At 34.9% G+C, this 226144-nt stretch overlaps 5 protein-coding genes across 6 annotated transcripts; 2 read left to right on the top strand and 3 right to left on the bottom strand.

The window, feature by feature from the left end:
* Positions 1–548: 548 nt before the first annotated feature.
* On the bottom strand, positions 549–104627 carry LOC137923276 (uncharacterized). Of its 2 annotated transcripts, XM_068766475.1 has the most exons (12): positions 104452–104627; positions 54356–54377; positions 23757–23834; positions 21580–23565; positions 20038–21401; positions 6801–6965; positions 6179–6415; positions 4989–5126; positions 4090–4375; positions 3586–3768; positions 2781–2965; positions 549–1949 (listed from the first exon to the last, which is right to left on the bottom strand). In XM_068766475.1, exons 3-12 carry the CDS (start codon positions 23782–23784, stop codon positions 1896–1898), a joined length of 4626 nt encoding a protein of 1541 aa, XP_068622576.1. In that variant the 5' UTR covers positions 23785–23834; positions 54356–54377; positions 104452–104627; the 3' UTR covers positions 549–1895. The 2 variants fall into 2 exon arrangements, with proteins under 2 accessions (XP_068622576.1, XP_068622577.1); XM_068766476.1 differs by lacking the exon at positions 54356–54377.
* A 10872-nt stretch (positions 104628–115499) lies between these two features.
* Ncc69 (sodium chloride cotransporter 69) lies at positions 115500–184585 on the bottom strand. The gene is made up of 24 exons (XM_068766691.1): positions 183914–184585; positions 144058–144167; positions 142149–142263; positions 136684–136843; positions 135196–135291; positions 134597–134766; positions 133452–133644; positions 132703–132842; positions 131748–131930; positions 130621–130728; positions 129922–130045; positions 129240–129361; positions 128219–128354; positions 127008–127107; positions 126245–126356; positions 124887–125021; positions 124398–124504; positions 122753–122886; positions 121180–121242; positions 120100–120181; positions 118813–118946; positions 117796–117910; positions 117333–117481; positions 115500–115971 (listed from the first exon to the last, which is right to left on the bottom strand). The coding sequence occupies exons 1-24, from the start codon at positions 184301–184303 to the stop codon at positions 115724–115726; spliced, it is 3426 nt and encodes a 1141-aa protein (XP_068622792.1). The 5' UTR covers positions 184304–184585; the 3' UTR covers positions 115500–115723.
* Positions 184586–185333: 748 nt separating this feature from the next.
* Positions 185334–193625, top strand: LOC137923281 (arrestin domain-containing protein 17-like). The gene is made up of 8 exons (XM_068766482.1): positions 185334–185548; positions 185684–185836; positions 186814–187022; positions 188368–188550; positions 188815–189000; positions 190314–190874; positions 191904–191964; positions 193186–193625. The coding sequence occupies exons 1-8, from the start codon at positions 185434–185436 to the stop codon at positions 193278–193280; spliced, it is 1563 nt and encodes a 520-aa protein (XP_068622583.1). The 5' UTR covers positions 185334–185433; the 3' UTR covers positions 193281–193625.
* A 7717-nt stretch (positions 193626–201342) lies between these two features.
* Positions 201343–208385, bottom strand: LOC137923320 (arrestin domain-containing protein 2-like). The gene is made up of 7 exons (XM_068766539.1): positions 208294–208385; positions 208002–208194; positions 206906–207055; positions 204977–205191; positions 204162–204341; positions 203429–203617; positions 201343–202629 (listed from the first exon to the last, which is right to left on the bottom strand). Exons 2-7 carry the CDS (start codon positions 208129–208131, stop codon positions 202237–202239), a joined length of 1257 nt encoding a protein of 418 aa, XP_068622640.1. The 5' UTR covers positions 208132–208194; positions 208294–208385; the 3' UTR covers positions 201343–202236.
* Positions 208386–208840: 455 nt separating this feature from the next.
* On the top strand, positions 208841–217707 carry RIOK2 (RIO kinase 2). Its single transcript, XM_068766459.1, has 8 exons — positions 208841–208985; positions 209055–209196; positions 210456–210624; positions 211542–211751; positions 212851–213042; positions 214003–214174; positions 215483–215608; positions 217260–217707. The coding sequence occupies exons 1-8, from the start codon at positions 208920–208922 to the stop codon at positions 217677–217679; spliced, it is 1497 nt and encodes a 498-aa protein (XP_068622560.1). The 5' UTR covers positions 208841–208919; the 3' UTR covers positions 217680–217707.
* Positions 217708–226144: the final 8437 nt, after the last annotated feature.

The following is a 226144-nucleotide window of genomic DNA, read 5'->3' as shown; positions in this document are numbered from 1 at the left end:
CATTTCTATTGCTTACATAGGTGCATACCTAAGAGCGCTGTGCTAACTTTATCCGGCGAATATAACATAATTCGATAGAATTAAATAGTTTTCCGTTTGATAAAGTATCTAATATCAAGCGTACACACTGGACAAATATAACTGAAATATAAGAGCTTAATTAAAAACTAATCCTATGTCCATTAAATCTATATTTATTGTGCAATAAAGCCGAAAGTATTAGGATTATTACGCCTGCAAATTACGAATGCATCGTCCGCCATCTTGACGACGTCATACAAACAATTGATTGTTTTATATCGAATATTTAAATATTGTTTTTAGATTATATAAGTAGAAAAAAAATTGAGAACAAGAAAAAATGTTTGGGAACAAATATGTATTGTTAAAGTATTTAAATTTAAAATATTTTTTAATTTTTAAAATCAATTCTATCAATTTTATGTAAATACAAATTTTAATTGCATTATTTTAGTAATAAAATTTGTTATTGTTATTACAAAACTATTTTATTGATTCATAAACAATATATTTTATTTTAATTTTTTTTAATATTTTATTTTTAATCTTTAATAAGGCGGAAGTAAAAATGTCAAACGTCCGACGCATAAGCAATTGCATGCGTAATACTTCGAGCTACCATAATCAGAGATCCCATTAACTTTGGTATGTCTAAAATAATTTTAATCCTCATAAATATATTTAATCGCATAACGTATATAGTTGTGCTGTTCCACTAAAATGTAAGCAAAATTTTTGATACATACATCTTCCAATATAAAAACTACTTTCTTTATGTAGCACCAAGTATTTATGATTTTTACTTTGCATGAATATATCTTTCTGTACTATATATAAAAAAGCAGTTGTCAATTTTATGATAGTTATATAATTATTAAACTCTGACATATGTCATAGTGTATGAACCCGTGAGCCAATAGGCTATATTAATGTCACGATGACTTTGACAGGTAAAAGGTACCACAGATCTGGTTAGAAGTTAGAACTCTCACGTATGGTTACTAATGTAAAATCTTCTAAAAGTAACAAATATTTAGTGTTTGTTTCAGTATAAGTACAAAAATACTTGGTTAAAATTTATGAGTGTCTGATAGAAAGATAGATAGTACCAGATAATTCCAAATTTAGGTCGAATTAGGAATGAGAAGGATTAACGTATGAGAGTGATCGACATTTGGGCGGATCGGCAAGTTGCAGTGGCATTGGCCACAGATAATGGAAAGTCCGCCCACATGGTGGACAGACAACCTTTTTGAGGTTTTAGATTTTTTAGATGCTGAATGCTGGCAGCTTGCAAACGGTCCTATTGAAAAGCTATGGAGAGGCTCATGTCTATACGACTGTGAAGAAAATATCTAAATAAATAATCTAATATAAAATTACAAATACAAAAGATATATCGATAAAAGTAAGTTGTTAGTTATTACCCGTTTGGTAGTTTTTACCTACCAAAGCTACCAAGATTCTAACTTCATAGTCGTCACTTGTCATGCAGGTAACATGCTTTCGCTATGAACTTTAAATCTTTATGGACTAATAGTATAAATCAAAAATCTATGCGTTTATAAAAAGAAAGCTACCGTGTTTTTACAAGAAAGAAAGATTTCGCGTGAAATGTATTCAATGATTTTTTATCTCCTATCTTATTATGTCAAAGCTATTATGCGAATAAACTATATTTAATATTAACGACATAAATTTGTTATAAATTTAATTTATATTCAAAAATAATATCAGACTTTCGAATCTAATCTCAAAGAACGGATAAATTTTAAATACTAAAACGAAAATGTAATAGTTTTACAATTTTTTCCAAATCAACTTTTTGAATCATGTCATGGATTGGTTGAATAATTATCGATATGTACTTGTGATCAGATGGTATCTACACCGCCTCCCATCAGCTTGTTGCCGTATTCACTCAAGACCTGGAAGCAAACAAAATATATCAAAAAATGTAAAGAAATTCTACTACATTGTAACATAGTTTGATAATGATTCTCTATAAATACTTTTTACGGTAATCTGTGAAAATCACAGAAAAAACATTACTTTGTTTTCTATATCTTCTCTTTTTAAATACAGAACGCGTTCTGAACACTCGTAGCTCCACTATAATTTGAAAGATGACACAGAAGACTCGTTTTAATTATTTTCTATCAAATTAGACGTTTTTATTAAAATTCAAGAGGTCCTTTTAATTAAAGTCATACACAAAATGTTGAGGACAACGCCATTTAGTTGCGTCATTTGCAAGTATATGCAGTTTATCTATACTAATTTTGTAAATGCGCCATCTAGTGAATTTTCTGTAATATACGTTGTGCGGAATTCAAAAGCCATTCCCTCAAATATTGTATTAGACGAGATTAATGTAAATAAAGAGATATGAAATGAATTTTGTATGAAGAGCAAATAAAACATCAATTCAAGATGGCAACCTACCACTAATACAAACTAAAAGTCGCGGTTTGACCAAAATTTGACAGTATCCTAGTAGTATCCTTAGTAGATTGTAAGTAACGGCCACAGTGTTGCATTTAAAGTTTTATTTTTAATTTGTGAAGGAAGTTTAATGAGTAATGGACTTATTAAACAGCCCTCATAAGTATGATTATGATTTCTATTCTTAAAAATGCAAGACTTTTATCAAACTGATTTTTATGTGACAGCTCTCAAATTAAAATGAATCTACGAAGGTTTTAAATAACTTAGCAAATAACAGACGGTAGTAACAACAGGATCTGTTAGGTACTGACCTTGTATAAGAAGATGTAGTGGTGTCGGTTGGCGAGAGCGTGAGGGCGCTGTGAACGCAGCTCTCGCACGACGCGCGGCACGTCGACCGTGCCCGCCGCCAGCGCGCGCGCACACGTATCCAGCGCCACTAGCGCCGCAGACCGCCCCGCGCCCGACGCGCACACGCACACACACGCCCGCACACCTATAGACACACAATCTACTTTTATTACAATCAATCCCACGTTGTTTTACTGTTAAATATAGGCCTTCCCCAATGCTGTGCACCCAATGTATTGTTGGACATTATCCTTTCCCAACAAGAACTACCCATCCTATGCATTGTAAAACATTCGCCTTTCCAAATGCTCTTTATCCACCCTATACATGAACCTTCTGGATGCTGTCCATTCAAGTTATGCACAGTTGAACACGGGTTTCTACCAATAAAGTCCAACAAGCCTAGGTGCTTCTGGACAAAGGTCTTCCCCAAAGCAATCTACCCATCCAGCACAGTATTGGATATATATTGTTCTCAATGCTGCCGCCATATGCATGGCTGGACTATGAGGTTCATTCACCTTATATACTGCAGTACATGGATCTTCCTCGATGGCATTTGTTTATCAACCCTGGAAAAAAAATCTATCTTTCTTCAAAAAGAAGCTGTATCTCTATATGACATGCGCCTTTATTCTAAGTCAATTGCTTTCCCAAGTCTTTCACACTCTCTGAAATCAAGGTGACTTAGGCAGCCAGTACTACAAAAAATGATTAAATAACCTCAGTTTGACCAGAGGTTTTTTATGTGTACCGATCACATACCGTCAATTTCTGAAGCAGCTTTCATCCTTCCCAATGTACCGTTGGTGGTTCTCCTCATCAGCTCCTCGGCCTTTGCTGGTGAGTACACGTTTACCCCATTGCCAGAGCTACTGTCGTCGCTACGGAGCTTCGAGAGGTTGTTGAAGGAAGATCTCTGTTGATCCCCGTAAATTACTTCTACATCTGGAAATTATAAAAATAAAGTAACTACCGGCACAATATTCTATACGTCACTTCTGCGTTGATCACTTTAAGATAGTGTATATGATATTCCTTGGCTACCTTGGCTTGACTTGATATGATATTCATTGGCTAATTAGATGATAAAAGGAATATCAATTTTATGCTAGCCCAGAAGGAATAAGAAAAGTCTAATTTATCGTTGGAGATGTGTCTTAGTAGTAGTAAAGGGTACCATCTCGGTCCAAAGGAGGTCCTGGTACCTTTTCCTAGCGGACATATCCTGTAATCAAGGAAACAGCAGAAAAAAAGAAAAAAGCTTACCATCCTCATCGTATTCTTTGGATGTCTGCGATATTTTCATATAGCTTCTCATTTCTGAGATGAAATCAATAACCGAGTCGTAGTCGTCTGGTACGCCCTTGGCGGGCCAGAAGTACCAGAGATGGGTGATCTCTCTCCAGCTCCTTGTGTTGCGGTTGATGAGTTGGATGGTGGAGATGGCGTATTTGTCGCGCTGCTCGCGTTTCTTCAGGACGATCTGGTACTCGCCGAATATCCGTCTGTTGTCCGACACTTCGGACGGTGGTAGGTATTCGTAGCATTTTTCCTGGTGAGGAAAATATTATTATGTTTTGTATGAGTTAAGGGTCTCCAACGTTTTTAAGTTTCTCGATACTATGCCTGACGTCTAGAGGAATTACATGGAATATTGTCTTCAGCAACAGGAAAAGAAGACAATTTAGTCAACGGTGCGAAAATGCAAATTTTCGTACTGATTAACGTCAAAGACGATTCTCGAACATTCCTATATTTTATTCTAGCTAATATGGAATTCTCACATCCTTAAATAAGACAAAAGGACAAATGACTAAAGTGGGCGTCAACAATGGATATGAAATATAAAGATTGATTTACATGTAGTTACTTTTTGAAAATCCTTACGAATAACAAATTTTGTATTTATTTTTTTATCATCGTCTTCTCGCTTGAGGGATGGGTTTTCCACTGTACTTGCCATCTTTATCAAAAGCACGAATTGGAAGTACTTATATGCCTGTCTCAAACAGTGATCAGACCAGACTCGCAGGAGTTGAAGACACTAATTAGTGCTGCCAACACTTTAAGCAAATGAAACCGAAGGACTACTACTTGACGGATGCACCAGCCTCGGTTTACAGGAGTTGGGGAATAGACCAGAGGAAGAAGAATGATGGTCTTACCACTCCATTCTCCATGTACTCCGTAAGCATGACGATGACGCGGGAGTTTTGTTCCCAGATCATCCTCCAGAAGTCGACCACAGTGTTTGCAAGCGGAGCCTGGCAGAGAATGTAGTAGTTTCGGATATTACCTGGTCCCTGGAACAAAATAATTACAACTATTTTTAGTAATCTAACGTTTGTAAGAGTCAAAGGAATGCCACTAACAATCTTCAATCGATGTTGTATGATTATTGATATATCGATTATTTATCTGCAGAAAAATATAACAGTAGTTATTAGTTTTTATTTTATTTTATTCTGTTTCAGTGCAGTTCTTTAGTGTAAGTAATTATGTGTATGTTATTATAGTGAGAAATAAATCTTAATCATTCTTTCGCTGTGAAATAGCTAAAACAAGAAAACTGTATACATAAAACGGAACGCAAAAGAGCTTCAACGTCATCATTTCAGCCCTGAGATGTATGGACATCATCATCATTTTTTTTGTTTTTTTCGGGGGGGGGGGATCTTCCGGACGTTCAAGATGCCCCGCCTCTGGGAGAAGGACAGGATTATGTGGGATTCCTACCCACTAAAATCCCACCGGTGATCGCCCTCTGCGCTATACGGTGGACCGCGGTATCTCCTGGTCATGGATCGCCACGCGGTCTTCCCCCGCGCTGTGCTATATTTGATAGCCCGTCCCAAGGTATGCCGTGTATGGTTCACGCTGCCCCCGAAACCTTCGTGGTGCTATCACGCTGGATCGAGACCACGTGGAACCATCGTCCGCCTCAGAGTCGCAGAAGCTAGTGAGAGTTTAGGGCCCCCACCCTAAATTCCCGCGACTCCGAAGGCTCCGTTTATGGTAGGCTCTACAAAACCCACCCCAAACCTAGAGATTCCCAATATGATCTGTTGAAAGCGACGTACATTCAGAGTCTTCTAGTGATCTTATCAGGGTCAAGTACTTTTTATTTATTTTTCAGGAAAATAATTTACTTTATATCACTCGTCAATTGCGTTATTACGTTTAGAATTTTAAAATGTATTCTGTGGATTTAGAACTGGCCTGTAAGAGAATGTTATGCTTATATAAATATATATCGTCTTTAATTTAAACTTCGTTTTGCTGGAACCTGTCTTTACCAAGTAGAAATTGATGTAGAGGAGAAAAAATGAGAAATAGAAGTAGATATTAAACAAACCGTAACGTAGTTGGCGTTAATGTACTCAGTGGTCGGATCGTTGCCGATCCTAGTCAATGGCACCCTGGTTTCCGGCAGCGGGAGGACATTGGAGTAGCGGTTCTTGTCCTCGCAGCCGGGGGGCACACGCTCCGGGGAGACAGAGACGGATGGGATCTCGTGGAACTCCGCTGACATTGACTCCGTGTCCAGTGCGAAGTTTGCCAGCGCTGCGTATTGCATCGGGTGCGATGTGACCTGAAAGAAGAACAAGACTTAATTTGAACATCAGAAAGCCATCTTTGTGATTGTTGACTCTCACTACAATCAACCGTACTTTTAGCTTGCTTAAATAAGTATGTAAATGTTATATGCTCTTACATTCAAAGGCTGTTGTGGCAGGAAAGGTTTTAAGTGACGGCCACGAACCAGTGAATGTGGCGTTGGTAGACCAACCACCAGGTATACCGGTAACATGTTTAAGGAAGTTGCTTGGTGCGGGAAGAACAAGGGGTTCATTGCGGTCATCTTGCGAGGAAACTTATGCCTTACAATGAGTGTCTATCGTTTGTAACGATGATAAAGTAAAAGGTTAGTTATTAGAAGGTAGTCTTAAATTTAATATTGATGTCCGGGGATTCACCTCGTCGTCGTACGCCGGATTGCCGTAGCTTCGCTTGCTGGCGCGCAGCCGGTGGTTCCCCTTTCGGTGGCCGACGCTCACGCTGTCCAGGCTGTAGGCGTCCAATGATACCGGTGTGCAGCGCTGGGCGTACACGCCACGCCGTCCACGACGCCGCACCACCAACTGCAAACAGACAAAATTATTTAATCATCATGTTAAAAAGATAATGATCATCTATATATATATATATATATATATATATATATATATATATATATATAAAAAATTCTTTTACCATGTACCTATGTTTATTAACCCTTAACAAAATTCATGTATTCATTCATATCTCTCGTAAACATCGCCACGATGATCATTCTTGTTACAAATCATATTCATTTTATTTATTTTTATTAGTTAAAGTATATACATGTGACTGTCAGACATTTTGTTTTAGTCAACCTTAAAAAAACTTAACTAAATCTTGTGTCAGAAAAATAAACTGAATAAATAGATATGGTACATAGAAATAAACATACTTAGGTACATATGTAATTATATATAGATAATTATATATACATGTAAGGACACTCTTCTCTTCTCTTACTAAACCTTCGGTTCTAAGACTGCTATTGAGATCTCGCGTTGCAAACAATAACAATTCAAGATAAATCACTAACGGTTTCCGGCGGGCGATTCCATTTAACTCCGTTATCGCGCAGACCTCATCAAAAACTAATCGTTCAGTTAAATAAACATAATTCGCGACGTAAGCGATACCTGCTCGTTGAACATCGAATATTCTAGAATGGTTTCTTTGTAAACTATTTATATAGTAATTTTTATCACGCTTTTAATTTTTTATTAGGCTTTTAAAAAGATGTATACAATTCATCTGAAGAAAAATAGTTATTAGATTGGTTTAAAATGAATCATATTTATCATCATTTTAGCTGATAATCCACTGCACTGCCTTGCGCTGCCATCCTCACATCATCTTTCGCGAACATAAGATTTCGACGGTTCACTTAGTGATCGGTCTACCCACGCCGCAAATCTAGGCAACATATTAAAAAAGTTACAATCTAAATCAGCTCTGGTAAGAAGGCGCTAAAAATGAGATGATGAATGAAGTTTTGTAGGATAAAGAATGAATGAATAAATGAAATTAAGACAATAGCGCAAATAATAAAATTGTTGAAAAAAAAAATTGTGTAACAATTGTCTCTGTACCCCTGACAGAGGAAGTACACGAGGCGCCCAAATACAAGGACCCTGAAAACGTTAATTACGTTCTGCAGTACAGCTTAAGCCTTTTTTATAGCCCACGCTGTTAGGGCTACCCTAATTAGTTGGGATCAAGGTCTTTGTTTACAAATAAGTTTTTCAGATTTTTCATCTTTATTCTTCACTCACTGTCATACTTCTCAATTCCTTTTATTCTTACCTTATTTCCATCACAATATCTTTCGTTTTGTTCTTTCATTCCTTTTTGCTTTCACCGCCTTGCTACCATCATCTTATTACTCTTAGGTGGCTAGGTATATTTTTTTATTATTTATTTTATTATTTATATATTCTATTTTTTATCACAGTTTTCTTTGGGCTGTGCTTTCTTAATACATTACTACACTTTTCTTATTCTATTTTTCCTATTATTAATTGACTAGTTATTTTATGTGCAGTTTATTAGGTACCTACTTATCTATACTTTTTTGTTTCTATTAACAGTGTCTCTCACCACCCTACGAGCAAACGATAGGAATGATGGGCGAAAGTTTACACTTACAGCTTAAGCCTTACAGATTAGACAAAACCACTCGGTGTCACAAATGTACGAATCAAATTTATAGTATTTACTTTTGTAAATCATTGCAACATCTTATCATGGAAGATTAATATAACTAATTTTATATGAATCCACAACGACATCTGACTGATTTTTGTCATGAGAACTTATACTGGTTGATTGGTTATAAATATAAATGCTTTACAAGTATACCCAATTACTACATATTAAAACAAATTATTGTTTACTATCCCTGTAGACTTTTTACTGTAACAAGTTATTGTCATGTCGTAATTCAAAAGAAAAAAAAATGTTAAAGGAACATAATTCAGAGTGATCTAATGAGTTATACATTCACTTATTTATAGTTTTTAAACATATAACCAGTCACCCTGTATATATTTAATAAAATAGTTAGAGAGATATTATAATTAGTAGTAGTTAGTAACTGTAGATATCGGAATTCCTTTTGTATGTTTTACGAATAATTTGTGCGTATTTTAGTGTATATTATACCATATCTCTTAATACAATAATAATTAATTTGCGATAGTTTTATGTCAACTGTGTTATTTTAAGTGTTGATGTATAATCAGGTGTGATTTAAGTCGAATAAACCTCACGTAAGCCCTCAGAGTAAAGACGAGGTGACGTGAGAAAAAACCGCGGCATTCCATTTTCAAGCATCGGGTCGCAATTCACCACTTGAAACCTTAATTTATGAGACGCTCTCGCGGCTGGCAACGCTAACATTACGTGTCGATGACTACAGTGCCGAAAGAAACCCGTCATGTTAATTCAGAATAGTTTATTTAACCTTTTATTACCTTTGAAGTTTGTTACTACATTCGGCATTGTGGCATTTTTTTATAAATTCTATATGTCAGCCGAAAAAACGCAAGGAATAGAACAGGTCCAAAGATCGCTACGATGAACAGTTTTGCGCAGTCTGACTTTGACTATATTGTCAGTTCACCCAGTGGTTGCCACTTGAGACCTTTCGGCTTTACTGCAGTCGTCTGCACTTTGCAAGAAAGGGATGGGAATGTGAGGTGGTGATGGACGAAAGGGAAAGTGGCACTCCCTAATGTGAAATAAATTACGTCGCCACAATCCCACATACCCTTGTCCTCCCCCCAGAGGCAGGGCATCTTGAATACCAGAAGATTTCCCCCACCGAAAAAAAAAAAGGATGGAGTGCCCTGGTTCGAATTGATAAGAAGACCCGATCCCAAATAAAGGGAAAAGGGAAGGAAGATATAAAAATAAAAATAGTAATTTTAAATTGTAAGTAAATGTGATATTAAAGAATGTGGCGACATAGTTAACGGCGCGAGAAGCCACTGATCTTTGAGGACGGCTTATGGAGGCTTTGCAGTTGGTGTCGATCTGCTGAAAAGGAAATAGAACATCCACTGCTGGTCTCCGTACATTTCCAGTGGTACTGGGTGAAAACAACCTGTTTTCAGTGTCATCCAACGACCTCAACAATGTCGACCGTTCACCATGTGGCTGACTTCAACAAATAGCCCTGGTATCATTCGGCCGCGCTTTAATCAAATGCGAATTTATATATAAGTTTTTTATCGTGAAATATTACTTTGTAATTGGACTGCCTATGCGTATTTATGATGAGTTGTGCAACATATTCTAAACTAATTTGTAAATTTTATATTGTTATCGTAAATTATTACATATGTAACTTATTAATGTATTTTTATTTAATATTTTCTATTGTACGCGTTAGGATACATTTAATGAGTTTCTCATTAATATAAAAAGAAGTACAATGGGCGGTCTTATCACACAAGGCAATCTCTTACAGACAACCATAGTATGGAAAAGGTAAAAGTACTAATAATGGGTAGTTTACGTGTACAAAAAAAATACATAAACAAACGAACATAAACATATGTATATAACACATATATTTATATGTTATAAATATAATACAATAACAAATTAAAACATCCAACTGATTTCGATCGCACTTGCCTTAGAAAGAAACAGAGGAAGAAAAGGAAGTGAATTAACAGATAGATAATCATAGGTCTAGTAAATAGTTCTTAACCATTTTCTTGAAAATAGGTTTAGTTTTTGCTAGAACTGCAAAGTGCCATTCCAACTGACACGTGCCAAATTTCTTGTCGAACTTTGAACCGTGTTTGGAGAGCGCACCAAAAGTCCATCATCGGCGAAGCTTTGTTTATAATTCGCGATTTAAAAACATCCTCCGGGCCGCGATATGAGCGACATCTATGCTGAGGGGCCAGATTAGGTGACGGTATAGTCACCTGAAAGTACAGGATCCATAAATTATTTAACGTTTGAGTTTTGACTTTTAAAATAAAAAGTTATTTAGTATCCTGCTTCTTCTTTTAGATTAACGCCCACTGCAAGGCAGATATCTTTCTTAAGATTGCCAATATGACCGGTCATGCACAGTCCAACTAGAAGAGGGTCTACCCACGTCTCCCTGCTCGTTGTCGCCATTCGAGCAACTTTCAGCCAAAACGGTCATCGGTTTCACGAGAGATGTTCCCTGCCCACCGCCACTTCAGATAATCAATTCATCAAGCTACCTCGGTTTTCTTGGTTCTTCAGCGGATCTCCTCATTTCTGGTTCGATCTCGTAGCGAAACTCCGAACATAGTCCTCGAGTTATTTATTTATGTTTAACATAATCGATGTATTAATCAGTCCATCAACTATAAAGAATGAACTACTTCCATAAAGTCTTTAATGGAATCAGGCGTTACCTCGCGGAAGTCCATGCTAAGTAAGAAAAGGACCAATATTTAACCACTTCCGCACGTACAGAGGTAGTCGTGCAATGAAATGCACCGCCCGCCAGCCCGCTGATAAATGCGTATGTGGCAAACAACGCGAATCACACAACCGCCACCGCCAAATCACTCAACTCGTATTTCACCCCTCCGAGACAGAGCAGAGACTCTGTGTTTGGCACTAATCGGCGTAACATAACTCCTGAAGATGCCCCGTGGAGGGGTGAAAAACGTGTTGAGTGATTTGGCTTACTTCCATAAAGTCATCTGAAGTCGCAAAATGCAGGCCGCTTCCAACTGTTTTTATTGGTAATCCATGTTGGTTGAATAGAACTTAACCAATGTTTTAACTCATGGCCATTGGGGGTGAAAGTTCTCTAGTAACACCCAAGAGCTGTTAGATGCGGCGTGGGCTACCTTCCTATCAGGTTGATCGACCACATAGTCAAGGATGCGGGAAGTAATTGAATGCGGCAGCACAAGATTAGTCAAGGTGGCGATATTTGGAAGAAGTTTATGCCTTGCATTGACCGTCTATCGACTAATATGACGATGATGATATTGTATGTTTTACACGCGAAGAAAGGTATGAAATGATAAAACAAATCGGATAATATTATTACTTATTATAATTATAACTTAGATTAAGATAAAATTATTGGCGCCAAAAGTTGTAAGTAACTTTCGTGCGTCTGTGCATCAAGTATCCACTATTTCCCTTCTTATCCCTAAGCACTTGCCCAGCGTCCTAAGTTCGTGTCACTTCTCGCTGCGCCGCCACGTACGTCGCAGGGCGTACCGGGCAAAGGATTTCCTAATTAATTATTAATTAGAACTAAATATAATAATTAATTATGAATTAATTTTTAAATTTTAATCCGTGAAAGAAAAAATGTTCGGTAAGTGAAAATTATTTTATGAATAAATTATAATTATTTTTTCAGAGGCGTCATTTTTTTTTTTAATTTAAATGTCTTGATGATTTGTAGTAAAAACAATATCTTTGATATTCTTTGCTAGAATTACGAGTACGCTTTATGCAATTCTCTATTTTAATTTTTTTTTGGATTTAACGAAAAACCAATTAGGGTATTCGATAAACAAGAACAACCGTGTAAGTAAATACATTACCATTAAACAAATATTTTAAAAAAATCATGCAAATTAAAGTTAAATAAATGATAATTTGTAGTATGAATATACTTTTGATATACAGGCTGATTCTTTATGGGTGCAAAACCTATAGAGGTATATCTCATTTGATATGGTACACCTAAGCGTCTACACCAGGGCTTCTTAAACTATGGGTCGCGATCCCGAATTAAAAATTCTGGGGTCGAGAGATTTTAATGTCAAATGTTTATATATGCCATTTTATAACATCACTAGAGTTGGTGGAATACAGTGGACATGCAGCGTCTAGACACGCGCATTTGTTGAAGGTTTTAAACTAATATAAATACAATATTATAATTTTTTGTGCAATTTTTAATTTTAGAATTTTGTATGTTTCAAAACTAATTCTTTAACTATATATTTTCATATGTATATGTATATTGTTACCTAATAAATAAATCAAGGAAAAATATTAATTTATTTTTTTTATATTTGTATGGGGTCGTCAAGAAACTAGCAATCATAAATGGGGTCGTGAATGACAAAAGTTTAAGAAGCCCTGATCTACACCAGTAACTAGTAATATATATATAACACACACTAACATCTATATATACATATTAAATATCACCTTGATTGATATATGAGTAATTATTTTTTTTAAACTTTTTTTATACATTGTATGTATAACATCGAACTTAATGCATATTTATGTTATATCTTTTCCCTGTAAAATGTTACTACTGTGATCAGAAAGTAAAGTGAAATTGTAATTTATAACTCCCGGGTTATTAGGAAGGCATATAATTTTTTTTGTCCTAAGTTGGTAGGATTGTCTATAACATTCGCCAAGCGTCTGTTTGTCAAAATTCGGAATTTCATTTGTCACAGCTCAAACCACGTTGAAGGATGTTTTATGTTTCAAGCGACTCAAGTCTAAAATGGTCGATGTTATACTGAATTAGTTATATGCGACGTTTTTTTCCAAAAGTTCGACTTAACAAAGACTATATTCTGACTTCTGGCTATTCAGCAAATTTATAACTGCTGGGGGAAATGCGGGGACCCCGTTTTGACACGATTCGAAGGCTATACCGGAAAGACTTTTTCAACTGTGTCGGGAATAAAAAAAAGTTTACCAAAGTGCGTTTTACCGGACGGGGATAACTTTGAAGGGGATGAAATTAATTTATAAGAATAATACAGAATTTACATTTTATAAACAAATTCACCTTACTTTATGATCACATTATATATATATATATATATATATATATATATATATATACACACAGACATATATATATATGTGTGTGTGTCTGTGTGCGTGAGTTTAGTAATCTATATTTCCATGTATATGTTTAGGCGCTAATATGTGCAAATGTACATTTTTAGGCTTGGCTTTATTACGTACACCCTGAACTGCCCTTCCCTTCACGCCTCTAATCTCCAACCAAAGGTTGTCTAGTAGAGATCACTCTAACGATAAGACCGCTTGTTGTACCTTTACATAATTTTTTTTAATTTTTAGTAACTAGTTATTTTTTTATTTTCTTTTAAAGTATTTTTATTGTTTTTTGTACAATAAAGTGCTAAATAAATATATAAGAAATCTGAGTTGAAAAAGATTAAAAAAAACATAAACACTATAAAGGGAGATTGGACAAAATCGTTATGGACAACTTTATGTATATGGTCAAAAGTTTTTGTGTTGCCTTACTATACTATATGTTATTTAATAATTATTACAGTCTAGTAAACAAACTTGTTATATATTTACAAAATATTTTAATATTATACCATATCTACCCTGCCCGCTTTATAAAATTGACTAATGCTTTCTTGATTACTTATACCGCTGGAATTTCTTAAAATCCGTCAAGACCGCTATATGATATATCTTATATTTCTACTGAGTATCTTAGCCTATGACATAAAATATTTAGTTACGGAGGTATCGTGATGGGGCGGTATATTAGTGGGAATGTCTAGCACACACTCATATATATATATATATATATATATATATATATACTAATATACCGCTTCATCACGATACCTCTTATATATATATATATATATATATATATATATATATATATTTATATGTACTGTTTATGAAGGTTTTTTTGTGTTACCTGATATATAGCAAAGAGTAAACTATTGTTAACGGACGCCTCTCATCTTTTATACTTTTAATTTGATTTCGCGTCGAATTTGGAATCCAATTCCGAAACTAAATGAATAATTTATTTCGACAAAAATTAGTGTCCGCTTCGATTGGACACAATTTTAAAGTTAGAATTCATGACACGACAATAAATATATAACCTATTTCAAAATAAAATATGTTTAGTTTAATTTGAAATTACTTTAAATTTAGAATTAGGATTCAAAAATAAACGAATAACATATTTCGAAATCGAAATGCGAATTGTATAATTTTGAATATGGAATTCATGATTCGTAAGCAAATGAATAACGAAGCGATTTAATTTGAAATAAATTTATGTCTGTGAGTCGCCAGTATTAAGAATATGCAATTTCACAGATAAGGGTATAGTATATAGTATACATATATGAACTATGCACATCCTGTAAGTTTATCCGTATAATAATTGACCGATATAAAAGCGCTGCGGGCGATTTCTCGCAACAGCGATAGCGGGCGGTGTCGGGTGGCAGAGCTAGTGTTCAAGTTGCGAATCGCGGAATTTTTATCACGTCATTAGGTCCGCGATGGGAAGGCGATGCCGGTTGTTACGCGCTCACCTTGACTGTATGGGAGCTATGCCGTAACACTTCACATGATAACATTCTTTTATTTAAAAAAGGCTATAATATAGTTTCAGAAACAATAAATAACGCATTGATACCCTGATAGTAAGAAAAATTGTTTACAAAATTCAAATTTCTATATATAATAAATACATTTAAAAAAAATTTAAGTTAAACGGTTTTTTGATACCTATGTTGTGGTGGTTGTGGAAAAATATGTACCTAGTCCGCCATATTGAAACGGCGTTCATCTTGAATTTTAATTTTTGACATAATCATCGTGTTTCACTAGTGTAGCCCTTTCATTTGATACCCATATTGGGGGGGTTAAGGAAAAATATGTAATCCGCCATCTTAGATTTATAATGTTGACCCATATAAACAATTTCCGTAGGGGTCTAACTAAATAAAACCGTTTAAAGATTAATTACTTTTCACCATCTGTTCCTCTGCAACAGTGTTTACCAACGCAAGGCCCACGCCCTACGGGGGGCAATTCGATTATTGGGCATTACTACAGTAGACTCGACACAAGTTTAACCCTTCCGCTTTAATATGAAAAATATATACGATACATAGGGTGGCGTAATAATTTTAGAAAGGCTTAGAAGTCATTGACCTTCCATATTCCAATAATAAAAAATAACATTAAGGTTCTGTAGTGGGGGCCATGGACCGACAAGGGGAGCGTAGAAAATCTGACAACAAGTTAAATAAATGATCTTGTTAAAGTCCATGGAAGGTGCTGAATATAAGGCGCTTCACTCCAGTCCTGCTTGAAGTACTTGGAGAAGGCATATCCAGCTGTAGATATCTTATGATTTATATAGTTAATGACACTGAATCAAACTTCATAAGGTGTGCTTGCAGGTCTGTGCTCTCAACTCCAGGACTGTTCAGCGCGTCATGTGATCATTTACGTTTTTTGCAATATTTACTTGAAATGTTTATTGTGAACAAACTGCGAAAACTCATTGAGTATTCTAAATTGTATTGTTAATATATATAAATTTTAGCTGTATTTACCCATAAGAGAAAATTGTGTAAAAAAATTTGTAAAAAATTATAAAACGCTGTCGTGCCTCGCAGCTGGGAAAAGAAAGATCCGTATCAAAAAGCGGCAACCCTCTACCAACTGTCTGCGTTTAGTTAAAGCAAAAAATTAATATTTTAAAAAAACACTAGCGATACAAATTAGAATTAATAAAAAAATGTTTATTGTGGGCTCTTCACAGATATGCGATCGTTTGGATTTCCGTGTCTTCAAATTAAAGAATAACATGGAGAGACTCTGTGTTTGGCACTAATCGGTGTAACATAACTCCTGAAGATGCCTCGTGGAGGGGTGAAACATGTGTTGAGTGATTTGGCGGTGGCAGTTGTGTGAATCGCATTGTTTGCCGTTTACGCATTTATCAGCGGGCTGGCGGGCGGTGCACTTTGTTGCACGACTACTGCTGCTTGTGCAGGTGTGGCTAAATATTGGTCCTTTTCTTGCTTATATATACACTCTCCGTGTACGCAGTGGTAACCTGACGGTATGGGTTGAGACATGCGATCATTCGTCGAGGATTCGAATCCCGGGAGATATTTATATAAGATTGACACTACTCATAAACAAGACTCCAGAGGATGCTGCAGCGTCATCTGCCATACCTCACCATACCTCACTGTGTTCGTCAACCCTTCTGAAAAGCGTAACGATTATGGTATATCTTCCCATAGATATCTTTGGGGAAAGCCAATGCCTTAGGTGGGTCTTTACAAAAGTAAAGATGATAATGTTGAATTTTCATTAAAATACTGTTATTCTAACTAATCAAAATTTTTCTTTTTACGTATACGCATTTAAAGTTATCAATCTAATATAGACGGTAAAAGTAGTTTTATTCATACAATCTTCTATTAATTGAGACATATGCCTCTTAGAGAAAAGATTAGTGCAGAATACACACCAGTTTCTAGAATTTTCCTTCATCTACTACTGTTCCACCATACTTTTACTTCTTTATTTACACTTTGTTGTACAACAAAACTGTATGAAAATCATAATGGAAATGTTAATAAATAACATATATAGTAGCTAAAAAAAGAAACAATTTATATATCTCTATCAGACAACTTTTGGGTGGAGATAAGACATGAAGGAGAGAGCAGAGGGCTACCATATTCTCAAAGCTGGACAAAAATACAACACTTTGCCCGAATACTGAATATTCAAGTAAATCGATTAATTGATCTATTTCCAGACGGCTGCGCCTGCGCACTAATCTGCAACGTTCTCCAAAGTAGTGAACGTAATTTATCGTGAGTCATGTCTATAGATATTATGCTCATTACTTTGGATATGTTGTATGAACATTCATCACGTCGGAAGAGATACAGAAAGAAGATCCACTCACACCTCCGTGCACACTTGTTAACTATATGAAACATATATTTTTCCCTTCTTAAATTTCAGACAGTTCCAGAAGTTTTAATTATTGAAATCGTATTACAATTATGACATGCACTTCTAGTAAATACTATGTACTATATTCGCGAGATTTACGTATTATTATGTGTATATAATTGAATATATATGCTAATATGGATATAATAGGGTACAGAATATTTAAAAAATAACTTAGTAAGCTCAAAGTTATTACTTTTTTTATTATGCAGTGATTAAATCAGGTGACTCTGTGGTAGAAAAAGCTATCTTCTATAATTCACAGTAAATGCATTAATAATATATTTTGGGAGGATTGCCCCTACTCTCAAAGAAGTTTCCAGAGGATGTGCAGCAGCATCTTCTGCCTACCATAATAACACACTGCGATCGCCAATCCGCTTACCAAATGTGGCGATAATAGTATATCCCTCGATAGATATCTATTCTAGTCTATTTATAATTGAGAGAAGAGTAATTTAATAATCTAGCAGTGGCGACCTCTAGCATTACTATATATAAAAACGGTTAGGACAAAGCGCCATCTGTCTGCCTTTTGAATCTGATCTGCAAATGCAACTTAGCAGTGTAACATAATCCAATAACTACTTTTATGTTTGTTTTAACTTTTCCAGAAATTATATATTAATAGGTTTTAAGTTTAGGTGTCAGCAAGTTTAGAAAGTCCGACATTGCTGTAGAATTGGGGATGACCAATACAAAATCTGCCAAATATACAGGTATACATTTTTCTAACATCTAATTCTATACAAATAAGTTATACTCCAATACCTCGCTTTGCGTCGTGGTTACGTTCCCAAAAAATACGACGCAAATTGAAACGCCGCAAAGTGAATTAAGATTTTCTATAGCAAACCATGTAAAGGTCGAAGAAAAAATTGAACAAAGTAAACATTTAAGAAACAAAAATAATATATAAATTAGAAAAATATTTACCTTTTTTGTAACCAGAAACAACACGTAAAAATTTATTATTCTCTTTTAAGAAAAAGCACAACACACTACATTACAATAAACTACGTAATTGAAACTGAACTCTAAAATTAGCAAAACAAAGTGAAAATAAAATATAACTGTGTTCAAATTGCGTTGTTTTTAGTTAGAAAGGAAATCTCCGAGTTTTATGTCATGACGCAATTATAAACAAGTGTTGCCATCTTTTAGAAAAAAAAGAAAATTTCAAAAAAAATTAAAGAGTTGAATCCAAAACAACGCTATCTTGAAAATCTAACGTCGCACAGTGTTAATTAGTACTAATTAAGCAGCGACGCAATTTCAACAAAAAACGCAAAACGAAACGACGCAAAACGAGGTATTGGTGAATATAAGTTAACCTATAAAGTAAGTACCTAAATGGGTAATGTAAATGGTAAATGTATCTCGGGATATTTTATAAGATCAATTGAAATAGAGAAGCACTTATACAGCAAAATCCATGAAATATAGTATAAATTAACTAGTACAACATTTCGCTGTTTCAGATTTTCTTCAAGTGCGACAAATTCAGAGAAAAACAGCACCATGGCAAGCAAAAAGTGTATTATTTGTAAAACGGACGACATATCTATAGATGAAAAAGCTATGTGGAGGGTAAGATGCAATATATTTTGTACGTTTATAATTTTTTTTTACTTTGTACTAATGGAATGTATAAATTGTATATAACATAGCTTGGACAGGGAAATTAGTAACAAAAGAGCAGTATCTTTCTAGATTTATGATGAACTCAAATCCTTTCAATTATTATTTCATACTTACAGTATAAAAAAATAACATACGTTCGAGAAAAGAAATGTAATGATTGCTGTACATTATTAAAATAATATAAATCTTTGAAACTAGTAGTACTGAGCTTATGAACTATATTGTTAACTGATATAGTTTTGATACTGTTAGGAATTAAGAGTTTTTATTTTCCTGGCGAATCCAGGGTTTAATATCACATATATATCTAATTATTTATCTTGAGAAATATAAGTAACCATAAACTGGTATGGAAATTTCTTCCTATCTCCGTTGTAAGAAGTTATAGAAATCTCTCTTGAATTCTCGTTAAATCTTGAACAATTCTTACATATACAGACGTAAGAATTGTTGCCACTTCATATAGCATATGTACGTTCTTTTATACATGAACTTGAGATCTGAAATCTGGAGGGAAGTGGCCTCAGTGGCCGAATATTTACATTAAGACTGCGAAGATACCATCCCTAACGTCTTCTACAAAGAGAGACCTATGTTAGTCAGTATAATGATGATCACAGCAATGAGTATCACTAAAGTGAAAAAAATCACATTTATGCCTAAAATTTTTAAGATAATAATAATTCAACTTACCAACAACCCCACCAGCAGAACCAAGGCAATGACTCCTATCGTGCTCACAGCTATTGCAATCGCCGCACCTGATCCCGCTTCTTCTGTAAGCACTCTAGAAGATGATTCCGTGGTCACGTCTGTATAGCTTGTCAAGTCTTCTAACTCATTAATGGACTTTGTAGTAATTTCTGTGGTATATGCTGTCGTATCTTCCATCTTCTCGGTCGTGACTACTTTTGCAAATGGTCGAGCGCTAGTAGTTGTTGCAGTTTGTGACGTTGTAGTCGGAAGAACTGTTGTTTCTGGAGGAGCTGTCGTTGTTGATGTTGTAGCCGCAGTAGTTGTTGAAATTATAGTAGTCGGTGATTTAGTTGAGTCTTGTGATATAACTTCATTGCTGCCACTGTTCTCTTCCGATCTACTGTCAGTTTGTGTTTCTGTTGATGTTATCTCAGTAGTTACCGATTCTACTGTTGTTTCCTTAGCGTCCGTTGTCGTTTGGAAGACCGTTGCAGCTGTTGAAGTAATAGTAGTCTCTTCACAGTCTGTAGTTGATTCAATAGGTGTGACTGTTGTTGGAATATCTGTGGTAGGTGTAGTTTCTTCAGTAGTGATTTGTGTAACAGTTTCTGATTTTGATGAATTCTCTAATATTTGTGACGATATTTCTAATTGCGGTGTGGTATCTACGGTTACAGTAGTCGTTTCTTCAATCATTTCAGTCGTAGTTATAAACTTTGGTCTGTACGTTGTTATAGGAGTTTCATCGAACATCGGTTTGGGTCTGGTGGGTACAGATGGTTGCCAGTCATTATTTGTACTTGGTGTTTCGGTTGCGGCCTCAGTTGGAATGTAGGAGAACCTGATAGTTGTAATTTCATAGTCAGTCGTGGTAGGTATCACGCTAGCATGTTCAGTGTCGGTGGCATCGTCGATAGGGGTCGTTACGTCAGACGGAAGTTTCGTTATCGATTCGAAACCGGTTGACTTTTTAGCGTCAACTGGTTGAATGGTTCCTTCTTCTCTTTCCTCTGTTGCTTCTGTAGTTGTGGTATCCATGTCAACCATTGCAGGGATCCAGGAAGGTTTCACTTCATCATTTATTGCAATCTTCTCTGTCATTTCAGCCGTTTTCTGTGGAAGTTGTGCAGTATCAGAAGGCTTTAAGCTACTTTGCAAAGAGATGTTGCTTTCGGCGGGTAGTCGTTCGGATTTATTTATCGGTTCTTTGTCGTCACTTGCGTCGACAGTTGATGTAACTGGCTTCCACGGCAGTTTATTTTGGTCGATTTCAGTAATGTTCTTGGAGATGAGGTAATTACTGAGAGCACCAACCGTTGTAGTCATTGTGGTAGTCGAGGCTGTAGTTGTTTCCTTTTTATCTGAAAGTAACAAGTATTTTTTTCTTTAAAATGGTTTTGGTTAATTCTTAGTGATGATTTATATTTATAGAATCTTTATTAGTTCCTCAAAAAAAAATAATTTCCATAAAAAACTATCTCATGAGAGCTGTTATTTACTTAACGTACAAGCGAAAATTATTGATCGTATAAAACTTACCTACAAATTCGCCAACTTTTTGCAGTTCGTTTTCATCTATACTCTTGTGCGCTGATCCATTTCCGTTTACAACTGTACTAGACAACGGCGGCGGGCTGCGTAGACTCGCCAGAGCCCATGCGGTCATTGTCGGTGGTATTTCCATTTCACTTACATCAGTTTGACCTCCCGCCAATGGCTCGGAAGTCGTGGTATATTTCATCGAACCTCGTTTCCACAACGAAGGTATCGTATTATCAGATATTATCTGCGAATGTACCACTTTCTTAACACCACTAACATCGCTTTGAAGAACTGGATCTATATCTGAAGGTGACGTTGTCAAGACAGTTCTTTGCGGAATAATAGGGCGCATAGTAGTAGTAAACTTGTCTTTGATATTGAAATGTTCTGCATAAATTGTTGTAGGATAAGCAGTCTTGTGAGCTTTGGTAACATTTCGCCTAGGTGCCATCCAAATTGGTTTAATTTTCGGAGTAGTAAAGTGAAATTTCCGAGTCAACGGGCGTTGTCCTGGGTTCAGCGTAAGGTCAGTTTGCTGAGTAACGCTATTAGGAGAATCTTTGATCCCCGGTAAGTTTAACCTTTTTGAATAACTACGATCTCTTGTGAAACCACTGGAAACTCCTTTTAACGGACTAATTGAACTTTTCACGTTATTCTGAGTAGAAAATGGTATTCTAGTATCCATTGTTGGTATGACTATGTTGAATGAGTTTGGAATTGCAGTCGGAACCATTATTGGTGGTAAAGACGTTGAAAAGGTGTTAGGAAAATAGAATTCTGATAAAACATGAGAAGATGACAAAGATGCATCTTCTACCTTTGAAGGTGTGGCTACAGTTGTTTTTGTGTGCTCTCCGTCATTATCACAATCATCACCGTCAAAGTGGGTGATATTATACGTCTCTGTTGATAGCACCGACATCTCATAGTAAATACTTGTACCGTGTACATCGGATAGTTCTTTGTTAGCCGTGCCTGCTTGTTCATTATCTAAGAGTCTTATTTCTTTAGTATTTTTGATTATCACGGTAGATTTATTATTAGGTACACCATTACTTAATTTCTCTATACCCACATTCTCTTTGAAAATTTTCTGAGAATTTGTCGTATTTAACGGCGGAGACTTGGCTTTCATAGATGCTAAATTTTTCTGAATACTTGAAGATATATCATGAAACTTTTGATCAAAGAAATCGTTCTTAGGTGTAGTGAGATCGGTATCAAAATCAAAGAAACTTTGAGATTTGTACGGTCCGCTATTTTCATTTTCTTTTGATGTGTACGTATCTCTAGAAAAATAACTTGAAAATTTGTCGAAAGAGGGCGTACTGAAATCATCTTTTACTTTATTATCTTTCTTATCTTTGTAATGGTCATCGTCGTTGAAGCCCGGTATGGTGAAATAGCTATCGCCGTGAAACTTACTAGAGGAGTATTTATCATAATCATCTGCATCATCGTCATCTTCTTCCTCTTCGTCAATACTTTCTTCACTGTCTTTTTCTTCTGGATCTTTTACAGTTTTGGTAGAAGTGGTACTAAATATCGCAGAATTTTTCTCTACTGGTGGTACTTTATCGTTATTGTGAGTTTCTACACTCTCTAGTATTTGCGCTGGTTTTATGATTTCGTTAGTAGGAGTTACCTCTACTTTATTACTGTATTCTGTCGATAATTTAATCCTTCTCAAAGGACTTTCTGTGCTGGATTTGAGTTGAGTAAGGAACTTCACTCTTCCCCTGTCTTTATATTTGGCGTTCTTTTCGGAATGCTCCTCGGATGTGGAATCTTTTGGGTGAAGCTCGTTAAGCGCTACGTCTGGAGTTTTGGGTTTGTTCTTGGCAGTCCAAGTGGTATTAAGTCGACTGTACTTTGTGGTTTTCTCGTCTTTTGCTATCGTCTGGTTCGTTTCGTGAGGCAGAGGACTGCCGTTTACTGTTGTGCTTGTTAACAGTAGTAGATTTACTACAATTGCAGCACCTGAAAGTGATTGAAATATTGCTTTTATTATTATCATTCAGAACACTTTGTATACATATACATTATCAACAAAGAAGACTTTGAAATTAGGGATCAAATTTCTAAATTGGAAATTGACTTAAGCAATGAGATACATTATTAAAAAATAATTATATCGTTTTATTCTATAAATAATTATTGAAAATGCATACCTAAACATATTCTTACTGGCGACTCCATGATTTGTGGTCTGCAATATTAGGTCTCAGTGGCCGTATTCACCATGGCAACTGTAACAAATTAAATTTTCAATATTAAGAAGACGTATTTATAATTTTTAAAGTTTAATATTCCCACCATTGGTAAATCTACACTTGTTATATCTTCTTGTTTGAGTTCATATCCTTGCAAATATTTATTTCTACCCTTATTAGCAGTGACTGTGCTATTAAACGCACACGTTGTTGGTTCTTGTATCCGCTGGCGTATTTATTTCCTCCAACATATATTATATATATATATATATTATATATATATGTTATATATATATATATATATATATATATATATATATATATATATATATATATATGTTATGTATAGCCAAATATTCTTCAGATGGTTGACAAAATTATTGTTACTATTTGTACAATAAATTAATATGTGAAATGTATACTATATTTTAAAGTTTTTTTATTTTATATACCCTAAACTGCCATCTCCTTTATGTCTCTCATCTCTAACCAAAGATTGTCTGGTAGAGATCGCCTCAAGCGATAAGACCACCTATTATACCTGTATCACTTTTTTTAGTTTTTATCTGTTATTTTGTTACATTTCCATTTAATTTTTAAATAGAGTTTAGGTGTATAATAAAGTATACATAAATAAATAATGTTTCATGTTAAAAAAGGGTTTGTAGTTGTATTTTTCTTTACCAACTCTAATGTAAACCTAAAGGAAGTAAACCAAGCTTATCACAAGATGTCATTTAGACTTTTTAAATTAAATCCTAGATCTTATAAAATATTTCTTTAAGTACGGGTGCTATTATTAAACTTGGATGAAGTTGTAAAGTCCGAATTATCTAAAATAAAGAAGCCAGTACGTTTCCGAGTGAATGTATAGTTCATTTACTGTTTACGTATCCTTATTGTACATCCTATAGAAAAATCAATGGTTATAGAAATAATACATAACGTAAAGATGAAATAGTAATGAAAAGCCTAAGTTTTTTTTAATTATGTAAATAATAAATAAATACATTTAAAAAACTTTTAAGTTAAACGGTTTTTTGATACCCATATTGTGGGGGTTGTGGAAAAATATGCACCTAGTCCGCCATATTGGAACGGCGTCCATCTTGAATTTTAAATTTTGATATAATCATCGTGTTTTACTAGTGTAGCCCTTTCATTTGATACCCATATTGAGGGGGTTAAGGAAAAATATGTAACCCGCCATTTTGTATCGGCGGCCATCTTAGATTTATAATGTTATTGATTTTATTGTATTGTATTGTCGTCTAAATTAAATGTGTGTAACAAATTTCAGATCAATCTGACAACGGGAAGGTGCTTAAATTTCAATTTCTAATTTTGACCCAAATAAACAAATTCCGTACGGGTCGAACTAAATAAAACCGTTAAAAACAACTATTGTTAACTGTCTCTGCAGAATTTATACTGCCTGAAGCTATTGGCATGTACCTTTGACTGACCCATTGTAATAGAAAAACCACATTTAAGAGCAATAACCTTATACAAGATGTTTGAAAATTGATGTAAATTTTTTAAAGATTTTTTGCTGAGAAATTAGTTACATATGTAACATTTTAAAGCTTTTATGTCTACAATATCATCCTGTATACGCTATAGAATTTGCATACTTCTTTTTCTTTACAGGCACAATGTGTTGGACGGCGATGCCATTATAACCAGCTTATTGCGCAAATCTAGATTGCGCGTGGGAAAATTCAAGATTATGCAATGCGCTAGAGGAACATCGAGCATGGCGTGTCTAGAACCATCTAGTGATGCATGTATATTATCGATGCACTGAATAAAACTGAAAGCGGAGTTTTTATAGAAAGTATTCGATAATCAGCTTATAATGTGCCATCTTCATTATTTAGGACCATCATATATGCTTTTATTGTTCACTATGTTCCACTACCATGTTTGGACTTGAACTTTCCATTATCGGGTAAATATATTTTAATGTGTATATACAATATTTTAATTTTTTCTATCATTCTCCTTTCGTCCTTCCCACTTTCCTTGTGTCCTTCACAATCTCTTTCTTCTCTTATTCATATTTTATTTCACAAATCACTCTTCTTCCCTCGTTCACAATCCTACATCACAGATTACATTGTCACAGTTCGACCATAACGTTTATTTCCATTTCTAATTAGAATTTTCTTTCCGGTAAAAGTCTTTTTATATATAATCAAATCATAAACCTATTTAATACCTTATTATATTCGCTATTACATTATTACATGTTTTACTTGCAGGCATAACTAACTGTAGGTCTTGTCCGACCATATTGTGTTATTTCTGAGTTTTATTTTTATTTATAGAGAGGAAGACAGGGCGACATTTATTGTCGCCCGTGGGAGAGGCAACATATTCTTTCAGTGATGGTGGTAATTCGCAGCATGCCTGCAGCGTAGGACGGGTCATTGTGACTGACCTTTGCGAGAAGTCTGTCTTTCAGTTGGTGCCCATCGGCTGAAAAGAAGACTAATGGAGTCTGCATTTCTATTAAGATGAATAAGATAACACCAAAAATACAATAAATTACATTAATTTGTGACCGCGGTGTACATGAAAGTACAGTACTATCAATAAAAACGTGTTTTTATGAATATACTTCATATTTTTGGAACCGACTTAAAAAAAAATGATAATTTTATTGAGCTTTTTATCCATTACGGTACACCCTGTGTTATACTTTTCTCTGAGATTGTTTTTAGAACTATATATAAGTTGACATTTATCGAACATATTCAATTTTATAACGCTGGATAAAAATTATATTAATAGTTACATTATCATTTGCAGGTTCCTGTCTGGGTTAGAGAAGGATCATCAGAACTTCTCTTCTGCAATCGGAGATCTAGATGTCGGAAGTGGTTGCATCACTCCTGCTCCAACTCCCACAACCTTGGCGGTTGATTTGACGTGATGTGAGTTCCAGCCCCGTAATGATATGCAAGCTTACTTTACTCACGTCTTATAATTAGAGGGGGAGTGCAACTCTACCCAAAGACGGTAAGGTACTAAGCCAGTGTTTTACCAACACCTATGTGGTGTATCTATTTTTCATATTAAAACGGAAGAGTTAAACTCGTGTCGACTCTACTTTCTTATTGCCCTCTTTAATAATCAAAGCGCCCCCTGGTGGGGCGTGGGTTGCACGTTGAGAAACACTGCACTAAGCCAACACCGATGAAACTACTGCGGTTTTTCACACAAGGAGTCAAAGAAAATCTTTTAATGGAAGGCTTCTTGGCATTAAGGTTTACAGCGTTATCGTCTGACACCCCCCCCCCCCTCCCCATTTATAAAAATAGGCTCTGGCTACTTTAAAAACCTGTTTCAGAAATAAGCGGACGTTCGTTCGTAGCAGAACTAATTCTAGTAAAACAATGCATTTTAAAAGGTTTAATTCTCGATTAGAAAATGGGTCATATCTCTAGGTTTCTCATGCGTGTACTTCGCAAATTTTTAATCTGCTCAGCTCTTTCTTCTTCTTTTTCAGCCGATGGACACCCCTTGCAAGGACCTTCCTTAAAGATATATCCACTATAGTCACCAGTCCTGTGCTGCCCGCATCCTGCGACTAACCACTACCAGGTGGTGGTGGTAAGTTGCAGAAGGGGGTATCGCAAGGCCACTAGGTAGTGGAGGGCCTATCTACGCCGCGTCTTCCGGCTCGTGGTCACCACTCGAAAATCTTTCAGCTCCAGTGGTCATTCGCTACTACTTCAGACAAACAATGAAATTTGTTAAGCTTTAGCCTATTCTTAAAAAAGGATGAATAGATATACGTGTTAAATAATTTTTTGACAGTGTCTTTTTTTCTATTTTAGGCTACGAGTTCCGGTGAACATATCATAAATTCCCCGGATAGTAATTTTAAAGATTAACTGCAAATACATACATTTCCCTACTAAAAATTTCGATCATTAAGCATTATTCCTTAATTTACACAACTCATATTATGGTGCAACTGAAACTAAAATTACTGGCAAATGCCAAACGAGCGTGTGGCATGCCAGTCCGTTCGACTCTTGGCGCCTTAATAACCTGTTCTTATGTCCCGCGACCCAATTGTCGTACTAATCATCCGGCGTGTTTTCGTAACACATAACATACTTCAAAAGTACGTCGACGTTTTTAGTGTACCTGCATTGTACAATAGTGTACCACGGTTTTTAACCACTAATCTGTCTTAACGGATTCTTCTCTTTTTAACCCTTAAATGCATAATGATGAAAAATTGGAAAATAGAACTTTGAATATAATAGTGTACAGTAAATGCATAGTCTTGTATATATATCTGCAACATATGTTTTTAATAAATAAGTATATTTTTTTTATATAAACTACTCAAAACAAAATAGGGCCCACCGCAACTTTGTCTCTAATCGTGTTTATAAATAACTCATATACTAATCATTGACAAAATGAAGCACTACCACTTCTAGCACACATGTTTATTAGTTCATAATGATGTTTTAAAAGTTAACTTTTTTGTTGATTTCAAGCGGGTAGACAAAAAAGTAAAGTGCTTAAATTTATCCATTTTTTAAATTTTCAATCGTTTGTGTTCTCAGTCTTGCTTTAAGCGCAATACTTTGATCACAATTTGTTTATATATACAATGATATATTTTATAAATTCGAAAACGGAACTTTTCAGGAGAAACTAAAAACTAAATATTGGTTATATCTCCAAAAATAATACATTTTAATCTATTATTATCGTTGAATAGTTTGAGAGATAATTTTATACCGAAAAATATTTGAAACAAGGCTTTGAGTATAATTTTATTCTTGTTTGTACTTTACCTTGTTTATTTAGAGAAAATAAAAAAAAGTTGACAAAGTGTACTCGTAGATTGCAAATATTTAAAAACACGATAAAAATGTTAACTGCGATTGTTATTTTAATAAATATTGTTTGCTATCCGTGCCTTCAGATGTAATTCCAGAAGTTACTGGCCTGTCGCATTCCAATAGAAAAAAAAATATTACTGTAACATATTGGCTTTGACTTCCTGTACCTGACTTCCACCTGACTTCCTGTATACATAAATATATGATATCATTGATGTTAAAATGTTTAAAATTGACTTACGATCCGGAGTTCCGGGTTCGATTATCTGTAAAAGAATTTTTTATCTCACTGATTTAGTATAAACTGTCGCAAACGACTACTTCATTTATCAGAGTACTTCTGTTGTTTATTTTAGACATTTCTTTTTTATTCTGTGTTTAAATTTACAATAGAATTAAATAATAAAAGAATATATAATATGAAATTGTAAAATATAAATGTAATTAGATATATAAATGAAAGTAAGTAGACAAAGTATGAAATGGCAATATTTAATTTGACAATGAACGTGCGTTCGGTCACATGATCTCGTCGGGGACCCTCGCCGTCTTCGAGTAGGTCAATGAACATATTTGGTACAGTGACTAATTTCACGCTTGCTCTCTAAAAAAAGGTCACGGCCTATTAAGCCTATGTTTACAAGAAAGATATTTCATATTAATATACACTTTTTAAGTTATTTATATATATATGAGGAGGACCGGAAAGTATTTATATTATATTTAATATACATATCAATGCCGGAGCAGTATCAAATCAATCGGTTTTTGTGTAAAACATGTCGACAGAAATATATATATATATATATATATATATATATATATATTTCCCCTGTCGTTGGTAAGCAGGGACAGTATGTTGTTATATATTTTTTATTGAGTTTTATTTTGGAGAGCAAAGTCTGGACCTTGAATTGAGTTAAAAGTCCATAAAGGATAAATAAAGACCATCTCCTTTTCACGATTGCGCTCTTGCAGATCTTTTCTGTTAGTTCTTTGAATATATCTGTAAATACAGATATGTTGTTAAAACAATAACATGTAATTTTCTATCTTACATAAATTAAGTCATTTTATTATCACTTTGATCAATTTAAAATGACCAAATTAAATACGTAAGATCCAAAAGTGATATGATCTGAGAATATTGTAGATAATTCTTTAACATAATCTTATAAAACGACGCGGTAATAAAAACCAAATATCGCCAGGAATATAGATAAGGGAAAAAAGATGATGTGTTAAAAAAGATCAGAAAGCAATGAATGAAAATTTAAACGATATAATAAAAGAGAAAAAGAAATTGTGATGAAAGAAAGGAGAAAAATTAACAAATATACTAAAATGAAAAATTATTTAACACGAAATTATAAAAGCAGGCCCTTATAAAAAAGAAGTAATTATTTATAAAATGTTTATTAGATATTTCTATATTATTAAACAAAGGACACTATTACGCATCTCGTTATTTAGAGACACGTTCTAGAAGGTTCCTTAACAAAAGAATCCATTACTTGTCCCTTCAAAACATTCTGTACGTGAGTGACTTAAGCCCATAATGTCGTAATTTCAAAGGCAACCGACCATAAATATTCGTGTCTTGCCACTATTTCGTGATATATCAAACATTCTTATATCTCAAGAAATTAAAACAATGTACAACAAAAAAAACAGTATGCGATACATTGCTTTATATTACAGTATCAACTTAAACTCTTTCAATACATTGCGAGCAATGAAAACTCAGTTGTCGATAGTATGGAAGTGTGAAGAATAAAGTAGTAGGGGCCCATCAGAGATCGTGACAGAATGCGCTTGCGCACGGATAGGTGCATAAATAGAGACGTGAAAACTATCAACAATTTTGATTTACAACACAATGGATACCTTTATGATTTATTTAATTATCTGTTCTTTAATGCATTTTGCGAAATGGTATCGCAATAATTTATTAGGGGGACCGAAAAGTAATGTTGTTTCCGTCGACATATTTTACAAAAAAACCGATTAACTTTTATCCCTTCGGCATTTAAAATTTATATACTAGATGGCAAAAGGTTGTTGACAACGAAGGTGTATAAATTGTTTATTACTAATAAAAACTTAAAAATGTAGTCGTGTGGATTTAACTTAAGAAAGCGACATTACTTTCCGGTGCCCCTAATATATTAAAGGTCACAAGGTTTGAGGTGGTAAACATCCAAATGTAACTGGAAGTCGGTTATAAAAAATAATCTGTGGTAATTAATGTAAAAAACTGATCTAGGAATGTAGTTGAAGGTAAGATGCAAGAAAGAAGATCTGCAAGCGAAGAATGACAGACCATGGGAAGCGTAAAGGAAATGAATAGAAGATAATGTGAAGGACGAAAGAGAAAAGTAGAATTAAAACAAAATAAAAACTGAAAACTAATTTTATCCGAGTTTGTAACGTCCCTGGCCCACACATGGCAGGGGAATGAGTGGTCCCCAGAAAAGGGTCTCATTTAAAAAAAAACAACTAACTGAACTACAATGACCCCCAGGGATTGGGGTCCGAGTTCTCGTGGTAAATCCAGTCTGGTCAAGCTGATCTAAGTTGGCGTCATGTTCAATACAAACAAGACTGACTAAACCGACCCCCAAGGATACATTGGGTTATATGGCATTGGAAGACATTGAAACTTTCTGGTACCACGATCTGTATTACACGAACGAAACTCAAGATGCGATGGCAAGATTCATCGATGTGGCGAATACGGCAACCGCACAAATACTGGCGCACAACCTGAGGATGGCAGTAGGGAGCCTTCTCCCTGATGAGGAAGTGGTCGCACGAAATGTAATGTTAAATGATAATGTTTTTTATGACCTCCGTTATTGGGGACCTCTCGTACTCCCTACCTATTATACGACATGGTTTAATATTCTTTAATGATTTCTCACCTTTTTTCCTTTTATTTCTGTACTTTTCTATCATTCTTCGTATGATCTATCGTTCCTCTTCACTCATTCTACAGTTTTCAATCATTCTTTTTCATACTTATTTCCGTTCCTTCTCCGCTTCATTCGCCTTGTTCATCAAATATCACAGATGCGGGTTATATCATATTTATTTATTACTACTACTCCGCTAGCTCAGTGACCCAAAGTGGGTCTTGGCCTCCGAAGCGAGAGACTTCCACTTTCCTCTATCTTGCGCCATCATCATTGGTTGACATTCAATTCGCGCAAGTCTGCCTCAACGCGATCGATCCAGCGATACCTGGGTCTACCCACTGGTCTTCGACCCCTCGGTTTTTCTAGATACGCTACCTTCACGCTCCGATCCGATCCCATTCGCTCCAAGTGGCCAAGCCAGCGGATTCGTTGAGTTTTATATTCGCCAATGATATTTGGCTGTGCTACTAAAGTCTCAATTTCGGCATTCTTTCGGAGCCTCCAAGATCCGTCCTGATTTCTCGCTGGTCCCAAGATCTTCCGCATGATTTTGCGTTCCGTCACTAGCAGTTTTTGTTCTTCTTTTTATTTTTTATTTATCCTAATTTATATTTTTTGGTGTATTTTTACATTGCTTTTTTATATGCTAATTTATAACGTATTGTCAGTGTTTATCAGTTTTTATGTCACTTACAGGATCAGTATTATAATTAAAATTTAAATTTTCGAACCAATAAATAACCCTTATTTTGTCAAAAAGTATATATAGTAATAAAAAATCAAACACAATAACAGTATAGTAGACATAATGTTATAAACATATAAATGTTAAGTTGTAGTACAAGTAAAGGCTATTTTTATTGTATTTATTAATATATATTATTTAAAGATATTATGCAAGTAGTAATAAAACCAACAACCCGTCAGAGTCTGTTACGGGTTCTTCTCAAATTAAATAACAATTGGAATCTTCGTACCTTAGTTAAAGGTCACTATAGAAGAACTCGATCTGATTCAAATTCATATCAAATTGGTCGCTACTGACTTTCTCATAACATTCACATAACTAAAATCCTAGTAAAGATAACAAATATCGCTGAACCAATTGAGCTATGTATGAACCTCTTAAATACACACATATCGGAATATTAAATGCAATTCATGTGTCAGACCTAGTATGGGATAATTTCCATAGTCAAATGTGTCTGGTCACTCCTTGAAGCATCTAAAACTAAAACTTAGTTATTCAATTTAATAAAATAACTTATATAACGACCTGACTTGAGATTTTTGAGGAAACTTACAGGGTTTTTACTAAAGTGGCCCAGGACTGTACATACACGATGATTGATCACTATGCCTACAACCTATTAAAAAATCAATGGTTTCAAAAGTAATAAATAACGTAATAATATTAACATAGTAAGAAAATTCGTATTAATACATAATAAAATGAATTATTGTTTATCTAGCGCCACAGACTTTATACTGCTAGAAATTATTGACCCGTCGCATTTCTATAGATAAAATGAATTAATGAAAAACATTTCATAGTGATCACTTTATACAGGGTGATTGTGAATAGGTGCAGGGAACAAAGTTCAACAGCATTTTGTTATATTCACTCATTTTTTTACTCCTATAACTAATCCATCACCCGGTTTATCAACAGACCAAGAGCGTTAGTCAATGGCAATCTATATATAGGTGTAGTAGTCGCAATTACTACCACGTGATTATACAATATGTGTTTATTAGCACAACTTTTTTTGGATGATCACATAACATATTCATTACGGTCTGTGTCACATCACTAGTGAACATTACAACAACACAAGCCGCACGCAGCCGGAATGCTAACGACCCACTCACAGCAGTTCACATCACTATGTACAGTCGAAGCGAAAACTGTTACATATTTATTTAAATTTGTTAATGACTTTTTTCTTAAAAAATATAGCTTAATAATAAATGTTTATTAGTTCACCGTATAAACGCTGGTTCTTGGTCTAGTTTTATATATTAATAAATAATCTTCATATCAGACTACAAATTCCCAGTTCAAGACATAACTTGTCATGCGATATCCTCGTTCAAGGACTTCCCGTGACCTTGATCATGTCGGTTCGCCTTGTAGAGCGACAGCCCATGCTACGTTTGAGTCTCGTGGTCGTCAATAGAGAACTTTCGCCCCCAATTGCCATTGGTTAAATATTAGTTGTTTTCATTTTCTTTATATCATTACTTGAGGCGTAAGACGTCTAATTATAACATGTTTCCAATAGGGTCTATCTACGCCGAATCACAGGTGGTAGCGACCCAAGAACCTTCCGCGACCAGCTGTACGAGTAATATGCTCCGCCATCTGCCAATTCAGACTGGCAATTCTTCGAACTACGTCAATATCTTTGGTTCTGCTTTGTATAATAGTAATTTTTATTGTATTTTTTTATTTTGATTTTAATAATTTGTAAATGTAGTCACAATTTGTCATTGATGATATATATATACCAACCTAAGGAGGACATGTAGTCATTATAAATAGTATGTTAGTTTTTACGTTTCCGGCATGCTTTATAAATAAATAAATAAATGAAAGTATAAATTATTAAACAATAAAATGAACGATTTTTCTGAACTGATAAAAAATTATAGTCATTTATAAATCTAACAGTGAATGTATTGAAAATATTTTACAAGTATAAAGTTTATAAGATTGACCAACCGTTAAAATTTACTTATAACAATTCCCGAACAAAACACATATAACTTTAACACTTGTGTTTGCGACTGTCCCACGTCGGAAAACAAAACACGAACTCTATGGCTGTAGTGTGTACACGCCCTTCCACGCGGTCCATTCAACCTGACGCAACGATTCAAGGCTTTAGAAAACTTTAAAGTCACTTTTTATCTGCGGTGCCATAGTGGCCTTTGATTAACACGCCTTTTCGACACCTTGATTGGGGTCTATTTAGAAAATAATTAAAAATTTGAGAAATATTCATTTCTTAACAATTCTATATCACACAGGATGTTAATAAATTCTACAGTGTGAATTGATTTTGGTGTAAAAACCTTTAAAGGGGTGAATGTATAGCTTATCTAAAATTCAATGCTTTTTGAATAAATAGCGTAATGATAATATAGTAACAAAAAGCATTTTCAAAATGCATGTTATAATATATTAAAATATTTTATTGAATTATTGAAATAATGTATTGAATAATTATAGATAGTCAATATCTGTCTCTGCAGAGATTACACTGCCAGAAGTTTTGGGCCTGTCGGACTTTATACAAGGTGATTGGAAAGAGGTGCAAAAGTTTTTTTTTTTGCAGTCAATTAAGCTATACATGCAACTCTAAAAATTTTACACTTATTTGGTATCAACCTCTATGTCGGACAAATCTTTTTTCCCCTTACTTACAGGTATATAATGGAACGTTTGCTTATTAAGTCTTTTAAAATGAAAAACAATGCTTGTACAATAATAACATAAGATGAATATAAAGAAAAAAAGATATACTCCTGACGAACATTTCACCCGTGAGTCCCAATTAAATAAATGTTTTAAAACATTCATTTATGTACCTTTACCGTTTTCTTTTCGACATTTAATTAACATGTTTACATTAAATTCAACGTTTTGGTCAAAAAAGTCCCCTGTATACCCAGGTCACCAGATCTTATCCGCGAGGACTTTTGAGGGGGATATCTCAAGAATAAAGTCTTTAAAAGAAACCCAGTGACCAACCTCAATTCAAAATATCGTTCGCAAGGTAAATGCTATCCCATGATTATTTCTGTAGCTAGCGGCACGAAATACTGAAGCCAGATTCCAAATGTTTATCTGACGTGACGGTCAGCATTTAGGTGACATAATCTTTAATAAAATAAATCTGCATAATTTTTCTTTTTTATTTTTACATTTAAGATAAATGTTTATAACAAGTAAATTGTTTTTAATTTTAATTTAAAATGCAATTTTGCCACCTGACACACTGATGACTGATTGACTTAAATTTTTAAGTCCTACTATTATATCATAGCGAGCTATTATTGTGATTTATCATTAAGAACTGTATCTAATTATGTTTGAACAAATGAATTATTTATACATATTATTGAAAATATTTTTACAGTTATATATAACTGACATGCGATAGTGTATATTCATATTTTTTATTGATCAAAGCGTTTATCATACTTTCCAGTAATAAATAAATCTTTCAATAATTAATTACACGTATTGTTTCAGTAAGCAAGCGAAAAAAGGCGGTAAAAACGAAACCGCAGATAAAAAAGCGCGCGAATCGATATCCAACGCTAGCAATACCGATTGGTTTTTTCAACCGGTGTCAAAATCGAAATCACTAACGAAACTGTTCACCTTCGTGACGATGTCCCCACGCAAGATGATAACACCGCTGATGCAACGCGGTCATTAGATATTTCGCAGCGGGATGACTTGAAAGCCTAAACAATAATCGCGTAACAAAACACTGGGTTAATTTTGTAATCGATAATTTATTTCTCGATTAGAATTGCATTGTAAAATCAACGTATTTCATATTTACGACAAGAATACAATCGGGAAATATAAAAAAACAAACCTTCATACATTATTTTAATAAACATTTATACTTTATTTATTTTCTCCAATGAATAAAGTATATATAAAATAAAAAACTAAAACAACAAATAAATGGCGGTTAATCCAAAGAATTCTAATGAAATATTACTTATCCTTTATACACAATAGTTTGCAAGTAAATTCGTAAATCGATATATCGTATTGCAAAATATCTGCCAATTTAAAAAAATACTTTTTCACAATTTTTTATTTATTTCTATACGTACGAGGGTGAATCAAAAAGTTTTTAGAAGTGCATATATATGAAACCTTTTTGGATCAAGTTCGATATTCAAATTAAAGAGTGTCTATTACACTATATTTATGCAGACTGTCACTTGTTTTTGTCAGTTCGTTCACATGTAATAAATTTTTTTGTGCAACGAGTTGCTAAATAGTCAAAATTATGGATAAAAGTGAGTTACGTGCGGTGATAAAATATCTCAGTTTGAAAATAATGTCTACGAAGGAAATTTTTTTGGACATTCAGCAGACATTAGGGGGTGATGCTGTACCTTATTGTACGGGTGCGTTTGGGTGGCTGAATTTAAAAGAGGTAGATCAAGCTGTAAAGATGACCCGCGTTCTGGGCGGCCTTCAACCTCCGTTACAGAAGAAAATGTCAAAAAGGTTGAGAATCTGGTTTTGGAAGACAGAAGAATGACTATAAAACATATAGCCGAGATCCTAAAGATATCTTTTGGTAGCGTTCAATCCATTTTAATTGATTCACTGGGGTTCAAAAAAGTGTCTGCAAGATGGGTGCCACGAATGTTAACCGACGAAAACAAAAAGCGACGTTTGAAAATTTCCAAGCGTAATCTCGAAATGTTCCAGCGTGATTCGGATAATTTTTGCCGTCGTCTTGTCACCATGGATGAAACGTGGGTCCGCCATTTTGATCCTGAAACTAAAAGACAAAACATGTCTTGGAAACGACCATCCTCTCCATCCATTAAGAAATTTCGAGTTGCTCCTACCGCTGGCAAAGTTATGGCCTCTGTGTTCTGGGATAGTGAAGGTATCCTTTTTATTGATAACATGCCAAAAGGCCAGACGATTACTGGACCCTATTATGCAAATTTAATCCCGAAAGTGCGTGAAGCGATTAAAGAAAAATGTCGTGGAAAACTGTCGTTGGGCGTGTTGTTCCTTCAAGATAACGCTCCTGCTCATCGATCGGAAGTTGCGCTCAACGCAATCCGCTGTGCTGGCTTCAATCTCCTTGACCACCCACCATATTCTCCGGACTTAGCCCCAAGTGATTTTCACTTATTTCCAAAATTAAAAGAGGAAATTCGTGGAACAAAATTTCACGATAATGACGCGGTTATAGCTGCCGTAGAGGACTTTTTCGAGAGTCAAGAAAATAATTTTTTTTCACAAGGAATAAGGAAGTTAGAAACGCGTTATTCTAAATGCATTGCATTGGAGGGAGATTATGTAGAAAAATAAAATATTATTATTTAAATCTTTGCATTTTTTAATATTGATTCCAAGAATTTTTTGATTCACCCTCGTACTTATCTCTGTTAATTGAATCTTTTATTTATTATATACAAGTAAATGTATTTATATAAGACAATATATGTATGTATGTTTAATTGAGCAGTGGTTGCCCGGCAATAGGGGATTGAAACTTGTGTCTCACTCACACTTTGTGGATTAATTATGTATAATTGCCGCTGCTCACTTAGAAGTTTCAGAGGATGGGCAGCAGTCATCTGCGTACCATCACCATCATCGGCAACCCGTCTACCAAGCGTGGCGTTTATGGTATATACACACAAAGATATATCTGCCTCTGTCTTGCAGGGACGTCAATAGACTTGTACTCCTTCTATTTTCACAGTATACTTGTGTATACATATATATGTACATATAGTTGTCTGTAATTGCCTTGAATGGTACCACTGCCCATTATACTGTAGCCTATAGACGCCAATGCAAGGCAAAAGTCTCCCCCAAAGGTATCTATGGGAGAATATATTGTTATCGCGTCCCTTTGCAGGCGAATTGGCGATCGCAGTGTGATATTATAATACGCAAGACATTCTCTGAAAAATAATTTTGTAAGCTGTGGCAAATATATATAATTAACGCACAGTGTGATTTGTACAAGATTATACCCCGGGAATACCAGCTACCTAAGATCACAAATCTCTTCTCTGGAAGAAATTGATTTAATTGACAAAACCGCCCATTGTACTTTCTTTTAGTTATCATACATATATTTCTTTTCTAATATGCGCAATAAAAATATTACATATATTAATAAAAATGTATGAGTACTAATATAATCCACTGGTGGGAAATTTGAAAAAAAACAACATTATTACGTTGTCTATGGTTTATACTATACGTATCTAAATTTGTCTATATCTAAATTGGCGGTAAATTATAGTAATAAGTGAAAAAAGTAAACAATTTTTTTTAATAAAATAGAAGGAAATTCTTCTCCGTTTTACGATAGATATTATGTGAAATTAATTTGAAATTTTTGAATATATTAGTGTAAAGGTTTTAGTAGTTTTGTTGTAAATAAATACAAGGAATATCTGTAATGTTTTTCACTATTTCTGGCGTGTATATTTCTTGCCGCCGCGAAGATGGCTCAAGCCTGTACGGTCCGTTGCCTCCAAATCGCAACACCGTTTTCACTTTTATTTAAATAGTTAACTTTACGGTGGAAAGTGGTAAACGTAGCCGAATAAATTTGTTATTTTTATTAAACTTGTAATTATTTAGAAGCTCGTTAATTTCGGGTTATTCATTGTTACGTAAATATTTTTAATTGGATAACCGGAAGCGTGATTTTTAGTTGCCTAAACAACTACTATAGTGCAACCGGAACCGCTGTACCGTGCTTTTGGTACAGATAACTACTTTTTTTTTGTTTTTGGGATAGTATTATCTGAATATGCACAAGATATCTAGGCCATTGGTTAAAGAATAAGTTGTATGGGATTTTTACCCAGAAAAAAAATAAAAAATTGGGTCGATCGCTAGGTGGATCTACGACATAGATATAGGGGAAGTCACTAGATGCGGATAGCGCTAGAGCGGTCAGAGTGGCGGTCATTGGGACAGACTTATGCCTTGGGCGCTCATCAGCTGAAAAGAAGGAAAATAAAAAAAATATCAATGACAGTTCTTCGTAATTTAAGAGAGGCCTATGATGGCCTATGATATGATCGCGCGGGGTCATCGTGGCAATATTTGGGTGTGGCCTATGCCTTGTAATGGTCGCTCATCGGCTGAAATGAAAAAAAATATCAGTGGTAGTTCTTCGTAATATTAGAGAGGCCTATGATGGCCTATGATATGATAGCGCGGGGTCATTGTGGCAATATTTGGGTGTTGCTTATGCCTTGTAATGGTCGCTCATCGGTAGAAAGGAAAAAATATATCAGTAGTAGTTCTTCGTAATATTAGAGAGGCCTATGATGGCCAATATAAAAATGCGGGATCATCGTGGCAATATTTGGGTGTAGCCTATGCCTTGTAATGGTCGTTTATCGGCTGAAAAGAGGAATCTACTTTAAGATTATAAATATAACTTGATTATCCTGTCACAGGACATCAATGGGTCATTCTCGTTGATGCAAAACATTCGATAGAGCTATCAAAAAGTGGGCGATGCTGTATAGAGTTACATTATCTGGCAAATGATTTCGCGCCGACTGTACACGTCATACTAGTAAACACGGACTCATCATTACGTATTTCGGAGTATATTTTTGTTGTGAACGCGTCAAGTTTCGATTGGTTGCCAAAATCGTACAAACTTTTTTCGAAAAAAATAAATACATTTAAAAAACTTTTAAGTTAAACGGTTTTTTGATACCCATATTGTGGTGGTTGTGGAAAAATATGTACCTAGTCTGCCATATTGGAAAGGCGTCCATCTTGAATTTTAAATTTTGACGTAATCATCGTGTTTTACTAGTGTAGCCTTTTCATTTGATACCCATATTGAAGGGGTTAAGGAAAAATATGTAATCCGCCATTTTGTATCGGCGGCCATCTTAGATTTATAATGTTATTGATTTTATTATATTGTATTGTCATATAAATTAAATGTGTGTACCAAATTTCAGATCAATCTGACAACGGGAAGGTGCTTAAATTTCAATTTCTAATTTTGACCCAAATAAATTCCGTACGGGCCGAACTAAATAAAACCGTTTAAAAACCGTCAAAATTTCGACTAATATCATTCCGCAACCACCGTATTCGGGTCCGTACAACTTCTGGCTATTCGGCAAACCCAAAAGGCCAATACACCGTTTTCATACGATCTAGGATATAAAAACCGAATCGTCTTGAAGGCTGTACCGGAAAAGACTGCTCCAAATGTTTCGAAGACTGGAAAAGCGTTGGCAAAAGTGTGTTTTATTATACGTGGATTACTTTAAAAGAATTTACATTTTATAAATACATTCACATTACTTTTTGATGTTGTATATAGTATTGAGAAGCTTAGACAAACATTGGACCGTTACGCCGGCCATACACAAGGCTTTGCACTGATAATAGCAGCCTCTCACGCAAAACTCGCTCGTGCAGATATTAAGATAAGAAAATAAAACATTTACATGAACAATAGATTGCCAAACGCCGCATTTGTTCAAACAACGCCGTTCACTTAAAGAAACGATTTATTCATAATTATGTAACATACAAACATTTGTTTTTAGGTACTTTCGTGTACAGTATTAAGTAAAGAGAAAGGTTTTTTTTTCCTAATAAATTTAAGATATTACGTTAATATTTAATTTTTTAATATAGGATAGAGAGCTCCAATTTAACAAACAGAGATAAGGCTTCGCTTGAAATGTTGAGATCCGCAGAAGATTTAAAATCACGGATTTATTGTGGTACTTGTTAGGACCGAAAGCTTGTCGAGGGGCAACCACAAGGCTGTAGATATAGTATAGATAGAAGTCCTAGTAAATGAACCTATGACATATTTAAGATAAACGTAAAACGTAAAACGAGGTATAGTGCGATCTTCGACGGAGGCCTATGTCTTCCATTGGACTTTTATCGCCTATATGACGACCAAAAACTTGTCATAGTGTCATAGAAGACTTAGTTATAGGACCATGAAACTAAAAAAGATTGCCGACAAATTTAGAGAATTTTTTTTTATAAATGCCGGAAGGTTTAACAGTGAAATCAGTAAAAGTTAAAATATATATGATTAATAATAAGAGGAATGTAATTATAACTATTTACGTAAAAATTTAAAGTAAACATAGATTAAAAATGATTATGTAAAATTAAATATAAAGTCAGTATGTCCAAATCTACCTCCGATATAATAATGGATTACAGGTTAAAAATAGTAAAATTTAAAGAAAAAAAATATACCTTAAATATTTACTCTTTCCTTGACGCTAATATAAGAATGGCTAAGCTCAAAAAAACTATTATATACTCAACCCACGTTTTATTTTACATTCAATCTTACATATAATGCTTTGGAACAACTAACAACACTAACAATGTAAAGATCTCATATTATTTCGAGTACAGATCTAGAGAGAGCAGTCAATAAAAGTTATAATTTTCAAGTCCAAACATAAATAGAAACAAATTGCATGTAATGGTCTCTTCTGAATTATAGAAGATTGGATTTAGGGGCGGAAAAAAAAATGTCCCCAAGATGGGGCAGAGGGCGTCCATAGTACGTCGCCATCTCGAGCGGTCTTGAGCCTCGCGCTTTACTTCGCTTCACGTCATTCCAACTGCCTTCACTTCTACAGTGATCTACCGCTGCCAAGTTTGCTTTGGGCGGCTACGTCTTCGCTTTCCTTGAGGATTCCATTCTAGGGCTTGCCTCGGTATGTGACCAGGGTCCCTTCGGAGCGTGTGGCCTATTCAGTTCCACTTGCGGCGTTTGATCTGCTGGTCGATCGGCGTCTCACTGCAGTGTTTCTAAAGATCCACGTTAGAGACTTTCTCAAGCCAGTGTATACCGAGAATACGTTGAAAACAGTTGTCATCGAAGACTTGGAGCCGACGCGAGATATCTTAGGTGATCTTTCACGTCTCGCATCTATATAGCAACACGGTTTTCACATTGAACCGGAATATTTTGAGCTTAACTCTCCTAGACAATTTCGGTGATTGCCATACAGAACAGAGCTGTGCGAAGGCTGCCTTTTGTAGTACAAGCTTCTGAAGACTTTGTCTTTGTTTAAATGTCTTTCTACCTTTCAAAGTAAGCCGTCAGCCCCAGGCACTGTACTCGATCAACACGATAGACCCGGCTCAGCACAATGAATCCATAGAATGCAAAGTTATGTAAATTAAAAAAAAATCCATATAATTCCAAAGAAAGTTGATAACATTGTCGATAAAAATTTATTATTTCTAAACTATTACTTGTTGAGAACAAATTAAAATGAAAAAAGTAATATATATTCATTTTTATTTAATAGTTTTCGATTTCACTGAACAAACTCCGGTAGCGTCAATAAACAAATTACTCTGAAGGTGATGGCGGCGTCGTAATTGACGTTTTATGGGAAAGTTACAAATTGTATTAAAGCATAACATTTTATTGTTTTGTAATTTAGACGATTTATATTGTAAAATTATGTTTTATGCAAATTTTTTACCCAAATCGCTACATTTTTTCTCATTAGAATCTTGTACATTTTATCAGATAAAATGCTTTCCAATTCATGTCGTGACTAAGGGTCATTGTTATTTTTACATAAAAATGTAATATTTAGTATTAAAATATACGCAGAAATATGAATAGAGATAAAATAAATATGAAGTTGACACTCGTACGATTCAGGCAGTGTACATAAAGGGGATAGATCCTCGGAATTTATGTAAATAATTAATTATTAAATTTAATAATCCTTAGTAATATAAAATAAAAAATAATTTTACAAAGGATGGGCGGCAGCGTTTTGCGTACCGTAATATCACACTTTGATCGCCAGCCCGCCTGCCAAGCGTGGCGATAATGGTAAATCCTCTCATAGATATCTTTGGGGGAGGTTGTAGCCTTACAGTGGGCGCCTATACATAGGCGGTGTTATCACTCAAGCCAATTTCTTACAGACAACTATATACTTACAAACACACACACACACACATATATATATATATATATATATATATATATATACATACTAGCTGATCCCGCTAACGATGTTTTGCTATATATATTATTTCTGGGAAACATTATACAAATAATAAATAAGGGCTGATCGTAGATAAAAATTTAGGGTTGTATGTATTTTTGTATGCTATATCAAAAAAAATTAAAACAAAAAAATTTTGTCCAAAAAATAAAAATACAATTTAGCGGTGGACCACCCTTAACATTTAGGGAGATGAAAAAAAGATGTCCGATTCTAAACCCTGGCTGATATGCGAGCTAATATTCACTAAAATCGGTCGAGCCGTTTCGGAGTAGTTCAATCACGCACACCGTGACACGTTAATTTTATATATTAGATTTATATGCATATATATAAGAGTAGATAGACGTAGTTTGAGTAATTGCTCGTTAGAAATGGCAATGAGCAGGGTACATTGCTATTAAAGCCAATGTCTGTTGAGGCTGGAAGGAGAAAAATGGCGACCACGAGCTGGTGGACACGGCGTGGGTAACTTCCCCACTAGGTAGGGCTAGAAGTATCTAGATGCTGGCTGCACAACCTGCTAAAACCGTTCGGTCGTGGCGATCTTTGAAAAGGCCTAAGCCTTGGCGGTTTCTATCAAATGAAATAAGTAAAGATATTACAAGTAAAATTTAAGTGTTTGGTAATCTGTTTTTATTTTATGACGTGAAAGTTATTTATGGTTTTAATTAAATCACTAATAAAATAGCAATAGAAATATTTTTAAGGCTTTAATTAACATTCAGCGATGACTTTGAGTGCTATTAAAGATTTTTTTTTAATTTTACGATCGTATGTTTCTTCGAAGCAACGTAGGATATATATCTAAAAGGTGGATAGACGTGGTTATACTTTCTTATGGTCCCCATTACAGGAGTCTCTCTCTCTCGGGAGACATATAGAGAGACAAATACCCTGATGAATATATATATATATATATATATATATATATATATATATTTATCAGGTTATTTGTGTTCTCGTCTTTTTACTTCTCAATATCATGTATTCATTCATCGTTTATTCTTAACAAATTCTTTCATTGTGTTAATTTTTTCCTAATCCTTTTATTGCATTCCCACCAGAATACTATAGATTTACCTATCTTGTTCTGTTTTGCTTTATTTTCATTTTTTTTTGTTTCATTTCTTCTTACATTTTCATTCCTTTATAATTCAATTTTTACCTTTCTATTTTCTTTACATTTATCACATATTTAAGTACTTGGCTAGTCTTACACATTTTTGTTTTTTTTTTGCCAACTTGTTCTTTTAAAGGTCTCTCCTATGACCCTTCTGCGTGACTCTCCTCGTTGTCCATAAGTGATGCAAAGTTTCTTTTGTCGACCCCTTGCTGCAACCGAAACTGTAGACGAAGGTTGAAAGACACTGGATGCAGGCCTATTCCAACCATAGATTGGAGACTGATTTTCCATCATTGATGGAAATCATGGTTGCACAGACTTATTAAGACTAGGGGCCACTCGGGAAAATCATGAACTGATGGCGGGCCGGTTACCAGAAGTATAGGTAATTTAATTTTTTTGGTTTTATTCTAGAATAGAATTCAATATGTTTCGAATGTACGAGAGTATTATTTTTGCTGTCGGCGGGCCACCAGTATTCGACCGGTGGGCCGCGGTCTGTGCATCCATGGTTTAAAGTGATGATGACGATAAATTATAGGAAGTGATGGAACGTATATAGGTGGATTGAACCTTTTTACTTCAAGTCAGTGTTTTCTAACATATGACCCACTCACTACAAGGGGGTATTTTGTTAAATGGGGCAATTCGACAAAATGAACTCGACACGTGTTTAACCCCTACATGGGGGCGTAATAAGTTAGTTAACTTAGCTGGTGCATGGCACAAAAAAAGGTTAAAAACACTGCTTTAAATGGAATTTTAAATCATGAAATTTGAATATATGTATCGAAATAAAGTATGTAAACTTTTCGTACAGAGTGAGGTTTCACGGAAAGCTAAGTGTTGGTAAAAGACAATTATCCTGACTGAAAAACTTAAGTCAGTGGTTTTGAGAGAGCAGCCTTTCGATCTTCAGGACCGAAATGTCTAAAATTAATATACCCCTCATGTTAGATAACCTTTTAAAGATAAAGATAAAATTCCTTTATTCAACATTGGAACTTTTAAAAGAATTGTTATTGATCATCGACTTATTATCATTTTATTTTTTAAACTGTTTTATATTTAACTCTCCTCTGCTTCGCAAGGTTTTATAGTTATGGAGAAGAATCAGAAAGAAACTCAACAACACATCTTTTAAAGGTTTAATATAAATTTATACATATACACTTAATCAGATATAGCTTAAATAAAAGCAAAATAATCAGGCAACATCACTGTAAAGGATTTTAGTCATTTAAATATTCGTTTATAGAATAGTAAGCTGTTTCTGTCAATTTATATTTAAAATAGTTTTGAATTTTGATAATGGTTTGCGTTTTTATTAAAAAATCTGATTCCGTTTATTACAAAACAATTAGAGACTTAGATTTCACGATCATTTCGGCAGAGCAGAAGAACTGTAATGAAAAATTACAACGAACATTTTGCAATGTTTACTAGTTTGGGTAAAAATGCCCAGAAGTGCCCAGAAGTGGGCATCTTACGGTTAAATGATGGTCCTTATAATTGTTTAATAATTACTGAGATAACAATTATACCTACATCATTATTGTAATGATACTAATAGACTCTGTAAATAAATACTTTCACACACACAATATCTCCGCAGCGTCTGCGTGTGCGCATGCCGTTAAAACATTGCATGTTAAGCTAATTATTAATAATTAAAGTGGTCTTTCAACGAGAACTTTGTTTTTCAAATCACAATAAGACAAAGATTTTTTTTAATTATTAACATTGTGTTTTGTCGCTAAGTTTGACTATTAAAAAAAAATGAATTACTACTGTTATTATTAGGGAAGAATTTAGTCAGTGGCGTACCTAGAACTTTTGCCGCCCGGAGCGATCTCTAGTTTGCCGCCCTTTATATTATAAGTCAATCAAATAGTGGCTTTTATAAATAAATAAATAAATTGTGTTAATTACACATAAATAAATTATCTATAAGTAAATATAATATTAAGTATTAATCTATAAGTAAATATAATAAGTTATTTAATCAATATTAATTAATAAACAGAGTAAATTTTTTTAGACATATTTGTTTGCACTCGTAAATATATTTATATAATATTTACTCTTCTAGCTTTCATACTAGAAAAATTGTGTATAATGCTCTTAAAATTTATATTATTTGTAATTTCTTGTTCTATTGGCAATATTGCAAGATTTTGTAGTCTTAATTGACTCATTGTAGAACGAAGATAATTTTTTATCAACTTCAATTTTGAAAAACTTTTTTCGCAACTAGCGACACTGAACGAAATTGTTAAAAAATTCTTAACAGAATTAAAATGTTCGGAACCGAATTTTCCAACCTATACTGCTGAATAAATTTTAGCAGATCAAGAGGGCCCTTCTCCCCGTTTTTCTAATGTTTTGCCTCTTTTTTTAGTGTAGGTACAGCCATAAAAACCTGGATCCTTTTTCTTTTAATATGGAACTGTTCTTTATCAATATCAATCAAGTCATTTATTTGACTTGAATATTTTCTTACAAGGCCATGCAACTGATCGAAGCGTTCTTTTATTTCCTTTATAATTCTGTCCATAGATGAAAACATTTCTCTTCGTACTTCTTCTTCTAAGGATAGCCCCACGTCTCCACGTGGAATTTTCCACACTCATATTTTTTCTCCTTCTAACTCGACGCTCAGTCGATATCTCCAACTCTTCACAAATTATTTTGGCTGCTATAACAGCGTTTTGTACTAGCGTAACTCTTTGTTTCATAAAATGTGTTTGCAAAGAATTTAGTTTTATATGGCATTAGTGGACATTTAACCCTTTTACTTGCAGGTATTTTTGAGCGTCCTTAATTTCCAAAAGGACGGGTTCCCATAAATGAAGGTAACATAGAAAAGAAAAAGATTACATAGAATTGAGTAATATTCCAGCATCTGATCTTGTTTTACTATTTTCTTCTTCTAATAATCATAATAATAATTTATTATTCAAGAAAGAAAAAATATAAAATGAATAAGTTGCTTTTTACAACTATAAGTAAATTTAAAAAATGCCGCCCCAAGGTAAGTGCCGCCCGGTGTGGACCGCACCCACCGCCCCCCCCTAGGTACGCCACTGAATTTAGTGCTATTAGTCCTAAGAGCTTTCACAACTATATTGGAACAGAGTTTGCGGAACGAAAGGGTCCGTGAACTATTCAAGTTTTAGAATAGGCCATCGTATTTCAACTTGCACTATGTCGATCGCGCAAATGAAAAAAAAATAATTTCCGATTCTGTTTTGGGATTGATATATTACGCACATATAAATGTCGATGTATTGGTTATATTTTAAGGACATTTAATTGTTTAAAAATATAATTAAACATAAAATGAGTACCATCATATAATTATAAATCTAAGGCAATCAAAGGAGTTTATATTAAAATGTTACTTCACGATTGTTCATCGCTATAAATAAGAAAAACTAATTTACTTCGATAGATATCATAAAATATAATTTCAATTATAAATGTGATCGTCTATAACATTATCTTCAATTTAAACCTACGAATATAAAAATAGAAATAAAAGCTTTCAAGGCGAGAATTCCTAAAAACAATTTTTTTAATAACTCTGTACTTTTAAACCACGTTATGTCAGTTTCTTTACTTTCTTATGGTTTTTAATAATTTATTAAGAGTTGGCTATTATTTAACAATACAAAAATCATAAAACGATAAATTTTTTCATCAAAAACGCAAGTATTCATAAGAAAAAACTTGAGTTTTGAACCTTCTGAAACCATTGATTTTTGAACAGAGTGTAGCAAATGATCTGTATGTCTAACTCTTTAACCTTTACACTTATTTACAATCATCCTGTACTGTAAATATTCAATGTAGTGTCACCTATAAAGGTAGACATAACAGAACGATTATATTACATACAAGATAATTTGTACTTAACAGTCTTTACTCAAATAAACACCTACACGCACTATTATTACTTTTAACATTATAAACGAACAGTATATTCTATTCTTTACTACGCAACCACAGTCGCGAAATGCTGATATGTTGAAAAGAGCCAGGAATTAAAAAATTTTTTTAATAATATTTAACAACAGTCAACAAAACAAGTTTAATTACATTTCGATCAACCAAAAACTATTGAATGCTATTATAAAATTCAATAATATACTTCTAGTTTTATAGTATTAAAACTAAAAAAATAAAAGATGTAAGATATCTTGTGGATATGTGCTAGTGTACATAAATCAATTGTAGAATTTTATTCTTGTAACCACTTGTTCGTACCCATTACAAAGCACTCGATCTCCGCTGCAACCGGTTGACGAAACCAAAGACAAATGGAGAAGGGAAAGTATTAGTTCTACACAGCACGAGCGACCTGCTCGACACTAATAAGGAAGTGAACACTCGTTGCGATATGCTTGCGCAACTAGTGGACAATGGGTCACTTGTAGGACAGTCCGGAGGGACCTCTACAATCAAATTACGATCTTATTTCGCGAACTGCGGGCAAGGATTTATTCATTCATTCAATCATTCATTCATTCATTCATCTAAACATATGTGAAGTTGATTATAGACTAAATTACTGTTAGCCGTTCTGTCTTTTACAAGTTCTTCGTTAGATGCATCGCCTGACATATTGACTAATTGATATCTATTCGATTTTCTTAGACGCGTTATGGCCCTCTCTGGGTGGAGCAATAACATAGTTCCTTTTCTCCGAAGATATTTTATGTTTTTGTTTTTGACGATTCTACCGCGGAGTGCCCCATTTATGTTAACCAACAACCAGCGCCATCTATAGACGCTGGCCGCAACTACAGAGCTAGGAAATGTATAGCAAGCTTATCTTTATATCTTGTATTATATTTCGATTACGAGTAAACCTCGTTATCTCTCGTTATAAATTTGCAGTGACGTCACAAATAAGGAAACTTTAACAATTGCAATAGTTCTATATAAACTTGAGCGCCTTCAAAACTTTTGTATTTGGACTCCGAAAATATGATCATGCTCCTGAATTTCCCGCTAAGCTCAATTGGTTACTCATACGGAATGCTCTCATCCTTTATCTACTATATTATATTTATTTAAATCCGCTCACTCCCTCTATCTCTTTCTAAATCAAAGCTCCAATATCTTTATTATACACACGAGCGATCTTAGAAATCATCAGAGAATCTGAGATTAAAAATGCTGGCGCATTCTTCTTCATTGGTCAAATCATTACATGGTCAAAAAAAATTAAAAATTAAACCAGACAGGCTATTCGTGTTAAAATAGATAGTGATTTACTAGGCATTTTTAAGAATATTATTAAAAAATGTTTACTATTTAATTGATTGTTTATTCTTTAATTCACTTTTAAGTTTTTATTTGTTATTGTATTTATAATTATATATTATACCGTTTGTATTATGAGCATATGTGCTATATAAATCAATTAAAACATAAAAATAAAAAAACGTAAATGTAGGAACCTGTAAACAAGGCGATGGAAGTCATTCGATGTACAAAAGATAAGATAACTAATGCAAGATTTTCTAAAAGGAAAAAAATAAAAATAAATGAGAGACATTGATAAGGATGAGAGAGGAACATGACAATAATAATATTCAGTGACATATTATTAATTGTATAAATAGTACCTGCTATACCATGTAGTGGAGAACGAGAGGTCCACAAAATGGAGGTCAAAAAAACTGACCTTACTGGAAATTTAAGAGAGAGGCTTATATCGAGTAGTGTACGTCCCACAGTTAAAATGATGATAATGATTTTAATTATAGAGATAATTAAAACATTAATTTATAAGTTACTTTTTATTGTGTTGGAAATTATAAGATAGAATTGTTTTTATTATTGCAAACTCGTCGCTTGCCAGTCTGTGATATGATTAATAATATTTATATAAAATTCTAAATTTAAACTGTAATTTCATTTCGCAAAAAAAAAAGTAAATCGTATAACAAAGTAACTAATTATAGGTTATTTTACGGGTCAATTACATCGTCTTGAGCAATTGAAAACCGAGTTAGTATTGTTAATACGGAAACGCCGAACGCAATTAAATCAATCGATTATTTACGCGAGTGAAGGGACAGCGACGCAATGGAACATTGCTCAGTGGGTGATTAGAATCGCCGTTTCGAATTCCATAAAATTGCTCCATGGTTTAACAAAGTCAAAAAACCATAAATGACCGTAACTGTTATTTCTATATTGTTTTTTTTTAATATTTATTTTATGTCACAATCAGAATATACTCCAAGGGCATAAATAAAAACAGAGATATAAACACCTATCCCCCGATTTACACGGTAGATACGTTCCTGAGAAAAACGTGTAAATCGAAAATTAAAAATTTTCAAGTCAAAACCGTGTAAATCGAAAAACTTGCAAAAAATGCATGGTTTTGCTATTTAACAGTTTTTTTTCAATATTTTCAGATTTACACAGCAATAAAAAAATGCATTGACAAGTTAAAATATTTAATATATTACGGAAACACTGTTTTTTATTTGATTACAATACATTAAAGAGAAGAACAAAAAGATACTTACTGTCATTTTTTTTTTCGCAATCGAATCGAATTTCGAGGTTCGAATTCACTTTCATCACTCGAAGTTATCTGTGCCGATTCGATGTTTGAAGCAGAAATATTTACATTATGGCAGATAGACATCGGTTATTAAAAAAAAATCTTATCTGGAAAACCGTGTAAAAGCGAAAAAGTGTAAAACAAGTACCGTGTAAATCGGGGGATAGGTGTAATGATTTACCTCGAATAAGGTAAAAGCTTAACTATTAAGTTTCCAGCTAGAATTCTAGAACATTACGAACCTGGTACTAATCACTGTCGTCGTTATCGTTTCAACCCTTAAACATCACTTGCATAGATCTTCCACAAAGATATTTATGGAGAATATACCATTATCGCCACGCTTAGCAGATAGGTTTGCGATCGCAGTGTGTTATTATCGTACGCATAGACAGCTGTCTAACTTCCTAAAACTTGCTTCTAAGCAGTAGTATTCCTATATAATTAATGCACAAAGTGTAAAAATATATATGATAGTATCGGAATCAAACCAGCGATATATGATCGCAAATCTCAGTGCCCTAACACTGAGTTACCATTGCTCCGTAGTCTTTTCGAAAGAATAATAAATAAGCATTATATAAATTGATTCAATTGAAATTATCTTTATGTCAAATGATAGACGACCTCTATCAGGAATAGATATCTCCCAAAGACAGCTACGATAGCCGGTCTTTTATAATAAAACTGGTCTCGCGCCGCCCGCGCCTAACGACTTCCCAGGACCTGGATTATGACGTCGGTCCACCTAGTATTGCGCCTATCCAGGCCTCGTCTAGCGGCTCGTGGATACTACTAGAGAACTCGTCTCCAACGACCATTGGTTGCTGGAGCAATGTGTCATTTCAGACGAGCAGTTCTCCAAGCTACATCGGTTACCTTGGTTCTTCTTCAGATGTCATTTCTGATTCGATCTTTTGAATGGAGATTAGTAGGATTACTTTATTTTATTATTAGAATCTTGACTGAATCTAGAATCAATATGAACTTCTCTATAATGTTATTCTTCAATTCACTGTTTGAGATGGGCCTAAAATAAATTATGTCAAGTTTATTTTTGAGATTACTTTTTAAAAAAAATTCAAACTGCAGTGGGACTTTTAACAAGTTTTTGTTAAACTTTACAAGGGTGTGTACATATATGTGGGTTTAATATCAAAACGCATCTGTCGGTCCAAACAAAAAGAAGCTGCCCACCCATGCCTGCATGAGTAACAATACAGCATTGTTCTCGGTGCGGCGTCTGCAAGTCGCGGTCCAGCGGCCATCTCGCCGCTTTCTCTCATTCCTCGCCGTCACGACACCACGAGCGAACGATCAGACGCTCCCACCGCTTCGAACCACTACCATTGACGACAATTCAATACAACTACACTGTGATACCCCAAACATAGTAAAGACGCTTTTAAAGAATTTAATTTTTTTTTAGCTTCATAACAGATACTGAATCAGTCTAAAGACCTTATGCCTTTGGCTTAAAAACTCAAGCCAAGGTAACCAGGGAACTTCTTCCTATGTTAGATCTATTAACAAAACTAACTCGAAGGCTCTCTAAGTAACTACAGCTCCAACTGCTACATACTACATTGCCACTGAGAGAATCCTTCGCAGTGATGTCGAACAGATTATTTTGATTTAATTTAGGATATATCTGATAAAGTGTATGTGTTGTTGTGAAGTTTCTTCCTAGTTTTTCGCCATAACTATAGCACCTTGCGAAGCAGAGAAGGGTCCAAAATAAAATAGATAAAAAAATAATAATATATGTACTATCAATAAGAATTCTATTAAAAGTTCTAGTTTTTAATAAGCGAAAATTCGCTTTATTTATCGAATCACGTACAACGATGTTACCAACTGTTCCTGCAACGAAACATGACAATGCTATTGTTGTACGGCGGCAAATTTAACAGGCCTTAAGCAAGATAGACCTTCCGCCGATATATGTTTTGATGTGACCTTAGTCAATAACGATCTAGTCTAGTAATAGCCCAGTGACTCTTTCTTTAGGGTTCTTTCGTCGTAGTCTCGAATTGCAATAAAGTACACCGCCCGCCAGCCTCATCTTCCATCTTAAGGAGTTATGTTACACCGATTAGTGCCAAACGCAGAGTGATGAAAAGATGCGCCGTGGAGGGGTGAAACACGTGTTGAGTAATTTGGCGGTGGCGGTTGTGTGATTCCTATTGTTTGTCGCATACACATTTATCAGCGGGCTGGCGGGCGGTGCACTTTATTGCACGACTACCACTGCATGTGCGGAAGTGACTAAATATTGGTCCTTTTCTTACTTATTAATTAATTTTATTTATGATTATATTCTTTAAATAAAAATAATTGTAAAAACCTACATTTATTATTTGTAAATTTACTAATAAATAGATAAATTTTAAAACTAATATCGGAAACAATAAAATTTTTCCATTTCGTAACTCCGGAGAGTGAGTACTGTTTAGTTGAATTATCATGTACACGACAGCTGTTCCAACACTAGGTCATTACCAACATGAAGTCCTCAAACATATAAGGCGCGTTACATCAACACCGCCTATAGGTACTTAGACTAGATTTACATCAATACAACTATACTCGGCGATTGTACGTCAAATTATTATTTTTTTATCTTTTAACTAAAAAAGCAATATATTAGATCACTTTTAGCTGTAACACTGCGATAAATTCGTTACGTGCCTCTTAGGCAGTAATGTAAAGGAGGTCAATAAATAAATCCCTCCAACTTAGTTTGTGCAGGTCCAAGCTCAACAAATTTAGCACCTCAAGCCTCGTTAAGGTGTCATGCAAAAAGAAATTACAATTATTCAAAAAATTATCTTAGTCACCAACGTTCGTCTGTTCTATATTTAATGGAATCAGGCGTTACCTCGCGGAAGTCCACCCTAAGTAAGAAAAGAACCAATATTTAGCCACTTCCGCACATGCAGTGGTAGTCGTGCAATGAAACGCACCGCCCGCCAGCCCGCTGATAAATGCGTATGCGGCAAACAATGCGAATCCCACAACCGCCACCACCAAATTACTCAACACGTGTTTCACCCCTCCACGGGGCATCTTCAGGAGTTATGTTACACCGATTAGTGCCAAACACAGAGTCAAATACGTCTGTTCTTAAATATCTCATGTGCGTCTTTTCAATTGCGCCTCACCCCATCTCACCACTTACACAGTTCACACACAAATATTAAAAACGCGCTTTAAAAATTTTTTTAAAAATTATAATTTCTTACCAAATTTATGCTTCTAACACATCTGAAACAAACAATGAAATTTATTGTATATGTTATATATGTGCACAAATAAATAATTATCAAAAATTATTCTAATATAATAATATATTTAAAAACAGCGATAGATACAATGTAAATACAAGGAATAAAAATAAACTGTGTACTCCTAGTTTTCATATTCAAGGTATTTGTACGTATATAAAATTCCATGATCAATTCCAGAACTGCTTCTGGAGATATTGAAAACAATATTAAAAAAGTATACTATTGTATCCAAGAATACTATACTGATGTTAATGCGTGGAATTAAATGTTGTCAATGCTCACAAAGAAGCTAATTATTGTCGCTCGCTCTTTATAAAACAATATTTGTAAAGAGCAACTGTTGAGTTTCTCGCCGGCTCTCAGCAGAACTGCCTTCCCAGCAGGTGACAACTTCCTGTAGGTACAACAATAGCGACATATTGTGTTGATTGACGACCCAAAAATACTTATATAAAGCCGGCCTATATAAAGAACATTTCTAATTTAATTTTTGATTTTAAATAAATTTGTTGCCTTCATTTAGAGTAGTATAGTTTTTTTTTCGTCAAAAATTAGTGATCATTCTACGAATAGCGACCAGTTTGTTTTTAAGAGCAAATTCGAACCTAACACGTCTGTTATAGGACTACAGTTTAATCACCGTACCAGCAGTGCAAAACTATCATAACATATCGCTCGCGTGGACATAACTACAAGGCAATAAACCCATTTGTTACTTTATAGGCGCCTATAAAAAATTTATCAACAAACTATGAATTCCAAATACTATATGTATCCTTTACATTCAATTCTGATCTTTATTAATATTAACATTACAGCTCATTACTGTATCGTATAGCTTTGTTTGACCAAGGGTCTGTAGGGGTGAGTGACACTATGGAAAGTCGATATATATACAGGATGATTCACTAAAATTGCTTCGTTCTCACGCATGTCTAATTCGTATTGTACAATGTAGAACGTAATTATGTTTTATTGAACATGATGTAGATTATGTATGAATAATTTACAAAAAATACAATTGAATTTCTTCCTCATAGATATATAACTAGAAGTGATTTCGCTATCGGACATAGTTCTTCCCCATAGAGTTCCAACAGAACCAGTTTTTATTTAAAGGCCCTGTTTCTGATACCCTTTGTTTCCCTAGTAAAGACAGTGATTACATCGCATACTCATCACTTCTTCCACGATTTCTCCTATACTTCTTTTTCTTCTTCACACCAGAACCGGTTGGAAGCGGTAGTTATCCAGAGTTGTTCAAAAAGGTCCTTGGCAGCGCTTGCCGTGATCCGTGGTCTACACTCCTGAAAATTTAGGAACTCGCAGCCATCTGTTTTACTCACTGTATTGTCTATCGACTGTCCATTCTACTTGCCAATCCGCTGGACTATATGGGTTGCTTTCATTCATCTACCAATCTTTGATCTCGTAGATAAATCCAGACCACACTCCATGGTTCTTAAAGACCCGGACGGGAACAATTAAGTAGTAAACATAACTTATTACACCGATTAGTGCCAAAAACAAAGATTGTTTGCCTCACGCGCATTTATCAGCGGGCTGGCAGGCGGTGCACTTTGTTGCACGACTACCACTGCATGTGCGGAAGTGGCTAAATATTGGTACTTTTACACAATACAAACACTGGTACAATCAGGGAAACACAAAAAAGGCAGATTTTTTAAAATGTTTTCGTAAATCTTGAGAAGTAGTTTTATTAACGTGTAAGTACTCTCTTAAGAAATCACATACTTTAAAAATTTAACACTTTTCAAGTGTGGCGACATGTTTTATGGTTCTTTTAAGAATTTGCTGACATCGAGTGTTCTTATTGATTTCTGCCTTGCCCTCGCTATTATATCTGAAGATGTTTATGCTGTTAGCCCTAAGGCTTTAACAGCTTCATCGGTACCAAGTTCACAGAGAGGAAGGGTCCGTGAACTAAATTCTTACCCTCGCCTCTGCACGTAAGATCCAGTCGTCCTATAAGGTCGTACAACGTGATGAAACACCGATGCCGATAACCCTGTCACCGCACTTGAAAAGTATGAAATTTTTAAAGTATGTCATATATTAAGTGGGTACTTACACGTTAATAAAACTACTTCTCAAGATTTACAAAAACTTTTAGAAAAATCTACCTTTATTAGGTTCCTCTAAGTGTGCCGGTGTATGTAGAAGCATTAAATGTTCGATTTATAAAAACTAACTATCAATATCACATAAAATCATGACCTTTCAACACTTAATAAACGTGATTATAATATTAGACGTGTATAATTATATAGAACGATATAATACCTAATATATTAGTTAATTAATTTTAGCTAATCGTAAGCGATTTTTAATCTAATGTCTATGTAAATAAGAGCTATTATGGAGGTTGTATTATTTTACGTGGAGTCACGTGTTGCGTGGCCCAGTGTACTGGACGCCCGGTCGAGCGCGAGACGGCCATGCTCCACCGAACTTCACTCATTTCGATACAGCCCGTAGAGAACAATACGAAAATTGATTCATTTTTATTGTCACATGATATTGTACTTTAATTTAATAAGAATACAGTCGAAAGTCGCACGCTATTGTACATATATCAGTATTGCTAAAAGAAAAGATAGCTTGTATCTTATAATCGTTGATGACAGGTTCGGTTCCCAATCTAATATATAAAATTCTTGTGTCACAGTGTTCGAACTTGAACTCCTCTGAAACGGCTTGACTGATTTTTACCAAATTTAATATGCGTATTCAGTAGGTCTGAGAATCGGCTACTATCTATTTTCTATACCCCTTAGTGATAAAGGTTGTTCACACTTAAAAAAAAAATTATTTTTTTAACGAAATTTTTGGTTTTTATTTTTTTATGATACAGCATACAAGAATACATACAACCATAAATTTTCACCCCTCTACGATCAACCCTTATTTTTTATTTGTAAATTAAAATATCAATTTTTTTTTTGCAAAACAACGTTTGCGGGATCAGCTAGTATATTTATAAAGTAAATTATATCAGACGTCAAATTATAATAGAGTGCTTATGTACACAAGCCTTTTATATATTTTATACAGCATGATTGGCTAGAAGTTTAGCTTAAAAAGGTCAGCAAGAAGCTTCAAAGCTTATAGTACATCTATTTTAAATCATTCTGTATAAAGTATTCACTTCGAAATAGTTAAATTGATTTATTCTTTCGATTTGTATACCAAACAGAAATCAATTATTAATTTTAATATATAGTAGTGCGAAATTTAAAAAAGCTTTTCCTTACTTTGTTATCGTCATGTTGTTTATTATTTTTGAAACCATTGATTTTTGATAATGTGTACCATTCATGTGCGTGTACATTTACCCTTTAAATATTTTACACCTGTATCTAATCACCCTGTATAAATATTTTCAAACCGATATTCAATATGCAAGTCAGGTTATATTATAGATATACATATCATCAATACACGAACGCTTAATCTTTTTTTATGGCTCCATTATTATTAGAAATATTAACTTCATAAGTGAATATGGTCTTTATTTAAATTATAACTTTTTAAATAATTTGGATTCATTTCCATTCTCATCTTTCGTCCTTCGCAATATCTTTCATTCTTTTGTCTAATTACATTCACAATATTTTTATTTCTTTATTCTCTAGCTTTCATATATTTATATAACAATTTATTTATTCTTAATTCCTGTTGATTTTCTCACTATCTATATCGCATTTATATTTAGCAAAACTCCCACGGGAGTTTCGTCTCGGGCCTCTAGTTAGTATATTACCAAAATTGAGAGGTCACTAAGCTTTGTGACTTCTACAGCTAGGGTTACATTGTGTGAGCTGTCGCAAGGGCCCCGTTACAGGACCTGTGTTTGGGATATTACACGTTTAGCATTACAACTCAAAGGCCTTACGAAATGGCCGAACTTCGATGTAAGGATATAAGAATATGAAATGACCAAATTATTGACTACCGAAGTCTAGATCTGGTCTAGGTGGGTTTAGTAAGTTGAAGAGGTGGTAAGAATGTCACATAGCGCGCAAGACGGCTGCTGGGATCGGCAAGCACCGCGTTGGACAGTGTTATTCAACCTTTTTGTACTATATACTTTTTGTACTATATATGAACCATGGAGAGACCTATGCTCGAAGTTTCTGTACGCGCCTAAATGGAGAAGTATGAAGAGAATCTTAGACGAATAGAAGTAAGTGGCACAGCCTAGTGAGTTGGCAACTAAAAGTGTCGGTGGGCAGTCACACATCGCGCAGAACCGAAGACTGCTGGGGCCTTAAGGTTCCGCAGCGGAGTCCACCTTAGTGTTTCTGCAAATTCTTACGCCCCTCTATATAATATATAATTTAAGGTTTAACTAGTGTCGAGTTCACTTTTGATTCGCTCCCTAAATATTTAAATTGTCCCCTAGTGGGACGTGGACTCTGTGTTGAAAAACAATGGCGTAAGACGTTCAGTCACAAGATGGACAGACGATCTTGTGAAAACGCTGGATGCTGACCCTTCTTCGGTCCTGTTGGGCGTTGGTCCAGCAGTGGGCGTCTTATAGCTGATGAAGATGAAGTCTAGTCTATCTTTACACCGAATGGAGACGTTAGTTTAACAAGTTCTCGTGTTTATACCAGGTGACGCGAAGCCCGCTCCTAGATTTATCCAATAAATGCACTTTTAAATATTTCATAGAAGATCGCGCACGAGCGCTGGCGTGCAACGAGAGAAATCCGATGCATATTTATACTATATAGCTTTCTCTGTCCCAACACTACACGATGATGTCGATGAAATCGATTAAAATCGGTAAATTAAGGCCTAATCGATGATCGGACTATTGTTTACGATCGCGTACTTTTTTTTTAGTAAGACGTTTAACTTAAAATATCGCAGTTGTCAAAATGCTTTCGCTTATCTGTCAATCCATCGGTCTACGCATGCGCAAAACTTAAGAACAAACGGCGTAAGATCTGCAGGCGGTTGTCAAAACCGCGTCTCACGCCTCAAAATATAAAATTTATGTAGAATGTGGGACGGCTTCAAGTGAGGTATGTGTTGTTGTTTGTGAATTTGTATTAAATCTTTAGTGCTGTGATTGTATGAGGAATTGTAGACTATCTTATATCAATTCTGAAATGTTTAATACGTACATTAGAGTGGTGAGAGTTTTATGCAAAAATTATTTCATACGCATGACTAATATTTACAGCGTCGGAGTATCTGAAGTTGTAGGCGGATGACTTGTAAAATAAACTGTGTCTACCTTTCATCCAAGTTTTAATTTTATGCTCCAGCTCGATAAGTGTTATCTTACAATTGCCTAATAAACCTATTAAACTTCCCCACAAACTTTTCAATGTCTCGTTCTATAATAGAGAGATATGCTACTAATTCTGCTACTGCTACGTCTTATTATGTAATCAAATTATTTATTTGAACGACGTCATGAACTTAATGCTTCTATTGTACTCTTCTTCTCTCTTCTACGTTGTGCCAGTGAGAACTGTTGAACTTTTGGCCTTCTCTTTTTAAATTAGCATTCAGTGCCGGTGGTAGCTTACTACCTACAACCTTTATTTGACGTTTCAAAAAGACGTGTAAATGCCTATTTCAATAATGATTTATTGAACTTTTTTTGAGTAAAAATAGCCGGGATTGAATCTGATAGTATAGTCCCAAAGGAATAATATCAAATTTAAATTATTTAATGTAACAAGTAGCTCTTCGTATTAAATGCATCGTCAAGTAAAACGAAGCTAAACTAGAAATAGTGGCAAATATCTTGCGCAACGGTATATTAGTTATTTTCATTGGCTTGCGTCACAGCCAGTTTGATATAAACCTGTATAAAGTGCAACTTCTGCTCTATTGCAATAGACCACGAGGGTTGCCCCTTTGTAAAAAGATTACCAAAACTTTAAATCATTTTTAAACGGTTTTATTTAGTTTGACCCGTACGGAATTTATTTGTTTATTTATTTGGGTATCAAATGAAAGGGCTACACTAGTAAAACACGATGATTATGTCAAAATTTAAAATTCAAATGGACGCCGTTCTAATATGACGGACTAGGTACATATTTTTCCACAACCACCACAATATGGGTATCAAATAAATCCGTTTAACTTAAAAGATTTTTTTATAGATTTTTATTGATACAATATCTGCATCTAGTATTTTATCTAGCACTAACTTATTGATGTGTAATAATATAGTTACAATTAGTAAAATAACTAAAGAAATGTACATGGATACAATAAATATAACATCTGTAATTAAAAATAATAATCTGTGATAAATAATGTAAAAAACTGTGATCTAGGAATGCAGATGAAAGAAGGAAGGAAGATCAGCATGCGAATAATGATAGATCAGTTTGTGATGACAAAGCATTGAAGGTGATTAATGTAGATGTCACATTAAGAGACCATGCTCTTAGATCACTTCTCCAAAAGCTCCATAAAGTGACTGGACTGGAGCAAAGGCCTCTGAGAGGAGAGTACTGCTTGACCTTCTACCTGAGACGTAGTATATAAAACCTTGCACATCATCCGACAAATTTATATGCTTTTGTCGTTAGTTTTTAAAGTAAAAAATGTGGGAAATTATCTTTAAATTTATATTTATTATTACAGCTTTATAGATAGTTTGAACTTGTATGTAAAGCAAAAGGCATTAAGGAGATAAATTGTTTTTCTAATCTATTTCTTTATTTAAAATAGAAGTCTTTATTCATATTTCAAATAGAAGGTATTACTAAAATAACGTATGTAATGAATTGTAATTTTCCATTAAACAAACAAACATTGCACACACAAATACCGCCATCGACTCTAATAGCAGCCTATGTAAAGTCTGCCACGCGTATCACAGAAATGACATGGAACAAATAATGTTAGAGCCTATTCACACGCGATGTTCAATATGCACTGGCGATAATTAATTAAATAACTGAACAAAATATTTGCAGATGTTATTCGACTTGATGTGTCAGTTACAGATTCAATAAATAATATATCTTTATTCAAGTAGGCATTTACGAATGTTTTACATTTTTAATTATTATTAACTATGTAAAATGATTAGTGTAGAGTACTTTTTACATTAAATTTGACAATTTTAGATGTGTATATTATAATTTGAACCCTGCCAATGAGTCAACAAACCAAGTTTAACACATTTTAATCAACTAAAAACTTTTGAATGATATAGTAAGATTTATTTAATAATATAATTTTATTTTAGAAATTAAGAAAAGGAAGGTCTAAGATATCTTATTATTAAAAATTTAAAATGTTTGGCCATGGAATACAATATTCAACGCACTATAAAAAGCCTCGATCTGTATAGAAATGTATATAGCATTCACGTTACGTATTGGTGGCCAGTACAGCCACGATGCTTTTATAATAAATAATTCTCGCGGATTCAAATTCGAAATTCGAACGCCGTCAGTCATGTGGTCGCTGCCGTTGTGTTAGGGTCTATTTATTTATTTACAATTTATTGTACACCAAAACTCTACATAAAAACGTAAAAAAAGGAAAAAATTAAATAACAGATAATAACTAAAAAAAAGGAAACAATTTATTTTATATGTAGGTAGAAAAGGCGGTCTTATCGATTCAGGCGATCTTTATCAGACAGGTTTTAAATGGAGATGAGAGACATGAAGGTAGACATGAGACATGTAAATATTTTTGTATATACAGCTTCTCAGATCACTATTGTCTATCATCTTCACCAACGTGCTGGGGTGATAAATCACTTCCGCCGCTAAATACGTATACTTTATCCAAGAAAAATCAGACACGTGGTCGCGGGGTAACTTGCCTTCGCCCGACAATCGCATATATGTATATAAAAAATAATCTGTCTACAAATGTATATATAAAAAAATGCAACAAGTAATGGATATGAACTAAGTATATCGAACAGTAATACCCTAATTTATTAATCATAGAACACTTTCAAAATTTAGCTGACTCTGCTAAACCCCGATTTTTTGCCTTTCTGGCTGTTACAGCTTCATCAGACTGCGCTTCACTGTGGAATATTAGGGTCGAAGAGTGTTCAGTGTCAAGTGAGTTCAACCACGCTATTGCACTGTATACAATAGGACTCTCCATAATCAAAGTCACTTAAACTCTGTTCCTACTATAGTTAAAAAACTCGACAAATAAAATCTGAACACGTTGCACTGAATATGCAATATGTTTGGAAGTTATACAAATAACTATCACTGTGTTTCTTAAAATATTATCTGCCTTAATTTATCAGTGAAATCAAGCCAACGCTTTAGTTCTACGATAAGGAAATAACTTTTTGTAGATATCCGCTTACGAATTATTAACCCCGGGGAGCTCTATGCTACACAGTAAGCTGGTAGTGGCAGAGAACCGGTCTAAGCTAAGAATATGTAGCCTTCAAGTCATGTATAGGTCATAATGAATTGTTAACTCTCATTCTATGACACGGCAAAGAAGAACCCAGCCGCAAGTTCGATAGACCCCTAGGGGTCAAATGAACCATAGTGATCTAAGGCTTTAGAGAGTATTCTATATGTAACTAAAAACTAATGTAAAATAATATAAATATTTAAAAGTTTAAATAGAACAAATAAGATAGATAAAGGAGGAAAAATACCAAAGATACTATACTGTTACATAGAAGTAACCTACTGTGATATTTTAGGAGCAAAAGAGAAGGAAAGTAGGTAGTGGGTATATAAAGAAAAGTAAGCCAGGAAAATGTAAGATATTCTGACGAAAAATAGATGATACAGAAAATAAATTGTGTAAAATACGAGGGGAGAGAGAAAAATAAAAATAAACATAGTAATGTAAAAAAAATATTAAAAAAATCAAAATACCCTGTTCCTTCCAAGAATTGGGTTAACTAAAGGTCCCGAATAACGGGTGTCATAATAAAAAAAGCTTTAGAGATATTTAATCATGGTCTTATCAATCCTGATTCCGTATCATAGTAACAAAAGTAAAAGGTTTTGTTAATGTAGTTCAGGTATTATAATGATATATATTTAAATAAATAAGAAACCTATAAATTTATAGATACATATTTTCATTCTTAATAAGAATGAATATACTATTGTCCAATATAAAAAGCCAATATATACTCCAAGAAATATTTATGTTATATTTTAAAATTTGCGCTTAACGTGTTAAAAAATAAACTTTTTGTATCCCAGATTGTTAATAAAAAATTAAACGGTAAACAATGTTAACGGTTTAAAAAAAAAACAATGACATTTTGTTTTATATTCGCAAATAGTGGGTCAGTACCATCCATAGATGACAAACAAGATATTTAAGTGCAATTATCAACCATAATTGTACAGTATTAAAGGTTATCTGTGGCCGAAAAAAAAGTATAGACACTATCCTCACGGTCGGACTTTAGAACGGAGTACCACAGATTAAAAATTCAGCGCGCAAGGCCGACGTTTGACAAGTGGAGTGTTACGGCATGTTGGCGGACCAATTAGGTTCTTTTTTGTGACCTCGTTTATTTAGTATTTTTTAGAAGAAAAATTGTATGCGATTTAGTGTAGTTAACATTTTTATGAACGGAGTACTTTTTTAATCCGTAATATAAGACCTCTTTACGGTAAATAGGATCGAAAGAACACTTCACAGAAATTAAATATAGAAGTAATTTTTTAAAACCGGAACTTTTTAAAACTTTTTTGATTGATTACATGTGTAAACATATTATATATCTTATACATAAATCAATAGTTTTAAAAATAATAAATAACGTAATTAAGAAAAAATAGAAATATAATAATTATTGTTTACTATCTCTCCTTGCAGACTTTGTACTGCCAGAAGTTACGGATCTGTGACACTCCAATAAAAAAAATACTGTAAAATATAAAAGTGATGACTACACATGACTACACTCTATATATTTAAATATATAAAAGCATAGCTGTTGATTCACGGCAACCGGACATTTCGTATACAATCTGAGAAAGGATTTTATATCCCAATGATTTACCATTAACTGTCGCAAATTATTGATGTGTTACTTCTGTATATGATTGATAGTATCTATTTCTTCTTCTTTTCAGTCAATGGACGCCCCCTGCAAGGCGGAGACCTATGCCTAAAGATCTTGTTTGAATTGAACATAACACCAATTTAGATCAGCTTGGCCAAACTGGATTTAACCCGTGACACTAGGACCCCCCCCCCCCCAAAGATCGCATCAATGACCTGTCCTGCACTGCCAGCATCTAGCGACTTTCCACCTTGTCCACCTAGTGGGAGCCCACCCATGCCGCATTTACCGGCTTGTGATCACCACTCGAAAACCTTTAATAATTTATAATAATAATCAGTGCTGAAATATACAATAAACCACAGAGATGTCTATGCTAGGGATTTCTCTAAGGCATCGTACTAGGAATATGGAAATCTGTAGACGAAATATCAAACGAAAGTAACATTTTTTAAATTTATTTTTTACTGGACACCGCTTTACAGTGTGTTATAATTTTGGAGAAGAAGCATGAGGAAACTGCACAACTTGGTCCCGCGGATTAGTAAGCTGAAGTAACAGTATATTCAATAGCACGCTGAACAGTGATCACAGACCCGTAAGCGCAGTGAGAGATAAATTTGTAAAGATTGGAAGAAGCTGGATACAGACCGCTTCCGACCATCCCTATTTGAAATCTATGGGGAGGTAATGTAATAATAATTGTAATATATTGTTTTAGGCGAAGGCATCCAAATTATGCCATCTTTATTCATCTTTAGTGGCGTTAAAAATTTAATTCCCCAGTACCCTAATAAAAAAAAAAACATTTAAAAAATTACTAAATATCAACATTATATGAATGAACGACGCCGTCGTGATCGATGTAACCATGGAAAGTGAGAGTGAACGAACTGTAACAGATCAGTTCCGTACACCGTGGAAATTGTATAATCTATGCCACGGCAAAATGGCCGCGATGGAAGCAAGATGGTATGTTATAATTAATATTTTTTTACCGCTCTAAAATATTCTCACGACGAAATACATTGATTAGAATATTAACCGTGCGTGAAATTATAAAGTTAGGAGATCATATAACAGAGGTAATGTACATAAACCACACGGAGAAAGTACAAAAGGAAATGTCTATAATAAATGTGGCTTCATTACATCTCGTAGCGTAACCTCGTCACTGTAGAAACCACATTAGCGGAATGACTCCACATACAATACCAGTCTGTTGTTTTCTACTCATATTACATTGGTTTTTAAATTTATATTGGTGAAAATTTATAATCTTTATATTTCCTTGATCGCGTCAAAACACGACAACTTACGGATTTCATTAAACTTTTTTATAAGTTTCCTAAAACTTGTAGAAGGCATTAATGGCAATGAAAATCACTATTGAAAATTGGGCAGAAACTTGAACTTTTTTTTTAAAAAAAATGTAATGACTATTGAAACTACGCAATTGGCAGTTTGATATGAACTTCGTGCGTTTGACAGTTCGCCCTAAATATCGCACATATGACAGTTCGCTTTGAAAATGTATATTGTCATTTGACAGCTGCATCGATCGATCTAACGGAAAATTAATTTATTTATTACGCATTTTATAAATAAATAAAGTGAAGTATTCTAGTGACGAACAAGAGCTGATACGCGGCGAGCGAAGGCTTCTTGCTAAGTTGACCGACGACTTCAAGGTCGCAGACATCTCACGACCAGTTATCGTGGCGATGATGAAAGAAATAGTGTTCATCCTAATATATGGGAACTATTTCTGTAGATTAAAAATATTATGTTTGTTTTGTTGCAAAATGCGCCCCCGTAGCAAACGTGAATGCTACAGGCCAATAACTTCTGGATATACAAAGTAATAAATAGCAAGTAATAAATAAATCAATTAATCGTACATTGTAACTTGACACCAGCGATAACCACTTAAAGCTGTGGCAATGAGTTGCGACATGAAACGTAAAATATGTACTCGTGGAGAACATTTGTTATATTTTCATCGATATGTAAAATACATTTTATTTTTTTTCCAAATTCGAATTTGTCAAAAAAGTTGCTATTATAACGAGGACATATAAATAAATGCAGTCAGAAGGAATATATATAGATATGCACATAGATTTCTTGCAATAGAAGCGTTCATATATCCAGGGTTTTTCCCACGATCTTAACAACGTCGTCTGTTGACGTTGTGGGCGAATGTCCTACGCTGGACTTGCAGGTCCCAGCAGCTTATTTTTCTTCGTGCTTTGGTCTGTCCAACGTAAAGAAATAACGCTGGATGCTAGCGACCTCTTACCATTCATATTGCCAATCACGCCTGAGATAATCATATTAAAACAGTTGCAATTAAAAAAAAAAACAATATTGCACAGACGGCTTAAGCAGTACATTAAAAAAAAACAACACGCGGTAAATATATGCAAAGCATCCAGTTACTAACACTTTATGCATAATCACCACAATAAAGACGAGACGTGTGCTATACTAATTAAAATAAAACTTATTACGCCATACGTACTTGATAAATGCATGCGAACCGCAGATAGCAGCGCCGGACAATGCAATAACAACTTTAGCACGTGCACAGAAGTTATAAAGTTATTTAGACGAAGTTCTTTTATGATTGAAGGTAAAATATGGTTCCCAAAAGTATTGTGTTAACTACATATCAAGGTGGCAGACGTTTTGGATACTGCAATTCATTGTCTTTTCCGCTTTCAGCTAAAACTAGCGTCATCCGGCTGTAAGCGAACGCGAATTTCACAGAATTCGAGATAATTTCTACAGACGCTTTATTTTTAATTCGTATTTTATCTATTTCATCTCACGAAAGGAGTTTTCATATATTGTTGTTTATTTATAAAATATATATAAACTCCTTTCACGAGATTTAAAAGGCATAACGAGAATAAAAGATATATTTAAATTATTAATCTAATTATCCAATTTTAAAGTTTAAATATTTACACAATAAAATAAATCAGATTTATTAGTTTATTAAAACTACAAGTTGATTATAAATAGGTGTAATAAAAAAAAACTTTAAATGGATGAATGTATTTGATTTTGCTGTCAATTACTATATGGTACATAGTATCTAAAAATCAATGGTAATAAAAATGATAAATAAATAATGATATAGAAACAAAATACGTATTCAAAATTTAGACTACCACATTATAACTTAGAAATGACTTGAAAACTCTTAGTCTAAGGGTTTTATGAGTTCTTATATATGTATATTATACATCTTTTCAGCTTATAGACGCTCACTGCAAGGCACAAAAGATCTCCACGACCTTAACTGAGTCTGCCCACAAGTGGGGAGCCTACCCACGCCTACCAGCTCGTGGTCGCCACTCTAGAACCTTTCGGCAATATTGACAAGATCAGGTAAGCCTCACTTTATCCGCTTTCACCTCCGTCGAAGTGTCACGTGTAAATTCTGAAACATGATGCTTTAGTTTTCAGTATTTCACAGGCTCTTCTGCTCTGTGAACTCGTGTCAGATTAAGCTGTGCCTTAAGCCTAACAGCATTAACATCTTCGAAACAATACAATATCTTTCGGACCCAACGGCCATCGGCTGCATGAACGATGTGCCTAACCAATTGCCACTTGGGACGAGTAATACTCCGAACTACGTTCATCACTTTAGTTATTTTTCAGATCTACTCCTTTCTAATTCGTTCTCGAAGCTAAACTCCGAGTATAATCCTCTCCATTGCTCTCTATTTTTTTTTCCTTTTTTTTCTCAATTCCACTATACATCGAATGTAATTTATTACGCCGATATATTAACTACAACACGCTATATCGTGAACTCGTATTTATTGTGTAATTTTCGATTACTTTCGTAATGTAACGTTTCGTGTTTTCGTGAATAAAATTAGTGAGAAATAACATATTACATAACAACAGTCTGTTATAAATGCTTGTAGGTAATCAATATTGATGAGTGAAGACCTATTTTAGAGGACCTTTTTATTTAAACTACAACGGCTAAGTCGATAAATTTTAAATATAATTTTCTATATATTTCAATTACAAACGGCATAATATATATGTATGTTATAAGTTTTGAATTAAAACTTAATTATTCAAAGTTTAGATAAAACAAACAAAATTCGAGTTTAAATTCGTACAAAATTACTATTGAAATGAATTTTAATAACATGTAATTATCGATGTATCGGTTTTATATCTTTTTGATTTTTTTCTGTTTGTATGTTGAATTCAAGAGTATATTTAGTATTATCAATTCGTCTCTTTATACATAAAATAAATAAAAAAAATAATTTGTGCCCATCTCTACCTTGTCTCTTGTGAAATTACAGGGCGTGTTTATATGTGATATCGTATTTAAAAAACTTAGCCGAAAGTTTACTTTATTGGTAAAGAATAAAAGACTGAATGAATGAATACTTACCATTAAAATTTACCAGAGAACACATTTAAAAAACTAAACTACTTCAACAAGTGTCATTTTTTTAATGCCCTGCTATTGGGGACCTTTCTTTCCACCCCTATTTATCTTGAAACAGAGATTTCATTTTGCTTCATTAATATTTTTATATTTCAGTTTTTTATTTCTATACACTTCTTTCATACATCACATTATCTGTCTTTCCGTTCTTTCACTCTACAAATTTATCTGTCTTTCTCTTTCACACTATTCCATTCATTCATACTCAATCACTGCCCAGCAAGTGCCGTTGCATTTGATGTGTTTGAAGGTTTGCTGCTAGCTGATCTAGGCTTTGTGCAGCTTCATCGAAATTGAGTCTATAGAAACAGGAGGTCTGTGGACTAAGAAGAAAATTAAGATGGGTGATAGTATTCCAGTCACAACGAAGACGCACACACGTATACTATACCATATACATGTATATACGTATGTAGGTGTGTAGTGTTGTGACTGAGGTGTAGTGTAAGTTTTGAGAAGCGAGGACTACTCGGCGGTCGGAAGCGACACGTGCCTCTCCAGGCCGCCCTCGCTTGAATGAGGGCTAGACGGGCGCGGTCGCCGAGTCATGTGTATAAGAGTGGTGACTGTTCTGTGCATCGAGGCGGACGGCATACCAACCAGCTCCCCAAATGCCGCGGATTTGGGGAGCTGGTTGGTATATCGTCCGAGCAATACCATAATTAGAGCCAAGGTGCAATTTGTGGGTTTCTGCTTCAAAATGTTGTTTAAATTAAAAGACAGAGTAGTCCAAACCGTTAATAAAACTTCGGTATCAGAAGATACGAAAGAGGAGATCACGAAAGAGTCCAATACACGTTGGATCATTACCAAAGTTTGTCGATAACGCTTTTTCAAAACAATACTCAAGCCTTTACTCCGTTACATATATGTTCCAAATTTAAATTTACATGTTATATACCAGCATTACGAAGCTATCGTTGCAAACAAGAAGTTATAGATAAGAATAAATTTTATTTTTAGATACCAAGTTCGAAAAATGTTACCTTTTAAAAAAACTAAATAAAGATGAAAATAGATTTGGAATATTTTCACTAAATTATATTTTACTTCAAGCTTATTAAACAATATAAGGAACTTTCTAGACATATAAACGCACCGGTATTCTTTTGGATTCATTAAACCTTCGCCTGATTTGGTCTTGACTTATATTTGGTCCCCGAAAAACCAGCACATCTTAAACTGGTTTTTAATTTGATGCAGTTAGCGGTTGACATTTTTTGACATATGTTGAGAACTGGAAAATGTGCTTTGTAAATTTGTTCAGCGGTATTCAAACTTTTACGGATATTAATAATATTACCTTATATTTTATACACTTACCAAGTGTTTGACATATAAGAAAAATAATAACATAAAAGAATAGAGAAGTAGGGTTTAAGTTGGGGAACTTAGAGTTCGAAAACGTTTAAGATGCGTGGGCGCAGGGCCCGCAACCGGTCGATCGACGGCTGACCCATTGATCCACATAACGCGCAGTTGATTCATCTCTTTACGTTTTCGTTAAGCATTAGATCAACCGTTATCTTGCCTTGTAACACTCCAGTATTGTTCTAGAGTTCAACGTACCGATTCATTTGTTTTAACATCTATCGGTAAGTTGGTATAAAAACAAATAAGTCAAAATTTAGGACATTCATTGTGCCCACTGTTTTACTGACATAATTTTCTTTCTCTTTAAATTATATATATATATATATATATATATATTGTGCACTTTATTGCACGACTACCACTGCATGTGCGGAAGTGGCTAAATATTGATCCTTTTCTTACAGAGGTAATGCATGATTCCATTAAATTAAATGTTTGTCATATTTAATTATAATATTGACATTTGACTAAATAAAATATTAACTTATTTTTGTTACACAGGTTAACCACGCCCCTTGACTGAATAAATTAGAAAGCTATGTTCACATAAACGATTTAAAATACATCATTAAAATGGAACGGGCGCGTTTATGTAATTTCATCATCATCATTTCAACTGCGTGACGTCTACTACTGGACATAATCCTCCCAAGTAGATTTCCAATGGGATTGAATCCTTCGTCAAAGACGTTAAACACAGACCGTCAGCGTCTTCGACCAATTGTATATCCTGCTTGTATACGGTCCTCTCGGCAATGTATTGAATAGGTCTATCTTTAGTAGTGGACATCTTTCAGATGAAATGACAATCATGAATGAAGTAAGCAATTGATTAAATAATAAGATAATCAAAAAACAAATAATCGTATTAATTTTGTCATAGCCCTATTGGTACTTATATTTGTCGCTGACTTCAGTGTGCACGGCACAGATGATCTAAACCTTCTTTTAGGTAGAAAAAACTTGAGAGCAATCCACGAAGTTTGCTATATAAAAAAGATCAGTAGCCTATGGTCGGACCGATACACTATATTTTTACGGATTAGGAAGTCGTTCCATGAAATTATCTGGAACAAAATCCCTTGGACAACTCCAGCTATATTTTCTATCTACAATAATTTGTAGTTGTCCAGTAAGAGGCAAATTCGTATGTAAGAGTAGCTTGTTCTGTTATGGCTAAATTATGACAATTCTTTCATGTTCTATTTTTCAGCCGATGAACACCCACTGCAAGGTATAGGCCTCTCCAAAAGTCCGCCACGGTGACCAGTCCTGCGCTGCCAGCATCCTGCAACTTCCCGTGATCTTAACTACGCTGTCGATCCACCTGGTGGTGGGCATACCCACACCGCGTCGACCGGATCGTGGTCGCCAGTCGAGAACCTTCCGGCCCTAACGTCCATCGGTTGTGTGAACTATGTGTCTCTCCCACTGCCATTTCGGACGAGCAATTCTTCGAGATACTTCGGTGATGTTAGTTCTTTTGTGGAGCATCTCATTTTTATATTTGACCTCGCAGCAAAACTCACATAGCCCTCTCCAACGCTCATTCATTCAAAATCAAATACTACGTGATTTAAACTGGTTTTGCTTATTGTAAAAGAAGTCTGTCAAATTATTCATAATAATTTATTTATATTGTATAAATAAAAGTATCAAATTTAGTTACTGTAATATCTAGAAGTGGACAAGTTCATTTTAAACGCAAACAGCAATTACAACGATCGTTTATTCTGTATTGAAATTATCCTTAGAATCGTTAAAGGTTAATATTTTACGTCCTCCATATTGCACCGGGAAGTGCTTTGACATCGATAACAATCTAAACTTAAAACTTAAAGCTCTAATAATAAAGGTACTGTTTTCTTTTCAGGTATCTATATACAACAGATATTAGCCTCCGTGCTGTTATATTTCCTATTACGTTTAATATTTACGTTTTTTTTTTTTGCTTACGTTTTTGCATGTTACAGTGTGAGTCTATTAAACTTTTACTAACTTAAATCGTAAACTACTTAGAACAAACTTGGTTTCGTCTTTGTTTATAAAGCTAACGTTAAGATAATTATTAAATCAACCTTGAATTTGATTTTTTTATTATTATTTATAATTGAAAGAACACAAGAGTAATTTTATTTTAACTAGATCAGAGTTGTATTTAAATCGGACTAGGCTTACATAGGAGGTAGTCAATTAAAAAGTAAATCATTATTAAAATAAGTAACCAATCAATTTTAAAAGAATATATAATAAAGAAAATGCCTCGTGTGACAAAACCGCCCATGGTATTTTTAATGGAATCAGGCGTTATTTTGAGGAAGTATTCTATCCTAAGAAAAAGACCAATATTTAGCCACTTCCGCACATGCAGTGCTTGTCGTGCAACAAAGTGCACCGCCCGTCAGGCCGTTGATAAATGCGCATACGCCAAACACAGAATCACACAAGCACAGGCTCTGTGTTTGGCACTAATCGATGTAACATAACTCCTAAAGATGTCCCTTGGAGGGGTGAAACACATGTTGAGTGATTTAACGGTGGCAGTTGTGTAATTCGCATTGTTGGTGGTGCACTTTGTTGCACGACTACCACTGCATGTGCGAAAGTGGCTAAATATTGATCTTTTTCTTACAATGGTGTTTTTGTCTTTATTATTATGCAATTATATACAATATTTTCTATTTCTTGCAACACCAGACATTCCAATGAGACATTACGTGTGACATATCCAAAGAATTTTTGATATTTATTTTTTCGTAGAGATCTTTGAGAATAAAAACGTTGGTGCCGTCCACGGGATTCTGACCACGACATTTCGGCTTCGTCAATTTTCTGATATTCCAGAATCCTCAGCGTCCAAGTCTCTGTATAAATATATTGAATTTTTTATAGGAATTGGTAATTTATTTTCTTTTTAAACAGAGCTAACGCATGTGATATATATGTGATCATTTTTCTAGCTATAATTTCGAGTAAACATAAAAAGCTATTATCCAATCAAGCTTATTGTGGCAGTCAGATTTATTTTCCTGGAACATGACGATTTGCCTAAAAAAATCAATTTTTCAAATATTAGTAAAGGTGACGGTAAAAATTCTGACGAAAACAAGATCACCGTCTACGAATGTAAAACGCAAACTTTAATGAAGAATAAAGAAGATATTATGACACTGTTTCTAACTGAGAGTACATATATGCGTTTTGATGCGCTTCAACAGCGCATAAGATGATCGTGTGGAGATGCCCTAACAGTTACATATAATGCAATTAGTAGCTACGACCAACCAGTTAGTTGTATAAAATGCACAATTGTAACACTTGCAGGATAATTTAAAAAAAAAAAACGATACAGACAGAAGCATTGTGTAACCTCGCAAAGTGTGGAGCATTGATAATCAGATCACTGAAGACGGCTATCGAGTATTTTTTAAATGAGCAACAGACCGTTCAAATCTTACAATGTCATTAGTGATTTATTTACTTATATATTTATGAAAACAAATTAGAATTAAATGCATTAATATTAACAATGTTTATAACGCACAATAGCAAAACAAAATAGAAGAGTAACCATATATTTTTCTTTTCTATGGACGCCCACTGTAAGGTACAGGTCTCCCTGAAAGATGGCCACGATGACAGGTCCTGCGCTGTCTACATCCAGCGACTTCCCGCAAGCACCTACCGGTTCGCCACTCGAGAACCTTTCCACCCGACTAGCTAATGGTCGCCACTCGAGAACCTTTCCACCCGACCAGCTAATGGTCGCCAGTCGAGAACCTTTCGACCCCAATGGCCATCGGTTGCAAGAGCGATGTATTCTGCCACTTCAGATGAGCAATTCCTCGAGCTACATCCGGTAGTCTTGGATTTACTCATTTTTGATTTGACCTCGCAGTGAAACTCCGAGCATAGCCCTCTCCATAATTCTCTAGGTGATCTTAAACCTATATATACGAACTTTTATATACACAAATTAAAAAAAATATATTAATTTTATTAACCAACTTTATACGTCAATATTTCGGATCTTGGTACAGCGATGTCCCACTGATGTCGAAGCAGTAAGTTAACGTTGAAATATGTACATTTATATTCTAACTAAAGGAGTATTTAGACCTGTGTTGGTACCGAAACGCAAAAAAATTTTTACCATTGAAGGTTTTTTGAATAAAATATCTCAATATTTAATGGAGTCAAGCCTTACCTTGCGGAAGTCCAGCCTAAGTAAGAAAAGGACAAAGTGCCTCTGTGACTCTGTGTTTGGCACTAATCGATGTAACATAACTCCTGAAGATGCCCCGTGGAGGGATGAAACACGTGTTGTTGTGTAATCGCATTGTTTGCCGCATACGCATTTATCAGCCGGCTGGCGGGCGGTGCACTTTGTTGCACGACTACCACTACATGTGCGGAAGTAGTTAAATATTGGTCCTTTTCTTACTTAAAATATCTAAGAAATCCGTGTAGGACTAACATATCAGGATGAAGAATATGACTGTGATTTTTAATGTAGAGATGTCAGTAAATCGTAATGTACCCATTATTATTATTAATAGGCATATTATCATTTAAGAACACATATAAATGCATAAAACAGCGTGTAAAAAATTTTATACCAACGTTTCAATTAATTAAAATAGCATTAATAAAAATATATGTATATGTTCATAATATTATTCAGTTCTATAAGGACAATAAAACAACAAAAATATATTAAATCGATTGACAGAGTAAAAGAATTATCGATATCTATTCCAACACGAACATCACTAGTCATCCATAAAAAAAAACAAGCGATCGCCCGCCGTGAAGGCAATAACTGGTAATTCTTGAAAAACAATTCATACCGTTTTTTAAACCCTATTTCTTTGAACACAAGAAATCAATAGAAGTGTTTTTTATTTAAACGATAAAGTTATGTTACAAAAGAGAATAAAATAAAGTTTCTATTTAGAAGACTTCAAAATATATTTGTATTCATGTTTTAAAACAAAAAACCGTTAAACAACCGAGAGGATATCAATTCAGCCATATGTTCATGTTGGACAAAGACCTACCCCGAACATTACCAATATGACCGATCCGAAGTGGCATGCGTTTAACGTCTTCTGTCGATCTTTTATGCCAGACTTCATATGCTGCGCTTGCCGTACCATGATCTCCTCTCAATAACTCAGTCGCAGCGACCATCGGTTCTGCACGCCATGTGGCCTGACCACGGCCACTTCTTGACATCGTACTCATTACAGTAGAATTCGAAATTAATAACATATCTTTATCTATATAATATATAAGAGGTGGTGCAAAAGTAATGTCATAATTTGTACAGACAGCCAAAAGAGTCTTTTATTCAAGAAAGTTTATTTGAAAGGCTAAGATTGATGACATTAATTGGAAAAAATCATATCGCACAAGAGGCCATGTCCATATTTTATACATAATTGCGCCCGTTATAGAACATTATAAAATTCCTCAAAACATATGGCTCCAAATATGCGATATCTCTTTCAATATTAAGGCACGTTCGCATTGTCATTACTTTTGCTCCACCTGTTATATAACATAATATTTATTTAGTGTGTCATATACGAAAAATCAATAGATAGAAGTAGAGAGCTGATACTTGCGATCTTAGGTCACGGGTTCAATTAAATATAATCTTACATAATTCACACTGTGCATTAATTATATAGGATTGCCATTGCTCTTAAACAAATTTCCATGGGCAGCACATCCTATGCGTAACATAATACCACACTGTGATCACAAACCCACCCTGTCAAACATAGTAATTATGATATATCCTCCATAGATATTTTTGGTGGAGGCCAACGCCTAACAGTGGACTTCTAAGAGCTGAAACAACGACGACGAAATTTAAAAATGATTAAAAAAAATCATAACAAACTCTAAGTATTTTAATTAGTAAAGGAGTTTACAAATGCATAGCTCTAGGTTTTATATTAAGGTCAAATAATCAAAAAATATAGCATTGCCAGCAAAATATGAAAAACAGGTTGACTGAAATATGAATTAATTATCTGTTATCAGGATATTGGGACGCGGTCCTCCGTGATCTTGGCGCCCTTCGTCACAGAACGAGATTCCACTGCCCACCGACCCTGACTTTCCATTACTGTTCACGCGAGGCCGGAATTATATGACGTAATGCCAATTGACAGTGCACTTATAAGCCAGCTGTTATTGAAAAACACTATTAAAACCTGATGCGTTTAAATCGTTCTTAATTTAAAAAAAAAAAAACTGGATGACAGGCTAGATGTAATGGGCGCAGGCAATTTTATCGTTTTTGTTGAGGATTTCAAAAGATGTGTGAATCGTGTTTCTCCCAACATGCATTTAGTAGTAGACGTTTGACTGATGTTATGATGATGAAAGTCTTCAACTTAAAATTCAAATTCAAAAAATCATAATTGATGTAGATATTTACACACACTTTCAATTATTTTAACATTATAAGTATTTTTTATGGCCCCCCCTATTGGGAGCTTCTCGTACCCCCTATCTTGTGTTGGACAGGGACTATGTACTTATTATTTTTTTTCAGAGTAGGAGGAACTCTTCTTTGGTTTTTTCTTCTCTTATCAGGGTGGCTATTGATTCCTCCCTGATTTTCACACCAGACCGGCACTCGAAGTCGAACCGGAGTCCCCCGAAGCTGCGGGACACTGGGCAACAAGGTGGATCAGGGTTTGATCCACAAAAATATTACCAGTACCAACAGTAGCAGTAATATATATATATATATATATATATATATATATATATATATATATATATATATATATATATATATATATATATATATATATATATATATATATATCGAATCATTAATTGATGTCTTACTAAGAAAGATACGTATATATAGATACTGAATTTATCACACCGAATTCGGACAACGATTACATATAAATTAAATCAAAATTCCGAAATTCTGCATTGAAATTCCGGAAACTCAAATCTATATACAACAAATATAGAACAATTTTCCATAAATGACTCAGTCTATTTCGATCACGGATGATTAAGTAAATTGATCGACAGTTGTAGTTTACAACGCGTTACCTCCGACATTGCGATGTTCAGAACGTTCTAGAAGCGATGCCGGGGTACGGAAATAGAACGGTGCCATCTCGGGCAGCGCGCGACAATTGCCCATTGTGGCCAGATTGACCCCGGCCATTGTGTCGCGAGGACACGAACTCTGACAACTGTAGCATCGCTAACTATAACTTACTGTTCAAACCGTTTTAATTTTTTAAAAGTTTCATTAAACAGGTATTTCGAGAATAACCTCTCTTTCCTATTAAAACAAATTAGGTGATTCAAATTATTTGAATCTTTAATGGTATCAGGCGTTACCTTGCGGAAGTCCATCCTAAGTAAAAAAGGACACCTTCGCACATGCAGTGGCAGTCACTTTGTTGCGCGATTGCCACTGCATGTGCGGAGGTGGCTAAATATTGGCTTTTTATTAAAAGTTGAGGCAAATAAAGTTGTGTGCTCACGGGTCAAGGGCACAGGAAGTCAAAATACGGGCACCAACATATCATTGTAACGATCTTTGAGACCTATGCTTGGCAGATGTCTATCGACTGAAATGATACAGAAAAATAATACAGATTTATACGTATACACTTTTATCAGAAATAGCCTGAACGAAATCAAAATAAACAGACTTTTAAATTTCTTATCACTACTCTTATCATTTAAATATTCGTTTATTGAATAATACGAATTATTATATAATTTACCGTTATATGTTACGGTAGTAATGAAAATAAAATTACAGTTTAAGCGATTACTATCGTGGCCCATTCCTTGTCCAGTACTTTCTCACACTCACTAGGGCTTATCAGACGAGAAATTCCCGGCCCGCTCGCTCTTACAATAATTGCATTCAATGTAAACTTCACGCTAGATATCTAAGTTGGGTTGATAAAAAAAATAATTTAATGGAATCAGGCGTTGCCTCGCCTAAGTAGTCGCCTCCATCCTAAGTAAGAAAAGGACCAATATTTAGCAACTTCCGCACATGCAGTGGTAGTCGTGCAATGAAATGCACCGCTCGCCAGCCTGATAAATGCGTATGCGGCAAACAATGCGAATCACACAAACGCCACCGCCAAATTACTCAACACGTGTTTCACCCCTCCACGGGGCATCTTCATCTACACAGAGTGTCACTCTGTGTTTGGTACTAATCGGTGTAACATAGCTCCTGAAGATGCTATTATTGCACGACTACCACTGCATGTGCGGAAGTGGCTAAATATTGGTCCTTTTCTTTCTAACTTGCAGAGGATGGCCAGTAGCGTGATTTGCGTACCATAATACCACAGTGCGATCCCTGCTTGCCAAGCGTGGCGATTCAAGAGCAATATATTCCTAGAAGTAGAATATACTATTGCGGGTACTTTCGAATTGTAAATCAACATAATATGTCGGCATTGTTTTGCATTGCTGCGATCTCGTGGTTGTCTTCAACAATTTTTCCGGTAAATAAATATTTTTATAAATTTTTATTAGGATATGATACAGGTTATAAAAGAAAAAAATATTTCTATATTATAAAACTGGTTGCTAAGAAAAGCGGCTATAAATATTTATTTATAATAAAATCATGTTAAGTCGTGGACTAGATTTGAGAAATTTAAATTTCGAACGACCGCATCTCGTTAACATCTTTCATTAAATAATCACTTACGCAACTATAACGGTGTTTATGCACGAAAACTGCTTCGGAACTGGGTATTGAGATCTATACGTTACGGATGTCGCGACCAAAGCGCGCGTATGGGATTCTATTGCGTGAGTTATGGAACTAAACACGATTATATTATTTAATATGTACTTCCCGTTAAAGAATTTTTCACAAAATATCCATAAAACTTGTGGGGATTTAATAGGTTACTAGGCAATGTTTTTTTTTTTTTATTAATTCTAATTTGTATCGCTGGTGTTTTTTTTTTTACAGTATTTATCTTTCGCTTTAGCTAAACACAGACAGTTGGTAGAGGGTTGCCGCTATTTGATACGGATCTTTCTTCTCCCAGCTGCGTGGCACGACAGCGTTTTATATTATTTTATTTTTTTACATTTTATTTTTTTACATAATTTTCACTTACGGGTAAGTAAATACAGCTAAAATTTATACATATTAACAATACAATTTGGAATACACAATTATATTAACTAATAGTTGCTACATTATTTTATTTAAGTCGCTGCCCAAGCGCTACAGACCGTTAAATGCCTTGAGATTTAGGACAATGTGCCGGGCCAACTTATCAAAAGATTCTGCTGTAGATTTTTTCTTGAGAAGGTCCGGTAAGCTGAACGGAGATATATTAAGGTTTTCACATGTCACGTGGTTATGTCTTTTGGATGCGAATCGGGAGCAGTGTCTGAGTAAGTGATCAAAAGTCTGTACTGTGGAGCCCTACAATTTCAGATACACCAACGCCGTAATAAATTATTTGTCATGCGTATGAAATCATTTACGTATTAAACATTGATGCAGAATTGATATAAGATAGTCTTTAATTCCTTATTTAATCACAGCACTAAAGATTTATTACATATTCACAAACAACAACATATACCTCACTTGATGACGTCCGTCATTCTATATAAATTCTATATTTTGAGGTTAGACGCGGTTTTGACAACCGCCTGCAGATCATACGCCGCGCGTCCTTAGTTTTTGCGCATGCGTACACCGATGGATTGACAGATAAGCGAAAGCATTTTGACAGCTGCGATACTTCGATATATATTCATCGCCTTTATAAAAGCACACATACATAATTTTGTGATACAGACACGAAAGGAGATAGTGTGCGATACCTGTAAAAAATTGTTGAGACGTATTCTTCTCTCTGTGACACGATATATGTGTATACAGGATGATTGGTTATAAGTGCTAAATATTTATAGTAAATTTCACATCATCTCCAATCACGATAAATAAATTACTTTTATTTTTTTATTGTTATGCGAAAGGCTAATAACATCTGGTACAAAATTGATAAGTACAGATAGTAAATAATAATTAATATTACTGAAACTTGATTTTCGTTTATGGTGTATCATACATTTGATAGCAAATGAGCTATACATTCGCCCTTTGGCGTTTATACCTATTTTATGGAAGGCTTTTGAGGTCCTCTCGTTCCTCTGCTTTATACAGGGCAGAGACGTTACAGTTTCGGTTTAAAAAAGTTTTTTCAACTTTGTTTATATATTTTTTAATCTTTCTCCTTTATTTCTTAACATTTTCTTTTACACTTTCCTTGCAACAAATTTAACCTATTTTCAATCACCCTGCATAAGAACGAACTATGCTAGTATTTATTATTAACTAGAAGTATAGTTTAGATTTTTAATATGTTAATTTAAATTGATAGCACTCTAGTTGGGTGATGTATATTTGGACATACAATACCATCACTTGTCAGTGGGGTTGGTGATAGCAGTGTGGTGTTATGGTATGCAGGGGTCGCTGCTGACTATCCTCTGGTAACTTGTTTTGTGAGCAGTGGTAATCCTAATGAACAGAGTGTGAATTGTAACAATGTATCCCAGGAATTAAACCCGCGACCTATGGTCAAGTTTCTGTCGCTACTGCTAGTTTATTGCACTATATGAAATAAAATACATCCTATCTTCATAGAGATAATAAAAACCATGTGCTTTATAGAATTGTATAAAAACTAAGACAGTGTAAACAAAGTGTATCTTCATCACCTAAATAACCAAGTTAATTGTTCCATTGTTCTCTAAGCGTTCGCTTACGGTGTTTTGTGAGCGACAAAACGTATGTATTATTTTAAACCGCTAAACTTACGTTTATCATGTTATTTTAAGATCATTCGAATATTTTTAAAACTGTTCTAATTTCAAATATAATATGAGAATTTATAAAAAAAGAACATTCAATTTCGAGATTTACTTTTAATTCCGCTAAACATTTTAATGGCCAGCAGTTTGTGTAAATAAAAAAAAAATAACATTTACGTTGGAGATACAAATGGGTTTTCCCGCGCATTCCTACATCGCATCAAAACAAAATAGTAATTGTTATTATAATTAATTCATTCCATTCTAGGAACTGTTATAAGCATATGTCGTAATAAATATGGATGCGATACAATATACTCGTATTATTATAATTTTATTACACGTGTCAAGTCTTGGTAATTGTGACCATTTTTGCTGATGCCTTTTTTTATACTGAATAGTTTTGATGTAATATCTAATAACTGAAATAGAACTTTTCTTTTGATGAGGTTCATCGTCGTAATCATTTCAGTAGGATGCCCAACGCTGGACAAAGGTCTCTTTGAAGATTTACATTAAGATAATCGTAAGCAGTCTACATCACACTACCTTAACAAGGTCGTCTCTCCATCTTATAGGTGGAGGATGGAAGGTGTGCTTGGTGGTTCACTTTCTCCACTCCAAACCCTTAAGGCCCCGCAGCCAACTGTTCTGCGTGGTCTATCACTGTTACGTGCTATTTCAACTTGTCCACCTTGAGTTATGTCTTCCCTTCTTCGTATTTTCGATGAATCTTAACAACCCTGTTTCGAGTCGTAGAAAAATCCCGAACATAGCCCATCCTTTAGTTTGTTAAGCGACTGTGAGTTGTCCAATATAAAATGAAAGATCATGTTCCAGCGTTCCCACCTATATATGAGGATATATATATATCCTCAATTTTATATAAATATTTACACCATGAAGAGCTTATTGCCAACTAGGTAGACAGTGCAATATAGTGAACAAATAATTTAACTACCTAAGCCAAGGTTTCCGTGGGAGCTGTTCAGTTTACTGTAAATAGACCGCTACGTGTCCTATTGGAAATATGGGGGAGGCCTGTGTCCAGAGGTTGACGGTTACGGTTGATATAATTGAACAATGATAAAAAAATTTACATGAATCTAATTTTTTATTATTTATATACAATTTATATGAATTTATGATAGAAATAAAAACCTCTGTTGCTGTTTTTATTATAGAATCATTTAAGACCATAAACAACTTTCACGTAATAAAATAGAAAACAGATTATAAATCGATTGTTTCCAAATTTGTTAAAGTGAATTATTATTAAATACAGGTTGATTGCTTTTAGGTGCTTTATATCTTTTAACATCTATAAACAATCAAGAAACAAGTTGTTATTTACACAGCTGGCCTGGCGTTAAATAGCTTCGTAACTTCGCATTTAAACAAGCTTTATAGCATGCTAGTAGTTTAAATAACATATTACAAGAAAATTTCGATGTGTTACGAACCAAATGGTGCGTGGCGAATGCACGCTGTTTTCGATGACGGTGTTATAATATATACGGGCTAGTTTACCCGTCACACTTGTTATGTGCGTTTTAATTTACATATGTTCGTGTTATTAGAACCAAAAGAAACGAAAAAATTACGGGTATATGTATGTATATATGTGTGTGTGTTTATATATATATTTTTTTTTTTTTTTTTTTTTTATAGAGGTTTAAAAATACCTTTACGTATCATAGGGCCTGATGTTGGTGCCCCGTATGTCGGACTCGATCTAGATCAATACCGACTAAAAACAATCCTCTCTCTTCGGTATCCCTGGTCCCCACGGCATGGCCGTTAGGCATTACTTCGCGGGGGGGATTTAGCCGCAGCTTTCTCTGATAGAGTGGCTGTTCAGGCCAACTTCCTCCGCTCTTGCTCTATTTTACGCAACTCCTTTAGCACCGTCGTACAGTACGCGCTCGTAAGTTCCCAGGCCGAAGGCGAGGATAGCATTGTAGCTATCAGAGTTTCAGGATAGATTTTGCATCCTACACCTTCTTCCCAAGACCTCCTGGCTTCGTTAAATCGGGGGCAGACGAAAAAGACATGCTCTGCATCTTCAATCATTCCGACACAATTAGGACAGTCAGGGGAATCTTCGTATTTGAACCTATGGAGATACGCTCGGTAACAGCCGTGGCCGGATATCATCTGAGTCAGGTAGTAGTTCAACTCTCCATGATCTCGGTTCACCCATGACTCTAGGTTTGGTATAAGCTTACGCGTCCATTTTCCTTTCGTCGACTTATCCCAGGACGATTGCCACTGTTGCAAGCTTTTCAGTCTTCCCCGAATTCTAAGTTCAGCTGAAGTTGGGTCTGATTTGCTTTTTTTGCTACGGTACAGATCAGTTCTTTCGCCTGCAAGAAGCGCAACAGGAACCATACCTGCTATCACGCATGCTGCATCCTCCGATACTGTACGAAAGGCGCTAGCTACCCGTAGAGTGCTGACTCTATAAACAGAGGCGATTTTCCGTCGGGACTCCTGTTTGCTCAGTGCGTCGGACCATATGGGTACTCCGTACATAAGCACTGACGTAGTCACCGACGCTAATAACTTCCTTCTGTTTTGCTTGGGACCTCCGACATTAGGCATGAGTCGGCAGAGTTTAGCTGTCACCAGAGACGCTTTCGCTGCTGCTCTCTCAGCCTGATCTTTAAAGTTTAGCCTATGGTCGATCATTACTCCTAGGTACCGTATAGCTGGTTGAGTTGCGATTTCACAGCTGCCGACATTGAGTGTGATGGTCTCCGCAACTCTCCTGCCAGTAATGAGCACTGCTTCCGTCTTCTGCTCAGCCAGTTCTAGTCCGACTGACCTCATCCACAGGGTGATTACTTGGAAGGATCTTTCAAATGCCCACTTCACTTCCTCCACGTGTTTCGCTACTATAACGACTGCTAGATCATCAGCGAATGCGACGAGTTTAGTTTCGCTGGGTAGATGTTTCTTTAGGAGTCCATCGTACATAGCGTTCCACAAAAGTGGCCCTAGTACTGACCCCTGTGGGACGCCTCCGGTGACTTTGTACTCCTCCGTCCCGATTTCCGAGTGTATATGAGGACCCTATCAGAGAAGTAACTAGCGACTATTTTACGTAGGTATAGAGGTACATTCAGTGAGCTAAGTGCCCCCATGATGACCTCCCATTTTGCTGAGTTAAAGGCGTTTTTAATGTCCAAGGTGGCAACCAGGCAGTATTTTATCGAGCCTCTCTTCCATCTTTTCCCAGACACTGCTAGTTTTGCTATATTGACTACTTGCTCTATAGCGTCTAGCGTAGACCGGCCTTTTCTGAACCCATACTGTGAGTTAGCTAGGTGGGGTTCAACTGCTGCTTCGATCCTGCTGTGGATAATACGTTCTAGTATTTTCCCCGCAGTATCCAGCATACAGAGGGGCCGGTATGACGATGGCTCGTCTGGTGGCTTCTTACCTTTAGGGAGAAGTACCAGTCTCTGTCGTTTCCACGCGGTAGGAAAGGTGCCTTCCAGTAAGCAGCTATTGTAGGCCTCCAAGAAAACTCCTGGTGTTGCTACAATAGCTTGCTTAAGAGCTACGTTGGGGATCCCATCCGGTCCCGGAGCTTTGTTGTTTCCAACCCTACCGCATGCTACCATTAGCTCCTTCTCGGTAATAGGGGGGATTTCATTCGGATCCACAATCCCTAGTTGAAAGGAGGATTTTGGTTGCGTGGGGAACAGAGCTCTGACAATTCTTCCCAGTAGAATAGGACAAGTGGGCGTTGTATTCTCATGTCTCAGTTGTTTAACTACAACCTGGTACGGCTTGCCCCATGGATTCTTTTCAACCTCTTCCAACAATATTTTCCACGCGTTTCTCTTGCTCTCTTTAATGGATTTATTTAATTTTAATCGCGCTTCCTTATATTTGTCGTAGAGCTGCTCGAATTGTGGTGTTTTCCGAGCCCGTTGGGAGGTTCTACGCGCCTTAACACATATTTTCCTAAGCTCAGCAATGTTATCATTCCACCAGTACACCGGTGGGGTTCGGTTGTTGTTGCGTCGCCTTGGCATTGTTGCATCGCAGGCCTCGGTCAGCCTCCTTATGATTTCAGCCGCCTTTTCACTGGCACTTTTGGAAAGCAGTGGTCGATCCTCGAGTGCTATCTTGAACAGGCCGGGATCATACATGCTAGTCCTCCAACCCACTGAGCCAGTTCTTGTGTGTGGTACTCTATTTGTATTTGGCTTACATGATACCTCCCAGTATAAGGCACAGTGGTCGCTAGCGGTGTAAGTATCCGAGATCTCCCAACTGTTATTTCCTCTTGCCAGTGTACTGCTGACGAAAGTGAGATCCACAATTGAGCTCGCCTCGCCTCTTGTGAACGTAGGTTTATCGCCTGTATTAAGTAAGGCGACGTCCAACAGTGACATCGCTTCCAGAAGCTGGCAACCTCTAGTGTTTGTAGCTTTACTACCCCAGTCCACTGCCCAAGCGTTAAAATCTCCAGCTATAGCTACCGGGGAGTACATTCGGGCATCCTCCACTAATTTGGCCAGGAACCGGACGAACTCATCGTGTGTTAGGCTAGGTGGTGCATAGCAACTGTAGAAATGTATTCCATTAAATTTGGCTCTTACAAATCCAGAACAATTATTTTGATTACCCTGGAGAGGTTTAGTGCCACATGCCCAGATGACAGCTTTTCCTTCCTTATCAGTGATCCAGTTTAGGCCACTGATGTGCTTATAGGGTTCCGAAATTAGTACTATGTCTAATTTTAGCTCCCGTACAGTCTGCATGAGTAGGTCTTGGGCAACCTCACAATGATTAAGATTAATTTGTAGTACCTTGATCATTTTTGAGGCTGTCTTAACATCTGAAGTGCTTTTTTAAATACAGGGCAATGACCACATCCTGCAATGTGAGCACAGTCTTCGGAATTCCCAATGTCAACACAGAGGACACATCGGGCTTCCTTACCGCACTCTTTGGCTTTGTGGCCTATTTCCCCACATTTGATGCAGCTCTTCGATCTGTCATGTTTGTTGCTGCATTTGTTTGCAACGTGACCATAGTGCCAGCACCTGAAGCATTTTATAGGCCTTTGAGTAGCTCTTATTCTACAATTGACCCAACCTATCTTGATGTTTTGCCGCTCTGTTAAGGTTCTGGCCAATTCTGCTGCTACTCTAATAGAAGCCGTAAGTGTTCCTCCGTATGCTTTGCGAAGGGACTTGACGCAGTGTTCAGAAATATGGCTTCCTCCGCCAGTTATTTTCTGTAGGGCTTCTACGATTTCAGGCACCGTCGTGGTTTCGTCTAGGTCCTTAATCTCTAATTCCTGTTCAGGTACTTTGCATACTACCGTAGCATCTTTTCCAAGAACTGTGGAAATGGTGTTTCTTATCTCCTGCGTTTTATCTTTTTGATTTTTCGCTAGGATAAGAAGCATATCGCCCGTAGCCGTCCTTCTAATTTTATCAACACATTTGCCTATATGATCCGCGGAAGCATCTTTTTTGACCCGCTTAAGGATCTCGGCGTACTGATCCTTCTGGCTTGGGCGAATGATAAGAGCACTCGGACGCGTTACTACTTTTTTCTTGGGTTGCTTTTTCTTTTTTACCTCTTTCCACTCCGAGTGATCGTGTGGAAGTGGCGGCTTTGGCTTCAGTTCTGGCCTTACCGTAACTGCTAAGTCCGCTGTATTAGCTTTTCGCAGTTTCGGTGCCTGGCTGATCTCCAAGGGTGAAGAGCGTTCCGTCCTTTTGACTTTTCGCGTTTTTCGGCTCTTCGGTGTTGCCGATTTGCTTTCTTCTTCGGTTTCTTTTACAGTCGTGTCCGAATACAATCTGTATAGAGACGGTGACGTTTGCACTTCTCCTACGGATGTGGTGGCGTTTGATTTTCCGACGCTTCCAATTTCCCTGGTGATCTTTGCAAACGATGTACCTAGCGCGGCCACATGTTTGCGGATCTCTCCATGAACGTTTAATTTGCCCTTTATGTACTCCGCCAGGGCAGTGATTGTATTTTCGTGGAGCTGTAATGCCTTCTTCAGCTCCATATTACTTTCATTTTCGTTTGTTTTTTTTATTAATTTATCCATGCTGTTCCCACGAGAACCTAGGGAAATATACAGTCCGCTTCGGCAGAGCCCCGGTTACCGAAGTAAGGCCACTTAAGTACGCCTGAGGTGGGACCTGGTACCCTCAGGGGAGCGCTTGCGACGACCATTCCCTGTCGCCTTCCAGTCCTGGGCACGCTAGACCACTGACATCGGGTTGTGTTTTGTCCGCGAGGGCTATTTTATTTCACCCCTACCCTGTTTCGCAAATTGCGACTCTCGGGCTTTCCCCTATCCGCAACCTTGGGGACGCGCCACGTAGCAGTACACCTCAGCCCGTGTTTATATATATATATATGTGTGTGTGTGTGTGTATGTATGTATGTATGTATGTATCTTATACAAAATACTAATATAAAATTCTCGTGTCATGGTGTGCGCGATTGAACTCCTCCGAAACGGCTCGACCGATTTTTGTCAATCTCAGCGCGCATATCGGCCAGGGTGGGGAATCGGACATCTATTTTTCATCCCCCTAAATGTTAAGGGTGGTCCACCCCTAAATTTTTTTTATTTTTTATACAAAATTTTTAATTTATATTTTTTTATGATACAGCATACAAAAAAACATACAACCCTAAATTTTCACCCCTCTTTCTCTCACCCTTATGTTTTATTTGTTAATAACATATATGGCAAAACAACGTTTGCGGGACCAGTTAGTATATATATATATATATATATATATATATTTGACTATTACCAGCATTGAGTTAGTGGTTGGTGAGGTTGCCGAGTCCTTAAGCTTAGAGTGGAAACCACGATCCGAGAAGCGCAGCATACGATGTTCACCCACAAGGAGGAAGTGATAAAAGAAGGCATTTGAAGCCGAAAGGTTTTCGAGTGACTATCACGAGCTCGTGAGTAAGCCTGCGCTGCGTGGATGGACAGTTATGTTCGCGGGAAGTCCACAGACACTTTTCTTTGTTGGTCTTTGGAGGAAGTTATAGCCTTGCAGGGAGGCCTACATGTAGCTTTTATAGTGAAGTCCCTAGCTCATGAGCAAGATGTACTTTAATTTTCAAATTTCGAACAATCTAAGACATAACTGACTTAATTTGCTAATTAGTAATGAGATGTGCAGATATACAAAGCAAATTTGCAGCGCCTAGATATCAGCTGGAGCATCTTAATTGGCCTAATCAAAGTCACCGTCTAGGCGGTGCGATATAACCTAGATACATTCTGGGACACTATAGGCGATGCATGTGTGACTAAACTATGTATGTATGTTCTGATTTACCTGAGGTACACTATAGGCGATGCATGTGTGCGTTGGCTGTGTATATGTATTTTTTGAACTACCTGACAATTACTACACTATGTTCAGATCCTTATTACTTATGTTTGCTCAACCTTCAATCATTTCCATCTAATTAAAAATAAAGTATATAATGCATTGGAAAAAAAAGTATTAAGAGTAAGATATTTAGAAAAAAAGTAGTAAGCAGTAGTAGTAGTGCCAAATAGTAATAACAAAAAAATATAAATAAATAAACTAAATGTAAATAGTATTTGATAAAAAAAATAATAAAAGAAGAAAAGAGAGGGAAAGAAGATCTGCAAACGAAGAATGAGAGATCATGTGAAGCGTAAAAGGAATGAATAGAAGATAACGTGAAAGACGAAAGAGAATGTGGACGATTGAGAATTAGTTACAAGGTGTTCACTTCTGGACATAGGGCTCTACCATAGATATCCAAAAGGGCCGGTTGGAAGGAGTTTCTATCAAGCGTCTTTAATTTACTTTACTATCAAAGCACTGATTACTTCTGTCTTAGTGCTTTTCTTCGAAAATCTGCAAGGAAAAGGCAGCCCTCGCACAGCTCTGTTCTGTATGGCAATCACGAAAACTGACTAGGAGAGTTAAGCTCAAAATATTCCGGTCCAATGTGAAAACCGTGTTGCCTTATGGATGCAAGACGAAGAAGGTTATCAAAGATATCTCACGACGGCTCCAAGTTTTTGTTAACAACTGTCTTCGACGTATTACGTATTAGTATTCGGTATATACTGGCCTGAGAAAGTCTCCAATGTAGATCTCTGGATGCCGATCGACCAGCAGATCAAATGCCGCAAGTGGAACTGGATAGACCCTGATCACATACCGAGGCAAGCCCTAGAATGGAATCCTCAAGGAAAGCGAAGACGTGGTCGCCCAAAGAAAACTTGGCGGCGGACGATCACTGCAGAAGCGAAGACAGTTGGAATGACGAGGAGTGAAGTAAAGCGCGAGGTTCAAGACCGCTCGGGATGGCGACGTACTGTGGACGTCCTCTGCCCCATCTTGGGAACATAGAAATAAATGATGATAGTGGTTTTCATAGTGTTGATTGCTCTTTTGATATATCTTATATTGCAATTAGTACGGATTTAAAGATTCGTACTGTTCACCCCGTCACGAAGTCGTAGCGTGAAGTTGCTCACCGGTGTATGCGCACGCGCCGCTAATTGGACGTAACGGCGCGCGGAATCGAACCGCGGAACGGACGCCGACACATGGCGTCGGGTTACATTACATCGTCAACATAAACGTCGACACCTCAAACTAAATGTCGGAAAATCGTTATTCTTTTATTAAAGAAAGCTTCAGCTACAGCTACAGCTTCAGTTGGCATAGTGTCATGACCTGGGCCTCTTTACTTAACCAGGGCTGATCCCAGGTTTTTATGCTCTCCGGTAAAAACAAAATTTGATGACTTTGCCGGTTTCTACCCCTTGGCTAATATTACTACCAGTTCGGAAATCGTGGTACTTCTTCAAGTGGCTCCCGATGACCGGGGTTGTCTTCTGCTATAACTGTCCTTGTCCTGTCCTTGTCCGGAGAGGATGGCTTGTTTCTGTTTGACTACAAAGCTTTGTCAGCTATCTGTGTACCTACAGGGGCCTACTGCTCTACCGGCTCTTCGTCGCCACTCGGGAATCTTTCGGCCCATCAGCCATTGGTTGTGCGAGCAATTCGCCCCGCACACTGTCACTAGAGAAGATAGAAGAGAAGAAGATTAATTCTCCGTACTACGTCGGAGTCTTTGCTCCCTAGGTGACTTTTAACCTTTTAATAAGACCCACCGTAAGTTAAATGGGTTCTCATATTCTTCTTATTCAGATTTTTTAAACCTTTACATTGAGATTACCGAGCTGAGTTCTTTTTATTATATGGCTCTATGCTTGTTATGCTTTACGGCAGGAATGTAACAAGTATGAGTTGTAATTTTTTCAGGTATATTTTTATTTTTAAATACCTTTGTCTTCTTTTTCATTCACAATATGTTTCATGCTTTTTCTTTCCTTTTATCTATCATAAAATCTTTCACTTCTCAAACATTAATATCATTCTTTCAACCATCGCCTTTCATTCTTTTACTTCATTTCTAAAGTATCACAGGTTACTTATCCCTTAAGTCGAAGTCGATACAAAGGTTAGACTAAAAGCCTTCCACGATCTATTTCCTCAATCCGGCGAAGACGGTTAGTGCGAATAAGGTAAGAGTGTAAAACCACAACTTATCTGCGGCTAATCATTATCGTCATTTCATTCATATGATGTCCACGGCTGGGAAAAGGCATTATCTATAGATTTCCAATATCGGCAAGTAATGTGACCATATTATACACTCTTTTTAAGTTAAATTAAAAAAATATTTGACGTAAAACCAAGACATTCAAATTATATGGAAACGTGATAAAAACAGTATAAAGGCAGTACGGGAGCGGTGCGAAGACGAATCGAGCAAGACATAGTGAAGCGTGTGTATAAAGTCCTTCACCTTTTATGAATAGATTGTGAATGTCTCGATGATCGATGTGCTGTTGGATTTCACCACTGCCAATTGTAACCTTTATGAGACCTCTGGGTATTTTTTTCGTCTACTCTATATTAAGATAGATGAGAGAGAGAGAAAATAGTCTGGCATATCTTTTTCTTCTTCTTATTTCAACCGATGGACGCCCACGGTAAGGCATAAGCCTTCTCCAAAGATCGCCATGATGACTGGTCCTGTTCTGCCCACATCCATCGGCTTCCAGAGACTTTAACTAAGTCCTCCGTCTACCTAGTGGGCTGCTTACCCACGCCGCGTCTATATCAGCTCGTGGTCGCCACTTGGGAACCATTCAACTCCAACGGGTATCGGTTGCAATACCGATGTGTTCCACTCACTGTCACTTCAGACGTGCAATTCTTCGAGCTGCGTCGAACCTTAGTTCTGCGGATCTCATTACTGTTTCGATCTCACAGTGAAACATAGCATAGCCCTCTCCATTCCTCTCTGGGTGAACTCGAGTCTTTTTATAAGGCCCGTCATAAATGACCACGTCTCTCATTTTAACATATAAACGTTGTGTATTTTTGTATTACATTTTTTAAATGTGGAATGTGTAGTTCATTTGACAACAAAAAGCTTTAAAGCTTTTAGATATAATTCTAAATACCCTGTATCAACACTCTGAAGTATTTTATAGTAATTTATAATTAATATTGGGATGCGTTAAGCAAATAACTTCAGTACAAAGTCAGGGACAAATGGTAAACATTAATTAATGATAATACTCGTAATAAGGTATCCGAATTTTGGAAATGACTTTTCTATATATATTATTTATTTATTAATATATTTAAAATACTTGTTATACATTTTATGTATAACAGCGCACTTAATGCCGAAGGTATTGTCTACCAGTAAACCGTTAGGCGGTACACAAAAAAAAATAATAAAGGTAAGTGAAACAAGTAATATCATAACCCAACAATCCAGTACAACAAACAACAACAACAAAGTAAAATCAAATTGAGGGAGAAAATAATCAAATAAAGCCTTATATAAATATATAAGAATGAGTACATCGTTTTATAATTAACTTATATCTGAAACCGTTGATTTTTGGATAGTATACATTCATCTCCTTTAAAGCTTTTAAACATATATAAACCTATTCCGCATGTTGTATGTTAACAGTGTAGTGTATATATATATATACATATATACTACACATGCCATATATATACATTAATGAACATTTTAAACATTTTTTTAACGAATTGCAATCAAAAAAGTATAGCTCTGTTATTATTCCAAAGTTTTAAGTTCCGCATAAATAACCGGTGGTGTCAATTAACAAATAACAATAAAGATGACTCGGGCGAAGTAATTCACGTTTCATGGGAAAGTTGTTGATGTTGTTAAACAATAAATTATTGTTGTTTTATAATTAATATTAGAGACAAAATCTATTTTTACTGCGGTAAACGACGAAAATTTAGTGTTAATAAAACAGCTAAAGGAACAGAAGTGAATATTGGTGGTTGGAAAGAAATCGTCATTTGCGAGCACACATGCGATCATATGATTCAGTTTGTACTAAACGTTTCTCGTGATTAGTTTAAAAGTTCTGCGATTACCTGAGGCGATCGTGAATAAACTTTGATATCAATAACTGGCACGACACCAACGATACATCTCCTTCAATTTATCATGATAAGAAAGGTCGCTGGTAAAAGGAAGGTTGGTAGGAGAAAGAAGTCGTGGCTTCGTAACATTAGAGAGTGGACCGGAATCGCCAGCGCTGCTGAGCTATTACGCAGAACCAAAAATAAGTAAGAGAGCAGGAAGCTGATAGCCAACCTCCACTAGTTGGAGAGGCACTTCAAGAAGAAGAAGATCAATAACTGGAGATAAAATGCAAAGTTCGTGATCACTTGGTTTCACTTTCAAAGCGCTCTTCCGAGATTAAGGTCACTCGCATACAACCGCTTAGCCGTGTCTCCGGTTTGCGCAGTATATTTTATACTCTCTACACGTCTGATATATTTAAGAAAAAGTTTCTTACTGTTCATATTTACTTTGTAAAATCACACAAAATTGTTTATGTTGAAGTTGATACTGTTAACCTAGGGGCTTTTACAGCTTTTACAGCTAGGGGCTTTTGCATGTTACATGAGTCTAAGTGTCTTAATCTATTTAAACGAAGTTTTTGAAATTACAGTTCGTGCGATCACTCCCTACTCCACATTACCATCCTAAGGTTGTGCACCAGTATCCTTGCGGCGGTTGCCGTATTCGCCACATCGATGAATCTTGCGATCGCATCTTATATCTATAATTATACCGATTTAAAACTACGAAAACAATATTCAAACAATAAAAACCGTCAGCTAATTTACAAGTCTCTTAAGCCTGATGTACATAAAGATTTATATTTCTGTTGAATTCCCCTTTTTTTTCCATTTATGACGTAATGAAGTTCCTATATAATCATACGCGCTATGCAGAGAAGACCAACTGTGCACGTATTGATTCCTTATTAGCGAGTTTAATGAGAGTCAGTTGTAAAAAGGTGGTATATATACAAAGGTTAGGCAGCAACTTTATTACTGATAGCTTCTAAATTCAAATCGGCGTTCGAATTTTAATTCGAACAAGCAATTATTATTAAATTTTAAAAAGTATTTTGATCATAGTGGCCAGTAATATAGAGCATTCCGTTAACTTCACATCATCACATCAACAATCACATCAACATGAAATGAAAATGAGGGTACACGATAGTGGATCTCAACACATACACTGATAGTACCTATTTACTTACATCATACTATCTTATAATATCAATACATTTACATTATTTATAAAAGTACCTATGAAGTAAAAAATTTATTATATATGTTTATAAAATTGTGTAAGTTGTAGGATGTTGGTATTCGCTTTGTGGTCGCAATACATTTTGAACATACACTAAACTTCACTACAGTTAGAAATTTACAGGAAATCAATATCAGGTAAGTAGACACAAAAAATTTTGGGGAACTCTGCGTTAGACTAATCTAGCATATAATAATTACTTCGCCTTTGTAATCTCACATAGACATTGTTCAAGATATATCTGTAAATTTGAGAACTTCTTTTTTTTTTAAGATATTGCTTGTAAGTCAAGGACCGCAGCTCGGTCGTCTACAATATGCGAAAGTAACTCATTCTTCAAGGCCGGACTGGAGGCAACGTGAAGCGAATGGTAACCGGGGTGTCGATCAATTGCATTTACAACTTACAAGACGTAACAATAACGTTTTAAATCACTTGATATGACTGATTTCTTTTTTAGTTTTAACTCCTATCGTATTTAGAGGACCCCTCTTTCCCCCTGTTCGATGTGGGGCAGAGATTTTACAACTGTATAACTCTTTCATACTTCACATTATCTCTTATTTCTTTCTTTTATGTTTTACATGACCTGTCATTCTTCGCTTGTAAATCTTCGTCATTGCATCGCCTTCCTTTCTTAAACTACATTCCTATGATATTATGTTTATATTAATTATTTTCAAATAGACAGACTTTCCTAGATACTAAAAATTGAGTTTTATTTATTTCCTTTGTTAACATTTATTTTTATTTTCCTACCCTTATATAATTTTATTTCTCGACTTTAGCAAAATTATACTTTCTTCTATTTACTATAAAACTGAATAGATAATACAACTCATAAATTTATCCATAAAATATACTTATTTATTCATCGTATAAATAAATATGGAATGCATTATTAAAGTTATTTGAATCATTCCATCCAAAGATAGTAACGCGTTTAGCTGTAAGATCGTCTTTTATTCTACCGCTACACAAGTTTCAATAAAAATAAATGAACCGTTGTCAATTATAAACATAGTATTGTTTGTTATATGTTATAATCTAAGTCAAAGGGTATGCCAACACGGAGACGACTTGACTGTCAGCCATTGCCCGTCAAGCTATACGCGGATCCTCGTGGTTGGCAATGCACATACAAATATAAGTCCAATTCGCAATAGCTTTAATATATAACATCATTACAATCATCTATAATTGTTACCTTCAAGTTATGTTTACTTTAATTCGTAATGTGACACCTGCTAACAAAAATGTAACAAAAAACTTTTTTTATGTAGGTATTAACAAAAAAACATCGTTTAAAATTAGAACAGTTCATTTCCAAATGTCTTTATCGAACACAAAGTCTGACAAAGTGTCTTTTGCTAGTGCTAAATAAATTACTTGAATTTAATATGGGAACATTTGGCTTATATACATCATATATATAAGCTTATAAGCAATAATATAAGCTTATTATGATGCATATATTTGGCTTATATACATCATATATATAAGCCAAATGTTTACTCTTACGTGCGATCACTTTCTTCTTCAATTTTTATTTGATGCGATTTGATCTTTCTACAAGGTTGTATATAGTAAATTTTTAATGTCGTGTCACCTATAAGGTAACACATAACAAAACCATTATTCATGCGGTAACTTTTAATGTGATTTAAGTTTATGTTTACTGCAAGTGTACTCACACAACTACTAAGGGGGCACGGGTACTGCAAGCAGTACCTGCACCGTTTTAAAATAATTGACTTGCCCATATGACGACTCCACAGTACAAACTTTTCATCATTTGCTCAGACACTGCGCCCGATTCGCATCCAAAAGACCTAACCACGTGACCTTATGTGAAAACCTTAGTATACCTCTGTTCAACTTACCGGGCCTTCTCAAGAAAGAATCTACAGCAGAATCTTTTGATAAGTTGGCCTGGCACATTGTCCTAAATCTCAAGGCATTTAACGGTCTGTAGCGCTTGAGCAGCGACTTGAAATAAAATAATGTGCCAACTAATATATAATTGTATTATTAATATGTATAAATTTTAGCTTTATTTACCCATAAAAGAAAATTGTGTAAAAAAAATATAAAAAACTTATAAAACGCTATCGTGCCTCGCAGCTGGGAGAAGAAAAATCCGTATTAAATAGCGGCAACCCTCTCCCAACTGTCTGCGTTTAGTAAAATCGAAAAAAAAATATTGTAAAAAAAACACGCGATACAAATTAGAATTAATAAAAAAAAAATGCAAGTGTACCTAAATAAATAAATAAGCCGTCTTGCATTTAGAGTCTTTCGACGACCTTAAAAAACACGCCAGTTCACCTTGCACTTTACTTATACCGCGATTATGGTTCCATAGCAAATTATAGTAATTATTTTAATATTAAGTTAATTATTAATACCATAACTTGATTTATATGAGAAGTTCGACAGTCTAAATAAATAAATAAGTTTATTTTTATTCTATTGATCGAGATGACAATTCATTTATCTGTTTACAGCCCGCTTCGCTTGACCCGCCCTGCCTTTTGTGGGTGTGATTTCAGAGAATCTATTGTTGTATATTTTAACATGTCCAAAAAAAATTATGAAAATAATAATTTTTTAATTAACGCGTTCTTAACCCCACTTCGGGTGGAATTTTCTAGAATTCGGTCTAAGCTACATCTACTTGACGAAAAGATTCTTCTTTTTAGCTGATGGATGCCCACTGCAAGGCATAGGTATTCCCCAAAGATCGCCACGAAGACAGGTGCTGCGTTGCCTGCATCTAGCGACTTCCCGTACGAAAGGATTATTTTTACAAAATTCAAAGTCAACTTTATGGTTTCACAGACATCATAATAAGTTGAAATAGATGCCACATGCATGACGTATTTTTTAGTTACCGTATACAATAACCAAAGATATCTCGTGTCGGCTCCAAGTCTTCGTTAACAACTGTCTTCGACGTATTCTCGTTATATACTGGCCTGAGAAAGTCTCCAACGTAGATCTCTGGAAATGCTGCGGTGAGATATCGATCCACCAGCAGATCAAACGCTGCAAGTGGAACTGGATAGGCCACACGCTCTGAAGGGACCCTAGTCACATACCGAGGCAAGCCCTAGAATGGAATCCTCAAGGAAAGTAAAGACGTGGCCGCCCAAAGCAAACCTGGCAGCAGACGATCGCTGCAGAAGTGAAGGCAGTTGGAATGACGTGAAGCAAAGTAAAGAGGCTCAAGACTGCTCGGGATGGCGACGTACTGTGGACGCCCTCTGCCCCATCTTGGGGACATAGGAATTAATGATGTATACAATAAAGTATAGATAAATAAATTATGCAATGTGACGTCGATATCTCTGTTAAAACCGAGCAACGGTCACGAATTCTAAACCATAAGCAAAAAACTTACGTCGTACAAAAACTTTGATAACAAATTTATCTAGTCTACACGAGAAAAAAGGACGAAACAGTGTAACAATAAATTCCTCGAATAACCCATCATATCTATTTATATTTACACAATGAAAAAAAAAACAAAGGAAGATAAATGTTTCATTTGTTTTACATATGCATATTATCTATTCAATTGTTTTGTATTATCTATTTTTTACTATGTAACAAAGATATTGTTTACGTTATAAATTATTTCTTTGTTTAAAATAAGACATAATTTTTTAGGAATAAAATCGATTTATTTCCCTATTCTGACACAGTAATAATAACAGATTTTTATATCAACACTACAATAGAAATAAAACGACGCGGCTAAGCTTATACTGGCCGCTACTACTATTCCGACCGGCATGTTTTAGGCTTTCCTTTTAAGTAATATTAAGTATTTTATACCTACATCTACATCGAAGTTGACAGTTTCACTGCCAGTGTTTTAAACATGGGAGTCAGTAACAAGTCAACTTTCTTTTTTATTATTTATTTGTTTAAAATTGAGTCAAATGTTCTGTTGTTTAAGTTCCATTTGCATATATAAGGTAATAAAATAAAAAAATAAGATATCAAATGTATCACGCACCGGCGCGAGGTCGGCACTACGCGAGGAATTCTCTCTGTCGGTGTTGGTACCAATACACGTTAGACATGTTAGCTTGTTACTTCGCGCGATGCCGGCGCCGTACGGGCTTATAAAAGTTGTTGGGTAAGCATCTCGCACCGGCGCGAGACCGGCAACTTGTTAAACTTATATATATTTTTGGACCTTTTATAAATTTTATTTTGTATAACCAATTTACATTTAGGTGGCAGGTTCTATGTGTGTATTGTTTTACTTAGCTACTATTTAGGAACAACGTAATAGACCCGGCATTTTCAAAGTCACATTCAGTGACACTTATTTACAGTAGTCAGTCTAGATAATTGTGACAGATTTAGATCGCCATTCACTGATTCATGTTATAATGAGATATTATGAATCATAGATCTAGCATTCTAAAATGATCTAGGTAGAACCTAATTTGATAGACATTTTTTTTTTTATGACCCCCGCTATTGGGGGCCTCTCGTACCCCTATCTGATTTTTAGGACAGGGACCTTTTTTTACAAATATTTTTTTTTTCACAAAGTTTTTTATTTCCATAATCATCTGTCATTCATCTTATTATCTTTTATTCTTTTCTCTCTATCATGTTATATTTCTTTTCTTTTATGCCCTTTTACTCTACTCTTCTTTCTTTCATCCTCTTATTTTGTTTTACAAATCTTATTTACTAGGTATGTTATCGCAGTTGTTTACTTTAGTTATTATTTATTTTACTTCAGTCTTTTTTGTTTTCTTTTACCTAGTTTTGTTTTTTTGTATTGCTTGTGTTATTATTGTTTTGCAGTACTTGAGGAATTCGTTCCTAGTTACACTTTCGCCTATCAGGGAGGCTATTGTCTCCTCCCTGATTTGAACCCCAGACCGGCACTCGCCGAACCGGAGTCCCCCGAATGCGGGACACCGGGCCACAAGATGGATCACGGTCTGGTCCACGCCCGGTTCACAGAAGCACGAGGGGTCCTCCTTGAGCTTAAACCTATGAAGGTACTCAGAGAACCCCCCGTGCCCCGTGAAGAGCTGGGCCGAGACCGCGTCCACCTCGATGCTGCGGAGCACGCGGTAGGCTGAGATATTTGATAGACATTGGACGAAACTGGAACATTATATGTTAAGTTCCTAGTAATTTCATTGTATATTTGTGTTAAGTATATGAAGTTGTTGCGAGATCGAATCAGAGAACAGAAGATCCGCAGAGGAACCAGGTTACCAGCTCGAAGAATTGCTTGTCGGAAGTGGCAGTGAGCGGAGCACATCGCTTGTTTAGCTGACGTCTGTTCAGGTTAAAAGGTTTTCGAGTGGTGACCACAGGTCGGTAAAAATAAGTAAAACATATATTTTTGCGATCAAGTTGTTAAGTACGTTATCCATCTAAACAACTAGTGGCATCTTAATGACAATGTTTAAACCATTGTCTCTCAACGTGGGACCCACGGTTCTTAGGGGTCAATTGAATATTAAAGAGGCAATTCGAAAGAAGATTCGACACAAGTTGAACCCTATATATATATATATATATATTTTGTTAGCATAAGGGGCGTTAGAATTTTAGAAAGACATGCTGTGACATGGCACATAAAAGGTTGAAAAATATTTTTTAAATTCAAATTAATATAACGCTATCATATTTTTTTAACATTATTTTTGGTAGAAATCGATTATTCGATATACGATTATTCGTAGTTTATCAAATATTATTAAAAGCTGAACCCTTTCGTTACCAGCGCCGGAGATAACCGGCATCCACTTTGTAATGTGAACATATATGTAGATCTCTGTTTTAAGATTTATCACAACAAATAAATTACTAAGAATAATCTTCACTTCTATTTTTAATGAATATACCAGTAAAATCTTCAAATATGTAACACAAATGATAAAATTTGAAAATCAGCTTACCGCCATGCAATGTTCACAATTGGCGGCGCATATGTCCGGTTCAGTAGCGTAAGTGGAAAGGAAGGCGCGGTAAGGAAAGGGTTAAAGCGATATACCGACGACATAAGCAAAGTCACGGGAAGTCATTAGATCAGGGGAGCGAAAAACCGGTCACTGCGGCTATTCTGGATATGCCAATTTCCTCCAGTGGATATCTATCTGGCGATATGAATGTATAGAAATTTTAAAGAAGTTTTTACACACGCATGTTTTTTTTTTTACCTTTGTCTTTTTATAAATCAAAATTTAAAAAAAATATATTATAATACCGGCAGAATTATAATGTCGTTTCTGCTGATAGCAACAGCGAAAGACATAAAATGAATTATTAAAAGTCAATAATGTCGTAAGATGTTGTAAATTTGCAATAATGGCCGCGTGAATCGGAATAAAAAACACTTAAGTTTGGTCCGCTATAAAAATGCTAATAGAAATAAATGTTGATTTTATCATTTTCATAATGTTCTATACAGAAGCTTCCCAGTAAAGCAGAGGTGTTAAACTCGCGGCCCGCAGTAACCATTTTTGCGGCCCAGTCAAAATATCCGATGCGAAGTAAAAATGAAATATATTTGATAACATAATATATTTTATTTATAAACTATGTTTATTAGTTTAAATTGCACGTATTTAAACAATAACTTTAGATATGATTATTACAATGTACTAATAATAAAAATATATGTTTATAACATTGATTTCAACGGCCCGTATAAAATTAACTATTATTTAATTGGCCCGAGTTAGCTTTTGAGTTTGACACCCCTGTCTTGGAGAAATGATCCACTGTCAATAATAGCAGTTTAATCAAAAATTATTAAGATTTATTATGCAAATTTCATTCATTCGAAATTCCATTTATAATATATTCTATTACGTAATATAACAACCAAAATCGTATGTAATTTTTAGGTTAAATTATTTTAACGCATAAGTTGTCTCATATTACAATTTTTTTTTTAGGATTTAAAATAATAAATTATAATTATGTGCGCTAATAGAGGTTGTACTGCAAGGCATAGATCTTCCCCAATGATCAATCGAAAGAAGACCGGCCTTGCACTGCCTGGTAATAATAATAATACATAGTACTACACGTAATAATATAGCAATGGTTGCCCAGCGGTAGCCGACTGAGATTTGCGATGCGTAGGTCGCTGGTGTGAATCCCGGGGATACAGTCTTGTATATTCAAATTGTTCATTATTTATATAGGATTGCATCTGCTCACAAACATGATTCAAAGTTCTAGTCAATAAGACGACTTCCCAGTTCACTCTTACATTCATACTTGAAAAAGTATATTCGCATATATATAGAACTGAAAAGGGACAAAACAGCAAACGCGAGATTTTTCAACTGATCTTAAGTTTTTAATTTTCTTTTTGTTATCAAGTTTTTTTTTTTAATAAATTTATTATTAAGTTTTAAGACATTAGTGGCAGAAGCACATTTAAGGAGCCAAAGAGACACATGCGGCTCTGGGGCCAACTTTGACGACCACTGGTCTTTTTTTTTGGTTTCGGGGGAAATTAATTCATATATTAGTGATATTGATATATTCTAGTGCTCTCTCGTATCGTTTAAAAGATAATTTCGTTCGAAATTATTGAGTAAACACAATACAATTTAAACTTCATTGGAACGTGACGGCTTGCTGTGACTCGTAATTATTGCGATGTGATATGCAGAATGCGCTGGATCTTTGACCCCTGTTGAGTAATGTTTTTATTTGTTTTTGTCATTGTTTGACTTTAAATTATTAAATGTTCTTAGTGAGATAGTTATAAAGTAACAATCGTAACTAATTTTATATCTCTAAGTTTCTAAGTTTGTACTTTCTTACTGCTTTTTGTTATTGTTTATCTCCAATAAAGTAAATAAATAAATGAATAAATCTTCCGGACGTTCAAAATGCCCTGCCTCTGGGGGGAGGACAGGGGTATATGGGATTCCTACCCCTTAAAACCACCTCGGCGATCGCACATTGCGCTATACGGGGACCGCGGTATATCCCGGTCAGGGATCGCCACGCAGTCTTCCCTCGGGCCATGCTGTGTTAGATAGCCCGTCCCGGGGTGGTCATATCGCGACGGTTCGAGACCACGTCGAACCATCGTCCGCCTCAGAGTCGCCGAAGCTAGTGGGAGTTTAGGGCCCCCACCCTAAACTACCGCGACTCCGAAAACTGACCACTGGTCTAGTGTATCTCAGCAAAGGTTGTATACGTCAGGTCATTAGTAGTAAACTACCTTCTATGTACGAATTTGCCGTTTAAAATCAGCCCAAATGCAATGACGACAGTAACATTACAGACGTTCGAATTCAAATTCGTTCTTTACATTCGAATTGTAATTCGAATTGTAATTCGAATGAAAAGAATGATTCAAAAAAAAGTTTAATGCCGTAGTAGCCAGTATCATAATTATTCTTACGTGAAACTTACAAGTGATTATACATGTAGCAATCGCTGTCATTTAATGTATGGCATACCCTATCTAAATATAGTTTCACAGATAATATTTAATCTAATATAAAAACATTTTCAAAATTCGAAATGCAAAATGTCAAAATCAATAATTATTAACTATCTGTACTGCCAGAATTGATTGGCCTGTCGCATTACAATAAAAATATATCAATTAACGTAATATATCTCAGACTGTTCACTTTAAAAGGTGTTTAGAAAAAGGTGTAAGTTTTGAATCTTTTTAGTAAAAAAAAATGTGTTATATATTTACTCCTTTAAAATTTTTACGCTTATAACCAATCACCTGTATATTATAAACAAATAATAAAATTATAATAAACATGATTATTTATATTAAACTTAAGAACGCTGGAAGTCATCGCAAGTAACCCAACAACCTATGAAAATTTATCGACTTGGTTTCAATTTCCATGTAGTTGGCCCTGTAGGGTTTTTATAGCCCCCTTTTTGGGACCTCGTTTAACCGTTATAATGAGTGTACAGGGTCTTTATTTACATTGTATTTTTTATGTAATTTTAATTAATTCCCATACACATCTTTAGTTCTTCTTAATGTATTTCATTCTTTCCTCTAATTTCCTTCACAATATTTTTCATCCCTTTCTATACATCGCCTCACTTTCTTCACCTTATTCTAGAGTTCTACAATTTTACTTTTATTTTTTTTATTTGTTTAAATTTTTAATTCTTATTTTTTTACTATCTACATCGTACATAATTTACATTCCTAATATCACATTTTTATTTATTGCTTATTATTGTTTTTTTTATTACTTATTTGCACAACTCTAAAAAGGTCTAGCGACACCCCTCTTTACTAATCAGGCGATGATCTCCACCTCTATTCTTTCAACCAAGACTACAAAATCAGAGGGTTAAATTACTAAATTAAAATTTACTAAATAAATAAACGTTACTAAATTAAAATTTCACTAGTTGGTGTAAAGCTAAGCTTGACGCAAGGATTCGAACACACACGGGATAAAAAAGCCATCCGGAAGCAAGCCTTGTTGACTTAAGACTCCGATCGCTTTCGATTTCGATCCCTATGGGACGCATAAATATAACGCATCCCAAACACGACTCCATTAAATGCACTTTGAGTATAGTCGAAAGTAAAGTCTATTTATATATATTTGTTCATTATTTTAAAACACTTTTACTTTATATAAATAATAGCTACAGATGTTATTTACTTAAAATTTTGAAATATAAACTCATGTATAGATTTTTTCGGCACACAGACACGAGATGATATTTCTAATTAGAGAGATATCTTCACTAGCTCCCGGAAACTTGTAACACCGCTTACTAGCGGAAGAAAAAATCGCGGCTACAGCCATTTGACAGCCAGTTATTTTTAAATTTATACAAAATTTCCAGTAAACATCGAACATAATCCGACTGGAACAAGACGAATCGAGTTTTTACCAGTTTTAAAGTTTATAATTATACCAAAAACGATTTTTCAATAACATATAAATATATATGTTTTTAATAGCATCTTATCATTTATTTTTATCTTTATTAAATAATATATAAAAGTTATACATAACTCTTTAAGTATTTCAATAATTGAATATAATCTATATAGAATACAAAGGTGAACCTGTCATCATAATTTTACTGTTTTATTATAGTAACACAATTTGTTGCAAAATTTATAAATGATTTAACTTGGACAATTCTAGATAATTATCTCTGTGAAATACCATCTTTGTTAAATGTTTTTTTTTAAAGATTTGTGTATATTATATGTGTTTCCTTATTTCGTAACATTTGAAGTTTTTATTGACCTTCGATTCTCAAATAGATGTGTAAAAATAAGTAAATAAAACACGCCTGTTACGTATTGATAAGTAAAAAAAAACATCACCGAAGTGAAAGACAAAATGTACATTATTCGAAATATGTAGCTCGCAACCTTGAAAGAGTTTGTAAACAAAGAATTCGACATCCGCGCCTTATTCCGAATGATTAACCGATTAAAAAAAATTTAAAAAGAATTAAAAATTATCGTTTCGCCGCAAACGTGTTTAAAAATGGAATGAATAGTGACATGTTTACCTCTGTCCTCAAGATCCGGCTGGCGTGGACCATTTGTTGAATTAAAATCAGTTAATTATCACGTACACTATTACCACACAGTTAAACTACACAATAAAAAGATGTAACACTATTATTTTTGAATATGGGGCGTTATTCGCGCGGGAGAATCGGTGCGAACAGTTCAATAGAAACACCCTCTTACAACAGCGGTCGCGAGCCGACTGCCGCTGGACGCTAGTGGACGGCGGGAGATAATTGCGTTAGCTGGCAGTTTAGAAAACGAATAATCGCATAGGACACGCTTACTCGGTTACTCGCTTTGCCAATACATAAATGCAATTGCAAGCTGCACTTAAGGAAGCTCTCGAATTAAATAAAAACGATTATAAAATCGATTATATGTAGTTTTATTCGTGATATATCATATATTAAACTGTTTATTATTTTAATGTTAATGCGATTTTTATTTGACGACTTACACTACTGCCCAAATATTTCACGGGTGTGGGCAGAGTGCGCTTGCAATTACTCTTTCAAGGTAGCTGAGTTCGAAGGTCTCCCTGGGAAGCCTCGACACGGGTAGCTTTTTATTATATTTCAGCGGCTGAGCTATTAGATCGGTTACGCATATCTTGAATAGATATTTTTTTAATCTCTAATTTTTAGTTGCGATTTCATTCATGTTTGAACATGCCAAACCAATTATAACTGTGATATTATAAATATTTGCCATTACACTATTAAGAAAAAACAATGGAGACAAGACGCCAATCTGCAAAATCACTTAGCCGCTTCCGACATAAGTTCAGACAAAGAGATTACGCGATACCAACATCGAACTAATCTTCTGTTGCCTCGACAGTAATTCTGTCTTACTTCGACTCCTGGCACATTCCGTCAACATACGATGCACATTCTTCTTTACCACACGAACGATAATAAGAAGAGTCCAATATTTGCATGAAATAAGAAAATTTATTTGATGTTATATATCCAGATTTAAGCCTTAAAATAAATCTATGAAATATCTATCGAATAGGATCAAATATAAAATGAGGACTTCCGCAGAAGATACATTATAACCGACGTAGCTCGAAGAATCACTCGTTTAAAGTGGCAGTTGGTGGAGCACATCGCTGGTGCAATATAATCGTTGGGATCGTAAGGTTCTCAAGTGGCGGCCACGGACCGGTAGACGCGGGGGTAGCCCCTCCCCCCCACTAGGTGGACCGACGACAGCGGCAGCGGAGGACAGGTCATCGTGACGATCTTTGGGGAAGGTTTATAACGTGCAGTGGGCGTCCATCGGCTGAAAAGAAGAAATAGAAATGTCTATCCGACTTAACATCAACAAACCACGGCATACAAAAAAGCTTTGCTTGCTTAAAATATTTTTTCCATCTTGTTCTAAATTATTCAAAGTTTCCAATTCTTTAAATTTCGAAAACTTACACAATCTTACAACGTACATTCTTTTTTCGAATTACAGAAATTTCTAGAACGACTATTTTGCATTCTTAACTTAACCTCTAGAAATTTAAATGAAATCCCACTTAATTTTTTTTAAATAAATTATTTATTCTTAACACTTATTCTCTTACTATCTATGTCGCAGTTAATTTACAATTCTAATATTACAACTATTTAATTACGCTTGTTTATTATTTTCATTGTTTTTGTTCTTTTTAATTTATTTATTGCCATTTATTATTTTTCCTATCAACTTTTTGCAGAACAAAAAAGTCTCGCAACACTCTTCTTTAAACACCAATGAGGCGATGTTCTCTCATATTGATTATTACGTTTATTAAAAATTTCTATCGGTTTAATAGTCCAAAACAATTGCTATAGTCGGAATTAATCTGAGTTTAAGTGCAACATATTCTTATTATTTATATTAAATTAGTATGACTCTTATATGTACCACGGACGTTGTAGATATATGGTTATATAATAACAAATACTTCTTGAAACATTGATCACCGAGATTATTCTGGTAACACATTCTTCTTTTTGTCGTGGACATGCACCGGTCAGTTCCGGAGCGCCTACTCCTCTGTTATTATCCTTATATTAGTGAGACCGGAGAGTAATGTCGCTTTCTAAAGTTAAATTTACACGACTACATTTTTAACAAGTTTTTAATTCTTATCAACAATATAATCCTTCGTTGTCAACAACCTTTTGCCATCTAATACACAAATTTCCAATGCCGGAGCCGTAAAAATAAATCGGTTCTTCTGTAAAATATGTCGACAGAAACGACATTACTTTCCGGTACCCTAATATATTAATTATCCATTTACAATTATTTCGAAGTTACCATCCTCTATTATTGTTTTCTGTTGTCATCATCGTCGTCATCATCATCATCGTCGTCATCTTCGTCGCCGTGATCATCATTGTCATCATAATCGTCATCATCATTGTCGTCATCATAATCGTCGTCGTCGTCGTCAACATCATCATCATTGTCGTCGTCACCGTCGTCGTCGTCGTCGTTATCATCATCGTTGTCGTCATCATCATCGTCGTCGTCGTCGTCGTCATCATCATCATATCAGCCGATAGACTCCCCATACATAGGTATCCATCAAAGATGGCCACGATCACCAGTCTTGCACTGTTCGCATCCATCAACTTCTCGCGACATGAGCTATGTGTACGGAACAAATTTTGCATTTTTATTGCACGTCTAAATTAATTAATAAACAATTAATTAATTTATTTAAAATAATTAATTTAAAACAAAGAGATAATCAATTTTGTTAAATAATAAGTGACCAAAAAAACAAGATGTTATTTACGCATTTTTATTCTTCATTTCCCTGTTTTACATTCATTATATTGAGCAAAAAACAATACAAGATCGTCATTTCGTATTTAAAAAAGCAATTCTATAACTGTCATTACTGCGTGAGAGTGCGTGCGTGCGTGTTTGGTCGTGTGATCACTTCCTGAAATGTATTACACATATTATATCGCTTCCGGTGCCACAATAGCCATCATTCTGTACCAGAAATATGCGACTATAATAATTTCAAACGAAATTTACATGTTCTTATGTCATAAAAACTTAATTGCTTACTATTGGGTCAGTCAAAACATATAAGATTTGTTTTTATATTTTTATAAGCCGTTTCTATATCTTTAGATGTAGGTATACTCTTGTTCGTTCTTCTTTTTCAGCAGATGGACGCTTACAGGAAGGCATAGAGCTTGACCATGTCATCGGTCTACCTAGTGGGCGCCCACGTCGTGTCTACCGACTCGTGGTCACCGCTCAAGAACCTTTCGGCCCCAACAGCCATCGGTTTCACGAGCGGTATGCCCCGCCAACGAGCAATTCTTCGAGCTACCTTCTTAGTTCTTCTGAGGATCTCCTTGCAGCGAAACTCCGAACATAGCCCTCTTCATTGCTCTCTGACCTTGAGCCTTTTTATGAGGACCGTTGTAAGTGACTACATCTCGGATCCGGGTGTTATCATCAGCAACACACATTGGTCAAAGTCTTCATTAAAGAGCTTATCCGTTTAAAAGGTTCAAAAATAAAGAGCTTCTGGTTGGGAAATCTAGAAGGTAATCATGCTTCCCCTACATTACCTTGGCTTTGCAAATTTTCACATGTTACAGGTCTTTTCGTAATTCTTTAAACTTTGTCAGGTGGACCATTAAGTTAGAAGTGCCAAAAATATTTGCCGCATTTTTTATCAGAACTCCCAAAAACTTCTACAGCATGTTACTACCTGTAGTTATGGAAAAATCATCGTGAATAAACTGAAAAAAATGTCTTTAATTACTATATATATTCGTTAAATGTTTCTATAACGATTTACAAAGATTATTTGTATTTAAAATACATATTTTAGCAACCTCACAATCCGTCAAATCAGCGTGCTTTTTTTATTTGTTTTTTTTTTCAAATTATCTTTTATATGCTCTCTCTTCTTTCATTCTTCACATTCTCTTTCGGTCCGTTTTCTATCTTTCATGCTACATTTCTACTTTCTTACCCTTTTGCTCTGTTCGTCTATCATTCTTCCCTTTTTCTTTTTACATTTTTCGATTTGAATTTTTATTTTACATTGTTACCTATTCTATAATTATTTTCTATCACAGTTTTGTTTCTATTTACATTTTTAATCTATTTATCTTTTTATACTCTGTTTGCTTTATTTCTTTCTATCGCCCTTTTGGCGATCTCTTTACAAAGGGATATGAATGCTTGTTTGTCATCTCCGTCTATCAGGGAGGGTATTGTCTGCTCCCTGATTTCAACGCCTGGCTTTTTTTTATTTGGCTTACACTGCTGCTCGATTGGCATTTGCAGATTCCTCAAATGGGTAGAGGGCGCCTAACCTAAAACTCCTTTTAAGGAGGTAAAAGCACGAGAGCTCACTACAAAACTTAATTTCACTGGGTTATGATATTTCTGTACAGATTTGTTTCTAAAGTCTAAACCAGCCAAGAGAGATCGGCCCGGCCCTTAAAACAAATTGTTACACAATGCTAACTGGTACTTGCCTTTCTCCTTAATATAGGTTCATGTCTAATGCTCGCTTTAATACTAACATACTTTCACCTTTAACAATTGCTTTAGCTTCGTTCTATTATGGTCTAATAACCGAAGATTAGCTACGAAAGCATATTACTTACATTCAATGCGATGGCTTCTATATATGAACTTCTTCAAAATAAAATCTAATGCAGAATCTTTTCATCAGTTGGCCCAGCACATTGTCTTACGCCTTCAAGCATTTAACAGCCTATAGCGCTTGGGCATCAACTTCAAATATAATAATGTAGAAATGAATGTAAATTTAGTAAATTTCATAGATTATATTGTGTATATATATATATACATCATAACTGTATTTATTCTCAAGAAAACTTGTTTATAATATAACGCTATCGTGACTCGCAGCTGGGAGAAGAAAGATCCGTATCAAATAGCAGCAAAACCTCTCCCAACAGTCCGCGTTTAGTAAAGAAAAACATTGTAAACAAACACCCTAGGGACACCAGTTATAATTTCAAAAAATTAAAAATATGTATTACAGATTTTCCCGGGAAGTTTGGTATACAGGTGCGTCCGAGAATGCAAGATGTGCGATGAATTGGTGAAATGTAATCCGGCCAATGCACCACCCATCCTCCGGGCGTACACTGGGCAACGTAAGTCTTGCCTCCTTCAGGACAGAAGGGTGCAATGTAATAAACACGAGCCGACTCTAAATTTTTAAAGCTAAGAATACTCTGATACGCCGTCTGATTCTTGGGGGCAGGAACGATGGTTAAACCTAGCTGGCGTCGTCGGATCGTGGTGGGTTGCACCCGATGACATATTTCACCTCCTGCGGTTTTGGCCTACACAGTTGAGCGCCGTACGAATGGATCCTGGAGGGCTGAGCTTAACAGTGCCGGGTCAGTTGTGCTGTGAGAAAATACTGCCTCTTTGGCCTGGATTTTACTACAAAAGTTATCCTTCTGCTTGCAATAGTTAGGAAAACGGCTGTAGTGTCTAGTCAAATAGCCACAGCGATATTTGCGGGAGCCAGTGAACGCCCATGCTGACGGAGCGAGTAAAACCGGATCACCGGAAGTATAGGGGTGCCTGTTCGAACTATCCACACTTAGAAAGCACCCGATGTCGAGCTACTAGCTAACTTCTGTGGACATCCACTCGGTAGTCATATCGACAGAAAACTTAAGTGAGCAGCTGTTCTCAAAGGTGCGAGTTCATCGACTACAAGACTTCATCGTTCGTCGGCATTGCATCATCGTCATCACCATTTCTGTTATTGGACGTAGACCTCCCCCATAAATTTACTTAACTTCTGTTTACGACATATCCCTACGGATTGGTAAGTCTACGACTGCATTACAAATAGTTCTTTGTTCCAAGAGAAGAATACCATTTTCAATTATTTTCAAGCTCCACATATCTCATTTTAAATATATATTATTACAGCATTCAATAGTTTTTAATATATCGAAGTGTGAAACTTGGTTTGTCCACTAAATTGCATGCTTGTTATGTATTACATCAAACATTGTCAAGTTACACTTAAAAAGAGTATATTTAGTTTCTTGTCGGCATTTCTCAGCAGGTCATTATTTCGAACAAATACTAGCTTACTACTTATAATGTTAAAATAATTGACGTTTCAAAATTGCGTGTAAATGCCTACTTATGTCTAAAATTAGAATATGAATTAAATCTAATAATCTATTCTAATCTTTCGCTATCTTTTGTAATTGCATAATACAAGCAGCATATATATGACTTTAAATAAAGAATGTAAAAAAAAAACAACTTTTTTAAATATAAAAGAACGTTCGAAAAAATCTTACATACATATTTATGATTTATTGTAATGTAACAATAATTGTTTTATTATTGATGTTTGAATGCGTGATAGACGTTTATCTATAAAATATAGTTTATATAAAAACCGCTACCTTTTGTTTAACTCACATTGCTTAGACATCTTACATACGTTGCGTATTTATGTAAATAGTAACAAGGAAAATATAAAGAATGTATACATTAATAAAGATATTTAAAAAATGCAGTAACTTACCTAGTTTATCTCTTTTCAATCGCAAAACGCTTCATGTTTATAGTGTGTATTGTTTAAAATGATTTAAGTGATGACAGAGCCATCTATTAATAAAAAGACAAACCAATTAGCATTTGACATTTTAATGTTTCGGTAACATTTGACATCGTGTACGCGGAAATGAAGTCATCAATACGGAACTTCTTAAACAATGTTCACCTTGCAAATTCTCGTTCCTAGCGGAAGCTATGTTCCTTTGTATTGAAAATACACCAATTGACAAGATGTTTATCTTAATGGTATGTAATAATATGCTATTTCTTTATTCAAATGCGTACCATATGAAATTAATATGACGGTGATTTTACAATTCATTGTCGTTATGTTTGTTATTTAAGAACACATAATATAGCGCACACAAATACTGGAACGCGTCGTGAATAAATATATATTTTAAATTATCATTTAAACACTACATACACCTGCAATGTGATTACATGCTAATGCTTGCCTTACCCAGGCAGGGATTCTCAGGGGCGGCTTAACCTATATTGCAGGGTGTGCAATGCACACGGGCGCCGCGGCGATCTCTGAGACAGCTAAGAGCATCGTCATGGACCATCATGGTACAACAATGATATGACAGAAGGGGCCAGCCAGCGCGGAGACGGCAGTTATCAAACGCGATGGGCGGCTTCTTATTCAAACGTTTTGTTTCAACTCAGCATGGTAACTCAAATGCTCCGAGGTGGTTAAACTATGTATTTCTTTGTCCAAGTGCTAAAACTTATACAGAATGTATAGTTCCATTTATATAGGCCAGACAAGAAATTTAACAATATTTCTAACATGAGCCTTGAAGTAGCTGGCAAGGATAAATCAAATTCAATTCATATTATCCTTTTAGAATGTTCATTTATTATGCTCAATAGTGTACTAATTTGATACAAACTAATATTAGATTGAGATTTTGATAACGGCATCCTTTAAGCTTAAAGCAACCAAATTTCTAGAAATTTCGAGGTTATAAGAAAATCATACATGTTTTTTTTAAATTATAAAAAAATTATTTAATATATTGGCAAAACAATTTATTCAGAAATATTATTATCTCTTAAAACTTTACATAGTTATAGGATTTTATATAAATAATAATTTAATAAACATAATAGTCTGATAACCTTAGTTCGTGGGTTATCGTACTAATAGTTTGTAAATATGCCTTTATTATTGTCTCTGTAAAGACTTTAGATGGTCAAGATAATATTCGCGGAATAAACGCCATCTAGTTTTTTTTTATCTTTTATAGAAGCATTGGACCTCTGTCTGGCCTGATCTTGAGCAACGGCTCCACGTTATGTATGGATACAATGACGACGGTAGGTTTGACAAACGCTTAACGAAATACTCAGTGCGGATGGAAAGAATTTCAACCTTGTGTGGATGTCGTAAATCCGTGCATCTTGTTGTCCGATGGTAGAAAAAATATGGGAATTTTTTTTTGTGTAATTTCGCTGTACATACTCCAATATGTAGATACTTGAAGATATATAGCATTTAGACACTATACTATAATTATTTATGATAATATCATTCTCAACTCGTCCTGTAGAAAACGTAACAGTATATGATATATTCTATATAGGAAAATATATCATTAGGCAAATAATAAAAAAAAAAACAAAAAAACCATCTTCAGAATCTTTATTAAATAAAATTACATAATTATATTTCATTACAAACACTCTTCATTCAGACAAGCAAACAAATAAAAAGAATTAATAAGTTAAAACTCATATACTCTCATGTCAGTAATGTCAGGTACAGATAGCAATGGGATTATGTTTAATTATTATGTTTATCATTAACTATTATTGTTTACATCTTTGTTAAGTCATAATTAGTAGATTAAAATTACAGAATCATTTTATACATAAACGAAAAATTAACTAAATTATACTAATCGTTTCCCGCCAAAACAGACATTAAAATCATACAGATTAAAAAAAAATTAAAAATACATATAATTTAATTTCATGTAATCGCAATGTTCTAGAATATTCGTTACCGATACATTCATTTGTTTCGTCAAATTTTACAAATAAAAAAAAATAATTTCATATTGTATACACATCGCACACGCTAAAAATAATTTTAATAATAAAAAATCACACACAAAAATTTTATTACAAAACTTGTAAAATTCAAATTTTAAAATTTACGAAAATATTTACCAAATAGGCACACGTACACACACTGAGAGATTCAGAGATGTTTGAAATCATTTTAAAACTGAATAAATACCCATGTAAAATTTTAAAATGTATATTATTTTTATAATTTTATCAAAGTTATTACATATACATGTTATCACTGAGATGAAATACAAAAGATTGTATTTATAACACAATAGAATATTGTAAAATTCTAATTTACATCAAAAGTTTCAACTATCTAACCTAAAAATTGCAGTATGGTATTTTAAAAGAAATACAATATTACTCTTATAAATTTAAGCTCCAGTTGCGAGAAGTATAGTCAGTAACTTCATATCAAAATTTATAATCAATTATTATATAATATATATAAATATAAATTACACTGAAATAAATCACAGGTTTTGATGATTTGAAAACTATTACTCAATGACAAGTGCCCGCCTTTTTTTCAGTCAAGTTTTTTTTTAAAGGCAACGATCATTGACACCAAAAGCCTATACCACATCGGAATATTTTGAACTAGATTTAAATACCAAAAAAAGTATCTCATTTAGTTAAACAATCTCAAAAACGTAAATCATATTTTAATCAATTGATTTTAAATGATTAAGACAATAATTTTAATTATTATGCGAGTTACATAAAAATGTACTTCCAAAAGTCGAAAGTGCAGTAAAATTGATATCATAAAATTTTATATACAAATATATGTATATTTATTACAAAAATATTTTATTACGTATAAAACTAGGCACTTTTATATATAAAACATTGCTTTTCTGAACGCATTTAAAAAAAATGTTCAACTGGATTAAATGTCAATTCATGTCAAATTCACAATACATCCATAAAATTTTACATTTTCATGTTAATATTTATGTATATTGTTCATTATAAAATAAATAATCAATAAATTAGACGTTATACAGGACGTGCAAATATAGAATGAAGAGATTCTTAAACATTTTGTACTATAATCTCTAAGCTAAGATATTCGTTACTGGAATTGTGATATGAATTGTTAAATCTATAAAATATTGTTAGTACATATTTATAAATTATTTATTTCTCTAACAAACAGAATTTGTAGTCTATTACGAATAAAATTGAAAACTAATTAGAAGGAATTTTATACAACTCTATGCTTAAGTCATATTGTGTGATTAACAATATAATGCTACCGAAATCATTGTAACGCGTCTTAGGTATGTACACGGCACGAGGGAGGGGATAGTATCGCCCCTTCCATTTCTGCCTCGTTGCGCTTTCAAAATGCGGCACAGCGGTTTAAGTAGAACTATATCCAAAATATCCGGTAAATTAAGACTGCATATAAGTTACACATTTGCAAATTAATAAATATTTTTTGTTGTAGTAATTCGAAAGTATCTTTTGTCTCTGAATAATTATTTTTCGCAGTGGTTTAGAGATGTTTTTTTTTCTGCCATGTATAGTACCCGGCGATAAATATTGTACATTGGCCTTTGGAAAGAGACAATCGGCTAATTTCGGCTATGTAGAGCGTTATCTCTGTCGCACGAAATACAACGACTTACAAAACGTCACAAAGGTAGTGTGGGACAGAGATAGTGCACTTTCCAAAGGTCGATGTGCTATATTTATCGCCAGGTAATGTAAGTTTGTACAGATTCCAGTAGATATAAATAACTACCTTGCATTTTTAATAATGATATAATATATTTATAGTTATATAGTTGACACGGTATTAAATAAAAATTGATTTAATAATGGTCGGGCTTGTTTTTCGAATGAACTTTTGCCCTCTAATGAGAAATAATATCTCCTATATAACTTGACAGAAAGCCGGTAGTTATCTATACCTAATGCGCGGTACTGTTATTCTGATAAGACTATAGGACTATCATGTTTAATAAGTAGTAATCCTATATACCAGGGTTGGCCAAACTGCGGCCCGCTAGCTACATGCGGCTATTTAAACGATTATTTTTAGCTCCGATTGATTGTCGATTTATTTCCATATTTAAATTAATATTACCTATATCAGCTTCTGCGAAATCGAAACAAATTACTGGTGTGAATAATTATTATTATTCCACCATAAAATTAGTTAGATCCAAACACCGATCATAATTAACTAGCCGGCATCTTAAGTATTATTAGTAGTATTATACGTTTGATATATCTGATTTCAATACACATGTTTTGATTTTTCGTTTTAATTATTTTAATAAATATGATTTTTGTAAAAAAACATTCGATGGCAGGTTTTAAATGCGTATTCAATTAAAGAACTTGTCCACCCCTGTTATATATAATAGCCTCCTCGCTAGAGGGAGATAGTGTTCTGTCGTGTATAAAGGATAGGCCACCGCCGTCCTCCTCTCGTTTTAGGTAGTGAACTGTACCTTCACCATATTTAGTGAGTTATTAATACTATATATATCCTAGTCGTCTCATCAGGAGGATATGTAAATTACATATGAGATAGTCCATGATCCCCCCCTTCGTACTAAAAAGGGGTGAGGGTTATGAGTAGAAGGTGAGCACGGCAGCGTGGTTGCCACGTACAAGGAGCACGCGGTCAGCGGCTGAGGCGAGCGCTGCAAGCCAGGCCATGTATAGAGCTGGTGGGACGACAGCGCGGCGGCGTGGCATCGGCTGCGTGACGCACACGAGACGGGCGCCCGAAGACTGTTCCGCGATCAGTTCTCGCAGTCGCAGGTGCCTGTGCGTTCGGTCGCGCGCCGCCAGCAAATCAGCCTCCGTTATACCCGCTATAACAACTTCATCATTAGATGTCCCTTGCTTTGCAATACATATTTAAAAATACATTATTTATATACCATAATATACACATGATAAATGCAAGAAATAAAAATAGATTCGTAGAAACTCAAAAATCTAATAAATCCTTCATAGGGTATACATATATACAATAAGGTTAGACAAGATATCTATGAGCGGTGGCGGTTGTGTGATTCGCATTGTTTGCCGCATACGCATTTATCAGCGGGCTGGCGGGCGGTGCATTTGCTGCACGACTACCTCTGTACGTGCGGAAGTGGTTAAATATTGGTCCTTTTCTTACTTAGGATGGACTTCCGCAAGGTAACGCCTGATTCCATTAAATATTTAAGATATCTAAGATTTTCCTTTTCTAAGTTTTAAATCTTAAATTAAAAATATATTATTAAATTAATCTTTTTACATATTTTATTAGAATTTGGTTTGTTTTTTAAATGACTGATAATATAATGTACACATGAAAAATTGTTAAATTTCATTCAAAATAGCAACTGTTCAGTTTCTAGCAGCCTCTTAGCAGAGTAGCGTTCAGAGTCGGTGGTAGTTTACTACCTATTGTGTTAAAACAATCGTTGATTCAAAAACAAATATAAATGCCTACTTGGATTAAAGATATTCTGAATTTTGACCAACGTCACAAAATAACCTTCTTTATGATATGGCTTTAGCAAACTCTAATAATCTCTCATTCGAATTTTGAATTCCCCTGTCTTAGACACAGCCTCGTTATCGTGACGAGTCGACTTATTTTTACATACCATGTAAAGTCGGTGATCAAATCTGTGACAGTTACTACAGTCGTTCATCAATTATGTTCCATTTTCAAAACTTCATGAACATTCAAAAAACGAATAACTTTTGGAGCAGTAGATAAACGGGTTGGTTAAATGGCCATGTTGTGCCGCTTCCAGATTGGTCAAAACAAATCATACGAGCCAGTGGTAAAACGCTAATTTAAACAAATTAAATGACCTGATTTATTGGACATATTTTTTTTACATTATTTAATTATTATTTAACGTAGGTTTTCATTTCTTTGCTCTTCTATTATTCGTCTTATGATATATGCTATCTCTTCTTTTATTAAATGATAATGTTATAGAGAGATTTGTCTACCGTCGACATGGCAGTTTCATACAAATAAGTTTTGAAATAATTAAATGTTAAATAAGCTCAAGAGGACTGTACAAAATCCCATACAACAACTTTTTAAATCTTGACATTTATACACCTGCCGAATTTTCTATACACCACTCTATGTTGACTGCTAGAGAATGACTTTAAGGCATTAAAACTAAGTTAATAAGAGATAAAAAGAGAGGGAACTGACTGTTATCAGAGTTGTCGTCGGCAGTCATGAAGGGCGCGATCAGCTTCTGGAAGTATGCCAGGGTGGAGTCCCGCGGCTTCTTGTTGATGTCGGGAACCATCTTCAGCGCTGAGTAGTCGATGCGGAACTTTGATAGAAGTGACGCCATGCTACGAGATTTTTTTTTATTATAAAGAAAGGTAACCAGACGTGGTGTATGTAGGTCCAACACTAAGATCACTGGTTGATTTAATTTAAGCGCATAAAGATATTTTACATAAAAAATGGTTGCGAAATTGTTTTCTTTTACGAGAGAGCACAAAACACACAAAAATGCCTGATTTCTTCTCTTATATTTACCGCAATCTTTTTAGTTATGAATATAAGAAGTACGCACTTATAAACGGCGTCATTTTAAATTCTCTTTAAGAATTGCTCGTCTGCTGTGGCAGCGGAAAGATAAGAGTTTGACAAGTTCACTCACTTCCTCTCTTCTAACTCCATCTCTGTGGTCTTGTTGGCCAGCGTGAACACGCGGAGGGGACAGGAGGACCATGCGCGCCGCGTCGACAGGATATACGGCAGGAGGAGAGTCAGACCTGAAAATAACATTTGCCAAAATTTTCAAGATATGTGACTTGTGTGTGAGTTCCAGTGTGGGGACCACAGGCGTCCATCCACAAGGTAGAATGCTCTGTCCATCTTGTAGACCCCTTAACCTGCTACGTGACAATCCGTGTCAGCTTCGAGTACCGTATCCAACCCAGTAGTAATAATGAGGACATGTGGTGGTGTAATGAAATAAACGGATGCAATTGAGAAAATCCTAATTTATTGTTCACACAACCACTATACAAAGGTAGGCTCGTCGGAGCATGCGCTAGGGCGCGCATGTTGCCGCCGCGGACAGGATAGTCTGAAGTAGTGGGACTGTCCGCCATAGATATATACAAACGTGTCTGTATTAAACCTAAAACCAGAGAATATAAAACTTCTTCAAGCACCAGTTCACCGTCGAGTTTCTTCTTAATCGCATGCTCTAGAGCATGCAAGATGTTCCATAGTCTATCGCCATGTTCACCTCCCAAAGGCCTTTACCGATTAGAGATGAAACATACACTCTTGTAATTTTAGATTTAAAACTGAGAAAAGGAAGGTTTTAGATATCTTATTGAACTTTATTATATATGCATTCACTCAGACGAATGAATTATTTAACTTTTTAAAGATGTAATTTAAGTAATGTTTTCATTTTTACTTCTTGTATTTATCAATTGTCTGTCAATATGTTTATAGGAGGTTAGAGAAACTTAAAGGCTCTGCAGGTCTATACTCCAAGAAAAGTCTCCCAATGGGGGGTTATGGCTCTCAGCAATAAGGGTTACGACGCGAGGAGGAAGTGCTCACCTATAAGAATAAACCTCTACAGCTGCCGTTTACAGGGTATATAGTGTGATCGGAAGCCCCTGTGTTTCACTTAAAGATAATGAACAAAACTCACCACCATCATCGTAAAGCCACCAGACGTCGACGGTGCCAGCTTGACGCTTAGTGAACTGCTCCACCGACGTGAAGGAAGACGCACGCCGAGCTGCTCGCAACGCACGCCTCCAACCTCCAACCCCGCTGGCCTTACTGTCAAGTAACACTTTATTTTAGACTTCAGACCGAGTTAATATGCCACTCTTTCAAACTCATTTTGTATTCATGTGAAAAAGACAGATGACAATTGGGAGCGTCAAGTATTGAAAAGAAATTAAGATGTGTTTACATGTGGTTACGTTTTTAAAAGGCTTGGATGGTACCACAGACGCATATAGGAAAACTTTAAAAAAATTTTTTTTAGGCTATCAGATGTCAAGTAACAGCTGTTCTGTCCCACTCCGACGTACCGCAAATTTTCGTTAATTTTAACTGCTACACAAACAGTATAGTTTGTGTCTATTGTAAAACCAGTATCTCTATCTACACGTTTCCTTCATATTATCCTTTTGGTTTTTTAATTACTAATTTCAATCGAAAGAGAATACACTTACTATTTTTTTTAACATCGTCTCTTTAGCTTACAAAATATACCATCCTGATATATGAACAGTAAATACGAAATTAAAGCGTCCGTACCGTGTAAACGTCAAAGGTTAACTGACAATTTAAGCTCGTGTAAACACATCTTTATGCCATAAAAACTATCTTTATACATCTTTTTACCAACTGTATATTATCAAGTATATTTTTGATCTAGGCTTTAATAGCTTATCAAAGCTTCTTATCCGCAGAAGACATGGATGTCGAGAGCCTAGGTGAAGAATTCTTGGTGATCTCTTATATGTACGTTAAGATCACGTAGTGGAACATGTCTATTAACCATCATGGGGCACAGGTCTTCCTCAAAGATCGCCACGACGACAGGTCCTGTTCTGCCCACAACCAGACACTTCCCGCGACCTTAAATATTTCGTTAGTCCATCTGGTGGTGGGCCTTCTCATGCCGCGTCTGCCGGCTTGTGGTCGCTGAGAATTTTCCGACCACGAGTGCCTATGCTCGTATCAGATATTAAGAAAGAGATCAAACAGTAGAAATGCAATAAGTAAGGTATTTCCTCGTCAAAAGCACTACATAGGGTAAGAAAAGGACCAATATTTAGCCACTTCCGCACATGCTAATGGAAGGATTCCGCACATGGAAGTGGCTAAATATTGGTCCTTTTCTTACTTAGGATGGACTTCCGCGAGGTTACGCCTGATTCCATTAAATACTACATAGTGGAAAGGTAAAAAAAATGCTCACGTGTCGTTTTGCTCTCGCGGCGATTCTCTATTTGCTGACGGATCCTGTGAGACTCCCAACGACACGTCCGACATGCTGCTGCCTGGGGATGTCACAAATGATTATTATTTGACAATTCAGCGAGATATTTACACAGTTTTTATACATACTGTATATAAAGTAGTATCGATAAAGTAATATCTGTTACCCCGAATGATTCTCACCAGTTTTATAACCCATCGACTTCATTCATTGCTTCTATATACTAGTAAATCAGTAACTATAGAAGATTCTAGATAAGATATCGTCTGTATCCTGTAGTATTGAATTGAATTGAAATATGTATTATTTAAGCTTCGCTCATATTTATACGGATTTTAAACAATGTTCAACCAATAAATATCGTCAGCCAATCACAAGTCGAGAAGTATTATAGCGCGCTCTCTTTCGCACGATGTATAATGTAATGCATATACGTACACGATGTGTAATGTATAATGTAATAAAGAATTATATTTCTGTGGGTTTCCCCTTTTCGATGCTTCAATAACGATGATATAATATAGCACCTATAGACCCTATGTTTATGAATATATATGTATATATCATAACTATAGTTTTTAAACAATTTTTCTCACAAGCATCCCTCATACCTTATAAAATATTAAAAAAGGGAAGCCTAAGGATTTTATATAGTTGTAATGGAAAAAGCGTTTGTCTTCCACCTCATCTGATGAAAAGTGTAGATGAAGACGAAAGTGGTACATATCCATCCAAAAGAAACCTGTCTACTCTACTCTTAAAGGCTCCAGAGTTCAACTCATCAGGAAAAATAGACCCAGGTAGGTTCCAAATCTTGGCGAATCTCACCAAAAAACGAGCTGCCAAACCGTTTAGCTCTTTCTCTGCGTCTAGTAGTCTGATAATTACAGAAGCCGTACTTTTGATCTTACCTACATATTTAGCAATTTTTTTGCAAATATATATACACTCGTAACTTTTTTTTAAATTACGTATATGAAATACAAGTTGAACTGAACCCAATGGTTATTAACAGATGATAAAAATGATGATGAGAATGATCAAAATGTATGACCTCACCTCGTGACTGCGTGTTGAGGCTCTCCGTAGACTTGGATTCCTTGTAGCTGTCGCCCATGGAACCTGCGTCGCACACACACGGCCGGACAGAAAGCGCATTGTTATTAGCATAGTTCCTTATAAGCACAATGTATAGCCCGCGGGTGATTTTGTAATTCGTGTATGAACAATTTTACAAATGTATGCATAAAATATGCAAATATTTACATGCGTATGCTAACATTTATGTACGTATGCAATTATTTACCAATATAATATTTATCGATTCGACATAGCAATTGATTACATATTCCTGCGTACACAATATTACTTAAATGTCTAAAACTAAAGATCTACAACAGTGTTTCCCAACGTGGGGCCCACGCCAAACATCGAGGCCATTAGATTGGGAGGCTATTTAAAAGTGGACTCGACACGAGTTTAACCCTTTCGCTTTAATATAAAAAATATAAATGTTACATAGGGAGCGAAAGGATGTTAGAAAACAGATAAAGCACGAAAAAGAACAGGAGAGTTTGTGATGGATAAAGATCGGATCAGAAATGAGAAGATCTCTTAAATTCCGACATTGCTCGTCTGAAATGGCAGAGGGCGGAGCATATCATTCGTGCAACTGATGGCCATTGGCCGAAAGGATCTCAAGTGGCGACCATGAGTCAGTAGACGCAACATGGCTATAACTGAATTATACTGAAATTTGACCAATACATTCAATTTATTTACTTTATTGGAGATAAACAGTAACAAAAGGCAGTAAGAAAGTACAAACTTAGAAACTTAGAAATATAAAATTGGTAACAATTGTTACCTTATAAATATCTCACTAAGAACATTTAATGATTTATAGTCAAACAATGACAAAACATATAAAAACATTACTAAACAGGGATCAAAGATTATGGTTTATAATTGATATTATGGATTAATTTGTTGAAAACAGGAGTTTAAAATCAAAACGAGGCATTAAAAAAGTTTTGTCTACTTACCAACAGCTTATAAAAGAACGCAAAAAGAAAGCGCAAACTACATTAGACAATTTCTTGGTAAAAATGAAAAAAATTTAAAACATAATAGACTAAATGATCTGATTTCAAATTTTGTTTTTTTCTTTTAAGTGTATTCATTTGAATTGTTTCTATTTTTATAAGAAGTAAATGTTTATATTTATTTGAATACTAAACCAATTTTTTATATATCTTCCTCTAACTATATGTTAATATAGTCTCGTATAGCGCTGTTTCGCATTACGTTCTACTTTGATGAAACGTAACTTACGCGACATATAAAACATATAGACGAGACATATAAATTAAGTTGCATGGATATATTTGGTAAATAAATGCTATTTTAATACACCTGATGTTTGCATACACATATACAAATCTAAATTCTAAGGCTTTACTCTGCATATCATAATATTGTTAGCATATTTTTATTAATATCAAGCACCGCTACATATATACATATAATATATTTAACTACGTTTTAACTATATAATGAAAAGAATGTAATGGCTAAATTTTTTCATATAATTGAAATGTTTTAAAATGATTTAACTTGTGACTGTACTTACGGGAGAAAGCTGCAGGGTCGTTGAGGCTGAGGTCCTTGAGACAGGCCCTCAGGTCCTGGTCCAAGGCGTCACCGTTGTACAGACCTCCCTCTACACGGAGGAGTGCAAGTGCCATGTGGACGTCGAGTGCTTTGCTGAGAAACAGTTCAGTTGTAAGTTCTTAAGTAAGAACTCTAAAGAAGGCTTTTATCAACAGGAACATATCATGCAAAAGTTATGTTTTGTATTATGTATTAAATAATGGCCATTATATTTCATAGTCATACACCGACTTTATGTATGGTACGCGATGTTAAGAATATTTCTCCGTACTTCATAAAACATGACGATGTTGATCAATGTGCCTACTGTGATCAAAAAGTAAGGTGAAATCGTCATTTAAAATGTACTTGCTTTACAATGCGATTAAAATAAGAATAGGACGGGCTCTCGGCTAACTTCACTCATATAAGTATGGTCAGCATTAAATATATAAAATAAAAAAATAATAATAATTGTTTTTGTTGATTGTTTAATTTGTTCTACAATGAGCAAAAGAGGTAGTGTTTTACATCGGAGAGAGATTATCAGCAATGTTGATAAGTACTTCAAGGAAGAGAAAAACGTGCCATTATGTTGTTGGACCAGCAAAACAAGCAAGAATTGTACCAGGGCCAGATGGCAATATTCATATATCGCGTGATGTATTTGGAAGTTTCATTAAGCATTTGGAAACTGCTTCGAAGGTAACCGAGCGAGTGACTTTAGCCACTGGTATTATTTTTTAACATTGCTTTTTTTGCACACTATACCAAGTTCCCGTTGTGACGTCACAACATGGCGCTAGGCCGGTCCTATTCTTATTTTAATCGCATTGCACTTGGCAAGTACATTTATTTGGTAGGTTGGTAGGACTGTATATAACATTTGCCAAGCGTCTGTTTATTAAAAGTTGGAATACTATTTTGTGTCTGAAACGTGTTAACCCTTAATAGCCTAGAAGTATCAATTTTGATACCAATCTTTTAAAACGAATGTTCACATTACTATTAGTTTTTTTTATAGGTTGGTTGTACGAATTTTACTGTTGTATAATATTCTTTCCAACGAAATTAAAAAAAAACTATTTTTCCCTTCATATAGACCTTCAAGCAAACACAGTAATATTAAAAAAAATCACTTTCGTAAATCAGGCTATTAAGGGTTAAGTCTCAATTGGTTCCAAAATCTCTCAATTTTTTGGAAGAAAAGCGTCAAAAACTCTACTGATATTGTTCCGCAACCACCGTATTCGATTTAACTCCGTGCGACTTTGGGCTATTCAATAAACTCAAAAAGCCAACGCGGGAACGTTTTGACACGCTTGAGGAGATATAAATCGAATCGAAGAATTTCTTGAAGGCTGTATTAGAAAAAAATTACTCTGACAGTTTCTGACTGGAAAAAAAAAACGTTTGCAAAATGCGTTGTATCGTTCGGATAATGTTTTATGTATCTATAAATATATAAATTAAGAAAAGGATACAGTAGATACCTTTGTATAGTGAAAGATATCAAAGAGAGTTTTGTTCCTAATACGTAACAGTGGACAGTAAGCGATGAAATATAGTATTGAATACGAAGACTATAAAACATAATAAATGAAAGGAATTGACAAAGAACGTACTGCATGACCTCGACGTAGTCGACGATCTCGGAACGTTCACAGGTCTGCCAGTCCTCTTTGAAGCCCATCATCAGGATGTTGGGCTTCAACTTGCCCAGCCCGCTTGCCTGAAAGAAATCATAATATATAAATATATTTAGACTTATACCAGTCTAAATTATCTTAGCCAGGGATGAGCAAAACGATACCTGATTGCAGTCCTTTTAACATGTTTATACAGACCTCTAAGAATTTCGAAAATTGTGTTTGTTTTACAGATTTATCATTATAAACTTAAATAAAATGGTAGTACATACTAAACTATAACAATTTGTTTGAGACGAGTTACTCACATGGCGACTTGTCGCATCTACACTATTTTTACTTATTATATTTATTATCTGTATCAATTTTATTTCTTTTTATTGCGACTTCCACTCATTAAATGCGTTTACATTGGCTGACAAAATGTCAAAAGATATTACTATGTATTAAGTTAATATTTTTTACCTGTATAAGCGCACTAGCGCCATCTTTGAAGGCCACATCGTCGACAATGCTATAGAAGGCTTTTACTTTACGCTTTGCGAACCAATGGTAAGCGCGGTTGGTGAGCGCCTCGCGTGTTCTGTGGTTTATCTGACCCTGTAACAAAATGATACAACACAGCAATGTAAAAATGGGTACAGAAATAAATTACTTGCTGTTACGTGATTTCGGTATAACGGGACAATCTTCGTTTTCAGTTGAACAAACACTATTTGGCAATACTATAACATATTTTTAATGGGGCCTTTTTGAGGGGCTCCCGTACTTCTCTTGTCAAATATACAAAATTATATCTATCTCATGTATGATCTCCACGCCTGTCTTAAAGAAACCTACTACGCTTTTTCAAGGTATTTAAGCATTTAGTTATTACGTGTGGGTGTATGCCTTACACAACCACCCAATTTCGAGGGGAAATCTTCTGTGAATCCAAGTTCCCCACTAAAACCTCTGTGGAAGTCCTCTACGCTGTCTGAGCTATCCTGGTAGTTCCAAATCAAGGATAACTCACGTCTTGTGCTGTTCCGGATAGCCCGCCCCGAGGTAAACGTTTTACACGCTACATCTGTAACCTTCGTGGTGCAATCATAATGGTTCGAGACCACGTTGCACCATCCCACAGTTAATTGACCCAGTTTCTGATGACCTGTCATAGTTCCACTGTCTTGGGTACAAAGGGAATGTTTTTACGAATCTATTTTTTTTACAGATTTTATTATTTACGTCCTCATCTTTTTTTCCTCCTCAATTTATTATTCTTCACATATTCTTTTACCACTTTCGTCTCCCTCCCACCGAAAACCCCTTGTTTACATTACATCTTAATTTACCTTATTCATACATTCACATTCCTTTATAATTTAATTTCTACTTTTATTATATATACTTCAGATTTAAGTATTTATTTCGACTAGTATTATATACTTTTGTCTTTTTTTGTCTACTTGTTCCTTTAAATGGTGTCTCTTCTTTTAACCTTCTGCAGTATTGTAGAAAGGTCCCGCGTCTCTCCACGTTTTCCATAACTGATGCTATGTTTATTTTACCATTAGATATTGTTGCTTTAAAAAAATTAAAATAATATTTGATAGAAAAACATTTTTTTAAGTCATATTTGGCTTTTAAGAAAGAAGCTTCTTCCTAAAGAAGATAACAAAAGTCTGACGTTCTTTTACTCCCAATGTATTCTCTACTCCACCTTGTTATCTATACCAAGCATCACTTTCATTTATCTTTGTCCTGCTTTCTCTTGTGTTCCCTTATCTCTTTCTGTCACAACTTAAAGTCATACATATCTCTAATAATGTAACCATTCGTACCTGACTAATATGACCGCAGAGCATGAGGGATAGTCCTTTGGTGAGGAGGTACGCGAAATCGCTCAGGATAGGCCGTTCTCCCGGAAACCCGGTCAGCACCAGGATCTGAGGCCTGCAACGGAAAAACTCATGCGTCCCATCATTTTGTTTATTTAATTATGAATCTTTATAAAAAAAGAAAAGGTATTTATTTACACTAGCAAGATATATGTTCTTTATTATTTATTTAGTATATTTGCACTTTTTATGCAGATATAAAGTGCAAATGTACTAAGTCAGTATGCTCATACATGTTAAATAAAATTGAATACAGATTTTGTAATTATATTGAGTAGCGACATAGTGCCAGTAGACGCGACGTGTGTAGATAGTCGCTGTATTTGGGATAGTGCATAGGACTAGTCATCGTGGCGACTTTTAGGTGAGGCAATGCCTTGCAGTGAACGTCTATCAGATGATATGATAATGATGACAAATTCTATAGTCATAAAAAGTAAAAATACTTTGTAAGAAAAGGGCCAATATATAGCTATTTCCGCCATGCAGCAGTAATCGTGCAATAAAGTGCACTGCCCGCCAGCCTGATTGCGTCAAACAATGCGAATTACACAACCATCGTTAAATCACTCAACACGTGTTTCACCCCTCCACGGGACATCCTCAGGAGTAATGTTACACCGATTAGTGCCAAACACAGAGTCTCGCTATATATTGGTCCTTTTCTTACTTAGGATGGACTTTTCTTCTTCTTCTACTTTATCACCTGTAATTCTTAACGTGTTCTGTGACGCGGTTCAGCTGGTGTACGCCGGATAGCGCTGTCTTGTAAGTCTGCGCCTGAGTTGTCGATCCCCAGTTTACATCTGTAAATAGAACAAAACAATTATTGATCGTCAATATACATATTTTTAATCTACTTTTGACTCTACTCTGCTTCGCAGGGTGTTATAGCCGTGGTGAAGAAGCAGTTTAACAATACAAACTTGTACATATACATTTTATCAGATATAACCTAAATCAAAATAATCAGGCGACATCACTGTCAAGGATTATTGTCGTTTAAATATTCGTTTATTGAATAATAGGCTGTAGAAACACATTCCGCGCACGGCCTGTGTTGCCAGTCGTTCCCACACGCCCGTCGCGTCAACTCTAAATAAACTGATGTTCCCGTATTAATTGAAGATAATTTAAACTGTTTTCAAAAACTTTCGTTCCATCTCCCATAGCATATAGACCTAAACACGCTGAACTCTACAAAGCCTTTTTCGTCAATTTTCCGGTTTTGCGAAATTTAATTAATTATTAGAGAGTTTATTACAAATTAATTAGACTTTTGACAGTCAAAACTTTGACACAGAAAATTTTTCACGGTGGATTTATAATAATTATTGTAAACGTACAACAAAATATTATCATAAATATATTGTGAGGTCACAATTATCTTGATCCCTTTAAACTGCTTTCCGAAGGAGATTCGCGGCCATTAGTCGTGAATAGCTCGAAAGGCTTTCTTTTGTAAAAAAATATATATTTTAAATATCCGCACCCAAACACCCAAAACATTAATCTACAAGACACGTGAACTTTAAGAATAAATTCATAATATATAATAAAAAGAAAAAAATAATGTAATGTACAGAAAATCTAATTTCTGTTAATTTCTACGAGGAAAGTAATGACTGAATATATGAGGAATACAAGAAGATATTAAATAATAGAATTCTGCGAAGAATTTATTGTGTCCTTGTGTACCCAAGACACGGGAAGTACAATTACCAAAAATCCATTGAACAAAATTGTTATGATATGTTACACATATAAATAAATACAAAAATAAAATAATAAAAACATGATATCATTGTTAGAATGTAAATATTTTGTTACGAATTGTAAATATGGTCTATGGTGTATTATGACATAAATAAAAAAAAATATTACGATCGGTATCATATTGTATATGGTAGTGTATACCTGGCTTCCTGTGCGACACAAGCAGGTAGAGAGTGAGAAGGAAACCGAAGGTGAGTAGTGCAGTTGCCCAGGACACCACGAACATGATCACCACGCACAGCGCCGCGCCGGCCAGCGACAGCCACATGTTGTATAACTGCGCAAAATGAAATATCCACAGATTCAAAAGTGGAAGTATTTAAATTTGACGAGGTATAATTTTAACGACAGAGATAGCCTATACTTCATAGGCTATCTTCGTTAAAAGTTGATATTTACACGCACATTTTTGTTTAATTATTAGTATCTATATTATACATTTTGTTTAAATTTTCCGAAAAAAAAATTTTTGCTCAAGTTCACATGTTACAATCTTTAATAATCCTGTTTAAGACTGAACCCAACTTCTAAGATGTTTCTAGATGCCTAAGGTTATGGCCCAGGCTTTAATACACGAAACGCACTTGAATCGTCATTTTAAAATTCTTATTGCTAAGAAAAGCCGGGCAGGAACCATTTTTAGTTGTATATTATCATGTAAATGAGTCAAAACAACCAAATTCACCGCATTTCCATCGACTAAAGACTCTAAAACACTATAATTAAGATTTATTTTATTTATTTATTTAATATTCTTTAGTGTACACGCTAAGATACATTTTAATAGTTTCATAATAAATAAAATAGTACAATGGGCGGTTTTATCACACGAGGTAATCTAAGTGATAACCATTGTATGGAAAAGGTAGATGTATAAATTTATTTAAAAATATAGTTTTAATTTTAGGTTTAAAACTAAAAAAACTAAGGTCTAAGATATCTTGTGGAACTAGACCCATGAAAGGATTTGTTAACTTTTTGAAGACGTATTAATGCATTATGTTTATTTTAACTTAATGTATTTATAATCTTTTTTTCCGTTAAAGATTTCAAATTCTATTCTATTCATCTTCATTTATAATTCGATTTAGCAACGAATCTCAGAGATGAATTAAAAATAAGTTAAAAGCACTTAAAACAATTAGAAAAAGTCATCACTCACCCTGAATGTGGGTCTCCAACCCACAGGCTTCGCGAGACTGGCGTGGAAAGTTGAGAAATTGATCAGCGCATAGGCGGCGAGGAAGAAGTTAGAGATCAACGGAGCGATCTGATTTAATCCACCTGTGAAAGTAAACAATGATTTATTGCAGCTTTTTAAATTAATGGTGAATATATAGGTCATTTGCCCTCAATTAATATATGGTACATCCTATAGAAAAATTAATGGTTTATTAATAATAAATAACTCAATGAATAAGTAATTAAAAGCATATCAAAATTCCAATTACTACATATTAAAATTTGTTTAGTATATTTTCCAATAGGCATATAGGGCATATTGGCATATATCCAGCGGTGGACGTGGCTGCTTCTCAATTATATTATTGGAAATCTATGAAAGAAACCTTTGTTCAACAATAGGCGTCTAACACTGGTCAGAGCCTTTTCAAATTGAACATATTGAAAATCTAGATATCCAGCAAATGGATATCCAAAGATAACTGTTGCTCTTTCCTAATGATTCTTTTGGCAATCTATGTGGGAAAGATATGTCCAGTAGTGGGCGACATATAGCTGACATGATAATGATGAAATATTTTTATAACTACGTGATGTCGATAACTTTGGGCAGTATTTCTAGCGAATTAAGGCTTTTAAAAATAATTACAACGTTTACTTACCCATCAATATGAAGGCTATAGCAATTACAAAAGTGAGTACATAGCCGCGTACCGGCTCGTTGTTGCTGCCGTAACCTTTTGCGAAGAACTCCAGGTACGGGTATAGCTTATCTTGACAAAGTGCCTGTCAACGGAGAATAAATTAAAATGTATGGAAAAAACTTATTATTCTTCTCTGGAGTCTGAAGCATTTTTTTTTTAATAATTAACTTTTTTTTACGTAACCATGTTCAAGAGTTGAACTTGAAGCCTCTAGAGGGTTTACATTATTTACTCTACGGTATTGGAAGGCGCTAAGTTCTCATGTCACGCTTAGAAAAATGGTTCACTTTTCGACTAAGTTCAAGGGTCCGTTGATAGGGGGCGGTCCAGGTGCGTTTAATATATGATTCGACGGTGTCGAGCCAGTACTCATTCGGCTGTTATTATTTAGTTCTTTGAATATATATATATATATATATATACATTTATATGTATGCCGGAACTCTGTAGTTTCAGACAGCAACGACAGATGGCGCTAGTAGTTTCCTCATATAAACGTAGGAGCACCGTAAAAATAAAAGAATCTACACTAACAAAAAAGACTCGACAACAACACGACTTATATATATATATAAATAAGATATGATGTCAGAAAATAAAATCATTAAACATAGAAGATTAATTTATATATCAATATAAGTGCGGGTAGATACAGACCTGAAACACTTTAGGTGCTGACACGAGAGACGCAAGGGCAGAGGACAGAGTAGCAGCGAAACAGCCACCATAGATCAATGGACCCCATGCAGACACCAACCGGATCACCTGGAATCGAAAAACATCTTAAACTATAGCATATAATTTCTGGAGAAATTTAGTTAATTATGTAATACGTAAATATGTATTTTTGGACCGGCGCCTAAGACTGTTATAAAGACCATAAGGTAGCGAAGCTCTGGAGCCTTGGCTCAGACCGTTACATTCTACTATTTTAACAGATTTGCACTCCATGGAATGTCTAACCTTAAGGGTCTCCACGAAGAGAACCCTGGCTTTAGATGTCATTCGTCGATAACACCCGTTTAGCATTTCCACACAAGGAAGCCCGAAATGTCCAAACCTTTACTTGGTCGGTTGCTATTACTTGCCTAATAACATTTAAGATTTTCAATAACTCTTAAGTTACTCTTTGAAAGTGACTTTTACTCCCGAAGTTTAGCATTAGATATATAATATATACTAGCTCTCTTTGTTTCGCGATCTCATATCAAAGACTGTCTCTACTTCACAAATAAACAACTCATTAACAGCTTCGTTCAATTCATTCATTCATTCATTCAGACACGTCCGCTGCAAAGCATAAGCCTTCCCCGAAGATCGCAACAGTGACTCTTTTTGCGTTGCCTGCATTAAATGATTCCCTGCGACCTTGACTATGTCACCCTTCTTCCTAGTGGGGGACCTTCCCACGTCGCGTCCACCGGCTCGTGGTTGACACTCTAGAACCATTCGGTCCATAAGATCCACTGCCACTTCAAGCGAGCAAGTGTATTGTTATTTAACAATTTTTTTCAAAAACTTTCCTATTTTCAATCCATCTCATTCTTCACAATTTCTTTCTCTTTTCTCTCTTTCACTCTCCATATTTTCAGGTTAACATTATTGACGCTTCCAAATGACAATTTATTTCCTTAAATTTTTCTACTTTGTGTTATTTTATACAATACTATTCTTACTTTCTCATTATCTATATAACATTTTTTTCTCAATATATTACAATGTCTTCTTACACAGTTATGTTTAATATTTTGGCCAAGGAATTTGGTTAAAAATTATATACAAACATCATTGCTGTTATGCAATCCGTAAGGACAAGTTCTGTTGACGGCGCAGTCGACCAGTGACGTCACGTCCCCCGACGCATCCCTCAGCACGGTCCAGCCGGCGATAAGAGCGATCAGCAGGTATGACAGCGTGGTCAGCAAGATGGCTAGCAGCGTGCCTTTTGGGATAGACTTCTGCGGGTCCTGGGAATACAATTAATAATGGTCACTCTCAAGCATCATCAAAATATATTTTTAAAGATTTTGTACCAATAAAAAATTACGAGACATATAAAGCTCTAAATATATACCATTTAACTTTACATTTGTCCCGTGGATAGGTACCGCATAAATTGAAATAATATCCTAAACTATTTATAATAAAATTAATTTAAATTAAAGACAAAAAGTGATCTCCTTCAACATAATCACAATTAACATGCAATACAAGCTATTCTGTATGCACATTGCATTGCCACTTCAGACGTGTGCACGCTGGACACGTCTAAAGTGGCAGTGGGCGGAGCACATCGCTAATACAACCGATGAACATTGGGGCCGAAAGGTCCTCGAGTGGCGACCACAAGCCGGTAGACACAGCGTGGGTGGCCATCCCACTAGGTGGACTACGATATAGTGAAGGTTGTGGGAAGTTTCTGGATTCGGGCTGTCATCATCGTAGCGATCTTTGGGAAAGGTCTATGCCTTGCAGTGACACGCAGTTAGGGTCCATAAAGTGTCCCACTAAATTGTAGATCAACACGTAAAAGCTGTAAAAGCCACCGGGGTAACAGCATGAACATCAACAGAGAATGTAATATACCCAGTGAGACAAAATCTTCTTCTCTATTCTCTCTTACCGAGACTGGTATTCTGCTACTGGTATACGGGACGGTTATGGGTAATACAGTACGGTTTCACAAACCATATGCATTAAAATTAAAGAACGTCTATGTCTTCTAGAATATTGTGTTACCTTCAGATCCCCGGAGATATTGGCGCCGGCCAGGATACCGGTGGCGGCGGGGAAGAAGATGGAGAACACAGAGAAGAAGTTATGCTCCACGCCCTCGAAGTATCTGTAGTCGGAACCCAGATTGCTCTGCAACACCGACACTGTAAATAATCGTAATGACTTTTAGAACTGCCCTCATAAATTAAAATTCAAAATATCTTTATTCATACTGTCATTTACGCGCGCTTTTAAATCGTCGATTATTTGAAATTATAAATAATAATTTACCACCGACTTGAGATGCTGATCTGTTAAGAAAAGTCGATCAGAAACTCAAGTCAGTTATTTTAAGTAAAATTAAACAATCTTCTTTCTTTTTATTTACCGTAATACCCACACTATGATCGTCAACCCGTCTACCAAGCGTGGAGATGGTACCCAAAGATATCTTTGAAGGACACCTTTACCTTACAGTGAGCGGGCTGGAAGGACGACAACAGTGTATACAGTTTTTTTTTTTACAATATTTATATATAATCCTAAATGTATAGTAATATTAATGATCTATACATAGCGACCGGCCATTTTTTTATTATTATTACATGTAAAATTATAGTAAAGTAATTTATTCGTGAAAATAAAAATATTAAAACCATATTCATAATTCAACATATCAATTACAGATTTTTAATTCAGTATTTTTAAGCATTTTCCTTTAAGGTTCTTTGTTAGTGGGAACTTTTTGAGCATTATGACCAAGGTAAACTCACTATTGTATCCAACGAAACCTTGCGCAACTTCAAACTCGCTCTTCGGACCAATAATGGAACCGATACAGAAGTCAGCGATGGCCGCCAGCAGGATGATGAGAAGGACGATCTGAGCCTTGGCCTCCCACTCCATCCCCACCATCACGATCCCGGTGAGAAGGACTATGGTGATGCAGCCGTATATCGCTTGATCCTGGAACATTTATAATTACCACTATAAACCAAATGTAAGTTTGGTTCCACTGGGTCCATCATTAGATGGTAGCAATATAACATCACACGAACTCGTGCGTTTATTGCACGGACGAGACTCAAGATGCAATCACAAGATTCATCCATGTGGGTACGGCACCCATCGCACAGATACTGCCGTTCAATCTGAGGATGGCAATATAGAGTAGGTATAAGAAAGTGCTCACACAAAACGTAATTTTAAAAACTAGACATTGCTAGTGCGTCGTGGAAACAAAAGTGACACCAATAAGTTAGGAAATGGTTTTACTTAAGGACTTGTCTGGTGTAAAACACCTAGAATATCCAGCTTTTTGACAGCTAATTTAGCTTTGGACTCTAAATAACTTTAAGTTGAGATTTAATGTTGATAGCTTTAAGTTGAAGGATGTTATAGTTAATGTAAGTTTGTTCATTAACTATATAAGTTCGATAGATTGTTGAGAAAAAACAAATAAAGTTCACTATGAAACGGATTATTATTGAATTTAGCGCAGTACAGATAGAAAGAGATAGAAATTAATTTTAGCAAAAGACAAAAACATTAAATATCGCGGCAATGCGAAAGAATATAATGCAAGGTTTATTTTGTTGCAAATGAATTGGGAAAAATCGCGGCAAGATGCGCCGGCGCAAGCAATGAGCGCTCGCGTAATTTAGGTGCGATCTTTGCTTTACTAAAGGTACGACCATTTAGTCCTTCGTCCTTTTATGGAGGAGATCAATTTAATTCTAAAATCAGGCTCTTCTAGCTTGTGTTAAGTTACTTAAGTTGTGAGCTTAAATAATCCTATGTAGATAATAATATGAATAAATATATAATCTAAAAAAGTAATTTTTTCATGACGAACAGTCACTATTGTCCTATTGATATTTATAGATTCTGGTGTATATTCTGCGTGTTCAGTACATACCCAACTCTTGCTGACCATATAAGCGGACTCGGGTATGAGCGTGATGAGGGACTCGCCGAAGCCGACCACGTACATGGCACAGGCGACGGCGTTTGCCATCGCGAAGATCAGCCCGATAGAACCGCCGAACTCCGGGCCCAACGACCGAGATATCATGTAGTATGTACCGCCTGTCACAGACACGAGAAAATAACGTAAAGGCATCTATTACCACGGTATATTTAAATTTAGCGGTGTATAATATATTTCATTTATATGTCTTATATAGCATATATTGACATAGACACATGTGATATAGCCTCAGGAAAAAGTATATATTACATTTGCAATGCTAAGATTCCATAGTGTCGAAAAAAAAAATATCTTATATATTATAGACAAACCACTGAATATTTTTATTAATTTTAAAGGTCCCGATACTCCAGTAAAACAGATATGATATTCTTTGGAATTTATAAAGGAATAACTATATTGCACACCTTTTAATAAAGCAGACGCATGTAAACGTATCTTTATATTTCTGTTATCTGTCTCGTTCACACACTTACAAAAGTGCGGTTGAAAGAATGCTATATAAAAAATACTAGTAAATATCTTACCTCCTTTTATAACGCCATTGGTGCTGATGGCGGACATGGAAAGCGCTGTGATGGTTGTAACAACTGACGTTGTCAGGATCAAGAGCATCGCTTGAACTGAAAACGGTCAAACATTTTTTTTTAATAATAGCAAACATTTCATACTGGCCAGTAACTAGGATCCATGGGTTAGTTAGATTTACACTCCAAATAGTTTCAAATATGCTTCTAATGTATTTTGATATCACGGTAAGAGATAGTGTATTTATTACAATATGTTTCTGTACAGACTTTTGACGTAAAAATGCCATACAATAACACTCTTTTTTCGACTGTACTGTCATTGCAGTCTACGTGGCATTTGCAGATTCCGCGGGCTTAAGAAGTCCTGCCTTCCTATCCATCTTCTTCTAGAGGGCATCTAGTTAAGTGTTTACCAAACTGTTCTGTGACATGCCCAACAATAACGTTACTAAAATTACGCCCACCTCCCTTGTCTTCTTTTCAGCCAAAGAATGCCCACTGCAAGGTATATGCCTTCACGAAAGATCACCACGATGCGCGAGTCTAGCTACTTCCCGCGACCCTATGTCGACGGTCTACCTAGTGAGACCCACACCACGTCTACTTCACAGAACCTTTCGGTCTCAAAGGCCATCTGTAGCGCGAGCGATGTGCCCCGCCTACTGCCATCTTGATTCTTCTGCGGATCTCATTTCTAATTCAATGTTTCTCCATCACAAACTCTTACATTCTTTTTTGTACTTTATCCATCTATCTTTCTCGACGTGTGTCATGTCTCACCTCATCCTTTCTAAAATCCTAACGCCCCCCTATGTAATATACAAAATTTTAATATTAAAGCGAAAGGACTGAACACCTGTGGAATCCACGTCGAATTGCTCCCCTGAACAATTTTATACCAATCTTATAAAAAACACTGCATTAGACCATTCTATCAGTGACCAATAACTATCATCATATATCATATATACGGAATATATCAGCTACGATTATATATTCTCGTAGGCTTTTACTGCTCTGGATACTTCCAAATCCGAAGATGTAAATACCGATGGGTAAACTAGGTCACAGTGAATAGATACCTAGCGTACTTCATCTTCGACCAAATCGTCGCTTTTCATTAGGCGAGATGGTGATCAAACGGGGACAAGGGAGTGATGAAACAGTTTTCGTCCATGACAATGTAGGAGTCCCATTAGGGTCATCGTCAGCGGCGCATCGAAAAGGAGAATCCCATAGAAATATAATTATTTATACACGTCGTGCGAAAAAGAGAGCTCTACAATGCTTCTCGACTTATGATGATTTTCATTCGTAACATTGTTTTAAATCGGTATAAATATGGGCTAAGCTTGATAAACATACACACTTATACTTTGGACTTCGTGTTGTTATTACTTCCAAGATTTATTAGCCCTAGGAAGAATCCCAAAACAAAGTATTCTCCCTCTTTGTAAGGAGATTGGGTTTGAGGATTATACTCACTGACTCCAGCCTGTCCAACAACCCACGACAGTCGCAGGAAGAGCATCACTCCCCAGATGTTGAGCAGGCACCGCATCAGCACGCCCTTTATCCAGCCAAACTTGACGTTTGCTGTCGGCAGCGTCCGGCTGTCCATGTCCTTCTCCAAGGTTTGACCTGGCTGGAAGAACACACTTGATAGAATTATAATTCTACATGAATACCTTCTCGGATACATAGCGATGAGAATCGATTATTCTCACTGCTACAATTCTGGTCAATCATAGAGAGAATAATAGTTTAAAACAGAGGTTTTCGGATTTTTTCTTTCAAAATTAAGCTGGTTCCAGAACACCCTGTACGTACAATGAAATTCCACATTCAATATCAGATCCGCCACTGGAAATTAAAAAATGTACATTATTGTATCCAAGAATACTATACTGATGTTAATGCGTGGAATTAAATGTTGATGCTCACTCGGGAAGCTAATTTTTGTCGCGCACTCTTTATGAAACAATATTTGTAAAGAGCAACTGTTGAGTTTCTCGCCGGCTCTTTTCAGCAGAACTGCCTTCGGAGCCGGCGGTAGCTTCCTATAAGAACAACACTGTCTACATTTTATATTATTTGACGATTCAAAAGTGCTTGTAGCAGACTTTTCGATTATTTGGTTTTGATTCTGAAAACTACAAAAATGTGAAGATTAGATTTAAATCTTCGTGGCCTTTTAGTTGAAAGATACCTTCGCAGAGCTTTTAAATTGAGCTTAAAATATTATCTGCCTTTGTTAATAAGTGAAGAATCCGCTGTTCGGGTCTTCACTATCAAAAGCAGATAAAATTTCATGAAATCCAGTCAAGAATTATTAACCCCCATTCCTAGATAAATCTCTAGGAGTCCACCTAGACCACTTTGATAGTGTAGCCAGTTACGAAAAAAGAAAATGTACATTATAGAGACTTGAGTTGATTTAAATTTATTGCATAAAATGTAAAACATTTGGCAATTTCGCCCTACTGCGTATGTAGATAAAAATAAACTGTGGACTATTGTTTTTTAATTTCAAATAAATAAATAAAAATGACGTCATAGATCTGATTGTGTCAAAATCCTTTATTTACCTGTATCGGGCTTCTAAGCCTATTAACTTTATGTAACGACACGCGGTCGATTTGCGTGCACGCTCTCAACACCGCGGGCATTGAACACGCGCCTATCCACGTGGCGCGTCTGCGTGGACGGTTAATCTTTGAACTGCGTGTTCAGATATAACTTTATAAGTGAATTCTGAATTTAAAAAGGTTATAAAAATAAATACATTTAAAAAAACTTTTAAGTTGAACGGTTTTTTGATACCCATATTGTGGTGGTTGTGGAAAAATATGTACCTAGTCCGCCATATTGGAACGGCGTCCATCTTGAATTTTAAATTTTGACATAATCATCGTGTTTTATTAATGTAGCCCTTTCATTTGATACTTATATTGAGGGGATTAAGGAAAAATACGTAATCCGCCATTCTGTATCGGCGGTCATCTTAGAATTATAATGTTATTGATTTTATTATATTGTATTGTCATCTAAATTAAATGTGTGTACCAAATTTCAGATCAATCTGACAACGGGAAGGTGCTTAAATTTCAATTTCTAATTTTGATCCAAATAAATTCCGTACGGGTCGAACTAAATAAAACCGTTTAAAAAAGACATAACACTAAAGGATATTAACGAATGATCATAGATTAAAAAGATTATATAATTAGGTGGATAGGAAATAATTTAGTAATATTCTATCATTATATCAACAGATGGAAGTCCACTACAAGGCATCATCCAAAGATGTTTAGTGATACATTGCCCGATGACCTCGTCGGTCGATCGCCTCTCTACCTTTCGCCTCCAACAGCTGTCGTTCACACGAGCGATCTCCGACCTTCAGATGAACAATTCTTTGCGCTACATGGATGACCTTATTACAACATAATTAGCTACTCTCTAGCTAATTATCTTGTGAAAATAATTGAGTTCAGTCGTTGTTATTTTAAATCATCTAACATTAACTGTATTGAGGAGTATTCTTAGCCTTTGGTTGAAACTATTTGACCTACATAAAAGATATATCCAGTTCCATGACAACTCTTACATATATACGTCAAAAATATGATAAGTAAGATTAACCCCTTAAAACACATGGTGACCAGACGTTGGAATAGAAAAAGGCGTAAGACATACAAAAGTAAGAAAAAATTTAATAAAGTATATAAAGCATAAGGAAAAAAGTATTAAGAATAAGTTTGTAGAAAAATGTAGCGCCGAATAGGAAAATAACAAAATAAATATATAAATAAATAAGTAAGAAAAGGACTAATATTTAGCCACTTCCGCACATGCAGTGGTTGTCGTGCAACAAAGTGCACCGCCCGCCAGCCCGGACACAGTCTCTGTGTTTGGCACTAATCGCTGTATCATAACTCCTGAAGATGCCCCGTGGAGGGGTGAAACACGTGTTGAGTGGTTTAACAGTGGCGGTTGTGTAATTCGCATTGTTTGCCGCATACCCATTTATCAGTGGGCTGGCGGGCGGTGCACTTTGTTGCACGACTACCACTGCATGTGCGGAAGTAGCTAAATATTGGTCCTTTTCTTACTTAGTATGGACTTCCGCAAGGTAACGCCTAATTCCATTAAATATAAATAAATATAACGAGTCTGTGATAATTAATATAAAAGTGTGATCTAGGAATGTAGGTCAAGGAAGGAGATGCAAGAAAGAAGATCTTCAAGCGAAGAAAGACATATCATGTGTAGCGTAAAATGAATGAATAGAAGATAATATGAATGAACGAAAGTGAATGTAGAATAAAAACTATAAAACTCATTTCAACCTTATTTGTAACGTCCCTGGCACAAGGGAGGCGAAGCATTATTTAAAAAAAAACATGGTGATGCATAAACATACGAAGTGCGTCATAACGCCATAGATCACGGGAGCATAATGCAGTCATGGATCACTCGCCCACGCATATGCGCGACCTATAGGGGTTAATACATGACCCTTGGTTCCTTCGATTGCATTATCCAACAGGCTAGGCTAATTAAACAATTGAATGTTGTTAATAATGTTATGGTTCTATTGTAAGGACATATCGCCGCCTCTATATAAAAAACTTCGAAAATGCAACATTTCAGGAGAGATTAAAAACTAAATATTGGATATGTTTTAAAAAAATGATACACTTAAAATTTTAATCTTTGTATAGTGAGAAATGTAATTTCATACCGAATAATCTTAGAATATGTATATATATATATTTTACCTTGTTTAGAGAGAAAATATATAACTTTGCCTATCTCCGCCATTTTCAGCCAGAAAATTATGTAAAAAATTGACAAGGTGTATTGTAATTCGTAGATTTCAAATATTTAAAAACCCGATGTAAATGATAATGACGATTGTCATTTTAATCTGTGGTCGCATATGTCCCCTCTAGAAGTAGTTTTACTAACCATAAAGATTTTTTCTTTCATTTATTCTTTTTAACTAACCCCGAAGAATTTTATTTCTGAATTCCAGTGTGATTTACCTACATATGAAAAGATAAAAACATTCACTATAATTTAAATATCTATATAAGTAGGGAAACCATACAAATTCAGGTGTTATCGGCAGATTAATAAACCATATAACAGTGAGCAGTCCACATAGAACCTAGAAAAAATGGCCGCTGAAACTTTAGGGTTCTGAAACGGTGTATCCGAATCGGCGTGGGACATATGACCTTCTTATGGACCAGTTCCAGAAGGTTCTATTGGAAAGGCATCCACCGGTATTCCAAGATATATAAATTACGCAAAACATATTACAAAATATGTCAAAGTTGGCGACATTTAAAACAGCAAGTAGCTGAGGGCAGGTAGTTCGCTACTCTCGCAACGTACCTGTGTAACTCAAGAACAACAATTGTCGGTAATTGCGACCAATTATTACCTAATTGATCAATAAAGGACATGACATATTTTCTACGCCGCAGGGAATAGAATGCACAAATACTTCCGTTCCTCTGACTCGTAGACCTGTGGAGAACCGTAGAGTAATTTCTTGATAATGAGCGATGTAAAAATATAATCTGGTTTATTGGCCTAGATCAGAGGTCTTCAACCTTGTCGAAATATTGCTTCAAAAATCCATTTTGAAATTTTAAATAATTTGTTATAACTACATATACGTACTGCTCTGAAATTGTTTACATTTTACTAAATAAAGATAGATGACGTTTCCGAGAGACTTGTTGTCGAGACGTTAGAGAGTAGCGTTTCCCAACGAGGGCCCACGCCCCACAAGAGGGCAATTGTAATGTGGACTTGTCATTAGTTGAACCCTTCACATGAAGGATGTCACAGATTTCGTCCTAAATTTATCAATTATATTTTAAAATCCACACGAGTTTAACCCTTTCACTTTAATATTAAAATTATATGTTACATAGAGGGGCGTAATAATTTTAGAAAGTCGGAAAACGTCACATAAAGGTTGCAAAAAAAATCATTTCCAAATATCTCTACTCTAAATATACTCTGAAATAGAGTAATATACCTTTAGGCGTAAGAGAGATGCGAGAATAAAAAATCAGACCATACAAACATATCTGTATTGTAAATAAGCATACAAGGACAAAGGATTACTGTTCCATACTAAACAAAGTTTACGAGGGCTGCACCTGAAACAACAAGCTACCGTACGTAGAGTATACATGTCTCTACTCGCCTAGATTTTTTCGTATAACATTATATCTAGCTCGAGAAATAACATGAGAACTAGAATCTACTTCTTTTTAGATGCACACTGCATGGCATAAACCTACTCAAAAGGTCACCAAGATGACCGGTCCTGCGCGCATCCAACGATTTCCGCAACCTTAATTATGTCGTCGGCCCACAAGTGGGAAGCATACCCACGCCGCGTCGCCAGTCGAAAACCTTTTGCGGCCTGCGGCTATGGCTTGCACGAGGAATGTGGCCTGCCCAATTCTTTGATCAACCTTTGTAATGTTGGTTCTTTTGCAGATCTCATTTCTAATTCGATCTCGCAGCGAAACTCCAAGCATACCTCTCTGGGTGACCTGGAGTCTTCTCATGAGTCCCGTCATAAGTGACCACGTCTCGGAGCATTACAATAACAATTATTAAACTGAATAACAAAAAATGATTTAATATTTTTCAAAATATTTCCCTTGACAATCTACGCATTACTTTTTTCCTAAAGAACCATTTTCTCTGTGGTCTTTTTCATAGCGTTTTCAAATAGCAAAACTTTTCTTTTAATTTCCATTCATTTGTTACAGCCGTAAGACATCCATAGCTGGACATAAAACTCCCCCACAGGATTCCCCATAGATTAGATAATACACAATATTCCAAGAATATTAAATAGTTAGTTTTTTACACACAGAATGTAAACATCGCTTTTAAGATAAGAATCAGACCTTTCTTGAAAGCGAAGCATTGTGGAGCTCGTCCAGCGTTGGGCGTGGGGCGGCGTGCAGGGACAGCACGTTCCTGTAGTTATCCAGGCGCGGTAACGCCTCCCGGGTGAAATGTCTGAAACAACATTATTGGCAGAACGCCGTACAGCAAAAACTATTTTTCACACCAAATTCACAAGGAAGTATATATTGTTTAATAATCATTACTAAATTAACACGTAAGCAAGTAACAGTTACAAATGATTTGTGTGCAATAATTGTAATTAAATGTTAAAATGCGTTTACATGTCAGCTATTTTTAAACGTTATAAATACCGTCCCAATGTAGAATTGATTCGTATTTCAATATGTCAACTAAATCTAGAATTATCAGTTTTGGAATATCAATACACAAGAGAACGAGTAGGAATAGAGATACAAGTAATATATGTAAACGCATCCTTACCATTACTAAACATATATAGCACAGTTAAGCATCTAACTATAGTACGAATGCATTTTATCTCACGTTACAAAATCCACAATATACACTAAATAAATATAATGTTTTTTTTTTTTAATTTATTAAACCTTATTGCAGGTTTTCAATTAATGGCCTAACTTAGTCTTAAGTTGTATTTAGCTTCTATATTCGAAGTTAATAGCGCGAAACTTTATAGAGTATATAGGATATTTTCTAATTGAATGCGGCAGGCCAATAGCTTGTAGCAGTACAAAGTTTGCAGGAACAGATAGTAAACAATTATTAATTTTAATACGTACATATCTAAATTTAAAAAGGCCTATTTTAGTATATTATAATTACGTTATTAATTTTGAATCTATTGATTTTTTAAAGTGTATATCATACATGATAGCAAATGAGACATTTTTACATTCAATCCTTTTAATGTTACAGCTATAACCAAGTTTTATATCGAAATACGTGTCGTGGATCAGTTCTACGAGTATATATATTTTTATAATGGTCTAAATAATTATGACTTTCATTTCAATTAATTTTTACCTCATACCGAAATATAATTTGACATAAATATAATTTTGTTCATAAGAAATACCATGAGAAATTACAAAACCTTTTAAACATCTCCAATGCAAATAGATAAGGTTGGAATTCACATTACTTACATTGTTTAAGCGTTACACTTTGATAATGTAACTGCATATTGTTCGTATATTATAAAACGGTTTATTACATTTATTTTCATGTTAGAATATGCGATTACCAAACTCGATTATTTATTTATTGGTTACTTTCTTAAATATATTTTCATATTATATATTTATACTGTAAAAGTGTGAGGTATTTTAAATTATTTATTTTATTTAAAATACTTTTTATTCTCTGCCAGTTAACCGTTTAGGCGGTGCAAAGATAAAGGTAGGTGAAACAAGGTAATATAATAAAAGACGAAAAATAAATAAGTCAAATCAAATTCAGAGAGATTATAATCAAATGAATACACTTTACATCGATATATTAATGCCTGCTACTTTTTAAAATTATATACAAATTTACTATAGTATATATATTATAATATCTACAAATACTATATATATATATAAATAATGAATAATAAAATCGAAGTATCGTAATGATTCCGCATTGTAATTAATAGCTATGTTTTGTTTCGAAAAAGACTTTTGCTTTTACAAATTTCCTTAAATTTTTATCATTTTTGTATCCATAAGAACATGTGGTAGGTTCTGATGACCTTACGAAATTTGGAAAAATACGCAATACTTTAAAGTATTTGACATCTGTCTCGCTTGATGATAAGCGATGACGAGGTCTATGCCACATTCTTGACAAGAAGAAACCCACTCTTGTCTCGAAGACTCCTTTATTAGTCTTATCAAGTAAGTAGTAATTCAGATGAAAGTGAAGTGTTGTGATTATATATCTCACCTAAAACTCTTTCCATACTTGGTGTCGGTAACCGTCAAGGGGTCGTCGCTGTCCATGCCGGAGCCTTCCGATTCCTCTGTACCGTCGTCTTCTGTTTTATCTTCTTCCATCTGTCAAAAGAAAAGAAGTTCAAGAAAACTTGATATTTATTTCTTATACCATATAATGATTTTTTTAGGTAATTCAATATTTAAAACGATTTCTTTAAAAAAACTGCCAAGTGGTGTTCTATTGTTTCTGAAGATGTTAATGCTGTTAGCCCTAAGGCTTTTACAGCTTCATCGGTACCAAGTTCACAGAGAGGAAGGGTCCGTGAACTAGATAAGTAGTGTTTTACATTTCAATCGTCTATATATATAAAAAGTAATTTTTGTCTGTATGTCCTTTATGGAATTGTAATCTATGCATTTGATCATGTGACAGCCTTTAGCAAAGTTGTTGTGCATGAGCCCGCGATGGTTTCTAAGATTTTTTTTAAATCAATTTATTGACCCAAAATGAATTCAATATTTGTGTAATGTCCTTCAAAGTTTATTTTAGTTGGTTACGTAGCAACGCGCGCTGGTTACAACAGCTAATATTAAAATATTTTTAATTTTTTGTTGCCAATCTATAAAAAAATCATGTAACAGTACCAAGAAGTGAACTAATATAAAAATATACCGTAATAAAAAATACTGTTATTAAAAAAAAACATGATAAAGGTAAAATTCATTTATTCAAAATTGGAACTTAACTAATAATAATAAATCTCATTGATTGTCAACTGTTTTTAAACTCTATTTTATTTTGGACTCCACTCTGCCTCGTAAGGTATAAGTTATGGAGAAGAAGTAGGAAGAAACTCCACAATAACACATCTTTAGATAGACTATCAACACGGATTTATACACATACACTTTATCAGATATAGCCTAAATGAAATCAAAATAATTCAGTGACATTTCCGCCTAGGATTCTTGTCATTTAAATATTAGTTTATTGAAGAATAAGCTTTTAGCGACAATATACTTTTATGTGTTTTCCATTTTATTGATGATCTGATTACGTTTATTAAAGTTAAATAAAAAAGTTTTGCAGACCAATTTTTGATACAGCTAGTTTTTCACGGTGTCCTTGTATATACGCTATGGTATTTCTTTGAATTATTTACAATTATTGTGAACGTATAAAATATTATCATATGTTGTAAAAATATTGCCCTGTTTTAACTGCTTTCTCAAGGATATTTGCGGTTCTGATCCATAAATAGCTCAGATGGAAAAACAAACATATTTTCAATATCCACCCACACGTCTACCCCATAGCATCAATATATAGGACATAATGCTGTGCAAATAACTGAAATACATTATAAATATAGGGTGGGCCATAAATTTTTGCACTTTTGAAACATGTGTAGAAATAAAAGTACAAATTCTATTTTGTTTATGATTTATTTACCGTAATTATCATTTATTAAAATTTATTTCTTTAAAATTACATCGTCGAGATGTGCTCCATCTCGCCTTAGGCCCCTTGCTCTCACGGTTTTGGAGAAATCAAGTGTTGCTATTTGCAAAAATTTTTGGCCCACCCTATATCAGAGTAGCATTTAATCTTTCTTTTCAAATAGACAATTATATTTTAAACAAAAATTAAGTAGGTAGGATACATTTTGATACATAATGAAGGTAAATATTAAAACTTAATAAAATAAAATATGTATTCATATAAGTTTATAAATATTCATCTATTAAATATATAAAATTGGAATGTCTGTTTGTAATATTAAAATCGCTTTTTAGTACATGAATATAAATATATAAGGTAATGAACCAAAATAATTTTTTTATAAGTTTTGTCCGTCTGTTTGTTTCGGCTACTCTATAGTGCAGGGTGTGCAATGCACACGAGCGCCGCCGTCGCAGATACAGCTAACAGCATCGTCTTGGAATCTATCGCGGTTCGCCGCTTAGTTTCGCAACCGAGATGTGCTACAGGCATAATAACAATGAATATTATTCTGCCATTATAAGAAGAAAGGCGGTAACTAATACCATACTATGTATTGTTTCTGATGATGTTAATGCTGTTAGCCCTAAGGCTTTTACAGCTTCTCGGTACTGAGTTCACGGAGCGGAAGGGTCCGTGAACTAGATAATACCATACTGTAAGCTATACCTACTTATAAAATAGCTTGATGGAATATTAAAAACTTTCTTGTTATAATAAAGTTAATGGTTATAGCCGGGAGGGGGGCGACAGACCTAGGGGGCGCCAGGGTTTCATTGCACACGTGCGCTACACGAGCTAGAGCCGCCCCTGATTACATAAAACACTATTAATTTAGCTGAACAAGCTTTTTAATAAGAATTAATAAAGGGTGACCATATTAAATGCATACATACGTAAAGCTCTATGACAACAGAAATAAATTATAAACGCCATCATCAATTGAATAATAAATTTCCAACACTGCAATAATTTTTACGACGTTTCAATCTAGATTAATAAATAGTTATATAACATAGATGTAAGTTTTCATGAGGTGAATGCATTAGCTGTCAAATAATGTGTGGTACCTTTCTAAAAATAATAATAATAATATAGTAAAAGAATCATTTTTAAAATTCGAATAACTACGAGTAAATACTAAAATCAATTACTATTTATTATTTGTCTTCAGACTTTGTATTCCCGGAAGTTATTAGCCTGTCTCATTTTAAATATCTACATTTATTTCCAGCCCTTTCAATCACTTGACAACTATTCGCCTTAGTTTTTATTATTTTTAATGGAATCAGGCGTTATTTTGCAGAAGTCCATCGTAAGTAAGAAAAGGACCAATATATAGCCACTTCCGCACATGCAGTGGTAGTCGTGCAACAAAGTGCACCGCCCGCCAGCCCGCTGATAAATGCGTATGCGGCAAACAATGCGAATTACACAACTACTACCTCTAAATCACTCAACACGTGTTTCACCCTTCCACGGGACATCTTCAGGAGTTATGTTACACCGATTAGGACTCTGTGTTTGGCACTAGCGGCACTTTTTCTTATTAACAAAGTCCAATAATTCCGTATATATTTATAATTTGCTTTATGTTGTATTGTATATATATCGTGTGTGTAAATAATTTTTTTCATAAAATTATTCTTCCAAATCTCTAAGTACGACCCTTTTGGATCGACGGCGTAGAATGAGTAAGCGCAGAAATGAATGGAGGATTGACACCGCATAGTTCGTGACTGGACTCAAATATTAGTTCTTTACGTCTGCACTAAGTGTGATGTATAATTACATTTAAAACATAACGTAATTATTGTCTAAGTACACTGATTAATTTTCATTTAGCTTTTATGTACATGAAAATTATTTCTTAGCAAATTTAAGAGACAATATGGACACAGACAGCACCTGAAATATGTCGGAAAATTGTAATAAAAACGAAGAGTTAAAAAAAAAACAATTTATATATCACCACCCCCATCTAATAAAAGGACAGTCGCCAATACCATTTTTAGCCGGTTTTAAAATATTTGCAATCTACGAGGTCCAATACACCTTGTCAATTTTTACATAATTTTCTGACTAAAAATGGCGGAGATAATTAAAGTTATCTTAGTTTTTTCTAAATAAACAAGGTAAAGTAGAAACAAGAATAAAAATAATATATTCAAAGCGCTCTTTCAAATATAAATATTCAAAGATTAATCGATATAAAAATTTTGGTTGAGGTTGACACTTCAGCTGGACTTTTACGGGGACGTCCATACGGCGGTGTGGCCCTTTTATGGAATAATTCGAGATTCGAGCGCGTCTCGATTATTGCGTGTGAGAGTGATCGAATCGTTGCAATTAAAGTGAGTGTTATGGGTCGTACCATGCTAGTGTTTTCAGTCTACATGCCGACGGACTCATCAGAAAATCTTGTGGAGTATGTAGAATGTTTAAGTGAGATAGTTGCCGTTGTGGAAACTAACAATATTGAATGTGTGTATGTTTTGGGAGACTTTAATGCACATCCGGGGGAGCCTTTTCATCAGGAATTAATAAGTTTTTGCTCTGAGCAAAACTGGGAGTGCATCGATTTAAACACATTAGGCTCAACATCTAACTCATACACCTTTGTTAGCGATATAAATGGTAGCCGACGTTGGCTCGATCACTGTTTGGTCACCGAGGCCGCGAGTGGTTCCGTAACTCAAGTTAAGATACTTTATGACGTTTACTGGTCGGACCACTTCCCATTGGAAATCCACTGTGATGTGTCCACTTTCCAAAAGACAGCGGAGCCGCCGCGAGCTTCTAAAAACAAAATTGTATGGGGGGAGCGTGATGCTAAGCAGATTGAAAAATACGCCAATTACTGTAATGAAAAGTTGAAATTAATTGACTTTCCTCACGCTCTTCACCACTGTTGTGATTTTATTTGTACAAATAGTAGCACAGAACATACAAAGGTTATTGATGACTTGTATAACAAAATAATAGTGACGTTGCAAAAGGCCGCTAATGTTAGCTTCCGTGCTAGTCAAGGTGGGAATAGCAGAAGCGGGGGCAGGCCCATAGCTGGGTGGAACCAGTATGTTCGTGATGCTCACCGGGATGCCAGGCAAAAGTTCTTAAACTGGGTATGGTACGGACGACCTCAGCAGGGCCGCATATACAATGATATGTATGTCTCTAAAAAAGTATTTAAAGAAAAATTGAAGTATTGTCAAAAAAATAAAGAGTTAATAAAAATGAATATTTTAGCATGTAGTCATAATAATAAAGATTTTCCAGGATTTTGGAAGCATACAAAAAACATGAGCCCGAAGCTAGGCGTACCGGCGAGCATCGAGGGCATACACGATCCCAAGGAAATAGCTAATCTGTTCAGCTTAAATTTCCAAGTGCAATCGCCTTTAAAAACACAGGTTGAAGATGTTGAAGTCGTCGTGTCCGGTGTGCCGAAACGTATTAGCGCTAAAGAGGTGGAATTATTAGTAAAAGGAATGACGCGAGGCAAGTCACCGGGGCATGATGGCCTCAGCATCGAGCATTTTTTGTATGCCGGGCCCCACCTCCCGAGACTGTTGAGTTTGTTGTATACCATATGTATTAGACATTCGTATCTGCCGGCGGATCTAATGCGTTCGGTCGCGGTTCCCATTATTAAGAATAAGACGGGCGACTTAGGGGATAAGAACAACTATCGGCCGATCACATTGGCTACTACTGCAGCGAAGATACTTGACGGTTTGATTGAGGGACAACTTAAGCGCTACTTAGTCCTGCACGACGCTCAGTTTGGCTTCAGGCCACATTTATCTACAGAGTGTGCTATTTTGACCCTCAAACATACTGTCAAGTATTACACGGATCGGAAAACAGCTGTCTATGCTGCATTCCTGGACTGCTACAAAGCATTTGATCTGGTTAGGTACGACATTTTATGGCCTAAGTTAGTCGATTCTGGTGTGCCAGGTGAATATATTAACATTTTAAAATTTTGGTATGGCCACCAAACTAACCAGGTCAAATGGCTGGACCAGTTTTCCCGCACGTACAGGTTGGAATGCGGGGTGAGGCAGGGCGGTCTGACCTCGCCCTTGCTTTTTAATCTGTACATAAATCAGCTAATCGTTGGGCTCGGCAGTGCCGGTGTCGGCTGCTATATTGATGGTTGTTGTATAAACAGCATCAGTTATGCGGACGACATGGTGTTGCTGAGTCCGTCGGTGGCTGCTTTGAGAAGGCTGATGGCTATATGTGAGGGGTACGCGAGGTCCCATGGCCTCTCGTACAATGTAAATAAGACAGAACTCCTTGTGTTCCAAACAAAAAATCACAAGGTCACTCAGGTACCGCCCATTAAACTAAATGGCGAACCGTTAAAAAGAGTGTCGTCTTTCAAGTACCTCGGCCATGTGGTTACTGAGGACTTGAAAGATGACAAAGATATTGAAAGAGAGCGGAGGGCGATGGCAGTTCGCTGTAATATGTTGGCCCGCAGATTTGCACGATGTAGCACAGAGGTGAAGATCTCCCTGTTTAAGGCGTACTGCCAGACATTGTACACGTGCAATCTGTGGGTCAGCTACACGCAGCGGACTTTCAGTGCCCTCCGTGTACAATATAATAATGGTCTTAGGATGTTGTTGGGGCTTCCACGTCACTGCAGCGCGTCCGAGATGTTTGCGCTTACGCGCACCGACGGGTTTCACACCGTATTGCGCAAACGGACCGCATCACTTCTGCACAGAGTACGTGAAAGCACCAACGACATTCTACGACAAATTAGTGATAAGCCTGACTGCCCTATTCTGCGACACTGGCTGCGTGTTCATGTTCACGTAGCCGGCACGAGTACGGGCAAATATTTAAATTAATTAATTACATATATTTTATTGTAAAACCAATATGGACAAACGTCCGAAATAAATGATAAATAAATAAAAATAAAAATAGTTTCAAAATAAGAATTTCAGAGTATACAAAAATTATAATTTTAAGTGTATCAATTTTTGAGATATAAACCAATATATAGTTATTCATCTCTCCTGAAAAGTTGCATTTTGAGACTTCATTCATTTTGTCCAGTGGGGACAGCGATATGGTTCGTAAGTATCTATATTAAATTCGTTCATATATATATATATATATATATGAAACAATAAAAAAAAATTATTTCAATTTCAAAACGCAAGGGATGGAAAGCGGGTATAAAAATATGACTAACTTTCGAAATTTAGCATGCCCCAAAAAACAAGTCACAAAAAGATCTGTACATAGGTATCCAATTGCTATACGAGTATAATGGTGACATATTGTACTGTAAAAGGTTCAGTTCCCGTACGGCGACTTTATTTACTCCATAACACTTTTTTGTACACCATAGACAATAAATAGAGAAACAAAAAAGAAACAATTCATATGGTACAAAAGGCGGCCATATCGTTCGAGGCGATCTCTACCAGACAACATTCGATAAGGCTTTGTGTAGTTGAAAAGAGGCGTTTTGCTTCGATCGACAATTAAATAAAAACAATAGTATACACGTAGTTGTTAGGACCTCGTTAACAATGAACCCTATTTAGAGACTGCACATTTAAAAATTATACAGGATGTTTACAGAGAAAACCTACAGGATGTAGTAGAATCCTATTATTATATTGAGCAGTGGAATCCAGCAGTTGACTGATACTTGCAGTCGTAGGTCGCGGGTTCAATTTTCTAAATACAATCTTATATAATTCGTACATTAATCATATACAATAGATCTTACAATTAAACTTTATATTATAATTATCACAGGCCTCTTCCTTGGCAGATTATAGGCAGTTATGAAAAATAAAAAAGATTATTTTTTTTCCTAGTCATATTGGTTTTAAAATGTTTATATGTTACCCTTATATGTGAGCGATAACTATATTAAATTCAATTTATACTTTTTACTTGAATTCTAGCTCGAGAAATAATTTTACATGAGCAGTGGTAGCCAGGCGGTAGAGAACTATGACTTCTCTATCTATCTCTATCTTCTTGATCGTACGTCGCGGGTTCGATTCACGGGACTGTTCACAAACAAGTTCCCAGGATAGGCAGCAGCGTCCTCTGCATACCATAATCACCAAACTGCCTGCCCAGCGTGGTGATTATAGCATATCCTATATATATCTTTAGGGGAGACCTATGCCTTGCAGTGCGCATCTATGGCCTGAATCAACGACAACTTTATCCAAAAATGCCTGATATAATAAAGTAATGATAGTGTACTATCTGTCCCTGCAGAACTCGATCACACTTGGCTGTCATTTTGGCCATCGAAGAGTGAAAAAATAAGTATTTAATGGGATCAGGCGTTACCTTGCGGAAGTCCATCCTAAGTAAGAAAAGGACCAATATTTAGCCACTTCCGCACATGCAGTGGTGTGTCTCACTCTGTGTTTGGCATTAATCGGTGTAAAATAACTCCTGAAGATGCCACGTAGAGGGGTGAAACACGTGTTTAGTGATTTGACCATGGTAGTTGTGTAATCGCATTGTTTGCCGCATACGCATTTATCAGCGGGCTGGGGGGCGGTGCAGTTTGTTGCACGACTACCACTGCATGTGCGGAAGTGGCTAAGTATTGGTCCTTTTCTTACTTGAATAAATATGTGTATATTACGGTGTGAAACCATCCACCCTCATAACGCGTATTGGGGTTTTAGTAGGTGCAAGTCATTTCCTCCAACCGTTAAATAACGGTGTTGACGATCACGTACTTCAACGATGATTACGCGGGGATGCTTACTCATCATCTGAAGTAGAACGATGAACACAAATAATACGATGAAGAAATGTATTTTGTAAAAATAGTCCTTGCTTACCTAGGACAAGGGAAAGTCGAGAGGCCGCGAAAAACAAAGGCTAGGATGGAGGGGGGGAGGGGGTAGAAAAAGATTAGGCCGCGCTCAAATATCTCGTAAGCCTTTTGTCAGTCGGGTTCTTCCCCGTTTCCTCGCTAATATAAGGTATAACACGATCATCAATTGAACACTATAGTTTAATTTCTATCCTTTGTTATGACGACCAGACAGTATTAACAGTAATATTAGCAAAATCTTATATATATTTATATATACATACGAGTTTCGTCGAGTACAGTCCGATATAAGACCCTTATCACACCTTCGACCGCTGAAACCTCCTCGTTTCATTCCCAAACCCCACACTTGCTAGTGTACCTTCGTACGATCGTCATCGTTCAACTAAGTTCGCGAAGCTTTTATTTCTGACTAGTTACAATGAAGCTGCAAAAGCACCATGGGCTATCACCACCTACATCACCCGAAACAATGCAATATACGTTATTAAATTACCTCCTCTATAGATTTTAAATAAAACCTGTTGATAGTTAAGCGACTGGAATAAGTTCATTAAATGACTGCTCCCTTGCAAAAAGGTTTCCAGACGCGACCGCGGGTAAAAGCTAGTGATTATAATCCGCATCACGTTTTACATCAGGCACGTTCTAAACCGAATTAACTCAATGTAAATTCAACTTTAAATGCAGTAACACAAAGTTTATATTCGCTTACAATCTTATGAAACCCTAGTGCAATGAGCCAATAAAGATTTTGTTATACTGCAACGCGATTACTGGAGCTATGACTAAACATTTTTATCTCGGGAAGTGACGTCAAAATAGAGAAATAACGGCACAATTTTATGTAGCACAGTCATTATTCTGGAGTGAAAATGACGAGGTGCATATGACCTAAGATCGGAAGACGATACAGACCGCTTCGATACGACCCTATAAATCTTTATGGGAATCCAATGTTCAGTAGTGGACTTCGTATTTTTTTTATTCGTTCCGCTGCCATATGTGGGACGGACGTTACATTTCTAGTATAAATAATTTTTCAGATTTTTTTTTTAATCTTACTTCTTCCTCTCCTGGCATCGTTCACAAAATCTTTCTGTGTTTGGCACTAATCGGTGTAACATAACTCCTGAAGATGCCCCGTGGAGGGGTGAAACACGTGTTGAGTTATTTGGCGGTGGCGGTTGTGTAATTCGCATTATTTGCCGCATGCGCATTTATCAGCAGGCTGGCGGGCGGTGCACTTTGTTGCACGACTACCACTGCATTTGCGGAAGTGGCTAAATATAGGTTCTTTTCTTACTTAGGATGGACTTCCGCAAGGTAACGCCTGATTCTATTAAATACAAAATCTTTCATTCTTAACGTTCTGTTGTTCTTTTATCACCTTACTTCCCTCATCCACATTCCTGATTACAATTTGTTTCTAATATTAGCATATTTATTTACACTTCGTATCTATTAATTTTTCCATCTATAGTTGACTCTACTCGTTTTATTACATTTAACTTTTGGTTTCTTGTTGTCGGACTTACCCGACACCTTATTTTAATCCTTAGTTATATTCGTAACGATTTCCTGCTGTACCACTACCTACTACTACACTCGTTTTTAAGTGGCGGCTGCGAATAGCGTGGGCGAAGCGAAGTCGGGTCCAGATTCCTCCTTGGCTCGCCCGTGGTCCACGCTGCCGTCCCAAGCATACACACAACATTAACACTACTCAGCTCTACTCAGGTAGAGCGCTTTTTTACGTATGAACAACTTCATGCAACTACACGCCTGTCCAGCTTTGTTTATTTTTAAGTTCACGGACTCTTCCGCTCCGTGAACTCACCTCCGATGAAGCTGTAAAAGCCGTCGGACTAACAGCAACTACATCAACATAGAATAAGTAAGTACCACTGCCATACAAAATCTAAGTAACGAAGGCGACATGGGTCCACGAGGAATACGATGCGAATTTATTATTCAAAAATTTTAATAGATAATTATAAGAGTACTAATTGTTGAGTAATACAGTATATAGGTTTTGTTTGTTCCTGAAAATTAAACTAGATGGCAACACTGTGTATGAATTTCATTGTAACTGCGTTGTTCTTGCTGTATCTGTTATCCTTTAATAAAAAGTTCTATTTGAAATCATTACTATTGTTTAATAAATAAATATTCTATAACCGTATACTAATAAATATCTGGGGGTAGATTTATGTTTTTAAACACGATTATTTAAAAAAAAATTAAAAAATTTCGGTGAGGGTAGATGCCATTGGTGTCATTGACAGTGCGGATTTCGTCTTACATCTCGCGTTAGCCGTCAAGGCATTTTTAATAAGTAATAATTCTTATACACCTGCTCGACGACAATTTTATTCACACCTCGGTATTGCGATCTCTTCTTCTTTCTTACGCCCTCGACGGATAAATGGTAGATAGAGTGTAAATTTAAATAATTTCTAAATACAGAGATACAGCGCAACTGCTTCGACTATGAACACCCCAAAGCCAGGGTCCAGTCGATCTTCAAGGACTGCCGAAAACTTTGAAATAGTTAAAAGGAGTTTACGTAAAAATCCACGACTTACAATACGAAAAAGCGAGAGATTATTCATAAATAAAAAAACGGATGTTCCATTCTTTTAAAGTTCAAATTGTAAAAGAACTAAAAAAAAAAGTAAATTTGCTTTACTTTCGATTTGATGTCATGGTTAGAAGTTTTTTTTTTAATATTACTATCCACTTAGGATCCAGCCAGAAATATAGAATTCATTTGAGCTCAACTATAACGGCATACTTCAATAATAAAAAAAACAACTAAAATAAATATATTCTTTATTTGAATAGGCTATTACAAGCAGTTTCGAATCATCAATCAACATAAAATGTCAGCATTGTTGTTCTCTACAGGAAGCTACCATCGGCTCGAAAGGCAGTTCTGCTGAGAGCCGGCGAGATATTCAACAGTTGCTCTTTACAAATATAGTTTTATAAAGAGTGCGCAACAATAATTAGCTTCCTGATTGAGCAATATTTAATTTCAAGAAAATGTTCGAGTATTACATACACAAACATTTAATACATAGTTCAATGCACCCATAACACCAGGCAAAAGCACTAAATTTAATGTTTAAATTTTACGACCAGATTTCGTAAACCTTTAAGCCCGTTAAAATTTATTAATAATGTAAAAACCATAGTTACATAAATAAACAAAAACACAGCGTGATTTATTACAAGTGTAAAAGCTTTAAAAGAGTGAATGAAAGCTAATTTGTAAGCAAAAGCTTATCACCCTGTATGGCTTGATCACTCTGAAATATGTTCAATTATTTTTTTCTGTTGGAATGTGAAAGGCCAATTACTTCTGGCAGTATAAAGTTTGCAGAGACAGATAGTAAACAATAATTAATTTTAATATGTAATCCGAATTTGAAAACCATTTTTTTTACTATATTATCTTTAGATAAATTATTTTTATTTCTAAAACCATTGATTTTTGTACACCGTATATTCTTTTTTCTCTCTTTTCAGCTGATGGACACCTATTGCAAGGCATAGAACTCAATACCACGGTGATCGGTACTGCACTCTGTAAAATACGTATGGTGCGTTTGAACTGAACCAACTGTTCGATGTAAACATTGTCTCCCATACAAAAAAAAAGTACATTTAAAAAACTTTTAAGTTAAACGGTTTTTTGATACCCATATTGTGGTGGTTGTGAGAAAATATGTACCTATTCCGCCATATTGGAACGGCGCCCATCTTGAATTTTAAATTTTGACATAATCATCGTGTTTTACTAGTGTAGCCCTTTCATTTGATACCCATATTGAGGGGGTTAAGGAAAAATATGTAATCCGCCATTTATTTTCGGCGGCCATCTTAGATTTATATTGCATTGTCATCTAAAAAAAAAATGTGTGTACCAAATTACAGATCAATCTGACAACGGGAAGGTGCTTAAATTTCAATTTCTAATTTTGACCCAAAAAAATAAATTCCGTACTGGTCGAACTAAATAAATAACCGTTTAATAATAAAAAGACGGCGCTTGATTTTTCATAACCATGTAACCCGAGAGACGCCCACGGAAAGGTATACGCCTCCCTCGATCGCCATGATGACCCTGAGCTGCCCGCATCTAGCGGCTTCTAGAAACCGTAACTATGTCTTTGGTCTACCTAATGGGAGACCTATCCACACAGAGTCTACCGTGGTCGCCACTCGGGAACCATTCGTTCCAAGTCGGTCGGTTTCACGAGTGATATACCCCGCCACTTCAGATAAGCAATTCTTCGTGATATGTCGGTGATCTTGATTCTTCTGCGGATATCATTTCTGGTTCGACCTCACAGTGACCATAGCCCTCTCCGTTACTCTCTGGGTGACCGTATATTTATTGACAGAAAACGAAATACACATTCACTCCATTTAAGCTTTTACAACTATAACCAATCACCTGTATATAGAATCGTTATAAACTAATTCGCGACAATGACAAATAAAAATGGTATAATAAAGTTGCCTCACGATTATTTTTATTTTTAAATCACTCGTGAATTGTTTCAAATGTTTACGGGTCAATACATTCGTATGATGTAAAGGCGACTGTCGTACGTGCGTATTAAATTAGGTTACTAATTAGACGATCGTTGGATACGTGACATCTGAATAAATCGTCCAAGGACCCGCCGAAAAGTACAAGGAAACGAGTCGTTAACAGCGATAGAAATACATGGAACGATACACAGCTAATAACTTCTAACGTATATTCATCGACAAATAATTTTAAATTTAGAATTATATTTTTTTATATTGCACCGTATAAACTTGTCTATTATGTTGGTGGCCAGTTTCACGTAAATTATTATTTAAAAATTAACAATCATCTAAATTATTTAGAACACCTCGTCTTAAGGCCCTGGATGTAGACTGCTTTCAACCGGTGCATGTCCAGCAGTGGGCGTCCTGAATTATGGATGTGGTTTAAATATGATAAAAAGACGGTAATGGAAATAATTGAACTCATAATTGTTTTTACGTAATGCTTTACCATGGACCTTATAAATATATGTCACAAGAGAGCAATGTAGAGAGCTATACATGGAGCATAGTTGCGATTTCAAATCATCCTGTATTCTCAAACGTTACATCGATATGTTTATTTTCGAAGTAGGAAGTTAAACAAATATTTGGATTACACAACCGAATTATATCTATCTCGCCAAGGTCTAGCGTGTCTCAAAAAAACTTGCGGCGTTATTTCAACAAAGAATTTAAACATTTTAAACGTTCAATTATTACGTGTATGTGTGTGTGTGCTTACAAGCGCCCTGTTCCGGGGGGAAATCCTTTAAATGTTCAAGATACTAAAACCCCCACAGTAGTCGTCCCTATGTGATATATGAGTCCGGTATCTTCAAATTAAAAATCAACTATGTGTGGTGCTATTCCGGATAGCACCTTTCAGGGTATATGTTTTACATACTACCCTTGAAAACCTTCGTGGAGTAAACATGGTGGTACGAGACCACTTTACACCATCGTACACCTTACATTCCCTGACACTTTTTTTTTTATTAATTCTAACTTGTACCGCTAGTGTTGTTTTTTTACAATATTTTTTTCGCTTTCACTAAACGCAGACAGTTGGGAGGGGGTTGCCGCTATTTGATACAGATTTTTCTTCTCCCAGCTGCGAGGCATGACAGCGTTTTATAATTTTTTTATACTCTGACACAAGTGGAATTTTTGCCCCCGTTTTTGGGTGGTGATACATACATAGGGACTATTTTTACAAAATATTTTTTTACAGATTTTATCATTCGCATTCTCCACTTTTATCCTTCTTAGTGCCCTTATTTCTTTCATCACCTCCCTTCCGTCGCCTTCCCACCAGAATAATACAAGTCTTAATTTTTTTTTAGTTTTTTTTTTATCTATTTATTATTTTGTTTCACTTTCCTATTTTATTTATATTTATACAGGTTCAAGTGTTTACCTTGACTAGTTTCATAAACTTTTTTTTTTGCTTTCCAATCCATTCAATCGTGTACCCTATGACCCTTCTGCAATAATTAGTGAGGTTTTAGGACCTATCCATAAACACCCGCAAATCCGAAAGCCTCGTTTTACCATTGGAATTATAAATTAAGTAAAAATATCTAGAATAAGATAATAACAGGTATAACTTTTCGAGTAACAACACAAACCCAGGAACGTTCTCAAAAACACACGCAGTGCGAACGTGACAATTTTAAAACCCACGAATAAAACTTACCTCTGATATAGAACCATAATACATCAGTCACCCTGGCATGTTCTAAAACTTTTACCTTCAAGATATAGATAAATATTAATTGAAATTTTATAATTACATTACAAATTAGGCGAACGAAAAAAATCGACAAATACTAGTTGATTGGCATCTAGAACTGACATTGGCCAGGACATATAAGGCGCAGAACAGATGGTCACTAGACCCTTAATATTTAGGAGTAGAAACCATTAACTGGCACACCTTAGAGCGTCCACACACAAGGTGGACAGAGGACCTAGTTAGGTCAGGTCATTATGGGGGGGAGAGGGGGCTATATCCAGTAGTGGACGTTCTTATGCTGAAATGATGAAGAATTACGTGATATTCTTAGATATTATTATACAAATTAAATTACTATCTTTAACCTAAACATATTTTTAATATAAATAATAATAATAAAATTTTTTGTTGTAGAAAGATCTTCTTAATACTAATTTCTCTTCAATTAATTCTTCCATTCTTACTATTGTCGTCGATGTGGATAAACTAGTTGGTGGCCCCAATTACAATTGATCACTTACTCAGACACTGCACCCGATTCGCATCCAAAAGACGTAACCACGCGACCTTATGCGAAAACCTTAATATACCTCACGTTCAGCTTACCGGACCTTCTCAAGAAAAAATCTACAGCAGAATCTTTTGATGAGTCGGCCCGGCACATTGTCCTAAATCTCAAGGCATTTAACGGTCTGTAGCGCTTGGGCAGCGACTTGAAATAAAATAATGTAGCAACTAATATGTAATTGAGTATTCCAAATTGTATTGTTAATATACATAAATTTTAGCTGTATTTACCCATAAGAGAAAATTTTGTAAGAAAAATTGTAAAAGTTATAAAACGCTGTCGTGCCTCGCAGCTGGGAGAAGAAAGATCCGTATCAAATAGCGGCAACAATCTCCCAACTGTCTGTGTTTAGTTTAAGCGAAAAATAAATATTGTAAAAAATAAACACTAGCGATACAAATTAGATTTAACCCTTAAATGCATGACTTTTATTCATACTTTAAAAAAATATTTATCTTGCAGATATATACGTATGTAATATAGAAAAAAATGTATATACTATTTTTTTATTCATTAAAAAAAACCCTATGTTGAAGATATACAACACTATGCATTTACTTTTAAGTGTAGTACTCATTTCACGTTTAAGTGGTATGTTGCAATTTTACATTATTATGCATTTAAAGGTTAATAAAAAAAAAAAAAACGTGGTGACCCTTAATCTCCCGGGCCCGCTTACGTGACGTCTTGAATCCCGACAGCCGCTTGCCCAGTCTAACTGGCTTCCGACTAACCGTCTGACCCGGTCATAGCATTACGACCGCTCTAACCAAAGCACCAGAGACCAGATTACCGTGCATGTATTTTTAGAAGCGCTAAAATTAGACACACCCACTATTACGGTCGCGGCTAAATCGAGTCCCTCTCAGGGCTGACAAGACAAATCAAAGTGAAACAAAACAATCCAGTGTCACGTATAAAAAAATATTTACAACTCCTCAGCTGCTCTTACAACTTGTCAGATGTAACGACCATTAAACAGCAATGAGAGAATAATTCAAATCACATGACAGTTGGCTATAGATGTAAAAGCTATAGATGGGTGAATGTATAGCGCATTTGTCAACAAAGAGGCTAAAGCTCTTCCACACCGCACCTATTTTCAAACACACTGTATAAACTGATCACTCTGAAACATTTTACATTAATTTATTTTTCTACTGAAGTACGATAGATCAATAACGTGTCGCAGTACAAAGCGAACGGGAATAGATAGTAAACAATAATTAATTTTCATATGTATATATAATTGTATGTATTAGGAGGACCGGAATGTAATGTCGTCTCTGTCGACATATTTTACAGAAAAATTGATTGATTTTACCACTCCGGCATTGATTTGTATAGTAGATGGCAAAAGGTTGTTGATAACGAAGATGAATATATTGCTGATTAAAAATAAAAACTTGTTAGAAATGTAGTCGTATGAATTTAACTTACGAAAGCGACATTACTATCCGGTCCCCCTAATATTTATTGTTACTAAAATCATTGATTTCTAGATAAAATATACTTTATGCAGGAAATGAGACATACATTCACCCCTTTAAAGATTATATACTTATTTACAAATACTCCGCGTAAAGATTCCTTGCCAACTATTACTATATATATACTAGCTGATCCCGCAAACGTTGTTTTGCAAAAACAATTAAAGTTTTTAATTAACAAATTAAAAATAAGGGTTGATCGCAGAAAGGTGAAAATTTAGGGTTGTGTGTATTTTTGTATGCTTTATCATAAAAAATAAAAACAAAAAAAAATGTCTAAAAATTAAAAATAAATTTAGGGGTAAACCACCCTTAACATTTTGGGAGATGAATAATAGATGTCCACCCTTGCTGATATGCACGCTAAGATTCACGAAAATCGGTCGAGCCGTTTCGGAGGAGTTCAATCACGCACACCGTGACACGAGAATTATATATATATATATATATATATATATATATATTAACATGTAGTTTCAGCCTATATAGGCGCATATACGCCCTCTGCAAGGCATAGGCAACAAAGCATGGATCTGAGTGTACGCATGTATAAGAAAGTTTCGAAATATATATAGGACCTTCCTTTCCTCACTTTTGTCTCTAAAATTAAATGTATATTATTAAATAAATCTTATTACATCATAAAGAGATTTTAGGTTAATATAAAGGTGTGGAACGTGGTTGTTTAACGCATTGCCTGGGTCGATATTATATTGTGTGAATATAAAATTGTTAAATTTCATTTAAAAATACCAAACTCAATAGTTTCTGGCCGGCTCCGAGCCGGTATTTTGAATTTGAATCTAAATTTGATATACCATATTCACGTTTAATAAAAAGCACAAAAAGTAAATGCCAAATTAAAAGTACATTAGAACAAAAAAACTAACTTTAATATTTTTAAAAATCAAATCAATTCATATTTTTGCACTTGACAATAAAGCGGAAACTTTTTTAATTCACTGCCAACCCTATTTACAACATTTGAATACCGCTTACACGGTAAATGTAAGACGTCGCATAAGAAATCATTCAAACAATGCAATGAAATGTTTTCTTCAATATAATATTAATAAATCTATATTTATACAAATGAATGTATGTCAGTCTGTACTCGATAGGTTCAAAAAGCATACATCCAATCGCCGTGAAAATTTGTTAATTATTGGGTACATCTCCGAAAAGGTTTTTGAACAATTGCTCTATTTTATCAGTTTTTAATTAGGGTAAAGGATACGATTTTGGTGGGAATCGCATTACCTATAAAATGCTAAGAAATAATCTGCTCTGTTAGTGGCGGAACACTGAGTTTAAAGCAGAGCCCTGGCCAACCCGAGTCACCTCATGTCCTCGTCGTCTTTCTTGGGAACTGCTGCACCTCGAAGTGCAACTGAGCTAAAAGTACTTGGCGAAAGGCAAATCTTCTGCGCCTTAAAACAGAAATAACTCACTAGGGAAGCAACCCGATATAAAACCGAGCATGCTCGCAGGCTCCAAGGTGGCAGCACCACCACAAGGCTAGGGTATAGAGGGCTAATCACTCGCTTGAACAGTACATAACCGACTGTTCGGGATGACGAGGTACTGCGGATGCCCTTTGCCCCATCTTGGAGACATAGAAATAAATGAAATGATGAAACGGGTACACTGCGATATCGAATCAGAAATGAAGCTCAAAGAATTGCTCGTTTAAAGTGACAGTAGACAGAACACATCTCTCGTCACAACCGATGTTGGTCAGTGCCAAAAGGATCTCGAGTCCATGAACCGGTGGACGGGCCCTGGGTAGGCCCCCCACTACGTGAACTAAGGATAAAACATAGTCAAGGTCGCAGAAAGTCGCTCAATGGGCAGCGCATGACCAGGCATCGTGGTGGTGTTTCTGCTGAAAAGAAGAACTTGGCCTGACATTTCCTTTGAGAGTTTGAACTCGGACAACATTACATGACTGCTACAAATGATAACCTAATATATCATAAAAGAGATAAAGATAAAATTCACTTGTTCAACATAGGAAATTTTTACAAAACTCTTATCGATCGTCAACTTATTATTTTTTCAATCTCTTTTATTAACTCTGCTTCGCAAGGAGTTACATTAGTGGAGAAGAAGTAAGAAACTATGTAGCAACACATTATTCTGGCTAGAGCTTTTTAATAAATATATTAATTGGTATACGTAAATCTCTCTACGTCCAGTTGAATTTGTTATGACTAACAGTTCAGGAATTACTTCTATGGAGGAGTTATTTCCGGACCAGGTACAGATCTATATATGGGATCTTGTTAAAACTTACCATAGGTCAATTTCATGGATTACTTGTATTGTTGGATTTATAAAAGAAAAATAGCAATGTATGAAGGCAAAACTAGAAATAAACACAAGCTTCTTGTAACATTATTAATACATTCCTTGTAATTAGTAACTCTTGTGAACTACTATGTACAATTTATTAATAATTCGTACAAATCACTCCAGTATGTGCCTGAATAAAAATGTAATAAATGTAAGAAAAGGACCAATATTTAGCCACTTCTGCACATGAGTGATTGTTGTGTAATTCGCATTCGCATGACAGTGGTAGTAGTGAAATTCGCATTGTTTGCCGCATACGCATTTATCAACGGACTGGCGGGCGGTGCACTTTGTTGCACGACTACCACTGAATGTGCGGAAGTGGCTAGATATTGGACCTTTTCTTACTTAGGATGGACTTCCGCAAAATAACGCCTGATTCCATTAAATAAAAATGTAATAAATATAAAATCGTATTTTCTTTTAAGTTTTCTTGTAAATTCGAAAAATCAGATATTAATTGAATAACTAATGTAGCTGTCAGTTTGTCATTTCCCGTATTGTTCCTTTTTTTTCTCTCTCTTTATGCTTTTCTTTTTTTAACAAGCTGTGCTGTGAAGTGGCAACATTGACGTAGAAGTTAAAAACTTTCATTCGCTTACCATTGTTCGCAAACCTTGGGACTAACCGCATTCACGTCACGTGTGTTTTAATATGGAATAAACTATGAAATTCAACGAGGATCAAGATCCACGCCGCTCTCAGGACCTTGGAGATAAAGAATTAATGGTGATATAGTGAGTTCCATGACCCTTGGCTTCCTATCTTACTGCTCTATATCCTGTTGTAACAAATTGACTCTACATATTTCATACCGCGTAATTTGCACAACAGCCCCGCAAATACAGTCCATTATATACCGCGAAGAAATATTTAATAACCCGCATTCAACAACTGCGAAAGCTGAAACAGATCCCTCCTTTCCTTCTTACAACTCGTTCCACAAGTTTGATACCTGTTAATGATTTGTCAAGAAAACAAGTTGCATTCAAGAAATTCTAATTTAAGATTCTCCGCCGATCGTGAACAACTTGTTTAATTGCTGGTTCAACCGGCGTCAGGACGTTTCATACGGACATATATAATACCGTCGCTAACTTAACGGTTAAGGAAAATACCGCAAATAAAACCGGAATGTTCTAGAACCAAAAATTAGTTTTGTTACTAATATTTTTTTCAAGCAAAACCAACATTGGTTGTTATACGCTACTAGAAACTTACGTCTATCAGACAAAAAGTTCTAAAATCCTTGTACAGTTTTAGGCATTCTATAAATGAAAGTCACATGGTGGAAGCCTCTGTGAGGAGAATGGTATAACAATTCCCAACTAGCTTCAGTCAACTAATCGATTATCGATTTGCTCGCAGGGTGGTGAGTATTACTGTTAAAAGGAATAAAACAGTTTAGATAAGTAGGTACAAAATAAACTGCACAAATAACTAGTCAATTAACAATAGGAAAAATAAAGTAAAAATAGAATAAGAAAAAAGTTGTATTGTATTAAAAAAGTCAAACCCAAAAAAAAAGAAAACTGTGACATAAAAAAAATAGGATAAGTAATAAAATAAAGAATAAAAGAACCACCTAAGAGTTATAAGATGATGGAAGGAAGGCGATGAAAGCAAGAAGGAATGAAAGATATTGTGAAGGAAAAAAGGTAAGAACAAAAGAAATTGAGAAGAATAAAGATAAAAATTTAAAAAAAACTTATTTGTAAACAAAGACCCTGATCCCAACAAATTGGCCTGGCCATAAAAAAAGGAAAAAAATCGATTATTGATCGCAGTGTGGTCTTATGGTACGCGGAAGACGCTGCTGCCACTCCTCTGGAAACTTGGTTGATAGTGACAATCATATATAATTAATGCACAAAATGCTATAAGCTTGTTTCCTGGTCATTTAATTCGCGACATACGATCAACTATCTAATGGAATCAGGCGATATTTTGCGGAAGTCCATCCTAAGTAAGAAAAGGACGTATATATAGCTACTTCCACCATGCAGCAGTAATCGTCGTGCAATAAAGTGCACACTGTGTTTGGCACTAATCGGTGTAACATTACTCCTGAGGATGCCCCGTGGAGGTGTGGAACACGTGTTGTGTAATTCGCATTGTCTGCCGCATGCGCATTTATCAGCGGGCTGGCGGGCGGTGCACTTTATTGCACGACTACTGCATGGCGGAAGTAGCTATATATTCGCCCTTTTCTTACATACGATCAACTCTCTTTCCTCCCCTGCGAGGCTACCACTGCTCGATATTAAGTTGTTCGAAATATAAAACTGGTTTAAGTAATCATTGTTTATTCATTATATTTATTTCAGCAATACGACGTAACTGGACATAGATCCCATCTATAGATTTGAATTGATGCACCATAAACGAAAAAAGATTTCGATGGCATATAGTATGTCAGGGCTGCTAGTTTAACAAAAAGACTATTCGACACGAGGGCATGTGACAACCCTATACTTTGCATTGGGCACATTAAGCAATAATTTCGTGTCAGCTATCATTCCATCATTCAAGTCACTCGTGCCTAACGCATATTTCTATTCTGATTAAGATGTCAACTTTCACCAGTGCGTTAGGTACATATTACGAGTCATACTCCTATAAAGTAACAAACGCGTTTATAATTATTCCAAAACAGAATTATCACGTTTTTATAACTGTAATAAGTGTTAAGACACTTGCAATGTACTTGGAGAAAAAATGTATGACGATTTATGTTATGGTATTCTTCCTAGGATCGGTAGGTCTGAAAGTAATAACAACACAAGTGTGTATATTCATCAAACTTAGCTTATATTTATACCGATTTAAAACTATGTTCAACCAATGAAAATCATGAGCAAATCACAACTTGAGAAGTATTTAGAACGCTCTGTTTCGCGCGATCTATACAATAAAATATATGAATAAAAGAATGGAGAGAAGCTACTTGGATATACAATTAAAAGACAAAATAAGGATCACAGCCATCGCAAAAAAACGTGCATCACTGATTCACTTACCTATTCCCTCCAAAAGCAAGTGGATCTGGGCAGGTCACGTGGCGAGGTTCGCTGATAACAGGTGGACAAAGCGTTTTAAAATTGACGGGACCACGAGGTACTAGAACGAGAGGCAGACCTAATGCCAGATGGGCAGATGAGATCGTGGCTGCGGCAGGTAGTTCCAAGTTGCCAAAGATAGAGTAAAATGGAAAGCTTTGAAAGAGACTTTTACCATGAGGGTGTCCATGCAAAATTAACATAAAATCATCAAACTATTATTTATTTTCAAGTCATTTGTATATAATGAAATAAAGCTTTTTTAACCTTATTATTATTATTATTTTCAGCAGATAGACGACCATTGCAAGGCATAACTCTCCCCCAAAGATCTCCAAGATCTGGTCTTGCTCTACTTGCATTCAGCTACTTCCCCACGACCTTAACTAGGATGTTGGTCCACCTAGTGGGGGCTTACCCATGCCTACATAGGAATATTAATAAAAATTCAATAAATTGTCGATATACATAAAATTAGTATTAATTATTTAAAAGTTAATATACCTAAGTTACTTGTGTGAACAAGTGTATCCTGATATCACGTGTTAAAAAAAGTTTTATCAACAAAAACCCTTGTGAAACCTATTACATCGTAAAGGATTTTTAAGTAGTGTATTGTTTAAGTAAGTAACATAAGCTCATGAAAGTTGTCACAATAAAAACTGTTCTAAGTTCATTGTGGGCTCTTGAAGCCGCGATGCGTTTGGAACCCAAGTAGCTTTATGTAAAGGGATGCCGTTTTAGGGAAGAAAAACTTAATTTGATAGTGTATATCAAATTGGACTCAAATGGTATATTTATAGAATAATAATGTGAAAAAAAGGTTAGTAGTTGGAGTCCAACATCGACTGGCTAACGTCGATGTTATGATTAGTGACTTGCTATCGTCTGTCGCGAGTTAGATTCCCAAGAAGCATTCACTTTCTATTACATTTCATTTCCGCTACTCACAAATACTATATAAAAGTCGTACAAAAACATGAAACACACTATGTCCAAATCCAAGACCTTTTAGACAGGCTAAATGACCATAATCCCTTGGAAGACATTTACCGCACATTGATAAAAAATGGCGAACACTTCTATCCCGGCGTCTCAGCTGGAGCGAGGCTATAGGAAGAGCCCGGCACACTTATCCAATTTGCGGCCATTATGATTTATTGATGGCATGCTCGACCTAGACCGTTCCTGAGCACCCATTAGCAGCGACGCCGACTTACGGAGCACCTTCGCTCTTGCTTTGTTTCTACTACTGTTCAACACTCAAATATCATTTTAAAAAAATCACCAAAAAGTTGTCATAGAAAAAAAAACAAAGGCATGATTATGACAACGTTAGCATAATGTTTAATGGAATTACTTACTTCGTTACTTCGCGCAAGTCCATCCTAAGTAAGAAAAGGACCAATATTTAGCCACTTCTGCACATGCAGTGGTAGTCGTGCAATAAAATGCACCGCCCGCTAGCCCGCTGATAAATGCGTATGCGGTAAACAATGCGAATCACACAACCGCCACAAATTACTCAACACGTGTTTCACCCCTCCACGGGGCATCTTCAGGAGTTATGTTACACAGATTAGTGCCAAACACCCAAGCATAATGAAAAAGGTAGTTAAAGGCTCAAGGTCTAACTAAAATCACCGGTGTAGCTTGAAGAATTGCTCGTCTTAATTGGCGGGGGGAGGGGGGGACATCGCCAGAAAGAGGCGAACACGAGCCGATAGAGGCGGTGTGGATAGGCCCTTCGGTAGATGGACCGACGACAGTTAAGACCGCAGGAGGTCGCTGGATGCAAGCAGCGCATGACCGATCATCATGATCATCTTTGGGGGAAGCCTGTGCCGTACAGTGGGCGTCTATCGGCTGCAAAGGTTATGATAGATCAAGCGCATGTCTTTTTTGTACGAGAGACCATGTTTACATTGAACAATAGGTCCAGTTCAAACACCCCATACGTATTATACAGAGGCGCGTAGGAAGCAATGACGACTATTGTTAAATTTAACACGCACATCAGCGGGGCGTTGATCTGTATCCACGCGCTGCGTCATCGGTGACGTCACGAAGATACAGTCGCGTCATAAAATATAAACATTTATATAGATATATCCACGTGGACAAACTCTACCGGATTGTACACGATTGTTTCAATGAAGTATAAGCTTATCTAACTCGTGATAAGATTAATGCGAAAAACATTTATGCACTCGACTGTACCGAGTGGACAGCGGAAAACTACTAAACTGACTTACTAATATCGATGTTGTTCGATATAATCGTTTTATAAATACAATCGACAGGATTCTCGGAATAATGTTTTGTAAAGGATTATTTTTAATAAACTATGTCAACTGAATAATTTAATGCGATATATAAAACAAGTCGTAAAGATGCACTAAAATAGCTACGAGAAATTTATTTTAACACATTTCATGCCATGTGGGGTATATACGACCTCCCGCTGCACTTTCCGTTCATGCCTCTTGCAGTTCTCATTGAAAAACATAGGAATCTTAAACAAATGAATTGTAGGGTCGAATATACAGGTTGGGCCATAAATTTTTGCACTTTTGAAATATGTGTAAAAATAAAAGTACAAATGCTATTTTGTTTATGATTTATTTACCGTAATTATCATTTATTAAAATTTATTTTTTAAAAATTACATCGTCGAGATGTGCTCTGTCTTGCCGTTGGCACTCCTGTTTTCGACTACGCAAACTTTGGAAAACTCGTTGACACATGCTATTTGCAAAAAATTTTGGCCCACCCTATATATAACTTCACATCACGCATGCGCGTACGTATGCATATTAAAATTTATAACTTTATTATAGCTTTGCAGTGTTGAAAAAATGTAAACCATACATCTTAAACGATATTTTTAATTTTTAAAGTGTTGGTCGTATACGCCCCACGCGGCCTGAATGGAAAATCTTCAAACATTGCCGTGGCACAGATCGTGTTAATGGATGTCGATACTTTTATGAAAATAAAAAATAAAAAAGTTACTTAATTTAAAAATGTGATTTACCTGATTTTAGGGCTGTCTGAGAGGGTTGCTGAAAATTCACTTACCGATGTGTTTAAATGTTTAAATATGTTAAATAGTTAAAAACGATATTATTAATTTTAAATTAGGAACACGTGTATTAGGTAGCTATACACTATATTGTTCTATTAATATAATTCAAGGATAAAAGTGTCTATAACTATAGAACGCTTCCGAGTATTTTGATCCCTCATTGTTTGTGGTTCGCATCAGTGTTTGTGGGATAAATATTGAAGACCCAAATGTTCTCCAAAATGGTAATCATAAGTCGCTTGTTCCCTTGATGTAAAAGCATGAATAATTTATTTATCTCCTAAAATGTGTGTATCAACCATTACAACACACAATATCTCTCTTAAATAACTTTTTATGGGTATAGAAAATTGCTTATACATAGGTAACATGTCTTATGTCTCAAGTGTCAAGGTCTATCGGATCACTATTTAATTAAGAAGAGGACCAATATTTAGCCACTTCCGCACATGCAGTATCACACAACTGCCACCGCCAAATCACTCAACACGTGTTTCACCCCTCCACGGGGCATCTTCAGGAGTTATGTTACACCGATTAGTCGGCACTAATCGGTGTTGTGTGATTCGCATTGTTTGCCGCATACGCATTTATCAGCGGGGAGGCGGGCGGTGCATTTTGTTGCACGACTATTAATGCATGTGCGGAAGTGGCTAAATATTGGTCCTTTTCTTACTTAGGATGGACTTCCGCAAGGTAACGCCTGATTCCATTAAACACTATTTAATTGCTTTAACCATAAATTTTTTTGACCCCTAACGTTCACCTTTGACTATTTTATTAAACAGCGATTGGCTCCTTGGTTATATAACCAAAAAGCTTCGGGGATCACTGGAATTTTATGGTCACATAACTGCAATAAATTGTAGAAAGCAAGACTACTACTACTATACTATATCGTGAAGAATGGATTCGATCGCGAAGAATGCGGCATATTTCTTCAGCACCACATCTCGAAAGCATATATACTATCTCAATTTGCCTTCTTCAAGATCTACGATTTTAAAATGTATATCTATATGGAGAATTATAAGAGAGAAGCAGTTCTATTCCAGCATTATATTTTACGGTATCTGTATATATTACACATGGTGTTTTTAATCCTACCTAATCGCTTATTTCTTTGTAAAAATGTAATCATCGATAAATGATTTTAATAAAATTAAGAATCGTCATTGTTTCAGTGAATAGGCACCGAATGCAAGGCCTTCCCTAGTTTGACAGGGCAGACACGTATTATGTTACGCAGAGGACGCTGCTATATATCCTCTGGAGTCTTGTTTGTAAAGAGACAATTCTTAACAATTAATGCACAGTGTAGTAAATAAAATTGCATCCCGGGAATCGAATCCGATACCTACGATCGCAAATCTCAGTTCTCTATTCACTGGGCTACCACTGTTCACAACATTTAAAATAAAAACAGCTAAAAGCCTCGAACTCTGCGTTACCGTTGCTTGTTCGTAATTAAAATAAATCCAATTTGTTTTACTTTTACAAGTACACTGAAAGCCTGATTATCCCCGACTTAATATACACTAAGTACGGCGGATAGATAGACTGTTTCAAGGCATGAATTATGATATTAAATTATTTTAACAAAACTAAGTAACAAAAAGGAAAATGGAATAAATGGCCAAATGCTTTTCTATTGCCAGACAGGGAAAAAGGTCAAGGATACGGCCAAATATCTGTCCGACAAATTGCAACGGACCAAATGTTTTTTTTATTGGCATGAAGGGAACGATGTCGGGTACAAGACTAAATGTCAGTCCGCCAAATTTCAATGGACCAAATGTTTTTTTATTGGCAAATAGGGGGAAAGATTGAGCATACAGCTAAATGTCCGTCTGCCAAATTTCAACGCGCCAAATGTTTTTTTTATTGGCCAATAGGGTAAAAGATTGAGTATACAACCAAATATATGTACGCCAAATTTCAACGGGCCAAATGTTTTTTTTATTGGCAAATAGGGGCAAAGATTGAGTAAACAGCTAAATATCCGTACGCCAAATTTCAACGGGCTAAATGTTCTTATTTTGGCAAGTAGGGAGATGATAGTTCGTCTATACGGGTAAATGTCTCTCCGCCGAATTTCAACAGGCAAAGTCTTATTCTCAACCATTGAAATGACATGTTATATGATTCACATAATTGTGCGTTCGTGGTCTGAATCAAACTTTAACTTAAACTTCTCTTAATCCACTTTCTTTTATAATTAAACCGTTATATTATTACTATGAACATATGTAACTGTTAGTAAACTTTCTATTTTTGTTACACAATCGATTTCGGGGCCCTTGTGCATGCGTAATTCGAATGGATTATAAATCGATAAGCCTTCGACGCGGCGTAGTGCTGCCTTGCTGCCTTTCCAATTTGTACTATGAAGTAGGTTAACAATTGTTTAGAACAGTGGCCTCTAAGCTTTTTGTCATTACCAAAAATTTTCATTTCAGTACTTCTTTATTTGATAACTCAATACTTACTCTTAGATGCGTTTAGCAAATCAAGGCTCATTTTATATATCCAATACAAGCGGTATATTTACAAAACTAACCGTTTTACTATCCAATATTTACGCTATAGTGATCGCCAAATCAACCAACAGTGTCTACCACACGAGGACCTGTGCAGGTTCACTCACCCACTAGTTGTACTACGCAAAACGTACAGATACAGTGACAAAATAAAGAAGCCATAGGATGCAAGATAAGCAAAGAACAAAGAAGCGTAGGAATAAGCCAGAAAAGAATCAAGAACTAAATCGACTAGCAACATTGAATAGTGTATCTTGTACATTCGACGAACTTTTACTCAACAATCTCCTACATATCAATAACCAATATAATCTTCACGTATACTCAATAAGAACTCGTGTTTAACGGTACGCGTATCACAGGTAGTAAAACTGAAATATAGGTAAATGATATGCTAATATACAAGATTTCATCCACCTAGATACAACCGAGCGAATACAACATGAACAACAATGTAGTGCTCTTAAGTTGTTAAGGAAGGAAAATTGCAGACTGTACTCCCTGGACAATATTTGTTCAATGTCCTCAATAAAGTTCCATAGATCATGGACACCTTTTTGACGAGGCTCAAGATGCGATTGCAAGATTTATCGATAAGGCAAATACCGCAACCGCCGGATACTAGCGTGCAACCTGAGGATGCAATATAGATAAAGTGGTCACGCGAATCTTAATTTTAAAAACTGAACATTGTTAGGGTGTCGTTAAAAACAAAGAAGATACCAATGATTTAAAAAAAATCATAAAATTTGACTTCAACTCGGTTTCAAATAGTTTACAATTTAAGTTAGTACAAGCAAAAACTTATGCAAAACAAAATAAAAAAATTGAAAATATTAAACGCACTTAACCCTGATGTCTATGGAATACCGATACTAATATTAAAAAATTATGTTCAGTTTGAATTTTAGTTAGATTTCAGGACACTCTAGAATTGTCGGACACTGTGCGTTGGATAGGTTTTATTCGGAAATATGAAACAGCGGCCACAAAGTTTATGAGTTGGAAAACCATTTAACATGTATGTTACGTTTCGTAAAACATCCGTTACTGTGTTGTGGTTTATCTCTTTTGCATAAAGCCTTTATCTGTTTATAAATGGTACAGTATAGTATTGTAGTTTTATATTATTACGTGTAAGGATAGGACTCGAAAATACATGCTATTTGTATTCAAATAATGTGTAAGGCACGGCACAGAGTTACCAAATAGCGACGTTATCGCTTTGTTATAGCTTCGTATCGCTGACGAGATGTCAGACGTAAAACACTCCAGCCTGGGACCTGTTCTTAACTGTTTGAGTACTAAGCATTTTTTTCAACAACGCATTAAAACTGTGTGACTCATTTAGACTTGATAATGTCAAATAAAGCTCTCATTTAGACAAATATAAATCAATGTTAATAATACTTTTCGAACGATTTTTCCTTTTATTAGTTTCATGCAGTGATATCGTAAAAAATAAATTAGATTGTTGTCATGCGTCGTGGTTTTCGAGACAAAATAACGTAACGCTTTTGCGTTGGGTAATAAAAAGTTAAATACCGTAGGCAGGTAATTTCTGGCCGATATGACGGTAGGTGGAGAAGTGAGGTAAAGCAACAATAAAGCCACCTGAAAGATTAGCCTCTAACAGAAGTTCATCCCACCGCCTGCAAGGTGCAGTAATAAATGCAATAAAGCGAGGGACGCACAGTAAAACCTGCATTACTATCTTTTCTTAATTACCCAAACTTTTTGACGTCGCGCCGTCAGCCCCGACTAGTTCGTTCGTCGAATTCATCTTTTGTCCCCGGCGGTCTCCTTTGTGTCAGGTATTTGGTAGGTCGTCACAGTATTAATTATAAATGTATTTAATCCATCATAAATCATATAATTATTTTTTTATAACATTTGTATTAAATAGCATTTCATTTAAGAATCCTGAAAAGAATGTTCAGGGGAAGACTCAAAAACTTTCACTCTAACTCTGGACCTTAAAAGGAGTTGAAATTCGTAACAAAATTAACACACTCAAACCTACACACCGTTTAAAAAATTATTCCCACTAGTTCCCTTCTTGTTTATGTAATCCACGGTGAAGGTAAGATGGAACAGCCCTAGGGAGATGAATACCGGTATTGCAATGCTCTACCTAGACAGCGCGGAGAACTAAGAGATTGGAGTTGCGAATACTGGCTCCCGGAAGCCATTTTCTTGGTGAAATACATAAGTGAGTCCCTCTCGCACTCTCTCATTCTCGATTAAAGAGACAGAGAAGTAAAACATCATGATGAGATCACGACCGTCGAGGCTGCGTATATGAAACGTTTCTGTCGCTCTAGCATATAGTGATCATTGAGAAATATTTGTTTCAGCCGATGCAAGACTAGTAAAATCCGTGAAGGCAAACCTCCACAAGAACGAGTCATACAAAGTCACTTACACTGTACACCCTCACAGTAATAACATTCATTAAAACGCTTACAAAACAGAGTGGTTTTTGCTCATAGAGTGGTGAGTGACACTGTTAATAGAAACAAAACAGTATAGATAAGTAGGTACCTAATAAACTGCACATAAAATAACTAGTCAATTAATAATAGGAAAAATAGAATAAGAAAAGTGTAGTAATGTATTAAGAAAGCACAACCCAAAAAAAACTGTGATAAAAAAATAGAATATGTCAATAATAAAATAAAGAATAAAAAAAATGTACCTAGCCACCTAAGAGTAATAAGATGATGGAAGGAAGGCGATGAAAGCAAGAAGGAATGAAAGAACAAAATGGAAGATATTGTGATGGAAATAAGGTAAGAATAAAAGAAATTGAGAAGAATGACAGTGAGTGAAGAATAAAGATGAAAGATCTGAAAAACTTAATTGTAAACAAAGACCCTGATCCCAACTAATTAGGGGTACGAGAGGCCTCCAATAGTGGGGGTCATTAAAAAAATACAGAGTGGTTGAAATGTACTAATTTCCCAGCAAAAAGATTTAAAATCTTCACACATTTCCAATCATGCTGTATAAAGTAAACACTTTTATATATGGTACATTACTTTTTTTTTCTTTTGTAATCCTACTAATATTATCTTCTGACAGTACAAAGTCTTCAGGGACAGATAAAACAATAAATAATTTTAAAATGTGGTAATTCGATTTTTAAAAGTACTTTTTTTTCTATATTATCATTACGTTTACTAGTATTTCTAAAACTATTGATTTTGGATATATTGTACCATACATTAAATGACTACAAGTACACCTCTTTGAAGATTTTACACCAATAACCAAACACCCTGTATAATGGCGCCCGTCAGTATAAATGCTATGGTATTTATAAACATCGTATAACATTTCCTTGTATCTAGGACACATAGCGTTTCCAGGATTTACACAAGCACTACCTAATGTAGCACGTAATTGAGAATAAATTATATACGGAAAATTTAACAAAGAATGACTGGCTGAACCACTGGAATAAATAGTTGCTACCTTCCGATATACTACGAGAAGGATGGAGTTAGAATCTTACTGCTAAAGTATTAACATCCGTAATAGGTAACTGTATTGTTTATAATAATATTAATGTCGCTAGCTAGGGGACTTTTATAGCTTCATCTGAGATGAGTAAACTTGAAAAAAAATTAATTGGCAGCTCTACATGCGTAGTGGTGTGAAGTGTAATGTTGTATTTGCGACTTGGGGTGGCATTGTGGACCGCTCAACAATCTGAGGACCTGGATCCTACCTCAGATTGCTCACGCTGTTTGCGATTATGGTGGGATGCCGCCCTCGGAAACGGATCGTAGACTTTGGTGTGTAGTGTTTTATTCATTTTTGCTGAACGCGTTTGTACAAGGCATCGCAAGTGTGGCTGTTATAGTGGAAGCAGCGCTTGCATTATTATGAGTGTAGTGCGTAGTTTGTGAAAACCCTGCGATGGGAGTGACGAGGACATCTTTAGAACGCCTGATGAATGAATGACGAATCTTCATGATCTTAGGTGAAGAGACGACTCAAAACAAATATATATTGCAGTCGTCGCAAATATAAAATCATTTTATTGCAACTGAATGCAACGAGAGAATATATACATACATATATTCTCTAGAACGAGACAACTATTTTTTTTTCACCTGACAGGTATTGTATTTAATATTCTTTTTTTAAATTTAATTTTTAAAGTTCAAGGCGGTATTGCGATTTGTGAGCAGTAACTTCCGGATATAAAATGTCAACTGTGAAACTATGTGTTGATTGGTTCAACGTAAATAATTGATTCTCAAATACAAACAAACTAAATGCATTGAGTTTACATTCCCCAGTGTTAAAAGTCAAATTTGTGACTTGCTTATTAACAATCAAATGTTAAAGCTGAATCACTCGACACTTTTCTTGGGCTTTAATTTAGATAAAAAGATCCCATCTCATAACATTCGCAGGTAAACACAGCTCTACCGGTTTTGCAATTCAAAAAAGAAAGACAGTTAACCCGTATACTTTAACTTATTCCATAGCATTCCATCTTGTGGTATTTTATAAAGGGGAGTGCCACAGAAAGGTATTATATATTTACTTTACGAAAAAAAGGGGGTCTATTTATAACTTAAAAGCCCATAAGAGATGTTCTTAAAATTAGTGCTCTAGGGTTTGCCTCTGGATACTTATTTCTTAACATTTTATTTATGGGCAATAATTTAAAATCCTATATAAAAAATAAGAGACGGACGCCCGAAAAATGCAAAAAATAAAGTTAAACTAGTAACGACGAAGTTTCGATGAACCTAAGAAATCCTTTACGGGTGAGAGTGTACGAACATACAATAAATTTCCACGTGATATCTTACTTTTAAATATAAATTAAAATTATACTGTTTAATAAATCCCAAACTAACATTAATGTATTTTTAGTTCATCGAAATACAATAGCTTGGTTTGTTGTCCCATTTGCACGATTCATATTGTAACGTACAAATCGTAAATTGTTATTTTTTTAAATTACTTTTGAAAGTGCAACTGTTGAGTTTCTGGTCGGCTCTTCTCAACAGACCGACAGTCTTGAGCTTGTAGCGCGTGTGCTATCAAAAGCACAAAGTTCAAATCCAAACCGTCAAATACGCAGTTCCAGTTTTTAGCACAATAAACGCATGCACACAAAAAAAAACCTGTGCAGGATTATGGTATATTGGTGTAGCTCAAAATTTTATGTATTTCGTGTCTGGAATTACAAAGTAAAAACTCCTGTCGTATCTATATAATAGCGTAAAGCTTTCAAACAAATAACCGTGCTTTATATAAGCGATTTACACTTATGTAATGACTCATCACGATATCTCTGGAACCATAAGGTTTAGGTACTTGAAATTTTGTAGAACTAGTCATTACAACAAGTAGAGATCTGCTAAGAAAGGATTTCATTAAATTCTTGCCTCAAGGGGAGTTGAAGGGCATTTATTTAGTTTGAAAAGCGAGCGGAGGACAGCTGGTGTATGTATGTATAAACTCACATAAATAGAAACTATTTGCAAAGACCGGAATTTCGAGCGCTTATCGCTCGCACGGACCAAGGTAACCGCGACCGTGACACGCGTGTAATGGAATATTTAATAATAATTATTATTAATATAAATGCAATTGCTACAAAACTTATCAAGATGAAAACCGGATAAATCTGGCATGAACCGCAATATGCTCACATGGTATAAAAATAATATCTTCTATTTACTAGCTCTCCTCACAGACGACGATGGCATGCGAATTAAAAAAATAGTATAACATATTTCAAGGTGGCCACTTTATAAGGATGATTAAAAATAGGATTAAAAGTTTTAAAGCTTTGAAAAAATGTGCTTAAAACTTTTACATCTATAACAAATAACCCTGTATATATCAATTAATAATTGAAATAGATGAAGAGAATTCTTGTTGGTGCATAAATGATGATGCATTGGCAGAAGACAGTTGTCACTTGATCCACCGAAATGTTCGGATTGTTACGCTATTACTCGAATATCACGGATCATATCTTCTTTTTAGCTGGACGCCCACCGAGAGGCACAGGCCTCCCCCAAAGTTCGCCACCAGGATCGGTCTTGCACTGCTTGCATCCAGCTACTTTCCTGAACCTCAATCTATACCGTGTTTATTGGCTCTTGGTCGCCACACGAGAAGCATGCGTGCACATAGCGCACATAATCGTCAAGCGAATGAAGGCCACCATCACGGCAGCCATCTTTCTTAATGTGGCTTTCGACAAAGTCTAGTACAATGAACTCGTATACAAACTATATGATGCAAGTATGCCAGACAATATCGACATAATATGAGATTTCGTGATATATGATAGAGGCTATACTTCTATCCGGCTTTATGCAGCTTTAGCGATGTTTAGCTTGACATATTAAGCCAAAAATTATACACTGGGCGATCGTATACCAGATACAACAAAGACTTGCATGAAGGTATAGTTTTGACTGGACTGCTCGGTGGTGGGAAGCGGGTCGGTGTCTTCAGAACTAGTGCTACGTGTGCGGTGTATCGCGCCCAACGGGGGCTCGATTCGCGGGTGATTTTCTGAACGATGGAACAGTACCACGTCGAGGAAGCCACCAGGCAATCTGACGCCCTTGTGTCGGAACTAGGGCTTACAATACGGGACCATTTTTGTCCGTTATTGAAAACTGGTATTCATCTAAAAATAGCGATATTTTGGTATTACATTAGTTGATAAAAGTTGAAATTTTTAAGATATACGAACAATATGATTGTATTAAAATATACAGGCACATTTATTATATACATCGAGCTGATGTGCCAATTATGGCACCATAGAGAAGCGGCGGTGTCGGCAATATAAAGCGATAATTTAAGTCTACTGTCCAATGAATAGATCTCGTTTATGCAAATACATAAAGTATGTAACACTAAAATTATTCAATTGTTTAGATTAGATTGTTAAATTTTGCAAATCAGCTAATACCGGTTTTAATACCGGTATTTAAAATTTCAAATATCAAATACCGGTATTGAGATTTTGGTTCGTAATAAGCCTTAGTCGGAACTCTAAGCTGGTATTATAAACGAGTGACAACCAAAACCGAGGTGCCATCATGAGGGATCTTGACCCTGGTCACATGGAGCATTCTCCTAAGCGATTTAAAAGCTCAGCATCATGGGGTCTTAGACCAGTGATTCCCAAAGTGGTCTATATAGACCCCTAGGGGTCTATGACAATCTGCAAGGGGTCTACGTCAGCGAAAAACAATTTGGGGGTCCATGAAATGAAAATTGGGGTCCACGATAGTGGATCCCAACACTGATAGTACCTATTTACTTACATCATACTATCTAATAATATCAAAACATTCACATTATTTATAAAAGTACCTATGAAGAAAAAAAGAAACAGACTGGACATCATTAGCCGAGGAGATTTAAGATTAACCCTTACAAAATTGTCGCCAAATGTTGATAATTTATTATTAAAGCGTCAGGTTCATCCTTCTCACTAAAAATATTGACTTATTGCTTATGTTATTTTATTTATAGTTTATTTAATGTTACGTATATTTTACATAACAGATACAAAATTTTATTTTGATTAGTTTTAATTTAAATTCAATTAATAAATGTATAAATTAATATGTGTTTTTACTTTAAATTTTTAAAACTCAACTTCACTACCGTTAGAAATTTACAGGAAATCAATATCAGGTAAGTAGGGGGTCTACCCAACACGGAAAGACATGGCAAGGGGTCTACGACACAATAAAGTTTGGGGAACTCTGTCTTAGACTAAGCACCTGCACCCTGCCACATCATACTCGCGAAATCTGCAAATGCCTTCTAGTAAGCAGTGACTGTCTGATATAAGAAGTTTCTCCGAAACTGTGTATTATTTTTGTAGTGTTATTAACATGAGCAAAAATTACATCGCTCTTTTAAATCTCCACTGAGAATATTTCTCCGACATGTTTTTCAAGGTCATGACATTCTAAAACAGATTATTAACGACCTGTGTGACATATTGACCTGAATCAGATAAGCATTTAAATCCGCTATTTCAATGTACACAGAGCCGATAATTGCATAGCGCTATGCAGTCATACCACACGCATTATAAAGCCCGTGAAGCTTCTATTAACATATGTAATTAGCTATTGTATGTATTTACGTAGCACTAATTAATTGGATGCTACATGTCCTATGATATCACGGTATTTAGCATACGGGTATTATATGTCAATACTTTCCTTTACAGAATCAAATTACCGAATATATCCGAGAAAATTAAACCAATAATCTAATATATAAAATTCTCGTGTCAAGGTGTTCGAACTTGAACTCCTCCGAAACGGCTTGACCGATTTTTACCAAATTTTATATGCGTATTCAGTATGTCTGAGAATCGGCTACTATCTATTTTTCATACCCCTAAGTGATTAGGGTGGTCCACCCCTAAATTTTATTTTTAATTTTTTAGACAATTTTTTTGGTTTTTATTTTATTATGATACAGCATACAAAAATACATACAAACCTAAATTTTCACCCCTCTACGATCAACCCTTATCTTACATTTGTTAATTAAAAACTTTAATTTTTTTTGCAAAACAACGTTTGCGGGATCAGCTAGTAATATATATAAAAACATGTACTTAAATATACATCGTATCAATGTCTTAAGTTTACTAAGGTGCTTAACAAAGTCTTTTTGAAATAATAAGTATTTTTCCCACTTTTATACGATATTTTGTAATTCAAAATTATGGTCATCTTTACTACTGCGCAAATCGTTTTGATACGTGACACGATGGCATATATGGTCCTTCAGTCATGCAAAATGATGTTTCATCATCTTCATCTAAGCCAGTGTTTCCCGACGTGGATCCAATTTGATTAACAAGTCGGCACAAGGCGGCACAAGGCGTGGCACATAAGAGATCGTTACACACTAATCTAAGACGTAAAACATCCACTACTTAAGAAAAGGACCAATATATAGCTACTTCCGCACATGCAGTAGTAGACGTGCAATAAAGTGCACCGCCCGCCAGCCCGCTGATAAATGCGCATGCGGCAAACAATGCGAATTACACAACTATCACCGCTGAATCACTCAACACGTGTTTCACCCCTCCACGTGGCATCTTCAGGAGTAATGTTACACCGATAAGTGCCAAACACAGAATGCTCTAATCACTCTAATCACTAACGACTACTACTGCATGTGCGGAAGTAGCTATATATTGGTCCTTTTCTTACTTAGGATGGACTTCCACAAAATAACGCCTGAATCCATTAGATACATCCACTACTGGCCACCTTTCCCATAGATTTCCAATAAGACAAGTTATAGTGGCACCGTCTTCCGTTGACATTTAGAATGACGTATGTCCACCTTTTAGGTAGACTTCCTAAATTGCGCAAGGGGATATATAAATTGAGGACTACGGAGTCTACAATTATTTTAAAAAAAATATTTATTCCAATAAATTTCATTTAATTAAATCATGATGAAAATATAAAACAACTTAATCAACCAAGCAAAGTTTTTAAATTAGAATAATAGTAGAATTTTTAAACAGAAAGTGTCTTGGATTATTTATTTTATAATCACATAATATTGCCGTCATTTGAGCAAGGAGGCGAAGGCGCAAGTTCCTGAATACGAAAGTACGCGCGAACCCAATTGTCTGTCCTTGTCACGAGAACCAGTTCGACTACCAGATCTTTAATTAATTATTTTAATAATTTTATAACATTGTCACGCCTTTGGCTTGTGTACATACAACATGCTAAACGCGACACCTAATTTATTAAAGTATTTGACATACTTTAAATCGCACTAGAGTCACGTAGTGGATCAATTCTCTCTGAAATATATTTTTTTTAATTTCCCCTTACATAAGGCAAATTCGATGCCACTTTATTCGACCTTGAACATCTATTCATATTGTTTTTCAACCCTTTATTTCGTAATACTGAGCGAAAACACGTTAAAAATAGTTATTGATATTTTTCACATAAAAGAACAATTATTTATAAGACAACTTTAAATGTATTTTAACTCATCTGTACTACTGGTGTACCTAAATAAATAATATAGTTGCTTTAACAGAATTTAAGAATAAAGGAGTTTGCACGCATTACATCTGCGTAAATATAAAATTACTGCTTCACTTGAAATGACGCGACACAAGCAATGTATTCGTGGATACGGGAAAAGGAAAGATTAAATGTAATGCTCGTCAGTCTATTCCAAGAAATCATATCATGTCCCTTGCTTGTCTATCCCGTTGAGACAAAAGAATAAAATAGAATTACAGATAGTATTTTAAGTAAATAACTCTATATGCAAACAGAAGCTATACAGGATTGTACTTTTAAAAAACTTTATTTAATGTCAAATATAATGGCAAGATATTTTGCTCACCATAAAGCAAAGTCTTGATTCTTTGCTCTATGGCACTGTATCAAATCTTTTTCGTTCCATTACCCCTTAAATATCCTGCAATATGTCCATCTCTAATAACTGCACACTGATACACAAGAATGTGCATTTTTGTTAAGGTCTATGCATTGTCAATATGACCTTAGCTGTATTATTATTATTATTAGCTTATCTATTGAGGACAGATTACCTTAATAGTCATTGGAAAACTCTGAATGTAAACCGCTTATAACAAACCTTACAGAAAATTTATGAGACCGGCCTGTCCAGCCATGTCAAACAGTAGGCATCTTACAGCTGAAGTAATGATGATGATTGAGTCAACAGTCTTGTGATTTATAGAGTCACTATAGGAGTCCCTTTAAGTACATTAATAAATGGTATATATTACTTATTCTTGTACTATTATCTAATGTTTTCTAGGATATTCTTAAAATATTTGGTGGATCAGGGTTCTGCAATGAACTTCAACAACCAAACATGAGTTTATTTATATTCATTTCACACCATTTCTAACATTAACAATATAATTTTAACTAGCAACCCTGCATATCTCCTAGGCTACTCTAAGCAAATACTGTTCTATGATTTAAAAAAATGATATTGGATTTAGATATATACCTATTAGGTCTATTTCTATAACAAAAGCAAGCCTGTATAATTAAATCATTGTTTAAAAAAATAACAATAAAGCTCTATGGCCATTTGCCACTTGAAAGAACTTCCGTTCTATGCCACAGACACAATTAAAATTTTTATTGTAATGTGTGTGTATATTTATTCTAACACACATTTTAATTATTGAATTACTTGATCCAAATCAACATCAAACATTGTGCTATTTGTACAAATACACATTAAACAGGATGTCACAAGTGAGGCAATTTATTTAACAAATGAATAAACATTTAAGATCATTTAACATGACAATCAATCAACATATCTTCTTTGCCATCATTGCAGTCAGGAAATGCCATTTTGTTTAACATTAATTTAAATGACAATTAATTAAATTACATTTGGTTAAATAATTATATTTAATTGATCCTTTATATACCTGCCTGATATTATTAATATAAAGATCCTTTTGACATTTAAGTATTGAGAAAAATTGTGACTTGCACGAATAATGTTTTCAGCTAGGATTTATTTTTTGAAACTTTTATGACTCCTCTAAAAGTTTTTAGAAGAGGAAATCAAGGATTAAAAATATAAAAACATAACATTCTTTCCCCCTTGGAAAAAAAAGTTTTAGTTAAATTAAAGCTATTTTTAGAGTAAAATTCGTTAAAAATAATCTTCATAAACAAAAGAAATATAGTTTCACAGGTGCTTCTTTATGGTTTCTTTTTCAAACAGGTTTTTTTTACATTGAGGTGAGACATGGCTTCTTGCAAATGTTGTATCAAAGAGTAACCTTATGTAAATAATAATACAAACAAATACTTGAATAATTGAAAGATGATATCACCTATTTAAGTTTAAATTAAAGAATTTCCAATACTTTAGAATTTTACATGTATTTTACTACATTTTTTATAAATATAGATAATAAATAAAAAATATAGTAAAAAAATATAATCTTGGAATTCTTGGTAAACATCGTCAAACGTTATGTCTTTTAAAAAGATATTTAAAATGCGAATATCTTACCTTAAACCTCGTCGCAGATGGGTGGTCTCTAAACCGCGAAGGTTTCTCCGCGTCTCGAAAGCTACTTTTCGTAACTGGAGACTTAGGATGGACGGAAACTGCTCTATCGCTTCGAGCGTTTGAAAGCAATTTATCTCTCTCACTGCTCTCCTTTTTAAAATGCAGGCCCGCTTCAACATCTTCGTTTTTCCCGCTCTCCGAAGGGTACTGTATGTTCCCGTTAGTCGCCGCCATCGACTTTGCCGAGCTTATCTTTCGGAACCTTCCGATAATCACATCCTCTTCGTCGTTTACCTGAGTATTACATTTCTCTGTGGGCAGTTGATGTTTGGTTTGGTTGGCCTCAGACTTCACTGGACTCAGTTCTATATCTTTCTGCGGTGACCCCATGACAATAAAATATTTTGTAACCACAGGTTGAATTTATAATAATATTTAAATCATATTTTGTACCTTCGTCACAAATAATTTAACCGGTAAAAGCTCACTTTGAATATTTTAGTAATTAGGGAAATCCTTTAATCGTTTTTATTAATAAAATTTCATAAGAAAAAACCTTATACACATTTACTATAAATTTCATTGAAGTTTTCAGTCAAAAAATGAGCGAAACTTGACAAATTCAAACAACGCGAAATCACCGCATAGCGGGACGTAAGCACACCTGCTCTAAACGACAGTTTGAATGACAATGAGATACATACACTCTTATATACATAATGCTCTATGACGTAAACGCACGAATGACGAATGAAAAGCAATATTAATTTTTAAGACGAATAATAAATATGAGATCCCTGTACTAGAAATTAAATACATATTATTTTAAAATATGCCAAGTGACTATTTGCTATATATATATATTTGTAAACGTGCACACTACACAAAAAAATAAGTTTTACAAAAAAATATACAAAACCTTTTGAATAGAGTTCAAGACCTTACAGTATGGACTAATTTAGTGGTAAAAATATTTTGTGGTAAATAAAATATAATTTTGAAAGGAAAATTAAAAGTTGAAAATAAAACAATATTCTTTTTTAAAGGGATTTAACTGTGACAAATGAAGAAAGTTTTGTCAGTTATGATTTAAACTTTCATTTACAATTAGTTGTGAGAGCCTTCTATGTTTCTCAAAATAAGATTTTATATACCGTTTTGGAATATAACCACAACCAGCAGGTTATAATAAAAAAACTGGAAACGTTTTTCTTTTCTTTGTAATAAACTATAAATATCTATTTCACCAGGATACAAATGTTTTTTACTAGTAAATACATACATTAATATTTAAAGTATACCATAGGTAAAGCGAATGATTATTACTGCGTATTCTTTTCAATTACGAGAGACATTCACTAATTCGTTTTTGGGAGTAGCTAGTTTCAATTGACAGTGACAAGTGGTAACTAAATGAAGATACACACTCCTATTTTCAAAATTGTAATATAAAAGTAGAATTTACATTGTACATTATTTCACTTCATCTGTTTATATTAGATATTACATAATATTCTATTATGGGATTCGATGAAGGGAGTATAATATTAAATAGTGACAATGAAACTTTTTATGCCGGCCAGACTATTTTCGGCAAATTGGTATTCGAACAGGACAAGGTCAAAACTTTTCGGGGTAATTTAAAATTGTTTCCTCTATTTTCCTTCTTTTTTCTCTAATTCCTCAATTTATCAGAGTTCAAAGAATTATATTTAAAAATCAAATATAATTAAAATTTATAAAAATACAAATATATGAGTAACTTTTTAGGTATATATGTTAAGATGAAAGGTTTTTGTGAAGTTCACTGGACCAAAACTACAACTCGAAGACATAACGATCGAACCCATACGCATGTAGAAAACTATAACTCCTATGAAGAATATTTTAGCAGGAAAGTATTTCTAGTTGGTGGTGAAAGTGGTAAGGTTTTAGTCTTAAAATATTTATTTATATTATTTACAGATTTTTATCAGACAAATAAATCAGCAAGTTTTTTACATTAACATATCATATGCAATTTAGAACCAATCAAGCCTGCCCATAAATTGAAATAAGAAATTAATTATGTTTTATATTTCCTGAACAAATGGCTTTTAACAAATGTTAATTACTATTAATTAAAAATAATCAAATGCACTTTCAACAGACTTCTACAGATATATCATAATCTCACCTTGAATAGTCATTTATTTTTATATTTGATAAACATACATGTCAATTTAAATCTATATAATTTACATCTTTTTATACACAATTTACTACCTATCAGATAAGTCAGTGTCTAACTCAAATCTGGTAGAAGAGACATGCAGCATTTAACTCCTGAAATAAAGAAAAAAAAATCAAAAAAAAAATATGGCACATTTTTTCAGTAGGTTGTATAATGTTAAAGTTTTTGGCTACAGAAATGGTCTGCATACAAAAACTATAAAAAAAATTGTGTTTAAATGATCATGATATTCTAACATTACTATTCGGCATTTTATGTCATTTTAATTTATTTGGTCTACAAGCACAATTTTTTTACACTAAATTATTTGAGTGTTGAATAATATAGGCTAAATATAAAACTTAACCATTTGTGGACTTTCTATTCAATGAAATGTTTAGGTATTTAAGAGTACTGGTACCACTTCACATATTTATAATTCAATGTAAATGATTAATATTTTGTATTAGGCTAAACTCCAAAAAGGATATATATTATATTTAGATTCTAGGCATACCGAATATTCTTAAAATTTTTGGTTGACAGGTCTATTGATTCCAAGCTAGAGCACGTCACAATAAAATCAAGCCAAGTATCTTTCTTTAAATTGATATCTTGAGTTATTTATTATGTTAATGTTTTTCAATGAAAACTTATGCTTTAAATAATCATTAGTATTACTTTTCAGGTGAATACCATCTCCAACCTGGTAAACATGAGTTTCCATTTGAATGTCCCATTCCAGCCAACTGTCCATCATCATTTGAAGGAGACCATGGTCATGTTCGTTATGAAATCAAAATTGTGGTTGACCGTGCATTCAAGCTGGATCAAGAGAAGTCAAAACGTATTAGGGTGATTGCACCACTTGACCTTAATACAAATCCATATTGCCAGGTTTGTTGAACTCTACAATAATATATTTTTTGTTATATAAAGATGCTAATAATATATCAGAGATGGCCAAACTACTTCTCGCAAGCCACATGCGGCTCTTTGAATGATTAGTTTTGGCTTCGATTCATTGTTGTATTATTTCAATATCTAAATTAATATTACCTATGCCATCTCATAGGAAATCAAAACAAATTACTGGTGTGAATAATTATTATTCCACCATAAAATTAGAAATCCAAACACTGATCATAATTAACAAACTGGCATCTTAAGCATTATTATAAGTGCAGTCATATAAGTGTGCCATTATAACTAACTTCAATACACATATTTTATACTTGTTTTTAATTAATTTCGGTAAATATGTTTTTTGTAAAAAAAAACATTCTTTTGCGTGCGTCTTTTGAACGCGTATTCAATTGCAGCTAGCAAAAAATTTCGAATTTTGAAAAATTTATTGCACTATTAAAGAGCTTGTCCTCCCCTGTAATATATTATCACCATAATCTTCATGTCAGCCTATAGATGACCACTGTAAAGCATGGGCCCTCCTCCAAGATTGCTACAATGACTGGTCTTATGCTACCCAATGACTTCTTGCAACCTTGACTTTATCAAGGGTCAACCTGGTGGAGGGTTTAACCCCGTCGCATTGGCTCATGGTTGCCGCTTAAGAATCTTTCAGCCACATCAGCTATTGGTTGCATGAGTAATATTACCATATTTTGTCCTAATTAATTTTTATTCCTTAAATGTCAGGTGGTGAACATTGACTCTACTGTTTATATAGTACTACTATTATGTATTGAGATCAATATATAATATAAATAAATAATGATCATGCTAGTCTTTTATAAATGCTTATTTTAACTGTTTTAACTAATTCCTACACACCCAATGCCATATGCCTCTTTGTGTTGTGTATTTTTTTGTAATATATTAAATAACATTTAATATGTATGGCTTCATTTATACATTGTATGAAGCGATGCCTTTTAAGTAATAAATCATACATTTTGACAATAATGATATTGAAATTAACCCTTTTTTTATTGAAATAGCAAATTTTTATTTTAATTATATGAGAATTATGAGGGCATTCTTGTAGTGTGATAAGCAGAGAGTAGACATAGGTTGGAGGAACGAAAATATTTAATTTCCTCAACACTCCATTCAATGTATGTATATCAGAACAGAAGACAAGCTGAGCGACTTTTAAGTTATTATTTTTCTTGCAAATATGTTAAATACATGAGATTGATTAGAGCTTATTCTTTGGTATCATGGTAAATCAGAATCATAACTAAAGAGATAGACTAGATTTTGATACAATAAACTGTTCCAGGAACCGATGCAATTTGACATAGAGGATACATACTGCTGTTGCTGCATGGGCAATGGTTCCAGTGAGACGGTTGTGAAGCTGCCTGTATCAGGATACTGTCCAGGGCAAACCATCCCTATTGAGATTAATTGCTCCAATCAGGGCAGAGTTGAAATTGATCAGATTAAACTGGCTATTAGGAAGGTAATAGATGTATATTAAGCTTTATATCTTTTTCTTTTTTCATCTCGAAAATTAAGCTACACTTTTATATAAATAATAACTTTGACAGGGTGTTCATCTTTAAAGAACTTGACAACCCTCTATAAAGAACATGACAACCCTATAGAAACATATATTTCTCTTTGACATTTTAGTGTCACATTGAAAAACTTCAAACTATAAGAAATGGTTATAAACTTATAGTGTTTAATTATTAATGAGAACCAAATATATTTAATTTAACAGAGAATAACATACCATGCAGTACAAAGTCCAGGAACAAAGCATCATTCCGAAGTTGTGGCGGAGATCAAGAAAGGTCCCATTCCCGGAGGGACCACACGGAGCTGGATGGTGGACATGAATGTGCCTATCATAGATGTCTATAACATGGGATCCTGTCGATACATTGACATTGAATATGACTTTCAGGTAAATATCGTTATCAACATTTCAGCTGTAGGATGTTCACAGCTGGGCATAGGTCTCACCCGATAGATTTCCAACAGAACCAGTTGAAAGTGTTCTGAATCCAGTATCTTCCAACAATCTTAACAATATCTATACATTTTTACATACATGAAAATTAGTTTTTCTATATTCGCCAGACATAGTAACAAAATATACTTATGATGGTTAGTGATAAAAAGTTTAGGATGCCTTTACACCGAGGAAAAATTTCAGTTTGTCTGCAGCTTGCATGTTGTAAACATGTTAACTTCCTCTTAGGTTGATTGTCCCTGCTCTAATATTTAGTACAGTTTTTAATTGACTTTATCTATCCTGATATTAAAACGTTATGAAGGTGGCATAGCTAAAAATCAATATGATGTAATTTGTAAGCAACGACTAAAAATTTTAGTCACGACATCAAGGAACTGACTGTCCTTTTAAGTGAGCTTTGCGGTCTTCCAATCCCCGAGGAGCCTTCAAGCTTCACTGGCCTTTGTGCCCAATCAGAAAATGCTAACTGCGCATTAGTATATGCCATGTATAGAAAAACGAAGAACAGATTGAATCAAATAACAAATTTTAGAACCATTTAAAATACTAACCGTGTGTAAACGCATCTCTATAGTTACAAAATATATTCACATTTTAAGAAATAAGTTTTTAAGCCAATATCTGCATACACTTGGTTGGTAATGCATATTATAACGTTTACGTATTTTTAAATGATGTATTATTAATTTATATTGTGCATTATTAACCTATCTAATTTATTCGCTTTTAACATTAAAAATTTTATTATAATGGCTAAAGTAAATTTAAATTTGAGCAAATAACTGACAATTTTTTTTAAAATTTTTAGTTACTTAAATAAAATATGTACGCTACTAGGCAGAATACATTTGGGGTATTTATTCTCAAGTAATAAAATAAGCAGACGCTAATTACAATAATGCGCAAACTACGCCAGAAATTATATCTATTTACTAGACTTATCTTTGTCAAATTTCTTCATTCCTTCCAAGAAACACAAGAATGTGAGGTACATCGAATGGTCAAAGCGTCAGTTCTGGGTTAGGCCCTGGAAGGATCCACTGCTCTTCGGAGCACTAGCTCAGACTCACAGAGTCCTCAAATTGACTCTTAGAATAAGTTAAACAATAGAATAAGACATACATTCTTGTATAATTAAAAAACAAGTTTCAGATTTATGAAACTTGACTCTCTTCTGTTATTACAATATTTGACATGTGTTTTAGCAAAATAAATAATTTGATTTGTTTTTCATTATTCAGGTAACAGTATGTCCTGAAGGATGTCACAATGACAGTGAAGACACTAGAGGCCTTATAATTGGAACAGTACCTCTTATTGGACAGCAGGACAATGTACCGATTCCTCTACAGGATCAGATGCCTAAACAAGTCCAACCAATAATGAATCAGCCGATGTTGAACCCCAACTTTTATCCACCACAAAATACCCCATATCCTGTTCAAAATACTCCTTATCCTCAGAACCCACCTTATCCTGTCCAATATCCTTATCCGAGCCAAAACTCTCCCTATTCCACACCAAAACAACCATATCCAAATGTAACTCCATACCCAGTTACTAGTAGTCCATCTCCATACCCTGCTAACACTCAGAGTATCCCATATGCAAATAGCAACGAACAAAATACACCAAATATACCTCTTTATCCCATTAAACCTAGTGCAACACCAGGAATGATACCCAGTGAACCAGTGACACAAAGTCCTGGGCTGAAAACTGGGACATTTGGATTCTTGCCTACGGGCAATGCCGCCGTGCCTTCTCTTCCGCCTGGTGCTAGCGTTCCGTATCCAACCACAGTAAGTAAAGTTTATGTACAGTATCATTGGTTATAGGTGTGTAAGCTTCAAACGTGTGAATGTATTGCTCATTTATTTACTCTCTTTTGCTTATTAACCCTATGGTATAGGAAATAATAAATGAAACATTACATTATCATTATACAAATAATAATGTTATGGTTTATTTATATTATAAATTATAAAATTAATAAACCTTTTATCAATTATTTTTTTAATTTAAAATGTCGCACTTCTGTATATTAACGCACGAGCATTGGTATCTTAGCGGTAGAGGACTAAGATTTCCGATCACCGGGTTCGATTCCCGAGATGCAATCTTATAATTTACACTTTGTGCAACAAACAAGTTTAACCCTTTTAGTGCTGAGGTAATTTTCGCATATATTCCATAAATTGCGTGAAGATTTTTGAAAAAATAAATTTGATGAGCAGGTAAGTAAAAAATAATTCAAAAGATTCAATAGGCTTTTCGTCAGTTTCACGTCAATATATAATATATAAAATATATAATATATATATATATATATAAAATAGACTGCGCAATAGTACCAGTGTCGCAATACCAACGCTCCGTACATTATACACATTCATGTAGCGACGATATATCGACGGTTAGCGATGTAAGGGTTAAAGAGGATAAGCTGCAACGTCCTCTGCGTACCATAATACCACACTCCGATCGCCAATCCGCTTACCAAGCGTGGCGATTATGGTATATCCAGCCATAGATATCTTCGGTTGAGGCTTATTCCTTGCAGTAGGCGTCTACCATCTGTCACTGCTGACTTTGTACTACCAAAGTTAATAGACCTATTGCATTCCATTTTCAAAATGCACCTTTTATAACAAGGTGATTGAAAATATATGAAAAAATTTTAAATATTTTTTGACAGATGAGCTATTTTCACCTCTTTAATATTTTGTACCATATATAAAGCAAAAAAAAAAATAATTGTTATTAACAGAGCCTGAAGTTTCGCGTTTATGTATCATGACATATTTATATAAATATATATTTAATTCCAGCCATTGAACAACCCGTATGCTACTGCCAGCGCTCCGGAACCATCAACTCCTGATGATGGAAGTAAGTGCTTGTTTAACAGTATAGTTGTAAACGATTATCAGCCTATTGGCATCGGTTGACTCCACTATGACAACAGGAAACCTGGAAACTACCATGGTGTTATTATCATTACTATAGTAAAACCTGAATATTAAGAGTATTCTGTGTATAGCAGTGTTTCCCAACATGGGGCACACTCCCCATAGGCAGGCAATTATAAAGTAGACTCGACTCGAATATTAGGCATGTTACATTTGGGGGGCGTAAGAACTTTAGAAAAGCGAAGGTGGGACATCGAACAAAAAAAGGTTGGTAAATACTGATGTTTAGGAATCGTTAGCAACCCCCTGTATAGCATTATACGTTAATGATTAATTACTTTCTATATATCATAAAACTTAGAATTTTTAATTTAGTAGGAATAATAATTTCGACAAGTAGAAATTCCACTTGCAAGGTTGATAAGAGGGCGTTATTATCGCTTAATAACCAAGGCTTACTAGAATTATTATAATATTTGTTCTATAATATTTTAATCTAAAATAAATAAATATAAAGAAACATATTAATAAGGATTGGGAATGGGGTTGCCAGTATTATGCTAGACAAATTTAAATTAATATTTTCATAATGCGAATGTACTGGTTTTTTTTTCATTAAATATATCTGATATTTCGTAATGATATAATAAATCATCATTATCATACAAGTATATCAGCCTATAGACGCTCTAGGTACAGACTTTGGGGGAGGTCTATGCATGTCTATGCTTTTCTCGGTGTTCTTTATTTGCGCATGCGCGGTGCTGCAACCAGCGCTAAAAATATATAAATATATCAAATAGAATAAATATTCATGTATAACTGTCTAGTTTCGTAGCCTTCATATAGATATTTTCTAGAGTTTTCCAACCTTTTATACCATGCTCACCTTACTAACTCACCTTAGCCTTTCTAAAATCTTCCCCCCCCCCCCTCCGCCCCCAACGTATTTAATATAAAAATATATAACGTATATATTTTTATATTAAAGCGAAACTGTGTGAGCCCTACGTTGGGATACACTGTCTTTAGACGGTAAGTTTAAATAATAAAGTTTTGGAAGCGACATGCATCCGGCGTCATTGTACGACTTAAATATTGTAAAATGAATAATGTAGTAAAAAGTCTAAATTGAGTGAAAGTAAAGGTGAAAAACATTTGTGAAAAAGTGAATGAAAAATATTTTAATAAATAATTTCAGAAACAACAACTCCTGGTGGGGACGCCAAAGACCCGCTCTTAGACCCAAACCCCGGGTACAATCCTGAGTTCGTTGCGAATGAAAATAAACAATAATTCAAGTGAATTCTTTGAAACTTGTTCTTAGCACCTAAGTTTTACTTTATACACCCGATAATTGCTAATGCTTTCAATGCATCATTATTCCTAATTGAAATATTGTCACACATGATGCAATCAAATGTCCAAAAATCTGATATATACAGGGTGATTGGATATAGGTGTAAAGGTTTTGAACTGTGAATGTATAATTTACTGGTTAAATTTATTAATGCCAATAATCCCACATCGGGCCCCTGGCGGGCGCAACCAACACATTTACTCCGCATTCAAGTGAGGGCGGTATGAACACGCCTGTATTACTCCCGACCGTCGAGCAGTCCTCGCTTCGCACAACTTACACTACACTATACATCTACACGGGTGTAGTCACTCTTCGTGCGACTACGATGTTACTAAGATACGAGCATCCAGCGTAATTTTTTTTAGTTCACGGACATCCTGTTTCCACAGACTCAATTTCGATGACGCTGTACAAAGCCTAAATCGGCCAGCACCATAACTAACACATCAAATGCAAAAAAAAAAATCAACAAATTCGTAACTCTCGCTCACAGACTTGCCCGCGAACACGCGGGGACTGTAAAGTGGGGATATCCTCACCATCCCCCTATCCAACGACCGCCGTGGACCGTGACATGGATATATTCCATATTCGAGCTGGACTTTATTTTTATAACTCATTGTGCAAAATCATCCAGTGCAAAATCTGTCAAGTGTGGAGTAATTTGAATTTTTAAAAAGGGTTTTTTTTACTATTTACGACGTTATATTTTGAAACAATTGACAGCAAATGAACTATACGTTCACTACTTATTAAATCTTTTGTGAAAATCTAACCAATCACCATACTTAAATTTTATCGAGAAAGTTCTAAATCAGAGGCAACTGCATATGACATTTGAGCATAGACCGGTCAAAAAAAAAGAAAAAGCTTTTGTTTATTTTTTATTTATTCCTCTTGTATATAATATTTGTACACTTTATTTACATCCGATATATCCCAAATATTAATTGGATGAATCTATAAAAGAAATAAGTGTAAATAACTTTAAATTTTAATGATAATAATTGTCAAAAAAGTCAACAAAATGGCTGCTGCACGCATTAGCAATTGGCGGGTTTATTACTTTTTTTTTACGTACACGTTTATGATATTAGAAATAAGGCAAAAGTAAGTTTTTCCTTCAAATATTTTATACGAGTTTACAAAACAACTTTCATATATATTTACACAATATTATTTATACAGAAATCTATATTTAAAAATATAAAAATTATTTATTTAGTCTTTGGTCGATCATGAGGTGAATGACCTCCCTGACTTGACAATTCAAGTATAAAAAATGTGCCATATTTTTATGTCTCGATTTTGAATATATTCGTATTTATGGTATTATGTATATATTTATAAAATGAATACTACATCAAATGTTTACCAATATTGCATTAAGTTACGATTACATTTAAGTTTTTCAATTGTTACATATTTTTTTATATTTGTTATCTACATAAGATCTGAACATATATATTGTTTACCAGATTTAATAAATTTATTAATATTTATGTAATATATATACATATATATATACATATATATATATATATATATATATATGTATATATATATTATACATTTCTAAACTATATGAGCATACAAGCAGGTGTAATCATTGGTTCCTACCTTACATTTACGTCTGGGCATTATTTCTATACAAAAGTGTTCTCTATAACAAGCCAACATTTCAGTTTTAATAATATCCTAACTATCATTCAATCTCTGGTCATTAGCCTGCCACTGTTGGAACCGGAGACAATTCTCTCAGTGCGTTCATAGATGTGATAAAAAATAAAATTCTCAATACGATTTTACGAGCAGCCTTATATATTCACGAATGTACAGTTTGATTAAATCTTATAATTAAGTGAAATATTCTATTGCAACATTTACTCGATTTATATTTAAAGTGTATTTATTGTAAGAATTCGTGAGATAGAGACGGGACGGAGATAATATTATTGATTAGTGATGGGGTAAGCATGTGTTTACATGTTGAAAAAAAATACCAGTGTTAATTCTTCGCATAAAACTAAGGGTACCATGTCTATCGCGTTGTAGAGAGACGGGCCGCGTACGGTGCTCGGGGCTGACGACCCTCGTGACACGTTTAAGAAGAACGTCCACCTCTACTTACTAAACCAATGCTGCTTTAGAAGCCTGTTGCTGAAATGAGCTGATGTTCGCTTTTGACGGGCTTAAATATTTTTACTGGTTAGAGATTTCGCTGTTATGTCGCTATCCCTCTCTTTTTATAAATACATGAGAAGGTAAGCATCATATATTTATAAATAAAATCTCTTACATCCGCACTAAGCATTTCGCCACAATTTTCATAGTACGAACAGCCATGGAGTTGAACAACCCAACTGGCTTCAAGTCAAGAGTGAAAAGGTTTCTTCTAGTCAAGCATGTAGCGTCGTAGATCGCTTAGCATCAGGCGATAGATATGTTAAATGCTCTGCCTTTAATTGATAAATTTATATTTATCAAATAAACCCACTGACATTGAATAATGTAGAAACTATGGAAGAACATCTTTAAAAATTAGCAATATGTAAACGCATTTTTACATTTACAAAAGTACACTATAGTCATCTGTCCCTTTTACTTACAAAAATTAGTATATATGACACCTATACGACTGTTCAGCAGATAAAAACATTTTTGTTTTATTTTTTGACGATATTTATGAATAAATATATTTACAAATAAATAAATATGCCTTAAAAACATTTAGTATCTAAGTTGAATCTTATGGAGCTTGCTAATGTTAAATATTTTAAACTTTAAAATCTTGTTATTGATATTTTTGATACAAAAATAATTTTATTTCATTGATATATATTTTAATATAATTCAGTACAATCAATATTCTATATAAAACTAATACATTGTTTTTAATTTGACAGTTACAAATCGCGCCATGAATTCAAAATTCAAATTCGGAGTTTATATTCTTTGTACTGTCAAATTTAACTTATTTTAAATGTTTTTTTTTTTTATTTAAATCAGTATCTATTGTTTCTTTAATAATCGTGTTACAACATTTAATATAATCATTTGGGCTGTAACATTTATTTATGATAGAATGCATATTTTCTTAAAATTTATTTTTAGCTAAGAAATCTTAAATATGCTTTCACCACTGCGTCGTTTCTGCAATGCTAAGGCATCATGCAGTTATCTCATATTTAAGATGTCTGTAATGAGATTTAAATAAGTAAATTAACAATAGCAACTATTTTTGGAGCTTGTACATGTGCACAAACAAAAGTTACTTTGTCGTCTCACTCGCACAGGAAGGTGTAGTTATTTGTCTCACTCACACATTCGATCAAGTGGTTTTCATGATGACTATATCTTTTATTTTAAATAAATATGGATTCAAATATCCCACTCATGCTTTGTATAATATTATAGTGCTACTGAAACCGCTGTGCCGCGTCTTGGGAATGAGCACGGCGGGGCGGGGGGGAGTATCTGCCACTAATAAATTCACCGTCATCGCTCGCGGTGGTGGCTATAATGTTATTATTTCCATTACCTCCACTATGCCGCACTTTCTTAAGGCGCGGTACAGCGGTTTCGATAACTCTTTAACTTAAAGCGTTATTTAAGATGAAACTGCAACAATTGTACTTTACAATTGTATTTTGGATAATAATATATATACACGTATAGCTTACGTAATATAGAAATTTAAGCATTATTGGTTTATTATGAATAACTATGCAGCTTGTCAAAATAATGTGTAATAAGAATTTTGTAAAACAAAATTTTTCGACGCGTCATTGTAAGTCAGCACCACAATTTTTTTTTAAAAACAAATATTGTACTTAATATTAAGTTTAATAATGTCTAAATGACTGTTGATGTATTTTACAATTTCGATAAAAGACTTTACACTGGTAACATTATCTGTGGCAACTGTCATTAAGATTGAGTTGATTTTCAATACCTCCATGGAAATGAAATAGCATTTATTAAATTAGTACAGAAATTGTTATTTTGATTTTTGTATAAGCTATTAGCTATAAGGAAATTTTGTATGCATGTTTCGTAATGTTTATCGCTTTTATATACATTTATACACAGTTATTTTGATGAATATTATGAATAAATAATAATTATTAATCTGGTTTCATTTTCCTTGATATATTTTTTGTCTGTGTTCAAATATAATTAAAAAATGTCTGCGAACAATGTCTAAAATGACAAAAAGCTTACATAACGAACTGAAACAATAATTGCTTTTATGAAGATCTTGCTTTTTATTCTAATGTGGTTATCAGAAATTTATTTATGACGCTATATATTAAAAAACCGCGGTGTACTAAAACCCGACGAGGTTGTTTAATTTCATTAACTAAATGCCTACTCTCACCAGCGTGATCTTATCAATGGAGGTAGACATTTTTTTACTTTTTTATTCAGCCACGTTAAATTTTCAGAAAAAGTTACAAGCCAATAACTGCTGGTAACTTCAGACAGTACAACATACTTGATATTTTTTTGTTACTGTAATACTAATTTATGGTAGGAAAATTGTCAGAACATGGCAACACTGCGAAGCTTTAATAGTTTGCTATGAATATACTACGAAATGAAAATGACAGATTGCAGGTTTCAAACCTGTAGGCCTATGGTAGTTCCAATATTTGATGAATTTCTTAAAGGTGCTCAAATTGGCGGCTGGAAACGACGCAATGTACTACTGGATAGGGTGTCGAATAAAAGACTTTTAGAGTGTTCAAACTGTTTATTCTCTTATTACAAATATTCACATAAGGCCTTTTTATCGCTGGTTAAATGCTTCCAAAATATTCTCTTCGTATCATGTTTGAAAGATGTATCACCGTCCGTGCTGGTCGCAGTGTTCGTTCTCTTTAATGCATCGACCATGATCCTTCAACTGCTCCTAAATTTATAAATACTGTCCCCGAAGATCCTAACCGTTAGATTATACCGATGGGGGCAGTACATATGCTCTAGGACAGGGACCTATTTAAGATAGGTTTTGCTTCCACCATAACTCCATCACCTCATCATCGATTCAATTCTCGATCCGAACGCCACGAAGTTGGCTCCAATGTTATATGGATATGGCACTGGTTGTCAGGCATACTCACTTCAGATTCTCATCACAGGATCCTAACCTAAACTAGACCCTGTTGCACTAGGTATTATCTAGTATATACCTCTTGCTGAGCAGACAAGTACCCGAGCTGTGGTAACTTGCCAGTTGCTAGACAGGAAGCTACCACTATAGGCTATGAAGGCCCGTATGCAAGACCAGTAAAAACAACCATTCTGAGCGTCGCCGAACGCCCAGCTGAACACCCATGTTCAATGTACTCGCTACTTATCCCGTGTTACTGTAGTCCAAATAACCGAACCCGTAGTTAGACTGAAGACTACGAATTGACCAATCGGCATACATCGAAACTTCTCGAACGTTTTTAGCTCTGCCAATGGAGACTTTAATTTCGTAAACTCCGGACGCCACGTGACAGTCGACCTTAATTCTTTATGAGTAAGGTCCTAACTCGCTTGTCTAAATACTCGTACATTTAATACTGCATTTAATATGCAATACACGCAGCCAAACGAAGTTTCGAGAAGCCATCACTATTATCCGTAACAACACCAACAATTTATCATAGTCGTAAGATGTCTACTGCTGAACATGGGCTATCCTATAGATTTTAAGGGGCAACATTACGTCATAGCGGCGCATCGAAAAGGGGAATTTCACAGAAATAAAATTGTACATTTACATCGGTATAAGTACGGGTGAAGCTCGAATGAAAAACACTTCTGCTTCGGACATCGTGTTGTTAATACCTTAATACCTACCGGCCCTAGGAAGAACCCACAAATTCTTCATCATTTTAATTGTAAAACCTCTACCGATGAACATAGACTTCTTTATAGATTTCCAATAATGCAGGTTGGAAGCTATTTTCACCAATCTTACAACGACCCTAACAAAGTATATTGTCTTTACATTTTACCATTCATCTGTTTTTTCTTCAACAAAAATTCAAATAAAACACATTTTCTTAATTTAAACATATATTTTTAAATTTTACAGTAAAAAAATATAAACATTTTTGTATAAGAAAATATTATTAATAGCTTAACAAAAACATATAAAAGCACATTCATAAGATGACATTATAGTACTAGTTAACCCAGTGTTTCCTAACGTGGAGCCCAGGCCCCACAGGTAGCCAATTAGATTGTTAAGGTTTTTGACTGTTAGGGGGCAGTTTGACTGTTTGGGGGCAGTTTGACTGTTTGGGGGCGCTTTGACTGTTTGGGGGCGCTTTGATTATTAGGGGGAAAATTGACTGTTAAGGGGCAATTTTATAGTTAATGGAGCAATTTGATTGTTTGATGGAGTAATTTGATTACTAAGCAGCAATTTGATTGTTAAGAGACAATTTGATTGTTAAGAGACACTTTGATTGTTAAGAGACAATTTGATTCTTAAGGGAGCGATTTGAGTGTTAAGGGGATAATTTGGTTGTTTTGGAGACAATTGGGAAGTGAACTCGACAGAGTTTAACTCTTTCGTTTTAATATAAAAAATATGTTACATATCGGGGTAAGAATTTTAGAAAGGATAAGGTAGAGCATGGCACATAGAAAGTAGGGAAATACTGAGTTAACCACTGGTGATTTTTCTGATTAATTTTTTTTTTTGCATAAAATATTTTGCCGTCTGTCAAACGCGTCTATACTTTTGCCATTTTTTTAAACATTTTAAGCCATGTTGCCGATTATCTGTCAGGAGTGCCTATTCAGATCATACACCCTGTGTCTTTTGTACATTTAGTAAGGCAATTAATAACTGGGTAACTGCATTAAAATTCGTAATCAATAAAACCTTTTTTTACATACAAGTCCGCCTTTGTTTACCAATTCGCCTGTTGAAGAGACGATGTGGACAAAATTGAACCCATGCAGACACAGTAAGTACCTGTTCACTCAGACCTCAGACCCGGGTTATATTTCTCCGGATATATAGATGCTGGCGGATTGTTCTATACTTGGACTGCGCAAATCAGAAATGAAGAATCGAAATGCCTTCAAGGTAATTGCACCGTCAAAAGGAGTGGATTGTTCTTCTACTAGACCTATAGAGAAATGGAGATGGGGGATACTGGCCGGCGGTGTTCACGACTGAAAAGTTTCTTAGAAACAAATTCATTATTACGTAAAGTCGAACAGCGTGCCCTTATTCCGAATGAAGAGCTTCGAACTGATATTTTACCAAACCATCCCATAGGTGGCAGCAGTGTTCAACACTTGACCGGACCTGTGAAACCGAGTAAGCACTTGCCCTGGTGCGAGATACACCTCAACTTACTAAGACAAATTTTACCAGCTAATTTGGCTTTAAACTCATGGCGGAATAAGGTCGTGGAGTTCTGCAGTGCATTCCCTAAAATGAAGTATAATATTGTAGGGGCAATATTACATCAACGTCGGTGCATCGAAAAGGGGAATTCCATAGAAATAATATTGTTGATTTAAGTCGATATAAATACGAGCGAGGCTCAAATGAATATATACACTTCTACTTCTGACTTCGTTTTGTTACCTACCGGACCTAGGAAGAATCCCATAACATCAACAATATAATATAAATATAAAAATTCAAGAATCAGAAAAACAGGCCATTGTTTCATGTATGTCGGGCAAAATGTGCATAGTGGCAACACTAAAAGATTTACATCAAAGTAACATTAGAAAACAATAATAAAATGACTTAAGTATTCCATACAAAAAAATTGAATCTTCCTCCCTCCCTATTAAAAGATAAAATAATATCAAAACTAAATTAAAAAAAAAACTAGTTTCTAAACCATTTTAAAATGTAGTGAATTATAAAATAATTATTATAATTATTAACAAATTTATAAACTTAGTTGATATAATCACATATTATCAAAAAAATATCAATTAATTTTATTTAAATGCAGATTATATAATATGGCACAATAAAATGTATAACATTAATTTTTAATTTCTTTGTATTAGGTTTATAACGAAAACTCATATCCTCCAGACATGACAATTGTAATATAGACTAGTAAAAACAAGGCGTTCCGCGCCAAAAACTTGTTAACCTAAAAATTTTTTTTCGAGTACAGATAATATATTCAAATTTCATCCAATTTCTAACATTGATAAAGCTTCTTATATAGAAAAATATGTATATTTATATATAAAATATACACTTGCATTATATTAAAGTTATATATAACCAATCTAATATAACAATATATATGTAAATCTTTATATTTTAGCTCTTTATAGTTTAAGTCCAGTGAAGTTTAAATCGAGGTGATAAGATGCTATTTATATATATTGTACTTGGCAGTGATGAAAGTCTGTATTTAGACCACATCAGATAGTTTTAATTGTCAATATTGACAAAGCAAATGCTCTTAGTTGATTTTTTAAATGAATCACATTTATAATAAATATCTTTCAAAAATCCTTAAACAATCTTTATCAGACGCATTACTAGCATTATGTATCGCTGGTGATGACTTATGGATCCAAAAGTGTTTGTTACCGATGGGCCTTATAAGGAGGCTCAAAGTCACCATGAGATTATGGAGAGAGTGTTATGCTCGGATCTTCAGAGATGATAAGATCAGAAGAACCAAAGTCATCCCAGAAGAATTTCTCGTCTGAAGTGGCAGTGGGCGTGGCATATCATTTGTGCGTTGTAGATACTTCACCAGTTGGATCAATGACATAGTCAAAGTTGCGAGAAGTTACTAAATAAGAGCACCGGTCATCAAAGCTATCTTAAGGAGATGCCTATTCTAAGTAGTAGGCATCTATTGGCTGTCATGATGACGAAGATGATGTTTATATTTTAAAACCTATTTCATAAGGCTCTGGCTTCCCTTCAATCGGGTAAGGAGCTGTTGGTGTGGGATATGGTAGATTTGGACTGGACCGTGCATCAATGAGAGGAATGTTCACATTTATGCTGTTCTTACTGCCATATGGAGAATGGTTCATTGTGTTTAAATTATTTATATTTGCATTATACTGTATTGGGCCTTCTCCGGACATGTATGATGGAGGGAAAGATGTTGGTGCGAGGTTCGGGTCAGGAAGGGGCGCTTTTGGCAGGCTATGGATCATCGGGTGGATGTATGGAGCACCTCCTGTTGATATCTCTAACGGTATCATTCCAATGTATATTTCACTCTCATTATGTAGGTCATTGTTGCATCCCGATAGTTTGATAGTTACCTTGAAAGAAATTGAAGTTTATTTACAATCAACACTATGTGAAGAAATACTTCATATAGCTGACATACCTACAAATAAATTTTATTTTATATATATTAAGGGGACCAAAAAGTAATGTCGCTTTCTTATGTTAAATTCACACGACTACATTTTTAACAAGTTTTTATTTCTAATCAACAATATATTCACCTTCGATATCAACAAGTTTTTGCTATCTAGTATACAAATTTTCAATGCTGGAGCGGTAAAAATCAATCACGTTTTCTGCTTCTTCTAAAATATCTACCTTTAAATTAATAATTAAGAACAGTATGAAGTCTACAAGGTCTAACTTGAAGGTGAAGATAAATGTCACTCTACCACTCTCATTGCAAATCTTTAACAGTGGCTTAAGTCCAATAGTGGACATCTTACTAACATAATGAAATTATCAAATGAATAAAAAATTTCAAAGGCATGTATTGTTAACCTTTTGCCTATTTGCTATAATTATTTCAATACAAAACAACTTTATGTAAGTCATTTGAACTTTAAGTACATATGCACAGGCAAATATTTTATTAATATTTCCAGTATCAAATTGAATTCTTCTATAGTGATATCCCTCAACTTAGAATGAAGGTATGGGTTCCAAATGCACTTTAATCTGAGAAGAACTCATAATAAGTTAGATGTGTTTTTTTTTGTGATCACTTTAACAGTTTCCTTAGCAACAGAACAATTATTTCTCAAGATTTATCTGCTATGTAATTCTTTATATTGTAATATAAATTTTGTCTCAAAACTCAGTTTTACATACCTTGAAGAAGTAACCAATGTCTATAATGTTACAGTTTTCTAGATTCGGAGCTATGAACTCAGGTACCGGCATATCACACAAGTAAACCCGCTTGGTTTTCGCCAAAATTGGCCCCTTCTTCATTGTGGCAATGACTTTCTCTGGAGGAATATACTCCGATACTGGATCACGACTGTGGTGTCTCTCTCTCTATAAAAAAGTATACTCTTTTTCAGTTCAATTACAGATATAAAATGTGATAAGATTTATTTATGTTCATATTAATACTTGACCGGATAGATGCTTGGTCCAAGACTGACTGGTGGCCGAGAATGTGACAAGATATGGGAATACCCCGCAATAACAACCATGATACAAATGAAAAATTACAAAATGAAATTCTTAGGCAAAATTAATTCTTGAGATAAGACAAGGTCGAATATAAAAGAAAATCTAAATGTAGGATCCCGCAGAGAAGGCGAAAGAAGTGAGTACGAAAGGAAAGATAAGAAAGAGTAACCAAGATATGGCGTAGGAAAAAAACAGAGAAATAAATGAAAGATATTAAGATGGATGAGAGCGGAGCATGACAATAATAATATTCAGAGAAAAATTATTAATTTTATAAATAGTCCTTAACCATGATAAGGGAAGTCCTCAAAACAGAAGCCAAAAAAAATTACTGTCTTAATTATTATATAAAAGAATACTATCAATAGTTTTAAAATTTTTTTACATTAAAATTATATATTACCATAACTAAATGGAAGATAATTTTAGATATCTCCGTGTTAGAATGGTTCTGTGCATCGATGGTGATGGGCAAGCTTTGTCCAGGACAATAACCAGACACGGGCAACTTTATCTTCATCGTAATGGGTTGGGAGCTGCAGCAACAACTGTAGAACTCTTCAAACTCCATCTCAATCGGTCTCTAAAATTTTCATATTTATAATTAACAAAGAATATACTTCTAGATTAAATAAACATGCAAATAGAAAAGTAGATGGAATTATAATGATATTAGGCAACATTAAAAATAGCTCTGATGTTATCTTTTTAATATTTTCTTCCACAGATGAAACATGAACCTATTTATTCAAGAGAGCATATGTGCTGTAATTTGCTGTGCAAGAGCCCAGTTCGGTTTAATAGATAATCAAGTTTCAAATTTCAGAGACTTTTTTAAAAACTATATTAAACACTATATGTGTTATATTTATAAAAATCCTATTTTGGGACTTTGTATGTAATGGGAAGTGATTCCTCTAGAGTTCATTTTGGGACTCTAGTAATGTCGTTTCTGCCGACACATTATACAGTATAACCGTTTGATTTTTACCGCTTCTGCATTGAAAGTTTGTATACTAGATGGCAAAAGGTTGTTGATAATGAAGGTGAAAATACTTAAAAAAACTTAATAAAAACTTGCAAATAATGTAATCATGTGATTTCAACTTAAGAAAGTGACATTACTTTTCTGTCCCCCTAATACATGTACAACAGTATTTTTGTACACTAACAAGTCTGTTTGTCAGTGGTTTCATCAAATCACACATGGTCACCTACCTTAACATCTCCTGTAGTGTCCTTATTTAAATCCATAGGTGCGACAACTTCAAAAGTTTTCACCAGCTGTTGGATAAAAGTCGGCGGAAGTTCAACAGATGCAGTTATTTTGTAAGTAATATTCCCCTTATCACCATCGAAAGAAGACGGCACATTGTATGGTATTTGGAAAGCAAAAGGAATAGAGTGTTGTCCAGCTGGAAGAACATTTATCCCTGAAACATAAATTTCTATTTTGTATACTGGAACCAATAGCCTCACTACCCATCAGCCAAAAACAATCTGGTAACTTAATGACGTCGACAGCCGTTATATGTACCCGAACAGGCTTTCACCTGCCGCGTATAGCTTCTCACAGCGACACTGAATCAGTCTTGATCTTTAACAAATTTATGATGAGATTGTGTTACATTAAAAGCGAATATTAACTATAATGTAATTAACACAGTGTTTGTTGTTATTCAGATGTGTCAATATGTTGGGTTTTATTTTAATAAATGAAAAATTGATTAGACAGTGGCAATATTGTTTCATTGAATTTTCAGTGGCTTTTCGAGGTGTGGTAGCAATAAAACCTTTCAGGCTTGTAATTATTACTGGCACACTTATTTGTAACCACAGCTGCAAGTAATTGGGCATATTTAGGTTATTTAATTATTAAAACTGCCTAACAATAACAATGGAGTGTCCTAGAAATCTGATTAACTATTTTTTTTCCTTTAGATAAAATTAGTGCTGTCTTCATTCATATTACTGCAGTCGGCTATAGTCGACGTTCAACTGTGGGTAAAGTTTTTTTACCAATGATACATACATACACAACCATACCAAAGTGGGTAATACATAAACTCAGTATTGCCAATATTGGCTAGTATAAAGTAAATGCACACAGGCTTCAATAGCGTCTTATAACTTAGACAATTACATAACCTAATATTGCTCCATTTATATATACCTATCCTTTGTAAAGTCACATGACAATGCCTTTACTAATTATAGAGCTCAACAGAATCCAACGCTACACCGAAGTACAGTGTAGAACATCCACCCACAAGATAGACAAGCGACCTTATCAAGGCCATTGGAAGACACTGGATGCTGGCCGCTTCCAAACAGTTCAATTAAAAGTCTATGGAGGAGACCAATATCCCGTAGTGGTCAATCAACAGCTGAAATGATAATGAAACTGCTAATAGTGGAAAGAAACTCTAAGCATCCATCATCTGAATAAGTTGTCTTCTTATGGTTATAATAAAATAGATCATCAAACTCTAATTACCACCTTTATAATCAAGGTCATAGATTCTCAATGAAGGTGGTACCACCCCCTCCTAAGGCAGGCATTATGTTATATTAAAAGCTAACAACTAAGCCAACTATAATTATAATCCTTTTATAATGTAAATGTATATTAGATAGGGATCTTATATGTTAAGTGCAATAGTTAATAAACTTATTATCTTGGTAAATATACATAACGGTAATAGTTATGTATATTTTAGGCCTGGATTGTAAAGAATGAAACATTGCTTCCCATACTACCAGAATTACGAGCAGTGCAAACATAAAAGACCAAGCACATTGGAAGGCAGGGCCAGACTTCAAAAAACAACCTTCCTGTCTGAGTAATCCTGTATTAAATTACTAATCATGGAGTCAAAGGCTTATCCTAGTTAACATAATTTGTGAGATAACTCCAGGAGTTTTTAGGCCTAGATTCAGTTTTTTTAAATATAATGATATATTTTTGTAGATAAGTCATATCTCTCACCAAGTATCTTGCACTTCCTGTTTTTGATGTTGATTTAAAAAATACTTGTTCTATGGTGAAAGATTTTCAATAAATACTCATACTTAAGTTTTACTTAAAGAAAAGTAAAATCCTTAAACAATTTGTTTAAAAAATTTGATAAATTAATTGAAACCTACCAGTGCCTTCGGAAACACATTGTACAACATTGAAGTACAGTTCATAGCCCTTGTACACCACATCCTTGTATGTCTTAACACCTGAGTACATCTCTACTTGCTGTTCAGTCCAATTAACATTTGCTTCTCCATTATAAGCAACTTTTATAGCTGTGAAATAATTTTAATAATAATAAAAATTAATATAAAGGTAACACTAAAAATAAGAGTCAAGACGAAGAGATGAGTAAAAAACAAAGTATAGCTGTCTGGGCTAAAAAATATGAACCAAATTTCAAAATATACACAGATATATAGTTTCTTAGTTACATCTAACAGATTACATGAGACTACGAAAATCTAGCTAGAAATATTGTTGGCCTGATGTAAAGATTTTGAATTGAGCATAGTTAAAAATTATTGAGAAATGGTAGCCTAGCAGTCGAAAACTGAGACTTAAAACCTCAATTTGCGGGTCTAAAACATTTTATCCTGGGATTGATTCCCAATTCACACTATGCATTAATTACACAGGATTACTGGCCACTACACACTGCACAGAAAAGATTTCAGAGGATTGGCAGAAGTGTCCATTGTGTACCATAATGCTACAATTTGATTGCCAACCCACTTGTCAATAATGATATACCTCCCCATAGATATATTTGGGGGGGAGACTTAGGCCTTGCAGTGGGCATCTATCAGCTGAAAAAGGGAGAGAGAGAAAGAAAAATTACTTCTCTAACAAACTATTATTACAGTTCTATACTGTGGTCATTTCTACCTTATATATTATTTATGCATATGCATACATAAAATGTAATCAATTACCACACAGGATGTAAAGATTTGTTTGCTATTATACTACATAATGATACTTTGCAATAACTTGCCTATGTCTAATTTTAATGATTCTTTGAAGATTCATTTAAAATCTATATAAATCAATAAAAATGTCAAAGGAATACTTATGCAGTATATAGTTATACAAACAACTAGCAACCTAGATTTATTTAAAATACTATAATGAAAAAAAAATTACCTGTTGAGAAACTCTTCAGACACAGGTTTGTTTATCTTACTCAATAAGTAGAAGGGATATGAATGATTTAATTACCTGAAAATTGTAGTGGTTTATCTAATTCGAAAACAATTTTTCCTGATAACACTTGCCCGGAATAATAAATATCAAGTGGTTCATCCAGGGTAATAGTACCGTTGTTAAAGCCCATGCTGTTTAAATTCATTTTAAACTTTTCTACCGTGTCTCAAGGCCAAAAAATTATGGTAATTTTGTTAAGTAAATTAAGCTGCAAATACAAAGTACAAAAAAACATAAGCATAAATTATCCTAGATGTCAATAAAAAAATAAATAAACCAAAAGTGATATAAATAAACATTTACTTACTGAATACGTTTATTTAGAACAGAGGTGAGAGGAAAGTTTGTTGTATACAAAGAAGAGTAATTATCTGAAAAATAAAACATAAAATAACCTAAACTGGGATTAAAAATCACTGTTCAAAATACATTCAAATTAAAGCGACATTTGCTTATGACAGATAAAATGAAGAGAGAATATGTAGATAACAATAGAAATTCTTATTATTACTAATTCTTTTAAAACGATTTATGTTACTTTGTAAATATTTTTTAAAGAATCCTTCCTTTACTTTATTAATGATCCTGCTATTCCTTTCATTTTCTACATTTCCTTTGTTGCAAGGTATGGAGTAAAACTTATGTATTTTAATTTATTAGTATTTCTGTGCAATTATGACAATATACGGAGGGTGTTATTATATTCATATGTACAGAAATTATACAAACATAGTAATATAATATTACAATATATTTATTGTATAATGATAACAATACTTTTTATGGGTGTATGACTATTATGTCAATGAAAGTAACGTCAAATATATTTTTTTTTCTTTTGCTTGTCACAAGTCTCGATGAGCATGTTTTTATTATTGCCTTATTATATCCGAACTACATTTGTAAAAATTGTCAACTAAATAAAACTTTAAAATGGGCAAATTAGATGTAGCGATTTTGCGTTATCTGTCCGGCGAAGACTTTCGTGTACTCACAGCGGTAAGGTTTAAAAAGAACAATGATATTAATTATAATATAACCTGCTATAATGCTCAGTATATTTCTTAGGTTGAAATGGGAATGAAGAACCATGAACTAGTCCCCGGTTCGCTGGTAGCGTCTATAGCAAATCTACGTCACGGAGGAGTTCACAAACTTATGAAAGAACTGTGTAAACACAGGCTATTGACATACGAGCGTGGCAAACACTGTATGTATATATCAATAAATTTTTTAGTATATGAGCCAAATTATTGGTAACAAACGTAAAACTTTTCCACAATGAGTAAATATACTTTAGATGAACAATTTATATCTTATAAAGACCAAACTAGTCATTATTTTGTCCGGTTATCACAGGTTCTCAACTGAAACTTTATATATGCAGAGAATATACATAATAATAATAAAAAATATATATAACATCAACTTTAATAGCTTATTTAGATTTTGACATTAATTGATTCCACAAGACATTATTTGATTCAACAAGATAAAATAAAATGTTATAATTAAATAAATGAAATTAAAATTGTTCTAGTAATCATTTTCAGTGAGTAGCAAAATAAACCAAAAAAATATTATTTTAAGAGTGAAAACAAAAAGAGTACAAAACAGCTGTTTCAACTGTTTAACAACAAAAACAATTTCTTTATTTGTGTAATTATAAGGTGAACATTGATTTTTAAGATTTTTACTGCCATATAATAAATCTGAATTATTATATAATAAATTTAAAAGAGATTAAAGGTAATGTAAAGGATAATTTAAGTAATTATAAATCTTTGGAATTGTCATTATTGTTGCCATTTCAACCCCTAGCCACGCAGTGTAAGGCATACACTTCCCCCAAGGATATCTGTGGGAGGATAAAACATAATTGCCCCACTTGGCAGGCAGGAAAGCAGTGTGCTGTTATGGTACCCAGGGGACACTGCTGCCCATGTACTGGACACTCATTTGTGAGCAGCGGCAATCTTATATAATTAATGCACAAAATGTGAATTATATAAGATTGCATCCCAAGAATTGAACATGTTTCCTAAAATCATACCAAGACTTGTACTTATGGACTGCTGGGATACTACTGCTTGGGCTGCTTTGCTAGAAATGTGTAGCTCTCCTGTTAAGGATAATGTGAAAGTGATCATAAACCCTTTGAAGTTTATTGTAGGATTCTGTCTGGTCAATGTCAGTTTTATATCATTGTAGTGTTTACTTGAACAATGTCTTTATAGTATGGCTCAATTAGTTTCTGTGATAAATTGAGTGCTTCTGACATTCTTCTTGTGACAAACAGAATCACTACAAATGATTCTAGTTGGAGAATAGTATGAATAAATAAATGAGAAGGCACTTAGTACTTTGAAGTCTTTTTTGGTGTCACATAGTTTTTACATTCAGTTGTTGTTAAAACAAAAAAAAGGGGAATTTCAATGTTGAATTAAAATTGCAACATATTATTTTTAGATGATGGTTACCGTTTAACAAATGCTGGTTATGATTACTTGGCTCTCAAAGCTTTGACGAACAGGAAGGTTATCGCTTCATTTGGTAACCAGATAGGAGTTGGCAAGGAGTCCAATATTTACACGGTGGCCGATGAGGATAGAAACCCTTTGTGTTTGAAACTGCACAGGTATTTATATTAATATGTATATAGTTTTATAAGATACTGTCATTTTGGCCACTATTGGGAAACAAACTCATCAAGAGATACATTGTCCTGCCATGCAAGCCACTTACAGTAATATGTTGATGAATAAGGGGGTAAGCCAAACTCTTTGATAGTTAGTCTCTTGTTCTATCTCTGCAATTGGTTTGCAAGCAAGTGATATTGCCCTAATTCTGCATGGAGGTGCAAGTAATTTTTTCAAAATTTATGTTTTTTTGAGCCAAGACTAAATAGGTATTTATATGGAATGCATGACAAAATACACATTTATGTATTTTACTCGTGTATAAATTTTTTCAAAATTAGGTGAGTAATTAATAATTGGTTATACTGATTAGTGAAAATATTTCACAAATTTTAAGGTGCATTGAAATATTTCATATGAGAACATTGTAACAATTTGACAAATAATAGGATTAAAAATAATTCTCCAAATGTGACTCAGGTTGCTGCATGCTGGAGACCCACAGTATAGAACATAACAATTACTAAAGAAAGAAGAAAATAGGTTCACACCTTTCTCCTAAAACCGAGTAGTCAAACTATACATCGGGTGACAAATCAGACAAAGATTTTTTTTTAAATTTATTAGCTCAAAGATTTTGGATCCACAGGCTCTGAGTCTAAAAAAGCTGTAAAAGCCAGAAAGGCCAACAGTGTCTAACATCAATTGAATAAAGCATAACCAAAAGCAAACTGTCTTTGTTAGCAAGATTAAAGTGCACAGAGAAGTTACACTGTTAGTTTTTATATTCAACATTCTTTCCATGACTTTTTATCTCTATTTGGAAATTAAAAAATAGAAATCCAAGAAAAGAGTCCTGTTTTCATATATGATTTTTGAATGCCATTTTTTGATTTACTCATTTTCTTTCATTTAGATTGGGCCGAACCTGCTTTAGAAATGTAAAGGATAAGCGAGATTACCACGCTCACAGAAATCGTGCGTCATGGCTGTATCTCTCAAGAATATCAGCCACCAAAGAATTTGCTTACATGAAGGCTTTGTATGACAGGGGTTTTCCTGTCCCCAAGCCTATAGACTTCAACAGACATTGTGTTGTTATGGAGCTTGTGCAAGGAGGACCTTTGTAAGTGTTCACTATAAATAAGTTTTTTTAAGTTATATCTGTCCATAGATTCATTATTATTAACTTGTCAGCGGATAAGTGATCATTGCAAGGCATAGGCCTCCCCCAAAGATCGCCTTGATGAACAGTCTTGTGCAGTCTGCATCTAGCAACCTTAACTAAGTTTTCTAAGCCTACCAATTTTTCTAATGAATTAACTCTCTCTAAGTTAAGTTGGTGAAGGCACCAACTTTTGGACCAAAATACTGATGCCGGCACAGTATTCCTCTAATTTCCTGTGTTCATTAGAGTGTCTATATTAAAAAATATAGTGTTATGGCTTTCCCTTCCCAGTCGATGACAATTTATAGCATAGCATTATATATATTAGGAGGACCGGAAAGTAATGTCACTTTCTTAAGTTAAATTCACTCAACTATATTTTAAACAAGTTTTTATTTCTGATCAACAATATGGTTACCTTCATTATCGACAATATGTTGACAGAAATGATATTACTTTTCGATTCAAATAATAGATCTTTGGATTGGTTAAAGATATGAGAGCTATGTCCAACACTGACATGATCACCTTGACATATGATTTACATTGATTAACTATTTGTTTGGAATGTGACAAGTGTAGTAATCCAAATTTTGAAAATACTCTATTTTACTTTATTATCAATTATAGCTACAGAGCTATACATTCTCCTCTCTAAAGCTTTTACCCATAAAATCAATCTCTCTTTATATGACAATTCATTACTTACACTTTACATATATTTATTTTCACTTCCACTTATATATATATATATATATATATTTTTATATATATATATATATATATATATATATATATATATATATATATATATATATATATATATACACACATATATATGTATTATATTATATGTACTATATCTGTCTATAAACTTTTTTTGTGTATATAAGGCTGTTTGCTGTCAAAGACCTCCTCTCACTATTTCCATACAATCCTATCACTTGCTGTTCTGAACAGTTTGTGTTAGAGTGTTGTAGGCTACTTCCTGTTGAGTAAACATATTAGGAGAGGTAATATCCCTTAATGGATTTTAAAAGATGGAGATAATTTTCAGGACACATGTAACTTCAGTTGCTGATCCGGAATCACTGTATGATGAACTGATGAACCTCATAGTGCGTTTGGGCAACTGTGGAGTGATACACGGAGATTTCAATGAGTTCAACATAATGCTGGATGAAGAAGGTCGTCCCATCATCATTGACTTCCCACAGATGGTGTCCACTAACCATCCTAACGCTGAATTGTTAGTATATTCTTTTTGTTGTATATAGATTAAACTTTATCAATTATCATCATTATTTCAGCCACTGTTGGACATTAGCCACACCCACAGATCTCTAATATGATAAATTGAAAGCGGCCTGGGACCAGCATTTTCTAACAACCCTATGCTGCGCTTGTTAGTCTGTGGTCTTCAATCTAGAGCGTTAAGGCTCCAGTGGTCATCTGTTCAGCACACTATATGGTCCTGCATGTATATAGCCTGCCACTTGGGTCGTAGAATGACTGTGAGCTCAAATGATGATCAAAACGTAAGGTGAAATTGTCATTTAAATCTCCTGGGTATTATTGCATGTAAATTTTATTCTAGGTTTTTAGGACTGTCTATAACATTTGTCAATAATTGTAATGTCATTTGGTTTGTCACAAACTAATTTTGAGATACAAAACCTCTTTCAATGTTCTGTGTCTCAAATGTCTCAAGTCTCGATCGGTGCCTAATTAGCCCGATTTTTTGAAAAGAAAAAGCATCAAACTTGGCTGATCTATTTCTGCATCACCATATTCGCTTGATTTGGTCCAAGCAAATTCTAGTTATTTAACAAACTTGAAAATCCAATGCGGAGAAGCTGTTTCGACATAACCGAGGAGATAAAAACGAAATAAAAATTCTTGAAGGTATTAAAAAGAAGGTTAGGAAAAAGACTATTCGGAATGTTTCAAGGAGTAGAAAAATTGTTTGCAAAAATGTGTTTTATCAGACGGAGATTACATTGAAGAATAAATAAAGAATTTACATTATATTAACAAATCCACCAACCTTTTTGATCACAGCAGTATTAATAATCAAAAATAGATATAAAAATGAATCTAGTCAAGGAATATAGATAGCAGTTATAATGGTAGTACTATTAAAGTTATATCAAAGAAAGCGTTTGATTATTATTTATATATTACAATAATATCACCCAAATATTCTCAGGTACTTTGACCGCGACGTGAAATGTATACGGGAATTCTTCAAGAAGCGCTTTGGTTATGAAAGTGATTTGTATCCGAAATTTGACGATCTGGAACGTGACGACGAGATGGACACCGAGATCGCTTGCTCTGGGTACAAGAGGACTAAAATGGTTGATGATGAACTGCTTCAGGTGAGTTTGAATTTGGAATAAACAAGTTGATTGGCTCATTTGTAACAAAAACCAATTATATAAAAAACAAGAAATAATGTAAGAAAGGATTTTAAAATTCAAGATACTAAATATTATTTTTTTTTTGTTTAATATCAGTCTTGGTAGTTTTTTTACTACAAAGTTATTGGCGTTATACGAGGTGATTAAAAAAAATTTAAAACCCTCTTTAAAACTGGTTCTCATATAACTTATCCAGTAAAAGCAAATATTAAATGAGGCTTGGTTTTACAAATTTTGTATACTTATTGTACTTAATTAGGAGAAACGACTAAAACATCCAAATATTTAATGGAATCAAGCGTTACCTCGCGTAAGTCCATCCTAAGTAAGAAAAGGACCAATATTTAGCCACTTACGCACATGCAGTGGTAGTCGTGCAATGAAATGCACCGCCCGCCAGCCCGCTGATAAATGCGTATGCGGCATTTATCAGATATAGAAATAAAATCCAAGGTAGATAGATATACCCGGACGACTTATTGTCGATTCTGGACAGAAATCCATACTTACTGCTAGATAACATATATAAACAACTAGCTGACCCGGCCACGCGTTGCTGTGAAAATTTAAAAAGTGGAAATAATTGAATTATACGGTATTTCGTTCACTACAAAATAAATTTAATTAATTTTATAGCGTCAACAACACGTGGTAATTATGCTGTTAAAATGTAGCTTATATGACACGTTCGTAGATTTACCATAGCAGCGCCATCTATTGATTACTTACTCAACCCAGTCGAAAGGTATCGACATCTGTTAGAATCATTTGGAGTTAACAGATAATTGTGACTGTCAAATAATAACAGACAATAATTAGCAATAAATTAAAATTGCGACTATAATTTGAGATTTAAACTATCCTATCTCTCAAGTTAGATCGAACTGCACATGGTGTGCGAATTTTATTATAATCGGTTAAGTGGTTTAGAAGTCCATTGAGTATAAACATTGTGACACGAGATTTATATATATTAAGATGGTCATGTATTTGCATTTACTTTGCAGTGAAACTGCTGGTTTTTTTCGACAAGCGAGAAACCTCTCACATAGTCATGCTTCTATTTATTTTTTATACACTCCTATGTAATATCTCGGTTACCAACCAGTTATAATATTTGCTATCAAATTAAACTAAATTATGTAACTTGCCAACTTTAATATTTTAGGCTTACTTGACAGGAACAAGTTCTACAAGTGTTTTACTTGTATGTTTCAAAAACAGAAACATGCACAACAGTAATACTTAGTTGGTGTTACATTTCAGGAAATGGGTATTGGACTTCAAGTCTCTGATGATGAAGAAAGTCAGTCTGAATGTGATGATGATGCAGGTGATGCGGACACAAAGCCAAATTACAAGGATAATGAAGTTGAAGCACTCAGGAAAGAGGTATGCTATAGGCATGTTGATAATATAATTTTTTTAAGAAAAATTTTACATTTCTACTACTTTACTTACTATTTACATTTATGTATATTTCCCAACATTAAGATATGCAAAATTGAAGTAAATCTATCAGAAATTTGATAGGTCGCTGATGTAATAAAAAGTAACATAGACTACATTTAATTTAAAAAATTTCTTCGTAAAATTGTACACGCGCTAAGGGCTATAACCCATAAAAGAATTTTTCAATAAATCTACTACGAAATACAACATACAAACAAATAATAATTTAAATAAAATCGACTTTTTTTAAATTACGCGGGCACAGGCAGTGGTGTACCTAATGACGTAAGACCTAGGAACGAGACGTTCAGAAATTAAAGAAGAACTAAATATTATTTAGTTTTAAAAATAGTAGATAAATCGAAATTTCTGAAAAATAATATTGTACCTATATAAAGACCGACACCAGGCGGTAGAGGTTTCAAGTGGAGAAAGACAACCAGAGATATTGGTACCAATTAATTTTGTAATTGGGATAAATATAATTATCGGTTTCTATACAACATTAATATTTTAGTAGAACTAGTGAACATTATTGAATAGAATTACAAATTGATGCTAAGTAAAGTTCTTAAAATTTTGCAATGGTATTGTTGGTAGATGTAAATTCTCAACTTTACATGTATGTATCCACATCGTGAAGGTGTCGCGTTGTAGACGCCAATTACTATTCTCGGTTAGTAGTAACGTTTATAGAGTCTCGGGGCTGACGACTTATGTAACGTTTATAGAGTCTCGGGGCTGACGACTTATGTAACGTTTATAGAGTCTCGGGGCTGACGACTTATGTAACGTTTATAGAGTCTCGGGGCTGACGACTTATGTAACGTTTATAGAGTCTCGGGGCTGACGACTTATGTAACGTTTATAGAGTCTCGGGGCTGACGACTTATGTAACGTTTATAGAGTCTCGGGGCTGACGACTTATGTAACGTTTATAGAGTCTCGGGGCTGACGACTTATGTAACGTTTATAGAGTCTCGGGGCTGACGACTTATGTAACGTTTATAGAGTCTCGGGGCTGACGACTTATGTAACGTTTATAGAGTCTCGGGGCTGACGACTTATGTAACGTTTATAGAGTCTCGGGGCTGACGACCTGCGCAACAAATTTTGTGAACTTGCAATACATTGGCGTTCACTTTCACATCAGACTCTTCTCTACTTAATCGAGTTAAATGATCTTGCCTTTGCTTAAGCCAATTCTTGAATTAAAGCACTGTTTGCTTTAGATAGGCTTAAATAATTCAGCAGCAGATTATACAGAGATTTTTAATCACTTTATACAAATTGTTTTTAGAATAGTTAATAGGATTTTTATATTATTAGGATATAATTAGGATTCACTGTGGTGATTGGCAAGTCATGGTTATTAAAATATTTTGAAGATATGTAGATAATAAAATTGTACATATATGATAATGACATCATTACTAAATATTGTTTTTTTTATCTGTGATAACATGATTAGCTATTCCCTAATATATGTTCGTCTATTATTATTTAAATTAGCTCTATGTTTTTCGAAAACAAGTAATTAATAAAGTAAATATGTGATAAATATATACATATCATTCTTTTTCTTTATCAGGTTGAGGAATCAATAATGAATGATGAGAAGAAACCGATAATCGAACAGATAACAGAGAAGACTGATGTCTTGACGATAGAACAAGCAAAGAATGATGAGGAAGTTCCCGAACTAGTGCTGAATGAAGAATCAAAAGATGAAAAGGAACCAGACTTTGACAAGAATTCGCAAAAGTACCGTTTAGCGATGATAGAGAAAGCGTTGTCCGACGTCAGGTCGATGAGGACGTACACTTCCGCCAGCACGATAGCACCAGAAGTAGTAAAGCAGCAAGTGAAGAAGAATTTAGAGGATAGACAGAAGAAAATGGAAAGGAAGAAGGCAATTGCAAAGGGAGAGGCCAGTGCAGTAACGAGACAGAGGAGAGATAATAGAGAAACAATAAGAGAGAGTCACGGGTTATGGGGATGGGCGGAATAATGTTATATAAATAAATAAATTTATTAATTTATGTTTTTTATTACTGGGGGCGTTGTTGGAGTTTCTACAGCCACTCCTCGCTTCCCGAACTGACAATAATGTTAGCCAGCTGATATTTATCTACCAGGCCGAGATTTACAGGCGCCTTTAAGTCAGTAAGCTAAGCGCGTCTTCAGTGACAGCTCAAGCCGAAGGCCCCCCTGGTGGTCTTGGCAAAGGTCACTCCATGAAGCGTCCGCCTCAGAATTCGGCGGCTTCCAAATTCAGTAACATAGACCGTGGTGCATCACGTGACCGACTGTACATTATTTAAAGGACTTCGGTCTGCCTCTGAAATAGAGATAGGAATTCAAATCCAGAAAAGCAATATTCTCCTCCTAGTAGGCATCAATCAACTGCCCCCCCATATTCCTAGGATTGTGCAGAGAAATAACACAAAGTGCTGTAATTAGTAACAAGACTTAGTTACAATAACGCAGGGTCCGGTGAGAGCCTACTTTCTGTTATATATAACTAATATAATATAATATAAAACTATATAACTAACTTAAGCCTTTATTAACTGTAAAGAAATATATAGTATCTGTATATACTACAAAGGAAAATAAGATAATAGACTTAAGCCATGATGTAGTAAGTGAGATAATAATTTAGTATGATAAGTAAAATTAAAATATATGATAACTTAGAATTTGAGGCGAGAGATGTAAGATGATGTCTGAAAGAAATGAAAAGAGTGATAGATACTACGGAGAAAAGAAGATGACGAACAAGAGAACATGTTAGGCATTTAAGAAAAAAAATATATGAAAAAATTAATAACACATAAAGGCTAAAAGCTACAACATTTATATAGGGTTGGTAAATAGGGTTTTTTTTAAATATATATATAATTTTTTCTTACATTGTAGTGAACTTATCTGCAAAATATATATTTTTAAAGTATAAATAAATACCATGCATTTAAGGGTTAAACTCTTGTAAAACATATTCCTATGGAGTGAATTAGAGGTCTACCAAAACGGGGCCAATAAAGAAATCTAGTAACGGTCCGAGCCGAGGTTCTCGAGGAAGCCGAGACGATGTTACGTAAACGAATTTTAGGCGAACAGCCTTCTTCAACAGCCTCGATTGATCAGAAATTGAATAACAATGTAAATCTAGAAAATAAAATAGTGGAGACCTGTGCTACCTGAAGACAGAACGGGTCGCTCTTCCCACAGCTTCAGAGACTGGTTGAAGTTGATCTTTAACTAACCTTGTAAGAATGTAGGCGGATATTGAATATAGCCATTTACCTATTAACAGTTTGAAATTCTCTAATTTGTATAAAAATTTTATATCTAAAATAAACTGTCAATATATGAAACTAGGAAGGATTAAACAGTCCCATTTTTGGTGTATATACGCATAATCGTGTACGATTCGTATTATCGATATACTCGAATTGTAATATCGATGTACTCGACCGATGTCTCGATTACCGGACGCCGTCTCAGCCTATCGCGTGCGCCGTAGTATAGAGCTAGATGCAGTCCCAGTCCAGCTTTTCATGGGGCACGGGGGGTTCTCCGAGTGCCTTCACTAGTTAAGCTCAGGGAAAGTCCGCCATGTTTCTGTGAAGGCATGGACCAGACCGTAGTGCATCTGGAAGCCGACTGCCCCGTATTCGGAGGACTTCGGTACGATTCCGAAAGCAGGATAAGTAAAAGGATAAGCGAAGACAATATTGCTTCACTTATGGCAGATAACAGCGATTGGCCGGCGTTCCTCGAATACTGCAAGAGGATAGTAGAGCAGGTAATAAAAAGGAAAAGTGATAGAAAACACATATCAGAAATAAAAAAATAAATTATTTGATAGATAAACTAATTATTTATCAATCAATAAATCCTTGATATATAGCAATAATTAACAAATAACAAATGTAAAATGGTAAACAAGTTTATATTAAGTAAATGAGATAAAGAATATTTAAGGAAAGAGGCGATGGGAGTGAGGCAATGAATGAACGGTAGTAAGAAAGATAGAAATTCTAGAATGTAAGTAGAAGATAGATAGATCATGTGAAGCATGACAGAAAAGTATGGAAATATAAATGAAAAAATGAAATGATTATTAACAGATAAAAAAACGTCCCTGTCTCATAAATAAAGTAGAGGAACGATTTGTTATTCGCATCCCTACATTATTTAAATATAAAAGAGTAACTCTGTAGTAACCCAACACTTCGGTGCCATCTCTAGTAATGATGTAAAAATCAAGAAACTTAAAAGTTAAAAATACAATATAAGTAAAACCTTTAAACACGGTACAAAAATAATAAACAACTATTTCAATTTATTTATAGGAAACTTTTGATAACTTAGTCTCAACGTTATTGATTTCAGGTTAAATATTATCGCTGTTTAATTATATTTAAGGTGACATATTATTATTTAAACAAAAACATACTTTCAATTTCAATATAAATAATTTGAATGTCATATAAAAAATGAATGGTATCTGTGTAACTATGCAACATATAGGTGTTTGTTTATAGGGGAGAATGTATTGCTCACTTGCTATACAATGCATGAAACCCTCTATTAATAAATGGTTTTAAAAATATTAATGACGAAACAATACTATAGAAAGAAAGAGTTTTCAAAATTCGAACTATTAAATATTAAAATTATTTTTTTTTTATTATCTGTCTCTGCAGACCGTATTGTCAGAAATTATTGGCCTGTCGCATTTAAACAGAAAAAATAAATTCATGTAACATATATCAGATTGATCACTTGATACTGCATCATTTTATACAAAATTAGACAGCGCCGTGCCTCAGCAATATATTATAGTGCTACCGAAACTGCTGTACCGCGCCTTAGGAAAAAGCGGGGAGGTAGAGAGAATGAGCACAGCAGTCGCGAACATAAAAACGGCCGATCTTTACCTCCCTCCCGCGGCCCGCCGCACACATTACTAAGGCGCGGCACAACGGTTTCAATAGTAAATACATGCCTTCGGAATTCGAATTTTCAAGATGGAATTCTCTTATAACTTGTATATGTTATATATATAGGTTGTTATCGTTTCAAAATGACCACTTTAGCGTTAATTATAGGTACATTACCCGGCTATAAATATTGCACATCGACTTTTGGAAAGTGACAATCGGCTAATTTCGGCTTCGTAGAGCACCTTTTCTGTCACATATTTACAGCCGGGTACTGTACATCCAGTTTATTTTTATATATACACTTTATTTATTGTTTGTTATATATGTAATAGACTAGTTTAATGAGCCAAAGAAAACAAATTACATTATATATTAATAAGTTGTGTTATTTTAACAGACACAATTTTTTTTTAAATCCTCTTGTTTTATTTAATCCTGTTAACAACTAGACGAGATGACAACAATAAAAAGATAATGTGTTATGAAATTAAAATACATTTAAAGCTAATAATCTTTTGAAGACGTAATAAAAATAAATGTGATAGGTACAAATGTAGCAAGTCCGCAACAAGCGTTAAGCCGGAAAAAAATAGGCAAATAAATTTAGACAGCGGAAAAAGCCGATGTTTTGATAAAAACAAACGTCGGAATGAAATAGCGGAGCACTTGATATTATTAGCATTCGTCTCTAAAAACGACCGTAAAATTTATTTATTTTTCTATCTCCAAACGAATTTATTCCTTCGAGGCTTCGTATATGAGTAGATTTCTTAGCACATATTAGCCATGTGGGGCGTATACGACCCCCGCTGCACTTTCCGTTCAGGCCATTTACAGTTCTCATTGAAAAACAAATGATTCTTAAACAAATAAATTGTAGGGTCAAATATAGATACCATCACATAACGTACGCGCATACGTAACGTTTTTCCCGCTAACTATAGCCGTGCAGTATTGAAAAAGCATAAAGCATAAGTTTTAAACGGCTTTTTAAATTTTTAAAATGTGGGTCGTATACGTATACGCGGCCTGAATGGGAAATCTTCAAAAATTGCACGGAACGTGTTAAGATCATTTTTCTTTATCATTAAGTATGTACATATGTTGTGATCCGATGAAATAAATGTAGAGATGATTTCGGATGAAGTTCGTTTTTGTTTTGGGATTGGACTCCCACTGTTGCCCAAATAGCATTTGCAGATTTAAGGTAGTGAAACTCGATGGCTGTCGCGCGAGCCTCGGCTTCGACCGCTACAAACTTCAATTTGATCGGATTAAGAGGGCGCAGAGCTTTTAGATCACTTTACTGGACGCTCCATGATGTTAAATATTTAATGGAATCAGGCGTTACCTTTCGGTAGTCCATTCTAAGTAAGAGAAGGACCAATATTTAGCCACTTCCGCACATGCAGTGGTAGTCGTGCAATAAATTGCACCGCCCGCCAGCCCGCTGATAAATGCGTATGCGGCAAACAATGCGAATTACACAAAGTTAAATTACTCAACACGTGTTTTACCCCTCCACGGGGCATCTTCAGGAGTTATGTTACGCTACGAGTTATATTACTTTAATTACTAAAATACTCTGGCGGGCGGTGCACTTTGTTGCACAACTACCACAGCAAATGCGGAAGTGGCAAAATATTGGTCCTTCTCTTGCTCCATGATGTGACTAGACTCAAGTTCTCCTACAAGGGAACCTCGGCTGAGGCTGCCATTCGTTAATAATGCCCCCTTAGCATTCCGACACAAAGTCATCCAAAGAGCTGAACCTAGACTTGATCGGTAATTATTTCTTGGCTAATATCATTACTACCATTTCTGAAATCGTTAGCGCTGGGAGAAGTGTCGGAAGAAACTCAAGCAACGCTTCTTTCTAGTATGATCGGAGGTGGCATCCCCTGATCGATTGGTTATGAAATGACGACGATGACGGTGTACGGTGTACGTGGCTTGTCTTACTGCTCCAATACGTGTCCCGGTGTCAGGACTTTGGGGTGTTCGAATGTACCAAGTGTGATTATGTAGGTGGCGACACCTACAATGAATGATTTGTACTTTGAACGGCAGATTCAAAGTAATGACTTGAACCCCGTCGATATAGTGTCTTTATTGCGTATGAACCATGGCACGATCTGAAGCCTGTGAATGGTACACGGATTAGCATGTGGAAACCACGGGCTTGCGTATGTGAAAAGACATTTTATTCGACCGTGATATTTTACTCCTGCTGTTTAGAAAGGGGTAGAGGAACGAGGCAGCCGAGTGAAAAGGTCGAAGTTCGTAATACTTTTCTATATTAGGACGTTTATATCCCAACTGTGGGAAATTAATGAATTTGAGGTCCAGATTCTAATAAATCATTTGTGTCTGCTTGCATAAATAATACTTTCTGAAATAGAATTGTTAGCGACTGTCTGTCCCGCTTAAAACCTTATTATATATTTATGTTTTTTTTATTTGACAGTATGTGTCGCTAAGCTTCCTACATGTGCTTTTGTTTCGGACAGTCTGTTATTACGCGTCAATTTACTCTTACCCAGTTTTGTGAAATTATATTTAAATTACCACCATCATTTGAATTTATTTAATCCGCTTATACAGTCCACACGTTCGCCACCAAGAATAAATGCTATTTGAAATGTGCAAAATCCGGAAAAAAAAAATTCTCATTTACAATTTCTTGTACAAAAACATATTGTAACTGGCAACTTAAATTCTTACGACAATATAAATTGTGATAAAAAAGAAAACCCACATCAATTTTTATCTGAGATACGTTTGATAAGGCGCTTGCGCATGTTCATTCGTGATATAATATAACATTTCTTTTGATAACGGTAATTTATGCAATTCACTGAAATATTTATCTGTACGCTGATCTAATTCGTATTAATGACGAGTGGTTGGTTTTTCTTAGTGGACGCCGCCTCGATAGGTAAACCGCTGCGCATTTAAAATTCGCAAACCTACTATGTTTCAATACGGTTGGCATCAGATGGCGAATGGTTTTTTATAGCAAATATCTTTTTACATATAAAGTCATAAACATCTTTGTCTTTAATGTTTTAATTAAAAATATTGACCCCTAAACTTAGTAATTCATCAAAAAAAGTTTATTTGCAGAATAGGGTTAATAGCAGAAAATGGACAATTTATAAGTTACTTTTTATTTATAATAATCTAAGGATGCGTTTACATGATAGCCAAATGTTGACATCTTTTGTTTCCAGTGCAGACACGTTACCAATTCTCGTTAAAAACATTTTTAAACATTTTTATATTTTTTTTTAAATGACGGAGTGATAATAATGGTTAGTTCATAGGAAATCCTAGTAAGAAGCAGATTGATTGTAAACTGAAAAGGCAAAAAATAAACTATATGTCTATGTGCTCAAAACCTCATGAAAAAGTAAACGCATGTGAAAGCATCTTCATAATCCTTCACAATTATGTAAAAAGAGGCAGATGAAATTGGTGGCGTTACCACTAATCTTATCTGTCCCTTTTACTCTCTAACTAAAAGCTATATTGACTCTCTCAAACGAATAAAGTACAGAAAGATAAAAGTTAGTAATTTTTACTTAATAAAACATTACTACAACTTTCAGGCTTCGTAAAAAGAAAATTAAGTTTTTGGTCATGTTCATATTGGTAGAAAAGATCTTGGCACGATTCTAGTCAGAGAAATTCTGTTATGGTATGATGAAATACTTTAGGAGGTAACTCCAGAATAAATACAAAAATTGTATAAAATGGAGATCCCGGGTGTTCACACACAAGATAAAAATTTATTTAATGGAATCAGGCGTTACCTCGCGGAAGTCCATCCTAAGTAAGAAAAGGACCAATATTTAGCCACTTCCGCACATGCAGTGGTAGTCATGCAATAAAATGCACCGCCCGCCAGCCCGCCAGCCCGCTGATAAAAGCATCGCCGCTTGTTATTTATATGCCAAATGGACTGAGCTGACTCTGTGTTTGGCACTAATCGGTGTAACGTAACTCCTGAAGATGCCCCGTGGAGGGGTGAAACACGTGTTAAGTAGTTTGGCGGTGGCGGTTGTATGATTCGCATTGTTTGCCGCATACGCATTTATCAGCGGGCTGGCGGGCGGTGCATTTTATTGCATGACTACCATTGCATGCGCAGAAGTGGCTAAATATTGGTCCTTTTATTACAAGATAAAAAGATCTTCATCGTCGGAAGACACTGGTTGCTGGTGACATGACCAGTTGGTCCTATTGAAAATCTATATAAGAAGCATAAGCCCGGCAGTGGAGGTCTTACGACTGAAATGGTGATGACATTGGAACAGTATGTGTTGAAGTAAAAATAATATTACCAATTTTTTTGAAGACCGTATTAGGTCTGTGGTATATTTACCGTTATCTTTCTTTTGCTCTGTGGAGTGGGCGGTCGACATAAATAATTAGAATGATATTAACCGCAAGAGTTGTGTAATATTATTTAATCTGTATTTGTGTTGTCAAGGACAGGGACAGAATCGGTGCGGAGTCAAGATGGCAACCGCTCAATTACGTATTTAGGTAAATTTAACATTTATTTTGAAAACTAAGAATAATTCACACATTTTACCCCTAATTTTAAGCTTTATTTAATCGATTTACTTTTATATCGATTTTCAAGTGTCAAATGTCATTTTAGTAGATAAATGGAAATTGTTTAATTTAATTCTTTCTGTGAGAGAAATATTGTGCCATGATCATCATTTCAGCCCAAAAGACATCCACTGCTGGACATAGATCTGCGCTATAGATTTTGAATAGGATCCGAAGCGGCATTATATCTTTCGACTACCTTAAAAATGTTATCTATTTACTTTGTGCACGTCTTGCGCTCCCCTTGAACCCCGACTGACATCTCTTCTGCACGCTATGTGACCTGCTTTCTGCCATTTGTCTACCTTCACTGGGCTATATCGGTTACTATCGTTCGTCCCGTTATCTCTTGACCCCTCCGTCGATGCAAAATTAAAAACTATGTACCACTGTAATAGGTAATAGACAATAATATAAATAAAAATGAACAACTAATGATGTACGCACGTATACTAAAACACTTTTCTGACCGTGAACTACACAAATATACGTAATAGCTTTTTATTCATTTACATTACGTAACGTCTATTTTGGCGCCATTTGAATATGCGCATACCGGCGAGCCGAGAATCCAGCGAATCGATTGAACATTCTCTCGGCACACAAAAAACTAGTTTAAATAACACGAAATAGAATTTTACGCTGCGATTTTATATTTCGATATTATTTTTTGACATAGAAATGATATAACAGATAATAATATAAATCCACGTATACAGATCGACTGAATGTTGTTGGTGACATTTGGGTTTATTTAAAAAAAAAAACAATTCTTTTAGCAGCTTTTTCTCTCATAAATTTTTGTTATTGTATTAAAATTCTCCATCGTAATAATACATTATTGTAGATCATTTTACGTAATTGACTTTATTTGCAATGTTTATATAAGCTTCATAAC

Source organism: Battus philenor, unplaced genomic scaffold (assembly GCF_028537555.1).
Source record: "Battus philenor isolate CCGP_79_NKW_IND1 unplaced genomic scaffold, ilBatPhil1.0.hap1 SCAF_21, whole genome shotgun sequence".
NCBI classification, from domain to species: domain Eukaryota; kingdom Metazoa; phylum Arthropoda; class Insecta; order Lepidoptera; family Papilionidae; genus Battus; species Battus philenor.
The sequence above is the reverse complement of the archived record's forward strand: the minus strand, read 5'-3'. Positions and strand labels throughout refer to the sequence as shown.

Bases quoted from the DNA above. Each gene is read 5' to 3' on its own strand.
- LOC137923276 (XM_068766475.1), bottom strand. From the start codon at position 23,784: ATGGAGTCGCCAGTAAGAATATGTTTAG. The intron at 6,966-20,037 runs GTAAGTTGAATT...GTCTGTTTGCAG, and splicing joins TTCTGCTGGTGGGGTTGTTG to TTGGTGGTGCGGCGTCGTGG. The intron at 6,416-6,800 runs GTGAATCCCCGG...TTCTTCTTTCAG, and splicing joins ATCCGGCGTACGACGACGAG to GTCACATCGCACCCGATGCA.
- Ncc69 (XM_068766691.1), bottom strand. From the start codon at position 184,303: ATGGGGTCACCGCAGAAAGATATAGAACTGAGTCCAGTGAAGTCTGAG. The intron at 134,767-135,195 runs GTAAGATATTTA...TGTCTGTGACAG, and splicing joins CAATGGCGTTATAAAAGGAG to GCGGTACATACTACATGATA. The intron at 117,482-117,795 runs GTGAGTGAACTT...AAAATCTCGTAG, and splicing joins ATGGAGTTAGAAGAGAGGAA to CATGGCGTCACTTCTATCAA.
- LOC137923281 (XM_068766482.1), top strand. From the start codon at position 185,434: ATGGGATTCGATGAAGGGAGTATAATATTAAATAGTGACAATGAAACT. The intron at 189,001-190,313 runs GTAAATATCGTT...TTCATTATTCAG, and splicing joins ACATTGAATATGACTTTCAG to GTAACAGTATGTCCTGAAGG. The intron at 191,965-193,185 runs GTAAGTGCTTGT...AAATAATTTCAG, and splicing joins ATCAACTCCTGATGATGGAA to AAACAACAACTCCTGGTGGG.
- LOC137923320 (XM_068766539.1), bottom strand. From the start codon at position 208,131: ATGAATTTAAACAGCATGGGCTTTAACAACGGTACTATTACCCTGGAT. The intron at 205,192-206,905 runs GTAGGTTTCAAT...TTTATGTTTCAG, and splicing joins ATGTGTTTCCGAAGGCACTG to GGATAAATGTTCTTCCAGCT. The intron at 202,630-203,428 runs GTATGTAAAACT...ATTTCTTTCAAG, and splicing joins ACATTGGTTACTTCTTCAAG to GTAACTATCAAACTATCGGG.
- RIOK2 (XM_068766459.1), top strand. From the start codon at position 208,920: ATGGGCAAATTAGATGTAGCGATTTTGCGTTATCTGTCCGGCGAAGAC. The intron at 208,986-209,054 runs GTAAGGTTTAAA...TATATTTCTTAG, and splicing joins ACTTTCGTGTACTCACAGCG to GTTGAAATGGGAATGAAGAA. The intron at 211,752-212,850 runs GTAAGTGTTCAC...GATAATTTTCAG, and splicing joins CTTGTGCAAGGAGGACCTTT to GACACATGTAACTTCAGTTG.